This window comes from Uloborus diversus, chromosome 3, assembly GCF_026930045.1.
Source record: "Uloborus diversus isolate 005 chromosome 3, Udiv.v.3.1, whole genome shotgun sequence".
Lineage (NCBI taxonomy): Eukaryota > Metazoa > Arthropoda > Arachnida > Araneae > Uloboridae > Uloborus > Uloborus diversus.
In genome coordinates this window covers 379,894-668,251 of record NC_072733.1, presented here as the reverse complement: position 1 = coordinate 668,251, position 288,358 = coordinate 379,894, and the positions used below count along the sequence as shown (strand labels likewise).

Below are 288,358 nucleotides of genomic sequence, written 5' to 3'. Positions count from 1 at the left end.
CATACAAAAACACTAATTATGAATTGAATTTAGAGACGTTTATGTCTGATTAATGAAGAATTTAAATAAGCTGTTTATTAATATAAAATTACATTTAAATTAAATTAGAAATTCTTAATTATTTTTTTAACGAACTAACAGTTAAATTTTACCGAACTAACTACATTTTAATGAAGTTCAAGTGGTTTTCTTTGGGTGAGGGGAGGGGGAGGCGTACGTACGATAAAGAAAAAAGAGTATGATGGTTGAGAAACGCTTTGAATTAAAGCATTCATTTTTTGTAAATTTTTCATTACTTCAGGACACGGCTCCCTAGCCTTAATAGAGGGCCCGCTGCGAACTTCAAAGGGGAAAAAAAATTTAAAATATATTTAAATAATGCTTTTGAATTTTAAAACCAGAGTTTTCACATTCAAAGTATGGAATTTTCACTTCAGCACTACTTCCCGACATCTCTCTCGAGGTCTGCTGTAAGATTATGCATATTGGATCAAGCCGTTTTCGGCTTTGACGAAAGCATTCAGCCTGTCTCCACGTGAATATGGCTGTTCGATAGACATAGCTTCAAACTGCTACTTTACTCGGGATATTTAACACAATTTTTAGCATTGTGAGAAAACAAAAAATACCAATCGTTCATTGCAAAGCGCGTTCTTTTATCTGCCACAACTTACCAATCCAAATTCGAGTTTTAAACCTATGCAGCAGCTAAAATTAAGCATCGAAGATGAATCGAAAAGTTGAACCTGATATTCGAATTTAGCTATCCTAAGTTAAACCCAATATATAAACATTGTACCATTTGAATAACCTCACTTTTCCAATTGATTTGAAGTTCAATTTTGCATTTTAATCGAAGTTGCCTCTTGATTTATGTCTGTTCAGTTTTATTTTTGGTCTCCATAATTAATAAATAACTTTCAACATTTTAAATTACAGAGAAACTTTAACTTTCTGAATAGTTAATAATCCGAATCGCTTTCAAAATTTCAGGGCAGAAAGATAAAGGTGAAAACGTACTGCGATTCGCAAACTAACGATTGCGTCTACGCACGTTAGGGTTCTTATTCCCCTAAGTTAGTCAAAAATGTTTACCAAGCAATGGCACTCATTTACAGTATCATGTTATATAATGTTTTAAATTACAACACTTGTAAGTAAGCTTAGCATGAAAAGTGGTATCTTTTATTTGATTAATTAAAAGCCCTTCTTCTTTAAAAAAAATTTTTGTTTCCTCTCACACAGACAAGAATTTATTAAAATAGACCCATTTCACCAAAAAATCCAATTATTCGAAGTTTTGTTTTGCCGAATGGACTCCGGTCCCAATTGACTCGGATAATTGGAGTTCTGTTGTATTTTAAAAAATGTTTTTAATAGTGATGTTCCCCTCTTTTTAGTACTTTTTTATTTGATAAAATTTAACTAGAAACTTCATATATCTATACACTATAATGACGGGGGGGGGGGCGCACTGACTCTTGACCCATAAAAGGGATCCGAAGGCTATTAAATTTGGGAAGTTTTGCTCTAGTGCTTTGAGTTGTATTTAAGACTTATGTACATTAAGGTGGACTGAATTTTTTTTTATTCTCATAAGCTTCTATGGAAAACGTGTCTTTTGTGCATAGTAACAATTCTGCAAAATCTCCAATATTTTCCGACATTTTTTTGATTTTCCTTCGCCTCGCTGAAATATTGACATTTTGAGATTTTATGCCGAAATGCTGCATTTAAGGACTTTGTAGGGCACTTTGAATGTTTTACAGTTTTTTCTCTTCATTTTTTGTGCCGATGGTTATTGAAATTACCATTTTTGTTTTCTTTTTTTTTTTTTTTGGGATGGCATTTGTTGTTATTCGTAAAATAAAAGGTTATTTTCCAGCCTATCATCATTAGTTTTGCAGCAATCATCCGGTGAGTGTAGTGGATATTGGTTATTTTCTTTATTTAGCTTTAACGGGTTATCATGTGTGATTTTGTAGGCAGACTCAATCGGAATTTAGCACGGCTTATCATATTATTATACTAGCATTATTATATTACATTATTATATTACATCGTACATGTTATTTTCCGAGACAGGCTTTCTACCGTATGAATAATAAAATTAAATAAATGCTATATTATCTCTACATAGCATAAAATGAAGTCTCCAAAAGGCGTCTGTGTATTTAAACCAGCAAAACTCGAGAACTACTCGGTCAAATTCGCTGAAATTTTCAGTTTGTTTCTTTAAGTCCGAAAAAGGTTTGCAGACCGGTTCGGAAAAAAATCGATAAAAATTTCTTTATTTAATCAAGTTTAAGCTTAATTTTCACAAAACTTCCTAAATACGGGGGTGAAAAATTACTTGCACATATTAATATTGCATATCGTTTGAAAGAGTATAGTTTTCCGCGTTCTACGCAATGTGTTTCAATGCTCTAACTTAGTTACGGCGGAAGTTATTTGCGTTTTTAGTTCGAATTTTTTAAGGCTTAGCTGAAACTTAGGCACTACTTTCTTCGTTAAATATATCAATAAAAAGTGAAGGCATTGTACCACAGTTTCCTTTTTGACACCATTGGAAAAAGTGACATTGTTTAATCCAGACCTATCTCGACCTATGGTAGAAAAACTAATTTTCTATCTCCAAAGGGAAAATAAGTAACAAGCTTTTTTAAATCAAGTTCGAAAAATCTCATCTCCATTCAAGTTGTTAAACATTTTATTTTCGCGTTTCCACGGTTACGCTTTTTGAATCCACTGTTTATTTCCATCATTCTCATTCTAGTTTATTAAACTTATTTTATTTTGTGTTTCCATGGTTACGCTTTTTAAATCCATCTTTCTTATTTTAATTTCTGAAAAGAATTTTAATATCTGTCGTCATTGTTTGGAAGTGAAATTTGGCATGAAGCTTTTTTTTTCTTTTATTTAAGCCTGATTGTTGAATATACGTCACTTGACACAATTTTTATTTTCAAGGTAGACTGGGCAAAGCCGGGAAACGCAGCTAGTCCTCATATAAGTAACCGATGATCGAGAAAACCGAGTGTTTCAACGATGAAACTCGCGCCACGGCGTGGTCATTCGATAATATGTTTTGGTAATGTTTAATATGCAGGAAAAGGCTTTATTGTGACTAGGCTGAACTCGATCCGGTCACTTAATAGTTTTACTGGTAAGACTGCCATTTCAGGGGAATGAAGAAACGGAAAAATGGTCAACAATGAACGCTACCTACTGGAGTTTAAGGTTGATCCACTGGAGTTAAGGTTACAATTTCAACTATCAAAATATCACCAAACAGGCAATGGCTTCGTTCAAATGTAGAAGCAATTTTCACCCATCATACCTTGACGGGCGATTTTCTGGTTTATTAAATAATAAACATTACATTTATCATATAAATCAAATTGATAGCAGTTACATGAGACAAAGTATCATGCGTGATATTTGGCGCTCCACGAAACTTTCCGGCCTACTCACCCAACTTACACCGATGTTATGAAGAAATGTATGCAACTACGGCAAGATCTCAAGACGGTAAATGGAAAATACCAATGATTTTTGAACATCTTGCTCAAACTGTGTCATGAGTTGGAAGAAATCTGGACAAGGCCTCCCTTCCAATGGGGGACGTGCATGTCATTGAAATACTCGGATCATTCCACCACAAATACAGTACAATCTTGAAGGTTTACAAAATGTTAGAAAATAATCTCAACTACCAACGGAGATTAACTGGCTTTCGTAGCAAAGCCAACAGCCAGCAAATTTAAATGCTTCCATATGATAGCAAATTGCAAATGCTCAAAAGAATTCAAAGTTCCAGCAAAGGAACGAATTTTCTGCAACATCAAAGAGGATCAAGAAAAATGATAATTGGTAGTATAGATAAGGAGCAAACAGCGAAATTGTGGAGAAAAGATAAAAGAGAGGAAGTCACTCTCAGACGAGTAAATAAGCTAAGTATCAAACAGAGAAAAAATCAACCCAATTTTGCAGATACCGACAGGGTCCAAGATTTCTATCAATCATTAGACAGTGTGACAGATTATGCGTACATACCTGATGAAAACCCAACTCAGACTAAGGCAAATAAAAACACGAAATGTAGGAAAATGACAATCTCTCTACCTTAACTTGCTAAAACTTGCGATCGGATCGGAGTCTCGGATAGATCGGGTGCTATATTAGCAACATCAGTTCTTCACGATGTTGGACTCTTGTCACCAATCGATAGATCTAAAGTAATCGATCGAAGCAAGACCCGCAGATTACGTAGCAAAACACGTAAGGTACTCCAGCAAAATGATGATCAGATTGATCCAGCTCATTGTGACACAGAGGGAACATATTTTGACAGTCGAAAGAATCAAACTTTGACACAAGTAGTCGGCAACGACAGCAAGTACCACAGAAAATCCCTTACCGAAGAACATATAAGCATCATTGCAGAGTTAGGTTCTTCTTACTTCTGCCACAGTACTCCGATATCAAACTCCAGCAAAGACATTGCTAGGGAAATAGTCTTTAGTTTCATAGAGCAGAATGCGCGAATGGAGAACATTAAACTTATGGGGTGTGATGGCACAAATGTGAACACAAGACACAGAGCAGGCGTTATACGACAACTGGAGGGAACATTAAAGTAACCTCTGCAGTGGCTATTATTTCTGCTCCATGCTTATGAGCTGTCCTTGCGCCATCTTTGTCATGCACTATATAGCAAAACTACAAGACCACAGGGACTTTCTGGAGATTTCGGAAAGCGGCTTGCTACGTGTACCAATCAGCCTGTCATTTCCTTTGAACATATACAGTTAACTGAGGAACTGTCCAATATGGACCCGAAGAAGTTAAATACAATTAACACCATTTTTTGGAAGTGTGCAGTATCATCAGCAAAGGTGAATGTAGCCTTACTATAGGCAAATTGAAACTCTGGTTGATTAAATAACTCGCGATGGCTCAAAAACGCTTGTTAACTTCATCATTCGTGCGTATGCTCCAACATGTTTTGCCGTAAAAGCCTATTGGTCATACAAATATAGACCTAGGCACCTTCACCAGATGCTTGGCATGTTCCTTAGCCCCAAACACAAAAAAATCGTTGACCCTGTCATTCATCGTAATGCATTCTTTGCTCACCCAGAGAATATTTTCATAGCGATGATGACGTATCGTCGGTCACACATACGTGAATTTAAGGCCCTTATATACAAGCCGACGCAACAGCTTAAGATCAGCCATTTTGGATCGGCGCGCGTGTTTGAGTGGTTGTCTTTTTTGGAAAGTTATTGCGTTTGGTGATTTTTCACTGGAGCAATTATTAGCGGCACGTGAATTGTTTATTAACTAAAGTATTATTTTTGGCTAAGTTGGCAAAACCTGAAACGTTGCTCTGGTAACCCTAGCTCCGCAACAGTGAAGAACCCGATCCAAAAAGGCTAAACTTAAGCTGGTGCGTCGACCTTATATATAGCGGCTCTACGTGAACTGGACCTGTGACGGGTTATGAAAGCCAAAGCTTCTACAAACTCAAGTGGATGTGTAAAGAGGATGTGTAACAAATACCGAGTTTTAAGATTCTCAAAAAGCTTAACTTCGACGCTGTTGAATGTTTCGACGTGATTGATTGGGATGCATGCCATATCTCATAAACTCCCATAATCAAAGATAGTATGGCAGATGCTGAACTCGGTTATCTCGTCACAACGGAGGGGAGTCCAAACATCATCCTCAGAAAATTCAAAACCACACAAAAGCTTTGCAAAGACATGTAAAGCTGGTGACAGAGGCTGCTAAAGCTGTTTGTGGGCGGAAAGCACGAGGTAGCTTCGTCCGCGCATGCTTCGTTTCGCGAAAGCTAAAGGGCAAGTTTGAGACAAAACGTGAATTTACGCATTTCACTCTAAATATTTGGGATATTTTATTGTATTTTGTATTATATTTGTGATATTTTGTTGTGCTTAAAAGTGACTTAACTGAATAAAATTTTGCCTGATGTACAGTCAATTTTTTACGTAATGTCAAGAAATATTGTAAAATAAAAGGTTGCGAAGAGAATTAAAAATATTTTTCAAAACTCTTGAAAATTTCACTTTATGTTTAAGCGATCAAAGGGCACATTTTGACACATCAAGCTATTTGAAATTTAAAAAAAAAAAAAAAAAAAAAAAATCTGCCATTTTCACTCCACCCTAACTTACATAGGTACTTTAAATAAGTAAGATGAACTGAAATATTGTTTCTTAAATATAAGCTTAAAACAGTCATCATTTCTTTGACTTTTAAACAATACCAAAAACTCGTTTAACATTTTCGTTGTGTTGATATTTTTATTCTGGTTAAGCCAAATAAATTAGTTTTAAAACTTCAAACACAATACTTTTAAAATAATATTTTTGCTGTGTGCCAGTTTGTTCAATTAGTTGTTACTAAATAGTCAACTTATTTTTCTCCATAAGTTTCGCAATACCATTATATGTATGTGTAAAAAAATATGTATCCCAGAAAAAGGAAATAACCCTAAAAACAAAGTATAAACTAGTTTTGGATACTGCACTGGTTGTCATAAATTAAGAAAAAATAAAAAAGATAGTGATAGCTCTCTCGAAAATCAGGCAAACCGTGCAAAATTGAAATCTGTTGGCGAGTAAGAATTGATCAATTAAAGTGCAAATTAGTGACACTGAAACCGGAATGCGTCATCTGTGAGGAGCATAAAAAGTCCATGTTTGAGAGCAAGCCTATAAACTGCACTGTGATACTACCATAAGAAATCCGAGATAACCATTTTGTAATAGTGACTCTCAGGCATCATTTGTTTGCAGAACTACGATGGGGAGCCATTGGGAGATTAGATGCAGAACAAAGTCAAACAGAAGTAGCCAAATGGCTGAATGTGAGTTCTTTTGTGGTTTATATACTTTGGAGCCAATTTCAAACGACAGATTCTCCATCCAGAGGGTACGGCAAGGACGGGTAGCGGCTACGACGAACGCCGATGACAGTTTTTTGAGGTTATGTGCACGCAGATATAGAGCCACTACTCCGACTTATCTCAGATCCTCCCTTGCTGCAGTTACCGGAAGGTTGGTGTCAACGCCAACTGTACGCAGAAGGGTTCACGAAGGTGCTCTGTATACGAGGGTACCACCAGCCATTTCTGTGCCACTCACACCTCGCCATAGAAGGGACCGTTTACAGTGGGCACGCAACTATAACCACTGGACGCCTGATCAATGGAGGGCTGTTCTCTTTACGGATAAGTCTAGATTTAGTGCAGGAAGCGATCGTAGGTGTGATTTGATATGGAGATAACCTGGAATTTGTTATCATCCGTCAAACATCCGCGAAAGAGATGGATACGAAAGAGGCAGTGTCTGTGTTTGGGGTGGCATTTCTTTAGGTGGATGCACAGACCTCCATGTCATTCAAGGGGAACTGTAAATGCTCAGGTTTATAGAGATGACATTCTTCATGCTTATGTGCGCCCATATGCCGGTGCAATTGGTGATGCTTTCCTTTTACTGGACGATATCGCAAGACCACACAGAGCTCGCATCGTAGATGATTATCTTCAGCAGGCTACAATTATCCACATGGAGTGGCCAGCTCGATCCCCGGACTTGAACCCTATGGAGCACGTTTGGGATGCTTTAGGGAGACGTCTAGCTGCTCTCAACCCCCCCCCCCCCTCAGACCCTTGCCGCGCTTGATACTGCTTTGCAAGAGCAGTGGCTCCCGCTTCCCGTGGAACTGATAGACCGCATAATTCACAGCACCACATATCGCTGTATGTGCTGTAATGCTTCAAGAGGGGAACACATTCCATTTGTAAGGGACTTTTCCAATAAAAAACTGACACTCTCGATTTGTTCATTTTCAGGATGTGTTAATCTCTACTCTGCTATAATTGTCTGATAATTTCTTTTTATTTTATTTTATATCTTACTATGTGTTGCATATTGTGGGTAAGTTTCATAAAATCGTACATGTACCTTTTTGAGTAATCGTCATTTTTGTGATTTTTCATTAATTTATGATAACCATTGTACTTTAATGTGTTTTGAAAAATTCAATGGAAGTGAACTCAATTGTTCAGAAATCAAAATAAATACGTATATGAACATTTTTTTTTAAATATTCTTAGTGGATTGCCTGGATTCCACTTGTTCCGGTCATGGCGTATGTGTACAAGGCCAGTGTTGGTGTAAAATTGGTTGGAGAGGAACTAACTGTAGTGAAGCTGATGGCAGACTCAGTAGATGCTTCCCCGATTGTTCTTCACATGGCGTGTTTGATTTAGATACAGAACAGTGCATCTGTTTCGACCATTGGACGGGAGCCGATTGCTCAAAAGGTGAACTCTATATTTTTACGTAGTGTTGTAATCAAGTTTCAACAATGCAAAAGATGTGTGTTTCTGACATAAAAGGAAACTTTATTTATTTTAAAACATTCCTTCAGTTACAAAACTATAATTTTATGATCGATTTGCTAGACATCTCTGTTAATTCCAAATACGGGTCGTTCTCCATGCAATCAACTTGTTGTCACTGTCTGAACCATAAAATCTCAAAATCTCAACTTATTTTTAGTTGGAAGGTAACACCCGCTGTGGTTTTTACAAAACTAAAATTTTCAGTCTCTTGTGTTTCTTGAATTGAGTGTTTAAGTTTTAAAAATGTCAATATTGGACAAATATGACAAATTATAAACATTTTTAAACATATATAGTTGAAAGATGTATTCTCTTGGAGATCTAGCTCAAACGGGTGCTTGTAAATTCTGCGTTTAGTGATCGCTAAATAGATAGATAAAATGATAAAAAAACTAAAATTGAATTTTTTTGGGGGGGAAAACCTCAACTTTTTTAAAGCTTCAAAAATATCTTTTTCGGCTAGTTTAAAAGAAACAAATTACCCTATAGAAATTAAATAACTTCTGATGCTTCAAATTTCATTATAGGGTGACATGAGCTCTCGTATTTTTTTTTTTTTTTAATCTACACTAAACTACTACCATATCGCTCCGACTGAGGTGGCGGCAGCTTCGCGCGTACAACCATTCTGCTTCTCTGTGTCCTACTGTACGTACCTTTAAAAAGTCCCACAATTGTTCGTATACATCTAATAGGTCGTCTTAGTCACAATAGCGTACTTACAACTGACAGTTTCGTTTGAAGTGCCCTTTGACACTAGCTTTCACACTTTCAATCGTACCTATCTGAGCATCTTTTATGCACATAGTGCGCTTTCCCTTTCGTCACTGGCGACGCAATTTAAATCATCTCTTGCCAAACTACATTCCAGCCGAGTTTGTTGGTTGCAGCTCAATTTATTCTTGATGTATACCTTTTTTGAGACAAAGTGTATTTCAACCTTTGAAGACAGTTTAGTTCTTGCTACTTAATCACGCTTAATGATTCTGGTTTTGAGCTAAAAGTTTTAGTCCTTTCTTTGAAAAAATTCTAATAGATTCAAAAATAGTGGTAAAAAGCAGTTGTTTGGTACTTGAAAGTCTAAAGCGCCCTTTATCGCCATTTTTTAAACTACATCTTCAAAATTTATTTTCAAGAAAATACTGATAAAAGGAATAAGTTTAGAGAAAACCACAAACGAATCGACCAAATTTTCGTTTTTTTTTTTTTTTTTTTTTTTTTTTTTTTTTATCATTTGAAATTTTGGACCCTAAACTTCAATGTTTCCTTCGGAAAACTTTTAGGACCCTTTTTTTTTTTGCCATAATATTGTTTTTCCTGACATGGACTATCACCACTTAAAGGTTTGTCCAAGAGTTCAGAAACACCCTGTATCTAATTATCTTCCATACATCAAAACTAATCTAGTTGTATAATTGACGGTTTATTCTCCTATAAAAAAAATGAAAGAAATGCTAGGTTTTTGGCACGATTTTCACTTTTCGCTCTCTATACCCTTTAAACAAATGAAGCCCAAGTCACCTTAAAACAAACGAATTTGTGAAGTACAACCATAATTCTCCGAAGATTCAACTAAATTTCCATACAAGTCACGATACATTATCAAAGTCCTGTCAAAAGAAGCATCATTTGTTAATAAAATATGTTGCTCGCAACGCATATGGGGACATAGATGGTAGTCCAAAACGAGGTCGTCTCTGTATTCAACGTCATGGAATATTACATATTTTTTTATTATCATTATGCTTAAATTTTTTGACAAATATGGAACATAAATTTCTTTTAGTTCTATTTTCTTTAAGTGCCTATTTTGATGTACGTCATAAATATTTAAGAAAAAATATCTTCCACATTTATTTTTAACATGGAAATATAGAAGTGTGAGAGAAAAAGAAGAAAAAAATTGTAAATTTAATATTTATAAATTAATATTCAAATTTAATAAATTTAATATCTGTATTTGTATTTAAAATTAAACCTTTGTATTTAATGTTGTTATTTCAAATTAGTAAATTTAAAAGAAAAGTGTTATTAAGTTCAAACATATTTTTCGTTCCGATATTTTACATCACACATCATTTTAAATACATATTTTTGACAATGGGATGCTATAGAGGAAACCCGGATCGACAAAAGTGTGTGTAAGTGTGTATTTAGTAAGCGTGAGAAAGGAATATTGTGTGTGGTAGTGGGAAAGCATCTAAAAAAGTCTCCTTAAAAAAATCTTGAGAACAAACTAAAAGAGGCCAGACAGTATAGACTCTTCTTAAGCAACTTCCGGAAAAAAGGTCCAGAAGATATGATTTTTTTTTTTAATATCCAAGAAGGATGAATTGGCCTAAAATTTGAAACATTTTAATTCTACACTTATTAAGGATCAAGAAAACATAACAAGTAAAATGATTTTGTCTGATGAGGAGCTGGAAAGTTATGACACTTTTAGCTTTAGTAATGACATGAATTTTAATTCTTTACACAATAACTATTGGAATTAGGTTACCCCATGTCGACGTTGGACACATGACACTTGTTCATGTGCTGAAAGGTTGCGGTGTAAATCTCTATGTCACTCATGTTTTAAATAGTTTACTGTACAAAAAATATGCTTGCTTAAAGGAATAAACACTTTTCTTGTATTTTTATATGTTCGTTTTAACTTCTTTTTCACCAAAAATGTGCTCGTGATGAGTTTTCAAATTAAATCTCGAATATTCATTGTTTTAAATGAGTACCCCCATTTTACCCAACAGGAATTCCAAAGCGGGGACTTCGCTCATTATCCTACTACATCCAAATTAATTTTCTAAAAAAAATGCCACGCGGTCTGACAGTTTAAGACCGAAACTAAAAGGAAAATTGTTTGAGTTTTTTATTTGTAAAATAGTTTTTTTCACAAGTCAAAATATGCTTACATCCCCGTTTTGGTCAACTCTTCCCTACAGGTCTAGTACATGAAGAAATGGAACCCCATATCAGGGTGTTTTGGGGATAAAAGACATTATCCGCTTCGGTACTTAAGTTTTGAGTAACTTCTGATGAAGTACTACAGTTTCGTTTAAGACTTTACAAAATATTTTTAAGTAGGGTAGACCGGGGCACGTTTACAAGGATTTTTTTCAATGAATTTTCTAATTTTTATGTTAGAACCTCGGAAATTTTAGACATTGTGGTTTTATAAAGCAGTTAATAAAGTCAAAATTTGTGCATTCAGTTGTTGCTCAGCTTGGGTTTTTAACCGTAATAAAAATGTTTAAGTTCAAGTCGTTTGCGTAAACTTGCCCCGAACACGGGGCAAGTTTGCACATCGAGTGAGGCACATTCACGCATATTAAAAATGATACCAAATAGTAAGTGAAATGCATATTTAACCAAATTTAAATATTTTATTTCTCTTAAAACACTTAAAAAAAACAAAAATCACAAATAATTAAAGATTATTTTATAGGCTAAACTAAAATAATAGGACTTATTGCTAATGAAAAACAGAAACTATTAAGTCATCTTCTTCATCACTGTTAAATTTTACTAACAAAAATGAAGTATTTCTTTTCGCATACTTGTCATGGGACTGCGTTTTGACTTCTAAAACGTTGAACCCTGTCTTGTCCTTTTTTCGATTGGTTGTGTGTTTTCAAACAATAGATGCCAGCGCAGTTTTCTACTTCGTAAACGAAAGCGTTCACTAATTTCCTTTTTACAGAGTGTTCTAACTTTTCCCTGTCGCAGGTTTCGGTTTCATACTTTTTTCTTGATATCTCCTATTTCTGCTTCAATAGAAACTTGTAAATTTTAAAGTTATTTCTCCTTTTTGTTTTGTTTTGCCCATTTTGTTCCTTTTCTTTGTAGCTTCTAACTGCTCTTGTCTGAGAACTTCTTTAATTGGAGTATCAGTTAGGATTGTGAGCATCCTCTTTTTCTTCCTTTCCTGGTTCTTAAGCTTTGGAACTACTTTTTCAATTAGTCCCAGTTGGGGTAGTCCATATGTGATGATGTGGAAGACTTTCTGGGAAAAATGCTTGGATTATTGATAAGCCTTTTCATTATTTTGACATCTAACGTGATCTGTTCAAACATAATGTCTTAACATCTTTAAAATAAAGAAAATGTATCAGAGGCTGAATAGTGTATAAAGTTAAAGCTGAACAAGCATGAAGACATCACTCTATGATTGTAAGCTATAAGATAAGAATATTTTACTTAATTTAAAGTGAATGGTTATTTTTAAAATTAAATAACCTGAAAAGACTAAAGGTTTGAAACAGTACAGAGCAAAAAAGGCGTCTGAGGCCCGTTTAGAAGTACGACGGAGTATTAAGACACATTAAGAACGTGCGTAAATTTGTGACGATGAAAATGCGTAAACGTGCCCCGTCGGCAAGTATTGATTTATTTTTAATGTGCCACAAAATTTAATGACTTTTCTGTTCACACAAATACATATCTCAGAAAATGATAAAATTCTGCTCATTTTTATATATTTATTTGTTCTTAACTAAGTATTATTTATTCACAATAAGCTTCAAAACGTTCAACGCAAAATGTACTCTACTTGGTAGAAAACAGATTTTCCTATCCGCATGCTAAACAAAAGCTCGACTGATGCTCAAAAACTTGTGAGAATATTTTCTAGGAAGCAGCATCACTTTAGTAGGACTGTTGGCTCACCAGTTATAACTCGTTTTCGAAGAAGGGCACTGCGCAAACGTACCCAATGCGTAAACGTGCCTCGGTCTGCCCTATAGGAAACTATTCAATATTTTAAACTACAATTTTAAACATCCAAATAAAAGTGTGTGCCAGGGTAATTTTTCATTGACATTTAATATTTTTGAATGTTTTCGAAAGTTTACTAAATAATCCAAATCAAAAGATAATTTCGAAAGTTTTCTAAATAATCCATAACAAAAGATAAAATACTGTTTTCAGCCAAGTAAAGCATCTTTTTGTAGTTGGGTTGACACAAAGTAAATGTTTTAAACTACAATTTTAAACATCCAAATGAAGGGTGGTACCAGGTTCATTTTTCATCAAGATTTAATATTTTTGAACGTTTTTGAAAGTTTACTAAATACTTCATAGCAACAGATAAAATAATATTTTTAGCCAAGTAAAGCAACTTTTTATTGTTGGGTTGAAACAAAGTTCAAAAAATTATTATATCTCATGCTGATTTATAAGAAAGTGTGGAGGAAAGAATAAATAAATAAAAAAATGATCCACGTGAGAGCTTAAATGTCTTATATTTTATTTCGACATATACAGGCATTAATATATAGGGTCTGGTGGGGTAAAGTGGTCATAAAATCAAGGTTTTTTAACTTAAGTGGATAACAAATAAAAGAAATTCCTTAAACATTTAAACTTTTTTGCTGTTATTTTACATTACGTTAATGAAGAACACAATACATTGAATTTTAAAAAGAAAAATATTTATTTAAGTACTTTTGTACCACTTTCTTTTCCCTATGTATTTATGACCACTTTACCCCATGGGGTGGGGGAAAGTGGCCATAGCATGGGGTAAAGTGGTCATACTTAAAAAAAGATGCAAAACCAGTATGAATAACCATATTATTTATATATTTTGGTTATTTATAATGATTACACTTATAAACACGAGTATATGCATGTATACACGAGTACATACGTGCATACATGAGTATACAAGTATATACATGAGTATATGCATCTATGCATTAGATGCGAGTTATGTACGTGTCTAGTCGAGTATATACGTGTATATCCGAGCATATACGTTCGTACACGAGTCTTCACGAATATATATGTGTCATGTGGAAATGTGTTTGGTCGAGTATAAGCGAGTATTTACGCGTATTGACGTATATATACCTGTATAGACGAACATCATGTGCATGAATATATATCTCTCGAGAATATACGTATGTACATGAATATAAACGAGTACACGTACATATACGAGTATACACGTATATATAAGTGTCATGAATATATGTTTATATGTCTAATGCGCATATGTACTTGCATACATCAGTATGGACGTATATAAGTACATATAGTTGTATATACGTAAATTTGGTGTATACACTAGTATATGCGCGTCATAAAATGCTTGTATGTAGGTGTCAACTAGTGTATGTATTCACGATTATATATTCATGGATATATCAGATGCTTTTATGCGCGTGTATACTCGAGTATATAGGTATGTGTCCAAGTATTTACGTGTTACGTGTTACGCATTTCAGGAGGCTCCACACCCTGCTCGCTCTGCTCGACAATCCCGTTCCCCACCAGCGGCGGGTGACAATTGATGCCTTTAATGTTTTTGAAGATTTAATAACAGGCCCCTTATCTCCGGTTACTTAAGTATAAATGGGGTGAGACAGGGCGAAATGGCTTCCCCTGAATCTCCTACATCCAGCAGAAAGAGTATTGACCTGGTAGACGTTGCCAGTCCGGTGGAGATTGGGTTACAGCCACAGACAGAAGCGCTCAGAAATTAATGCTATAGAGTAGGCAGCTCTGCCCCTGCTCGCTTCGCTCCTCAGCCCCGTTCGTCCCCTGCGGTGACTCGAAACCGACTGCGTTTGACAATTATTAATTTCAAGTTTCTTCACCCGGATATCCGTCCCCTTAAGGTTTAGAGGGGTGAAACCGAGCGGAATGGCTTAATCTGGACGTCCTGCATCCAACGGTACTAGCATTGACATGGAAGACGTTGCCAGTGCGGAGAAAATAGGTTTAGAGACGCACAAACAAACAGACGCGCAATGAAAATAATTGTAAAGATAAGCGAGTATATACGTGTATAGACGAATATATACCTATATAGAAATATTTTTGTAGACACCCATGTAGGTATTTATTGGTACAATTATGTAAATGCCTTTTTTTAGTATACTTGTAACTCTAAATACCGGTGTATAATCGTTTATATACAGGTAAAAGCACGTGTTTACACTCGTGTTTACAAGTTCATACTCATGTACACACGCATATACGAGTATATACTCGGGCCGACAGGTATACCCACATACAGACTCATGTATGCATGTAGTTACATTTATGCTTCTCCATGCCTGTACATACTTTAGTACAAAAATATATAGTATACGTATATACAAGTATATACACGTGTCGGCGCACTCATATACCTATTTACGTAAAGCAACGTATTTATTCGGACATGTGCATCTATATACTATTATACGTGTTTACGTACAGATGTAGTAGTATCACACGCATGTGTTCGTAAATTAAACTTTATTTCACACCATTTACTGTAAAAACAATACATGTTTAGTGAAATGAATATATAATTAATATCTGCTTTGTACGTTAAGATTGAGTGACAGTAGAGCAACAATTTACGTTAAGCCTAATTATATGACCACTTTACCCCATCTTATATGAATTGCTCTAAAATATTATGTAAAATAAATACAGATAGCTGCTAAAGAGTAAGTGTTCTTGAGACATGTAGGAAGCTTCCCGTGCCGTCAGTTTGATCAAAATTCACTTAAACAAAATTTCCCTGAGAAGTTAAAAGAGCTGTTTAGATTTTTAAGTTTTTCATATGCGCACAAAATTTTTTTTTTTACTAAATAAAATATTGGCAATTGTAAAATTTTGTATTCAAAATGTAGTTTCTAACTTCCCTACTCTAAAATAAAAAAATTATACTCATTCGAGCATTTATTTCCAAGTTACAGTCATTTATTTGATGTATGACCACTTTACCCCATTGACCACTTTCCCCCACCAGACCCTACTACTGTTTGTGAAAATTACAACACCACGAAGGACCTACGCGAGTGAGCTGAAAATTGCAGGAAATGTAAAGTAGGGCATGATATGCAAATTATTAGAATTGCAGACCGGTTGCGCATGAGTATGCTGAGCAGCGCCCTCTGAACGGCAGATCGAACCGAATATAAATAGACGGCTGTAGCGAGGCGTGTATGATTTTCGGTGATTATATGCTAGAGTAAATGTTTACTGAATCTTTACTACGCCTCTTCGACGAAAGAAAGCGAAATTTGAACAAATTTCGGAGTTTGAACGGGGCAGAATCGTCGGCCTTAGTGAAGCTGGCTTGTCTTATCGTGCAGTAGCCGCCCGTGTGCAGCGTAACAGCAGCTCAATCATGCGTGTTTGGAAGCAGTGGACGGACGAGGGTCGGACAGCTCGGAAATCCAGGAGTGGATCCCGAAATGTGACGTCAGCTCGCGATGACAGACACCTGGTGCGTATGGCACTGACGGACCGTGCAGCTTCTTCTAGACAATTGGCAGCACAGCGGTCAACAGCTACGGTGTTTCATTGTGTGCTTCATCTATTCGGAAACGTCTGCTGCAGCGTGGGCTGCGCGCAAGGAGTTCTTTATACAAGATTCCTCTCACACAAAACCATCGCCGCCTGCGGCTATAATGGGCCAATGTGCATAGGAGCTGGCGTGCTGATTGGCAGCAGGTCGTCTTTTCTGACGAATCCCGCTTCAATTTGTGGCACCATGATGGCCGAATTCGTGTTAGGCGCTATGCCGGTGAACGGCACATTCCGAAGTGTATTATCGAATGCCACAGTGGGCGAACTCCCGGAGTTATGGTCTGGGGTGCCATAGCATATCATGCACGATCACAATTGCTACGAATTCCGGGCAATTTGAACAGTACCCTATACATAAACGAAGTTTTACAGCTCCAAGCTATTCCTTTCCTGCAAGGATTGCCAGGGGCTGTATTCCAGCAGGATAATGCCCGTCCACATGTCGCCAGGACTGTCAAATTCTACCTTGATTTGCAGCAGGTACTGCTCTTTCCTTGGCCTGCATATTCCAAGGAGATGTCACCGATTGATCATGTGTGGGATTTCGTTGGGCGGCGTCTCGGTCGTGATCCTCGTCCTGTTGCTACGACAGACGAACTTTGGTTGCGCATACAAACAATATGGTATAATCTTCCGCAGGCAGATATTTAAACTTTGTTTCACTCCATGTCAAGTCGTATAGCAGCTCATATTGCGGCACGTGGTTCAAACACAAAATACTAATGTCTATCTCTTTTTATGGTTTGTTTAGTTTGAAAATGTAATCATTTATTTGTACCATTTTCACTCAACTGTGTATTAAATTTCATTCAACTATGATGCTTCCTTCATGGTGTAGCAATTTTCACAAACAGGAGTGTATTAATCACAGAGAGGCTGACAGTCAGTTTCAGGGATACAATAAAGTATTAAACATGCCTTCTTTTTAACTATTGTATTAAAATAATGCACATAAGATTAGTAAAAGACCTCGGTAGAAACTAGAAAATACAGGGTTTGTCCGGAAAGTAATGGGACTGATTTTCTTCCGCCGCGACTGTACTTCGCAGCGTGCTCGCGCCGACTGGATTCGGTAGAGGGCATTCCTAGCTAACGAATGAGCGGCTAGTCGGTTGTCACCGAGCACCTGGAGAGTCAGGACAGGCATTTTCGCGCGACGTGTTTCTATGAGTGGTGCAAGCCGAAAATGCAGCGTTCGTTACAGCAGAGCTACGCGATTAAATTCAGAGTGAAACTCGGTAAATCTGCGACAGAGACGTTTGATATGATCAAGCAGGCTTACCCAGATGTTGCTTTAGCAAGAAGTGGTGTGTTACGGTGGCACCAGGTCTTTTTGGCGGGCCGGGAAGAGGTCGCCGATGAAGACCGTGCTGGAAGACCTTCGACTTCGACAAACACCGACAATGTGACTCGTGTGCGCAAAGTTGGTCCCAAAAGTGCCCACTGACGACCAGAAATTGCGGCGAGTGGAAATGTGCCGAGAAAATTTGAACATGTGTGAAAGTGACCCCCAAGCCCCCCGGACTTTTCTTTTTTGTTTCCTCGCCTGGAAAGGTCGATGAAAGGCAAGCATTTTGAGACGACAGAGGGAATCCAAGCATCATGCACCGCGGCTCTCAAGGCTATTCCGGAGAATGCCTACCGTGACGCCTTCAATGCTTCGAAATCGCGCTGCATCGACGCAGAAGCAGCCTATTTTGAAAGTTTTAAAATTATTGCAACAATTGGCTCAAAAATTTTTTTTTAAAATCGACTCAGTCCTATTACTTTCCGGACAAACCCTGTATTTGCAGATTACAAATAGCATTAAAACCCTGATTAGAGTTGAAATGGTTGTTTTACATGAAATGTAGGGGAATGTGGGGCAAAGTAAAATGTTTAAGATCACTGAGTTTTTTCAAAATGAACCAGTCGGAAATTTGTTTTAAAAAATATAGTACATAAAGAAAAAATATTGTATTTTATAATTAAACTTGCGTTCAAAGATTAGTTTTTATTTTTGGCAGTAAATTTTGGTCTTCAAAAAAATAAATAAATAAAATAAACACTTTTCACCTTTTTTTTTTGTCCACCGGGCTAAGTGAAAAACAAAATATTTATCTAATGAAGTATTTTCTGTTTGATTATAAAACGTATTTTTGATCAAAAGAATCAGTAAATAAAAGGTTTAATGAATAACTGAAAAGATAATGAAACAATAAACGAATAAATAAATGAATTGAGGCAGTGAGATGCAAAGGGATGTAAGTGTACATTTTTTAATTTTGAGTAAAACGCGTTTAAAGATAACATCCTAAGTAAGCTTTCATTGATTTTTTTTTTCTTCTCTAAATCATGCTGTATAGCAGCAACTCCCAGGGTCACTCGTATCATCTCTTGCTCCAAGACAGAAGAGAGGTTCACCTACCATGTATACTGGTTATCTCCAAATTTCTAATTTTGCCACTTACATCGCTTTGTTTCTCACTGCCTCAACTGATATATGAAGAAAAATAAATGAACGAGTAAAAGAATGAATGAATAAGAAAATAAGTGAATGAATGAATAAATTATTCAATAACTAAATGAAGGAATTCAAATGAATTTATTAATAAATGAAAATGTAATTGATTTAGATTCAATGACTGAGTGAGTAAATGAAACAAACTATTTCACTTTGCCTCATCCACTTTGCTCCGTATGCACTTGACTAATTGCACAACTCATTTAAAGTACAAATAAGCTCAATATTAACTACATTTTTTCAGTATTGAATATTAGAAGGTCTCAATTAATTTTTAAAATGTTTATAACCAGAACTTTATCATTTTATAGTAACAAAAATAATTTTTGACTTACAACAAATACCAATTTCATAAAGTTGCCAGTATCACCAAATGCTTTAATCATCGGCGGTATTTTTTTCCTGACTGAAGTAAACTACATATGCTACTACATAGTTAGAATAATACCCGATAGGTGGAGCTAAATGCAGAGTAAATATTTCACCATTTCACTTTGTTCCGCTATTTCACTTTGCCTCATGTTCCCCTACTACTATTCATTTGAAGTAAATCATAAAAAATTCAAAAATATAATTATGTATGATTGAAAATTATCTTAAAAAATAAGTAGACGGTTAAATGATTTTGTGAACACAACAAATATATGTAATTTTTTTAAAAACTTTCTAGCTAAATGTAGTCTTGACTGCGGAGTTCATGGACGTTGTGAAGAAGGACGTTGTCACTGTGACCAAGGATGGACAGGTCACAGATGTGACCTTCGTACGTGTGATTCGCGTTGCCTCGAGCATGGTCAGTGTAACAACGGAACCTGCGTCTGCATTCAAGGTTGGATGGGAAGGCACTGCACATTAGGTAATATGAGTAGTACCATGGATCCTACATGCATTTGAAAATATTATATGCAAAGCGGCAAATATTTCTAATAGTGTTGCTTAGCAACGTTTAGCTAAATGTATGGTGTTTTTACCCCATTTGACAACTTTAGACGGCTAATCTTTACTTGACAGCAATTAATTCTCATGAGAAAACCTTTCACATAACAGAGAAAGCAACAAGCTGAGCGATTTTACACAGAAGTATCCAATTTTTTTGACAATTATTTTCCTTTACTGGGACTCCAATTAAAATAATTACCCTTGATATCAGCAGAAAAAAACCTTAACAACTAGCTAAATGTAAAGTTTGACTTATTAAAAACTTAAATATATTGGATTAAACTAAAAGTTCCAGAAATAAGGAAAAAATTGAAGAAGATGTTGAGAGGAAATAGACATAGAACTACGTAGATGCTAAGAAAGTGTTGTTCATGAACGAACAGATCAAAAAGAACGAATTCTTAAAATGAACGGACCCGTTCATTGACCTGAAAAATGAAAGACCGTTCTTTTGAACGGTGAGCAGTTTGGAACATTGTATTGATGCACTTGCGATAAAATCGCTTTTTTTTCTTGAATTGAATCTCTTCAAAGTTTTAACTCTCAATCAATATTAAATTTCTCTTTTCTCATCAGGGCAGTAAAATACATTCATTTCGAAACTTTTTACTTTCTGCTTTATTCATCATTTTTCTTTAATCGTTGCAGTTTACTTGCAATTTTCCAATGTATCCATTAGTAATGTTTTATGTTACTTGTTTGGGCTACTAACACAATGTTTGTACTTGCCATCTCCTGCCCCACAGGCCTGTTAAAATAATTCTCACGCTTTCTGTCGCCAAAATTATTTCTCAAAATTACTTTTTATCATTTTTCTGACGACCCTTTTGTCTTCTATAACACCCTTTCTATCGACTATTATTAATTTGGCTTAATTTTTACTTTCTTGGTGACTTCCAAGTCGCCTATTTTATATTTAGTATCCAGAGATGTTTGATAAGGATAATTTCTGTCTATTTTTTCCCCATTTAAAAAAGTGATGTGTTTTTTTCCTCTGTTTTCATTCACTGTAAAAAAATCTCGAAACGTTACTGAGTATTTTCATGTAACGTCTCGGGATTTCTATGGTTTTTATACACTTCATGGAAATATAAAGTATCACTGTCAAAAAGTTTCCTGAATTGCTACAAGTTGCATGAATGGATACTTCTTATTGTTATAAAAAATATTTTTAGCTTTCAGTTTAAAGATTAACTGACAGTATTTATAGCGTGTATAAGCTTTAATTCAATCGCGGTTCGTTCAGACTGATTTAAGCTTCCAAAGAAAGCGAATAAGTCATTGGACTACATAGCTTGCTTGAATTGCAATGAAGTGAGATGCTTGATACTTACTTGCAGTTCTAGCTTAGCTTTGGCCATGTTTGCAATTCAGCTTTTAGAGCTGTTATATTATCCCTACCTAAGGTTACTCTGAAATTCCAGAGACACGACAAGCTTTATATGGGAAGATTTCTGGATTTTTCAGGATAGTCTGAGGAAGGTTACTCAATTTTAACGGAAAACGTTCCTGGTTTTTGCGAGTTGTGTTACTGGCAGAAATTGGGCACATCAGCTGCCTATTATTTTCCAGGAACGTTTCTGAATCTTTTTTACAGTGTTGTTACAATAGAATTATTTTGAAGCTCCCTTGTATTTTAAGTGAGTGAATTTTTTTATGTTATATTTATATGGTGCTCCGGCTGAGCCACCAATATATTTGTTGTTACAATTTTCGTTATACATGGCCTATTAGTAATACCATATGTATGTATACGTGTACTGTAACTGTAAAAAAATATTTGAAGGCGCTCACCTCTTTCTTTTGGGGAGATGTTATGCTTGAAAGATGTTTGTTTTTGGATCAAAAGAGATCAGTTTCGACAGCTTACGCGGTGTTTTATTTAAAAAGCAGACGTTTTATGATTATAATATTTTAGTAAATTTTATGTATATTTAACGTACAGTGTTGTGTCACATCTATATACTGTCTATAACTGTCACATCTATATACATAAATGGCTATTTCTGTATGTGTGTGTGTCCGGGGTAAGCTTTAAAACTACTGGACGGAATTTAACCATTTTTTCACCATATACAGCTATATTATCAGGAAGCAACTTAGGCGATAATTTATTCCTAAAAAACTTAGTTTAAAAAATTACGATGGCAAACAGTAAATTGCATGTAATTTCCCCATTAAATGATTAAATGTAAAACCCATTGTTACAAAAATTCGTTGCCTAACAACAGCAATATTAAAAGTAATCATAATGAAAATTTCGAATCAAGGCTTCTCTGGAGCAAGCATGAACATTTTTGCTTTCTTAGGATTTTGTCCTCATCTATGCCAATAATCGATAACGGTGCTAAGTAAAAAGACAATTGATTTAGGCAACAGTATGAGAATAGAAAGTGTTTATTGTCTAAAATTACACAGGCCTGCAAAATTCGAGTCATGAAAGTGATTGTACGGTAATGAGTGACTTTTATTCTATATAATGAGGTCTACGGTAATGAGTAACTATTTGATAAAGAGTTTCTAAGTACGACATCTATTTTTCTCTATCACATAAGAGATTTTGACCAACTAGGCTTTAACATAAAGGCAGAAAAGCTTATTTTTTCCTATTCTGAGAGAAAAACTTTTCAAAATATGAGTAATTTTATTACTTACGAACTAGTTTATGCATCAAACATACAATTGGAAATCAGTTACTTAATATATAGATATTAATTTCATAGAAATAAGAAAATAGTAATAATTAATCATAACGATTCAATTCTAACGTAAGGCAATTGTTTCAACTGGCACTGTTTTTGCAGTCAAAGACTACGTAATAATGTTTCTGGGCTTTCATTTCACCATATAACCAAAATATTGTAATTGAAAGAATCTTTAAACGGCTAACTAAATTAAGCAAATCTATAAACAGCACAAAAACTTCCATCAGTTTGTCTTTGTGCGCAATTTCAAACAGTGTCCAACTCTACTTATTTTGGAAACATTTCGGAAGAAAATATTTAGCATCATTTTAAGGTCCCCAAAAATGTCTCAGTATTTGGTGACAATATCTCTTTGACGAAAATTAGAAACCAACAATTTTACAAAGTACGGAGGGGGAGCATTATCCAAGGTATCCCAAAACGATTACCGCAAATTTGGTAACATTTTAAATCGCACCAAGAACCCACAATAATTGAAAATTCCCAAAATAACTAAAGCAAGCATAGTGGGATTATGGGCGGCTACATTTTTTAAAACCGTTTGTATTTCAATAGACTTATAGAAAAAGGTTCAGACTATATTCAGTAAGTTACCGCCCTATAACCTGTGTATCTCCTGTATTACAGACTATGTTCAAAAAAAAAAAAAGAAAGAAATATTAACTGATAAGGTAAGTCGGGAAAAGATGCAAGTTGGGGGAAGACGCAAGTTTGTTCATAATACGTTTATGCGTCGTTAGATCGTAATACTGAGCCACTTATGTGAAGTGTAGAGGTGGGCAATGTCGTTCTTTTTAATGAACCGTTCATCAGAGGCCCGTTCATTCTTTTGATCCGTCCAATTAACTCGTTCATTTGAACGACTTCGTTCATTTAACAAAATTGCAGGTGACCTCTCTGCACTACATACTCTCGTACATTCGATATGTTTCATTAGATCAGTAATGTTATTTGAAAGAAACATAACTAAAACTATCTGAAAGTAAGAAAATATGCTTGAGAAAAACGAATCAAAACACTTTATTCGGGTTTAGATGCGTAAAGCAATTATAGTTCATTTTGTAAGACATTTCTCAGTTGCCAAATGGGAAGAAATGTTTTCCATTCCAAAAATCACAGATTCCATTTTAGCATGTCAAAAAATTCAGTTATTAAATTTTTCCAGCTACAGAGATGTGTATATACATATAGTATTACCAATAGACCATGTATAACAGAGCTTCTCAAACTGAATACCGCAAGGTGTCCATATTATCAATACCTATATTGGTTTGCCAAACAAGGTGATGTAGACCAATTTAGCCATTCTCGCATTTTTTGATGTAGCATAGTAAAAAATTGCCTAAATAAATTCATATTGATCAGAAATCCTAACTGATGATAAAGCGTCAAAAGCAAGCAGTTTTTAATAACCAGGCAGAAGTGCAGCAATTGTTTTTATAGAAGAGTACTGTAAAAACTACCAGTTCTTATTCTGCAGTAAGTTTTGCTTCTACAAAGCTCACTGTAGATTGCTAGTATAAAAAAAAAGTTGCTTATTGTTCTTGTAGCTTAATTAATGGCAGTTGACGAAATTCACAAAGATAAATGTCACGCTGCACCTTCATTTTTCGTGAGATTTGATATGATAAGAAACTAGATTGTTAGCCACTAAAGTCGTGGTTACCCTTATTAGCACTCCGGTGTGTTTATAATATGACACCAGAGTAACGGGATGATCATTTGAGGCTGTGAGAAGCAAAGGGATATAAGTGGCAAAAATAAAATTTGAAGATGACCAGTACATATAGTAGTTGAACCTCTCATCTGTCTTGGGGCAAGAGATGGTACTAGTAGCCCTGGTAGTTGCTGCTATACAGCATGATTTAGAAGAAAAAAAATAATGAAAACCTACCTAGGATGTTATCTTTAAACGCGTTGTACTCAAAACTTGAAAATGTCCACTTACATCCCTTTGCTTCTCACTGCCTCATATGATGTATATGTTGCACATATATGCACAAATTTTACGCAGGAGTAACAAAAAAGAAAACAGAAAATAACGAATCATCAGTTGCTCCGAATATGACCATCTACGTTTCTCCTTTCCATTGAAGCAAACATGGAGTTTTTGATAATATTTTTGAGCTTATCAAATGTGGCTTAATATATACTTATACAAAAAAACTCTTTCGGTTTGTTTCAGTTTGATAGTACTTTTGGCAATTTTGTCTTCAATTCTGCGTGAAGTAATCTTTGCCCATAGTTTTCCTTATTGCGGCCCATATTCCATATAAGGGCAAATCGCTTTTCTTTGCTGAAACTGCTCCAAAACATAATTGAAACTTAAATTTTCACTTGGTTTTATTTTTTTCCTTTGTTTTTAGGAGTCAACTGATAAATATGCAAAAGTCGGATCAATACAATTATAAAGGAACGAGATATGAGGTTTTAACCTTAAGGAAACCTTATTCATCACACTTACGCACTTATCTAAAAAAAAAAAAGCGGATTATAGGGTGCCATGAGAAAATTCAAATTCTTCAAAGGGTGCCACATGTCAGAAAAGTTTGAGAACCAGAGATGTATAACAAAAAAAGTAACAACTCAGCCGGAGTAGCGGATAACTTAATTTAAAAAAAGATTCATCTATTAGGGATCTTCTAAATTTTTCCACAGTATCGATGAGAACAGAAAAAAACAAAAAACAATTAAAAAACATTTTTTTTAATATGAAAAAGAATTAGACAGCAATAATTCTTTTCAGAATCTCTGGATATTGAATGTAAAATAAGCGACTTGGAAGTCGTCAAGTAAGTTAAAAATAAAGTCAAATCAATATAGATGATAGTTGTTAGGGATGTTAAAGAAAACAAAGGGATGGCCAGAAAAGTGATAAAAGGCATTTTTAGAAATAATTTTGGCGACAGAAAGCGTGAGAAGGATTTAGGCAGTTGCGTGGGACAGGAAGGGGGCATTTTGTTAGTAGTCGAAACATTTTGTTAGTAGCCCAAACACGTTACACAAAACATTGCTGATGGATACATTGCAAAATTACAAATGAACATCAACGATTAAAGAAAAATGATAAAAAAGCAGAAAGTAAAAATGTTCGAAATGAATATATTGTACTAAACTGATAAAAAGGAAATTTGAGATTGATTTACAGTTAAAAATTTGAATATGAATGTCATTATTTTTTTGAAATATGCGATTTTATCACAGGTGCATCAATACAATGTTCCAAACTGCACACCGTTCAAAAGAACGGTCGTTCATTTTTTAAGTGAACGAACGGATCCCTTCACTTTAAGGATTCGTTCTTTTTGACCCGTTCGTTCATGAACGACACATCTCTAGTGAAGTGTGTTTTCCGAGATCGGATGTGGTTTGGCCATTTTTTAAGAATTCATTGTCTTTAATCTGCGTTATTTTTGATCTCGTGAGCATTTATGCTGGTGAGTACAACTTTTATAACATTCCGTTCCTAATACTTAAAGCTCATAAACGTATTTGTAATTTTGAATAAGATATTAGCAATACAAGTGAGTTACGCTTTATGTTACACACATGATGCATGTAGAAGCGGGCCATAACACTGTGGCAATAAGGAAATAAGCGTGTGTGGCATCTTTCCCCTTTACTTGGGGGAAGACACCACATGGTTCAGAAATAAATGAAATACTTTCATTTTATTTTATTTTTTATTTTATATCTGAATAGTACCGTATAAAATAGTTTACATGTAGAGATGAACGAAACATCCGCCTACATCAACCCAGATGTGCTTATGCAGTTTCTGAAGAATCATTTTATCCCTACAAAATATATAACCTCGGAAAGTTCTCCTCATTTTAGACGGCCACCTATATCATTGCTCATATGTGGCAATATTAGATTTAGCTGCAGAAAAATGAAGTAATTCTTTTCTGTCTTCCAAGTCACACCGTCCACTATTTACAGCCACTTGATCGCTTGTTTTTTAAACCACGGAAAACTTATTGGCAACCAGACATGACACCTAAAATTCTGGATACACAACTATCCAGATCGTAAAGTTTCAAGACTGCAGTTTGGATCTCTTGTGAATGCATCTTGGAGCAAGGCAGCCACAGTAGGGAATAGTACTTCTGGGTTTTCAGCTACTGGGATACCCCTGTAACCCGCAAGCAATCCCACAGCATGCGTTTGCTGTTTCTGATGGTTTCAGCGATAATACAGTTGCAACTGCCACAAGTGGAGCATGTGACATGCCTATACCGCAGTTGCTTCCACCAGTGGAGCTAGTGGCAGTGGAATATCATCATCGGTTGCCTCCACCAGCACAGAACACTGGGTTTTCTGTCTGAAAGCACTTAGCCCTATTCCTCTGGTCAAAAAACCTAAACCATCCGGACGTAAAAAACAAAAATCAGAAGTTTTAACTAATTCCGAGAGGAGAGCAACTATGCGGGAAAAGGCCAGAGGAAAGCTAGAAAAGGCGGGTAAGGGCAAAACACGAAACAAAAAACCTTCGAAAATACAGAAGAAATAGAGACATGTCAGCTCGTCATCCTCAATAGAAAAATTCCTCTAGATACCAGTGGTGACAGTTTTGATGAGGATAATAGTGACGATTTTTGTGCTGGTGTGTAAAGCTACTTTTTTGCGAAAAAAGGTCCCAACTAGATTCAGTGCATTGAATGCAACAACTGGTTGCATAAAGATTGCAATGATGATCATTTGCATTGAATGAAATGTTGTGTAGGCTATCATTCAAACCTGTGCTGTTATTATTTATTGCAAACTAATTATGACTGAATTTAATTTGTTTTTATATAGTTATTGTTAATTAACAATTAATTTTGTAATGTTTCTCTTATTTTCTTATTTATTGTGGTGTGGCATCTTACCCCATAACTGGTGGCATCTTCCCCATATAGGGGGAACATGCCACAAATAAATGATTTTCTTTGACATTAAATTTCTTATTTAATTTTATACTTTGAAGAGTATTAACTTGCATACATAATCAAATATCGAAAAATGAAGTGCATTTTTTTCATGAGCTTGTTGCTTCAATGTTCACTGTAATTATCGAAAAATTCTTGACTTTGGAATCTTCCCCCGATTTACCTTAAATCGGGGGAATCAATAATATCAAATTTTTACATTCTTAAATGTCGTGCTTTCGTTTTCTAACTGAATACTATTTTGTTCTTTATACTTATTGCTATTTTACTTTAATGGGTAAGGAAGAAGCTCGATTTGTAATCACGTCAACACGGTGTGTTTTGAGTTCTTTCAGTTAAAACAGAAAACGAATAAAAGTAGCAATTGTTTCTGACCATTATTACTGACCCAGGCAACGCCAGGTATTTTTGCTAGCAGTTTAAATGAACATTTCTTTATTTTTATGCCTTATATGATAGCCTGTTTATATATATATAAACACACACACACACACACATATATATATATATATATATATATATATATATATATATATATATATATATATATATATATATATATATATATATATATATGCATATATATATATATATATATATATATGCATATATATATATATGCATATAGTCTGCAAATTTTCTGCCGTCACAGACATTTTATTTATTTTTTTACATAATAAAATTTAATAACTAAATTTTGTGACATGCTGAAATAGAACCTGTGATTTTAGGAATGGGAAACATAGGGAAAGGTGGCCCAAAGCCGGTAGGTTTTCGAATTAACGCTTGAAAATTGTAGTTTTTGGAATTTTATCGCAACAATTTCAGTTTTATATTCTAGCAGAATTCTTGAACTTCGGAATAAAAAATGATTGTTGTTTCATTTCTCAAACCCAATATTTATTTAATATCGAACAACCCGCTTTGCCCTACCAGGGTGCCCAAAGCGGGGAAGCTTAACTAATTGTGATTTGGTACATTTGCCGATCAAATATGAAGTTATAAATGATTAAAATAAATGGCAGCAACCTGCCATTATAAAAAAATATCAATAAAAAATTGTACTTATCCAATTTAAAGTCAGCACATTTGTTTATAAAGGATAAAGATTTAACTAGTTAAATTAATAGATTAATTAATTGAAGAAATCATAAATAAATGTATGATTAAATCCTATACCCGCTTTGCCCGACCTACTTTGCCCGAAGGCACGTTTTTTATTTAAATAATTATTACCTTAAACTTAAAAAAGAAACAAACGAAATGACCATCGTAGTTAGTAGGTAGATGGTGTCAGAGTAACGTAATATTATTGATAATTAAAAAAAAAAACTGGTCTTCTACTATATTATTACAAGTTACTTTTTTTTTTTTTTTTTCTGTATTTTAAGCATGGCTGCGCCATGCCGCTTCACTGCTTCTCAGGGACTGATTAAAACTTGAGAGTGTTCGGGTAAACACGACATACGTATGCATCACCGCTAACACACCATGGGGAGAGGGGGGGGGCATTATAAGGCCTACCCGCTTTGGGCTACCCTCCGCTATATCTTACCATTCGGCAACTGAGAAATATATTAAAAAAGGTACTAAAATTGTTTTATACATCTAAACCTGAATGAAGCTTTTTTATTCATTTTTCTAGGCATATTTTCTTACTTTTAGATAACTTTAGTTATTTTCCCTTCAAATATAAAAAAAACTAAGCTGATGAAAGATTTTGAATATACCTGAGTATGTCGTGCAGAGACCGCAACTTTTTAAAATGAACGAAGTCGTTCAAATGAACGAGTTGAATGAACGGATCAAAAGAATGAACGATCCTCTGATGAACAGATCATTAAAAAGAGTGATATTGCCCACCTCTAGTAGACACAATACAAAGAGAATGCCTATCAAAAAATTTAGTAAACAGATAATTACTCGCTGTATTTTTTTAGCATGTGTATGTAGAAAAAGTAAAACATTCTTTATAAAGTACGTCATTAATTTTTTTTTCTAAATTTGATTTCAAAGAAAGGTTACGATACTTTTTACAAATTATTTTGAATATAATTTTCAATTTACTTAAAGTGTTAAAAAGTAATGAAATTAAAATTTAATGTACTAAAGATGGAAGCAAAGTAATTAAAGAAAATCATTAACGCATCAAACAACCATCAAATATCTTGAATAGTCATGTTTATGTGAAACTGGTAGTAGATAATGTTTTACGATGCTTTTGAGCCAGGTTCTGTTGTTTAAATGTTACTAGATACCGCTTGATGTGCAAATCCTTTACAAGTACCAATTATTTTTTTATTCCCCCCCCCCTTTTTTAAATACCAATCAAAACTCCGGAGATCTCTTATAATTACTTGAATATTTTTTTTTAATTGATTATTCTTCATTTTAACTTTTTGTTTAAGCAGCCCTGAAAATTATAAAGCAGACGGCAAAAGGAAGTAAAACTATTTAGTAAAATAACCTTTATTACTGCATGAGGTAAACTTTAAAGTCCATAAATGAATATATCCCTGTACTTAAACTATTTATTATAAGTTACGTAGTTTCATCAAAAAACGAAATACTCATTTTCCTATATTATTATTTTTTTCTTTTTTATAATCAACTGAAAACAAAAACATTTAAGTTGAGCCGAAGTTGTGAAAAAGTAAAGAAGACTACTTTACGCGCAATTTACACTAAGCCAATTAAGAGAGAGAAAAAAGTGTTTATTACTTGTCGTTTCGTGTCGTTTCTGTAAATGAGAACTACTGTTAGTAATATAATAGCCGCAAACTACATTAAAATATCTTCTTTATGGATCTGTGTCCTGCATATCGTAGCTTGCAACAGTTAAATACATTGGTGCAAGAAATTAAGAGAATTTTCAGATTTGGTCAATTATCTCCAAAACTACTGGACGGCTTTTAATGAAGGTTGGTATGTACGTACAATGAAACAATACAAAACAAATAACCATCCAACATTTAAAATACACACGCATGATCATAAATAGTCGGAAGGTATGAAACAGCGTTCGCAAAATTTAATAAAAAATGGGTTAGTAGAGGGTTTGGCCCCCATAAACAGACATATAGGCCTTGCTGTGTGACTCCATACTTGAAATGAAGCAGTTTATGAGATCACGGGGCAATTGTTTCCACTCGTTCAACATCGCTGTTTTCAGACTATGGATATCCCCGGAGGGGTGTTGTGAGTTGCTTTTGCCCTCCCGAGAGCGTCCCAGACATGCTCCATAGGATTGGAGTCAAGATATCTGCTTGGAAAATCCATACATTGAACATCCTTCCTTTCCAGAAATTCGTCGACCTTGTGTTAACATCCATTACAATTAACTCAGGGGTAGCAGCGCCCCTCAAGAGGTAAACATAGGGCTCCAAGACCATATCCCTATACCTCGCAACTGTCCCAGATCCTCTCTCAAGAGATGGATGGGTTGGCGGCCATTCAACATGATGCCTGCCCAGACCGTCAAACCACCACCGCCATAATGGTCGATTTCGTAGATATTGGAGGGCAGGTAGCGGGTTCCTGCTTCTATCCACATTAACGTAGGACAAGGATAGTAGGTTAAGCTGAACCAGGACCCGCTACCTGCCCTCCAATATCCCCGAAATCAACCACTATGGAGGAGGAGGTTTGACAGTCTGGGCAGGCATCATGTTGCATGGCTGCACAGTCCTCCATGTCTTTGAGAGAGACTCTGACAGTTGCGAGAGATAGGGATGTGGTCTTGGAGCCCTATGCTCACCTCTTGAAGGGCGCTTTTATCCCTGAGTTAATTGTAATGGATGTTAACACATGGCCTCATAGAGCTCTTCTGGTCGTCGAATTTCCTAAAGGGGAGGATATTCACTGGCTGGATTGGCCAAGTAGATCTCTAGAATCCAACCCTATAAAGCATGCTTGGGACTATCTTGGGAGCGCAATAGCAACTCGCAACACCCCTTTGGGGACCCTCCATAGCCTGAGTACAGCGTTGTGGAAACAATTGCGCTATAAATTCCTTCATTTCAAGTATGGAATCACACTGTCAGGCCTATATGTCGGTTAGAAGGGACCAAACCTCATAATAACCCTTTTTTTTTGTTCAATTTTTCCACCGCTGTTTCATACCCTCCGACTCCAACAAGTGTTATTTATGATCATGCTTGCAGATTTTAAATTTTGGATGGTTATTTGTTTTGTATTATTTCAATGTATGTACATACCAAATTTTATTTAAATCCGTCTAGTACTTTTGGAGATAATTGACCAAATCTGAAAATTCTCTTAATTTCTTGCACCAGTGTACACTGTCCAATGTGATTTGGGTGATAAGCTAATTAAGAGATAATGGTAGAAATCTGATGCAATCTTATCCTTTCTATCTTAGTTCCAGAGTTGGAGCAACTCTACTTTTATCCGACCCTCTGCTATTTTCAACATAATCTATAGAACACTCCTCAATTTTTCGAAAAAACCTTTCAGAAACATATTTTCCTTTTAACTCAAAATCCTTCATTATGTAGATGGATGTCCAAAGGGCTGCAGTAGCCATGGTCAGTGCTCAAAAGATGGTAATGTTTGGACTTGTAGATGTCATGAAGGTTGGGGTGGCCATGACTGTAGTGTTTCTCAGGAAACCAACTGTAATGATGAAGCTGACAATGATGCAGGTAATTATTTCACAATTCACTGCATCTTCAAAACAAACTATTCTACTCAATTAAGATTTACTTTTCCACTGATGGACAATTCAAAACTCAGCAACCCGTTATTAAGTGTTTATGCATTCACAAGATTTATCTAAGCTTAAAAATGCGTTTTGAATATTTCTCTATTTATTATTGTTATTATGATTATTTGTAAGGACATTTTTAAAAAAAAAATATTTATAAAGCGACAAAATATTTTTTATTTGTGGCAAAAAAGGCAAATAGAGCAATTAATCATTGCCTCTTTAAAATGTATTTAAATCTTAACTTATAACACTTTTCTACTAATAAGATTGAGCGTTATAAATATCTCCCTTTTTTCAATTCAAATATTTTAAATGCAGCATTATTGTTTCCATTCAGTTATTTGCCATGGGATATTTTTTAAGTCAAGACGAGAAATATCTCTATTTACCGAACTATTCTCGCAGTTTGAACCAAACTTCGAATTTATAAAAAATCGAATTAAAAAAGTAAAAAAAAATGCATTTTTTTTTTCAAGATATATAAGAAGATTTGCACGAAGAATGCTCTATCGCAGTTATTATTTCTTTTGGAAAAATAGATGGACTCATTGACTGTGCAGACAGTGAATGCTGCAACAAAGGCCAGTGTCAAGATAGTCTTATGTGCATGTCATCTCCTGATCCACTAGATATCCTGCTACGTAAACAGCCGCCAGCAGTGACAGCTTCATTTTATCAAAAAATGAAATTTCTCATCGAAGAGCAAAGTGTTCAAAGTTATGCTCACAAGGATGAATATTCGGAAAGGTAAGGTCTTGTTTTCCGAACTAAAGCATATCATTGTTGTGTTTTTCAAATTTAGTGTTTATGCGTTAAAAACACTTTATTTATGACGCACTTTATCGAATTATTTATAATCCTAGACATGAGTGATTTTATTTTAATACAAATGAACAAAGGTATCATTTTCAAAATGTCCAACTATTTTAAAATGGGCAGTGTAACCTGGGTAGATTAAAATAAACAGATTGTTAATTTACAAGTTTTAGCAAAATAAATAACTTTATTTTTAGAAATTACTATTTTCTTAAAACTTCATTTAAAAAAATCTTTTACGGAAAAGTTCAACTGTTTGCTAGAAAGGCTTCCTCTTACATTTCTCTTACATTTCACGCAGCACTCCGTCTAGAAAATTGAGTTATAACTCTGCGATGAAACATTTACATGTACCATTCTTCGAAATTATGTACTTTGGTTGAAAATGTTTTTCCCAAAATGTTCTTCGTCACTGTGGCAACAACACTCAGTGTCTCCTCTCTAAGTTTCTTTGTTTCCATAGCAACAGCGTGGATGTCCCCAAAATATGCTATCAGTAACACGCTAGGAACAATGCTTCTGATATGATGCTGAACACAAATTCTTTTCAATTTCTCCACGTATTATTTTAGGTCATTTCATTTTTAAGTCCAATACAGATTAAAACCTGTATCAAGGTTACGTGCAGGAAAAATATTTCTCGTCAATACTATTTCCCAACTATTTTTCATCAATATTTTTAACGTTTAACTTTGAGTAAAACGTATAACAGTTAAACGTATAATTTGATACGACAAAGTTTTCTCGCAAGTTCATTATAACATCGGTTGTTCACAAATCATGAATTTTTATACATACGTATTTCATTTGAACGTTGTTTGAAAAAATTGAAAATGTTTCAAGATCTGAAATGCACTTAAAAAACTTTAGAAACTGCAATTTTCTAAGAAAAAAAGAACGGAAGGCGGTCCAAACTGCTTAGAATTTGTATTCATGTTTTATGTTATATGTGGGTAATGAATCGGAGATTCATTGCTCTGTGTCTGTGTTGTCTTGTGTCCAATTGTCCGTCAGATCACACGGAGTATGTCTCGATCCCGTCCTGTCACCAGGCAGCCTGTATTTATGTGTTTGTGTTTTGTGTCTTTTATGTTACTGTCTCTTCTTGTGCCGCAAAGGACTGCTGATAGGTGACAGTTTATGTCCATTTATATCCATGTTTCACCTTTATTTGAAGTTAGGATCGAAACTTTTTATTTATTTTCATATAGACGTTTCTGAATTATTACATAAAAAAAATATCCATAATCTTGCTTATTACCAAAGGATTAAATATATTCTTAAAACTCAACTTACGTATAATTAATTTGGAAAATGTTTTTATTCTCAAATAAGTTATAAAAATAAATTGTAAATTTAAATTTTAAATCCAAGTTTTAGAATAGTGATACAAAATATTGAGTTACTTTTCTGGATTTTATATCTTAGTAACATGTGCTCCCCTACTTAAATGTTTTCCCAAATCATAGTCCTCTGTGGTTGTTCTATCTACGTGTTAAATGTTTGTGTTTGTCTCTATATGTTTCTGTATGATTTTGGAATAAATGAGATGAAATATTTTCATAATTGCAATTACCCAGGGTAATCGAATAAAAATACACGAAGTGTGACAATCAATAAATTTGCATTTTAAAACCGTATATGTCTGGTTGAACCAGGATTTTCCAGCTTAACACACTGCGAAGCAGTATTTAGAAACATAAAGCAGGTCTTTAACTAATTATAAGTTTAGTTTAAATAATATAAGTTTGCAGTTGATAATAGAACCAATCCGCTCTTCAAAATATATTTTTCACTTGCATTAATGTCTCGCTGATGTAATTTAGCTTTTACATAAATCGTTCAGTTAAATAACTGATAAAATTGGAACAGCCAACTATTTTGCTCGGACGCCAAAAGAAGAAAAAAATGAAACAAAAAAGAAATGTCGATTTTCTTAAAATAAATTTTTTCTCTGTACTTATGAATGAAGATCAAAGAAAGCAATCATTTGTGTTTATACACAGTCAAAACTACAGTTTCATTATAGTACAGTATTCAAAATAGTAATAAATTGTTGCCCATTCATCTTTTCTTTTATTTATCACTACATAATTTCCTTCCTCGGGTATTAAGAAAAAAGAGAACGCTTGTGCAATGTCTACGATGAAATAGTAATAAATTGAGATGGTATAACTTAAAAATCTGTTTGAAAGTTTTTCCAGATGAGCGTACTTCTAAATTAAAATACTTCTGACCTTAATTAGCTCTTCACTAAAGGAAGGAAGGATAAATGAGTGAAGTTGAGTTGTGTTAGGATCTGGCTGCCGCCTTTCCCCCTACAAATACGTGGGGCTGGAATGGGGGTGCTGGTGACAGCGTCTTGTGTGTTTCATGTGTCTTCCCTATTGTCTGTGCTCGTTTCAATTGATAACTGTGTTTGTGTTGTTGTTACAAAAAATAAGTGGCCAAGACATCAATGCTGCTGTCTTTGACTAATTTGTTTTACAAAACTTTAAATGATTTAATGATTTATACTAATCTCTGTTTTTGGTTTGATTTATAATATTTATTTATTTGTGTATATATGCGTGAAAGACATTTGTTTGTCTGTTTTGACTCATTAAAACCACCTTTCTTAGTACTTTAACACACTAATATAATACATAGATTTAATAAAACTTTGACTTACAATATGAGCTAGTTCAGAAATATTCTCAATATCAATATCAAATTTTAAGTGATTGTAGTTTTAAATAACACAAAAATGATTCCATTTAATAACCGCTTTCCTTTTTTGCGATACAAATACATTTTTGTTTTAATATGCATTTTAAATATCACTTAATTGTTTTAAAATGTATTTAGTTTTATTTTAGTTACATGCACACATTTAACATGTACATTAAAAAAATTCTCATTTTTTACCAATTTGAATAACTTCAATGTGGTACTAAGACAGGCTGGGAGTGACCATGACGCTTCAATAACGTCATTTGTCTAAAAATGTTATTTGTGTTCTGTGCTTAGTGTGTGTGTGTGTGTGTGTGTGTGTGTTTCTCTGCTCCTATCATAGTGCTGACTTGTACGTTTTCATGTCCCTGCTTTTTGCTTTGTTCCGATTGACCAATTGGTAGCCAGTTCTGGAGTGCCTTCGTCAAGAGGTGAGTAAATTCCTCTCCAAAACCTCCTTAAATTTAAAAAAAAGAAGAAGAAAAGTCAAAATTTAACTTTCAAATCATTCTTTGCTACCTTAAAAAAAAAAAAAAAAAAAAAAATTCGTATTAATATCTCCTTTTCGAATTAAATCGGAACTTGTGGCCTTTTGATCGCATACTTTTTGATGTAGAAAATTTTACCTGTAACATTTTTATAAAATTGTGCAAGTACACAATTTTAGGAACTATTTATTGAAACCGAAAACAACATTTTTACTTTTTGTTACGCCAAGAAACAACTATCGAACGAATAAAATTCCTGCTCTTAGTTAATATTTAACACTCTAGTTTAGATGCACTACACCGATAGCCCAGTTATACGTTCTAAAAAGACAGCAGTTTCTTCCTTTTTATATACTCATCAGTCTGGAAAAGGAAATAACCGAGTTGGAGATCATCTCATTGGAGAGTGTCAAGAAACGTGGCACTCAGCAATGAGATGATATCTGCCTCCAGTTCGGTTATTTCCTATTTCACACTAATACATCCATAACGAGGACGAAACTGCAGTCTCTGGATGAAGTAACCGGTCTGTCGGTACATAGCATGTAGTTCTGCTTCAGCTGTGGCTTAGGGACAGTAGCTTACTGCTTCACATTTAGTCTAGTTACTATATAAATTTTTTATGCGAGTAATAACAACTAGTGTATTTGCTTTGTTAATAAACTTATAGTATATATTCCAAAAAATCAGATGAGTAAGAAAAGCATTCAATATGAATTAATATTTTCCATAAGAAAACCAAAACAAGAAACAGAATACGGCTGAGCAAAATTTATTTTATTTGGTGAAAATAATTACATCGCACATTTTTAAAATATGTATATATTTTAAACATATATATATATATATATATATATATATATATATATATATATATATATATATATATATATATATATATATATATATATATATATATATATATATATATATATATAATAAGTAGCAGTATAAACGTATAGATATTGGTGATAAATATATAAATTTGTAAGCATTTCGCTAATATCATATAATTTTTATTTAATTTAGCTTTTCTTTTTTGATACTTCCCAATTAAAAATATTTTGTTATTTTCATTATTTTGGATTTTAGTCTAAATTTTAAAAGTACATCTTCGTTATGAAACATAAAACACAGTTACCTTTTCTATGAAAACACCACTTTCAATATGTAAAGAAAAGTATAAAAGTGATGTATTTCTGGGTGCGAAAAATATGCGATTGATAATACTTTATTTGTTCAAAACTAGTTTAACCTGTGGATTTTACTAACATTTGGAATGTAGCAATTCAGATTTTTTTTTTTTTTTAATTTTTTGGTACCTTCATTAAATTATTGTGTGTAAAAATCTACTAAAGGTACATAAAGCTCAACGTGTTCATGTTAAGGACAACCACATCAACGTAGAAAATGAATATGCAAATTGAAATATTGAATAAACACAATTTGTCAGCTTGAAACATATATACTCAATTCATTTCCACATAACATGAAAGAAAACGCGGAAACATAGTTCGGCTCAAATGCCTTTAACTCCGAATATATAACACCATTTTTTACTTTAGGAGTGAGGAAACTCCTCTTCTCCAACGTACTGCAATAGTTATTAACCTAGCACGAATGAAAGAATCCTTCCATATTTACCTCAACAAGATCTCAAGGTCAAGTGTATTCTTTTCAAAGTCATACTGCAATTTTAAAAAAACAAAACGGTTGATTCATGTATTAAAGACCGAGTTACAATGTATGTGATCAAATGGCCACTTACAGTTCTGAGAGTAGGTCTGGCCAACGCTACATGTTTTGTATCTTTATTATCCCTCCGAAGCAAACTTATCAAAAAATATTGACAGATCCAGCCTTTTCATTTATTCTACGTTTGAAAATAATCATTTATTTATGTATTTATTATTTATTTATTATTCTTTGATAAAAATAGTCCTTTGAATGGGCAATAGTAAAACAGTATGTGTTTGTCATGATATGTCCTAGCTCCGTGTGATGTCACATTTTGTGTTTTTATGACTGATATTATGTATATATTAATCCCTTCGTTAATTTTATTATATTCACCTTTGCTTTCTTGTACTTGAATTGTTTTGTACATCCTTTATTGTCACAGTAGTTGTGACTGAGTGTGTAGCTATTATGTATTTTTTACACGCTTTAAGTTTTCATTTTTTTAATGTTTTTGACCTAAAGCTAGATTTTTTGTATTTGTGTAATAGTAATAATATTTATGTTGTACATTTTTATTTAGGTATGCTTTTGAAAAGTATCTGAGTAATTGCTTATTTATTGCTACCTATTTATAGATACTGCTTTTAGTTACGTAGAGCTGCCAAACTAAAGCAAGCTTATTTTGCTTAAAATTAACAGTTAAAGTGTTATTTTAATTTTATTAAAGTTCAGGTCTGTGTGCTTCATTTTATTGTGATAGGAATTGAAATACATTAAGAAAGGGATAATTCTATCATCTGGGATCTAAAAGGATCATAAATATTACTACGTCTATGAGCTAATGTAAAACATAACTGATGAAGCAAATTATTAAAAACGTAGATTCATAATAGGTAGTCATACATAAGTGATATAGTAAACTAAATTGAGTAATACTAAATATTGCCCTTCTGTTTCAAAATAAAAAGAAACCTTTATTACAAAAAAATATTTCAAATTACTTGACTGCGCTGATTATAAAAAGAACTATTACATGTTCCTCAATAATTAAAAGTGGTGTCCCTGTATATTTCTACCATTTGTGATGTTAAGTGAAACGTTTGTGTAAAATAACATATCATATGCATCCGTCATTTAAACGAAGAACTTAAGACATTTATTTTTTCAATAGAGGGACGGTGCTGTTTGAAAATGCACAATAATACATTCTTAGTTATCTTTATAATATTACCCTTCAATTGCTGTTCATTTCTTCGCCGTAAAAAATATATATATATATATATATATATATATATATATATATATATATATATATATATATATATATATATATATATATATATATATATTCATAGCAAAAGAGATTCTACATTAAATTAAAATAAAAAATGTTGACAGAGGGATGCTTTCAATATTGAAACTTATGAGATGAACAGGAATTTTCATATTTCTAAGCTACCGATCTCATTTTTTGCACCGGGTTAATCAACAGTAATCAATGTCATAGTGTTGATCATCTTTATAATAAAGCATGAAGGTGACAGCTGAAACTTTTCTTCAGGATACATCACTATATATTTGCACATAAAACTTGTACGTTCAAGGCTTTTAGTATTTATTTCTTACATGCTTTTCAACCTTTTATAATTTGTTCTACTTGAAGGGATTTTACTGACTGTCAAACAGAAAACAGCTTATTGATGTCTATTTTCAACCTCCGACGCAACAAGGAACGGTATTATAAGTTTGACGTGTGTATGTCTGTGACACCGTAACTACTAAACGGAGGAACCGAGTTTAGAAAAAAAATATTTTTTTATGCGAAAATATACTTATCGAGAGTGTTCTTAATTAGATCTTCTCCTTTTTTATGACTTTAATTACCAAATGTATTTAATAATAATCTCGCAAAGAGCCGTTTTTTCTCGATTTTGGTACTGAAAAACTACACCCACATTTTACATGTTAGAGCACATCGAACAATGTTTTTTGCGCTTTTTTTAGTAGATTTTAAATCCAATCAAAGCCTTGTTTCACGCGATTGGTAATGTTGTCATTGGTGCCCAAATTTTACTAGTTGCGATTAAATTCTTTTCCCGTTTTTCCCATGTCATCTAGAAAAAAAATAAATGTGTTTAAATATTATATGTGTTCTGAACCCAAGAAGTTCAGTTTAATATAAAATCAGGAATCAGGGTCAGGATTTTTCAAAATTTTTAATGTATGATATTAGATCTTGCTTGTCATTATATCTGAATTTACGACGACGGAATAACAAGACCTGCTGAATTATTTTAAGCAGTCAGATTAGGTCTTATTTTAACAAAGATTCTTCATCTTTAATGTGTTCTAAAATTATTTGAGTTAAATAGCAGGATAAAGAAACATTTGTTTTAATGAAACTAATATTAAGAACTTTAAATTTTTTTGTTACTTTATAATAGTCTATCACAAGAGAAATATTGTACACGCTTTATAGATTCAGCACCATATAGTCCTCAAACAGACAACATACACTACATAACCAAAAATATTGGGACACTTTCAAAAATTCACGTTTTTAAGGATTTCTCGAGAGAATACTCCAGCTTTCATTTTCCAATACAAATTAAGTCTGCTATTCATTTAGGTGACCAGCAACAAATTGAGGAATACAAAAGAAGGTTTTTGATCATCCTTCATTGTAAAAAGCTTCGAATAAGCTATAAATTTCAGAAATAAGTTAACGAACTACGTAGATTTATATTTATATTTTTGTGAAAGTATCTCTTATAACCACGGAAATATAAGCATTTCTTTCAAAAATACAATTTTTTAAAAAGGTTTTTGACTCATGGCACGCATAGTTTTCCGTCAAACGTTTCTAAACTTTCAGAATATTTGACAGCATAAAAAAGATATTTAATAAAATTTGAAATTAAAATATTGAAAATTTGATGAAATATGAAAGTTTAAAGCATTTAATTTTTCACTGCGCATGCGTGAAAGATAGCAATTTATAACCTTCATAATTCAAAGCCAAAATAGATCATGTAACTCATAAAAAAATTCCACCTTGATACATCCAAACTTTAAAAAGTTATCAGCGATCTAATAGCAGAATTTCAATAATTCTTGGATAGGCGACGAATGGTAAAGGGTCATTCGCAAACTGGCAACACTTTCCTGTTATCGTGCAGAGTGATTCATGATAAAAGCGGATTATTTGTGAACGATCCCTTACAAACGATCCTTGGCTTAGGATTATGAAACTTATAAATTGTTATCTTTCGTGCATGCGCAGTGAAATATTAATTGCCTTAAATGTTCATATTTCTATAAATTTTCAATCTTTTAATTTCAAGATTTATTCTTATGTTTCTGTTGTATGCTATAAAATATTCTGAAAGTGTCGTAACGTTTGACGGAAAATCGCGTGTTATGAGCCGAAAACCTTCAAATAAAATTTGTATTTTGAAAGAAATGCTTATATATCCGTTGGTATTACAGATACTCTTACGAAAATACAAAAATACATTCTAGATAGCTCGTTAACTATTTCTGAAATATATAGCTTATTCCCAGCTATTTACAATGAAGGATGATCAAAGCCTATTTTTGTTTTAACAATTTGCTGTTTCCCTAAATGAATAGTAGATTCAATTGCTATTGGAAAATGACAGCTGGGATAAACCTTTTGTGTAGAAAAAAAAAACAGAGAAATCGGTCTCTTATTACCCGAGAAATCCGTAAAAATGTGAATTTTTCAAAGGGTCCCAATACTTTTGGTCATAAAATGTATCTCAGGGAAAAAAAAGACACATGCAGGAGGTACCGTCTGACAATTAAGAGAGTGACAGTTTGTGTCTAAGAACACCCCAACAATTGAGAAGAGATAAAATAGAAGGGGTGAAGACTTTCTTTCGTGAAGTATAGACCACAAGTTACATGATAGATTTCAAAGCAAAGCATTGGAGGAAAGCAGGTTTCCTTCGCTAATATCACGCAAAACGAGTCAACCATTTGTCGTTATTGAGTCGCGTAACTTGGAGTGTTTGCCTCAGCTTTTGCTAAGCAAATAATTGGACTTGCTCCCTCAATTTACTAATTTCTGCTCTAAGACCCCAATGTCTTAGTGTCTACGTAGATCTTTTTTAAGCTGATCGTCTCTCCAATGTTTTCGACACAAGGATAGTTCACAAGTCGATTCGCATAAAATTATCAGGGAAAATTTTTTTTAAAAAAATTACATTTTTAAAGAAAAAAAAATTACAAAACATTTGAAATATTCTGAATCACATAAACGGCAGAGTATGCTATAACTACGTATAGGTAACTGCACATTTGGAAAAAAATAGAATATTTTACTTTCGTTTAACATTTTGGTTTGGAAGATGACATAAATGCTTCGAGTTAAATGCATTTTAGAAATGGTCGTTGAATGCATTTAAATCAACTCTTAAAATATCCCAAAACTCGTGAATATACATTATTTTGATGAGTTTTAATGCAAGCAGCAAGAAAAATATCTACATTATAGGGTAGACCGACCAGTGAATGAACAGTTAAACACTATTTCATTTTTTAAAAATCCTAGTAATTTTAAATTCTATACTATGCAGATTGTGATAGCTAAAACATTTTAATTGATCTATGTAAATATCTCTAAAAAATCGCGGGAACATAAATGGTTCCGCTTCCGACTTTTTTAGGTGTTTAAAGAAAGAATGGCACAAAGGCCCTGTGAATGAACACCTCGAACCAGTAAATGAACACAAATTGGTCCAGTGAATGAACATGATAAATTTTGATACTAGATACAAAATTTATCATGTTCATTCGCTGGACCAATTTGTAACCACTGGTTCATTTCACTAGATCAACCAGTAAATGAACACAAATTGCTCCAGTGAATGTACATGATAAATTTTGATCTCTAGAAACTAAGTTTCTTTGAGATCTATCTATCTATCTATTTATCTATCTATATAACTACTATATCTATTTATCTATCTATCTATCTATTTATCTATCTATATAACTACTATATATATTTATCTATCTATCTATCTATTTAGATAACTATCTATCTATCTCTATCTACTTATCTATCTATCTATATATCTATCTATTTATATATCGTATCTATCTATCTCTATGTCTATTTACCTATTTAACAATGTACTTATCTATTTTTCTATCAATCTATCTACTTATCTATCGATATATTTATCTACTTATCTATCTATCGATCTATCTCTCTACTTATCTATATATCTATTTATCTATCTATCTACTGGTTTATCTACTTATCTATATATCTACCTATCTACTTATCTATCTATATGTCCACTAATCTATATACTTATATACTTATCTATCTACTTATCGATCGATTTATCCACTTATCTTTCTACTTATCTACTTATCTATATACTTATCTATACATCTATCTACTTATCTATCTGTCTATCTACCTAACTATCTACCTATTTATCTGTGTGTGCATCTAAATATCTACCAATCTATTACCGTTCCTCCTATTTAATCTATTTATCCCTCTATGTACCTGCTTTTTTACCTGTCTATCTACCTATCTATCTATCTATCTTATCAGCTTATCTACCTATCTATATCTATCCACCATTCTATATCGAAAGGTCTATCCACCTGTCTATATATCTACCTACTATCTATCTCTATATCAGTCTATCTACCTAGCTATCTATCTCTACATTAGTCTCTCTATCTACCTATCTATCTGTTAACCACTACCTATTTATTTATCTATTAATAAATCTATCGATCTATCTATCTACCTACCTATTCTATCTCTATATTTATCTACCAATATATCTATTTACCTATTATTTTTTATATATCTATCTCTTTATCTTCCTCTATCTATTTATCTATCTATATACAAACATACATACATATCTACCTATCTATTCTCTCTCTTTGTATATACATTTCTATTTCTCTATCTCTCTATCTATCTGTCTGTCTATCTATCAAGAGAGATAAAGATATAGAAATATAGATGTAGGTAGGTAGGTTAATATACAGATAGAGATATAGATAGACAAAAGATAAAACTCAGTAAAAAGTGCATTGTTTACAAAGACAAAAATAAAGAAATTATAAAATATATAATGAAATCTTTACTAATAATAAAGCTGAAAGTATCTCTGTCAGGATCTCAGTGACGCGCATAGCGCCTAGACCGTTTTGCCGATTTTCATGAAATTTGGCACAAAGTTAGTTTGTAGCATGGGGGTTTGCACCTCGAAGCGATTTTTCAAAAATTCGATGCGGTTCTTTTTCTATTCCAATTTTAAGAACCAAAATATAAGATGGACGAGTAAATTACGAAATTATCATAACGTGGAACCGTAACATGGGCACAAGCCAATTGGCGAGATACGAAATTATCATAACCTGGAACCGTAACATGAGTACAAGCGAATTGGCGATAAAATTTACCATACATTATTTGTAAATATACAGGCGAACCAAAAGACCTTTTAATTTTTCTATTACGGGCAAAGCCGTGCGGGTACCACTAGTACATAAATAAATAAGCATATAAAACTATCTGCATTACAAATAAGTAAGAAAATTAAAATATCTCAAAGAAACTTCAAATTTATTTTTAAATCAAAAGAAATTTTGTCATTGTTCATTCTCTGGGTTTTCGCAATTTTTCGAACCCAGTGACTGAACACCCCTCTACCTGAAAATCTACGCATTCTGCATTGACTGAAACAATTTAAATCCATAGCCTAAATATGTATACTTAATTTTTCTTTCGTAAAGTTAAAAAATAAAATTCATCAATAAAAATAATATTCATCAAAATAATTGCTTGCGTGAAACCAGCCTTATTATTTTAAAAGAGAAAAACAACGATTCACGGCAGTAAAACTTTCAAATTTTTTTCAGGAAAATAATACGTATCCAAAGTAACCAATCAGGTATCAGATAACTTAGAATATCAATAAAGAACACTTTTGTAGTGAATTTATTTAGAAAAAAAATTTTGGAAGCTTATTTTTTTTTAAAAAATGACGCGCTGTTCATTCACTGGGTGGTGTTCACTCACTGGTCGGTCTACCCTAGTTAGGGATGTGTCGTTCATGAACGAACGGGTCAAAAAGAACGAATCCTTAAAATGAACGGATCCGTTCGTTCATCTAAAAAATGGACGACCGTTCTTTTGAACGATGAGCAGTACTGATGCGCTCATGATAACATCGCTTTTTTTTTTTTTAATTGCATTCATCTTCAAATCTTTAACTCTTAATCAATCTTAATTTCCCTTTTTCTCAGTGCAGTACAATATATTCGTTTTGAACCTTTTTACTTTCTCCTTTATTCATCATTTTTCTTTAACCGTTTAAGTTCATTTGCGATTTTCCAAATCAGTAATGTTTTGTGTAACTGTGTTGCGTTTTGGGCAACTAACAAAATATTTCGACTTTCCACATCCTGTCCCACGCACCTGCTAAAATCTTTCTCACGTTGTCACTCGCCAAAATTATTTCTAAAAATACCTTTTATCACTTTTCTGGCTCTTCTTTTGTCTTCTATAACATCATTCTCATGAACTACTATTTATATTAATTTGGCTTTATTTTTAACTTTCTTGACGACTTCCGAATCGCTTACTTTACATTCAATGAATAGAGATTTTTAATAAGGATTTTTACTGTTTAATGAACCATTTAAAAAAGCATTGCGGTTTTAGTTTTCTGTTCTTATTGGTATTGCGGAAATACTTTTGAGCTCCCTAATAAATTTAGGTGAGTTTTTGTTTTCCCCTAATTAACTTCTCCGGTACTCCGGTTGAGCTACCAATGCATTTGTTGTTACTTTTTTCGTTATACATGGTCTATTGGTACTACTATATGTATGTGTAGCTGGACGTAAATATTTGAAGGAAGGCAGCTCTTTCTTTTGGGTAGATGTCATGGTTGACAGATGTTTGTTTTGGGGTCCAAAAAGGTCAGTTTCGACAATTTACGCCAGTTTTTATACATAAAAAAGCAGACGTTTTATGATTATAATACTTTTGTTACGTTAACGTTATGTATATTTAATGTACATAGTTTTAATAAACATTTCTTTCTTTTATTTATTTCGTGATTCACATTTTTTTTTTAATGCAACTTAAAGTACATTTTCAAATTATTTTTTGTTTCATATTCACACATGAAGATATGACATTTCTATTTAGAATTTGTGCACTATTTCCACTTAAGTTCGATTTTGCAAGTTTTCTGACGTCACAAAGTTTATTTACTTTTTTCATAAAGTAAAATTTAATAACTTCATTTTGTGACATGCTGAAAAGGAATCAGCGATTTTTGGAATGGGAAACATATCTTACCATTCGGCAACAGAGAAATATCTTACAAAATAAACTGTAGCCGCTTTATACATCTAAACCTGAATAAAGTTTTTTAATTCATTTATCATAGAGATATTTTCTTTCTTTTAGATGATTTTAGTTATTTTTCCTTCAAAGAACATTACGGATCAAATGAAACATTTCAAATGTACTTGAGTATTTCGTACAGAGAAATCACCTGCAACTTTTTAAAATGAACGAAGTCGTTCAAATGAACGAGTTAAATGAACGGCTTAAAAGAATGATCGATACTCTGATAAACGGATCATCAAAAAGAACGATATTACCTATATACCTCTTATTATAATCACCTACCTAAAAAACTCACCCACGAGGTAAGGCATCACATTTTCATTGAGTTTACAGCAGCAATAAATAGTTATCGTTAACGAATTCTCCTTTAAATAATACTATTATATTTTCTTATTTTGAAACAATTTGTATGAACGGAAAACAAGTTATGATTACACCTGCGGTTTTTTAAAAATAATTTTACTTCAGTTCTTCGTTTCTTAAAGATTAACAACAAAATCTATTACAAGATAATTTTAGAAAAACAATTTCTGACAAGTAGCACGGCATAGGATTAAAAGGTTTTCTAAAATTAAGAATCGGAGACGCTCAAATATATACAGGTAGTTATCAAAATAATGGAAATACCTACGAATAAAAGTGACATTTTTGAATGTGCTTCGTAAGTAATGAAGAACAAAATTAGGTATCTCTTTTTCCTTTTTTTTTTTTTTTTTATGAATAGCAATGTACATATTCTGGTTGTACAGGGTGACTTAATTGAAGTTCTGGAAGACTTGGAGTTTTTTCAAGCACGTGAAATTTCGGACCTCTCAAACTGTAAAAGAAGCCAAATTGTTGGAGCGCGTCTTACTGGAGCAAGTGCAACTGAAATATCTCAACTTTTTGGGGTTTCTACAGGTACAGTATCTGAAGTCATGACAGCCTACACACAGCGCGATATGACAAGCAACGGCAAAGTAAAAATAGTGGACGGATAGAGATGCTCAGTAGAAGAAACCGACGGATAATGAAGCGGATTGTAATGTCTAAAAAGCGAACAAGAGCAGGAAAGGTGACCACAGAACTCAATCACCATCTGGATTCACCCGTGTGAGCGATTGCAGTCAGAAGGCACCTTTATTTACCGAACATTTACAGCAGAGTAGTCATTCCCAACATACTTGTCACAGAGTGTTTCCATTATTTTGATAACTACCTGTAACTTTATTAAAGACGTAACAGTACCTATTATGAGTGAACACCTGGGCTGTAATTTAAGGTGTCACCCCTCCAATTTATGTTATAGCGAAATTTTAAGTTCACTAATGTAAAGAAGACAAGCGAAAACTATGAGTGATTTTCATATAACCTTCCCTAGACACACATGGGCTGGCCATTTTTAGGTCAAAAAAGTAAAGAGAAACCCATTTTTGAATTATTCATTCCAAACGTATCTCAAACTAAGTAAAATTTGACGGGGTTTAGTTTTTTTGTATTAAAAGGCGGTCAATGTAATGAAAATATGAACCTCATTCACAGCATAATATTCACTCCATACTGTGGGGAGGGAGTTCCGGGGGTCCCCCCCCCCGTTTTTTTTTTTTCCTTTTTCAAATTTGTAGTCTTAACCATGCATTTTAGATGAACTTTCATAATGTTTGGGAGAAAAAGGAAGATGGTTCGAGAGACCTCCCTCGTTTATTGTTCCAAATTGAAATGTTAAAAACACAAATGATAGCTCGAAATATGTTAAGGACATGGAGTTTTTCCCGACAAGTTCCCCCGGAAATATTTGAAATTGCAGCTCTTAAAACGCAGTTTTAGGCAAACTTTGGTGATGTTACTGGGAGGCGAGGTTCGAATGCCCACATCAGGAAAATTTTATAATTTATGGTCTTAAAAAGGCATTCTAGACTTGGTCTAGAAAATATCAGGAGTTGAAGAGGTTCGGGGGCCCACCAAGGTGAGTTTTCAGTAATGAAAGCATTTTTTGACCTCATATCCTTTATGTAAACATTTAGGTATTAAATTTATTTTTTATTTAAAAATTTTAGTAATGATTTTACATAACTTTGAAACTAATGTGTGCCAAAAGGATACTAATTTACGAACGAAATATCAAAGATATTTTATTCCTAATGGATGCTTTTACTTCAAACTTACTGAAGGAAATATATATACAACTATATTCGTGTTTGTCTTCTTAAAATTTTCAATATTTACGTTGATATATTAATTGAGCTTAATATAACGTTAAACTAATTGAAAAGAAGGAAATTAGACTTCAGTTCTCTTTTTATATATTAACAATGAACCCATTTTCATCTTCAATTTGTATTTTTACTTGTATTATACTAAAATACCAGCTTATGTAAAACAAACAAAAAAAAAACAAAAATCACGCCCACTTGTATGTAAATACGTTAATTTTTCAAATGGGGGGCTGGGGCTATTGCCCCCTCCTGACCTAAAAGAATGATGGGCCCACTACGAAGGCACTTGAAATGAATGATGTTTTTTTCGTCATTGTATGCCAGTGGATTAAAGCTATAGTAAAGATGTCTTAACTGTGATGCTAAAGGGGTTAATACATTTTGCTTATTTCCGAAATGAAAGCTTTAGCTCATCGCTTCTTCTCAAAACACACTACATCTCTCTTTTCAGCTCCGTCGCCAGACGATACTTCCTTTATTTTAATTCATTTGTGGCTGAAAAAAGGAAATAACCATTATGACTTTTAGTTTTATCTTAACTGTTGATAAGATGGTTGATAGGACCTAGTAGGGGAAAGTTGTCAATGGGGTAAAGTGGTCATCTAAAAAATTAGTGACTGTAGCTTGAAAATAAATGTTCATACGAGTGTTTCTTTTTTTATTTCTATTTTTTAGAAAATACATGCTGAATACAAAATTTAAAACTGCCAGTATTTAGTTAGTGGACAAATTCGTTTTGTGCGCGTAATGGAACATTTAAAGATATGAACATCTCTTTTAACTTTTCTGCGTAATTTTGATTTTTAGAAATTTGAACAGGCTGACGGCGCTGGAAGCTTCCTACTTGTCTCAAGAAAGCTTACTCAGTAGCAGCTAGCTGTACTTTTTAACACTAGAACAACCGAAGTTTCGGTATACCTGGAACCGCCGAGCGGGTCATTTTGACCCCAGATTAAAAATCAATAAAAAATGCACGAGCGCTTAACTTAGCTTACTAAAACATTTTATTTAAAAACTATTTCCAAGCATTAACATGAAGAAATTTACATAACTCGAGAGAAATTCACTTATTTTTTTTTAAATCATAGTTTTTGATATTTATTATTCTTGAGTATCATTATATCTCTCTTCAACAAAATAGGACAAAACTTTCCCAATTTCAAAGAAAAAACATAATATTTCTTTTAAACAAATTTAGATTTTTATGAAGAATTTTTTTTTTCATTTCCTTACTAGTTCTTGAGAGTAAAAAATCTGATTTACTGAATGCATCGTGCACAAAATTTAGTTTTGTACATTTTCCGCAAAAGGGTTTTCTACATTTCGAGCAGTTATCAGTAGTTTTGTTCTCACATTTCACACTGTGACACTTGACTCGGTTATGCTTAGCTTGTGCTTCATTCAGTGCATTTTCATTGGTTGCTTCACACTTTCTTTTTGCAGCCTTTTTTTTTTTTTTTGCCGGGAGAGAAACTTTTCTCTCAATTCCTCAATTAACTCTTGAATGAATTTTCGTCGACTTACAGATTGTCCAGTAATAGCTTCATACAAACCCCAAGCATTGATTGCAGCAAGATCCAAAATATTACATAAAAACTGCACTGGCCACGTACGTGTAGCAGACTTGACTGTATATTTCGTTGCCATCTGGTCAATCACGTCCACACCGTATTTAGTTGCATTGTAGTAAGCGATTGAATCAGGCAGTTTCTTTCTCTTTTCTTTTGGGGTGATCTAAAATATCTACGGTGGATGGGGGACTACTGAGTATTCCCGGACTGGCCAGGTCGGCTGCTCGGCGATCGCCGAGGGCCCCCGAGCTAGGGAGGGCCCCAAACGAAGCGGTTTTTTTTCCAAAGGAAAATTGAAGAAACAGTTTTTTGATTTCCTTGTAGCTCTTTCGATCTGCTTTGTTATACTTTTTCCCAGGATCAGGGTCTGATTACTGAATAAGCCAACTATGCTGTGTCCTAGGGCCTAGCTTTTTCGGGGCCCCCAAATAGCTAAAATTGTTTTAGCCAAAGACGTAAGGTTTGACTGCATGGGAGCATCAAAAAATGTCTTGACCAAGGGTCAACTTCTGGGCCTGATTACAAACTTAGGCGTCTGTTTACGGGCCCCAAGGTTTTGAAGGGACACAGGTCCGGATTAAAAAAATTTGGGTCCCCCGACAACAAAATATGTAGGCCCCTCACCAGAGGCCACATGCCAGCGGTGTATATTTGAAACGTTAATAAGTCTTTGTTCCATTTTTTTTCTTCGATTTCTTGGGCCCTTGAAACCTTAAGGACGTGCCTCCTCACTGCGGGGTCTAGGGCACGCAGATTCAGACCTGAAGGCACTGCCTGATTAAGATATTGGAAGACCCTAGACCAAACAGTATTTCGGGGCCCCCTGTAGTCAAACTTTACAATTTTAGCTTTATTAGTTTATTGGATAAAGCAATTTTAGCAATTTGGGGGCCCCTAAAAAGTGGGGGCCCTAGGCCACGGCCTAGTTGGCCTATTCAATATCAGGCTCTGCCTGAAGAGTCCCTGCTCAAGTAATCCTAAAGTTGAAAAAAGTTCTTTTTTCCAAATTCCAACTAATTTTTATTTAATCCGATTCTCAAATAAATTATAGATTCAATTTCATTCACGAAAATTAGCTTTAATTTAAATGTTTTAGGAGCAGTTAATGATAAGTTAAGATCGCTTTTATGTATCGAAATTTCTATATATCAATTTTTTTTTCGAAAATTTGCTACTTTGATACATGGAGTAAACTAGTATAATTTTACACCCAACGCTTTTTTTTTTTTTCTTTCCTTCCCTGTTCTTTTCGGAACAAGACTTCTCCACCGCAAGTTTTGTCGCCGCAAATTATTGCTTTCAGGCCCTGCCGAAAGGTTTTACACCCCAGTGTCCTCTGGGTGCACTGGCCGCCGGAGTGCGTTTCTCCAAGTTCTTGTAGAATCAATGAGATGAGATAAGATAAAACTGGACTTTGGGTACGGATGGTCATGGTCGTGTGAAAAAAACTCGAACAAAAGAAAAATGCAGGTGTAAAAATAGGAGTAATCAAACTTAATGACATGTACAAGACTCAATGGATTCACATAGACTGCTTTAGTGCCTCACGCCCTTTCCACGTGGGGTTTTTTACTTTGCAATCTAAACTGCATAGATAGTTGAAGTTTTATACTTGCCTTGCAATCTTGCATTCAAGAAAACTACAATTCTTATTACGGCGAGTAAAAAATATATATATACTTGGAGACAAAATACTAAAAAGATGAAACAGAGAAGGTACGATAAGTTTTAAGTGTCTTTGTTAAAATGGTAGTTTGATATTTCTGGCTTCGATGCTCCCCGTGCCTGGGATATTATTGTACTTCCGACCCGGATCTATAAATTTTGGGCCTCGCTGCAACAAAATAAGTAGCGCCCCTCCCAGAGGTCAACAATGTATATTTGCAACGTCAATAAGTCTTAGTGCTAGTTATTTTCAATTTCTTGGGCTGTTGGGCCCCTTGCACTGCGAGGCCTGCGGATACGCATATCCCGGCCTGATAATATTACAGCGTGGAATACTCAGACATGAATTGTTTTCTCTTCAACAGGTAAGAGATTTATGAAGTTTTTTCTTTTTGCTTTCCACAGAAATATAGAAAGGCATACTGCGCTTATTTACCGCTCTTGATTCTTACAATGATTCCCTAATAATTGAGACTAGTACTTAAAAATTTTTAGGAACTCCTCAGTTTTTTTTTTATGTATATATATATAATTCTGAAAATTTAACGTATCATAGATTTTCTTGGCGCAGGCTGCTCCACTGAAGTTTTTAGGGGAGCAATTAAAGAAGTTTTTGGTCTTTTTTTTTGTGTGTGCGTGGGGGAGGGGGGTATACATAAGGTGCGGTAGCTCCGCATCATTTAAGGAGTTGCCATTGCTTTTAGAACGATGGAAACACCTTGTTGTTTTTGAACAATTTTTCTTAAAGCTCCCTCGTCCGTTTTTTTATTTTTTTTATTTTTCCGGTTTTCGGTAAAACTCCGGGAGATCCTAAGGTCCTCACTCTTCCTAACACCATCATAAATCGTCTAAAATGGAGGGGTTTTTTTAACTCCCAATTCCTTTTCTTGAATTTGTCAAATATGGCCTAATTGCGTATTTAGGACTTTAATGTCAAAAAAAAAAAAAAAATCTAGGGAGAGTAAGGAACCACTTCCCCTTACGTATTTACGTAACCAAACGTGACATGCACATTTGCGTATTTACAACTTCACTTTCGGAAATTCCTCTGGAGAGTGTTTGAACCCTCTGTCCTTATAATCGAAGATCATCTTAACTTTGGGACTGACTTCAGTCACATCGCAATTTCGCAAACAATGCTTTTTTATTGTCCGAAAGCTCCTTGGCCAGGGGAGCTCCCGACAAACAATGTAACGAATGGCAAGTCAAGTTCAGTCAGAAGATATTTTTGGGTAGTTTTTTCATCCCCCCCCCCCGCACCAAAATCTAAAAGTATTGTACGTCGCAATAATCTGAAACACTATAATTTCCATCTTCAGGGTAAGTCATCTACAGACAATATATTAAATGTAATGTAAATTTTGCTGTTAGGAAACAAAATTAGGCGACAACAAACATTATTTTCATATCAAATAAGATGAAAACTTTATAGTAGGGGAATGTGGTGCAAAGTGAAAGAGCGGGACAAAGTGAAAGCTCGAGGCAAAGTGAAATAGTTACTCTGCTTTAAAAGCCAGCTACCTAGTAGTACTTTAACTATGTTATAACGCGTGTAGTCTATTTCATTCAAGTAAAAATTACCTCTGAAAATCAAGGAATATGATAATAAAAGCAATTTTAAAAAATTGATATTCATATTGTGATTTTTTTTTTTTTTTTTTTTGAGTCAAAACTTATTTTTGTCATTATTAAGTCATAAAGTTCTTGGTATTAACATTTGAAATATTAATTGAAACCTACTAATATTCAGTGCAGTATTAATTAGTTTATATTAAGCTTATTTGTATTTTAAGTGCTTTGTACACATATCCAAGTGCATGCGAGGCAAAGCGGATGGGGTCAAGTGAAATAGTTCATTTCATTTACGTATTCAATCCTCTACCATATCACTTACGTTTTCATTTATAAATTATTTCATTAACATTCGTTCATTTAATAATTCCCTTATATAGTCATCCATTTACTTTTTTTACATATTAACCTATTATTTATTAATTTATTCGTTTATTGTTTCTTTTCATTTTCATTTATTAATTCATTTTTTTATTAACTCATTTATCTGATTAAAAATATCCTTATCAATCGAATAGAAAATTTTTCATTAGAAAAATTTTATTTTTCTCTTTGCCCCCTGAAAAGAAGAAATGAAAATTTTCCACCGTTTTGGGAAGGTATAAATTTTGTCAAAAATAAAAAAATAATGTTTCAATGCAAGTTTTATTTTGAAATATATCTTTCTTTATGTACCGTAATTTTCAGAACAAATGTCCAACTTGTTCATTTTGAAAAGAGTAAGTAACCTTAATTATTTCACTTTACCCCATATTCCCCTACTGTATTTCGAGGAGAGAAAAAGAGGAGTTGGTGATACAGGGATGAAATGGATTCCTCAAGAGGGATCCAACTTTGATTCCAAAAGGGCGCAGAAAAAAAAACGGAAGGCGCAGGAAAAAAAACCGAAGGTACAAAGAAGCCGAAGGCACAAAAAGATAAACAAATAATAAAAATAAGAAACCCCACAGGTGGTAAAAATAAATTTATAAAAACAGATAAAATAGTAAAACAAAATTAAAATATTAAAAACTGAAGGTGCCAAAAAAAAAAAAGAAAAAGAGAAGAAAACCGACAACGACACAAAAGGCGCACAAGTTCGAAAGCAAAAAGAAAAAAAAATAAATAAAACCGAAAGCGCACAGGTTTGCACAAAGGCGCACAAAATAGAATTTTTATCAAAAAAAGGGCTCAACAGCGGGGGGGGGGGAGCCGTACACGGTTGAGGGTGCATGTGCAAAAAAAAAAAAAAAAAAGAGCTCAGGTATTCGGTGCAAAATAAAAAAAGTTTGTGCAGGTGTGCTAGGTGCAAAAAAAGGGGTAGTGGAACGAAATCACAGTTTTAAAGGAGAAAAAAAAAACGAAGGCGCACAACTTTAACAAAATAAAATGAAAATTTTGGAGAGCTCAAATAAAAGAAAATCAAAATGAGAATTTTCGAGGCGCATAAAAAAAAGGTGCACAGATTCCAGAACACGAAAAAACCGATGTTGCTCAGGTTTGAGAGAGCAGGAAAAAACAAACTCGAACAGGCTTGAAGTGGTAAAAAAAGAAAACGAAGGCGCTCAGAATCTAGGGCAAAAAAAAAAAAAAAAAGAAACCAAGAAAAACATTTGAGCGCATAGATTTCAGGGCGCAAAAAATGACGTCGCATTTTAAAGCATTTCATTCAAGATTGAAAATTTTATTGAGGTACGTATCAGAAGTGGGTATAAGAAAGGGGAGCAAAAAAAGAGTCTGGGGGAGGGAGGTCGGATGAAATATGGGAGGTTGGGATATTTTTTAAAAATATCAGGGCTATATTATCGTATTTTAAAAGTACTGATTAATTGACTTCAAAAATTGGGACGCATAGTGATCGTAGACACTCTCGGGGTGCCCATCGGGGGAGGAGGCATGGTGCAGACTGAAATCTTTAAGAGTTTTTTAGGAGTATTTTTTTACCTTTTTAGGTTCTCTCATTCTTATGGGAAGGTTATCTTATTGTTTGGGTAGATTGGGGAAGGGGGGGGGGGTGCGCCAGCTCTCTCGGGAGATATGTACATTTCTAAACCCCTTTCAATTCAAAGTTCCATTTTTATGAAATCACCTAAAAAAGTTTTTATTTCGAACTTTTAATTAAAAAAAAAAAATCCACCCTGTAAGATTTTTTTTTTCTTTTTTGTCAATGAATCATGAATTATTAATTTTTAAAAGTGAGGTGCTCCCCACTCCATACAAGTTCTCTATTGGGGGGGGGGAGGGAATCTCAATGACGCAGACTGCGTCATCAAATTTTTTAGGTGGGTTTTAAGCGAATTCTTTTTCTTTCTTTGGGGGGGGGGGAAATGGGCACCCATCTTCTTTCTATTTACCTAAATATATATCTTTTTGTTATATAAATATATATTGATGACCAAAAAAGTGAAAAAAGAGGAGAGGAAAAAATCCAACAAAAAAAAAGAGACCTTAAGACCAATCACGCCAATGGACTTCTTACATAATTAACGCATTGTTGCCCATTTAATAAAACGGAAGACAAGCACCCAGTGACTCAATGCAAGCACCATAGACTAATAATAAGAGTAGACCGAGCTATGGCAACCCTTTTGCTGCTCATAAACCAAACCATGTGACTGGTGGATATCCTAGCAACAGCGGGCTTAATCGTAGCAGACGATCAACGCCAGCGAGAAATAAAATAAATAGAATTGATGGAACACGAAAGAATGAGCTTTTATGGAGTCCGATTTGTAAATTTGTTATTCTAAGTTGTAAATATTTTGTTAATATAGTGAGTTTTTCGTTTAGATAGTATTGTGCATTTTCTTTAGTCAATTTCAATAACTCTCTAAGCAATAAAAGATGCAAGCGACCAAGAAGAATGGGCAAACGGTAAGCTTTTTACCTACAGTTTCAATTTAAGATACCGATTAGTACATTTTTGCGTTAACGCAAAACGTTTACGCCATTTCGTTCACGCCAACGCTGACAGCTCCAAATGAAATAAAAGTTACTGAAAACTGATCAAAAACTATTAATAATGTCAAAATAATGCATAACTAAAAGAAAAACAGTTCAATCTCTGCACCTGGAAGGTTTTTTTAATGAAAACATATTGTCTTAAAATACATGTCGAGTGCCAAACTATAGATAATGCTGCCATCTAGCAACCATGCTTTTAAAGTCTTCGCCAAGCCCTTCCACTAGTCACATGATACATCTATGAACCAATTTTCTTCATCAGCAAGAATGAAAAAGCTCGGTCTACTCTTATTATTAGTCTATGGCAAGCACCAAACCCTCCCATCACTTCACGAAGATTTTCCTTTGCCTACCAAGAGACAGCCAGAAACCAGTTTTCCCTATCATTAGAGATTTGTCCTGCCCCTAGTCGCTTGTTTGACTGAAAACCTTGAAGATTCCTCCTCTGGAGCAGACTATTCTTGCAACGAGGGTGGGGAATAAGTACTACTGCTACATTTCGAAAAATAGTCGTTTCGCGTCATTTGCGACTAACGTATCTTATTGGTCAAATTGACCTGGTCGGCGGTTCTAGGTATAAGTGTTAGTTATCAGAAAAATATTTCTGTTACGAATTTTTCATTTCGGTAAGCTGTTGTTCACCATAACTTATGAAAAGTCACAAAATGATTCTTTTCTCCTGTGATACTTTTCGTGTGGTGATGAGCGAAACATCGTTTTGCGACAAAACGACCCGGTTGGCGGTTCTAGTGTTAAATATAATATTTTAGAATATTTTAAGTTAGATGGTTAAAAGTGGTCACGTGATTAAACTTAATGTCAATCGTTCTTCTACGGTCACCTAATCTTAACGTATAAGGCAGATTATTAGTCAAATATTAATTTTCCTGTTCAACTAATGCTTTTACAGTAAACGGGATGAAATAGATTTCAATTTAGGAAACTACACTACTATTATAAACATATATATACTGGTGAATACGAATACGTACATAAACAAGTGCAATAGTATATATATATATATATATATATATATATATATATATATATATATATATATATATATATATATATATATATATATATATATATATATATATGCATGCATGCCTAAATAAATACGTGTCTTTACGCAAATATGAGGCAGTGAGAAGGAAAGGGATGTAAGTGGACATTTTCAAGTTTTGAATAAAACGCGCATAAAGATTACGTCCTAGGTAGGCTTTCATTGATTTTTTTTCTAAATCATGCTGTACAGCAGCACCTACCAGGGCTACTAGTACTATATCTTGCCCCAAAACAGAGGAGGGATTCACCTACCACTTGTATTGATTATTTCCAAATTTTTAATTTTGCCACTTGCACCCCTTTGCTTCTCACTACCTCATATGTGAGCGTGTATACACGAGTATACTTGTATCGTTGTATATACGAGTATACACAAATGGTTATTATATGCATGCAAGTGCTTATACCTGTATATACATGTCGGCACGAGTAAAAAATATTTTTTGATCATCGTTATCGTAAATAGCTGAGAATAAGATGTAAATTTCAGAAATTAGTTTTCTTATTATCTACAGTTATTTTACATACTTTTCAAACAGTATCACTCATATTCACGAAGATATAAGCATTTCTTTCAAATGCGTAAATTTTATCTGAAGGTTTTCGGCTAATAACACACTAAGATTTCCATCAAAGCTTACCAAACTTTCAGAAAACTTTACAGCATACAAGGGAAGTATAATACAAGAATTTCAAGTTAAAATGTTGAAAATGTAATGAAATAAGAGCGCTTAAAGATATTAATTTTTCTCTGCGCGTGCGCGCAAGATGGCAATTTATAACTTTCATAATCTAAAATGCTACTAGAATCCACCGAATTTGAATAGCTCAGGATAGGCGACGGATTGTGAGGGATGGTTCGCAAATAATCTGTTTTTATCATGAATCTGACTGAGCGATTGCAAGAAAGTGTTGGAAACTTGCGAACGACCCCTAATCAGTCGTCGCCTATCCAAGAGCTATTCAAATAATTCGACTCATTAGATCGCTGATGACTTCCTGAATTTTTAAGATATTAAATTGGAATTTTGTTATGAGTTGGGGAAACAAGATGCGATTTAGATTATGAAAGTTATGAATTGCCATCTTTCGCGCATGCGCAGCAAAAATTAATTGCTTCAAACGTTAATGTTTCATCAATTTTTCAACATTTTAACTTCAAATTTTAGTACTATACTTGTGTTGCATGATTTCAAGTTTTCTGAAGTTTGGTTCTGAAAGTTTGGTAAGCCTTGATGGAAAACTTTGCGTATTATGGGTCAAAAATACATAAAATTTTTTTACAGTTTTGAGAGAAATGCTTATATCTTAATGAATATCAGTGATTATTTCTCGAAATTACGTTAAAAAAAATTACATAATAAGCTTACTTTTCTGAATTTTACAGCTCATTCTCGGCTATTTATACTGAACGATGATAAAAAAAAACTTTTCTGTCTTTCTCAATTTGTGGTTGATCTCCTAAATGCATGGGGGATATAAATTTCAATGGAAAATGACAACTGGAACGTACCTACTAAGTGACAAAAGTTACAAAGCAAATAGTCTCTTATTTCTTGAGTAATCCCTAAAAATGTCAATTTTGGAAATTGTCCCAAGACTTTTGGTTATACAGGGTGTTCCATTTTAACCTGCAGGACCTTTATTTTTGCAACCGTTAGTCCTAAATGTATACTTCCAATTCCAAAATTGTTCAAAACCAAATGCGGAGTTAAGATATTCAAAGTTTGAAGCAAAAATAAAAATGAGTCAAAAATACAAAATTAATCTTTTTACACGGGCCCTAGGTTCTCTAACTTATATTCAGAGAAATATTCTCCATTGAAAACTATTACTAATACAAAAAACTTGATATTTGTGCGACCAAAACTCAAAAGGATATTCTAGTTAAAAATTTTAAGGGACCATACAAAAGATGAGATGGGCTTTTCGCCCTTTCAGAAGAATGACAGGTCGTCAAAGTAAGAAAAACAACGTATTTATATTTTTCATTGCTATTAAAAAATAGAGGCAAATGTTACGCTGTGATACGCAAAAACACACTACAAAACGTCGAACAATTTGAAAAAGTACACTCGATACACACATATAATTTTAAACACTTGTTAACCAATATATTTTCTCCCAAAAGGTGTTATTGACGGCAAGTGAAAAGCGGTGTAAGTCAAAAAAACGCGTTTCATATCTCGGTGAATCTTGGTCGCACTAATTTCAAACTTTTTGTGTTGGAATCATTTTTCGATGGAAGTTATTTTCCTAACTATAAGTTAGGGGACCTGGGTACCGTGTAAAAAGTTAAATTCTAAACTTTTTGATACATTTTTAATTTTGCTTCAAACTTTCAATATCTTAACTCTGCATCTGTTTTTAAACATTTTTTATCGGGAAGTATACATCTAGGACTAACGGTTGCGAAAATAAAAATCTTGCAGGTTAAAACGGAACACCCCAAAATAAAAATGAGTCAAAAAATACAAAATTTATCTTTTTATACAGGTCCCAGGTCCCCTAACTTATATTTAGGGAAATAATCTCCACTGAAAGATATTACTAACACCAAAAACCTGGTATTTTTGCGTCCAAAATTCTGGGAGATATTCCAGCTTAAACGTTTAAGGGACCATACAAAAAATGAGATTGAAACTTACCGCCCTTTCAGAAGAATGACAGGTCGTCAATGTAAGAAAAACAAGGTACTTATATTTTTCATTGCTATTCAAAAATAAATGCAAATACTATGCCGTGATACTCAAAAACACACAACAAAACCTCGAACAATATGAAAAATCACACTCTATGCACAAGTATAATTTTATAAACACATGTTAACTGCTATATTTTCCCTCAAAAGGCGTTATTGACGGTGAGTGAAAAGTGGTGTATGTCACAAAACGCTGCGTTTCATATCTCGGTGAATATTGGTCGTACTAATTTCAAACTTTATGTGTTGGAAATGTTTTTGAATGAAGATTATTTCCCTAAATATAAGTTAGGGGACATGGGACCCGATAAAAAGTTAAATTTTGCCTTTTTGACTTATTTTAGTGTTTATTTCAAATTTTTAATATTTTTTCTTTGGATCTGATTTGAACGTTCTTACATCTATCACTAACGGTTGCGAAAATAAAGGTCTTGCAGGTTAACACGGAACACCCAGTATATCCATATATGCCTGTATACACGCATATACTCGAGATTCATGTACATTTAAGACCAAGATCCAACAAGGCATGACCTACCCTCATCGAGTTTCCAAAAAATTGCTACCATAGATGAAGAATAAAAGTTGTAAGTAAAACGCGAAAGTAAGAATTTCTACCTCTATCACGTTAACAAATCAGGGTTGCCAGGCGTTGAATAGTGCCTTAAAAGGAGTAATTTACCCTCGTCAAGTTTCAGAAATTTGTTAACATAAATGGAGAGTAAAAAATAGAAATAACACGCTTAAGGTTGCCTAACATTTTTGGGTCGCTAATCAGGGTTGCCAGGGGCTAAAAAGTGCCCAAAGAGGGAGATAATTTATATATCACCGAGTTTCCGGAAATTGGTGTCTTAAATGAAGAGTAAAACCCGGGAATAAAGCGCTAAAGTAAGATTGCCTAACTTTGTCCGGTCCATAAGTAGGGTTGCCAGAGGCTAAAAAGGGCCCAAAAATGAGAAATTTACTCCCATTGAGTTTTCAAAAAGTGTTATCATAAACAAAGATTAAAAGTTGTAAACAAAACGCATAAGTAAGGTTGCCGACTTAAAACCTGTGAACTAACCAGGGTTACCATGGGCTAAAAGGTGCCCAAAAATGAGTAATTTACCCTCATCGAGTTACCAAAAATTGTTATCATAAATAAAGAGTAAAAGTTGTAAACAAAACGCTTAAGTAAGGATGCCTACCTGTTGTGTGTGAACTAATCAAGGTTGCCAGGCGCTAAAAGGTGCCCAAAAATGAGTAACTTACTTTCATCGAGTTTCTGACGGGAAGCTTTTCTAATTGAGGTGGTTGCTTGGTGAGCAAAAAGCTTCCCGCCAAACTAGATAAACAATTTAAAGGATCTATCTATATTTCTGAGGAGTTGAAGGTGTGAGGAGGTTCGAACGGAAGTACCTGCGATAAAAGAGGATAACAGGGAGGATGATAGTTTGGCAGATACTTGGCGGGCAAACTAGATATCATGACTTTTTAAGGCTGAGGGTTTTTTGGTTCAGGATGATGGCTTTCTTTTTTGTGGGAAAGAGTTAAAGGTTTTCTTGGTGGGGAATTTTTACAACGGGGTTGTTTTTGCTGAGATATCACATCTTTTTGCATTGATGGTATTACTTTGTCTGTTTTTTTAGAATTGATAATTTCAAGTCATAAATATTCAATTGAAACAACGTTGTTTTGTGTTTTTAAGGAACAATAATGGTAATATTTTACTCTCTTGTTACTCATTTCCGAAATCTATACACAATTTCTTTTAAAGCAGTTTTTACTATTAATCGGTTTTTCATTGTTGTATTTGTTGCTGGATTTGAGGAACCCAAAACAAGTTTTATTACCTTAATTTTCAAAAGAAACATTGAAAAAAATTTTTTTGTCTCTTTTATTTCCTGATATTTTTTCGTTCTAATTACCACTTATAAGGCTTCAAAATGCAGAATTTTACACCTTATTTTAAAATGTCCTCTAAAGCACCGTAAAATTGGGGATATTCTATGCCCCACTTACATGGAAAGCATTACATCACTTTCTTGATCAGGCAATACATTCAAAATGAACAAAAAAGAAAAGCATGGCTTTAAACAAAACTAAATATGGCCTCTTTTACCAGCCAGAGAAAACTTGTCCGGACTAAAAACGGGAGGGGGGTTGGGATTTTTTTTTTTTTTTTTATTTAAAGACATGTAGGTTTCGAAAAAACTTCTTCTCCTCTTTTTTACCCGACTGCGCGTGCGCGACGCAAAGGAGGGTAATGTGTTTACCAGTCTATGTATGCATGTCCGTTTCTATGTGGCGTTCTACAGGCTAAACGCCTTGGCCAATTTTGGTAATTCTTACGTCGATCGATTTGTCTTAACCTTGGGAGTGTCACTAAACACATGACAGTAATAAAAAGTACCATTTCAAAAACCGGTTGCCATTTTGTCAGTTCGGGATCATCGCACGTTGGGTGTTGCACACTGTGTCGCACGCTACCTGCGTGTGACAAATGCAGGTAGTTTTCGCTGCCTGAATTTTTTTGTTTACTAAGTCTACTTATTGGGGTCTCAATGGCTGAGTGGTCTAAGCGATTGCTTCTCCCGCTTGAGGCGGTGGGTCAAGACACCCTCGCTCTGGATGTAATTTCCCCTCTTTCTGATGTAAATTATTTCGTGTGTTCTTTATATGTATTCTGTACTGTAATAAAAAATATATCATGCGTAACGAAGGCAAGACACTCAGATTGTAGTCCTCATCAAAATAAACCCGTGCAATAAGCACCAAAAGAAAGAAAGTCTACTAATTCGATTTTCACCTCTAACATGTTGCAATTGTTTTTGCTTTGATTCACGGGACTGAGTTTCGCGACGTGTACTTTCTTGACAGGCTTTTTTAGTTTTGCGAGAAAGATTTGACTGAGGGGGGGGGGGGACGTTTCCCATTGCGCGTCATCATTAGTTACACAGGCTGTTTATATAGCTGTGCTGTGTTTGACTTAAATTCGCGCATTTTTGCCGATGGTCAAGCATATGTAGCTTTAAGCCGAGTTAGATCCCTAGAGGGACTAATTATCAGTAGTTTAGACCACTGCAAGTTACGTAATAAACCTCACGATACAAGCAAACTCTCTCAATGAAATGACAAGGTTGCGAAAAGTACCGTCTTATAATCATAATAACTAAGTCAATGAAAGTTAACTAAAAAGTGTAAAATAAGAAAATATTAAATAAAAACAAAAAACCCGACTGCGTAAGAACCAAAAAAACTAAAAAGGAAAATGTATAAGCCCAGTTGTTTAGAATATATTAAGTACTACTGAATAATTACACCGTTGAAATAGTTTTATACCCGTACACAGATAAGACAATTCATAAATTCAAAAGCAGAATAGAAGGATCAACAGTCGGGGCCCATTCAAATTTTACGGGGTTCCTTGAATCAGAAAGGAATGGGCCCTGACTGTTGATCCTTCTATTCTGCTTTTGAATTTATGAATTGTCTTATCTGTGTACGGTTATAAAACTATTTCAACGGTGTAGTTATTCAGTAGTACTTAATACATTCTAAACAACTGGACTTATACATTTTCCTTTTTAGTTTTTTTTATTTTTACGCAGTCGGTTTTTTTGTTTTTATTTAATTTTTTTTTATTTTTTGTTCGAATGAAAAACCTCGCTAGGAACTTTCTGGGTTCGGAAAAATACAGCCAGAATTTTTTGGGTAGGGCCGGCAAAAATGTTTTTCCACATAAAAATTTTAGGACCAGTTCGCCTCTGAACTTTAAAGAATAAATCACACGTGTGAAAGAGGTAATGGTTTTTAATCAACACGTTAAATGATCTAATGGATTACTATTCACATTTATTAGAAAACTTTACTATTTTAAAGTTATATTTGCTTCTATGTGTCTTGGTTTTAAGGGTTAGTGAAAACAAAGTAGTTAATGTATATATATATATATATATATATATATATATATATATATATATACAGTGCGACGCAAAAGTTTAGACAATGAGCAAATTCACACAGATTTCGAAATACATTTATTCAGTTTTCCTAAGACGACTTTAGTCTAAGGTGCTATGCATACTGTATAATATTTATATCAATGAAAAGTTGACTTGTGTATTTTACAAGTTTTTACATTGTGACACAAAATCAACATTGTCTTAAAAGTTTAGACACAAACGAAGTAAAAATTAAATAAAACAGTTTTAAAACCTGCTTGTTCATCAATTCTTCATTATTAGTTCATAAATACGAGTTTCCATCGAAGAAACTAATTCTTGCATGGTTTAGGGCTCAATTTCGTACCATATTTCCTCAATAGATCTCTTAAGTTCCAATACAGAAGTGTATTGTCTACCATTGCTGTAAACTTTGCGACACATGATGCCCCAAAGATTCTCTATAGGGTTGAGGTCTGGGCTACACGCTGGCCAATTGAGAACTTTTATATTATTTGAATTTAACCAAGATTTTGTGTTTCCTGCAGTGTGAATCGAAGCATTGTCTTGCTGAAATTCCCACTAAGGGCCCCCTATAAGCTCAACAAATGGTAGGAGATTATCCTCTAATGTCAGTGTAATGCTGTGATGTTTGGCGACCACTGGTAAAGGTCAAAGACACTTGTCCATTGTAGCAAAACGCTGCCCAAACTATCACAGAGTCACCACTTTGTCGGCGACTAAAAGAAACATCTAGGTTCCTTCCGTAAGTCATGCCAGTACGATGTCCAGCCATCTGGACCATCCAGATTCCACTTTTTTCGTCGCTAAATATTACTGATATCCATTTCGATCCATATGATATATTTCGAGCCCACAGCATTCGTTGTGATTTAAGATGTGGCTTTAGAGCTGGTTTCTGTTTCATTTTGCAGTAAACCATTGTCCCTGTTTCCAAAATTCGTCTACGAATCATATCTTTTGATACCGAAAGCCCCAGGTGCTTTGAACTTCACGAACAGTCATTTGTTGGGTACTTGCTAGACTTTGGATCTGACGATCATCCCGTTTATTCGTCACACGCGGCCTCCCAGATCTGCGTTTTGCCTTATAATTGCAGTGACTTGATAAAACTCGATAAATAGATTTCTTTGATCTATTAATAATAATCGAAATTTCAGGAGAAAGCTTACCTTTAGCTTTCAACTGCCAAATCTTAGTTACCTCATCCGCTTTAATCTGCTCAGCTCGCGGCATCTCGACTACCAAGTGTTATCGCTGGCAGACCTCAAGTACAAGAGGTCTGTGATGTCATCTCTTTTAAATTTGCATATACGAAAAAAAATTAACAGAAACTCGTAATAGTGTATAAACTTTTGCAACAAGCAAATTTCTATTTTTTCCAAAACAGTATTGTTAAAGCATATCAAACATTTGTATTTTGGTTATAGTATTTCAAAAGAGTTTTTGAATATGTTTGCAGACTTTTGTATTTCTGCTATCGCAATTCTAAATTCTACAGCTGAAGAACGTCATTGTCTAAACTTTTGCATCGCAGTGTATATATATATATATATATATATATATATATATTAGGCTGGTTCGATTTTGATTTTTTTTTTGAAATCGAAAACGCCTGTGGTGGGAAAAGTTGTAAATTGGCATCAAATGCTCGCATAAAAATTTTTTTGGAAACCAAAATATATTTAAATCCCGCGCCAGCCCCTTTAAGTGTGGCCAAATATGTAAAAATTGACATTTTTAAATTTTTTTAAAAAAATCTTATGTATAATATTTTTAATCGCCTGTGGTGGGCAAAGTTGTGTATTGACATCTAATGTTCATTAAAAAACATTTTTTCGTAATTAAAATATATTTATACCTTCTGCCAGGTCCCTGAAGTTTCGTTAAATATGTAAAAATTGAAAAATTGACTTTTTTCAAACTTTTTTTTATTTCTTATGTATTTTTTTAATCACCTGTGGTGTAAACAGTAAATAGTAAGACCCTTTGTTTGTGAACAAAATAATTATCGTATCACATTATTTATACCACCCCTGCCAGGAATCTGAAATTGCGCGTTTTGCCTTTTTTCTTTGCTCCTTCTGCTTAGTTTTAACTGTCAAAGAGACAGATGGTGTGATTCCTCCGAATGTTTATTTTTTTTCTTCTTTGTGATATAATAAAACTATTTAAATCCCCACCCCCAGTCTGACAAATCGGCCTGTTCTTGGCACTTAGCTAAGCATATATGAGCCAAATAGAAATGGTAACGAAAAACTCAGAGCAGAAGAACTTGTTGGAAGAGTGTGTTATTATTATGCTACTTCTCATTTTCTGTGTTAATTCTTATTAAATTCTTGCAATTGAATACTTCAATTTTTGAAAACATCTTGTCGTTTACTTTTTCAACACGATATCTACCACTAAGAAACGAAATTTAAGGACTAGAAAATCAGCCTGTGATCCTGTGTTAGGTGACCCTGAAGATTTATGCAGTAAATTATTACCAACTTATGAAGAGGTAATAGATATCTATTTGTTTGTTCAACACAATCCTTTGAATATGCTGTGCCCAAACGCTACCCGTTTGTAGAAATTTCTAGAGTTGTTATAGAAAAGGTAGAAGAACTCTGGAGAAAGACTTCTCTTCCAATAATTTCACATCAACAAAGTATTGCGTGACTGAGAAAGTATCATAAAAAAGTCATGGATATAAAGAAGTATATGTAAGAAAAACAAGTGAATCGGCAAGAATGAAATTAAGAAGATTTCAAGACGACGCTAAATCCACACTGTTTGATATCTTAACGTGTAAGTGCAATGACATGTCACTGTGCACATGTGAGAAATATAAAAAGATACTGGTGTTGGAACAAGAATTCTTAAAAGATCAGAGATCTTCGAGGAAAATGTACATGGGAAATTTAGATGCAAAAACTACAAGGGTGCAAAAACTCAGAGTGGAAAGAAAATTGATGGAAGATGAACGACCGAAGAAGAGGAAGAGAAAATCTGCAAGTGATGTTCGTACCCAACCTCTTCAGTATGAAAGTAGTTCTACTGGAAGCTCAACTGCAGAAAGTGCAGATAATTCTGCTGAGGATTTTATGGAAGTTGCTACGTATTCAAAAAAATGAAGAGCTCGAAAATGACATGTCCGTTATCAGCGTTGGCAACAACACTAGATAGATCTGGAGTTTCAAGTCGGAAAGGGGCAATGATAGCAAGTGCTACACTTGAAGATGTTGGCTTGATAACGAAGAAAGATTCCACTATTGTGATAGATAAATGTAAAATAGATCGTCAAAGGAAAAAGGTTCGCATGGATTTACAAGGTGGTTTAGCAGAGGATAAGACAGCGTTGCAGGCATTATATTTCGATGGGAGGAAAGACGGAACCTTAGTAATTGTAAAAGAAGGGGATGTTTCACACAGAAGATTTAAAATGGAAGAGCATATAGTATTATTACAAGAGCCAGGAAACAATTTTCTCGGTCATATATCGCCAAAAACTAGTACAGCGAATGAAATGTTATCAAGCATATTAGACTATTTAAAAACAACCCAAGTATCTAGGGTGGATTTACTTGCAGTAGGATCAGATGGAACAGAAGTCAATACTGGTGTGAAAGGTGGTGTAATAAGAGTGAGCTGCATTTAAAACGGCTGTTTCAGTGGCTCATATGTCAATTGCACGCCAATGAGCTACCTTTACGCTATCTGTTACGGCATCTTGATGGGAGCACTACAGGTCCTTTTATATATAATGGTCTTATAGGGAAGCTTCTTGGCACATGTGAGCAGCTTCCAATAGTCAACTTTAAAAAAATCGCTTTTGATTTGCCAACAGTTGATACAGACGGACTTCGCACTGACCAAAAATTCTTGCATCAAATATGTCAAGCAATATGTTCAGGAAATTGTTCAACATCACTGTCCACCAAATCATCAGGAAAGCAATCTCATGCTCAGTGGCTTACAACAGCAAACATAGTACTTCGTGTGTATGTTGGTACAAAAGAGCCATCGCTGGAAATAGGGACTACTGTAGAATACATTATAAAAGTGTACGCAAAGTTTGGTTTTTGATTAAAACTGAGCCTTCATGCACAGCCGGTGCACAGCATCTTTGGAAAGTTATCCACTACTCAAGATATCTTAGCGATGATCTGAAATCAGTAGTTGACCCTGTAATATAAAGAAATGAATTTTTCGGTCATCCAGAAAACCTGCTGATAGCCATGATCAACGACACACGATTCTCAGTAAGGAAATTAGGCTACCGAACAATCCTGAAGTCCTACTGAAGTCCTAACTCTTACTAATTAAACTGTTCGTGATTTTGTCATTCCACCTCTTAATTTTCAAGCAAAAGACTATACAGATATGATAAATTGGCAAAATTGTGTCCTTACAGATCCTCCACTTACCAAACATATACCCAATGCGGAACTTGAGAAAGTAGCTGAAACGGGTGACGTTATTGAAAGTGAGTTGTGGAATTTACCATGTCCTATTCCTATTCAGAGTCACAACTGACTACAACTGTATTTATGTCGAGGACTGCATACTAAGTGCCTTGCCTCCATTATTTTATATACCGATAGATGGCAGCACCATCACCGGATCGAACAGTTAATGAGAATTTAGAACTAGTCCAGGAGCTAATAGCTACCTGGTGCTAGCACCCCCAGAGGTATCGTTTCACTTGGAGGACATTGAGACCACGAGCATATTTGACGTCGCCCAGTCCCCTTTAATGACGACGGTGGGTCTTCGACCATTGAGGTTCGAACCCAGGACCCTCCGGCCCCGAATCCGACACTCTACCGATCGGGCTACTACGGCCCCATTTACCATGTCATACACAAGCGGTAGAAAGAGCAGTTAGGTTGGTGACAGAAGCATCTTTATCTGTTAGTGGAACAACACGCCGTGATGGCTTTATACGTACAACATTGGCTTTCCGAAAATTAATGCCAAAATTTGAGGACAAAGCAATGTATAAGGTGTAAAACTTCCATATTACAAAAATCTCTGAGGTAAATTCTTAGTAATTTTCCCCTAAAATACTTCGCGAAAATGAGCGAAGAGCTGCTGTAAAACTGCGACGACGGACTTCTGGTACTTTAATATCTTATACCTATGTTTTAATCCTAAAGAATTCTATAGTGTTATTATAGAAAAAGAAAGTATAAAAAATGCTTAAATTTAAAAAAAAAAGTGTTGGATAAAATTTTTGCTTTAAAACGTCAAGATTTTAAAAATTATGAAAATATTCCAAATATCACCGGTTGAGCGGAGTTTGAATATTATTAATATTATTATTTATGAGTGAAGAATCTTACAAGGCAATCATTTTCCCTCCGGGTGATTAAAAAAATCAAACATGATAAATTTTTAAAAAATAACAAATAAATGTCAATTTTTCCATATTTGGTGACATTTCAAGGGACTGGTGAGGGATCTAAATATATTTTGATTACCAAAAAAAAAATTATATGAGCATTAGATGTCAATACACAATTTTTCCCACCACAGGCGATTAAAAATATTATAAGATTTTTTAAAAAAATGTAAAAAATGTCAATTTTTACATATTTGGCCAAAGGCCAAATTTAAGGGGCTGGCGGGGGATCTAAATATATTTTGATTTTCAAAAGATTTTTTATGCGAGCATTTGATGCCAATACACAACTTTTCCCACCACAGGCGTTTCCGATTTCAAAAAAATGAAAAATGTCAAAATCAACCCACTCTTTTATATATATATATATATATATATATATATATAGTGAAACCCCTCCTAACGGACACCCCTCTTATGTGGACAAAAAAATTTGTCCCGTTAGTGTCCGCATTAGAGGGATTTTACGGTATATATATATATATATATATATATATATATATATATATATATATATATATATATATATATATATATATATATATATATATATATATATAGGGGAAACTGCTGTACCCACGGACGATTGTACCTTGGTCGGGAAATTCCGGGTATTGTCGAGAAAGATTAGAATGGCGGGGGGGGGGGGGGGGGGGTTTGACACGTTTGTCTCAGCCTTCTCCAGTATCTCAGGAGGTTTCAACTCTATCAAAAAAATAAGCATGATTCTAGCACAATTTTTCGATTTTAGTAGCATCTAAGTAAAAAAGAAACATATACAATTTATTCTCCTTTTTTTTCTATTTTTTGTACGTCGTGGATTGTATTATTCATTATCTTTGTAGGTATCATGTTGCCCAGTGTTTTCAAGGTGTTGTTTCTGATTTTTAATGTCGTGAAACTGTGGTCTTATTGCTGTAACTGGCTTACAAAACCGAAATGACATACCTTTGTACTCAAGGACACATATTCCATGTGTGCCCACGGACGGCAATTTTTAGTGCCCTTGGGTCACACCTGAGTATTCGTTCAATGTGAAGCAGCTCACATGGTGCCTTGTTAACAGCGTCCGAAATTTACTTTCAACAATAACGATGAATTTGATGTAGAGCTTGAAGATATGGTGTTCAAGTCAACCCCACCTGTTGTGGATCTACAAAGCGTCAATCCAGCTGTTTTTATTTGAAGTCGACTTTTTTTTGGTTTTTGTTGGGTTAATCTAAGCTGAGATTTTTTTTTGTAATGGGTTAATTTCGTTAGAGGTTCAATTTTCATATAAACTGAAGTCATTATATAGGTGCATAGAGCTATACTAGTCATGTATTTAGTTACTTTATTTCTTGAAAACATATTAAGCTCTCTTAAGAGTAACTGATGATAAAAATTAAGGATAATTTTTAAAAAAAGAAAAAATACCTTAGGTATACGGTTAATTTTCAAAATGTTTGATTTGTGTTGGGTTTTTGTTTAGCGTTATTTTCAATGGATGTTTGAAGTATTTTAATAAAAATGGCTTGTGTGTGAAAATGTATTGAGTTCCTCAGAACTATTGATTTATTTTTTTACATGCCCGTGGGTACACAGACCGCTGTCTGTGGAGTGAACAAGGTGTTGTACCCACGACAAAAGGTGATTTTAAAGAAATTTTTTGCAGTTGAAAGCTTTGAAATTTTCACCTGAAAAAAATTGCCGAACTTGATGATGAGTTGTAGATTTTGGCAGAAAATTTTACCGATCTATTATCCATTCACAGAGACCAACAAAAATTGAAAAGTAAATTTTGTCCGTGGGTACAGCAGTTTCCTCTCTATATATTTGTTAGAAAGCGAAATCTGAAATAGTAGGTTCTGTAAAAGACAGTTTTGTAAATAGTCTTTAGCAGTTTGATTGAAACGTCATTAAAGAAGTTGGCATTAAAAATGATGAATTAGTTTTCGATATTTTAAAAATTTATATTTTTTATGTGTGAATGTAAAAAATAAAGCATCAAAAATATTGTGAAAATTGAATATTAATAGCTGTTTAAGCTGATTTTTTTATATACACATATAATGCTAATCTTCTTGCAATGCATAAATTCAGGATGAAGTTGTTCATTTCTAAAATGCCGCCAAATGGTGTAAGTACTATTGACTAAAATTTATGCAGTAAAACTCCTACTTACAAACATCCCTCAAATGTGGACAACCCTCTTATGCGGAAAGTTCCTCATTTTTCCGGCAGTTAGGCAGCAAGCTTAATGTAAAAGAGTAGTTTTCTCTCGTTCTGACATCCTCAAATACGGACAAGGATGTTCTTTTGAAAGTCAAACCAATCTTTTACTGCGAACAAATTTTTTCATGAATAAAAATTGAATTTCGAGAGTAAAATAATTATACATTGGTAAGTTTATCTTTGATGCAAATGTGGTGAAGCAGTTACGTAAATAAATATAAATGCTAATTAATACATTTATTTTTCACTTCATGCGCAGCTTTTTGTTTCAGACTGAGGACCGAAATGGATTTCTCTTCGCAAGTAAATTAAATCGTCAAAAAAAATTCCATCCGAGGGAAGAACTGAGCTGGCGGTGTATTTTATATATTTCTGCCTTAGCCTTGGCTTAGTGTGCTAACTTACTGTAAAATACCTAGCTTTGCCTTCAATCTTTTTGCCGCACCATTGCTGCGGTCACTCGTCTGATGTGCTAATTCCACATTAGCTACCAGTTTGTTTGGCTTTCTTTTCTCCTTTAAGAGGTTCTCCGCCTCCAGCTCCTATCCTAATTCCTAAAAAGCACGAGATTGCAGTTCTTGGATTGAATGACTGGGCTGACGGTGTATTTTATGTATTTATACCTTAGCCCTGGCTTAGGGCGGTAATTTACTGTATAATATCAAGTTGTTTTCATTGCGTTGGTTAGAAAAAAAAAAAAAAAGAGCTGATGTGTTCATCACATGACTTCCTTTTACGCTAATTTAATGATAATAGTGCCTTAGACTTGGAGTAAGCAAAGAAACACTTTAAATAATTTCACTTCAAGTGTTGGCGAATCGAAGCAAAAAAAGTGTTTTATTCAGATTAATTTTCCCAATATTGGCGATTTTAAAGTGATTCCATGGTTAACTCTCTAAATATCGCAAATAGTGGCTAAAGTGAATCCAGATTTAAAAAAATAAAAAACGCAAAGTTTGCGACAAAACTTGGTAACCGAAAGCTTGGCGATATATCGCCAAGTGTTTGCCGAGTTATAACACCGCTTGAGTTTGCATTGAAATTAACAACGATCCCCCCCAAAGGTGTAAAATACCCTCTTTGAAACATCCGAATGCAACCAAAAAGGAAGGGGCTCAACTGGACCCCACTAGAAGTCTACGTACCAAATTTCAACTTTCCTAGGACATACCGTTTCTTAGTCATGCGACAGACATACGCACATACATACATACATACGTAGCGAGAAAACTTTTTGTAATTAACTCGGGGATCGTCAAAATGGATATTTCGGGTGTCTATACGTTCTTAGGAATGTATCCGCGTGTGGTCGGGTGGAAAAAAAACTCGATATTCATTCGGGGGCGAGCAAAATAGAAATTATGGCCGCATTTTGAGTGAAACTTTTTTCGCGAATAGATGAAACCAAAAGTGTGCAATTGTGAGCAGTAATAAAAAAAAACTACATTTTTTCTTCAGCGAACAACAACTTCAACTACTTAATTGCCAACAAATGTGTCAATTATTTCAGAAAGGCTATAAGTCCCATTTTTTGCAAAATTGTGTTAGCTGTGGTTTTACCATATTTGTATGTAGAGAAATCGGCTAGTGTAGAAGGGAAATCAATCCTTGCACAACAAAGCACCTGATTTACACTGTAAAAAAATCCGAGAACGTTTCTCAGTATATCGGGCAGTTGCGATTCATGAAATTTTCAAAAACGTTTCTGGGTCAGTATCTCGGAATTTTTTTTCTGTAATTTCCAGAAATGTTTTCGATTATTTAGGAATCCTCTTTCTATAATTTTCAAAAACGTTTCTGAAATTATTGTGCAGCAGCGGTTCATGAAATTTTCAAACACGTTACCAAGTATTGCAGAATCCTTTTTGTAATTTTCGAAAACATTTTTGAATATTTCGGAATGCTCTTTCTGGGATTTTATTTTGCATGTGTATTATAATGTTGTATACTGTAATAATTTTAGTTGTTTGTTTCACATGTAACAGCAACAAGCTATTACAATTACAAAATAATTTGTTTTTCGTTTATTTTTTGTTTCTTCGTTTCTTTGATTTTTTTTTTCTTTTTGAATTTTGCATTTTGTACCATCCACCATCCCGTAAGATTTTAAGTTGCAAATGTCAAATCGGATATCATGGTTAATACTGAAAGAACCAATTGAACATTACCAGTTAAGCTTTATTCCATTAGCATTCATATAATTGACGCAACAAGAAGATATTTAACTTTTAATTAACAGTATAATACCTGCCAATTTTCAATTAATTGAAATTAAACTTGAAAACAAGAGTTACAAGGAAAATACGAAGAAAACTCACATATCAGCACTACTATGTAGCTACAAACATATCTTGAAAACCATTTTACCCTAGATTGTTAAATCCTTCGAATTTGGAGAGTTAGTTACGTGAAATTAAGTTAGTAACGTGATTGATAAGTTAAAAAAATTATCAATCTTAAGTTTAATTCATTTAGCTTAAAATCAGGTTTCTTGTAAGAGGAAATGTATAGTTGATGCATGGGATATGCCTAATATTTCTGTTCAATTTATACAAACAAGTGGTAAAAAAGGTACACTGCAACTAAATTTAGTCATCCTAATGAAGCTCTGTTGAGAAAAATAATATTTCATGTCGAAAAGTAAGCAAAAAATAAATTGTAAATCAGACATTTTAACAACGTGTAAAAATACAATATTATTTCTTTCATAAAGTCTTCCAGTTTCTTTTGCTTCTGGTAAAATTTGGCACTCGTAAAACGAAAAAATTAAGACACTTTTAAATGTATATATAAATCTATTTGTTACCGAAGTTTATACAAATTAAACTAATTTAAAGCATTTCGCTAATGCGAATATTTGAAGAGATATCAGCAATTAGAAAGTACTGAAGCATGATACATGAAGATGTTTTTTTTTCTTTAGCTTTCTTTGCAACCTAGCTACACTTTTCACAGGAAAATGTAAACCCTCAACCTCAAAGATTAACTACCAAACTTACGAATTTGCATATTATAACATTCAACTCATAATTTTTAATACATAGATATTCAACCAAAATTTTAAAAGATTACTAAGGGTAAGCCGAGATGGACACATAAAAACAAAATACACAATAACACTTATTTTGGATTTTTTATGTTCTTCAATTCAGAAACTTAAGAGAATAAAACTGGACACATTTCTACTTAAAATATGTGTTCTATGTAATAAAAAATATTTTCCAATCGTAACAGTTCAAACGAAAAAATGATACAAAGAAAAATATTTTCAACCAGATTCATATGATCTTAATGACTTTAAAATAATAGAGTTCCAAAACGACTTACAGTGGCTCCCAAAAGTGTTCGTACATCTACGACATTCAATGAAATAAGATCCTATTCTTTGGTTGAAATTATTTTTTCGGTATAGGCATTTAATTATAAGTTCTATGAACACTTTCCAACAAAATTGACAATTATACAACAATTTAACCAAAAATGTTGAATTTAATTTCATCTGTAAATAAGATGTTATTCCAAAACGCTTTGGAGCTTATTTATCTTTTTTTTTTCTTTTCGACAAAAAGCGTAAGCTTTCCGTTTTTCGCATCACGAACAAGAAATTTCTGCGGAAAGAGTTCCCATTTAATCCAGTAAATCAGAGAACTTGGCGAACAATTTTAGGGGAAAATTAAATATAAGTTTTTTCATTAAATTCCGCAGAAACTGTTACAGCACTCAAATGTGTATTTTTCACAATTTTTTTAACTAAATCTCCGATCATGATTTGTCAACTTTGTCGGTTGACCTTTTCTTGCCTTGTTTTCGGTCCAATTCTTCACTGTAAAAACGATTCAGAAACGTTCCTGGAAAATAATGGGCAGCTGATGTGCCCAATTTCTGCCAGTAACATATCTTGCAAAATCCCAAAACGTTTTCTGCTAAAATTCAGTAACCTTCCTGATATTATCCTGGAAGTATCCTGAAAAATTCAGAAATCTTGCCGTAAAAAGCCATTCGTGTCTCCGGAAAAAAAGTGTAAACTTAGAAAGGTTTAATATAATAGCATGACATTTTCCTGATTTATCAAGGAAGTTTCAAGAGCATTATTACAAACATAGCCAAAGCTAAGCCAGAATTGCTGGTAAGTAACGAGACTTTTACTCGCCTGCAATTCTTGCAAAGCAACATAGTCCATACTTTTCGCTCCCTTTGGGAGCTTAATTAGCATGGACGGGCCGTACGCTCAGTGAAGCCGATATACTTAATAAATACGCTCAGTTAATTTTAAAACTGGGAGCTAAAAATATTTTTCACAACAGTGAAAAGTCTGCATTCGTGCAACTTGTAACAATTCAGGAAACTTTTTGCCAATGATACTGGATTTTTCCAGGAAGTGGATAAAAACCATTAAAATCCCGAAACGTAACACGGGAATACCCAGTAACGTTTCGGTTTTTTTTACAGTGTTTTCTTTAAAGCATTTTATCAAGCACTTTACTATAGAATGGAATAAATTAACTAATTTAGAGACATTTCAAACCAATTTACCTCCACTGTGAGGAAAAATTCAAATGTCGAATGGTGTTTGTGGTTTTTTACGAATACCAGCCATTTTTAAGTAATAAGCACAATATTAACGAATAAATAAACAAAACATTAAAGCCAAATGACTCTCAAGGGTCAACACAAAGCAAGAATAATAAAAAAAACAACGATATATGATAATTTTAATAATGAATTTATTCGAATATATTTGAGTGTACGATGACTTTTATGGCGTATTATTTCGCTATCTCTTCGTTTTTTGACCCATTTCAAAAAGATCTGTCAATATTTTGAAAAAACTACAGGGTTTTACTTAGAATGCCATAGGAATTGATGTGAAAAAATATTAGACTTCTTACTCGAATTCAGTTTCGCGTTATTTTGGTTTCACTAAAAAATTTTAAAGTGTACGAACACTTTTGAGAGCCACTGTACGTTTTCGTCAGTGGTGGTCTTTTTCAGACTTTGAGCACCAAAAAGGTCATTCTTATCACAGAATCAAATTCTGCGTATAAAAATTACCCATTCGGTAGAAAGAAGAAAAAAACCTACGTAAATTACCTACACAAGTTATGCGACGCAATTAATTTACATGACGTCCGTTAGACGGTTATTTAGTTTTAATTTCAGTTTGCATTTCTTCCGCAAGCATGCGTCGAGAAGTCGCACTTCGTACTTAAAAAAAGGAAAAACCTTTATATAGCTTCAGCTTCAATCTCATAACGATAAATTAGCAAAAAAAAAAATTGATTTTAAGGTTCAGTGTTAAAATTCTCTCAGTAAATTCTTTCAAGGAACAAAAATTCTACTAATGGCCTTGGTGAGTGTTACTTCGTGCATACGTCAGCAATTTCTCTTACTTTTCTGAAGAGGAGAAAAAAATGCATTACTTTATATCAGAGAAATGCATTTGACGGGAGGATTTTGTTTATTCCAGAGAAATTTTCTCTCTGACAAAAAAAATTACCGAATGTTTTTCTTGGGTAACAAGATTCTTCGTTTTAATCACGCATTCAAACTCAGGTTTTACTTTGCATTTGGTGCGGAACTGCGATTGCCGCGTGAACTGCGCATGCGTCAACACTTTTCATTATTACTTTCTGGTTGAAAGGAAAATATTTTTGATAAGAACGGAAACCTACTGTAGACGCGATCTTTCTGACTATACAGGAAAGCTTTTCGTTCTAAAAGGAAACGTTTCTGAATGTTTTTACAGTGTAAGGGTCACATTTTTTAGTGCAGAAAGGGCATAAGTCCCGGACTTATGCCCTTCCTGCACTAAACTTGAATACAGGAATAGTAAGACAAAATGTGAATTATACGGCAATATCATAGAAGAACTAGATTTTTTGGTGTAATAAAGTAAAAACAAATAATTCCTTTAATCTAGCATTATTACGGTAATGGTAGATCCGTCAGTTAGGGGGTTCAGGAGGAGGGGAATTCGAAATCATGACCTAGTTTAGAAAATACCCCTTCAATCTCCAGATTTGAACTTAATATATTATATAGAGATAAGGTAGAAAAGTATCGGAATGAAATTCGCTAATTTCTCAGGGATTTTATTAACATCACTCTACTTAGTTTTATACACGTATGAAACTTAAGCTTTTTCCCCAGTTTGTTAGTTTTTATTTATTTATTTTTTAGAATATACTTTATTATTTCACAAAAACAGGACGATAGAAGGATTAAAATTCAAGATGTATTTTCTTGAAGTAATGAATTTATGCATACGGAATACTCGAATAATTTTTATCGCTATGTCATATTATTTTTAATGATCATAAATCAGTTTTACTTAATTTTCATTTTCATCACTCTAAACTAGCCTTTCTGGTTATTAATTGCAGAAAGGGCATAAGTCTAATTTTTTTCTTTAATTTAATTATTTTCAGTGTCGAAATGAAACGTAATTTAAGGTGAAGTAATAATTTTACTTGTGTTAATATTAGTCATAAAAATTCATGCAGAATTTAGTTCATTTATGAATGAAATAAACACTTTTATTGAATCCTGAAAAGTTTTCATTGGTGGGATTATGCCCTTTCTGAAATAATCGATTTAACTGCAACTTCTGTTTTTTTTTAATTAATTAATTTTTTTTTCATTAGCGGCTACAAACTATACTAAAAATGTTGTCGCTATTTCAAAAAAAAAAAAAAAAAAACAGTAAATAAAAAGCATACATGCACTCACACACGTTTTAAGGTTTAAACGAAAAACTTCGAAAAGTGGTTTACACTAATAAATTAGCTAATTTATGTACGGAACATTACTAAAAATTATCTATTCATTCTTTTTCTTCTTTTTGAGCCACTTTGTTATTATAAACCTTTTTTTTTACGATTTTTACGAATATTCACTACAAGAAGGAAATAAATTATTGATAGAATTCAACCTTCAAATTTTTAATCCATTCTTGTCAGAGAATATTTAATGTAAGAAGAGCAACTCGGCTACTTGAAAATGTAAAAAAGAAGCAGTTATAATTTGATTTACATTTTTCATGCACATACAAATACATAAAATTGATAAGGTGATTTAAACATCCTTTAAACAGAAGAGAAAATTTGGAATTTTCATTATACGAATTAACTTTATAGCAGCATTATATTTTGTAGGAATAAATTAATTACTTAATTTTGAACTTCAAGCTAGGGATCCAAACCTGAACATCGTCCCTTTTCTTACGCCTTTTGATAAAATGAAGTAAAACTAGATTTCAATCTTACCAATTGTTAAATCTTTTCTTATGGTTTTATCTATACACACAATCATAAAAGAAACGAAAATAAAAAAATATGAGGAATACCTCAAATGGTAAAAGTATTCAGTAATAAATAATACAAAATAAGCTATCTAAAATATAAAACATAACCCTGAAACTATTTTAAGACTTTTTTTTTTACTTATGTTTTTCTTAAATCGAAAGTTTCAATTTTACTTTTAAACTACAATTGTACTAGAAGAAAGTAAATAAAACAAAAAGAAGAATTAAAAATGAATGCCTCGTGTGCAAGAAACACCGATGAAGTGCTTTAATTTTTGTAATTATTTTTATATTTACAATGCAAGCAAAGTAAAAGTGAACCTGCGTATATTACAAAATGTTACACACAAAAAAACATATGTAACACTTTTGACAAGCTGCAGTTTATTTTACGGAAAAAAAGGAAAAAAAATAAATAAATAAAATTTTAAAATGTTTAAATTACTCCAAAAAGCTATATAACAAATTTAAAAAATATATTTTACTAAAAAGTGAAGAGATGCAACTCGTTCAAAAGTAGAGTCAAACTCTCAACAGTAAAATTAAAATTAATAGATTACTTAATGCTCAGTGCTGCTGTTGGAAAAAAAAAAAAACTGAAGGAACTCACTTTGGTGTCTGGGGTTTCTCACCAAAAGAAAAGGTAGTTTAAAAACAATTTATATTACATTTCCGTTATTTTTACATTAAAAACCAACCATTTTGGGGTAAGTCGTTTCTCTACGTTCCCCAAAACCCCTACTATAGCACTGTTGATACTTTTATGATATGAAAACTGCACAATTAAAACTATTGCAGTATAATAAAAATATGCCCGCGAATTTCAGGTAGTTAATGTATCTTTTAATTTAACAATTTGCTCATTTGATTTTTTTTTTTTTTTTTTTTTTTTGTGACAGTTAGGCTAGCATGTTGGAGTGCGCCAGCTACTTGGATTTTCCATCTACGTCGTAATTTGGTACAAAGTCCTACTTCCACAATATACATATGCTATACAGTACTCAGTACAACACATTAACAACCCGATAACACATTCACACAAAGAAATTATAAGGACAGGTGAAAGAAAGTACATCCAAGCCCAGATTCGAACCCAGGACCTCCGCATATCCAATGGGACTTATCTTACCCCTAGACAAGGCGATCGGCAATCAGCTCATTGTGGTTTGGATAAATGTTTTTTGTTTTCAAGTGAATGTCGCTACAATCGTTTTCTTAGATCCGTACGATAACATTTCATTTAACATGTTTGCTCTATTTTAACCGTATTGATAATTTCCATTTCAGCACATATTTGAATCCATTAGTGTTTTTATTTTTCTAGAATTAGCTTCAAGGTGTGCCATTTGTGAGATTTTAAATTCTGGGCTCTATTTTTTTTTTACATCGCCCCAGTAATATCAAATTATTTCAATATAAATTTTTTGCTACATGTATTAAACGGAAAACATAATGCGCAGAGAGCACACTGTAAATTCCTACTACACGGTGGATAGTGGCAAGGCGCCAAGTTATCGATCGATCGATGTGGCGATGAGTAGAAAGTTTTTTTTTTTTTTTTCTAGTAGAATTTAATTTCTAGCGTTTTATCTTTTTATGCCCGAAAATAGACGAAAAAACAACCTTTTCAATCCTAGTGCTGCCATCTTTTAAGGGGAGTCAGTACCCTAAATACTTTCAAAAATTCGATTTTTTGATTTTTATATATTTTGAAACTCCATTTCAATATGTTTTTTATGATACAAACTTCTTGATCTTGCTCATATTAGAAGTAAATTAAAATCAACTTAAAAAAGTGTAAAACCTATTTTGATGAGGTATGATTTTCCCCTTTAAATCGCAATATCTCGAAATGGCATATTTGAAACTAAATGTTCCTTTTTCTCAGAAACGCAATTGTGTTAGGCTCTGAAATTTTTACCACCTATTCCATACATCTAACTGCATATACTGATATACTGAAGCAATTTTTTCTCATATTCGAAAAATATTTTTTTTATATAGCTGATTTTGTGTTGCAGAATGGCATTTTTTGGAACAAATACAGTGACTTACACAGAAGAATTCTTTAAAAAAAAAAATAAGCTTTCTTTCTGTAAAATTTTACTTTAGTATAAAGGAAAGAGTTTACTTAAGGTACAGAAAAAATTTCATAACTGTATCTTTAATAGATTTTCAGAAAAGGGTACATGAACCTGTGCAAATTAACATTGACGGTATAGGGGGTTCTGACTCCCCTTGTAAAAAAAGAGGCGTGGTACCGCAAATGCGAAAGTTTTTGGCAAATCCATTCTATTTCTTCCCGCCGTTGATCTCACGGGTCTGCGACAAATTGCCCGAGCTTTCAGCCAATCAGATTCGTTAAATGTTCGTGTAGTAAACCTTTGTAGTCATTTGCCAAAAGATCGCAAATCTGCTTAGGGTCACCAGGTTTGGCTAAAATTAGCCTCTATGGCTTTTTTCTTTATCACATTAGGCAAGAAAAAATTTAAAATCATTAGCCGCAAGCTAGTGTTTGGCTATTATTATGCCTAAATGTTGTGATTGAAATTTCTTACGATTTCATTTTTCTTTTCGAATAGCTTTACATAATTTATAATTTACGCGTCGACATTTTACTTAATATTTTTATTATATATGAAAAAATATAAACAAATGAATAATAATAATAACCTGCAACTGCAAGTAAAATTATAGTTAAATTAAAGTCTCAAATTTTCAATTGCCTATCTTTAGGGTTGTCTAACGAAACAATTCACCATTTTGGTTTAGGACACCAGATTTAAATGTTTATTGTTAAACTTTAAGGGTTTAAGGTGAGATTCGGAATACATGCGGTTTGTCCCAAAAGTAATAAGACTGATTTTTTGCCACGAGACTACATTGCCCACACCTGCGCGACCGGTTGGAAGTGGTAGGGAGGACTCTTAAGATTTCCAGAGACACCAGGTTCACTTGTCTTCCAGCTCTCGGAGCGGTGGGAGGTCAATTTTTGTTAACCTCCGCGCAAAGCAGAGCCGTGGTCATGGAGAGAACTTTGAAGCAATGGTATGTGATTAAAATTTTTCGTCAAACTCCAGAAGACGGCAATGTAAACGTTTGATTAGTTCACTCAGGCCTACAAGGATGATTGCTTGTCGTACTAGCAGGTCAAAAAGTGGCACAAGTCGTTTAAAGACGGCCGGGAGGAAGTCGCCGATGAGGCTCCTCCTAAGCGTCCATCATCATCGCGAACGGATGATCATGTCCCTCTTGTGCGAGATTTGCTGAACAAAGATCGCCGAATGAGTGTTCGTTTGATATCAGTTGAATTGTTACGGAAGACTTCGCAATGCGTAAGATTTTCGCGAAAGTTGCGCCAAGAGTCTTGTCCGACCACTTTCGTTGTCAACTCCTATCTGACCCGGATCGGTGATTCAACGGTGCCACAGCCCTCCTATAGCCCCTGAGACTTCTTCTTGCTCCCAAAGGTGAAAATAGAGCTGAAAAGAAAGCATCTGGAGACCTTTAACTACATTCAAAAGACCACGACGAAGTGCCTTAACAGCATCCTTCCTTCCTTGCCTTAACAGGACTTTCGATGCATGGAAAACACATGGGGAATGGTGTATAGACGCAGGAGGAGACTGTCTTGAATAGTATTAGATTTTATAACATGTTTGATCAACAAAACTTTTTTTTTAAGTCTTATGACTTTTTTGGCAAACCGTATAGCGAAAAAGATTCTCAATTGATTTCGAAAGTCTCCAACAAGTAGCAATTTAAAATGGATGTCAGACATCATACAATTTGTTCTTCGTTGTTCATTTTCATAATTTTTTCCCTCGATGCTTTCGAACGATTTTTCTTTCTTTCTTTTTTTTTTTTTTTTTTTTGTCTAGTAATATAAATCTCCTCAAAATGTTCAAATTATCTAGAAGCGAGGGTGGTTTTTGCACACGTTGGCAATTTTTGGGGAATTTCCCGATGCTATATAGCGCTTTTTTTTTTTTTTTTTTAAATTTTACCTGGCACCCCTGACTGTTCTGTATTTGACGTCGCCCAATTTCGTGCGGACGATAGAACGCTATTTAAACTTTTTTTATTCGTACTCATAATATACTTCCCTTTCTAACTATGCAACAAGTTCTAAAATGTTTGCATTATTACAAGGTCACATAATTTCAAAATAAAAAGCTAATGATAGTTCGATTCTGTTTTTAACAGGCAATTTTCTTCAAACTGCTAAAGTTCAGAAAATTGCGAAAATTTTCACAAATGAATTATTTTTCTGCATCTTTTTCACAAGATTTAAGAAGAATTAATCCAAATATTTTCAATTTGTGTGGTCTAAAAAATGAATTAAAAGTATTTTTTAGAAAAACAGCGTTTTGTGGAAAATCGGCCTACGAAGTAGTCAACTTTGTTAGTAAAGAAAACTCATATAAGTCTTTTAAGGAAGTTTTCAACTAGCAACATTGATATCAACTGTAACTGCAGCGACAGAGCATCAGTGAACATAGCTTTTCAGCTCTCAAAAGAATCCAGAAGTATAAAAGATCAACCCAAGTGAAAATCGACTAAATAACTTTTCAGTACTATTTATTGAAAATGTATTATTCGCATACTCAAAAGAAAATGAATATTTCTATTCTAAATGCATAGATAAATTCCGAAGACTTGATTAGATATACGCATATTAAATGTAAAATTTGAATGCATTTATTATTGTTAGTTTTTTTGCTTTAACTTTAGATTAGAATTTCAAAAAAATTAAATTCAAAATGTGAAAGCAAATTTTTAATTTTAAAAATAAGATTGAATGTGTACTGAGTTCTCTCCGATTGATTGTGTACATTTTTATGTGTTAGTAAACTTTATTGTCTGGTTATACTAGTTTACAGACCTGTAAGTTAACGATGACTGACGCAACATGTCACGCTTCACCATTGACATTGGAAACACTTTCAAAACACGTTAATTCAGAAAGCGTGAAACAGTTGCCCGACTGTGCACTAAAATGTATTCCGAATGCAATCGTTAGAAAGAAAGTATACCGAAAGAATCTCCGACTTTGACCGCTCAGGGTATTTGTTAAATTTGAGCATGGCAACAGATATGGGATCACATTTGGGCACACTTATGTAATCATTTGGACAAATTTAATTTTAACAGCTTTCTTTCACTACCAATCAATAGAATCTCTCAATATGATACTACTAGAAATTTTGTTACAATGAATCATGGTCGGTTGGTGCCTCGATGGCCGTCAAAAAGAATGGACTTCCATAGTCGAAGGGTGTCCCTTACCTAGCTACATGACAGCTGGTCCTAAAGATTGCCTTGAAATAATTTCAAAAGCTACTGGTAAAATCAAAGGAGTGGTAGGAAGGAACATTTGTTTTGTTCAAAAGATGTTTTCAAATATGTTCCCAAAAGTGTTTAAAAAGGTGTTTAAGTAAATACATGTTCTGAAAAGTGTTCTGAGAGTGTTTTGACAACTGTTCCAGAGAGGATGCGGCTAAGTGTCACATTCAAACGTTTGCACGAAGACGCATCGTTTTTTTTTCCTTTGTTAAAATGAAGAAAAAATATCATCGATTACATTCCCCCCCCCCTCAAAAAAACATAGAAGCATTTTATCCTATTGTAGAGAAACATAATTTAAGCATTAATAAAAAAAAAACCACTTCAAATATCTCGGTTTGACGCTAGATGTGGAATTAAAATTTACTAAGCATATCGATAATATCTCGTAAAAAGCTATAAAAATATCTCATTATTCTTTGAAAACTTTGCTGATCGACTTGGTGTTCACAACCACGGAGATACTTAAACACCTGCAGTGTACCCATTAGGATATAAGAAGAGAAATATGCGCAGAGAGAGAAAGGCATTTCCTTTTACATCATCCTCGTCCATAGTGTTAGTAAAATGTATTTTAAAAATGATTCTCAACAAATGGGACTGTTACGGCGCATTTCAGTTTCCAAATCCTTTGAGAGTATTTTGGAAACCTTATTCTGATATTTTAAAAAATATTTCGGAATTTTCTAGAAACCTCCCTCTGTGCAATGTTAAAACGTTTGGGAACAGTCCAATTTCTGTTTTAAATCGTTTCGTATATGTTCTGAAACCTTTTTGGGTATTTTTCGAAAGTTCTTTTAAAATAAATACTTGAAAATTTTGAAATGATTCCCAGTATTTTTATAAACTTGTTTGGGGAGTTATATACCGAAGAACTCGTTACAACATCAAGATATAGCAGGTTCATCGTTTTTAGTTAAGTCAGTCTGTTATAACCGTAAGAGAGCTACAGACAGTAAACCTCTACAGAAGCTGATATTAATTTTATCCTGGTAGCTAAGTTCAAATTTAGCACCCTACTTAGCTTTTACCAACACAGTACAGCTTCGCGTCTTTAATTTGAAGGAGTTTCTCTCGATTTGGAAAATACTTTCGAGTAGGGGTTGTGGGGCAATGTGAAATAGTTAAACTTTGTTAAAATTTTCACAAGAACTATTTTTTTTAAGTTACATTATATTAAGAGAGAACATTATATTTTTTGGTAGAAGTTGAATAGAAATGCTGTTTTTCATTTCTGGGAGTAAATTTTCATCTTAAAATAAAAGTAGAATTTTCACTTTGCTTCATGATATGGGGAAAAGGAACACGTTATTTACAAATTATATATTTTCTATTTGATTACTGAAAATGTTTTGGTTTAAATAAGTTAACAGAATTAGTTACTAGAATATGAATAAGCAAATAACTAATAATATGAATAAATAAATAAAATAATAAATAAAGGAAAGTTTGAAAATCAATTAATAAATGAATGAATTAATGGATATGAAAATGAATCAATTAAGGGATGAATAATTAAATTGAGCAATTTATTTCCCTTTACCGCAGTCACTTTGTCCGCATGAACTTGACAAACTCAATTTAACTTTTAAATTCAAAACAAGTTTAACAAACAACCACTGTCCTGAACATCAGTGGGTGTCACTTAATATTTGAAATGTTAATAGTAAGACTTTTGAACGTTAACTTTAACTTTGTGTAGTAAGAGTTCAACCGACTTTAAAATGATAAGTTTATCAGCTCAAATCGTTTGTTTTTTTTACCCGACTGCGCGTGCGCGACGCAAAGGAGGGTAATGTGTTTATCAGTTTATGTATGTATGTCTGTTCCTATGTGGCGTTCTACAGGCTAAACGCGTTGGCCAATTTTGGTAATTCTTACGTCAATCGATTTGTCTTAACCTTGGGAGTGTCACTAAACACATGACAGTAATCAAAAGTACCATTTCAAAAACCAGTTGCCATTTTGTCAGTTTGGGATCGGCGCACGCTGGGGGTCGCACAGTGTCGCACGCTACCTGCGTGCGACAAATGCAGGTAGTTTTCACTGCCTGAATTTTTTGTTTACGAAGTCTACTAATTTGGGTCTCAGTGGCCGAGTGGTCTAAGCGATTGCTTCTACCACTAGAGGCGGTGGGTCAAGACTCCCTCGCTCCGGCTGTACTTTCCCCTCTTTCTGATGAAAATTCTTTCATGTGTTCTTTGTATGTATTCTGTGCTGTAATAAAAAATATATCATGCGTAACGAAGGCAAGACACTCAGATTGTAGTCATTCAATAAACTCATCAAAATAAACCCGTGCAATAAGCACCAAAAGAAAGAAAGTCTACTAGTTATTCGATTTTCATCTCTAACATGTTGCATTTGTTTATTTTTTTGCCTTGATTCAAGGGACTGAGTTTCGCGACGTGTACTTTCTTGAGAGGCTTTTTTAGGTTTGCGAGAAAGATTTGACTGACGTCGTTTCCGATTTCGCGTTACCATGACTTATACAGGCTGTTTATATAGCTATGCTGTGGTTGACTTAAGTTCGCGCATTTTTGTCGAAGGTCAAGCACATGTAGCTTTAAGCCGAGTTAGGTCCCTAGAGGGACTAATTATCAGTAGTTTAGACCACCACAAGTTACTTAATAAACCTCACGCTACAAACGAACTCTCTCAATGAAATGACACGGTTGCGAAATGTATCGTCTTATAATCATAATAACTAAGTCAATGAAAATTAACTAAAAAGTGTAAAATAAAAAAATATTAAATAAAAACAAAAAACCCGACTGCGTAAAAACCAAAAAAACTAAAAAGAAAAATGTGTAAGTCCAGTAGTTTAGAATGTATTAAGTACTACTAAATAACTACACCGTTGAAATAGTTTTATAACCGTACACACATAAGACAAAGCATAAATTCAAAAGCAAAATAGAAGGATCAACAGTCGGATCCATTCAAATTTTACGGGGTTTTTGAATCAGAAAGGAATGGGAAACATCCCTATTATTTAGGAAAAGTCAATGAAGGATGAAGCATTTTATGAAAATACAGAGGAACAGTTAGCAAAAAAGTTTGCTTGTGAGATCAAAATGACCCCTCCCGTAAATTGAGTGTTGAGGACATTGAGAAGAGATAAAATGGAGGGAGTGAAGACTTTCATTTGTGAAGTCAAGACTCCAAGTCACGTGATAGACGTTAGAGTAAAACATTGGAAGAAATCACGTTTATTTCGCTTGTATCACGCAAAACGTGCCAACCATTCGTCGTGTTGAGTAACGTGACTTGGGATCTTTGGGTCAGCTTTTGCTAAGCCAATGATTGGACTTGCTCCCTCCATTTTAATTCCTGCTCGGAGGTAAAGGATAATGTTAAGTGAGCGGCTTTTCTTTTTCTTGCGTTTATGTCCTCAAATATATCAGAGCAATAATTGACAAAGTAGCTCAATAGGTACTTTTTCAGGTACTAATTAAAATAATTGACTTGAGATATTTGAGGTGTCGAAACTTTTTGACCTGGAAGCAGAGATGGATTGTGGGCAGGGCCGCCGAGAGCTGAGGCAGGTCCCTTGTCACTTTAGTTGCCGGGACCCCTTCCCTTTTAACTTTAGGACTAGGCTGACATGGCCGGCCTTTCGTCGAACCTGATTGTGAGACTAGCATTTATGCATTCCAGATATATAGATAACTTGCTGTTGTCAAGGATTGTCGTTTACGTGCAATACTTCATGTTCTATTGCAGGTTCTATTTCCATTTTCAAAGAAATTTCTAGAACATTACAGGAGCTAAACAAAGTGTAAATAACCCAGAATTAAAATTCCAACTTAATGTTGAAACATCTCGGCCGGGACTCGATCCGGGATCTCTTGGATTAGAAATGTAGCCCTTTGCTGATTTAGCCACTGCGAGTTTCTGTGCGGCAATAGTAACACTGACAAAACGAAATATAATGTATGTACTACAATTCTAATCGTTCTCGTCGCATGTAGTACATTCGACGTAGTACGCTATTTTCATGAGTGCACGCATTAGATAATGTAATAAAAGGTATAGCTCCAACAAAACAAATAGAATTAAAAAAAAAAGCATTTAACGCATTCGTTAAATATTGAAATTCAAGGTTTTAAATAATATTTATTATGATTCTGTCGACAAAACAAAAGCCGAAATACATTAGTACTTAATATTTGGGCGCCAAGAAAACCGGCGGAAAAAAATTTTAATTGCGAAGAATTTTGTTTTGCCAAGTTCGCCAACTACGGTGGCTGTTTAAATAAATTTGGCAGCGGTATTAATTAATCGAAATCTATATTTTTAGATTTCGATTTATTTAAAAAAGAAAGAAATGAAATTCCTAAACAAAAAATGAAGTAAAGAAAAAAAATTAAATAAAAACAAAAAACCCGACTGCGTAAAAACCAAAAAAACTGAAAAGAAAAATGTATTAAGTCCAGTAGTTTAGAATGTAATAAGTACTACTGAATAACTACACCGTTGAAATAGTTTTATAACCGTACACAGATAAGACAAATCATAAATTCAAAAGCAGAATAGAAGGATCAACAGTCGGGGCCCATTCCTTTCTGATTCAATGAACCCCGTAAAATTTGAATGGGACCCGACTGTTGATCCTTTTATTCTGCTTTTGAATTTATGATTTGTCTTATCTGTGTACGGTTATAAAAAGGGGAAAGTACATCCGGAGCGAGGGAGTCTTGACCCACCGCCTCTAGTGGTAGAAGCAATCGCTTAGACCACTCGGCCACTGAGACCCCAATTAGTAGACTTCGTAAACAAAAAATTCAGGCAGTGAAAACTACCTGCATTTGTCGCACGCAAATAGCGTGCGACACAGTGTGCGACACCCAGCGTGCACCGATCCCAAACTGACAAAATTGCAACTGGTTTTTCAAATGGTACTTTTGATTACTGTCATGTGTTTAGTGACACTCCCAAGGTTAAGACAAATCGATTGACGTAAGAATTACTAAAACTGGCCAAGGCGTTTAGCGTGTAGAACGCCACATACAAACTGACATACATACATAAACTGATAAACAAATTACCCTAATTTGCGTCGCGCACGCGCAGTCGGGTAAAAAGCAAGCGCTACCGTTAGTAATAGCCAAAAAACAAAAATCATTGTAGCGAATAAGATTCAATCCAGGTTATGCTAGGTTGTGACGTCAGGAACATGACGTCACTGCTAGGTTGTGACGTCAGGAGCATGACGTCACAGCATTTCGGAAGAAAGCCTTTTTCAACCGATGAGCCGATGCTAGAAGATACGATGCGTTGCTCTGAATATTAAAAAAAATTGTAAAAAAAAAAGCTGTTGCATATTTAAAAAAAAAAAAATCTTGTGATGGTGAAACGTTTTTACCACTAAATACTTTATTTTCAGAAAGAAATCTCTCATACTTTTTGCAGGATAAGTTTAGGAAAAAATTAAATCTAGAAAAAAACGAAAAATAAATGTTTTTTTTTTCAAAAAATTGTAGAAAAAAGGTATTGCGTATTTTTGATTTTTTTTTCTGAAGAGGATGAAATGATTTGACTATCACACACTTAATTTTCAGAAAGTAATCTATCATACGTTTTGCAGGATGAGTTCAGAAAAAAAAGATAAACCCAGGAAAAAAAATACAAAATACTTTAAAAATTCAAAAATTGGTCAATTATCAAAATTTTCTCCCATTATATTTAAAATTAAATTCCTTGCACTATAGTACAAAAAAGGTTTGTCTGGAGCGTTTGGTTGGGGGGGGGGGTCTGTAACGAAAGAAACACAAACAAGGGCTAAAAATCACGTAAAACTTTTAATTAGGAAAAAACTAATTAGAAATTTAGAGTTTGGGCTTCAAAGTGCAAACCCCCGGGGTACGTTAGAATTGTGTGGCAAGTTTCAGAGCTGTAGGTGCTATGAGCTCTTTTAACCGTCATGTACAAAAAAAAAAAAAAAAGAAACGCCGTCAGCTTTATACATATACAACAGTGACAAACTGAACTGAGCAATGAAGGATTTCTTTTTTATGGCGAGAGAGCTCCATCTATCGGTAATTAATTACCAATAATTGAACGCAGCTCTAAAACTACGCCACGTGACTGAAAATTCGGAATCTTTAGTTTTTTCTTTTCATTACATGCTGGATACTAACTGAGTTGAGAATTTCTAGCTTATTTGACTGCTAGAAGTACCTTAGAATTTTATTGGGCTTTTTTCTTTCATCTCTAAGTTACAAAATTCACGAACTTCGACTGTCAATAATTCGTAAACCATTGTTATAAATTTAACGAGATATGCAAACATAATTCGCTATCGCATGTCTTTTTAGTCAATAAAAATCAGGTTATAGTTTGACCCACAACGAAATTGCAGGGAGCGGGGGGGAGGGGTGTCAAAAGTGCCGTGAGTTGCTTCGAGAAAAGGATGGTGCTGCCGTGCCCCCAGATTTTACACAAAAAAAAATATAAGAAAAATCCTTAAAATCAAAACGAGGCTGGTCGTCCAGATAGTTATGTTTATGACTGAAAAATTAGCATAAAGTTTTTTAAATGGGCAAACGTGTATTCAGCATTATAGCAAAATGTATTTTCACAAACCTAATAAAACAGGCGATTCAATTTTTCTTCAATGACATATGCAAAACTTATTAACTCTTTGTTTACACTAACTTTAATACGTTTTGAAATTTATTTTTTTTAATTAAAAAAATTTTGGTGACAAACGCCTATTTTTACTTTACCACAGAATTGAAGTCACTTACAAAATTAAAATATGTTTTATATTGTAAAATGTAACGATTATGTGATGCAGCTGTGCTTCCTTATTAAAAATAGATAGATTTTTTTTTTTTTTTGGAAAAGTACAAGTACATTTTTAAAACATAGCGGAAAGAGGAAAATATTTAAAAGATTCAGAGTAGTGATATATCTTAACTTAATATATTATTCACAAACATAGTTTTGCCTCGCGATGAAAACTTATATGCTAAAGAAATGCCCAACAGATAATGTTTCAACATTTTCTTCACATATTTCTTTTTTGATATTTTTCAAAAGAACTGCAAAATTTACAAGATTATATTTTTGACAGCAAATTGCATTTTCTGCATTGACAATAAAAATGATATCCCGCTTTTTAAGGAAGGAAGGACAATAAAAAACTTAATAGTTGACGTTTGAAGATGAAACCCTTTCCTGCGAATGATGCTTAGTTTTCATTAAAAATTTCTATGAGCAGTGTAAACTCAATTTGTATACAACACTGAAGCAGTTACCTAAATGGTTACACCAAAAGAACCTATCGTTAAAACTTCTACTAATGCTAAAAACTGTTTTGATGCACTTAAAGCATCTAATGCTATATTCTTTCACTTAACTAGATTAAAAGCACAAAGTAATCAGGGACGATGGCTCATTTTTATTACTTGGATCTCTTTCTTCTGATAGATTTCCAAAACGCTTTTTCTTTTTGGAATACAGCTTCGGAATAAAACTTATATCTTTTGGGTAGACCGGAGCACGTTTACGCAAGGGGCACATTTATACAGTGCCCTTTTTTCAAAACGAATTATAACTGGAGAGTCAACAGTCATAACAAATTGATGCAACTCCCTAGCAAATATTCTCACAAGTTTTTGAGCATTAGTCGAGCTTCGATTCAGCATGCAGAAAAAATAATCTGTTTTCTACCAAGTTGAGTAAATTTTGTATTGAACGTGTTGAAGCTTATTGTGAATAAATAATACTTAGTTATATTAAAAAAAAAATCTGTAAAAACTAGCAGAATTTTATCCTTTTTTTGAGAATTGTATTTGTATGAACTGAAATATTATTACATTGTTTTGCAAGTTAACAATTAATCCAAATTTGCCGACGGGGCAAGTTTACGCGTTGAACGTCGGACCACCTTTATGATCGTTCTTACTGTGTCTTATTTAAACGTGCCCTGACACTTTTTTCGCTCCAAACTAGAGGTGGGCCATGTCGTTCCTTTTAATGATCCGTTCATCAGAGGATCGTTCATTCTTTTGATCCGTTTATTTAACTCGTTCATTTGAACGACTTCATTCATTTAAAAAAATTGCAGGTGATCTCTCTGCACGACACACTCACGAATATTTGAAATGTTTCAATATAAGAATTATTCTTTGAAGGAAAAATAACTAAAATTATCTAAAAGTAAGAAAATATGTCTATGAAAAATTAATAAAAAAATATTTTATTTGGAGTCAGATGTAGAATGTTCGGATAAGCACAATTAAGCTGCTTCTTTGACAGTGGGTAGGAGCAACATACCTTTAAAAGAGCTTCACTGGTTTCGGAACGCGTCACGAGTCAGCAAGTAAGCAAGGCGGAAGCATTTCTTGATATATTATAAAGCAAATGTTTAAGAAAATACAGAACTAGACAATGTTTTTGAAAGCAGAATACGATTTGAAAAAAGACCAGATGGCAGTAATTTAAAAAGAATTAACGTAGCTACAGCCAATTTATTGTAAACTTGTTTCAAAACAAAGTTTTTTTTTAAACATCTGCTTTTTAAATAAAAACTGGCGTACGTTTTTTGGCCCTAAAAGAACCATCTGACAACTATGACATCTACCCAAATGAATAACAGATTTTTTCAAAAAATACTAAACACTTTTCATAAGGCACTCAAAAGGACAAAATAACTTTTCTGGGTCTGAAAGGACAGTTTAAGTATTCCTTTAGTTTTCAATTATCCCAAGAAAATTACACCACAAATGAAATGTGCGGCTCAAGTCATGAAGAGAATTTCTTATCATTATCTAGCTTTCAATCATAAATTTGAGTGCTGAAACATGCATATTTTTCTTAATGGGAAAGTTTAGTTTGAAATGATTATAGCCACACTTTTCTTTGTTTGTGGTGTCATTTTCTTGGAATAATTGAAAACCCCAGAAAAGTTATTTTTTTCCTTTTGAGTGCATTATGAAAAGTGCTTAGTACTTTTTAAAAACATCTGTTCATTTATTCTTTTTAGTATAAATATGTTTCAGAAATAGAAAAGCACTAAATTAAACCTTGTTCCTCTCCTAGGATGTATTTGTATGTTAATTTAATTAGAACTATTTAATTGTAAAAGTTTCTCAAACTAATTTATGGTTCACAACATACAAGTTACTCGTGATAAATATCCTAATATGTCTCTTTACTTAGCCCCGATCGATTATTGGCATAGATGAGGGTAAAATCCTAAGAAAACAATGATAGTGAAAAATTTCATGCTTGCTACAGAGAAAACTTACTTTAAAATTTTTATTATGATTACAATCAATATTGCGGTTGTAAGACAACGAATTTTTGTAACAATTTGTTTCACATCTAATCATTTAATGGGGAAATTACATGAAATTTACTGTTTTCCATCCTAACCGATTTATTATTATTATTATTATTATTATTTAGCGTAGAGTTGTACCTTAAGATTAAGCAAATCATTTAGTGAAATCCCGAAGTCTATAAGTGGTGTAGTTGCTAAGATAAAAGCAAAAGCAGGCCTCAGGTGTTTCCTTGACACACGTGCTAAGTATAATAAAAGTGCTTAAAAAGGTGCGTTTCTTGAAATATTTTTTTCTAGCTACAGCACTGTATATCACATATAGTATTACCAATAGACCTTGTTTAGCGAAAAAAGTACCAACAAATATATTGGTAGCTTATCCGGAGTCCCGGATAAGTTAATAAAAAAAAGACTCACCTAAATATTAGGGAGCTTCAAAATACTCCACAGTACCGATGAGAACAGAAAAAAAAAAAACTAAACGCAACACCTTTTTAAATGGGGGGAAAAATGGACAGTAAAAATCTTTATTAAAAATCTTTGGATATGGAATGTTAAATAAACGACTTAGAAGTCGCCAACCAAGTTAAAAATGAAGCCAAATCATGGTTGTTGATAGGGATGCTATAGAATACGACAGGATCGGCAGAAAAATGATAAAAGCTGTTTTTAGAAATAATTTTGACGATAGAAAGCGCGAGAAAGATTTTAGCGGGTGCAGGAAGTGGAAAGTCCAAACATTTTGTTAGTAGATCAAACAAGTTACACAAAACATTACTAATGGATACATTTTAAAATATTAAAGAAAAATGATTAAAATTGAAGAAAAATGATGAATAAAGCAGAAAGTAAAATGGTTCGAGATGAAAATATTGTACTGCACAGAGAAACACGAAATTTGAGATTGATTGAGAGTTGAAAAGTTGAAGATGAATGTAATTAAAAAAAGGCGATTTTATCACAAATGCATCAAAACAAGGTTTCAAACTGCTCATCGTTCAAAAGAACGGTCGTTCATTTTTTTACGTGAACGAACGGTTCCGGTCCTTTTAAAGATTCGTTCTTTTTGACCCGTTCGTTCATGAACGACACATCCCTACTCCAAACTGTCTCAAACATTTTTAGTATTTTCCGGCAATTTAGTTTTGAAAATTACCATTTAATTTTTAATTAAGTTACGCATTCGTATCTTATAGCTTGCAATCATAAAGTGATGTCTTCATGCCCCTTCAGCTTCAACTTTATACACTATTCAGTCTGTAATAAATTTGCTTTATTTTAGCGATGGTAAGACATTATGTTCAAAACACTAACAGAACCACGTTACGTGTCAAAATAAATGGCCGTCAAGGCATGTTTATGCAACCGACTTGAACTTAAGAATAATTTTTTTTAACGGTTAAAAACACAAGCTGAGCAAAAACTGAATATACCAATTTTGGCTCCATTACCTGCTTCATAAAACCGCAATGTCTAAAATTTCCTAAGTTTAAACATAAAAATTAGAAAATTCATTGAAAAAAATCCCCGTGAACGTGTCCCGGTCTATCCTAATGTTGATTTTAATATTGACTTATTATACAGATTTTTAATTGAAAAAAGTAAATTTATGAAAAGTAGCTGGTACAAGACGTATTCTTAAACGCGTTTTGCTTTTATAACATATCATATTTAAAAACACCCTTGGTGCTGCAAGAATATTCGAGGGGTGCCGCAAAGAGGCCGGATTTTGCGGCAATTCCCTCTAGAGACGTGACATAATTCAAAAATTGGCATTTTTGAGTTAGGATAATGAAAAGGTACCCTAAATCACGTATATTTTAAAAGAATCTATTACATTTGAATGTATGACACGGAAAAAAAGTATTTTATTCATATTCATTGCCCTGATTGATATGCTGTTCCAATACAAAACTTTAAAATTGCTCTTACCAAAAACATGCAATTTTTAAATATGTCAGTTTTCTATCAACGGAGCGATATTACCAATACAGCAGCAATGTTGACTTTACTGGAGAAAGAAACTGTTCAAGTTTTGTTTCCCAATACAATTGTACAAGTTTTGTTCGATATGTAAACTTTTCGTAATGCAGTAGATATCAAGACTAAAGACTAATTTTTCTGTCAGTCACTGTAACATGTCGCGATCTCAGTTTGCAACATGATGCACTCCCTCTTCCCCCCTTATCTGACAGACGTTCCCCCATTTCCTCAATAACGAGCTTCTTAGTCGTTGTATTTGACGTAGTTCTGATGACGACAATCCTTCTTCCATAGCCACTGTGCTCTCCAGACCTAACTTCAAGCATTTTTTTTAGGGTGTTACATCAAATGTCGTGAGTTCGTGCCTCATGGGTCACGTGATTTGCAATATTTCCGCCAAAAGGTCACAACCGCATTTTTAGAGATTAATCGTGACATTATACAGCGAGTGAAACAAGAAATAGACTTTAGACTTGGTATTTGCTGCAATACGAAAGGTCCTAACATCGAACATTTCGAAAACAAAACTTGTACAGTTTCTTTCTCAAGTAAAGTCAGCGTTGTTGCTGGAAAGAAAATATTATTTGTAAAATAAGGCTTCCGATCTCCGGAAGGAATTTTGATATGTATATAATAGAGATCGGCAAAGGTGCAGTGAAGAAATTAAAATTATTTAAAGGGTGCCGCGAGGGAAAAATATTTAATAACTGAGATTTTGGAAAACAATCATTTAGCTGTAACTGCAATTCAACTTGAGTTGAAATCTCCAGAATGCAAGTACTTGCTTAGAAAAGAATCATTTATGTGATAGGTTTTCTATATTTAATATAGGGCATCATATCCTGCTCGCTTCGCTCGCAGCCACCGTTCGCTCAGTGCCGGCTGCGGTGAGTGACAATTGATGATTTTCGTGCTTTTCCCCAGGAAGCCCCGTAGTCAGTTTTTAACAATTCTTACCTCTGACCCCTTAAGGTTTTGAAGAGTGATACTGTCCCTAAATATCCTGTATCCAGCGGTACCAGTATTGACCTGATAGAAATTGACACTGCGTAGGAGATAGGGTTACAGACATGCAAAATCTCGCACACACTGACAAATCCGCACAGGTTCTAATAGTATAGGGCACGAATACGAGGATTTTTTTAAATGAATTTTCTAATTTCTATGTTTGAACCTAGGAACTTCAAGACATTGTTATTTTATAAAACAGTTAATGAAGTCAAAATTTGTATATTCAGTTGTTGCTCAGTTTGTGTTTTTTTTTCGTAAAAAAAATGTTTTTAAATCCAAGTCAGTTGCGTAAACTTGCCCCGATCACGGGGCAAGTTTACGTATCGATTGGCGCACATTTACTCATAATGAAAATGATACCAAGGAGTAAGTGGTATAGATATTTACCAAATTTAAATGTTTTATTTCTCTTAAAACACTTTGAAAATAAGAAAATCACAAATAATAAATTAATGAACATTTTATAGGCTAAATTAAAAACATAGGGCTTATTGCTAATTAAAAACAGAAACTATTTAGTCATATTCTTCATCACTGTTAGGTTTTACTAACAAAAATAAAGTATTTCTTTTCGCATGCTTGTTATGGGAGTGCATTTTGACATGTGAGGCATTGAACCCTGTCTTGTCCCTTTTTCGATTTGTTGTGTTCTTTCATGCAATAGATGCAAGAACAATTTTCAACTTCGTAAACAGAACCGTTCATTAATTTCCTTTTTACTGAGTGTACTAACTTTTTTCCTGTCGCAGGTTTTAATTTCATACTTTTTTCTTTGATGTCTTCTGTTTATGCTTCAATAGAAACTTGCAAATTTCAAAGTAATTTCTCTTTTTTTTTTGTTCTACCCATTTTGTTTTTTTTTTCTTTGTAGTTTCTAACTGCTCTTGTCTAAGGTCTTCTTTAATCGGAGTATCACTTAAGAAAAAAAAAGACGATGCTCACAATCCTTTTTTGGTTCCTCTTTCAAATGGTCTCAGTTGGGGTCCATGTGTGACGATGTGGACACCATTTCTAATTTTTTTATCCTTAAATATTATTTCTGTTGTTTGTTTTTTTGTTCCTACGCGAGATCTTTCTCAATTCTTGGTCAATTTCTTTGATTTACGTCTCATTTTAAAGCTTATCGTGAAGGCTAATGACGAAAAATAGATCCAAGGTCTAAAAATTGTTTTTTTTTTCTGTCAACAAAAACCTGTTTTAAAGCACCGGACTGAGGTTTTCGATTAAATTTATAAGTTTAACTTGTGCTGTGTCCGACAGAGCTAAATAGATCGATCGGCAGAGCGTTCGAATTGTAGCCAAAAGAGCGAGTGTTCGGGCCCGACACGGACCATCTGCATCAAAAAGTTGGACAAATATCACGCGTTACATCAACACATGTAAACAATAAATAATTCAAGTGACGTAATAAAATAAATGAGATTGATACGCTCCTTGCTGTTACGAAATCTTGATGCAACATGTAGCTAAAACCAAAATTTTATTACAATTTTCAAATATTTTGCGTCACTTTCGGCGAAAAAAATTAATTACAATAAACCAGTTTTCTTTTCTTTTCTTTCCGTTTTTTTAATAAAGCTTAAAAGCACTGGGCTTAGTTGTTTGGTTAAATTAATAAGTTTTTTTCGGTAGACCGTTCGGCTATAAACTAGCTGAACATCGGGCTCGTCCGGGCTGTCCGACATTTTAGCTAATTTAGATTAATATTACGCATAACATGTACTCACAACATACAACAGATAACACACGTAAGGAAATAAAATAAATACGACGGGAGTGCTACTTAGGTTTGAACTCCGGTATGCAGGATACAGTTATTATTCAGATAAGTTGACTATTAATCGAAGGGTGTTCTTTCTTTTTTTTAAAGCTTTGACTCCGTTCAGACCATTTAGTATAATCTCATCTAAAACAACCCTGTTGTAAAAATTTCCCCGTCAAGAAAACCTTTAACCTTTTCGCCCAAAAAAAGAAGGCCTTCATCCTAAAGTAAAAAAACCTCGGCCTTGAAAAGTTTTAATATCTAGTATGCTCGCCAATTATCGGTCACAAACTATCATCCTCCATCTTCTCCTCTTTCATCACACCTACTTCCATTAGAACCTCCTCCCATCTTCAACTCCTTAGAAATATGGAGAGATCTTTTAAATTGCTTGGTTAGTTTGATTAGCAGAAAGCTTCTCGCCAAACAAGATAAACAATTTAAAGGATATATCCATATTTCTGAGGAGTTGAAGGTGAGAGGAGGTTCTAATGGAAGTAGGTGTGTTGAAAGAGGAGAAGAGTAAGGATGATAGTTTGACAAATACTTTGCGGGCAAATTAGATATCATATCTTTTTAAGGCTGAGGTTTTTTGACTTTAGAATGAAGGACTTCTTTTTTGTGCGGAAAATTTAATTGTTTTCTTGGCGGGGAAATTTTTACAACAGGGTTGTTTCTGATGAGATATGACTTTTTTTTTTGTTAATTTAATTTTTAACAGACAGAGAAATTTTTAATTACTCTGTCTGTATTTTTAGAATTGAGAACTTCAAGTCAGAAAATTTTCAATTGAAACAACGCTATTTTGTGTTTTTAATGAACAATAATAGCAAGCCTAATTTTACGTCAAGTTATTTTCTAACCATAAAGATTCTATGTTCGTTTTGCAAGAATTGGGCCGTTTAAACTTTATTGCAATTCTTGTATTCTTTCATTGCAAAAAAAAAAACCTTCTTGGAAAATATAATACTATATTTTAAATTCTATTGTTTTCAGTATTTTACAACTTCGCAATAAATTCTATTAGTTTCTTTACTTGACAGATTACTCAACATTTTCATGAAGGTTTTTTAAAATGTTTTACAGCTTGCGGACTGTTTTAATCTATCTTTTCACTTTTTACTTAACGACCATTTTTCTTAAATCGTGGAATATTTTATGTTTTATGGGATAATTTTAATTGATTGTTGATTTAGCTTTCTTTTGACGGAAATCTTTGTCTTGTTTAATACCAAAGTTTGTTCAAAAATTCATTAAAAAGACGAAATAACGCATGTTATCACCAAGCAAAAAAACCCTACACAATTAAATATTTTAAATTTGAATGTGACAGAAGATCTATACCACTGTACTTGACGTCAAATTGCGGATATCCCAAATTTGCCACAGCGACTGCGCATGATGCGCGCGGAATTAGCTCATTAAAAGTCTTGCTTAAATTAATTGCAAAATTTTTGTCCGTTAACAACTCACTGCAAAACACGGATATCCACACACGTATTTCATATATTTTCAATTCATATTGTGTTATGTTTGTGAAAAATGCATTAATTTAGAAAATAAGCAAACCAACAAAAAAGTGCTATTTTTCGCTTTCAATTATAAAGTTAGATGTATCATATTCATATACGTATAGTTTCATATAATATGTCTCGAAGAATATTCTACCAGTTTGACCCCAGTTTCGCACCGACATTTAAAATCCCCCCCCCCCCTTAAATAAATCAAAACTGAAAAACAGGGGGAAGGAAATTTCGTATCGGTAAAACTTGGGGGGGGGGGGGGCGGGAGGGGGCAGCATTCTAATCTCATTCATTATTTTGTTTCTCTGCTTAAATATAAACAAACAACATGAAATCTTAAAACAGTAAGCCCAATGAGCTTAGTCCGCGCGCATGCGCAGTCGCTGTGGCAAATTTGTGATATCCGTGGTTTAACGTCTAATTGCAACTGTTAGATCTGTTTTAGTCATGATGGAATTTTGTTTTCTAAGACAACTTTTGAATAACTGTTAGATCTGTTCTAACCTTGCAATTGCAGTCAGAGATTAACAAATCCTATGCGCTGACAGTAAGTACATAAGAATTTAGGGGAAAGTAGTGATTTTCAAACTTTAATTAATCCGGCCCATAATGTCCCTGGGGGTTAAATTTTGTATATGTACTCGATGACCCCCCCAAGAATATGTATGCAAAAAATCACTACCTTAACCCTCCGGGGGACTGTGACAGAACCCAGAGAAGGTACAATTTGGGGGGGGGGGGTAAAAACGAGGGGGGAGGAGGAGGGGGTTAAAGGGCACAGAAGGCACATCAGTAGGGCAGAAGGAATGTCTGTGCTAAATTTCAGCTTGATTCCCCTTTTCGTTTGGGCTGTAGCCCAGTCAAAGAAAGCGAAAACTTTTACGTCGTCAGGGGCGGCTAGAGATTGAGTATACCAAAAATCAACTCCGGGGGTCTTCATACGGTTGAGATACAGAAGGGTGAAAAACCCAGAAAACCCCAACTTGTTCTGTCGTGTAAACTGTACTTAGTTTCGTTCATTTTCTTTCGTCTTTCTTAGCGGTGGATATGCTTTTTGTTGGCTGCTGACGTTTGGTTTCTTTGACGGTAGGCATTTGGTTTTCTTGGCGGCCGGGACGCTCCCGCGTCCAGTGATGTAACCATAAAAAAGTATTAGATCTAAAAATTCAGTTCGCAAGGGAATCCTTTTTGTTCAGAAAAAAATTCCATTGTATGCTGAACTGTATATTTTTCTCATAGCAGTGTTCGACCTATTGTATAAATGAAAAAATACTACGCCAAATTGCAATTACGAGTTTCACCCTTTAACTATTTATTTGAATACGATGTAAAACATTAAAGTTATTATCAACTTCATTAGTAAGAATTCATTTTCTATTCCTCTGCTTTCGGGGGGGGGGGATGCATTTTGTCTACGTTCGAAAAATTACACTTAAAAATTGACTCAGTTCAACTGGTTTTAGTTTTGAATTTTAAATATTCCATTAAAAGAAAGACATGTGCTGGCATTCAATCCGAAACGGGTAAAGCAGCCTGCTATGCTTATTTTCACTTATTTTCAATCTTATTTATTAATTCTCTGGAAAGTTTGGTTCAATTGCTATGCGAGATCTTCCTCATTCCTTAATTAAATTCCATGTTTTGCGAATAATTTTACAGCGTATCATGCTGGCTAATGACAAAACATAGACGCATGTTTTTTTTTTTTTTTTCTTTTGGGCAAAAACCTTTTTTTGCTGTTTTTTTTAATTACATATTGCTTCAATGAACAGCATTCGAAAACGAAGGCACAACTGCTCGTTGGTTGGAGTGTCGTGCTGTTAATCAGAATGGCGCCAGTTCAAATTCGTGCCAATAAATATCTCTTTAATGTTTCTTTTTTTTCCGTCAGACGCTCACATAGGCAGGACAGTATTTGCCACAACACGTTTTTTCACATGCACAATTACTGCTTTTCACGAGTCACTCAGTCATACTTTTAATGATATTTTTTGTTTGCATTGAAAATACGTACAACCGTGAGCGATGATCACATTATCACAATGTTGGATTTAACGTGGTTTTGTTGCTGATGTCTTCAAATTAAATGCATTCTTTTTTGCATTAGCTTTTTTCTTTCACTTTACTTCCATAACTTTTTTTTATTCTTCTTCATAATGTTCTTTCTTTGAAATTTTTAAAGAGCGAAATGCCAGATGAAACGATTCTAAGCATAGTGCGGAGTTCCGCACGGGTCGACTAGTTAGATTATAATAATGTGAACACAAAATAACATAGTTTCAAATTGCACTAGACATTTGTAAAAAAAAAAAAAAAAGACAACTTTCATGAACTTATGATGCTGTTGATCAGTAACTTATTATCCAATACACTTGTGAACAATACTATGTTTTACGAATAACACCATCAATTTTTTTAAAGTAGCGTAATTAAGCTAAAATTACAACAAATAAAAAAAAATAAGATGACAAGCACAAAAATCATCTTATTTGCTTCTTGTCTTGCAATAATAAAAAATTAAGAGTTTCATCAATTGAATTAATTTTTAAAAACAGGGAAGAAAAAAATAAGTATCAGTGTACTTATAAAAAAGAAAGTCTATCTTATATTTTTTCAAAACCTGAAAAGTCAAATGCAAACAATTCGTTTATTGTAGTTATTAAAGTTCCGCTAAACCCAACTGAATGTGTGCAGCTTAACACATTTTGTCATTTTTTCAGAAAAAATAGATTGATTAAGCATATATTACTTTTTCGCTTCAGAAAAATTATTTCAAACTCTAGAAGTCCAACTTTGCATTCTATTCGCTAATATGTCTACATAATGGGCAACTCACTTTTGTGTTGTAAATCTAACTATAGCAAAATCATTCTTTTTTCTTTCAAACAAAATTTAACATCTATTTCAACTTGTTAAGCTCAAAATTTTATTATGTTAACATGGTTTTGAATATTTAAAGTTCATTTTAAATAAGTAAACAATATTTATACTGTTTTTATTGTGTTTATGTTGTCATATGTATACTTGATCTCTGGGATTGTATATCCCTCTAAACGACGGGATCAAGTATCCCTAATATGCGATTTTTGCAAACATTCTTGTTCTATTATAAACAATCAGTGGCAATTTACTAAAAATATGTCTCAATTATTAAAGTGTCTATACATTAACATTACACTTCGGAATTTTTTTAAGTTGTATTTAATTGATCATGTAAACTTCAGAATGCTTTCCTAAAATAAGTTCCCCTTGACACATTCAGATGATCATTTCTTGAGCTAAAACAAAATGGCTGAAAAAACAAAATGTTGCCAGTTTTTATGTACAAGTATAACTTTAATATAATTGTCAGGTTTCAAATCTCTACTTAATTATTCTGGTAAAGTTTTGGTTATGGAATCATGTATCCCTAGTGATCAAGTATCCCCAGTCTCCCCTATTTGCTCAAATTAAATATATGCTTACCGAAAATAAAAAAAAGAATTATTTTTGGAGCATGTTACGCTTTAGGTGATTTTATCAATCTATTCAGACAAAATTTATGTTAAAGATTCAACTAAAAATAAATTTAAATATTCATAGACTAAGAAAAATATTTACTAATATAATCGATATTATACTATTTTAAAAAATAAAAATTGTTGTTTGTGGTTTTTTTTTGAAAAGTAGGAAAAAAATTATTAATATCTACGTCTCTTTAACCCATGTATATGTACAGGGCCCAATTTCCCTATAGGCAGAGTAGGCAGCTGCATAGAGCGGCAGAATTTACAAGGATGGCAAATTTTGCTTTAACCACACAGTTTTAAAATTAATTTGTTATTCTTGAACGTAAAATATTAGCATTCGTTCCTTTTCCACATAGAATATTTTTTCTTGTAATTTAATAATGATTACTTTTACATATATGAAAATCAAAAATTTTTCAATCATGGAAACAAATCACCGTAAAACAGTAAGTGATGACGAAATTTTTGGGTGAATTTCAGGAAGTTTCGTTGCGTTTCGCCAAAAGTCTCAACAAAATTGTAGTTTGACTAAGATTTTTAGTGCTATACTAAAGTTTATTCAGTGCTGGTTTCTTGAGTGATTGACGTTATTTTTTACATTATTAATATTTAAAAATTGTTTTTAATATTAAGTCCCGATGGCAAATGAAAATGAGTGACGAGCGAAAAAAGCTGCATGATCTTCACTAATAATAAAGCTGAAAGTCTGGATCTCTCTCCGTATATCTGTCTGGATGTCTGTGACCCGCAAAGCGCCAAGACCGTTCGGCCGATTTTTATGAAATTTGGCACAAAATTAGTTTGTAGCATGGGGGTGTGCACCATGAAGCAATTTTTTGAAAATTCGATTTTGTTCTTTTTCTATTCCAATATTAAAAACATTTTATCGAGCAAATTATCATAACATGGACGAGCAAATTACCATAACGTAGACAAGCAAACTACCGTAACATGGGCGAACAAATTAACATAACAAAAAGGTGGGAAATTCATCATCCTTTATTCGCAAATATACAGGCGAACCAAATGACCTTTTAATTTTCTACTACGGGGAAAGCCGTGCGGGTAACGCCTGTTTTAAATAAAGGAAACATGCTGAATTAAAAACCAAAGAACGAAAAAGAGTCTTCAAAATTTTTTTTAACGTGATACATTTTTTTTTTTTTTCAAATTGGCAGTTTTCAAAAGCGGAAACTTTGGACTCATTTCAGTGTAATCCAGTTACAATTTACTAATGAAATACCATCGAACAGTGAGGAGTGGCAAAAACACAAGTGAGTGAACGTAATAACACAGAGGAAATTATTCACATCGTTGATTTGTTGATGAGAAAAATAACAGGATAAAGATGCTGCTTTAAATAACGATGATAACTGATGAAATAGTTAAAGAAAATGACATTAAATTTCAATGCTCACCAAAGATTCAGCTATATAGATATTAATTAACTAAGCTAGAGTTTCAATTTCAAAACACGGTTTTGACTAAAAGAGCACTAATGCATAACTTTTTTTAAAAAAACTAACAAAATTGGATTGAAAAGTAACAGAGTGTAATCTTTTTTTTTCTAAAATCAAAATGCTCTTTTTGAGCAAACGATGACAAACCATGAAACAATAAAAATGTTAATAAATTTCTTCTGAAAATAAGGATGCTGTCTTATATGAAACACACTAACATGCTTAGCATTTGAGACAAATCTCGGTATACTGTTTCTCTCCCCATTTTCTATCATTATATTTTCCCTTATAGGTCTAACTCATGTCTATAGCATTTTTCAGTAATTCATCTGCGTTGCCATTATAAGGAAATGTTATAAACTTCAAAGAATGAAAGATAACATGTTTTATTAAACTTGAGGGCCATAAGAAAAAATAACCATGCTCTATTACATGATAATGGTAAATAAATATACATATTGTAAACATTATTTAAATTGGTCTTAAGTGAATCGTTTAATAACCTGCCCAAGAGCAGTACTTGAGCCATGAGCGATGTACAAAATTAAATAATATAAAGAGAGCCGCATCGAACTAAAATTTTTGAGAGGAGGAAAACTCAAAGTCTACCGAATGATATAACACGAGCTTACAGAGGAACGTTAGGCATCATTGAAAAACAATTTCAAAAGTTAAAAAATATATATATATGTTGCATTATTATCTCTAAATTTGCCGAATCGTCAGCAAAATGTGCGGAATAAGGAATTTTTTGGGAGATCACTGTGACTTCCTATCGGGGCGCCCCTGAAAGTGAAACGTCATCATTTCTTCATAAGCTTGACAGTTTAAATTACGGGAACTTTTCTTTTCTTTTTTTTTTTTTTTTTTTGCGTGTTTTTGAGTGATTTTGCATCTTTTAGTGGAGAAGGGGCGGCGGATTTCAAATCTACCTGGGAAGGGGGGGCATGGAGCTAAATTTGGCCCTCTATATGTAGACTTTTTTTTAAAAATAATTCCTGTAGTTTGTTGAATATTTTCCAAATTACGAGCGTAGCAACGTGGAGTAGAACGTCTATTTGAATTGATCGAGGCAACAAATAAGAACGCACGGACAGTTGGAAAACTCCTTTCATTTGGCAAAGAAGTAGGCAGTAATAGTGACGTTTTATATGTTAACTCATTTTTTACAATTTTTTTCCCTCGCGTTGTGAAGTCATTGTCAACAACATTTGCAAACCGGGTCATATTACACCCCAAGGCTTATTTTCTCGCATTTTAATTTTCATGCTTACCTTTGTGTTTGTCTATATGTTAACTCATCGTTAACCATGCGTCTAAAATAAATATTTCTTTTTGCTACGATACCCCATGCGTGCTTTCCCCGTTAGAAAATTACCCATCTTACATTAGGGAAAAAAATATGTCAATCATATCTAAATGAAGTATAAACTTTTATTTTGTTTGCCAAAAAATCCAAGTCAAATGTGTTAAAAGACTTGGGAGGGATGCCGACCTTTATAAGTAGACATTTTTACCTCTGAAATTGCTTTATGTACAATAGTTACTTGCGTAACAAATACTGATATACACTTACTTTCATTTAATTGTTAAAATGAGCCTTAGGTAATTAACTTTCTTTGTGTCAGTGTGTGTTAAAATACAATAAAATGTATATTTTCCAAAATTTGTAACAGGATTGACTTTGAATATTTTTTCGAATTTTCGCTTTGTTTGGTTGTTTATTTTGAATTAACTAGTTAATCATTTTTAGGGATATAGTATGTAGGCCAGTGATTAGGGGATGAAAAAAAGGTGGATAAGGAATTAGATGGTGGAAAGCTGGAAATTATTTTAATCTATGCCGTATGGGTCTGGAATGAACATAATAAGTTTCCCCCCCTCCTGCTAAGTTAGCTAGCCCTCTAGTTAGTTACTAGCCCCTAAGTTAGTAAGCCCTCCTGCTTGGTCTCTAGGTCCAAATTAGTGACAACAAACCCCTGTTTATTCATTAATTTAACAATGTCTCAAAAATAAATACTAAGCGCACAACGTAATTTCAAAATATGGCTAAATTACTAATCAAGCGCTTCAAGCCAGAACGCTATTGTCCCACTCACTGGCCCTCCCCGAGACCCATGGAATAGAAGGCCGTAACACTAAAAAAAAGGTGGTGCTTTCCTACATACGGAAGCAGCTACACTGCTACGGGATCATTAAGTCGATATTCTAGATGTTGCTGAAAACAATATATTTCTTTACAATGTAACGAAAGAAATGAAAAGGGATCCAATATTTATACAGAACCCATCTTATTTCTTAGAAGGAAACGCAAAAATACCGATAAATTAGTTTCAAGCAGAATTATGCAGAGAAAATGACAGATTTTGATTGGCATAGTTTAATTAGAAAATTAGTATTGTGTTCAAGGTCTTTTCTTGAAGTAAATCAATTTTTTGATTTAAACAATATATATAATTCTTAATGTACAATATTAAATATTTTGGTAAGAGACATGATATTGCATGAGATGTGGTTTATGAAATATGAGCATGAAATGTTACTAATTCAATGTTTGAAAGATGTGCACATTAAAAACAATGCATTAGTATTAATTTTTTTAAAAAAATGTATCATTACAACAAGAATTCAGAGTAGGAATGCCAAGCATCTAGACTTTAAAAAGATATTATTATTTGGTTAACAGAGTAAAATGTCAAATATTGAAACAAAAAGCAAAAAATTAATACAGGTAGCAACTTGTAGTAATTTTCTAAGTAGAGCTGAAAAGCTTTAACAATTCAGGCACATATACTATATATTAAAGAATTTGTAAAAATTACCATAAAAAAAGTTCAGAAATTCAAAAATCGTTTCGAAGAGAATTATTAGTGAAATTACACTCAAATCTTTTTTATGCTCTTCTTTCGCAAGATCAGAAGTCAGCAGTAATTCATTAAAAAGTATTTATCTTTTTAACAAAAGATTGATGATAAGTAAAAATTCAGACCTATTTCACTAAACCAATGGCTATTTTTTTAATACCTGCGATAGGCCTGCCCTAGCCATGACTGAACACTCAAGTTTGGCATTTCATTCGTGAGTGCGAAATAAAGTATTGAACTAATTTACACACATTTAAGAGTGATTAGAAAAGTACTAGACATATGATTTTAAAAAAATGCATGAAATTTCGATAATTTGAAGTACAAAGGACAATATTCCAGATTTGAAAAAAATGCTCTTATTTCTTTCGTTCAATAAAGACATCAGGTAAAAAAAGGTTACACACAATACTTAGTAAACACGAGGATCGCTAAAAATGATACATTAAGTATGACTAAAACAGTCAAAAACATCCGAAAATTTAACGGTACCGGATGGTGATAGAAAACAACAGTAATTTTCTCGCTTAGTTTGACATGATAGTGTTTTATGGGCTTTCAAAAAACGTTTGAATTCCACGTTCTTTGACTTCAATCACCTCATCTTCCGTATATAATTAATCATGAATCACGAGCAAATCAGTCATGTTTTTCCCAAATAGTTCATTCACGTTATCACTGATTGAGCTCCATAGTGCCATGTCTCATAGCAAAACTTTTAATATTATACAGTAAGTTTAATGTAAATTTTTCAAATTTTAAAAAAAATGATTTACTTAAATAAAAGCAAACTGGAAAACTTTTTTTTACCATGAACATAATATTAATTTTCTAATTCAAATTATGCCACACAAAAGCAGTCATTTTCTCTGAATTATCATCTTGACATTAACCTCAGTAATTTTGCGTTTCCTTTTAAGAAATTAAAATGAGTTCTGCATAAAGATTGGATCCTTTTTCATTGTTTTGTTACATTGTAATTAAATTAATTGTTTTCAGCAACATCTAGTGCGTCAACTTGATGATCTCGTAGCTGTGTAGTTGCTTCCATAGGTAAGAAAGCACCGCCATGTGTTTTAGTGTTATGGCCTGTTCCACGTGGTCTCGGGAAGGGCCACTGGGAGTGGAACAGGTGCGTTCTGGCTTGAAGCGCTTGATTTGCAATTTAGCCAAACTTTGAAATTACGTTGTGTGCTTAGTATTTAACAAAGATATATGTTGAAGATATTCATTTTGTTCAGAAGTTTAAGCTCTACAAGTTATCTGCATATATGTATGGCCATTGTGAGCATTATTTTTGAAATATTGTTATATTAATACATAAACAGGTGTTTTTTGTCACTATTTTGGACCTAGCGGCAAAAACTTACTAAGCAGGAGGTGTAAAATTTATTATGTTCATTCCATACGGCATAGATTAAAATAATTTCCAGCTTTCCACCAATTACTTCCTTATTCAACTCCCCAACCACTGGGCTAATAAGCAGTATGGCGAGATAGCAATTTATTTTTGTGGAATTAACACAGCATTGTGATGATTTTCACTCTGGGAACATTGTGGTACTTTTTGAGAGATTTATTTTCACTGAGGAATAAAAAGTACGTTAACGAACATTTTATTTAAAAAAAAATGACGTTGTGAAAGTGGTCGAAACAAATAACAGGAGTAAAACAACCGTTTCTTTCGGAAATCGTTGCTTACGCCGTATGATCATTAACTAGAGAGTATACAATTGAAATTTTAAATATTTGCAAACACAAAGTTCACATCAGACAGTCTGAAACCCTATGATGGTACTTGACGTTCTACAAGCATTAGTTTATCTGCATATACAACAGGTTCCATTTTGTGTGACACCCCCATTAAATGTCAAACAAAACGGATGGAGGTTGATTAAGAGTTCAAAAATTGAAGATGAATGTAATTGAAAAAAAAAAAAAAAAAGATTTTATCAGAAGTGCATCCATACAATGTTCCAAACTGCTCACCGTTCAAAAGAACGGTCGTTCATTTTTCAGGTTGAACGGACGGATCCGTTCACTATAAGGATTCGTTCTTTTTGACCCGTTCGTTCATGTACGACTCATCCCTAGTGCGCATAATTGGTCAAAAACTAGTGCATTGTAGGATGATCGCATGATGTTTTCAACTTTCAGTATAAGACGATGCTGAATGCTATATAGTTTAAGGAATTTGTTATAATTTTAAGTGACCAAGTTTTGATAAAGTTGTTCAAGATTTATTGACTTGCCTCATTAAAAAAAGAAAAAAAAAAGAAAAATATTTCCTTCAAGTCATAAAAATCTGATAAATTATTTGCTGAGTGATATGGGAATTCGGTGCTGAAGATGGTCACGTCCATTTATTAGATATGTAAGACTTTATTAGTTTCAATCTATTCCCTAAAGTAGAAACATCTCTTAAGCTTTTAAAAAGGAGCACTTGGCTGGACAGTTTATTCCCAAAAGGCGAAAAATCAAATAAGCTTTTGATAAAACCGTTTCCAAATAATCAGCAAAACACCAGGAAAATAAGACTCGAAAAAGAAATTGAGAGTGTGAGGGTAAAAATTTTAGGATCACACGTTTCTCTTATTTATGTCTCTGACACGTATTGAAAATTTTGCTGAGAAAGTTTCACGAAGCCTGAATTGTACTCAAAACTACAAAGTTTTAGAAAAAAACTAACAATTTATGTCAAAGCTTATGTCTCCCACCAATTATACAGTTATACTTTTAAGAAAAGTTGGGAAACATTGAGATATATATTTTCATTAAGAGTACTCTGTATTAATATATTAGAGTTTTTACAATTTAAAAAAAACTTGATTACGTTTAGTATTTTCATATATATATATATATATATATCTATATATATAAAAATCTCGTGTCACGATGTTTGTTCGGGGTAAACTCCAAAACTACTCAACCGATTTTTCTCAAATTTCATATCTATGTGTCATTTGGTCCAACTTAAAAGATAGGATAGTTTTTATAATTTTTTACTGCAAATTTCATATTAATTATGCAATAATAGTGTGAATTAATTGTTTAGTTCTAAAAATTCTTAATAGATGGCGGTGTAAGTTAATTAATCGATTTAACTCTAACATCATATGACTTACTGCTAAAAACACCATGATAAAAAAAACTCAGAAATGTTGCTTAGAATTTCCATATAACGTTTCGGGATATTGCAGGTTATTATTTACTTCCTGAGAAAATCAACTATATTTTTCAAAACGTTTCCTTGAATTGCTACAAATTGCAGATTTCACACCGTTGTGAAAAGTATTTTTCTCCACCAGTATCAAGATTAACTAAACGTATTTAATAGGTGTATCGGTTTCGGAGTGGTTGCGGTTTGTCCAGATTGACTCAACACCCAATAAGTGCGAAAAGTTATCTGGATCACGAAGGTTTGCAAGAGTTGCAGGGAACCACATTCGAGCTAATTGCTTGAGAGTCTGTCTTCGCGTTGGCAATGCGTGTATTAATGCTTTGAGAGCTTTCTTAGAAAAGCAGGAAGGTTCCAGGCTATTATAGTAATCCTGCGTTAGGCTTCTCTGCAGGTGCCAGAATCATAACTGCCTTTTTAACCAAGAAGACTACGGAATTCTTCAAAAATATTCCAGGTTTATTTTAGGAAAGTTAATGAATTTAAGCGGAAAACAATTATTTTCTTTATTTTGTTCCCCAAAAGATTTTTAATAACATTAATTCTTGCAAAGATACATTCGCAACAGAAAATTGCAGTGACAATTGCATCGTCAGGCATTGCTGCTACTTTTTTTAGATGGTACACGAACAGCACATTCAGCTTTAAAGTTGCCTATTAGATATTCATAACAAACAAAACGCAATGTGTACAATAAAGAAAAAAAAAGACGTGGTAAGGCTGTAGTGTTGCAAGAGAGTGAAATTATAATTTGGGATAAGTGTACTATGGCTCATGAGTAAAAGCATTCATTCGAAGCACATCATAGGATTATGCAAGATTTGAACGGCAACGATAAACTTTTAGGCGAAATTGTCTGAATACTGTCTGGGGACTTCCGGCAGACATTGCCAGTTATTCCGATGAAATCAACGCATGTTTAAAAAAAAAACGTTTTTTATAGCGTAATGACGAGATAATGCGATTGGCCATGAACATGCGAGTATAAACGCAAAATAATCTAATCGCATAAGTATTTTCTAAGCAATTGCTGAGTATTGGAAACGGTGAAATTGAATTGTATCAAAATATACAGTACAACAAATAGCCAGACAATTTCTGCACTGCCGTTGAGACGAAAAGTGAACTAATTGAGAGTCTCTTTCCAGATAAATTTAATTTTTTAAAAATCATAATTGCCTCTGTAATCGCGCTGGTTTTGTAGCAGTTTTGTTTTCGGTAAACATTCCCGAACAGACAGGAATATTTGTGGATCGTCAATTGTCGACTGTCAAATACATATCCTGATGCATGTCGCAAATTGTATTTATTGGTAGCACAAAGTCATTGGGAGTTGACACTTTCTAATGCAGGTTTGACATAAAGAGAAACAGTATTCATCAACTGTTTAAAACAATTTTGACGACATACTATCCAACACAATCATTATTTTTTAAGGAGAAACTATATTACTTTCACGTTTGAAGACGTATTTCATAAAGTTTAACAAACACACAAATGTCCAAATCCAGATTTTACACCAGAGATGAATATGAAGCTTTAGTTTTTAACTGAAGGTTTTTGCGTTTCAATTTCAAATTTGCCACTTAGTTATTATGATATGCCGTCACTTGATAGTTGGGCCACCGACTTAGTTAACACTGATTTGCAACGTATAACAACAGAGCAATGACTCTGTCTTAGCTACAATTATTGCGAATAATGAGCCATTACTGACGGCTTTAAAAAAAAGCTTCCCATTGATGCTGAAAAAGCCTATACAGTTGTCGATGAAAACAAAGCAGTAAACACTCCAAATGAATTTTTAAATTCCCTGGATACACCAGGAATGCGTCTACACGATTTCCGGTTAAAAATTGGCTCAAGAATTTATTCTTTTTCGCGATTTAAACCCACCTAAATTACGCAACGGTACACGTTTCTACATTAAAAGTCAACAATATTTGTCGGAAAAGTTTAAAAGAGAAATGATTGTGTTGCCACGTAATCCATTATTAGCGTCATAATTTTCAAACACATTTGAAAGGCTTCAATTTTTGATTCGTTTAGCTTTTGCAAAGACCATAAATAGATTTAAAGAACAAAAAATGTCTTCTTTCGGTTTGTACTTGAAACATAAATATTTCTCTTATGGGCAACGAAATATTGCCTACTCACACGTGGAAAGTTATCATACTTTTCGTATTAGCAAAAGACTGGTTGATCAAGAACATTGTGCACAACTTAGTGCTTAGACAGTTTTCAGTTTTCAAATAATAGAAACAATAGTTCGAAGTCAATGTTATCTACTTCATTGAAAAAATTTAATTTTTATACGTTTTTAATTTAGTTAGTGTATTTTGTAAAGAAGTTATTGATTACAAACTATAGAGAAAGCTAATGTGAATAAAATGTAGTGTAGAATCTAAAAGTGTATGGTGGTTTACGCTTAGTTTCTACATTCGGTTATTTTACAATCAGTTTCGATATTTACTATCACTTTCAAGTTATTTTTTTTTATTATTTTTTTTTTTTTTTTTTTGCGGAAGTTATACTTACAAAATTTACTAAGCGTAAGTATAGTGCTTTTTCCGTACTTTCTTCAGCCTGCACGGTAAAAAAAAAAAAAAAAACCCAAATCCGAAACGTTACTGAGTAAAAATTTTCGATAATTGCTTGCAGTTCTGGCTAAGGTTTGGCTATGTTTGCATTACTGCTTATAGAAGTTCCTTAATAAATCAGAAAGGTGCTAAGCTTTTTTTTGTATCCCTTCCTAAGTTTACATTAAAGTTCCAGAAACACGACTAACTTCAAACGGGAAGATCTTCGAATTTTTCAAGAGGCTTCCAAGATGATTTCAGGAAGGTTATTAACTTTTATCGGAAAACTTTCCGGGTTTTGGATTGACATGATACTGGCAGAAATTGGCCACATCAGCTGCCCATAATTTTCCAGGAACATTTAGGAATCGTTTTTACATTGAATAACGCCCATTATCAATCTCATATGTTATAAAATCGGCTATACTATTTTAAGCTCTATTAAAAATATTTATTTGATTCTATCAAAATAATGAGTTCAAGTCTATTTTAATCCAACTTCTTTGCCACAGCAACGCGTGGCTGGGTCAGCTAGTATATATATATATATATATATATATATATATATATATATATATATATATATATATATATATATATATATATATATATATATATATATATATATATATATATATATATATATATATGGAAAATTTGAACAAGAAGGATAAGTTTCTACACGAAGAAGACTGATAAAAGTGCATCAGCATCTCTAAAACAAAGAAGCTGTTACCACAGGAACATAAACTGGCTCCTTGCTCTGAAAGTTTGGTTAAAAAGTTGGACTAGTACTGCCATTACTTTAGACATTTTTAAGATTTTTTGCTTGACGTGATCCTTAGAAAACATACCATGTTCACATATGCCCCGTGCTCACATGTGCCCCCTTTTACTATTTTCATTCCTTCTTGTTTAATTTCTAAAATTTGAACAAGAAGGAATGAAAATTTGAACCAAAATCCCAAAGCACCCTGATGTTTCATCAGGGGGACATCAACTGTTTTGGTGACTACAAAATGACAATTTTCGTGTAGGGGAAAAGGGGGCACATGTGAGCACGGGGCATATGTGAACATTGTATGTTTTCTAAGAATCACGCCAAGCAAAAAATCTTAAAAATATCTAAAGTAATGGCAGTACTAGTCTAACTTTTTAACAAAACTTTCAGAGCAAGGAGCCAGTTTATGTTCCTGTGGTAACAGCTTCTTTGTTTTAGCAGATGCTGATGTACTTTTATCAGTCTTCTTCGTGTAAAAACTTATTTTAAACTAACTAATAAGTTAAATTTAATTATTGCAGACCATTATATGAACATTCACGTAATTTTATACCTATGTTTAAATTTTGAAGTTAAATTAAAAATTCTTTATTTTTGAAAATTAGTTCTAAGGTAGATGATGGAGCACTTGTGAACACAACATGTAGGTGCATATGTGATCCCCGCAATACAAATGTTATTGCAGGCTTATTATAAGTGTTAAATGAGATATAAAGATTTATAATTATTAGTTTACTGCATTCAGTTTGTAAATTTATTGTAATTATTATTACATAATTATCAATTATTTATTTTACTATTTTTTTAATTATTTTACTACTAAATAGTTGGTCCCAAACATTTTGTGGTACATAATATTTGCAAAGAAATTAAAGACAAATTTTTTTCCTTTAACAAAAAATGCAAGTTTAGAATAATTTTAAAATTTATGATCATTTTCTGAATGAAGCTTAACCGCACTGCATAACAAGAAGAAACTTTACATAATAAAATATTCTTTGTATTATTTAGTTTGTATTATTTAGGTTTTTCTTGTCGATCCAGTGATTAGAACATGCTATGAAACTTCAAATTTTGACTGAGAGCAGAGTAACATAATTCGGAAAAAATATTTTCTTAATGACAGTTTCTGTACAAATCAAACTGACACAGTATAGGTTATAAACCCTTGAGTGTAATTGGTACACACGTATATGCTTCATTATAACGAGTTTTTTGTTGAAATATGATGCTCTTCCTGCATTTTTCAACCGTGTTAACATGTGCCCCTCTATAGGGGAACATGTGAACAATTGAAGACTTTTTTTTTAATTCCATAAAGTAGAAATATTTTTTAAAAATCTGAAAAAATTCTATGCCACAAAGAAAAGACTATTCAATCACAGGGACCCTTTTTCTGTGAAAAATTTATAATATTTTCTGAGAAATTAAGACATGAAAAAAAAATGTTCACATGTGCCCCATTTTCCCCTGCATGTTTAATAATTTCTGTGTGCATACTTTTGGGTACAACGAGCAATTCGCGATCGTTCATCAATTTGTGCAAAACACAATTTTTAACTACATACACATTTACTTTATTTTCCTTAACTATGGCAGTTAGTGTTTCTAAATTTTCATCATTTCGTTGAGCTGCAGCGATTTGATCTGTCAAATAATTTAGAGTTATCATCATTACAGGGTATCTACTCAAGGCATCTACATTAGGGTAGCTCAAAAATCGTTTTTTCAGCTAGAGTCCAGGACACACCCTATTTTCTTAGACTTACTAATAGTATCATGCTGTAAAAGTTACAGCTTCTTACTCAAACTTGAAAAGGGTGCTCATTGAATCTTCTGTTTAACATTAGCCGCAGCATAGAAAATGTCAAATTTAGAAAAATTTAATTTCACCAGCTGTCCAGCTTTTTTTTTTCTTTTTTTGTAAAAAAAATATTTTATGCAATGTATGTGCATATTACTCGCGTATATTATATTATATAGCATTGTTTTTTTCAGTTGCAAGTATTTCTTTAACCCCCTTCCCCATACTTATGAAGTTTGGGGTAGGGGGCTGAACACTAGGGTGGTGCAAAAAAGGCCCTTTTTTAAAAATTTCTGATTTTTACTGGTCTTAACCTCCTATTTGGTTCCTTTTATGTAAAAAATAATTATTGTGAAGTTTGAGCTCATAACTTTAACTTTTAGAGATAGCTCAATAGCCTTAAAGTTCGGTAACACGCAATAAATGCAAATGAAAGAAAAAGGCTTGGGAACCAATACAACTTTATTTCATTTAAATCTTTTGCATTTTGAGTTGAAAATTATAATGCCAAAATTACATTTAACTCACTATAGATGTGATTGCGCTAGTACCTAGCATTTTTTTTTTTTTTTTTTTTTGCTATGGGTATAAGCGCAGAAATGTTCTCGACAACCTGCAACAAGAATTGAAGTTGATCTTCAATGGTTATTATATTTTTTTATTAAACTCTTTTATAAGACATATTAATTCCTTTCAGCAAGATAAATAATTACTGGCTTCCTTCAATAAATTTTAGTGGTTTGTGATAATAATGCTAAAAACCGCAGAATTGTTTGATTTCCCAAATTTTGCATGGTGACATGTATCAGGCAAATTCATTTTTTCAGTTAATGAAACTGATCATGAATTAGAAAGTCATGATATTTTTGGGCATAACCATTTTTTACCAGATTTTCTATCAGTTCTGATTTCCTTAGCAAAGACCCAAAGACTTGGAAGGATGAATTTGGATATCATAAGAGAAATGGAAAAACCTGAAAAAACGATTTATGTGAATGATGATGCAGAAAGAGGTGTAAAATTAATTCAGGAACACAACAATATTCTCACAGAAGATGATCAATCGCGAATTTAAATATGCACTATATTTAATATAAAGGTATAAACAATGAATATTGGTGTATTAACGGTGCAATGGGGAAGGGGGCTCTAGCCCCTTCTCCAATTTGGTTAAACAGGTTGCAATGTTATTTGTAGGAAATAGTTTTGTTCTGTTATCGTGGTACTTTTAAACTGAATTTATACTTTCAAGTTGACACACTCATATATGTTTTACTTTCTTCCCAGTCCCCTTCCCTCACAGGTCAGAACTGAAACTACATATTACCGAAATTTCAGTGATTTGAACTACTGCAATATTTTTAGTACACTATTATACAACGGCGTATTTACCAATGGTGGTTTGAAAAAGGGAGGGAAGAGGAAAGGGGGCAAAGAACATAAAGTCGCTATCTATAGATAAAAATCATTGCTATTTAATTACATAGAAATAAGAATTAGATTTCAGTAAAAATTTAAAAGAGTAAAATGAAGAAAAAAAATAAAAATGAACACACACTATAATTCAATAGGATATTCTTGCTTATATAAAAGAAAAAGAAAATATGTTATGACATGAGGGAACAACCAAATTAAATAGAACCAATAATTTTACATTGAAGCTATATAATTCTGAGAGACATAAGGTTTGGTTCCATGCACCAACTAAGCAGGATGGAATAAAATGCTTCATTAAAAAGTAAAGGGCCAGTCAGGGCTCATGTCTCATGTGAAAACTTCTACGGTTGCGGCTAAATTCAAATGGCGTAAAAGCAGATCCAAAAGGGGACCATGACCATCTGGACGGGTACAAAAAGAGCCCAAAATTGTGTTTTCAAAGCTTTAATTTCGGATTTTTTTTTAAGGGAAGTGTCCCCCTCCTCCGAGCACCTCCCTTTATCAGCACAGATATCTTTAAACTTCGTTTCTAGAAAATGCCGCGAGAGAATCCCCGACCCGCTTAACACGCCAAGCAACCACGCTACCGTAACCCTGCCGTTTAGCGTGTGAAGTGGGGAGTTTTTTCTGCAATTTGAAATGTTTCTCCAAATAAACAATACTACAATAAAAAGTTATACAGAACAATCGCAATTGAATACGACAAATGAAACTATTTACTTAGGTAAGTAACTATCTTCAACTATAAAAACAAAAACAAAAAGTAAGTTGTAGAAATAAAGAAAGCAAAACCTAATAGAAAAATCCTACAAAATCAAATTATGTACCTGAATATCGAAAAAAAAACACGTTCAAAAATCAGTTCGCTGACCACAACAGTCCCACAATAGCGTAGCTATCGACAATTTCGGCCAGCCACCTCTCGAGTTAACTTACCCCACCATCTATTAGGAATTCATAGAACTAAACTCATCCCGCAATCTATTTGGAATTTATAAAACTAAACAATTAAATAAATATTTAAATTGCAATTTCAAATATTTCTCGAACTCGGTCGAACATGATGAAAAGTATCCAGTGTCCGTGTCCTGGCTCTAAGCTACCCCCCCCCCCACCAATTTTTAGGCAAATCGGTTCAGCCGTTCTTGAGTTATAAATAGTGTAACTAACACGACTTTCTTTTATATATATAGATATATATTACTGCCCTGTTGTGCCACCACATAGCAGTCACATGTGATGTCCTTTGTCATGTCCTATCACGAATACTCTAAACGCGCCTTTAATTCGATCATTTTTATTGACTACGCAACTTCTGCTCGATTTGTGACAAATCGGCGGACTCGGGGGACTGCAATCCAGAGAAGGTGACAACGTGGAAGATGCAGTCCCCTGACACCTTTGCTGTGTGTGACTGCCATTTTCCTGTTAAAAAAAGGCTCCTGGGAGCCCCGCTATGAGATTCAACACATGTAACTAAAGCATGCCACAAGCGGCTGCCATGGTGTTCTGGAGCATTATTAAGGGTGACAATGTTTTCATACGATAGCGCCCTATAACATCATCCTAGCTATGGATGCGGTGTACCGCTGAAAAGCAAAGACACTATTAGAGAGTTCACAGTGAATTCTCCATAAGAGTACTTTACTGCCCTATCACTTGTCAGTATCAGCACTGCCCAAATTTGATCTGGATTCATCTCTTTAGACTATCTGCATCTATCCTCTTGCAGATCAATCCCGTTGAACTTGACACTACTCCAAAAAATGCGACAGTGTAAAAGTCCTGAAAGCAGCTATCAGTCATCAGTTCCATTATTATTTGTTTCATGCTACTAAGAAGGATAACGATTCATAAAGCACGTACATCCAAAAGAGAAAAAGCGTCTGAGCGTTGATAAACAGTAAATTAAACTACATTTATTCAACTTTTTAAAAGGAGTCTCATGCCAAGACCTCCCAGCCATGTGAAAAAAGGAGCAGAAAACAAACGCTGTTTTTATATCTAGTGAAAATAAGCACAAGAAGTTCTTCTGCTAGGGTTGCTTGTGATAATAATGTTAAAGAAATTCCTTTTTCTTGCCACATCTAACCCTTGGCTTTTGAGTCATTAGGTGACAAGCTGATCAGTAAAAATGGGCCTCCATGAAAAGGTTGTTCAGGATTTTTTTACTGTGGTTGGGAGCAGAGCAAGCATTCAGGTGTTCAGCGTTCAAGGTTAGTTGCCGCAAATGGCACTCTTGTGATGGTAGGACATTGATACGGTGGAGGTGTGTGACAAGATAATCATGCCCAGTATTGAAAAACTGCCTGTGTACCTTCTTAAAAACGGTATGCATCGCATTAATTTGATTAAAGTACCTACAAAAAGTGTGGTCAAAAGTTAGGCAAAAGAGTTGCATTCTACTTAAACATAAAATACGCATAAAAATTAATCTTGCCATAGCGTTGCTCGTAGCTAAGAAAAAAAAAACGCTTTTCAACCTTTGAACAGAATTAGAAACAGCTCAGCAAAAAGCTCGGGTTTTTTTCCATTTAGTTGAATAATTTCAAAAAAAAAAAAAAACCTACGTAACTAAAAACTGCAGCTCCTGAAAATTCCCAATAGAACAGACCATAGTCTTTAAGATTTCTCCTTAGAATAAGAGCAACAGTTCTTAACATTTGTTATTTGCATAAGACCAACGATGTTTAAATAGCGTTCATAGCGGTACAATGTCTGTTTATTCAAATCTGGATGGAATAAAACCGTGCGAATTATCTATTCGAATATTTCATGAATCTCAGGGTACCTTTCTGAACCCACAACTCCTGCCCGTTCTAGGTGAAGCGATTAAAATACGGGCTGAATGAAATTAGCCCGTATTTTTTGTTGATCAATTGCGAGAAAGAAAACGTTAACTAATAAGAGCATAAAAAAGTATCTTGTGCAATAAATAAAGATTCAAAACCTGAAAAAGAATAAATCTCGTTCTAATTAACCTTAAAGCACGAATTAAATTTGATCTTAACCAGAAAAACCAAAACTTTCAGTTTTTAAAGATAATGTAAATGTGCGAGTTTTTCTCTTACCTAGAAACTTGCAAAAGAGCATAAGCTGCCTACTTAGCTCATACATCCGTTAATTAAAATCACATAAAGCTATCATGTCACAAATGTTTTTTGGATCCGGCAGTACCTGGCCCGACCAAATACTTTCGACCTCTAATATGAAAGGCAAACAGACACCGCACGACCCGTACACACACAAACACACACGTGCGCAAACTGAACGTTAAGTGCGCTCCCTCAAAAAATATAGCTCCGTTGCTAGCTGAATTGAGTTTATACTAGACTTTTCGCAAAGACTAAGACAATTTAAATTCGTGTTCTCAATAAGTTTGAAATTTTGAGCATTCTTGTTTAAACAGAAAAACATTGAAGAGATTTTATTCAAATGGCGTTAAGTCAATGTTTTCTATTCTTAAAAAAACGCAGTTTTTAAAATTTAATATGGAATTTAAGAAAAAGAACTTTTTTCGCAGTACGCCATAGATGATAATAACACTAAAGTATATGGTCAATGAAGTCCTAAACTTATAGTTATTTTGAAGTAAAAAAGTTCTGAGTTGCGCCTGTAGTACTGATAGACAATTTTTTACTTGCATTTTATCAGTGAAAACCGTCTTATTACAAACTCTCAAAATGCATTGACGAGAAATTCGCATTCTACAAATCTTTGTCAGCCACTTTACTTTGTTTAAGCATTTACTTCCGAACGAATTCCAACGGCTTCCATTTTTTTCTGTCTTTTGCTTGGGATTTCCATCTGATGCCTGCCAATTTTCGAATTTCATCATTCCATCTAGTTTGCGGACGTTTTCTAGATCGTTTCACATCACGTGGGTACCAGTCTAACACATTAATGATCCATCGGTTATCTTGTCTTCGAGCAGTGTTGGGCATCAACTAAAAAAATCAACTAAATTTGTAATTAAATGATTAGTTGACTAAAGTAATCTGACTCCCATTTAGTTCAGACTAAATGGGAGTCCATTTTAAAAATTTAATTCAATTGCAGACGAAGATTAACGTTAGTTTAAACTAACTCGTTAGTTGATCAAAAAAACTAATTTAGTTCAGATTGATTTAGTTCAGAATAAATTAATCAGATTGAATTTAGTCAGACTAAAAGTAATCAGATTAAAAGTAATCAAATTGATTTGATTACTTTTTTAATTCAGATTACATTCGTAAAATATAAATATCACATGAACAGAGGCACATTTGTATTTCTACGTGTATATATATATATATTTATGCAAGCATACACGAGTTAATGCGTGTACATACGACTACGTGCGGGTATATACGTATATAAACGTGTTATCCCGCGTATGTTCGTGTACGGAGGTATATTTGAAATTTTAAGTAAATATACATATTTATGTGTGCATACACCAGTAAATACGTGTATATACGAGTATGTACGTGTATATAAGAGTATGTACCTGTACACATAAGAATATGCGTCTAGATACGTGTTACCCCGAGTATACTCGTGTAAAAGGGTACATTTGTATTTCTACGTCATATTCCAGCGTGCGTATACGAGAAAGTACGTGTATATACAAGTATGTTCGTGCACACACGAGAATATGCTTATAGATATGTGTTACCCCGAATATACTCGTGTAAAGAGGTACATTTCTATTTAAACGTGTATATACATATTTATGCAGGCATATACGAGAAAATACGTGTATATACGAGTAAGTACGTGCACACACGACAATAGGCTTATAGATACGTGTTTAACCCGAGTATACTCGTGTAAGATGGCACATTTGTATTTCTACGTGTATATGCGTTTATAAGCGAGTAAATACGTGTATATACGAGTATGTACGTGTACACACGATTATGCGTATAGATACGTGTTACCCCGAGTATACTCGTGTACAGAGGTAAATTTGCTTTTAATTGTGTATATACATATTTATGCGTACACACAAGCTAAGATACGTGTATATACGTGTACACATGAGAATATGCGTATAGATACGTGTTACTCCGAGTATACTCGTGTAAAGAGGTACATTTGTATTTCTACGTTTATATACATATTTAAGCGTGCATATACGAGAAGGTACGTGTATATACAAGTATGTTCATGTACACACGAGAATATACTTATACATACGTGTTACCCCGAGTATACTCGTGTACAGAGGTAAATTTCTATTTAAACGTGTATATACATATTTATGCAGGCATATACGAGAAAATACGTGTATATACGAGTAAGTACGTACACACATGATAATAGGCTTATAGATACGTGTTTAACCCGAGTATACTCGTGTAACATGGCACATTTGTATTTCTACGTGTATGTGCATATTTATGCGTTTATAAACGAGTAAATACGTGTATATACGAGTATGTACGTGTACACACGATTATGCGTATAGATACGTGTTACCCCGAGTATACTCGAGTACAGAGGTAAATTTGCTTTTAAATGTGTATATACATATTTATGCGTGCACACAAGCGAAGATACGTGTAATACGTGTACACATGAGAATATGCGTATAGATATGTGTTACCCCGAGTATACTCGTGTAAAGAGGTACATTTGTATTTCTACGTTTATATACATATTTAAGCGTGCATATACGAGAAAGTACGTGTATATACAAGCATGTTCGAGTACACACGAGAATATGCATATAGATACGTGTTAACCCGAGTATACTCGTGCACAGAGGTGAATTCGTATTTAATCTAGTACATGCATTTTTATGCGTGCATATACGAGAAAAGACAAGTATATACGAGTAAGTTCATGTACGCACGAGAATATGCGTATAGATACGTGTTTAACCCGAGTATACTCGTGTACAGAGGTAAATTTGTACTTGTACGTTAAAATACATATTTATGCATGCATACACGAGTTATACGTGTATATACGAGTAAGTACGTGTATATACGAGTATTTTTGTGCATATACGTGTATATACGTGTTGACTCGACGATATTCGGGTATACAGGAATTTTGTATACACGATGTGTATATACCTACAAGTACGTGTGAACACAAGTAAATATGTGTATATACGATACATATTTGTAAACACGAGTTTATACGTATAAATACGTGTTATCCCGAGTATATTCGTGCACGGAGATATGTTTAATTTCTAAGTGTATGTACAAATTTATTTGTGCATACACGAGTAAATACATGTATACACGAGTATATACGTGTACACAAAGGGATATACGTATGGATACGTGTTAATCCGAGTATACTCGTGACTAGAGGTAAATTTGTATTTAAACGTATATATACATATTTATGCATGCATATACGAGAAAATACGTGTATGTTCGAGTAAGTTCGTGTACAAGCAAGAATAGATGTCTAGGTTTTTTTTATAGCCCGAGTATACTCGTGTACAATGGTACATTTGTATTTCTATGTGTATATGCATATTTGTGCGTTTATACATAAATAAATGCATGTATAAACGAGTATGTACGTGAACCCACGAGAGAATATATGTATAGATACTTGTTACCCCGAATATACTCGTGTACAGAGAAATTTGCTTTGTATATACATATTTATGCGTGCATATAAGAGAATACGAGTATGTACGTATTCACACGAGTATATGCGTATAGATAAATGTTACACCGAGTATACACGTGTGTAGAGGTACATTTGTATTTAAGATTGCATATAGATTTTTATGCGTGCATACATGAGAAAATACAAGTATATACGAGTATGTACGTGCACACACAAGAATATGCGTATAGATACGTGTTTAACCCGAGTATACTCGAGTAGAGAGGTACATTTGTATTTTTGGTAAAAATACATATTTATGCGTGCATACACGAGTTAGTACGTGTATATACGAGTAAGTACGTGTATATACGAGTAAGTACGTGTATATATACGAGTGTGTACGTGTATATACGGAGCTGTACGTGTTAACCTGAGTATTTTCGTGTCTACAGGAATTTTGTATCTCTACGTGCAAACAGAAGTAAATACGTGTATATACGAGTTCGTAAGTGTAAACACGAAATTTTACGTATAAATACGTATTTCCCGAGTCTATTAGTGCACGGATTTATATTCAAACTTCTAAGTGTACACAATGTTTATCAGTACAGCGTTTACAGATTTTCAGGGCAGATAGAGTACACCTAGACGAGGGAAACACATAGCAATGCATGGTCGGAAACACTTTCCAGGCGCGGTAGTGACAACACCAATCACCAAAAAGACAAAACACGAATAAGAGAAGAGAACATGTTCAGAATCTTTAGTACAGTAAAAAACTAAGGAAAAAGAAAATTAAGGGGCCAACGATCATCATCAAAGAAGGTGTTCGAAATTACGACCCCGCCCGTAACATCGAAATTTAGCAAAAATACCGGGCGGGTCCCGGACTTCCTGGTGGAACAAAAACCACGTGTGCGCATGCACCGTCATCTCATTCTTCGGTTTACGTAGCAACATCTGTTGTATGCACCAGACATATCTTACCAGTATTTTTGCTGTATTAAAAATAATAAACATGTTTTCTCCTTTTAATCGTGCCCTGTCTTCGCTTTGTGTCGTCACTATCGCGTCTAGGTGCACTGTATCTGCCCTGAAAGTATGTAAATGCTGTACTGATACATCCTGTATACTTATTTATGTGTGCAAACACGAGTAAATACTTGTATATGCGAGTATGTTCGTGTACATACTAGAATTTGTGTATGGATACGTGTTAACCCGACTAAACTCGCGTACAAGGATAAATTTGTATTTAAACGTTTATATACATATTTATGCATGCATAAATACGTGTACAAACGAGTAAGTGCGATTCCACACGAGAAAAGACGTATAGATACTTGTTTAATCTGAGTATACTCGTGTACAATGGTACATTTGTATTTCTACGCGTATATGCATATTTATGCATTTTTGCACGAGTAAATACGTGTATATACGAGTGTGTACTTGTACACACGAGAATATGCGTATAGATACGTGTTACCCCAAGTGTACTCGTGTACAGAGGTAAATTAGCTTTTAAACGTGTATATATATATTCATGCGTGCATATAAGAAAAAATACTTGTATTTTCGAGTATGTACGTGTACAGACGACAATATGCGTGTAGATACTTGTTTAACCCGAGTATACTCGTGTACAGACGTACATTTGTATTTGTAAGTTTAAATACATATTTATGATGCATACACGAGTTAATGCGTGTATATACGAGTAAGTACGAGTATGTGCGTAAACGTGTTAATCGGAGTATATACGTTTACACACTAATTTTGTATTTGCCACGTGTATGTACATCAAAGTACGTGCAAACACAAGTAAATACGTTTATATACGAGTATATAAGTGTAACTTGTTATCCCGAGTATATTGGTGTACAGATGTATATTTTTATGTCCAAGTGTATGTAAATTGCAGATACAAAGAGGGGTCATGAAGGTCAGGACCCGCTCCCCCCCCCCCCACACCGCGGGGAAAATTTTGAACGTTTGCTTGAAAAATACAAAAAAAGTATCGAAACCATGAGAAAATGTAATAATCTTTTTGAATTTTTTTTTTGGGGGGGGGGGGCATTACAGTAGAACCTCGATAATTCGAATTAATTGGAATCCGACCCATTCCGGAATATCGAAAATCCGGAGAATGAAAAAAACCAAACAAAATAAAACATACTCACTGAAAATCACCTTAAAAGGAAACACATAGAATTACAAATAAACAGTAAACATGTCTACAAAGTCTGTAATCTTCTCCTGTGACAGTTCAATTTTTTCCCTATCGAGTAAAACAAATTGATTCAAAAGTTGCATTGCGAAGAAAAGGGAACTCAATCAATGACATAACACGGTCTTGCCCGTGAGAGGGTTAAATAAATAATTATTATGAAATTTTGACGATCGCTCTTTAAATGTAAAGGGAAATCGGTCAAATCGATCGAGCCGGATTATCCAGTGATCCAGACTAACGGGGTCCGTGGCGCCGACTTCAAATTTGAAAGGTTTGTTTTTGAAAAATTTTCGTGTTTTTAATAGGTTTTTGAAGGTGGGGGAGCCCCCCAGAATATGAGGGACTTTCTTATGTAAGGAGGGGTATCCCCTTACGTAAGTTACTCAGAAACAGACCATGCATCAGCCATCTGGATTTAAAAAATTCAAGCATTTTATTCCAATAAAACCAGGAGCAGTGTGGTCTATGAGGGGGGGGGGCGTGGTCAGTGGAGAGGTTGGTTCAAACTTTAAATTTTTAGCGCTTGTTTTTGAAAAAAAAATTGTACTTATGTTTTTTGGAGGAGCCCCCTTCCCCCGTAATTTGAGGGGGGTTCAATCTAAGGGGGGTATCCCCTTAAATAAGTTACTTTGAAACAGAACAAGCATCGGCCATCGGGATAAAAAAATTCAAGCATTTTATTCGAATAAGATCAGAAGCGGTGTGGCCTACAGGGGGGGGGGTAGTGGGGCGGGTGACGGAGACTTCAAAATTTTAAGATTTGTTTTTGGAAAATTTTCGCGTTTTTAACCTTCCCCCATAATTTGAGTGGAGTGAATTTCTTTTTGAGAGGGGGGCATCCCCTCATATAAGTCACTGCAATAGGGAATAGGCATCGGCTATCTGGATATGAAAAAAATCAAGCCTTTATTCCAGTACTAGTGGTACCCGCACAGCTTTGCCCGTAATAGAAAATTAAAAGGTCTTTTGGTCCGCCTGTATATTTACAAATAATTTATGGTGAATTTTATCGCCAATTGGCTTATGCCCATGTTATGGTTCCACGTTATGGTAATCTCGTCCATCTTATGATAATTTTGTTCCTAAAATCGGAATAGAAAAAGAACCACATCGAATTTTCGAAAAATCACTTCGAGGTGCACACCCCCCCCCCCCCCGATACAAATTAACTTTGCCAAATTTCATGAAAATCGGCCGAACAGTCTAAGCGCTATGCGCGTCACAGAGATTCAGAAATCCAGACATCCTCCAGACAAAGAGACTTTCAGCTTTATTATTAGTAAAGATTATGTGAAAAAGGGCTTAAAATTTTAATAGAAAATTAATAAAATCGAATTTTCGAAAAATCGCTTCGAGGTGCACACCCCCATGCTTCAAACTAATTGTGTGTCAAATTTCATGAAAATCGGCTGAACGGTCTAGGCGCTATGCGCGTCACAGAGATCCGGACATCCATACAGAGAGACTTTCAGGTTTGATGTTTAAAAAGAAAGGAAAAGGAGAAAGATAAAGAAGTAAAGAAAAGAAAGATAAAGAAAGATAATTTTCAGAACAAATTCTTTCCCATTTTATTAAATTTCTGTGAAAAATGGGCTTAAAATTGGAATAGAAAAAGAACAAAATCGAATTTTCGAAAAATCGCTTCGAGGTGCACACCACTATGCAACAAACTAACTTTGCGCCAAATTTCATGAAAATCGGCCGAACGGTCTAGGCGCTATGCGCGTCACAGAGATCCAGACATCCTACAGACATCCTCCCGACAGAGAGACTTTCAGCTTTATTATTAGTAAAGATAAAGAAGATAAAGATAAGGAAGACCAAAAGCAGTATTGTGTACCAAATGGGGGGGGGGGGGGGGTAGTGTGGGTCATGTCGCAAACTGCGTCAGTCCAAAGGGGATGTTTTTAAAAATTATTAATTTTTTAAGGTTTTAAATCGGTAAGGGGGGCAGCCCCCAACCCCCAATGTCCCCCCGTAACACATTAGGAGCTTCTTAATATTCATTGGGGGGGGAGAAGAGAAAGGAGCCCCTTAAAGAATCCAAACGCAATCTGTAGTTTTAACAGTGTAGATTTATTTCAATCTGATTAGATTTAATATAAATTTTAATCTGACGAAATTTAATCTGATTACTTTAGTTGACTAAATCAATCTGATTAAATTAGTTTGACTAAATTCAATCTGATTACTTTAATCTGAACTAAATCAATCTGAACTAAATTAGTTTTTTAAGTCAACTAACGAGTTAGTTTAAACTAACGTTAATCTTCGTCTGCAATTGAATTAAATTTTTAAAATATTAGTCTGAACTAAATGGGAGTCAGATTACTTTAGTCGATAGAGGATTTAGTTGATTAATGCCCAACACTGTCTTCGAGCAATAGGCCCAGACCATCGCCATTTCAAGCGCTTACTTCTTTCTATTATATCAAAAACGTTCGTCTGACTTCTGACCCAAGAACTTTTTTCCTTTCTATTTTTGAAATGACGAGCTCCATACTTCTTTAAGTTGTCCTCAATCTCTGTACTGCCTTACATTTAAGTGTCCACGTTTCGGCTTCATACACAATTGCAGGTAAAAGACATAGGTTGAAGACTTTTCTTTTTTAAACACAGAGGCATGTTGCTTTTTAGGATGATACTGTTTCTACCGAAAGTACTCCATCCTATTCTTACACTGTAAAAAAAATCTGTAAAATTTACGGAAAAAAACTGTCAGCCAGGACGCCAGTTTTCTTCCGTTTATTTTACAGAAATCTTCCGTATTTTTATTATTTACTCAAGCTGATTTATTATTTTATGAAGATTAAAAAATGAAACTATACTTTCACAAATACATTTCAATATTTACTATACTACTACGAAATACATGTATACAAAGGTAAATTTCCGAATATGCCTCTGTAACAGATGACAAAAAAACATAATAATAAAATATTGATTAGGATGCAATGAAATGGAAGTTGCAAACGATTTAAGACTTACTCGCTTTAAATAAATATAAGATCAAAAAACTCGAGCACGAGAACCAAAATCCAAACAGGCGGGCGAAATTTCGAAGATTCGAAGAAAAACAAAGTATAACCGGTTACAGATTCAAAAAAACAGAGAAATCCTGTATTTTATTACGAACAGTTTTTTTCTGTCAAAAATACGGATAACTTCTTCAAAATTTACAGTTTTTTTTTTACAGTGTATCCTTCTATTTATCTCATTCATTATGCAGTTATCCATAGATATTTCCTGTCCTAAATACACATACTTTTGTACATTTTCAATTTCTTTCTCTTTAATAACTATTTTCTTCTTTGAAGCATATTCATTGAACATCACTTTTGTTTTTTGAAAGTTCATCTTTAGTCCTACTTGGAGGCTGGTTTCTGCAAGTTCATTCAACATCTGCTCTAACTCATTTAAATTTTTACTGATGATTACAATGTCATCAACAAAACGAAAATCGCTAAGATGTTTACCTTTTTTCTCCCAACTCAAGCATTTGAAAATTTCTTCTAGAAATGCTGTAAATAATTTAGGTGAGATTGTGTCTCCTTGTCTGACACCTTTTTCCAATTTAATTTCGGCTTTTATTTTATTTTTTCTAATGGTTGCTGTTGCATTCTTGTACATATTCCTAATAATGTAAGTAATACTCTCTCCACTCCATTAGCTTCTAGTGCTTTTATTACGGCAGATGTGTATATTGAATCGAATGCCTTTTCAAAGTCGATGACGGCAAAACAGAGTGGTAATTCATATACTTTGTGTCGTTCAATTAACTCTTTGGTTACTTGTATGGGGTCCATAGTGATAAAATTACTTCTGAATCCAGCTTGTTTTCTTGGTTGAGATTCATCTAAAACAGTTTCGAGTCTGTTGGTTATAACTTTTTGAAAATCTTATAAATCACTGGCTTATAGGTCTGTAATCTTTTACATCTTCTTTGTCACCTTTTTTTAAAAGAAGAGCAATCGTTGCATTATTCCAATCTTCTGGCACATCAGATTTTTCAAGGCACTTGTTAAATAATTTAGCTAACATTTTTGCGAATTCTTCTCCTGCTTCTTTTACGAGATTAATTGATATTTCAACTTCATCTGGACACTTTCCGTTTTTCATATTTAGCAATACACACCTCGTCTTTCAGTATAGGGATCGTGGGTGTTTCTAATGTTTTATCATCATCTTCACCAAACATAGCATTATTTTCTTGATCTTCCGATTTGTATGAGTTGTTGTAGAACACTTCAACAATGTGCAAAATTTCCCTTAAATTTCAGGTAGTTCTTCCATCTTTCTTTTTCAATGAGAAAATTCCTTTCCGTCCAATATATATATCTTGCGTTTTGCCATTTTCAGACTCTTGCAAAATCACAATTAAATTTCCTCACGTTTTCTATAATGCATTTCCTTACTAACTTGCAAAGCTCAGTATATTCAATTTTAGTTATGTGATCATTTTGTTTTAATTTAAAATGTCTGCGTTGTTCCATAAATGTTCGAGTTTTTTAAGGTTAGTTTACTATTTGATTCCACTTCTGCTTCTCCTGCTATTTTGGAAGCTGCTTCATTTAGAGTGTCGAGTAGTGTTCTATTTATTTCAGTGATATTCTGTTGCTCTTCGATTTCATCTATTAAGCTTTCAAAACGGTTCTTCAGCTCTATTTGAAAATCTTCTTGTTGTTTGTGCAGATTCTCAATATTGATAGACACTCTTTTGTTTTTCAAGAAGTTTCATCCTTTCAATCTTGATATTCATTTGTAATCTACATCTAACTAACCTATGATCGCTGCCTTTATTAAATTTACTAATAACTCCACAGTCTTGGATGGCATGCTTATGAATTACCAGATTATAATCAATCTCACTTGTTTTCCTTTTGGGGATCTCCAGGTCCATTTTCTGTGTGGCTTCTTCTTGAAAAATGAGTTTATTGCCATGTTCTAGAGTTCTTTGATTAGTTTATTTCACTTGGCATCGGATTACACTTACTATATTACGCGCTACATAGCCCATTGGAATCCGTCCTTAGCAATTGTACACCAGTGTATATTAGGGTGGCCCTTAGTTATAGGACATTTTTCGAAAGTTGAAATTTCATTCCTCTCACCCTCTTATCTTGTTCCAATGGACAAAAGAACAGCCTGTGCAAAATTTAAATCCCCTTAAGGACCCCCTAAAGGACATTTTTCGAAAGTTAAAATTTCATTCCTCTCACCCTCTTATCTTGTTCCAATGGACAAAAGAACAGCCTGTGCAAAATTTCCCTTCAATCGAACGATTTCTAGTGGTGCCTCAAATGCTTGAAATTCAATCAGTCCTAGAAATCCGGAATTTTTTTTAAAAAAATTGAATTTTTCTTTAACATCGCAACAATTTCTAGAGAATAAATACATTTTATTAGGACTAATAATTTCTATAGAATCAAAGCATGGTAGAATAAACCAAGGTTGAACATTATTTTTTCATAAGTGAGGATTTAGTATCAGTAGGGTAGTTTTTATGGTCTTCAGCAACGATGTGTGAAACAATTTTTTCCTCACTTTCATCTTCTGTGAGAATATTATTGTGTTTCTGAATTAATATTACACCTCTTTTTGCAGCATCTTTCACAAAAATTGTTTTGTCAAGTTTTTCATTCCTCTTATAATATCAAAATTCATCTTTTCAAGTTGAAGCCTTTGTTAAGGAAATCGGAACTGATAGAAAATCGGGTAAAGAAATAGTTTGTAACAGGTATTATTAAATATTTATCAACTTCTAGCATACTTTGAGTCATAATTCTCATAAAAGTGGTTGGAATAATACCTAATAAGGAAAGAGCCAGAGTTTCGTGGGCCAAATTTAAACTATGATTTGAAAATTTTTTGACAGTAACTTAACTCCTTCAGACCTGGTGTCCGGTATACCAGACATACACTTTAAACAGCTGCTAATCACTTAATAATTGATTTAATTAGTTTATTTTTTTGTAGTTGATTCTTTACATTCTACTTATAATAATCTGTGAAATAATTTTTCGTTTTGGGATTGACAACACTGACATATACAGTGGCTTCCAAAAGTCTTCGTACACCTACGACTTTCAACGAAATAGGCCCCAATCCATTGGTTAGAATTAAAATTTCGGAATGGATATTTAATTATAAGATCTATGATCAATTTTTAACAAAACTACATGAAAAGTTTTTAAAAAATATTAAAACTTAATTTTTTAAAAATCAAAAACCAAAAAGTGCCAGAAATTTTATCTCACAAAAGTCAACGTACACTTCATAAAATGTCTATATATTATTGAATAATCTATTTTTTGATTAAGTTATTAATTAGTAGAATATCATACAGTATTCATAACACCTTTTAAACGTTTGGGAATAGATTTCATTCTTTTTCTTTCTTTTGTTTTGCGTAATTTCTGAGTAAGTGTTAAATCACACTTCGAGTCTTACTGTTTCTAGCTCTATTTTCGTTTTAAAGCCCTATTTTCGTAATTTAGCCTCCAGATATTTCTAAATACGTTACATTAAGTTAAAATCTGGAGATTGAGGGGGTATTTTCTAAACTTTAGGACAATTTTCGAGGCACTAGACGCAAACGTTGAAAACCTTGTGCTTCTTATCGTTATCTTAATGAAAAACAAAGTTGTTTCCAATAACCAAATTTTTAGCTAAGAGTTTCAAAATTGGTTTTTAAAATATTTAAATGAACAGCATGATTCATTATTTCATCAAAAAATTACAAACTACCAATCTCCGATTATGTTTTGTCAACTTTGCCGGTTGGCCTTTTTTTACCATTTTTTTCGGGGGGGGGGGGGGGTCCGATTCCTTTCTTTAAAGCATTTTATCAAGCACTTTATTATACAAACAAATAAGTTAACTAATTTAGAGACATTTCAAACCAATTTACCACTACTGTGGGAAAAAAAAATTCAAACTTTGAATGGTGTTTGTGGGTTTTTACGAATACCAGCCATTTTACAGTAATAAGCACAATATTAAGGAATAAATAAACAAAAAATTAAAGCCAAATGACTCTTAAGGGTCAACACAATGCAAAAATATCAATAAAATGGCATATGATAATTTTAATCATGAATTTCTTCGAAAATATTTGAGTGTACGATGACTTTTGTGGCGTGTTATTTCTCTGTCTCTTCGTTTTCTGACCCATTTCAAAAAGAAGATCCGTCAATATTTTGAAAAAAAACCAATGGGTTGTATTTAGAATGACATATGAATGATGTGAAAAAATATTGAACTTCATATTCGAATTCAGTTTCGAGTTATATTGTTTTTTTTTTTTTTTTTTTTTTTTTTTTTAATTTCAAAGTGTACGAACACTTTTGGGAGTCACTGTATAAGGATTGAGAGATAGAGAGTGGCTAATTTTTCCAGCCATGGATTTTCATCTGAAAAGCGAGGTTTTTTTCCTGATTTTTTAAAAAATATATAATCTTTAATTAATCGTTTCAAACGCTTATATTATGTTTTATAATTGTTTGTAGAACATTTTATAATGAAGTTTGCTCGGTTTTTTATCGTTTTTGTATATAAAATATTGATTTCAAAAATATAAGTCTAGAATATTGGACGTGCCATAACTCTTTTAATTTTTCTTCTACAAACTCAAAATTTTGTTTATAAGATACCCTTTACCATAGTGCACTGCGTACCAAATATCAACATTTTTGGTCTAATCGTTGCCAGATATATATCTTTGTTGTCAAATTTTGTCCTGGTTCTCTGTCACTGACGTCAGAACCATCGTTGCTTGGGTTATTTGAAGCTAGAAGCTAAATCATAAGCTGTTGATGAGACATATTGTTGTTCCATTTCTTCATAAGTTCTTTTCTTTCGAACAACTTCTTTTCTTTTTTTTTCCTTCTCTTTTTGTGCTAGTTTTTTGTCAGCATCAACCATGGAGCCCGGGCGTCATTTTTCGCACTGAAGAATTCAGACTGCACACGCAATGTCAGAGAAATTATCCATAATTTCAAGTGTCCCCCCTCAAAAAGATCTTTTCTCCTACTTTTTTTAACCTTTTTCTTTTGCCAGAAAACAGAAATTCTTGAAGCAATGATGCTGCATTTCTTGCATTTTTGTCATTGTAAAAAGTAAATAAAAAACTCTTAAAACCTGCCTATTTGATGGTATTTTCTCTTCAACAATTTAATTGGAAACGCAATCGAGAAATCGATATAAAAATCTCTTCTTAACTTGCGTGAACAGCTATCGGTAGACGTTGGTGCTATGTTACAAGCCTAGAAAGATGCACATTTTGTAAAAATAGAGTTACCGCTCAAAGTGAAAGTTAATGTTAAAAGAAAATGTTATACTTAGTTAGAAACTAAATAAACGATACACATTTCAACGTTACAAATTAAGTTTATCTATTCACATGAAAAAAATATATGTTTTTTTGTAATATCAATAATACATTACCTTTCATAATCCTTTCATAAGTATTTTCTCACATTCACTCAGCAAAAGTAAATGCCATGTTACAGAAAACACTGCATGCTAATAAATAAAACTCAAAGTAAAGTATATTTTCAATTAATTTTAAATACACTCATAAATGTATGTCTTCTTACAAAAATAACTCGGCTAAAAACTGGCAGAGAAGCTTTTGGGAAATTGTGGTAGAAATGATTGCAAAAACATCATGAGTCGCGAGCGTCGTCTTGGTGAAAAAGCGTCCCCTCGTGAAAAGGAACCAGACGAAAAGCGGAAAAAATCGGTTTGAATAAAATAACTCTTGTGACAAGAAAAAGGCCATCAAAAATCCAGATCTGCTAGAAATTTGTTATTAAACTTGGAAAAAGATGAAAAAATGTCTTTTCGGTGAAAATTCTATAATTTCATGCTGTTTGAGGCACCATTTAAACTTTGTCAATTGAACTAATATTTCGCAAACATCATTTTTTTTTTTTTTTGTCCATTGGAATAAAATAAGGGGACGGGAGCTAATTTTTAACAAAGTTGAAAAATTAGGGCCTTATTTTTGAAGATGTAGATATTTTACGCGACGACCCCCCAATTTGTTCCATTACACAAATAAATGGTCCTTGCAAAATTTTTAGTGAATCCATGAATATTAACCCGTGCCCCTAGGGCCCCCCTTTTTGGGTTTCGAAGAAAAAATTGCAGCTTTTTACATTTTTATGTAAAAATATTCTTACGTTTTATATTTAAAGCAATATTGAACCTCAATAGATGCTGCTACTTCCAGACCGACCATTCTGTCACTTTCATTTTGTAAAAATTTTACATTTTACAGAGGGTTTATGTACACTAATGGCCTTGGGTCAGGCATACCGCTCTTCTGCGCAATAAATCAAGCGCTAGGGGAACATTTATTTCCACCAAGATGGAGACAAGGGATTTTAAAGGCCATTAATGAGCAGCCTAGGTCATTAATGAATGATCTTTGATAACAACAAATTGACTCCTCCAGGCTTTCAGGTTGTTGATTTACAAAATGTCCTGTGTATGTGTAATAGGTGTGACAAATAAGTTCGCTAGGTTTCAATGGTATAAATAAATGGAATAACAATTATATTTGAATTCCCTGCTCTTTAGTTACAAATGTACATAAATAATTAAGCAATTTTTTAATTTTTAAAATATAAATTTCAAAAAATCCTCGATTACTCTAACATAAAATATACTGCATTTTCCATATCTAAAACATAAATTTAAAACTAAAAAAGATCCAGATCGAAATAATGTAAAAATCTACTTCAAATTAATTTTCTTCTATTTCAGTACATAGTCCAGTATTATCATTTAATTCTTCTTGCGATTCACAAGATTTAGAAACCGAAATGGGTATCTATCCTAATATGTTGAACAACTGTTGATATCTGCTCGCCTTTCATCACTGTCAGACAAATGCCATATTAGAGATAAAGATGCTGTTCATTTATGAACAGCATATGTAGATGCAGTAAATTTAAATCCAAATGGTCTTATGATCAACATCTTATGATCGTACATCCCTTAATAGAGCAAGAGAAAATCTTCGAGAAGTAAAATCAAATTTCATGAATTTAAATTTAGATTTTGTAATTATTCACTGGGATACAAAGGTACTGTAACTGGAAAAACAACACCGATAGGCTTACCGTGATAGCTTTAGGTACAAATGTCAACAGCTACTCTGAATTACTGAGATAACTTCAGGTACTGGACAAGAAAGTCTACAGATGTATATGATTGCTCATTATTGCTAACTGTTCAAGCTGCAGTGTTTAAGCAAATGGCTTGCATTGCCAAGCGTATAAATTGTGCATGCAATTTTCAACTGAAGGCTGAAACCATACATTTGGATTGCCGTCATCATGCACTTGAAATCGTACTCCACAGTGTCTTTAAAAAAGTTCGTGTCTTTCTTAGTTCTGGACCAGATCTTCCATTATTTAAGCGCTTCAAAATTTGGGGGGGGGGGGGGATTGAAATCTCCATCATTTAGAACCTGTAACATTTCAATCAAGTACACATACCACTTAAATTCTAAAAGATGAAGTTGATGACATATTATTGTTCGTAAAAATTGGAATTGAGAAAGATCTTTCCATTTAATATTACAGAGCATTCTCAAAACTTGTAATACTATTTCCTGGTGAACTTCCTCCTAGAGGGATTTGTTTATGGCAAACTGGAGCTTATTCCTGAGCTAGATGGGGCGCAAAAGGAATTTATTGTTCAAAAAATTCATGTATTTAAAACAATTTAAATTGACCTTACATGAAGATAAAGCCCTTAAATGATGTTTTACAACGCTGTTTTGCAGTTAAATGCTGTATGAAAACACGGTTTTTCGCAACACACCCAATCGAGTCGCCTTTAAATAATATGATGTGTCTAAAAAAAACTAGAAACGCGCAAAAATGATGACAAACATGCAGCAGAAGCAGCGATTGAAAAATTCATGAATCACTTGTGATATTTAATGGATGAACTAGTAGTTTGTATTGGATGAAGGAATGAACTTTGAAGATGGGGAAAGACTACTCTAAAACAATGCTTGCTGATAAGAACGACGTGTCTTTTGACCGTATAAAAGAATTCCGATTTGGAATACTTTCTTAGTAAAGATCTTCCTCTTTATAGAATCAGTTAAAAGTCAATGAAACTGTTTGATAGATAACAAATGCCAAAATATTTTTTTCTACTTGATCTTTATTCATGACAAAATGAAGGAAGCTATTGTGAGGGGGGGGGGGGATTGCTCAAGGGCGGCTAAAAGGGGGGCTCGCTAAAGGGAGATCGCTCAACTGCTGAAAGTTGTAAATGATACAGCTGAAAGAGGAGCACAATTAATCGAAGAATTTTACAACCAATTTACCAAATATGAGTCACGAACGCAATTTATTTTAAAGCAGTCCAAGACTATCGGGGGGGGGGAGGGAATACATACGATCGAGATGCATTTAGAAAAGCATTAAAGTTTCTAAAGCATTATTTTATTCTTGCTAAACATAATATCATTAGATGATATAAAGTAACTAAATAGATCAATTTTATCGCCACTGCACTGTAAAACTATTTTGCAAACTTAGGAGAAACGATGCATTGGGTCTGAAGAAAAAACTCGACGATTCGTGAGAAAATTCTCAAAAGTGTTGAAGTTCAACGTCCTAGGGGCACGTGTTATTACTGACCGTTTGAGTTCCAATTTACGTAAATTTTTACACGCGTAATTTTTTTATCATAGTGTCCACTTACATCCCTTTGCTTCTCACTGCCTCATATGATGATTTACTCTAACTCTTGAATTGGGTGGCATTCGAAGAGCTTTTTGTATTCTCCAGCGGTTTCATTCCTGGAAAAATACTTCTTTCTAATGAAAGACTGTTTGTACTCTTCCCTGATCAATTCATCTTTTCTTTACTGTCTTTTCCTCTCCATTTACAATACAGCCGCATGCGAGTTAAGAAATAGTGCAATCTATTATATAGTTTGGAGCTATTCCAAAATTAAAAAAAAAAAAAAGCTTATAAAGTCTTATAAACAAAGATTCTTATTAACCGCAGGTGGATTCAAACTTTTTAAAAGGCATCATTTTAACAGATTTATTAATTACGTCATTATATCTTAGCCCCCACAAAGTTGTTTGCTTGTCCACTTCTGGTCGATTTTATGCTTTGAAATTTCTGTATAAATTTTAGCTTTTCCTTTACAGCGTTATTTTATTTTTCCATCAGCAATAATCTTCTCATCTCCGTCAGCTCGTTCATACTTTTAGTAGTTTTAATACTATTAGTTGTTTTTTCCTCATCTACATAGAAAGTTTGGCCTTCTACGCCTGTAGACCCAGGTTCTGACCAGGGGTGGCCAGTCGATGAATTTTCGAGATGCAGAAAATCATCAGCACCCATCACGTAAGATGATGCGGCATGTAAAAGATCCTTTGGGCATTCGTTTGGCTTTGAATTTCCTCCAAAAAATGAAGTTCCTAGTGCAATTTCACATAAAAGAGAGCCTAGGTGCCTCCATCTAGTAGAAATTGGGAGTCCAAATTATTCGTGCCATTGACATCCGCGCCTTAATGGCGGCACGTGAAAGACTGGATGCCGTATCGGGGGATCGCACTAGGACTGCTAAAAGGCTAAATAGCATGAATATATATATATAATATATATATATATATATATATATATATATATATATATATATATATATATATATATGTTATTTGTTTAAACTATTTTAGTAATGATGTTATTATAATAAAAAGTGAACATTAATTTGTTCTTTTATGTTTATCATCTATAAGGTAATTCTATTACAATTAATTGTACTATGAAGTAAATAAAGTAATAGTCTTTTAACACAACTCTAAGCATACTTGACTACACCTTTCCTTAAGTTGTTAGTATGCACCTTAAATGCAATAATTTATCAATTTTAGAATCTTTTGCGCTACCTCAAATTGAAAGCTTTTGACATGTTTACATTTTTTTCGTGTTTTTTAACTATTTTGTTACAGGATTTTCACTATAGCAGTTTCAAATATTATTGGCTGAGTACTGCGGGAAAAAATTGTAAAATGGCTTGATTTGTGAAAAAAAAAAAAAAAAAAGAAATTTCAAGTACTATGCGCTAGCTGGGAACTCATTTTTTTTTCTTTTGTTAATGTGCATTTTACTTACCTACCCTATAGGCAAGTTTTCCGCGGTATAGCGTTTTGAAAAAGGAAAAAAAAAAAGTTTTTTTCGACCCACCTTAATGGTCACTACCTAGAGGATTTTTGACGTTATGTTGATAGGGAAGAAAATCGGTGGCTTAAAAAACTGATCGCAAATGGAGGGCATCGCTACATATCACACATGATGTTTTTATTTCTGAAAAATTTCCATGATTTTTCAAGATGGCAACAAAAAAAAAAATTTTTTTCTCGCTTAATTACGTGTGTAAATTTTTATTCTGCTTACTTAAGGACTGACTGCGCTAAAATCGACCTTTTCGATGAAATATTCGTAATTGTTTTTATGATTTCATTTTGTAGTCTGATTCATTAGCTTTCAAAAAATGTCTTAGTTTTTACTCTACGTGAATTACAACCGGAGTTATAGCTGTATTATTACAGAGTCGTACACTGAACTCCAGACCGGAAGTTGCATTTAAACGCGTTTTCTGAAGAACGATATTTTTGAAGAAAGCTGTCTACTGTAACAATGATATCTCAAAACGTTATTCGAGTATTGATGTGAAATTTTCTGAGATAGTTCTCTGTAATATGCTTGATGTTTTCCTCTAAAATCTAAGCTGAATTTCATTATTAAGTAATATTTTCATGCGGATAAGTTCAAACAAAGGCGTTTATTTACGAAAAAATACCAGTATAGGAAATTTGTTCGGCTATATTTCAGTACTTTTTTTAAAAATAATAAAACTTTTAGAGCAAAACACACATTAATGTCATACAAATGCATTACTACAAGGGTTTTTGTGTGATTAGAACCAAATTTTGTCCATAGCTGTTAGCGTAAGACAAGTTTTTTCGCTATTTTTCTTTAAATTTGTCCTTTTTTTTTTTAAATAATATTTTAAAAGCTTGTTTTACATTTTTTTCATACTTTTGAAACATATGTAGTTAAAAAATAACATTTAAAAAACTGTCCAGGTTATTTTTTAAAAAAATGTCTTCGAACGCAGTCGGATACCTTAACTTTAAATATCCCATTTCATAATCCTATTCAACATGAAATTTCCTTTCATTTGATACCACACACAATTTAAAAAAATTTTTCGCTACAATATCTGTGTTTTCTTTTCGCATCTTCACTTCACTTTAAGTATCCCATATTATATTCCTTTACAGCATGAAATTTCCTTTCATTTGATACCACACATGATTTTTTTTTTAAATTTTTTTCATGGATTTTCAAGATGGTGGCCAAAAAACGCCTTTGTCCCAACAGTACGGATGTATATTTTTAGTATGTTCATTAGGAGTGGGTTACCTACCATTTATCACAAGAATCATTTCTGTTGCAATTTGTTTGACCCCCAAGGTGTTTTTTGACCTATTTCTACAGCACTTATTCGGCAGATAAGAAACGACTATAAACAGCCGCTGTAGTTACTTATATTTTTAGACGAACACGAAGGAAATAAAATTCAATCTCCTTTAGCTTGTGCTTTTCACCATCTCCTGTGAATAGCTAAAGCTAGTGATGGATTGAATACATTTATTTTGAGAAATTAAATAAATTCCGGGAGAATTGCAAGGAATGAAGGAAATTTGTGTATTTACTTCTAAACTATAAATTATTTTCAAATAAAAAAAGAACCGACTTCAAAAAGCAAAGAAAACTAAAAAGTAAAAACACATTTGGTTTAACTTACAAACGATTTCCTACCCAAACGTATAAATCAAATTTATTTCACAATTCCATGCACAAAAATCAACTAAACTAAGCAGCCAATCCTAAAATGAACACAGATTTTAATTACTACACGATGAATTATTTTAATACTTAATTAATTATATACGATCTCTTAATTTTTGATAACTATTTGAAGTCGGGGCCTCTTATAAACTACTACCTAACGTAACTGACAATCCACCAAATCCTGAGTTAAACACTAATTTAACAAAACGCGAAAGTCATTAAAACTAAACATACTCAATTACGTTAGGTAGTAGTTAATAGGAGGCGCCGACTTCAAATGGTTATTAAAATTTAAGAGATCGTATATAGTTAGTTAGGTATTAAAATACTTCATCGTATAGTAATTAAAATCAGGGTTTATTTTATAATTGGGTGTTTAGTTTAGTTGATTTTTGTACTGGAATTGTAAAATTAATTTGATTTATACGTTTGAGTAGGAAATCGTATATAAGTATGACCAATTATTTTTACTTTTTAGTTCGTCTTTGTTTTTTGAAGTCGGTTGTTTTTTTATTTGAAAATAGTTTATTTTTTTATTTTTAGTGATGTAAATATAAAATAAGTACGTAGGGTAGAGTATGTTGTACACTCCTTACGTACATCTCGAGTGAGAAAGCGGAAGTGAGAAAGAGGTCGAGTGAGAAAGCACAGGAGTCTGAAAACAGCTAAGATGAGCAAAATAGAGAGAGAAATAGAGAATAGCGTCTCGGGGGGAGCCTGAAAAAAGGCTTTTTCAAATGCGAAATTATTTACAGAGAAAATAATCTTCATCATCAGTTTGACTTTATCAAAGTATGCTTTCCGAAAAAAAATTCACGAGTCAGTAAAAACAACAGAAATCGCTTTAACTTTGAACCTAGAATTTGAAGAGTTGTCTTGATTTTTCAAGGATCCCATCTTCAGATATGACCTGATGACCACAGGATCACCTGGGAAGTATATTCCTTTTCGAAAGAGAGGAAAAAAAAGAATTTTCCAAATTGTTCTATGCGTGTTTGAGTTTACAGAGGGTATACATTCCGACGAGTTGAGAACGTCATTTTCGAAGTCGGTTAAAAAAAGAAAAAATCGTAATGCGCATAACATTTTATAAGATTGGCACTAAAAACTGATCTTTGTTCCTCTCCACAACTTTTTTGTGCGCTGATTTATTTAGAACCATTTAAATGCCAATGGTTTTCTTAATTATTTTATATTTACACAATAATTCGTATCACGTAACTCGAGAAAAAAGTCACATTTCAATTTACTTGGCCCCGTTATAGATCAACACCACACTAGAAACAGAGTATCTATTGTGATGTTGTATATATAAAGATCACAATACTACTAGAGCAATGATACTAAATGAATGTTCTGTTTGCTTCAGAGGAGTCTTTATTAAAAATTTCCGATATGACTGCTAATGATTCATGCAGGGGAAATATTTGGGGTGGGGGTACTCCCCCAAAGCAAGAGCCCTCTAAAAAGGAAAAATATCCCTCAAAAACCCCCATACACCCCCTTCCGTCTAGGGGAAACCCCTGTTTAATATTAATGTTCTATGGTAATTTCACTGAGGGTGTGTACACTGAGGGTGTATGATACTTCACTGTTTTACTAACACTGAGAAAAGAAAGTACCTTTGTTTTTATGGCGCTTTCTTTAACGATGGATTTTATATTTAATCGTTTAATATTGAAATTAAATGAAGTTTATTAATTTTTGCCCATAACTTTGTTTCTAAAAAACAAATATGTAGAAGCAAAGGTTTGGGACCTAAGTTAGATTACTCCTATCCATTAAACAAAAAAAAACCGTAAAAATCGTTTTACTAAGTGAGATCCTATGAATTTACAAACAACAAAGCGCGAGTAAGAAATTTGAAAAGTTCCCTCAATTTCTCCAGGATCTCTCATACACGGACTTGAAGACCATTAGACGACCGGGAGAAGTATAGGGGATACTGGGGATACTTGATCCCTAAGGATACAATATCCCATAACCAAAAATGTACCAAAATCAATAAGTAGAGATTTGAAACCTGACAATTATATTAAAGTTATACTTGTGCATAAAAACTGGCAACATTTTTATTCCAGATATTTTGTTTTAGCTCAGGAAATGAGCGTATGAATGTATTTTTTTTTAGGAAAGCATTCCGAAGTTTACATTATCCGTTAAGTATACCTTTAAAAAAAATCCGAAGTGTAATGTTAAAGAATAGACAGTCTTTAATAATTGAGACATATTTTTAGTAAATTGCCACATATTGTTAATAATAGAACAAGTATATCTGTAAAAATCGCATATTAGGGATACTTGATCCCTCCGTTTAGAGGGATACATGATCCCAGGGATCAAGTATCCATACGACAATCTAAACACAATGAAAACAACATCAATTTGGTTTATTTAGTTGACATTCACTTTAAACATTCTAACCCATGTTAACATAATAAAATTTATCATAGTTTGAGTGATAGATTTAAACAATCACTATACAGTAAATATGATAAACAATTGAAGTATCAGTTCGCACTTGTAACCAGCATAACACCTCAAACATCTAAACATGAACTTTACTGATAAATTATGTTCTGATCAGCCAAATAAGCTTGAAAACGTTGAAATAGATGTCAAAACATTGTTTGAAAGAAAAAAATGGATTTTGCTATGGTTAGATATACAAAAAAAAAATGAGTTGCCCATTATGTAGACCCATTAGCGGATATAATGCAAAGTTTGATTTCTAGAGTTTGAAGTAAGTTTTCTGAAGCGAAAACGTAATGTGCTTAATCAATCAATTTTTCCTTAAAAATTGACAAAATGGGTAAAACTGCACACATCCAGTTGGGTTGAGAGGAACTTTAAGAACTACAATAAACGAATTTCTTGAATTTGACTTTTCAGGTTTTAAAAACATATAAGCTAGACTTTCTTTTTTATAAGTACATTGATACTTACAGTTTTCTTCCCTCTTTTTAAAAAAGCATCACAAGTTCATTAAAGTTGTGTACATTTTTTTTAATGTCTAGTGAAATTTGAAACTATTTTATTTTTTATTCACATTATTATAATACAGTAAAACCTGTAAAGTTGACCACCTTTGTAAGTTGACCACCTGTCTATGTTGACCGCTTTTGTCAGGAACGAAATTAGTCCTATCTTGTATAATGAAGGAAAACCTCTGTAACTTGACCACCTGTCTATCTAGACCACCTGTCTATCTTGACCACTAATGTACCCCAAATTTGGTTTGGAGTATAGTAAAAAACCCTTGGTAAGTTGACCACATGGTTTATTTTTTAAAACTTAATTTAGCAAATTATTTTATTTTATCATTATTTTTTTATATCTTTTCAAGAATATTTTTGCTGCCAGACCAGCATTTTACCAACTAAATAAAACAGCAGTATAACTAAACCTCCTTGTAAGTTTAACCACATTGGAAAACTACTAAGAACACTTTTATACTCCAAACTTGTTTTTCTTTTGTTGTTTTATTTGAGATTACCTTTTTACTCTCTGTTCAATGAAAACATGTGTCAGTAGAAAAGTACAAAGTATTTTTTTCCAGTTGCAATATTTTGTGGCAACACTGGAATTGTGTAAGAGTAAAAGTTACTTGCATTGCAGTATTTCTGGTGCAAGGGATTAAGAAATAGGACATTTTCATTTTCAACTGCCTTTTAGAACTATGAGAGTCCAGCTTCTTGCTCTTTGTGTTATAGTTTTAAATACATGGAGTTCCACATAGTTAAAATGGATTCAAAAAGAAAGTTAGTTGAACTTGAGATTGGTAAAAAGTATGAAATATTAAACTTAATTGAAAAGGGAGAAATCCAGAGAAAATTACTGACACATATGGAATTTCCAAAACTAGTGTCTAATAAGTGCGCCAAACTTCAATACGGAGTTTTTTTTTTTTTTTTGAAAAGTAGATCATCATGGTTATAAATGTGTTAAATGTATATAAGAAAAAAAAATAAGCGAAAAATGTGTTATTTTTGATTAGCTATGAATTTTTAGGAACTATTTATATCAAATAACTTCTTATAAACAATGATTTTTTTTTTTTTTTTTTGATCAATTTACTGAAATTTTAAATTTACATGACACATTATACGTTATTCTTAGAAAATAACCTCTTTAAATATTTGAATAAAATTTTAAATTATTGTTTCAAAGTAATGTCAAACAATGAAAGTGAGTTGAACGGAAATAATAAGTGTCAATTAGTCAAAAAATGAATATATGGTGCAAGAAATGGCAAAAACAAAAAAAAAAAAATCATTACCCCCTTTATAAGTTGACCACCTGTCTAAGTTGACCACCAAAGTACTGCACCGCAAGTGGTCAACTTACACAGGTTTCACTATAATAAAGAAAGTTAGAAATAGTGTTATTTTTTAGAAATATTATGTAGAAAACTAAAATCCATAAATAATTTATCGATCTAATGAAAAGTCTATGTATTTTCTCAGTGAGTTCAAATATCCCCCATGAAGGGAGCATGTATCCCTTAATGTAGGGATACATGATTTTTTTATATATGATTTTTTTTAAAATTATTTTACCAAAGCTATCTGTTTAATTTCAACTAAAAAAATACTGTCAGATGGAGAAAAAAATTACATTTGTTCACGTACTTAAAAAAAAAAAAAAAAAAAAAAAAAAAACTGATAATTTGCAGCAGAGAAAAAAATTGAAAACTGAAGTGGGGATCAAGTATCCCCAGTCTCCCTTACCGTTTCAAACAGAAAAAGAATTTTCCTAATCGTTCCAGGCGTCTTCTAATAATCGGGGAGCATAGTACATAAAAAAGTTCCAACGAAGTCTGTTAATTACTTTTGCCATAGCTGTAAATTAAACTGACGGCGTCATGAAATATTAAATCTAGAAAACTTATCAAGCTTCACAAATCGGACACCAGTTACGATATATTTATAAAGAATATGAATTTAATCGTCGGCGGGGGGGGGGGGATTATTGTCTTCAATTTCCCTTGAATTGAACACTAAATATATTTCAAAACTGAAATATTTATTTTAAAAAAAAACTTTTATGACTAAATGAAGTTATTATTAGCAAAAAAAATTTATATTAAATTAATTAATTCAACTAATTTCGTCGCAAAATACATTTAATTTACTGATTTGCTACATAAGTAATAAATACATTAGTAAGACTATAATTAAAATTAACAGGCGGAAAATCAAACATTCCGATGCGTGAGAATTAAATATTGTTCAAGACAAGATTCTCCCTCCCCTTCGTCCCTCTAAAAAATACTCTGCTCACGCCAAAACCACGTGACCCGTGACGTGTCGCGCAACTGACGAAAGCTGATCTACATAGCCACAATGTACGAAATTTAAAGTTTCTTAGATTTCTCCGAGACCCCTCATCAGATCCAGACAAAATCAACATGGGACCATCTGAAAAGTGTACCCTTCCAAACATTAAAAAAAAAAAAAATGAAAAAAAAAAATTCATACCGACCCAGTATTCTTGGAGAAATACGAAAATATACCTAAAAAGCCGCAAGACGAAATCATAACCTTCTTTTTTGAAGTTGGTTAATAAAAAAAGACTTTTAGAGGGCTCCATTAGGCTTCTAAAACGCCATCATAGGATTTTATGTTCTTAAAGGTCTTAAAGATCTTCACTTTCATGAGGTAGTAAATGAAATTATTTCTCAAGTAAAAATATAAAAAGTTGTTAGAATTGTGAGTGCCTTACTGAAAAATGTGTGAATTAAACATTTTTTGATGAAACATTTGAAGAAACATATAGCGTGTCAAAGATTAATAATTATACTTAGTAAAGGGGTTGAATTCACACACTAAGAACCGCCAACTTTGAACGAAAACACGCAGCTGCCAAGAGTAATACAGTTATCCTTTTAATCTGCCAAGTTTGGCATGTTTAACAAAATCAGTTGTCCAGAATATATTGTTATGACAATTGACAAACATACTATTGAACCCGCACCCGCGAGACTAAAAGTATGTAGTTAGAGCGTTGCGAACGAGAGCGCCAAGTTCAAATCGAGGCCAGTCGCTCCTGGAGGTTGGCGAACGGTAGAGAGCAAGATGACACTAGCCCTCTAGTAATACAACAAATTTTTATTTTGTGGCTAAGCAGTTCGAGTACTTAATTGATTACTCTAAAGCTGTTTTATTTCTTCTCCCTTCCCCTTTGCGACTCGGGTTATAATTGAAATTAAAAAATTATCTTTTACCAATTACAAATCCAATAGGAATAGAAACAGGGAGTGAGGCTAGTGAAGTAGTGATAGAATAAAATTAATCTTTCACTTCTATGCTAAGGACAACCCTAGTATTTATTTATTTATATAAGGGGTGACTTGGTGCCGGATCTGCGTTATGGTATTGTACTATTTCAGAAATAATTTCTCATTCCAGATAAAAAATATTCACGTCTCATGACTCAGTTACCTCTCGTTAATGTTCCGAGACTACAAAATTTAAGAATTCATCACTTATATATATATTAGGGTAGTCCTTATTTTTGAAGTTGCAGATATTTTAAGCGACGCCCCCTCAATTTGTTCCATTGTACAAATAAATGATCCTTGCAAAATTTAAAGTCAATCCATGAATATTAACACGTGCCCCTAGAGCCCCCTTTTTTGAGTCTCGAAGAAAAAATTGCGGATTTTCTTATTTTTATGTAAAAATATTTTAACATTTATTATTTAAAGTAATTTTGAACCTCAATAGGTGCTGCTACTTCCAGATCGTCCATTCTCTCACTTTCATTCTGTGAAATTTAGCATGTTGCAGAGAATAAAATGTACACCAATGGCCTTGGGGTCAAGCGTACCGCTCTTCTGCGCTTGTGCCAACCAAGCGGCAGGCGAACGTTTCTTCCCATAAAGATGGATACAAGGGATTCTATAGTCCATTAATGAATGACCTAGGCCATTAATGAACGATCTTTGACAACAACAAATTGCCTCCTCCAGGCATTGGGGATGTTGATTTACAAAATTCCCTGTATATGTAATTGGTGTGTCAAATAGAGTCGCAAGGTTTCAATGCTTTAAATATAAGTAATTGCAATTATATTTTAATTCGCTGTTCTTTAGTTATAAACATACTTAAATGCTTATGCAATTTTTAATTTTTAAAATATCAATTTTGAAAAATCTTCGATTACTGCTAACATAAAATTATACTGTATTTTCCATAGCTAAAATATAAAAAAAAAATATCCAGATCGGAACAATGTAGAAATCTATACTTTAAATTAATTTTCTTCTATTTCAGTACATAGTCCTTTATTATCATCAAATTTTTGCGATTCACAAGATTTAAAAACCGAAATGTGTATCTATCCTAACCTGTTGAACTTTTGTTTTCTACAGCTGGTCTACCACAATGCAAAAAAGCTTGAAAACTATTGATATCTGTTCGCCTTCCATCACTGTTAGACAAATGCCATATTAGAGATAAAGATGCTGTTCATTTATTAACAGCCTATGTAGATGCAGTAAATTTAAATCCAAACGACCTTCATATCAATCGTATATTCCTTAAGAAAGCAAGAAAAAATCTTAGAGAGGTAAAATTAAATTTCATTAATTGAAATTTAGATTTTGTAGTTATTCACTGGGATACAAAGCTATATCCAGATGTAACTGGAAAAAGAACGCCGACAGGATTACCGTGATAGCTTCAGGTTCTAACATAGAACAGCTACTCGGAATTCCTTAGATATTTCTTCAGTTGTATATGATATCTTAGATGATAGCTCTTTAATGTTAACTGTTATAGCTGTAGGGTTTGATACAACGACTTGCAATACAAACCATATAAATTGTGCATGCAATTGTTTAAAACAAAAACTGAACGGTGATATATTACATTTGGATTGCCATCATCATGCACTTAAAATCGTACTGCAGAGTGTGTCCTTAAAGAAGTTCTTGCCTTTCTTAGTTCTAGAACAGATATTCAATTATTTAAGCGCTTCAAAATTTTGTGGAAAGATCTCCATCATTCAGAACTTATAACATTTCATTCAAGTACACATACCACTTAAATTCTAAAAGACGAAGTGGTTGACATATTATTTTTCGTTAAAGGGGAATTGAGAAAGATTACAGATAATTCTCATAACTTGTAATAATATTTCCTGGTGAATTTCCTCCTACAGAGATATGTTTTCGGCAACCTGGAGCTTATCCCTGAGCCACATGGGTGGCAAAAGGAATGTTTGTTTGAAATTTTTTATATTTAGGAAACAATTTAAATTGACCTTACATGAAAAGAAAGCCCTTCAATGCTGTTTTACAAAGCTATTTTACAATTAAATGCTGTATGAAGATATGGTTTTTCGAAGCAACCCAATCGAGGCTCCTTTAAATAATATAATATGTCTAAAAAACTAGCAGCGTACAAAATGAGGACAAACATGCAGCAGAAGCAGTGATTGGAAAATTCATAACTCACTTATGGTATTTAGGGAATAAACTAGTAGCTTTAACGGTAGTGGATGAAGGAATTAACTTTGAAGATAGGAAAAGACTGGTCCAAAAAATGCTTGTGATAAGGAAGACGTGTCTGATGACTGTTTAACAAATTTCAGATAACAGTAGATGATTTAGAATACTTCCTTAGTAAAGATCTTCCTCTTTATAGAATCAATTACGAGTCAAAAAAATTGTTTGATAAGTTGCAAATACTAAAAGATTTTTTCCTATTTGATCCTGACTCACGGCAAAATGTTTAAGCTATTTAAAGGGAAGAGAGATTGTTAAAATACTGAAAACTGTGAATGATACAACTGAAAGAGGAGCACAATATTAATCGAAGAATTTCACAACTAATTTACCAAATATGAGTCACAAAGCAATTTATTTTACAGACCGTCCAAGACTATCGGAAAAAAATAAACACTATCGAGATACATTGAGAAAAGAGCACGATTAAGAAAAGTTTCTGAAGCATTATTTCTTTCTTATTCAAGCAAAATCTTTAGATGATATAAAGTAATTAAAAAGGTTAGTTTTGGTGCTACCTCACTGTAAAAATATTTTGCAAACCTAGGAGAAACGAAGTACTGGGTCTCAAGTAAAAACTCGGAAGATTTGTGAGAAAATTATCAAAAGTGTTAAAGTTCAACGGCCTAGGGGCACGTGTTATTATTGACTGATCGAGTTCAAATTTTGCACAGGTTGCTTTTTATTATAGTGTCACAAAACTAGGGGGCGTCACTTGTTGAATTCCGAAAAAAAAATTTTCCCATATAAATAAGGACCACCCTAAGATATATATATATATATATATATATATATATATATATATATATATATATATATATATATATATATATATATATATATATATATATAACCAAAATAATAAAGGAATCTTACTTAATATCGTCGCTAAAAAGAGGAATGGGCGCATCTCGCTTTTAATCATTTTTCAGGAAACCGATTTGAAGATTTCTAGTTTTATGTATCGCTTGGGAACCGCCACCAGTGTAAGGGACTTTTTTCTTATTTATTGTAGAGATACGCCCATTGGTCATCTTTTAAAATTGACTTTGGACATTTCTGTGGTGGTCATAACTCACTTTTCGATTTTTTGAGATACGCCTGTTCGTCTTTTTAGCGACGATATAATACTCGTAAATAAAGTAGATTTGAGTTTAATGTTAAAAAAAAACCCTACATTTTCGTTTGTTAATAATATATTGCTTCAGTAAATGCTTAAATCTATTGGTTTTAAGCTGAAGTTAAAATTTAAATGCTAACGTATATTTAATGCATTCCTTATAGCGGATGTCATTTCACTTAAAACAACTTAAGAATTTTACTGACAGATATTTTTCTAAACAAATATTTGTGTTTCTGTATTTTATGTTCCGTGTTCAATGTATACTGTTTGTGTTGCTGCCATGCTGTGTTTGTTTTTGTATACGTCCATTAAATACTGTGTTGAAGTTTGCATGGTGCAGTGCAGCCTCTTTAAATAAGATAGCTTTTCACAAAGGTGCATAAACGTGTTTCTAGTGTTTAAATCTTTAGTCATTAATTTCTTTGCACTGCATGGATGATTATTTTCTGTTTCCTTTTGAAGAAAGCATTAGCAGAGGCCAGACCTTCATTCGTTTCTTAAAGCACAAGAGTTTATTAATTTAGTAAAACTTCCATGTGTATCTCTTCATATTCATGTTTATTTTGTGGTGTAGTTAAACAGTAGGGGATTTAAAAAGAGATTTTGTACTGTGTACATATTTGTAATACACGTTTATAGTATTAAATGTATTAAATTGGTAGTTTAATGGAAACTCTTCACATAATCTATACTAGTTGCATTTTGAATTCGAAATCATAGTGTCAAGAAAGACTGGCAAAAATCGAAAATTGTATATAAGGAAACAAGATTTCCTATTGCCCACGATACATCTTGTATAAAACTATCTCGTGGGCAAAATTGATTTCCAAAAAAGACTATTCAAAAGTATTTCTTCAACTGGACATTTCGTTTTAACTTATTGATCATGGCGCTCAATGCGTAAAAATGTTTTTTTCCCCAATGATTCTTCCTTAACAACAACATTTCGTTAACCTAAAATACTTAATTATGCAGAACGTTGAAAGTATTTCTTGTACGAGGAAAAATTTAAGAACTTTAGCACTAAACCATCGGGCACGTTTTCAGGTACTTCTACACAAATGATTAATGTCTGTCAAAAACCGATTAGTGCTTTGAAACAGAGTCCAATATTTTTTCTTAATAATCTCAAAAAGAAAAGCTGCTATCAACTGCATAACAGCGAAGGTAACATGCTATAGAATTACAAGATGTATTCAACAATTTAGCAAATTTTTTTTTTTCTTTTACTGCTTTGTTAGCATAAAAACAGTTTTACTGTTGACTGGGATTTAAAACAAAAGTCTTGAAAGTAACTAAAATCTTAGGTTTTAAGTTTTTCGTTGCTTTTTTTTTTATCCTTCCTGTTACAATGAAATGCAAGAAAAATAAAAAATAAAACAAAATAAAATGAAAACATTTTTCTTACTTTTTTTAGGGTAGAAAACTCAATAAAGAGTTTGCTTTAACACGTTTTCTTCTCTGCCTGTTTATCATTTGATGAATTCAAATTAAAAATCAAAGGGTTGAGTTCGAAATTTATAGAAAATGAACCAAATAACATGTCTTTCTTTTTACGAATTTTTGTGTTCTTGCCAGTGCAAATCATTTGAATAGGAAACATATTATACTATTTTAATGTTTTAAATTCTTATAAAGCTTTTCTTTAAGCAATTTTGTATTATATTAATTAATAAGGAAACTCTTCTTTACTGGATTTATTTTCACCTCTAATGTGTTTTCCTGACATTTCTAGCCGAGTTTCGGTAATCCGGGGACGAGTGGTCAGTCGTGAAGGCAACGGATTGATTGGCATTCGAGTCAGCGTTGCCACTGACCCTCAATTTGGATTTACGCTTACAAGAAGTGACGGATGGTAAGTACTCTTATTCCCATACTTAGTTCCTTTGAAAAAATTCAAATTTTTACTTTTCAACGAATTAAATATGCAGATGAAATTTATAAGGTAGGCGGTAATTGGCTCATGCACTCATTTACCAGTGTAATGCCTCTGGGTTGCTTCCGTTCTTTCAACCCCTAATGACTTCTTCTCTAAGACACGGTTATCACTTGGCTCATAGTCATTTATTTTGAAGCAAGTTATGATTTAAAAATTAACTGCTACTGGTTATTCAGAAAGCAAAAGAACCGACAAATAAGCTTATTCATTGAGATATAAATTAATCCAATTTATTTTCATTTCTAATTTTTAAATAGGAATCGTTTGAAAAACAGTTTATCTACTATCAATGAATTCGCACGTTCTTTCTCTCTGTATCTCAAATCAAGTTTAATTTTTGCGTTATTTATTGATAGATATCTTAGGGTGCCCAGTCTTTTTATGCGGATTTGACTTACGAGTGTAAAATGTTCAAAATGAGCAGTGAACTGAAATAAACGCATGTAATCCATAAAATTACATGCAGCTTAAAAAATAGCAATAAAGTGATGTTTTTTCGAGATTAGCTTTATTAGAATTATAAACAATGGTCTATAAAGGATCACAGCGTGGTTCGATGATCTGCACCCATATGAAATCTATAATGCCCTCTAGGAAAGTGGTGAGTCTGATTAATTTCTGGAAAAGAACAAAACTGGAATTTGTGAAAAATATACTTTATGGTACGTGTTCTTGGGTGAAGGAAGAAAAGTTGTCCCTTATCTGTTTCAAGTAATTTTTTTGGAAATTCGTTCTCCCATAAACCAAAATTAAACACCCAACATAATAATAACTGTGTTATTGGAAGCTGGAAGGCAGTTTTGAAGGCAATGAGACTTCCTTTCCAATTCTAAGTAAACAGTCCGTTAATAATGATGGATGAAACTTAAAAAAAATATTTTTAAAGACTGTCGGAAAAATAACCAGTTTACTTCATTAACTGGAAACTTATTAATGAAAAGAAGCGATGACAAATTCGCAAAAGAAAAAAAAAAGTTTTAAGAAATTGTGATTATAAAGAAAATGTTGAAGTAATCACTACGTCCTTGCCGTTTTTTTTTTAATTATTTCACGCAAAAATTAAAAAATATATAGATTTTGGCGTACAAAAAAAAGTAGTATTCGTATTCTTAAAAGTATAACTAGATATTATAAATTGAACTAAAACTTAATGAAATTTATTCTGAAACGCTAACACATGTTTAATTTGTCGTAGAAAATTTTTAAAGTGGATATAACCTGTTGTCAAATAAAATTTTCTCTATTAAACTTATGCATGTAATGAAATCATATGAAACTTGTTGCTTAAAATGGAAAATATATCTCTTTAATATGAGAGCACATTATAGTCGGAAACCGTAGTGAAAAAAATATTGCAACTCATGAAAGAAATTGGGCCATTTAAAATAATACGACCAGTGTTTGAAATTGTAGTTTTATAAAGGATGATTACGCCATGAATGGCTGCGTTACGCCATTATTAGAAATAAGGGTAGTGAATGATGATCATGGCTCTTTTCGGGGTAAAATCTGCATCTTCACTGTAACGAAACTTATTTTAAGCATAGGTAATCTTGAATTAGATTATTTTCTGTTGAATATGCATATTGGAGTTAAAATATTATCTTTAATTTTGTTTTTTGGTGGCAAATAAAACACGCTGAGTTTAAATGAGTGTCCAACTGAGTGTCCAACTGCTTCGCAAAGTTTGATTCTGAACATGTGAGTTCCCAAACTCACATTTCTGTGATTAAAATACCTACATATATTTTTATATTTCAGTCAAATGTATCATCAGAGCTGCCAACTGCTACGAAAAAATCGTAGTTTCTACGAATTTTAGATTTAAACTTAGACGCTACGATAGTGGGTCCAAAAACTACGATTTTCTGTTTTTTTTTTTTATATATATATAATTTATAATCCCAAAAACGCAAAAAAAAAAAAAAAAAAAAAAAGAAAAACACATACACACACACACACACAAACTGCATGAAAACTAAACCGGTAAGTTCAAAAAATCAAACTTCTACACGTGTGCTGACGGTCTCTGCGCATAAAACGTAATGCCACTTCCTCCATTCACCGCGCGTATAAACGGTATAATGCATGAACAAGAAGCACATGCGTAGAAACGAATTTGCGAATACGTACAGATGAATCTCTATCCACTATCCAACAACACATCTCCATCTGCTGTTGAACTGAAGTGAAGACAAACGAAGAGAAATACAATGTGTACATCTCGTTTCCCGTAACTGTAACAAGCATTGCTCTTCGAAAGTTTCATGGAGTGAAAATGGAACGGTTTTTAGATCGCAACGCTGATCTAAAAACCGATTGAATCTTTGGCAAAAAAAGAGGAAAAACTTCAAAGAATTCCGTGAAGAATATAAAAGCCATTCCTTGTTTCATCTTTAAAGACGGATTATGCAAGATGTACTACTTGCAATAGCGATTTTTCAGTTGAACACGACGTTAATTATTCACAGTCTATCACATTTGTTAAATCTGCGGCACCGGCCACTGCCTCCCTCCTTCCTGCCGCAAAATGATGCTACGATTTCTCATCGGTCTTCTCATACTATTATTTTTGTGATTTGTTAATTTATTTATTTTTAATAAAGTTACAAGGAAAATTGCTTGCCGGGTTTTTCTCGCCGCATCCTGTACATTTGTTTCGCACAGTCAGCAAAAACATAGTTGTGTGATTAAAGTTATGATGTTTTATGAAGAAGGAAAATAAATTCTTCACTAAGGATATTGGTTTAAGTTTTTTTGTAAAAATATTAAATGTTTTTTGCTTTATATACAAATTACATTATCATACAACAACTTGCATTATCAAAGTTAGACAGTGTTTTAACATACAAGGAGGGGGGGGGGGTCGCATCAGAATTTAAGTATGAGAAATTTCTAATCATGTTTTGCTGAAAATTTCAATTAAAACTTCCTGAAAAGTTGAAAATAATAATTTTTGAATTTTTCCGGAGCAGAAATAAACCATTTCGGAACGAAACGGTTTCTCCGTGTCTTCGAAATTTTCCTTTTTTTTTCCCCGACCGTTTTCATCTCTATTGGAGACTCAACAAGAAATTTTAGCTGTGAGATTTTGATAAAACAGAATATATTTTAGTAATTAATACACTTAATTTTAAAGTTATTATGGGGAAGCAGCAGAAAAAGGTAGCTTTACAAAAACATTTTAGCATAAGAAAAGTTGCTTAAAAATTCTACACTAACTTTTCAAATGAAATTAAGAGCATGTTCTGATATCATTTAAGATAACAAATAAATAATTCTTAGATTTTTTTTTTAAACTGAAGTGAATGAAATGCAAATAATAAGCAGTAACAATGACATTCATCTTTTTGTCAAATTATCAGAGTTACATAACAAAAGGATACCATTATTTGCATTTATGGTGGCAGCTTGGAATGCAGCAGGGTTAAAAAAGCTGTTTCCAAGATATGAAGAGATTTTGCTTAAAAAGATATGTAAATTACGTAGAAAAACGATGTAAGTAGCAGAATAAAAAATAATTAGTTTTTAGGACGCTCTGATTTTTTGAATATTTTATATAGGATTGGGAAACTTACTTTCTGTCCTTTGTTTAATTAAGAAACATATTAACAAAATATATAATTTAACAAATAATGCGAGTAAAGTACTTTCACTAGGACAGAAAGGAAAACTTTAGTCCGAATGTCCCACAAGTGACGGTGGAATCAACCTAAAATATACATTTACCTTTGCTAGTGTATTTATCCGCTACGTAGTTTTTCTTGAAACTGTATTGCTGAATGTATTTTTTTTTTTTTTTTGAAAAATAATTAAGAAAACTAGAAAATATTCAAATGTGAATCAGCGCCTAGAGATTGGTACGACTAAAAATAAAAATGACTATTTTCAAATTCCTAATAATGGTCATTTTTGGCTCTTTTAATGGTTTTATTACTTACTTACAATAACTACTACTTAATTTGAGTCGCATCCCTTATAACATTCAATTCGTATATTTAGTTTATAAATTAATCTTAAATTTCCAATATCACATGATCTTATATTTCATTAGATAAGGCAGTTTCAAGATGCCTATAGCTTTTGTTTTAAAATCGGGAAAAGTTTTCTTGAAAATAAAAATGCTTTTTCGTCGCTTTATAGCTTTCCCTAAAGCAATTTCAAGCTTTAAATGATTAAAAAAAAAAAAAAAATAGCGTTAAATCTCAGTTCAGAAAGAAAATGGCACTTTTAGGAAGCATTTTAATTAAGTATTATAATGTGATTAAGGTAAACTTAGAGTTTCTTTATGGCTCGGGTATACAAGTATAGTCTCTTGCGCTGCTGTTTAAAAATCTTTATTCGGAGGGTTTTAAGTTTAAGTGTGGTAACATTAAATTTTTCTCCTTCTGATTGAAAAGGTAAAGATCACGACAGTGTTCAATTGTACTATTGTTTCGTAACGTAAAATGTGTTTCTTAATTTACAAGTTTTTGAATCCATTCATATTTATAGATAAAAATTAAAAGGGAAGAAAAGCACAAAATCTGTTCAACTGAACAAAAAAAAGAAAAAGAAATTCTAGATATATGCTTTTACGGAACTTAGTTTTGCATTTAATATTATATTGGTTTTCAAGTGAAATTAAGTTTTTGTACAAAACAATAATAATTCATGGAAATGTTTCTACATAACGCATGAGAAGATTTAAAACTGAAAAAAAAAAGTTTCCTTTGCATGCTTTTTTAAAGTTTATTAACAATTCCGATGTGTAACAACGTCAAAGAGCTTGAAGCATTTTAATCATAAAAAAGTGAAGTCAAAATGTTCTAAACAAGTGAATTGAACCAGTATAGTGACGTTCATCTAACAATGTAAATCACATCCAAAACTTTATAATTATTTCAATTTAGATTCTTTTTTTTTTCTTTTCAAATGTACCATTTCAGTTCGCATTTAAGCTAAACTCGAATCAAGTTCTACAATCAATAAAACTAGAAGTAGAATTTAACACGATATATTTATTTTTAATTATTTCTTAAGCGTATAAAAATACTGCAAATATTTACTTGTACGTATTATTATCATGCTACAAAACACTGCTGTACGAAAAATAAATCTGCTGTTAAGCATCATTACAACATTACAAAAGCGTGTGAAACAGAAAGTAGAATATTAAGCTTACTACTTTTAATTTGTGTTAAAAATAGTAACACAGCTCTTTCAAATATGTATGTATATATATATATGTATGTATATATATATATATATATATATATATATATATATATATATATATATATATATATATATATATATATATATATATATATATATATATTACCTTTAGGTTCGACATTCTAGTGAATGGAGGAGGCGCCGTGACGCTACAATTCCAACGAAACCCATTTCATCCAATCAAACGTACTGTCATGGTGCCATGGAATACTGTCATGGTCATGGGACCTGTTACAATGTCAGCAACAGTAGAAACAGAAGCTCAAGAAGATTTACTGCAGCAGCAGAATCCGTGCTTGGAACATGACTATGACGTGATGAAGCCAATCGTCTACCAGACGTGGAGATCAGGCTCGCAAGGGGCGTGCACCGAGAACAGTGCTATTATGGCTGAAACGCAAGTAAGTCTGACAAAAAATTTTTACAAAAGATTACTTATTCTTAAAAAAGAATGCATTCGCCGAAAAGTGAAAAACAGCTCGTTTCTCTCCGTTATTGAATTCTGTTGTATGTTTTGGTCCTGACGCTTGGAAGGACCTGCATCAAAACCTCATATTTTGATATCAATCAAAGCGAAAACGATTTTCCTACGTCAACTGCACCTGATTTAGGGAAGAGGTTTATTAAGTTATACTTTATTTTGCTTGTTTACATTAAGCTAACTCTGCATTAAAATATATGTTTTATTCTTTTTTTGTTTTAGTATTTTTTTTTTTTTGAAGATAAGAAAAGATTTATTAACAAAAACACACATACATAACAAACAGTAAGCAAACTAAAATAAAATAAAGTTAAAACATAGAACGTGAATTACAAACGATAATCACAAAACATTAAGAAATTCTCGGTTATAGTTCAACATCAGTTAGTAGTAAGAATTTAACACTAAAGAGTGCCAAAGGCACTTTCCGCAGTGTTATTAAATCAGTTTAATTTGGAGTACAAACACATAAATATGTATTAAAAAATATAATATTTACAAATTATTATATATATATATATATATATATATATATATATATATATATATATATATATATATATATATATATATATTGACTGTTTTTCCGTTTAGAGGCTACGATGCACATGATGAAATTAGCTGGCCCCATATGACCCAAAGGCTGTAGGTTAGGAAAACCAGATAAAAGAATTCTGGATAAAGTACCTTTCAAACAAAGAAAAAATAGCAAAACCGGTTCATCTGCTAGGTATCATTGGTTAAAATAAAATAAAATAAAAAAGAGGATGCTATGGAAAACACACACACATACACACGCGTCGCTTTTATAATCAATTCTTTTTTACTTCGGGGTTAGAAACTAAAGCTATATTAATTAAATACGAAATTGAAATGAGTGCGCCATATAATTTATATAAAATCTTGTAAATACATCTATATTATTTCGATAGAATGGCCATAAGTCCATTCAACATTCTTATTGTGTTGGTGCAGGGTTTTCAAGCTAATCTTGTCATTTTTTCGTCAAAAGTTTAGTTGTAATTAAATTCCATTTAACACATAATTTTCCGCTTCTTACATTAAAGTATCACGGGAACAGTGATACATGAAATTATGCCGTCTCACTGTTCCTGTCTCGCTGTTCCTCATTGCTATATTTGAACTAAGTAAGCGCAACTTTCATACAAAGAAAAATAACAAAATCATTTTACTGATAAAATGAACCTTGAATATAAATAGTGCTTAAATTGCATTCAACACATAATTTTTCCACTTATATAAAAGTATTCGTATGCAAAAGTGAGACACGAATTCAGGCTGTCTCACTGTTCTTGCCTCACTGTTCCATCATTGCTATATCTCATCCATTTTCATACAAAGCAAAATAAAAAAAAATCATTTTACTGCTTAAATGAACGTTGAATAATAGGCTAATAAAAGATGAATAACACCAGTTTTTAAAGTATATCAAACAAGACAAGAAACGATACAACAAGCAATGCAAAAAAATTGCTTTGATAGGGTTGAATAAAAGTGGTTAACTGTTTTTCTCACTTTAGATCTCAATACAACTTTATTTCTGAAATAATGTTCACAGCATGTTAATTTGAATTTCCAAAAGCGTTATCAGTCTAGAAATAGCTAAACAGAAAGTAATCTGCTGCTGTCTCGCTGTTTATCTGTCTCACTGTACCACTTCTCCCCTACCACACTCTTTAAAAAGCATGAAAAGTTTCATTATAATTTAAAGTGATAATCCAAAACATATAACTATGTTAACAGTTGCTTTAAAACGTAAAATAAGTCAACAACTCTATTGTAAAAAAAGGGATATCCCGCGTTCCCGTGGCCATATGAAAATGATTTAAACTGTCAAAAAGCTATCGTTCGAAGAAAGGAATAATAAAGAGTCTCTTGAATAAACAAAAATATGTAATGAAAATAATTTTATTTAACTAAAATGTGCAATCACCCTTTAAAAAACCTAAAAATAATTCTTTGAATTTAAAATAGATCGTCAAATTAAAAAAAAAATCATTAAATTACATTAACAGTAATTGGATCGTTTATTTTTTAAAGCCGTTATTTTCACTTAAAAAAAAAAGCAGCGAGAACTTATTCAACCTCCAAAAAAAAACATAAAAAAATTCGCATCGCAAATACAAAAGCATATTCCTGCTCCCCCGTCCTCGTAGAAAAAAAGAATTTAACTCAAATACGCAACACAATTTATATTAAATGATTATTCCCTACCTTCTGGAAGCAAAACGTTTTATATTAAAATCTGCATTGCAAATACAGCGAAACGAAAAGGAAAATCAGAAGCTATCTTTTGAGAAAAGAGGAAAAAATCCCGTAGGACGATTAAAAACAGATTTAAAATTCGTAGTCAGTAAAAAAAAGAAAAAGACAAATTCGTATATTTCATTGAATTAAAATGCGTTATAAACGAAATGAAAAGAGATCATGAGTATAACTTTCCGAACCTGACCTCACTGAAAAAAATATCTGCAGATTTTGAAAAAATGCCACACTGTTAAAAATGATATGTTCAAAAATGAGCATTCACAAGTTCTCATTTTTTTTGGAGACATTATTACTTAGAATTGGATTCCCCCAATCTTGTATCTGAATTAAGGGAGAATCACAAAAACTTTCATATACAATGAAACCTGTGTATAACGATACTGTCTATAACGATAACCTGTCTATAACAATTTTTTTTTTTGGCCCCTAGCAAAATGTCAGCATGGTCTACAACGATAACCTGTCTATTACGATATTTTTTTTAGGTTCCCAACAGTATCGTTGTAGACAGGTTTTACTGTATTACGAAAAAAGTAAATAATGCCTTGTTTTAAATGCAAATAATCAACAGCTAACCCGTAACAGAGGAGGTGAAAAAGTAGGACATAACAGGAGACGTGAGATCTCAGAGACCGCTCTACTTTTAGATTTTTTAAAAATCGTGTAATTAAGATACATTCCTGCTACTTCTTTTAAGTGCTTTTTGAACTTTTATTAGCACAGGAAAAAATAGTTTTGAATTCTAAATTAAAATATACCTTTTCCGAGGAAATTTTACTAGAGCCTTAAGATTTTTCAAGAAAATTCATATTCTTCAGTAAATAATTTACTACTCGTAATATAATTAAACTATTATTTATTAATGATTTTGTTTTAAGTGTTTAATATATACAGAACATTTTAATACCAGAAAATTGATTATATCATGTTACAAGAATATATTGACAGTCCTTTAACTATAAGTATTTCGCGTCGTATTTCCAGGAATAATTCTGCCCTTATTTTCCCTAAAACATTATTGCGTATTTTTTGTGACCGTTTTGATCAGCACCGAAAACTTGGGACTTCAAAGTTATTTTTTTCAAAACACTCTACAAAAAAATGTCCTCTTATGTCCTCTTAGAAATTAATATTAATCATTCATAAATGGTCGGTAGAAAGACCCTGAAAAGGAATTAGCTGCGTAAACCTGCGAACTTTGGACCCTGAGCCCAAACAAATCGAAAAAACTCCATAATAACATACCTGTGTACACAAACAAGCGAGAGAGGTTTAAAACATTTTTAAGCGCTTTTTGGCGTTTTCGCCCCACTGTTCACCGGTTCGATATAGGAAAGTTTTTCGGTCCAATAAAGGAAAACACGCCATTTCTAATTCTTTTATTTATACCTTGTCAACAAGTTCCCCAATCGAGCATGTAAATACATTGCTGTAATCCCGATTGTTGTTGTCTTGTCCATGATGCGCAAAGTAAAGCACTAGATTACTCCGAAGCTGTCGAAGACAGTCTCGGCTACCTCCACAGCCTTTTCCGAAAAAAATCATATCATATGAGTCATCCAGGCCGATCTTGAGAACACGGGACGGAATTGCTAGACAGCCGAAGATATGCTGGGGAGACAGTTGCAAGTCAGGGCAGTGTGGGCAGTGAACTGAGTAACTTCTTACTCCGTCACTTTTTATTTTCATGCCCCTTACATGTTTTGTTCGAAGCCTGGTTATTATCAATGCTGTTGTGCGATTACAGTTTAGGGCTGGAATAGAAGATTTAAAACTATTGCTGATAAGTCTACGGCTGGCCACAGCATTGGCATCAATAAAAGTGAGGTTCGATGATTAGGGGTAGGATCTAGACTCCTTAGCAAGCTCATCGGCTTTCTCATTACCAAGGATACTTACATGGGCTGTAACATTGTACTATCCATGGAAGATGGGTTGCCAGAGCCTCGAGAGGTTGGACTTCTACCTGTTGGTTCACGGGAGGTATTTTATTTCCCTCCTACTACCCATTGGAAACTAATGGAGACATTCCCCTATCCACCACCTTGGGGCGCGCTCTGTTGGGGTTACAGGCTCCTCACGGAGGTAATCTCCATTAAATACTGTTTATAATACTATAACTTACCTCTCAATTCACAAATTTTAGTATTATTCTACTAGATACAAGTACTCAAAATAAGATCGAACACGTTTTCAACACAAATCACATCGTAACTCAAGCTATGCAGATCTAAATGTGACGAAACTTTATCATTAAAGGTTTCAGACACAAATCTTTGTATTTCCACCGGTAGAGTGTAGCACAGAACTGTACGCTAGATTTCAAGCCCCCGGTCCAATTTAAGTAGTGATCCAATACAGGTGGTGTTCCCCTAAGTGTGCAAATTCGCATACTTTCCCAAGCTACATTTTTAGTCTCAAGACGATAAACAATTAAAGCATAAATTACGTAAAATACTAGTTTAATGAAATTATTGCATTGGTTTTACTATGCTTGAGCTTTTAATATCCTACATATACGTCTGTGCAATCTTATTTACTCACCTGCTGCCTATGTATGCTTTGTTGTTTCAAGAAATAAGAAACTCAAAAGAATTGTCGACTGTGACTCTGACTCCGATTCCTGGATTTTGAAACGTCCATCTCCGACTCCAACTCTGACCCCGGCTTTTTTATTATTTATTTATTTATTTTTCCAAATCCCCCTTCCTCGTGGGAAGAAGGGAAAACCCTAAACAGAGATTGAAATATTAATTCCTTTTTATGAAATTTTATTGTAAACTTAAGATCTATACAACGTTAGAAATTCAATTTGAAAATCAAATTATCCAATAGTTGCGATTTCTAAAGTGAGATTACTTAAAAATCCCATTTAAAAAAATTGAATAGGATTAATTTGCTCCCCTTTAATGTTTAACTAACAGATGTTGGTCAAATCCTGGGCTTTCAATTTTTGAAAGCTGTAACTTGAGGATTTTTTTTTTTTTTTTTTTTTGCTCAGTCAAAAAAATTTTCTTGACAGGGGGTGGTCCTCCCTCCCTTTCCCGGGTGACACCCATCTGGTGGGTATCACCTCAACTTAATCTCAGAGATTATAAAAATTGAAATACTTTAATTCTGAAAAATTTCCCCAATAATATCCTCTTAAATCTTAAATTTCATCTTAAAAATTTCAACGAAAATATTGCACTGTATTGCGGGGAGAGGTAAGTTACATGTACGTCTGAAGCAAATTTTACCCGAAATGCGGCGGTATGCAACTTTGTACGAATAGCTTTTACTATAGATACATTTCTTGGCTCAATTTTTAATTTTAGTTTTATTGGCAGCCTCAGAATTAACCTTAATAAGAAGATTTTTGGATTAACTACAATTATTGAGTTTTGTAACCAAGAAATCATGTTCTGATTTTATTTTGAACTTTTAAGAGCCATTATTTTGAAATTCAGACAAAAAACGGAAATTTTGGCAGTGACCATTTTTGATTTTCCTAATTTTTTTATATCTCAAAGTAGGCCATAAGAAGTAAACATTCTGAAATTTTTAGCTTTCCAAAAATTTTTTTTCGCTCGTTAAAAATTCCCAAAGTTTGACGTTTTGCAGCGCTTTTTAGAAAAATTCTAAAAGTCGCATTTCAGTGCGCTTTAGCTCTTTACAGAAACACCACCCCACGGTTATGTTTATATTTATTGGTTGTACTGTATCTAGTGATGACGACTTCATAGTTAGTTTGGTTGGGGGTTGTTGCTTTCTTCAGATAAGGGGTCGCAAAGTATGGATTTTATCCGTTTTCGCGCAAGTTGAACCTGCGTTATTTCCCCCAAAAAGCCACCCCCCCCCGAAAAAAATGTAACATATACTGAAAGTTTATACCATGAAGAGAGTAAATGACACAAAATTTGCTTGAGATTTATTTTTTTTTAGGAGAAAAATGCCCTGATATTTTTCAAATTATCAAAAATTGTGCATTTTTGATCACAATTAACTCAAAACAGCATCACTAGGAAAAAAAAAACCTTTTATATATTATGGTACCTGGCTATGTGTAAAATATCATGAAAAAGAAAGCAGCATGGGATCCCTTCTTGTTTTCCAGAAAATAATTTTTTTTGTAGCTCATTTTATGCGTTTTCTCGTACGTAAAACGTGTGTCCAGTATGCAGATTAGATCTTCTAAAACTTTAAGGATGTAGTAAGAATGTATATATGTGTGTATAGAGAAAGAAAAAGACTAGTAATACTTTATTTTTCTGATTTTTACAAATTGATGTTATTTTAATTGCAGGTAATTCAGAAAACGATAAATAGATATCATATATATATATATATATATATATATATATATATATATATATATATATATATATATATATATATATATATATATATATATATATATATATATATATATATATAGATTTATCGTAACAATCCCAAAATAATTCTTTCTTATTTATGTCCGTAGCAATGGAAGAAATATCATGAACAATATCTGTTTCACTTTCCTCTAAATGCCTTTTTTCTATATCATCTTCAAATACCTCTAAAAGGCTGTCGGTTCTTGATAAATCAGTATTATCTGCTTTATTTTTCCTTTGTACATCGGTTAAAAGCAGCTTCAATTTGACTTTTTGTCAGATATTCGTTCGGTTGGAATATTTTTATGTCTTCAATCATATCTATTCTCATTGCATGTTCTGCAACAAAAGAGAAAACAAAGAAGAAAACATTTTGGAAATCTCACGTGAGGGGTGGGCTCTCCCAACTCGTAAAAGTACACAATTTTCATTGCAACAAATAGAATTTCTTTATGAAAAGTTCCTTTATGGTAAAAAACCGGCAGAAAACAGACGTCCGACCAAGTAGAACATGCAATGAGAACAGAGATGATCGAAGACATAAAAATATCCCAACCGAACAAATATCTGACAAAAAGTCAAATTCAAACTGTTTTTAGCTGATATCCCAAGCAAGAAAAAGCGAATAATACTGATTTATCAAGAACTGACAGCCTTTTAGAGGTATTTGAAGATGACATAGAAAATAGACATTTAGAGGAAAGTGAAGCAGATATTATTCATGATATTTATATATATATATATATATATATATATGTATCAATTTGTAAAAATCAGAAAAATAAAGTAACACATATATACATTCTTACTACATCCTTAAAGTTTTAGAAGATCTAATCTGCATACTGGACACATGTTTTACGTACGAGAAAACGCATAAAATGAGCTACAAAAAAAAATATTTTCTTTAAAACAAGAAGAGATCCCATGCTGCTTTCTTTTTCATGATGTTTTACACATAGCCAGGTACCATAATATATAAAAGGTTTTTTTTCCTAGTGATGCTGTTTTGAGTTAATTGCGATCAAAAATGCACAATTTTTGATAATTTGAAAAATATCAGGGCATTTTTCTCCTAAAAAAAATTAAACCTCAAGCAAATTTTGTGTCATTTACTCTCTTCATAGTATAAACTTTCAGTATATGTTACATTTTTTTCGGGGGGTGACTTTTTGGGGGAAATAACGCAGGTTCAACTTGCGCGAAAACGGATAAAATCCGTATTTTGCGACCCCTTATCTGAAGAAAGCAACAACCCCCAACCAAAATAACTATGAAGTCATCATCACTAGATACAGTACAACCAATAAATATAAACATAACCGTGGGGTGGTGTTTCTGTAAAGAGCTAAAGCGCACTGATACGCGACTTTTAGAATTTTTCTAAAAAGCGCTGCAAAACGTCAAACTTTGGGAATTTTTAACGAGCGAAAAAAATTTTTTGGAAGGCTAAAAATTTCAGAATGTTCACTTCTCATGACCTACTTTGACCTATAAAAAAATTATAAAAATCAAAAATGGTCACTGCCACACCTTGTCTGAACTTCAAAATAATGGCTCTTAAGTGATAACTAAGCTTTCTTAGATAATGTCTTTAGATTTAATATATATATATATATTAGGGTAGTCCTTATTTTTAAAGTTGCATATATTTTACACGACGCCCCCTCAATTTGTTCCATTGTACAAATAAATGTCCCTTGCAAAATTTTAAGTCAATCCATGAATATTAACACGTGCCCCTAGGCCCCCCTTTTTTGAGTTTTGAAGAAAAAATTACGGATTTTCTCATTTTTATGTAAAAATATTCTAACTTTTTATATTTAAAGTAATTTTGAACCTCAATAGGTGCTGCTACTTTCAGACCGACCATTCTCTCACTTTCATTCCGTAAAATTTAACATGTTACAGAGAATAAAATGTACACCAATGGCCTTGGGTCAAGCGTACCGCTCTTCTGCGCTTGTTACAACCAAGCGGCATGGAACGTTTCTTCCCATCAAGATGGACAGAAGGGATTCTATAGGCCATTAATGAATGGCCTAGGCCATTAATGAACGATCTTTGACAACAACAAATTGCCTCTTTCAGGCTTTGTAGGTGTTGGTTTACGAAATTCCCTATGTATGTAAGAGGTGTGGCAAAAAGAGTCGCAAGGTTTCAATGCTATAAGTATAAGTAATTGCAATTATATTTTAATTCACTGTTCTTCAAATATAAACATACCTAAATGCTTGTGCATTTTTTAATTTTTAAAATATAAATTTCGAAAAATCCTCAGTTACTCCTAACATTAAAATATACTGTATTTTCCATAGCTAAAATATAAATTAAAAAAATATCCAGATCGAAACAATGTAGAAATCTATACTTTAAATTAATTTTCTTCTCTTTCAGTACATTTTCCTTTATTATCATCAAATTCTTGCGATTCACAAGATGTAGAAACCGAAATGGGTATCTCTCCTAACCTGTTGAACTTTTGTTTTCTACGGCTGGTCTACCACAATGCAAAAAAGCTTGACAACTATTGTTATCTGCTCGCCTTTCATCACTGTTAGACAAATGCCATATTAGGGATAAAGATGTTGTTCATTTATTTGCAGCCTATGTAGATGAAGTAAATTTAAATCCAAATGACCTAGTGATCAATCGTACATTCCTTTAGAGAGCAAAAGAAAATCTTCGAGAGGTAAAATTAAATTTCCTAAACTTAAATTTAGATTTTGTAGTTATTCACTGGGATACAAAGCTACATCCAGATGTAACTGGAAAAAGAACGCCGACAGGATTACCGTGATAGCTTCAGGTTCTAACATAGAACAGCTACTCGGAATTCCTTAGATATTTCTTCAGTTGTATATGATATCTTAGATGATAGCTCTTTATTACTAACTGTTCTAGCTGTAATGTTTGATACAACGACTTGCAACACCAACCGTATTAATTGTGCATGCAATTTTTTAGAGCAAAAACAGAACGGTGATATATTACATTTAGATTGCCATCATCATGCACTTATAATCGTACTGCAGAGTTTATCCTTAAAGAAGTTCTTGCCTTTCTTAGTTCTAGATCAGATATTCAATTATTTAAGCGCTTCCAAATTTTGTGGAAAGATCTCCATCATTCAGAATGATTGAATCATTCTGAACTTGAGATTGAAGTGTACTTGAGAACTAATTGAATTGTCCTGATTGAAGTGAAGTGTACAACTGATTGAAGTGTACTTGATTGAAATGTTATAAGTAACATTTTAATCAAGTACACATACCACTTAAATTCTAAAAGACGAAATTGATGACATATTATTGTTCGTAAAAAGCGGAATTGAGAAAGATTACAAAGAATTCTCATAACTTGTTATAATATTTCTTGCTGAATTTCCTCCTACAGGGATATGTTTTCGGCAACCTGGAGTTTATCTCGGAGCCACAAGGGTGGCAAAATAAATTTTTGTTTGAAAATTTTTACACATAGGGAACACTATAATTGACCTTACATGAAAAGAAAGCCCTTCAATGCTGTTTTACAAAGCTGTTTTACAATTAAATGCTGTATGAAGATATGGTATTTCGCAGCAACCCAATCGAGGCTCCTTTGAATAATATAATATGTCTGAAAAACTAGCAGCGTACAAAATGACGACAAACATGCAGCAGAAGCAGTGATTCAAAAATCACTTATGGTATTTAGGGGATAAACTAGTAGCATTGTCTGTATTGGATGAAGGAATCAACTTTGAAGATAGGAAAAGACTAGTCCAAAAAATGCTTGTGATAAGAAGACGTGTCTGATGACTATTTAATAAAGTTCAGTTAACAGTAGGTGATTTGGAATACTTTCTGAGTAAAGATCTTCCTCTTTATAGAATCAATTACGATTCAATAAAACTGTTTGATAAGTTACAAATGATAAAGGATTTTTTCCTATTTGATCCTGATTCACGGCAAAATGAAGGAAGCTATTAAAAGGGAAGAGAGATTGTTAAAATACTGAAAATTGTGAATGATACAACTGAAAGAGGAGCAAAATTAATCGAAGAGTTTCACAACTAATTTACCAAATATGAGTCACAAAGCAATTTATTTTACAGACCGTCCAAAACTATCGGAAAAAATACACACTATCGAGATACACTAAGAAAAGCGTACGATTAAGTTTCTAAAGCATTATTTCATTCTTATTCAACGTAAAATCTTTAGATGATATAAAGTTAGTGATGGGCATAATCGAGATCTTTTGATAATCGAGATCTCGGGAATCGAGTACTTCTGATAATCGGAGTGATTGATAATCGAGATCTTTTCAAGTCGATCACTCGAGTGATTGATAATCGAGATCTTTGGAAATCGAGAACTCGAGCGATTGACTTCTCGAGATCTTCCGAATCGAGTACTCGAGCGATTGACTTCTCGAGATCGTAATAATCGAGTACTCGAGCGATTGACTTCTCGAGATCTTTATAATCGAGTACTCGAGCAATTGACTTCTCGAGATCTCTATAATCGAGTACTCGAGCGATTGACTTCTCGAGATCTTAATAATCGAGTACTAGTGATGGGCATAATCGAGTTCTCATAATCGAATCACTCGATTATTCAAGATCATTCGAGAACTCGATTACCACGAGTTCTCGATTATCGTATCTCGAGTTCTCGATTATCACTTCTCGAGTTCTCGAGCGATGAACTTCTCGAGTATTCGATTATCACTTTTCGAGTTCTCGATTATCACTTTCTGAGAACTCGAGCGATCAACTGCTCGAGTTCTCGATTGTCACTTTCCTAGTTCTCGAGCGATCAACTGCTCGAGTTCTCGCTTTGAACTTCTCGAGATGTTGAGTTCTCGAGATGTTGAGTTCTCGAGATATTGAGTTCTCGAGATCTTGAGTTCTCGAGATGTCAATCACTCGAGCAGTGTTATTCTTCGATCGATTTGATAATCGAATGAACCTCTCAATATAGTTGACTTCTGACAAGGGTGCCCACCTATGGAGGGGGGGGGGGGTCATGGCGCAGACTGTGCTATTGATATTTTTAGGGGGGGTGTTTTAAGGGGAATTTTTCTCATTTGTTGGGGGGAGGTCTGTACGATATTGAGGGGGGGGGTCTTGACCTCAGGGCGAGTGAGCACCCTTGCTTCTGAAGTGTTTTAGTTGCAGGGGCGGATCCGTCATTTAGGCGGTCAAAGGGCTGGCTTTGAAAAGTTAATGATTTTACTTATGAATGAGCATGGTTTTTTTCTGTCTTCCTCAAAAATTTGCATTGAAACCTTTTAACGCTTCCCCCAGAAAGACGGGCTGCGCTGAGGAACCCACAGGGGAGGTGAGTCATAGCGCAGACTGAGCCATTGAAATTCCTAATGGACGTTAGACTTTTTTAGGGAGTGTCCTTCTTGAGGGGGAGAGAGGATCCCTAATTTTAAAAAGTGTGCCAGCACACTTGAGGAATAGATTCCCTTGCGATCTGAATGGTATTACAATCAATTAATTGCCCTTCGAATATTTCATTCGAATAGTGTTATAATCGAATGTATACTGTTGAATGCTTGATTATCAAATGATTCTTTGGGGATGCTTGGTAGTCTAATGATATGTTTTGAGCGAAAGGTGTTAATGAATAAACACATGGACGGGTCTGTGGGAGACATGTGTTGTGTCTCTCGGTGGTGGAAGTAAAGGTTGCAGGCGCTTATATAAGGTTCTAACTTGAGAGGCATTAAAATTATAGTTCAGGTAAAAAGGGGGAATACTTAAGTTGAAAACCTGAAGGGACGTCTTCCCCCTTACGTTCACCTTCGACTATACGATTGGGTAATGATACAAGTGTAATAGGCAATAACAAACGTTTTAGAGCCCAAATATACAGATCACTGCAGACACGTGTTTCGGGGTTTCAAGGAACCCTTTTTTCAACGCAAAATAGTGAGATTGTGGATGTAAGGACATTACTGGATGTCTTTACGGACCATTCATTAATTACGTAAGGGTCCCGTGGGGGTGGGGGTGGAAAAATGTCTGCTTACTTTGGGGGGGGGAGAGGGGTTCAAACGCATTCTTAAGCAGTATTTTCCAAGCCGATGTTTCATTTGCGTCTGGAAAATAAAAACGTATTAGGATGACTTTTTTATTTGTTTTACGAAGAACTAATTATGTAAAACATAATAAAAGAATTGCACTATGTATGGCATGTTTATTTTAAACTACTATCGCATCATATACAAAAAAATGTCGAAAACACATTCAGTCTAGATTCCAACTTTTTAGTAAATATTTCTTCACGCAAAAAGGTTTAATTTAAAAATAGTGAATTAAATTTCGATTCCAGTGATATTAGATTAGTTATTTCATTATTTCTAAAAACGAAATGGAATCTTACGCAAGAATAGGGGGAGGGGTTTGAAAAACCTTACGTACCCTTACATGAGGGGAAGGGGTCAAAAATGGCTAAAATCATCCATATGTAACAAAGGAATGGCCCCTTATATGTAAAAGCTTACTATTTTGTTGAAAAAAGGGTACCTTAAAACTCCAAAACACGTTTCTGCAGTACTCTGTATATTTGGGATACAAAACGTTTGTTATTTCATGTTACTTCTCGGCACAAAGGTACTTAGTTATTTCTTAATAAAACAAGTGGTTAACTTCTCGTGTAATTCATTCCTATGGGTGCAAATAAGAGGGGAGGGGGGGGGGGTGGAGTTTTGACGTAAACTGCGGGATTGTAATTTTTAGGGGATTTTGTCTCTTTTGGGGGTATTGCTCTTGGGGGAAGAGCTTCATAGGTGGTGCTATTTGCTCTTGAAGTGGATAGATTTGGAATAATTTTTAAAATCGAATGATTGCTTTTCTGTTGCTTTATTCGAATGGGGTAATAGTTGAATGTTTGGCTTCGAATTTTCGATAATTGAGAGATTCCTTAATAATCGAACGATATTTTTAGAACGAAAATTGTTAATTATCATATGAGCAGATTTATGGAGAGGCATGTGTTGTGTGAGTGGCGGATACAATGGAGGGTCGTGGGGGTCCTAAGCGCCCCCCCTGAACTCTCGAGAATAGTATCCGTACACATTGTGTTCAAATAATTTATGCATAAAATGCAAGCGATGACATTATCTTATCTTTTCAATACATTGATTATTTTTCAAAGAAAATATTTGAACTACTACTTTGTTTTATTGTTTATGAAATTAATTTGCAACGTTTATCCCCAATTATGTGCCTTATTCCTGACCGATTTGGGGCTTTTTATTGACCCCCAAAAAAGTTTCAGAATTTTTTCGTACTTAAAACGGGAATTTCGTTCATGGGGGAGGCTTTCTTCAGCATGACCCCCACCCCCCTTCAAATGGTTTTCTGTATCCACCCCTGGTGTGATCCGGTGGTGAAATCTTGAAGCAAAGGATAGAGAAACGCTTTCCATACTGTTTTGAACTTGACAGTTATTAAGATTAAATACGTACGTATGTACAATTTTTATTAAAAAGTGAGGGATAATGATAATATGGGCAAGTCGTTGGGCGACACTAGCAGGTTTAAACTTGAGAGTTGTTAAACTTAAAAATATATTAAACCGGTATCAAGGGCTTCCATATAGGGGGGGGGCAAGTGGGTTCTCAAGTCCCCTCCCCCTTCTTTGAAATTAGGACATCCTTGCTTTTAGTACTTTTTTTTTTTTTTTTTGCAAAAATGTAAAATCATTTCTTCTCCAGCAATTAATCAATAAGTTATTAAAAATGTCAAGTTTTAATAACTCTAATCTGTACTGAAATCGGTTTCTATGGGGAAAATATCCTATTAAACCATGGGGAGAATATCTGAGCCCCCCCCCCCTTAAAATTTTGCATATGAGCGCCCTTGACCGGTATGGTACAAACCGTGTAATTGAAAATTTTATGTAGTCTTAGCCCTTTTTCGGATTATCGTTTCTTGGGGGAGGGGGGGGATTGTCATAAAAAGCTCGCACAGGGGACGGACGGGCACCCCTGTCATTCTATAAGGTTTTAGAATCAAATAATTGCTTCTCAAATGTGTCACCTCTGTCATTCTATAAAGTTATTGAATCAAATATTTGCTTCTGCTTTTTTTCTAATGGGGTTACTCAGAGAGCACACTTCGTTGAGTAAACGTTTTAAAGCGATTGTTAACGCTGTGACAGCCATGTTAAAACGTTTATGAAATGTTTAAACGCAAGGTGTTTATAATTCAGTGGTGCCCCCCCCCCCATGACGATGACACTCATCCCTCAAATGCGACGTTGAACCCCCTAAAATAAATTAAAGCCCGCTTAAGTTACCCTCTCCTCTTCAAAACTTCAATGGTGCGTTCTGCGCCATTTACCCCCCTCCCCCGCGCTCTCTCTTGTATAATATATTGTTTGTTGTGGAATGCTCGGTTATTGAGCATCTCGGATGATTTGAAAACCGAATACGTAATTTGCTTTTCAGAGAAACTTGACAATCAATTTTAACCTATTTGAGGACCAGCGCACGGAAAATGAAACGTAGCTACGGAACCTTAAGTTCCGAAATGGACCGCTGCGAGCCTAAGCATTTTCAGCAGTTTTGCCTCAACTTTACAAAAAAAAAAAAAAAAAAAACCCATAAAATCAGCACATTAATTGACTGAAAATTTTTAAGTTGAGTAAATAATATACTAATCAACATTTACGAAACTATAAGGAATATGACATAAACAGAAGCGAGTAAAACAAGCAAAATACTTAAATTTAACTACCCACGCGAAAATAAATGCTACGCACACAAGAAGTCACAAATATCTTGCGTATGGAATTTCAAAAAAAAAAAAAAACAATCTGTATAAAATGTAATTTTTATTTAAAAATTGGGCCGAAGAGTGGAAGCTAAAATTAATCCCACACGACAAACTTCAATATTTCTTTTTAATGCACTCAAAAACATTTCAACTTCACTCCCAACACTTTTACTGTCATTGCATATTCCTAAAGTCGACAAATGAAAAAGAAAAATAAAAAAGAGCGGATCAAGAAAGAAAAAAAATAATCATGAACTTCAATGCACTTCAAGCCACACTTGTACACTTTTCAATGCGCCGGGAATCCCAATCCTCTGGAAAACGCAATCAGAAATATTTTACCCTCCCTCCTCATGTATTAATCAGATAAATATACTCAACTACTCTCAACAAGAACATCAAAAAAAAAAAAAAAAAAGCAAAGCTATAAACTAGGAAAGAATGAGTACTTTTGCGCAGAACAACTATTCCCCTACTTGTTTACATTATTAACTTCGTGTTTGAGAGTCCGAAACCATTCGAAATAATCACGTGATAAATGAAAATCATTAGTTTAAATGCATAACCGTTCGAATAAATCACACAGTCGCCCAAATGCCGAGCTCCTAGTTTCTGACAAGCTAACAGGGAATCTAGTCGAACCTGCATCCCCCAAGAATTGCGACCCCAAAATGAAGACTAAAATCTATCGAATCGACCCCCTAAAACAAGCTTGCATTTCGAACTTTACCGGAGGGTAAGGGGACAAAAGGTGTATCTGCTAATTTTATCGGAAAACAACAAAAAACTAGACCCACTTAAATGTAAAAACTAGAATTTTTCATGGAATTTGGGGGGAGTGGTATTTATTCCCCTTCTAAAAGGGGGGTGTCAATACCCCCCCCCCCCAACTTAACCTAAAACTTCTAAAAGCCAGGAGGGTTCACCCCTTATTATACCCCTAAATGGTAGGCTAAATGTCACATTCCTATCTCGAGCGCACCCCTGCCAAAACAACTCGGGAATTCAACTGAAGTCAAGGGAGTCCACCTCCCCCCTTTCGCAGCGCGATGGCGCACCCTCTCAAATGTTACGGAGCATCCGTCTAGAAAGAGCTCTCCCCCCCCCCTCCCGAAATGAAATTAAAAAAAAAAAAAAATTCTACAAAAACCGCTTCTAAAAATTTCGGTTTCGCAGGCTGCGACATGGACCCCCTCCCCCCTTTCGAAAATGAGATTAAAAAAACCATCTCAAAAAACCGGCTCTAAAAATTTTAGTTGCACAGGCTGCGCCATGCCCCACCCCCTTTTAGTGGGCACCCCCGTAGCAGTCAACTCAATTTTGGAAAAGCTCAGAAAATGAACTACTCGAGTACTCGATTCAAACGTCTCGAGATCTCGATTTGAAACATCTCGAGATCTCGATTTAAAACATCTCGAGATCTCGAGAAGTCAATCGCTCGAGTACTCGATTCAAAAGATCTCGAGAAGTCAATCGCTCGAGTACTCGATTTCAAAGATCTCGAGAAGTCAATCGCTCGAGTACTCGATTCGGAAGATCTCGAGAAGTCAATCGCTCGAGTACTCGATTCGGAAGATCTCGAGAAGTCAATCGCTCGAGTTCTCGATTTCAAAAGATCTCGATTAGCAATCACTCGAGTGATCGACTTAAAAAGATCTCGATTATCAATCACTCGATTATCAGAAGTACTCGATTCCCGAGATCTCGATTATCAAAATATCTCGATTATGCCCATCACTATCGAGTACTCGAGCGATTGACTTCTCGAGATCTTTTTAATCGAGATCTCGAGATGTTTCAAATCGAGATCTCGAGACGTTTGAATCGAGTACTCAAGTAGTTCATTTTATGAACTTTTCCAGAATTGAGTTGACTGCTACAGGGGTGCCCACTAAAAGGGGGTAGGGCGCATGGTGCAGCCTGCGCCATTTTCCGGTTTTTTTAGAGTGTTTTTTATTTCATTTTCAGGAGGGGTGGGGGCATGGCGCAGAAAGTGCCACTAAAATTTTTAGGTCTAGTTTTTTGAGAGGGTTCTTTAAATCTCCTTTTCGGGAGGGGGGGGGGGTCCATGGCGCAGCCTGCGAAACTGAAATTTTTAGAAGTGATTCTTTGAAAGTTTTTTTTTTTAAATCTCATTTCGGGAGGGGGGGGAGCTTTTTCTAGACGGATGCTCCGTAACATTTGAGAGGGTGCGCCATATCGCCCTGCGAAAGGGGGTGGGGGGGATACCCTTGACTTTTGGAACACTTGAATTCCCAAGTTGTTTTGGCAAGGGTGCGCTCGAAATAGGAATGTGCCATTAAGCCTATCATTTACTGGTATAATAAGGGACGAACCCTCCTGGCTTTTAGAAGTTATTGTATTCATTGCTTGTCAAGACTACTGTTAGCTTGTCAGGAACTAGGAGCTCGGCATTTGGACGACCCGGCTTGGAGTAGAAAAACTTATATAAGTTTATGGGTAGCGGCTAAAAAAACTGGCAGCGGGCCCTTGACTCTTGGTGGACCTCAGGGGATTCCCCGTAGCGATTGAAGTGATGCGCTTTCACCCTCTCTCCCTTCCATCTCAATTTGTGTAACGAGTTGATTTCTCGATTTTTAATTTTTTTTTAACATTCCTTTTGAGTGATTTATTCGAACGGCTATGCATTGAAACTAATGATTCTGAGATATCACGTGATTATTTCGAATGGTTTCGATCTCTCAAACATGAAGTTAATAATGTAAACAAGTAGGGGAATCGTTGCGCTGCACGAACGGACTCATTTATTCTTGTTTATTGCTTTTTTTTTGTGTTCTTGTTAGTAGAATTATATTTTAATCTGACTGATACATGAGGTGGGAGGGTAAAATATTTCTGGCTGCGTTTTCCATAAGATTGGGACTCCCGACCCATTGTACGTTACAAGTGTGGCTTGAAGTGCATTGAAGTTCATGATTTTTTTTTTCTTTCTTGATTCGCTCTTTTTTATTTTTCATTCGCTGACTTAAATATGTAATAACAGTAAAAGTGTAGGGAGTGAAGTTGAAATGTTTCTGAATGCATTATAAAGAAATATTGAAGATTGTCGTGTGGGATTATTTTTAGCGTTCACTCATTGACCCATTTTTTTTTTAACAAAAATGACATTTTACACAGATTATTATTATTTATTTTAAATTCTATACGCAAGATATTTGTGACTTCTTGTGTGCTCATTTACGTTTTTCGTGCGTAGTTGAATTTAAATCTTTTTCTTGTTTTACTCGCTTCTGTTAATGTCATATTCCTTATATTTTTAATGTCATATTCCTTATATTTTCATAAATGTTGATTAGTATATTATTTACTCAACTTAAAAATTTGGAGTCAATTGATGTGCTGAAAGTGTGTTGAGGCAAAAGTACTGAAAATGCTTTGGCTCGCGACGGTCCATTTCGGAACTTAAGGTTTCGTAGTTGCGCTTCATTTTCCGTGCGCTGCCGCTGGTCCTCAAAAAGATTTAAATTGATTACCAAGTTTCTCTGAAAAGCAGATTACGTATTGGATTTTCAAATCCTCCGAGACGCTCAATAACCGAACATTCGACAGTAGGCAATATATTATACAAGGGTCCCCACGAGAGAGAGGGCGGGGGGGGGGGGGGAATCCATGGCGCAGACCGCGCCATTGAAGTTTTGAAGAGGAGAGGATAACTTATAAGAGGGCTTTTAGTCTTATTTTAGGGGGCTTTCGTTCTGGGGGTTTTCCGTCGCATTTGAGGGATGATTGTCATCGCCAGGGGGGTGGGGGAATGGGCCCCACTGCATTATAAGCACATTGCGTTGAAACGTTTCACAAACGTTTTAACATGGTTGTCACAGCGTTAACAATCGTTTTAAATCTTTATCTCAACGAACTGTGCTTTCTATTAACCACATCCGAAAAAAAAAGCACTTTAGAAGCAATTATTTGATTCTGAAATCTTATAGAATGACAGGGGTGTTCGTCCGTTCCTGTGAGCAATGGCGCGCCTCTTATGACAATTCCACCTCCCCCTCCCCCTAAGAAACAATAATCCGAAAAAGAGCTAAGACCACCTTAAATTTTCAATTACACGGTTTGTACAATGCTGGTTCAATATATTTTTAAGTTTAACAACTCTCGAGTTTAAACCTGCTAGTGTCGTCCAAAGACCCGCTCATATTATCATTATCCCTCACTTTTTAATAAAAATTGTGCATATTTAATCTTAATAACTGTCAAGTTCAAAACAGTATGGAAAGCGTTTCTCTACCCTTTGTTTCAAGATTTCACCGCCGAATCACACCAGGGGCAGATACAGAAAACCATTTTAGCGGGGGGGGGGGGGGTCATGTTGAAGAAAGCCCCCCCCCCCATGAACGAAGTTCCCGTTTTAGATACGAAAAATGTCTGAACGTGTTTGGGAGTCAATAAAAAGCACCAAATCGGTCAGGAATAAGGCACCTAGTTAGGGATAAACGTTGTAAATTAATTTCATGATCAATGAAATGAAGTAGTAGTTCAAATATTTACTTTGAAAAATAATTAATGAAATGAAAAGATACTGTCATTGTTTACATTTTATGCATGAAGTGTTTGAACACAATGTGTACGGATACTGTTGGTTTAGGGTGGGAGGGAGGGGGTCATGACCCCCATGACCCTCTCGTTGTATCCGCCACTCTCACAACGCATGCCCCTCCATATATCCGCTCATATGATAATTAACAATTTTCGTTCGAAAAATATCGTTCGATTATTATGAAATCTCTCAATTATCGAAAATTCGACGCCAAACATTCATTTATAACCCCATTCAAATAAAACAAGCGAAAAGCAATCATTCGATTTTAAAATCATTCCAAATATATCCATCCCAAGAGCGAAGGCGCGAAGCTCTTCCCCGAGAGCAATACCCCCAAAAGAGACAAAATCCCTTAAAAATTACAATTCCACAGTTTGGTGTTAAAACTTATTTGCACCCATATTAGGAAGGAATTACACGAGAAGTAAACCACTGGTTTTATTAAGAAATAAATAAATAACCTTTGTGCCGAGAAGTAACATGAAATAACAAACGTTTTGTATCCCAAATAGGCAGAATACTGCAGAAACGTGTTTTGGAGTTTTAAGGTGCTCTTTTTTCAACAAAATAGTAAGCTTTTGCATGTAAGGGGCCATTCATTAGTTACGTAAGGATGATTTTGGCAATTTTTGACCCTCCTCCCCCCATGTAAGGGTACGGAAGATTTTTCAAACCCCTCCCCCTATTCTTACGTAAGATTCCATTTCGTTTTTCAAAATAATAAAATAACGAATATAACATCACTGGAATCGAAATTAAATTCACTATTATTAAATTAAACTTTTTTGTGTAATTAAATATTTACTAGAAAGTAGGAATTTAGACTGAATGTTTTTTCGACATTGTTTTGTATACGATGCGATACTAATTAAAAATAAAACGTGCCATGCATAGTGTGATTTTTTTATTATGTTTAACATTATTCATTCTTTGTAAAACAAATTAAAAACAGCTTATCCTAATACGTTATTTATTTTCCATATGTAAATGAAATATATAATCCCTGTCAAATCACTTGACCGCGCAATTTCAAATGTAAAACATAGACGTGGAAAATATTGCAAAAGAATGGGTTTGAACCCTCCCCCCCCCCCCAAGTACATAGACATTTTTCAAACCCCCTCCCACTCAGAACCCTTACGTAATTAATGAATGGTTCCTAAAGACATCCAGTAATGTCCCTACATCCACAATCTCACTTTTTTGCGTTGAAAAAAAGGGTTCCTTGAAACCCCGAAACACGTGTCTGCAGTAGGCTCTAAAACGTCTGTTAATGCCTGTTACACTTGTATCATTACCCAATGGAATAGTTGAAGGTGGACGTAAGGGGGAAGACGTCCCATCAGGTTTTCAACTTAAGTATTCCCCCTTTTTACCTGAAATATAATTTTTATGCATCTCAAGTTAGAACCTTATTAGCGCCCCCAACCTTCACTTCCACCAAACATATAATTAGACTACCAAAGCATTTCAAAGGATCATTTGGTAATCAAGCATTCGACAGCATACATTCAATTATAACACTATTCGAATGAAACATTCAAGAGGCAATTATTTGATAATAACACCATTTAGATTGCAAGGATATCTATTCCTCAAGTGTGATGGCACACCTTTTAAAATCAAGCCCCCCCCCCCCACCCTCAAGAAGGATATTCCCTAAATATGACTAACGTCCATTGAGAATTTCAATGGCGCAGTCTGCGCCATGATCCACCTCCCCTGTGGGCACCGCAGCGCAGCCCGTCAGTCACTCCAAATTTTTCTGGAGGAAGGGTTCAATGCAAATCTTCTCGGAAGACAACAAAAACCATGCCCATTCATAAGTAAAATCATTAATTTTCCAAAGCCAGTCCTCTGACCCCCTAAATGGCGGATCCGCCCCTGCAATTGAATCACTTCAGAAGCAGAGGTGCCCCCCGTAGGTCAAAGGCGCCCCTCTCAATATCGCGGAGCCCCCCAAAAAAGAGAAATACCCCTTAAAACACCCCCCCCCCCCTAAAAATGTCAATGGCACAGGCTGAGCCATGACCCCCCCCCCCTCCCTTCCTAGGTGGGCACCCCTGTCAGAAGTCAACTATATTGAGAGGTTCATTCGATTATCATATCGGTCGAAAAATACATTGCTCGAGTGATTGACATCTCGAGAACTCAACATCTCGAAAACTCAACATTTCGAGAACTTAACATCTCGAGAACTCAAGATCTCGAGAAGTTCAAAGCGAGAACTCGAGCAGTTGATCACTCGAGCACTCGGAAAGTGGCAATCGAGAACTCGAGCAGTTGATCGCTCGAGTACTCGGAAAGCGATATTCGAGAACTCGAGCAGTCCATCGCTCGAGAACTCGGAAAGTGATAATCGAGAACTCGAGAAGTTCATCGCTCGAGAACTCGAAAAGTGATAACCGAGAACTCGAGATACGATAATCGAGAACTCGTGGTAATCGAGTTCTCGAATGATTTTGAATAATCGAGTGATTCGATTATGAGAACTCGATTATGCCCATCACTAATATAAAGTAATTAAAAAGATTATTTTTAGTGCTACCTCACTGTAAAAATATTTTGCAAACCTAGGAGAAACGATGTACTGGGTCTGAAGTAAAAACTCGGAAGATTTGTGGGAAAATTTTCAAAAGTGTTAAAGTTCAACGGCCTAGGGGCACGTGTTATTATTTACCGATCGAGTTCAAATTTTGCACACGTTACTTTTTATTATAGTGTCACAAAACTAGGGGGCGTCACTTGTTGAATTCCGAAAAAAAATTTTTCCCATATAAATAAGGACCACTCTAATATATATATATATATATATATATATATATATATATATATATATATATATATATTAGAGTTATTTTTTTTAATCGGATCTTTTGGATTTGCACTTTCTGCCAAGCCAACACTTATTTGAATTTACCAAGCACCCTCAAAAGTTTCCCGACTTGTTCAAGTGATGCATACATTCCTTTCACTATTTTATAACTGAGATCGAGGTAAAATATATATTATTATTTTTATTTGAAAGTGATTGCTTAGGAAATATTAGGGAACAAAACTGTTTGCTGACAGCTGCTATCACTTAAATAAAGTTAAAAAATAAGCAAACTAGGAGACGGCGTAGGTAGCTGTTACAGAAAGCTCGCTAAACACTTAAGCCGGCTGGTTGTCACAAAGACAAGCATTTTCTTGTTAGTGGCATGTAATCAGACTAATAGGTAGTCAGTTTTTTAAAAAAATGCAAATAGAGTCAGTGAAAATTAAAGAAATAGAAAAACCCGGTGTCAGCATGTTTTCGAACGACTCCGACTCCTTTACCCCAAAATCAGTCCGATTCCGACTCCACAGCCCTGTATTACCTCTGTCTCTTTTGCTGATCTATAACAACTCTCATTTGTAAATTGAAAAGCTCGATTAATACAAGGCAAGATAACACTCCTCACTTGAAGTTGTAGCCTAAGGAGAGAAGTGTATGACCCATTAAAAAAGTATGTCAATACGGTCGATGATTCTAAGAAGATGAGGGGAAAACGATGACTATTGATGATGTTACAATGACGCGGACCACAATCACCTGAATCTCTAAGTAGTAGGCTCAGATTGAAGTTGGAAGAAATTGAAGCTGGATACACCGGCACTACAGCAGACTTAGTTGCTGTCTCAGTAGTTTAAAGATTTTCAAGACCATCTCCATCCAGGAATTTTGACCCAAATTATGGTGATATGTCCGGGTGATAATATTTAACTGTATGTTTCTGCAATGTTTTATCCATTCCCATTCATACTGTAATAGAGTTTCAGATTCTACTGAAGATAGTGCTAAATATAATTCAGAGCAGCATGTGTCTTAGACAATTCTGACTTTATAGCAGGAGACAAGAGCAGGAGAGGAAAACTGAGAGAGGTGAAAAAAATCTCTAATAATATTCACTAATATTCTTGTCAAAAAGGCTATTAAAGAAAAAGGAAATGCTACAGCAAAACGAAAATCAGTAAAAAAAAATATCCCCAAAAGCAGCAAGAAATCTGAAAATTAAAGTAAAAACCGAAGATCTCACGAAAACTGAACGCAGTTAAAAAAATGTCATACGTGGGCCCATGAGGAGTGTGTTGGAGAAGCGCCCATTTTCTTTCAATGTAAAAATGCAATAGGCAAATAACCTTATGCAATGTATGCTAGGACCTATTTGAATTTTTATATTATAACGTACTAACTGAATGAATTTGTTGACAAATTATAGTAGCGTAAAAGTCTATAAATATGACGCTGTTCAATTTACATAGTGTTTGCCTTTTTCAACATCGTTTTCTAAAATCGAAGTTAAACTTTTTCTATAATGTAATACCCAAATTTAAGGCAGTCAAAATACTAACTTCAATTTTATTTTTTCTTTGGTAAGTTTTACTTGCTTATTAAAACATTCCTAGCACTAGATATCAAATTTTCTGTTACTCTGCAAAAGTTCACAATAAATTAGGTAAGAAATGCACAGAGCATAGTTGTATCAAGACCAAAAATACAAATTTCTTCGTAATCCTAAACAGATCATACAAGCAATAGAAATTTTCTACTTCATTTAAAACTTTGAAAAAAATAATAAAAATTTCTTTAAAAAGTTCGCCAACATGCCCGCCAACACTCCTTTATGTAAACTTAACGCGCACCATCTTTGTTGCACAATCTCTGTACGTCTGTACTACCAGTCATATTTTTTACTGATTGATTAATCTGTAGTTCATATTTTGTTTCCGTGTGTTATAATCTGCACTCTGCAAGGGCTTATCAGGATTGAATGACAATTATTTCACACAATATCTGTATTGATAAAAATCATAAGTCAACTCTTACGCACTGAAAAAGGAATATTACATATTTCAAAATATAATTTGGTCTAGCTTTCAAGCACCGTAGCGAGTGCTTGTATCTGGCAATCTAGCGAATAAAAACGAAGTTTCGCCATGAAGTGATAAAGAAAAGTCCAATTTGTTTCTTTCCGTACTCGTCCCCTCTCCCCCAATCCTTCCGTATGCGTGAAAAGCAAGACAGTGCACCTGCCGGTTATTGGAGAATTGAAAAAATCAGATATTAGTTTTTATAGAAATCTAGAGGGTGCTAAATATTCTCTACAAGTAAGGAGCAAAGGTCAAATCAAGCAAAACGTTTTCTTCCAATCGTCTAAATCAGTGGTGCTCGTCCTCATAGTATTCGTGCAGTTTTCAGTCATAATTTTCATCGCCTTCCTACGAAAATAACTACATAAATAATAATGTAGATATTAAGGTATTTTAAGTTTTAAAGCTTCGCTGATATCTAATGTAACAATCTGCATTTAAACTATACAAATTTGTTTTGTTTTTAATTCTAAATAATAGATCCCCACTAATTTCACTAAATTACGTTTCAGTTCAATATTTTTTTACTTGTTTCCTTAGCTAAACATACTCCTATACTGAGTCATAAAATCTGAACAAATAAAAATTTTGTCATAAAGCAGCTGTATATGTTTCGTGATTATATGTTGAACAATTTGGACAAATTTGTTTTCGCTCAACTTTATTAATTTCATGTAAAAAATTGAACTCTTGTGAAAAAACGCGTGGAAATTTCACGCACACACCTTAAAAACAATAACAATAAGATGAAGATGTAGCATTGTTTTGTATTCATAAACTAATTAATAAAAACCCTCTTTCCATAAGTATTTTGTATCAGTGTTAAAATGTGCTCTAAAATTTTATGTCAGAATTTAGATTTGCTTTTCTTCCAGAAAACTAATCCATTTTTCAGCATCGGTTTTTTTTATTAGATCTTCGCTCCCACATGTTGGGAAACGCTGATATAAAGACAAAAATATACACCAGTGATACACTGCACTCTGTAGTTTCTGTTAAATATTTTGTTCCAGATTGATTTTCAAAAACTGAGTTAAGAATCATATCTAATAACTTTAAAAATGATATTATTAATTTAGTATAGATTTTTCACAGATGGTCAAAGTTTTTTGCAATTAGTGATTCGCAAAATATAAGATCTGGTCAAGTTCACCCTTTATCTTGCTTCCGACGTCATTTTCAACTGGTACGGGAAAATTGCTTTACCGTTAATGTTAAGGAACTCCGGATTTTACGTTAACATTTTTCCTAAAATCCGTTTAATACGTTTCTTTTGTTACAGATCAAGCTAATATTTTTTTTTCTACGAGATTTACAAGAATGTTTTCTTTTTGAGCAATCACGATTGCTTATTGTTCTCATTTGACCGTTTTTGATGTTCCGTGCCTTTTTCAGCTTGGACCAGAAGCCTCTGCAGCACCACCGCCCACCGTCCTCTGCAGGCGGCGCGGCGCGGCTGCTCCGGTCCTGAGCTATCCGCTTCTCCTGGTCGGAGGCGTCCATGTCCCACGCACACTCACACACACGCCAACGTGCATACACACAGGTCTACGCACACACACAAGCCTACACACTTACACACACAACTATGCACACGTAACCGCCCAGGCAGGCTTGGGGAGGGGGGGCAGGAGCTGTTTCTAGAAACAATAACTCCAATGAGTAGGGTCCTGTCTCAGTTCGTGATTGCGAAAAACATAATTTGAATTCAAAATTTCAGAGTTCAAATTAATTTTTTTTTATTATTGCTTTCATTTGACCGTCCTTGATGTCCGGTTCCTTTTCCAAAATGGAACAGGAGCCTCTGCAGCACCGCCGTCCACCGGAGGACGGAGCTGCTCCTCTGATCCCAGCCTTAGGTCCACTAACAGCTCTGTCCACCGGAATCCCCTCCTCCTAGGCGGTGGCGTCCATGTCCTACCTCCCGAGTAGTATCAACTCATCGGCCGATTATCGGCCATTCATCGAAATCCGATCAAACTTTGATCGGCCGATGATCGGATTCTGATGTGTTTTCATCGGAAATTGCTTCAGTATGTCTCATCGGCAATAGTAGAATCCGATCATCGAAATTCGATGAATTTTGTTCCCTATACCGATGAGATTTGGAGCAATATACGAGCAGTGCTGATCCAAGGCGATGAATTTTGGATGAAAATACGATGAGAAGTAGTAACAGCCGCGATATAGGGACAAGGAAGAGAAAAATAACTCAACAGTGGGAAGGAGGTCCGCCATCTTGAATGATCACGTGACCCTTCCGCCATCTTGAAAACTTTCAGAAGGAGTATATTCGGATGACGTCATTTTGGGATCCGTTATTTAATATCTATTAATAACTTGTTTACTTAATTTCTTATCTATTTAGTTTCTAATTTATTACTTTTGATGAACGTGATTCATGAGTTTAACCTAAATTTCTTTGACCGGGAATCGAACCCTCGGACTCTGGAGTGACTCTATGGACTCTCTGGAATGACTCGGCTTCTGGAGTGACTAAACTCATGAATCACGTTCATCAAAAGTAATAAATTAGAAATAAAATAGATAAGAAATTAAGTAAACAAGTTATTAATAGATATTAAATAATTGTCCCAAATGACGGTTTCCAAAATGACGTCATCCGAATATACCCCCCCCCCCCCCCGAAAAACATAATTCGAATTCAAAGTGTCAGAATTCAAATTATATATATATATATATATATATATATACTAGAGGACCCGGACAGACGTTGTTCTGTCCAAACTTTGTAAATTGAAAAAATAAAAAAAATCAATACAATATCAAGTGTTTGAACCATTTTGTTGAAAAAAAATAAGTTAAACGAAAATGTTACCCATCTAGAACAAACGGGAAATCCCGCTGCAATATCCCCCATATGAAAAAGAATAAAACAATCGAAAGGATATCGTTTAAAAAAATGATAAAGGGTAAAAATAGTTCTCTGAATAAGCGAAAATCACACATATCTTCCCTCCTCCCGATGTAAAATAAACACATTCATCAACTTAAATGACTAAACACTCTTTAAAAATGATAAACAATTTTTTGTAATTTGAAATACTTCGCCAAATAAACAAAAAATACTATAAATTACATCAACAGTAGCTTTAAAATGTAAACATATGATCATTAAACTCTACTGTTTATAGCCAAAGTCGCAAAGTCACCACGTTACTGTAATCCAGCCGATCAGTGAGTGAATCCAACTCCGACCGTTTAGCAATCTGATCTTTTGAACGAAAACTTTTAAAACTTATTGCCTAATTTGTTCTTTCCACCAAAGATAAAGATCTTTAACTACACTGATCTTTTGTGTTCAGAACTACCCTGTCGTAATTTATCTGGACGAAAATAAAACTTGTTTCGTCTTTAAATTCCATCTTCTTTTCCTTTAATAATGTACTGATTAGTTAGATAATCCTTAAAGTATTCTTGACATTGGTGCCAAAACTCAGATGGATGTTGCTAGGTACGGAACTTTCTGATCATTTGGTTAGGAAAACCTAAAGCACCTATCCGCCCACATGGTTCAACTACGACGACAGAACACACGTTTTGCGTGAACCTTCCAGTACTTTACTTCAAAATATATCTCGGGACCTAAAATCGTTGCTTTCAAGAAATGAAGGCTTCTCTCTCTCTCTCTCTCTCTCTCTCTCTCTCTACGTTTTATCTATTTTCAATTGACATATGACAGTATCAAATTTCATTACAAAAAGCAGAGCTAGCTTTCTTATTGTCCTTTGGCAACGGGTAAAATAATTATTTCAGTTCTCGCTCAACAATAGGTTAAAATAAATATTAATCATTTGGGAGATATAAGCATCCAATGTTCAAATTAATTAATTAATTAACAAAAACGTTTCCTATTCGATCCATCGCGCTTCGAAACCATGCTTGCCACAATTTAATTACACACATAAAATTTGATCAAAATCGGTCCAGCCGCTCAAAAGCCTTATGGTGACAAACGTCGGTATAGAAGATTTATTTATATATATATATATATATATATATTTATTTTAATATCTCTTTTTTTTTTCCGTGATAAATTTGGTTCTTAGCTGTTTGAAGCCACTCGACATTCTTTATGTTCCGTTTAATTGTCGTTATTTTTAAAGCATAAATACTCTAAAGCAATTATCATTTTTAATTGCATACGAAGAAACAAATCCCCCCCCCCCCAAAAAAAAAAAAAAACAGTACAGAGCACGTTGCATGTAAAAAAAAAAAAAAAAAAGTTTTAAGAACATGTGTCAAGTGACAGCTTTCAAACAAACATCTTTAGATTTTTACCTCCACCCCCGATTTTGGATTTTCCCGCTTGTACCGTTTTTCATCACTCGTCCGGCGGAAAACTCAAAATTGAGGTTGTTCTGTTTTTTACCTTTTTTTTTCTTTCTTCAATCTATTTACCTTACATCATTTACATGCCTAACTAAAAGAAATGTTCAACTGACGGTACATTACCCATTTACTTTAGGTATTACAAGAAAGTTTTTCCATTCCCGGGTCTGATCTGCACTTAGTTTATCACAGCAGTCATGCGCAAGGTTATCTATCAACCATCCATCTCCAGCTGACACCATCCCACGTTCCTGAGACACTCCGTTTGGTGCACCTGCGGATTGTAGTGGAAGGGTTCCTGGTGGAAAAGACTTTCGAAGCAGACCCCGACATCAAATACACGTTTGCCTGGAACAAGAGAAATGTTTACAAACAAAAGGTTTATGGCCTTACTACAGCCAGAGGTTAGTTGTTCTTATCGCATTATAGAAATGAAAAAAGGAAAAGAAAAAAAAACACTTGTAACTGTTCATATTTTTCTTTGAGGCTTAATACTTCCATTAGTAGGTCTTTTTTTTTTCTTTACAGTTTCTACATTTGAAACTTTAGAATGCCTTTTGCTGTTTGAAAATTTGAAAAAATCCCCCCTTTTTAAAATAAATATATCAGTTTTATATTAAACAGAAATACATATACAATCTTTTTAGCTGGTACGTACAATTTACAACAAAAAAAACCCGAAAAAAAAACGAAAAAAAAAACAGTTTTGCCAAAAAAAAATTTTTTTGAATTTTTATTATTATTTTTAAAAATAGTATTGCTCTATAAATCCAAAAGTGAGTGGAACTACATTACAAGTTTGCTTCGTTTAGATGTTCGTATACCTCAGTTTGTGTATCTTCAGAATTGGGCCTAGTCTTAAATTCAAGAAAAGAAAATTTTTTATCGCACTCACAAAAGCCTTTTGAAAGTAAAAATATGCTATCAATTACAGTTCTTATTATATTTTCCTTGTACTGATACTTTTTCCAACGAATTGTTGATTTAATAGTCTGTAAGAAAACTACTCCCAAAAGATGCAAATTCAATGTGGTTATGAATGAAGGAACTATGCTTAGTTCTACTTTAAGCTCGTTCTAATAAACATATGACACTGAACCTTCGAACATATTTTCTATTCAGCAATGAAAAAGAAATATGCAATATAAAAGTGCTAGTACTATTTACCGTCAGCTGAGGGCTTCTTGGCCTTATTAGTGATTCCAATTATGATTGCGACGTTACTGCAATTAATAGAGGAATTTTTTACACTTCATTTCAACGTGCTATAATGCACTGATTGAAAGAACTCATATGCTCATTTTAGAAAAAAAATATATGTAAAAAATTAGTATTTTCTTTCCAGATTATATTGGGTGAGTGCAAAAGTTCGTGCGGAGTTGCAATAGATGGCGTTAGAACGGGCGTAACGTCTTGTCATTCTTACCACTATCTACGTAAGTCAGATCGTTGGAAAGGTGACATGTGCAGCTTTCATTCCAATCAAAATAATTTGTGCAGATACAAACTGCTTCGAGAAAGATTACTTTTAAAATGAGTGTTGATAAAGTGCATTTACGGCATGTTATGCTTTACGAGTTTCGGAAGGGAATAAACGTTGCAGCAGCCGTAAAAAACATTCAAGACGTTTATCAAGATCAAGCACCAGCTAAACGAACTGTGGAAAAAAAGGTTCGCAAAATTTCGTTGCGGAGATTTTAAGATGGAAGACGAGCCACGCTCAGGTCGACCTTCCGACATTGATGACGACGTTTTGCGTTCTTTAGTTCAGAATACTCCGCGAATTTCAACAGAGGAATTTGCTACAGCACTAAACGTTGACCGATCAACCGCTTTTCGGCGTTTAAAAAAAATTGGATTTGATTTAAAGCTCGATATATGGGTGCCCCATTTGTTGACCGAGAGCAACAAAATCCAGCGAATTTCTGCTGCCGTATCTTTACTCGAGCGGCTCAAAAACGAGCCGTTTTTGGATCGATTAGTGACGGGCGATGAAAAATGGGTCCTGTACAACAATGTTCAGCGCAAACGCACATGGAAACAGGCAGGTGAACATGGTGACGCAATGGCAAAGGCCAGTTTGCACCCGATGAAGGTGATGCTGTGTGTTTGGTGGGATTGCAAGGGTATAATTTATTTTGAGTTTCTCCCCGCCGGCCAAACGATTGATATATATACATATACATTAGGGTGGCCCTTAACTATAGGGTATTTTTCGAAAGTTAAAATTTTATTGCTCCCAACCTCTTATCTTGTTCCAATGAATAATAAAGCAGGCTGTGTAAAATTTCTCTTCATTTGGACAATTTCTAGGGGTGCCGCAAACGACTTGAAGTTCAGCAAATCCTAGAAATCTCGTGCTTTTTTAACTATATTTAATTTTTCTTTACTAACACAACAGCTTTTAGAGGATAAATACATTTTATTATGACAAACAATTTCTACAGAACCAAAACACAGCGGGAACAAGCGAATGTTCAACATTATTTTTTCCTAAGTGAGGATTTAGTAGCAGTAGGGTATCTTTTGCGATCTTCAGCAACAATTTGTAAAACAAATTGTTTTTCATTTGCATCTTTTGTAAGAATATTGTTGTATTCCTGAATTAGTTTGACCCCTCTTTCTGCAGCATCATTCACAACAATTATTTTATCAAGTTTTTCCTTTCCACTTGTGTAACCAGGGTCATCTTTCCAAGTTGAAGGGTCTTTGTTGAGAAAATCAGAACTTACAGAAAATCGGGTGAGGAAATGTTTTGTAACAGGTGTCACAAAAGATGAAAATTCGTTGTTAATAAACTTAGAAAAATTGTTTTGATGTGGAATGTATCTCTTTTGTTGGTTTTCTGCTTCTTGCGATTCTTCATCTTTATCTGCTTCCAACATAATTTGTGCCATGTTTCTCTTAACCGAGGTTGGAACATTATCATCAAATAAGGATAGAGGCATAGTTTCAGGAGCTAAGTACCAGAGATGTTTTGAAAATTTTTTGAGAGAAACAATACTGATTTCTGTATCAATATCCTGGTAATCGATCAGTTGACGCATAAATAGGAAATCGTGATATGGAGCTTTAACTGCTTCCGGGGAGAGAAACCAAGATCGAACGTAGACTCGAGCAAGAAAAATACATATTCTTCTTAAAGAGTTCTTCTCCCTTTCAGATAAGGGAAACTGATCCTGAAATAAGTAAATCTTGAGTGCATAAATGGACTTTGACATCCACCTAGCATGACTTACAGCTCCTGGCTTACGAAATGATATTCCACACTTTGGAATCCCCACCAAGAAATATCATACTTAATTCCAACAGTTCTCGGTAATCATCGCGCTGTTGTTTCCGAGCTGAAAGGTGTTGATCAAGAAATTCGAGCATGGTTGCACGAATATCATGAGGTACTTCATTGCTACCAGTGGTATAATTTTTTTTTGTCGAGTTTTGTCCAAGTTTCTTTAAATCTTTTGAAAAGTGGCATGTCTGAACCAGAAGTTGCACTCATTAGAGAGTCAAAACATCCCTTTAAAACTAACTCAAAAATGTGATGACGACAAGGAAGGTACAGCAGATCACGATCAAACAATTTTTCTAGATTAATACAGGCACCATTTATTCGGCCTGTGTTGCTGGCTGTTGTATCACAGCAAAGTGCTTGAATTTTATCGTTTAATCCCCACTTTTCAACTGATTCATAAATAGCCATGGCTTGTTCTTCTCCTGATGAGGATGGGATTTCAGGAACTCCCAACATTTGCTCCTTGCCTTGGAAAGTTACTATTATTGCCAGTCTGTCAGTTTTTTCGACTCCTGCAAGTGTTGGGAGCAATTTTCCATCCCAGTGTAAGACAAGCTCTTGGCAATCATTTAAATTAAATTTTTTCTGAATTTCCGCATGTCTTTCTTCTCTAAATTTCTTTCGGAGGCGTTGAAGAGAAGTTCGATTAATGATCAGGTCTTTAGTATCAAGTCCAAATGCTTCTGCAGCAGCTACCAGTATGTAAATTCCATTTCTATCTGTGATTTTACATCTATCAAAAACTTCAGATAGACGAGGAGTAAAAAAATGCAATGTACCTCTAGTTTCTGCGTAAGTCGTACTGTCCGTACTCTCAAGTGTGTCTATATCAGTTTCTGGTAATTGTTTATCAATGACAGAAGAAGGGCTGCTACTGTCGTCAAAACCGTCACTGCTCGGGTTGCTTGAAACTATATCATAAGATGTGTCGACTAATTGTCGTTCCATTTCTTCATAAGTTCGTTTCTTTCGGGCAACTTCTGTTCTGTTTTTCTTTGATTTCCTTTCTTCTTTTTGTGTTAATTTTAGGTCAACACCAACCATGGAGCCCGGTCTTCCTTTTTGGCGCTGAAGAATTAGAAATTTCCTATCTTCTTCAATTTTGATGTCTTCTAAAGCATTTGCATGAGCAATATCGAAGAGATCGTCCATAATTTCTTCAAAAGAATCTCTTCTCATTTTTCCTTTCCCTGAAGTTCTCGAAAAACTTTTCTGCAAATGTTTCCATTCATCATGGAGTTTGACTAACTTGTCAACGCAGTGATCCGTTCTTTTAGTGGGAATTCTTGCCTTTTGCCAAAAAACAGATACTTCTTGAATCACTAATGTTGCACTTTCTTTTTTTGTCATATTTACAACTTTTATATTGTAAAAAAAGACGCTCAAGACTTGCAGGGCCGATCCTAGCAGGTGTGCAGAGTGTGCACCGCACAAGGGCGGCCGAAGCAAGGGGCGGCCGCAGGCTGCATCATGTAGTTCTTATAATTCGAAAATTCCTCAAGAATTTCTCACAAGATCTCTTATAATAAGTCGAATAAATCTGCTAAATTTTAAATGTTCAATTATCAAATTAAGTGTCGATTTCCCGACAGCATATAGCATAGTTTAAGAAAAATAGAATGCTTAGGACCAATGTGTTAGTTCATTGTCCATTAATATACTCTTTGCACACATGCTTCATTTGGTTGCAAAATTTGTGACAGAACCGGTAATCAGGCATGGATACAGGGGAGAGAAAATGAGGAAAATGGCCTCCTCCTGAAGCATGAAAGGGTGCCTTCTAAAAGGAGCACCGAGGGCGGCCACTAATGTTTACCTCCCAAGCGTTTATAGACCTAAACAATGAAGACATATTTTATTTATATAAAAAAAGCTATACTGATTAGATACTCTCATCATAAGCATTTCAAACAATAAAATCTGTGTTCAATAATCGTGGATGCGTGGGAAGAAAGTAAAAAATTGCGACTCATTTGAGAGTCAAACATATATGAATGACAAACTAAAATTTTGTAATTTTCCCCCTTTACGGCAATTTTTTCTGATTAAAATCCCAAATGAACTGCCCGGTTTCAGATCAGGTAGGAGGACAGGGCTCTTGCCCCGGGTAGTAAGTTTAAACGAAGATCCAAAATGATGCCATGACCTCCTTGACAAGACTAAAGAAGGTTTAAAATTGCGTTTCTAAGACTTTAATTTCTGAACATTTCACTGGTTGAACCACCGACCTTAAGCACCCAATTAAGTCTCTGATTCACCTCTTCCACCTTAACTTAATCAAACATAACCTAAAAATGTTGGCTCCGAAATCTAAAATGTGATGACGTTTTTAGAGGATAGCTTTTCCTAATGTCATCAAAAATTGCTTAATGACATTTTTCGGATTTCTTTTTCGAAATTTTTGCGATGGACTTTTTGCAATTACTACCAAAGACGGTCTCAGTTAGCGTAAGACAAGACTTTAATTTCTGAACATTTCACTGGTTGAACCACCGACCTTAAGCACCCAATTAAGTCTCTGATTCACCTCTTCCACCTTAACTTAATCAAAAAACATAACGCTCCTCCTAAAAATGTTGGCTCCGAAATCTAAAATGTGTTTTTAGAGGATAGCTTTTCCTAATGTCATCAAAAATTGCTTAATGACATTTTTCGGATTTCTTTTTCGAAATTTTTGCGATGTACTTTATATACGGACTTTTTGCAATTACTACCTTAATGACAAGACGGTACCAAAGACGGTCTCAGTTAGCGTCTTTAAAGAAGCCTCTAATCCCACCCCCTCTCCCTCAATTTATTAAAAAACAAACTAAAATTGCGTTTTTCAGACATTAGTTTCAAGAACTTTCGGGGAAGGATCCCGGATCCCGCTTTTCTCCAAACTATTCTTTCAGAACTAATTTCCAAACTAATTTTCTCCAATTATATCTCCAAATTTCGTTTTTAGACGATTCCATGGAGCCACAGAACCCTTCCTGCCTAAAGTAGCCTGAAATTGTCTTCAGTTTCTGAAAACAGTTCGTGAGGGCACACTGAACCCCCGCCCGCTCTTAGTCCCATCGTTATCAAACAATGCATAAAATACGTTTTTGGGACTTCAATTTCTAAAAAATTCCGGAGGAGAACTGCTTGGCTTATTTAACTTTTCGCCGCTCTAGTGCATACCCATCAATCGTCGAGGTAAGGTGGACAAAAGGTGTATACAGTAAAACCTGTAAAGTTGACCACCCTTGTAAGTTGACCACCTGTCTAAGTTGACCGCTATTTTCAGGCACAGAATTAGATCTTATCATATAATTCAACCTCTGTAAGTTGACCACCTGCTAAAGTTGACCACTAAAGTAGTGCACCGCAAGTGGTCAACTTACACACAGGTTTCACTGTAGTTGTATTTTTCAGATATTAATATCGAAAAATATCCGTAAGATCCGCCGATGCTTCCCAGTATCGTTAACGTCACCAAAAATAGTATAAAATTGCTCTTTTAGAAACATCCGTTTATAGTCTCAAAACCCTTCCTTCTAAAAAATAGCCTATAATGTATTTTAGTTCTGAAAAATATTTCGGTTCGGAATATTTCCACGTTTCCCCTATCGTTTTCAAACATAGCCAAAAATGGGTTTTTGAAAAAAAATAGTGCCGAGAAATTACCGGAGGAAAGCCGCCAGATCCCCTACCATCACCAAAACAGCATAAATTTGCGTTTTGAACTTCAATTTCGAAAACCTTCAATGGGAGACGATTGAATCTCCCTCCCTCTAGCAACGTCAACAAAGGTAACCCAAAATTGCGTGCTTAAAACTTCAGTTTTGGAAAATTTTCGTAAAGAGCGTCGATCCTTCCTACGCTACGGTCACAAAAAAAGGCTTCAGACTGATTTCAATTTGGAAAGAAGTTTAGGAAAGAACATCAACATTACTATCTCCTGAAGTCTCGAAAAAGTTCCTAAAAATTGCGATATTTGACGTCAATTTCGAAAATTTCTCCATGCACCTTGAGTATACCGGACTCTTTTGTCCTTGCAACCAAACACAACCAAAGATTAACTAAAACTATTTTTCATACGCCAATTTCGATAATTTTCTCGAAGTAATCCCCCCTTCCCTGATCCCCCCCCCCCCCCCGTCTTTCCTCTTATGTCACCGAAGACAGACTATAAAATGCGTTTTTAAGATTAGTAAATTTTGGTATCTATTACTTTCTTCAAACATATAAATTGTACCTAAGGAGTTTCTTATTATAAAACATTTCTTCCTTTTTATAAGTTCATCATTCTTCCGTTCTTTTTTTTTTTAATTAGAACTTGGTGTAGAAATTTGAAGAAAGATTTATATGGACGTTAAAGATGAGTCAAAATATGCAAATTACTCTTGAGGGGCGGCACATTAAGTCTTTGCACAAGGGCGGTCGACACCCTAGGATCGGCCCTGAAGACTTGTCTATTCGATGGTAGCTTTGCTCCAACAATTTGATTAGAAATGTTGCCAACAAGATCAATGTAGAAATCTTTTCTCAACTTGTTTAATGAGCTACCGGAAGACGTTGATGCCATTTTGCAAGTCGGAGTTGATAATGACACGAAAGTCAGGCGCAAGTTACCAGCAGCACTCTTGGGGGCTAAGGCCCCTAGGGGCTCTATTGTGGGCAGCTGCTCCCACGCTCACCCAAGGTCGTCTCTCACCCCCGCTTGACTTTTGACCTCTGACCAAATGTGGGGTCTTCTTCGGAAGGGGATGGTGGGAAACGGTTAAGGGGGATGGGAGATATACTGGACAGAGAGAGGACTGATGTTCGCCTAAAAGATGTTTCAATTGGAACTCTTATTTTGTACAATTCATCAAATTTTCTTCTAAATAGATGTAGATCATATGTATTGTGACTCTATTTAAAACTTGGGATTAAAAAGCAGCAGTCTTTATCATATCAAAGCAGCAAACTACCGTAAAAATGAAACATGTTCTCGGCTCGACAATTGATTTGTTTCATGTATTGGAATAATAAACGATGGAATGGTAATGATGGTAATGAACAAAGACAAGGTTATACTTAGTTAGAAAATAATCAAACGAAGCACATAATAAAAATAGAGTTAATTTAAGTTTATCCTATCATTTGGGAAAAAAAATAGGATTTGATTAATAATACAAACATTATATTTACTATCATGGTCCTAATCCTGATATATATGATAATACTCAAATTATATTTTTAATTAGTTTAAAAATTACTCATAAAATTAAGTGTGACTGCAAAAATAACTCAATTAAAAAGTTGACAGGGAAATTTTCATAAGATTGATGTAGAAACAATTGCAGTAGCAAGAACGCGTCATGAGTAGTGAATGGTGTCTTGGTCAAAAAGCTTTGATACCACAAAAGACGTCAGAGGAAAATGGGGGAAAGACATAGAAAGTCTCTGAAAAACCAGTTAGAGCAAAATAACACCTGTAAGAAGATATAGGTACGTCAAAAATGTAAATATGCGAGATGCTTTTTTTTTTTTTTAACTTGAAAAGATTTGAAAAATTCCTTTTTTGGAGAAAATTTGATAATTTCATGCTTGTTGCGGCACCCCTTAAACTTTTCCGATTGAGCTAATATTTTGAACACATCATTTTTTTGTCCATTGGAACAAAATAGGGGGTTGGGAGCTAACTTTTTCGAAAGTTGAAAAATAAGGGCCACCCTAATATACATACATACATACATATATATATATATATATATATATATATATATATATATATATATATATATATATATATATATATATATATATACAGTGCTCGACATTGAAAAATGCAACACCAAGAAAGAGTGTTCAGACATTTATGCTAATTTTAGAGTAGACGTACATCACTGAATTATGTAAATGATGTGAAATGCGTAGCTCTCTGACGCACGTGAAGTAAGATATAAGGGTAGGAGCTTGTAGAATGGGCAATATTCGTGTCGTTATTTCTGACTGGAGAAATATCGAAGACATTTTGTTTTTGTCTTGGAGGATTTTATTTTATTTTTATTTTAAACCAATAATACCTTCGTACCTGCCATTTCTAGCTTAACCGGTGAAGGGTACCATGGTGGTTGAGGGGGAGGGAAAGAAACTGAAGGGAAAACTTGAAATACATATACATATCGCATATACGCACATACCTATACGTGTAACACGAGAGAATGCCAGGCCGCCGTCAACGAAGGCACTTCCAGCAGATAGAATATTTTACGAGGGGTATGGTGATCGGACTGAGAAGGGAAGGTTGGTCCGTACGTCAAATCGCAGCTGTTACCCACATGGATGCGAGCACGGTGCATCGGCTGTGCCGAAGATGATTGGAACAACGAAATGTGGCAAGATTGAGGGGTGCCGGGGCAGCCAGAATGACGTCAGAACGCGTGGATCGACGCATCCACCGACAGGCTGTAGCAGACCCACAATTCAATTGATCCTCGATTCTGCAGCAGGTGCAAGATACCCTGAATGTTCCCGTGTCAACCAGAACCATTTCCCGTCGTTTGGTCGCACAGGGTCTGCAAACACGGCGTCTGCCAAGAAGACTGTCCATGACCGTACAACATAGACAGCAGCGTTTAGTATGGTGCCGGACTAGAGCGACGTGGATGACAGAATGGCAAAATGTCGTGTTCTCAGATGAATCCCGCTTCTGTTTAACCTGTGATAGTCGCCGCATACGTGTGTGGCGTCGACGTGGAGACAGATCTAATCCGGCAGTAACTGTGGAACGTCCCACCGCACGACAACGTGGCATAATGGTTTGGGGCGCAATAGCGTACAATTCCATATCACCTCTAGTTCGTATTCAGGGCACTATGACGGCCCGACGAAACTTGGATAATGTGCTGCGGTCGGTGGCAATCCCTTAGCTTCAAAGGCTACCTAATGCAATTTTTCAGCAGGATAACGCCCGACCACACAGTGCTCGCATCTGCCAACATGCTTTTCAAGGCACCCAGTTGCTTCCCTGGCCACCATACTCTCCTGAACTGTCACCAATCGAACATGTGTGCGATGTGATTTGACGCCGTTGGCAGACTCTGTCCCTACCTCTTTCAGAAGACAAACTGTGGCAAATGGTTGAAAAGGAATTTAAAGCCATCCCTCTGGACACCATCCGCACCCTAATTGACTCTATGCCTAAACCTGTTTCTTCGTGTATCGCTGTCCGCGGTGGCCCTACATCCTACTGAGCCAACGCCGCTCTCGCTCTGTATTCTGCCCATCATTTTGAAATTAAGATCATTTATTATTCCTTGCTGTCTCTGTCTTTCTTCCAAATTTCATCACTTTCTGACCACTCCTCCCTGGTGTTACATTTTCAATGTCGAGCAGTGTATTCAATGTATGGTCCCTTGAAACTTTGAACTGGAATATCTCCTTGAGTTTTGATCGCATAAATGACAAGTTTTTTGTGTCAGTAAGAGTTTTCAATGAAGACTATTTCTCTAAATATTAGTTAGGGAGACTAGGGCCAGTATAAAAAGTTTAATTTTATATTTTATGGCTCATTTTTATTTTTGCTTCAAACTTTTAATATCTTAACTCTGCATCTGATTTTTGCAACTGGAAGTATACATCTCGGACTAACGGTTGTGAAAATAAAGGTTTAGGGAAATAATCTTCATTGAAAAATAGGTCCAATACAAAACATTTTAATCATTTGCGACCAAAATTCTATTGGATATTGGAGTTAAAAATTTCAGTGCACTATGTAAATTATAAGATTAGAACTTATCGTCCTTTCAGAAGAATTACATGTATTCGAAGTAGAAAATAAAATACTTCTTATTTATTGCCATTGTTGTGCTATGAAACCTAAAAACACACTACAAAAGCTCGTGTAGTTTAAAAAAACACACCTATGCACACATATAATTTTAAACCCTTATTATTCGCTGTATTAACCTTCAAATGTGTAATTGACAGTGAGTGTAAGGTGGTGTAAGTCACAAAACGCTGTGTTTCATACCTCGATGAATATTGGTCATATTAATGTCATTTATTTCGTGTTTGAATTGTTTTTCCATGATTGTGATTTCCCTAAGTGCAAATGTAGGGTGATTTGGGTACCATAAAAAAGTTAGATTTCGTGCCTTTGCACACTCTCAGAAATGGACTTTCAAATTTGACGAAATTTTCTTCGTTTTTGACGAAACCACTTCCAGGGATATGCTCCGAGCGAACATTTCGTCAAATTGAAGAAACTGCTTTTGTTAGTGGTTTGAAGATGCGAATTTCGTCAAATGTAACGAAATATTTTTTCATTCTAGTTTCGTCAAATTAACAATCATTTTCGTAGTTTTGAGAGCATTAGTTTCGTCAAACTAATTTCGTCATATATGAGGACGTTAATTTCGTAAATTTTTAAGAAAATTTATTTCCTTTTTTTCTTTTTGAGCACATTAGTTTTTTTTTTTTTTTTTTTTTTTGAGAATACAGTCGAACCTCGTTAATTCGAACACGCTTAAAACAAATAACTGCTGAAATGAACTTTTTTGCAATCCTTGTCTTATTGTTTATTGTTTTTTGGATAAAGCGAACCACGTTTTATAATAATCGGTTTTAATGGTCCCTTTAAGTTCGTTATAACGAGGTTCGACTGTATTTTATAAGATTTGCGTGCGTGTGATCAAATCCTAACTTCAGAATCTTACCACCGTAGTTTCCCACTTTATTGCGTATAGTCACTTTCACAGGCCGGTCATTTACGGGGTCAGGGGGTCAATTGACCCCCCCCCCCCCCTCCTGTCTTGATTTTTGAACATTCATGTTTTTACACATGACTGGCCGTTGTTTTAGTTCGTTTTCTGTAAAATTTTAATTGAGTACAGACTTTTTGTCATATTTGGGAAAAAATCGAAACAACGGGCATGCAGCTACCCCCCCCCATCAAAAAAAAGACAAGCAATTGTTAAAAAAAGAGGCACATAAAATATGTCAAGCAAATTTTTATTTATGTAAAAATGCAAACAAACAACTTTTTTAAAAAAGGTAAAACAAATCATTGCAGATTAAACTCAACATGGTACCTAATTAAACCCCCCAAAATGGGGGTTTTCCTTCAAACAATCTAATTTTTGTCGGATATTTTCCAAATTTGGCACAGAAGTTCGTTATTGGAGACTCGGGAATTCACACAAGGTCGTTTATGTCCCTCTATGGGGGGCGGGGGGGGGGGACAGACAACCCCGCATTGGGGGTTTTCCGTATTAAAAAGTTTTTGTCCCATCTTTTTTAAATTTACCACAGAGGTTCTTAGATGCTCAAGAATCACGCAGGGTAGTTTTCATCACTTTATAAGGGGGGGAGAGGGAGGTTTCTGGAAAAAATCCAATTTTTGTCGGATCTTTCCAAAATTTGACACATAGGCTCTTTGATGCACGGGGATTCACGCAGGGTAGTTTTCGGCCTTCTATGGGGGGGGGGCAACCCCTATAGTAGTTTTCCTGCAAAAAATCCAGTTTTTGTTGGATATTTCCGAATTTGGCAGAGTTTCGTTATTTGATGCTCAGGAATTCTCATAGGGTGGTTTTCTTTCCCCTATGGGGGGGGGCAACCCCCATACGGGAAGGGTTCTTGTAAAAAAAAAACAGTTTTTATCATATCTTTTCCAAATTTAGAACAGAGGTCCTCTGATGCTCGGGAATTCACACATGGTAGTTTTCATCCCTCCATGATGGGGGGGGGGGAGCAACCCCGCATTGGGGTTCTCCTTATATAAAAAAAGTTTTTGTCCGATCTTTTCTAAATTTGCCATAGAGGTTTGATGCTCAGGAATTCAAGGAGGTTAGCTTTCGTCACTGTATGGGTGGGGGGGGCAACCCCGATGGGGGTTTTCCTTGAAAAAAAATTCATTTTTTTTTCGGATCTTTCCAAAATTTGGCATAGAGGTTCGTTCATTGATGCTCAGGAATTCTCATAGGGTAGTTTTCGCCCCGCTATGGGGGACAACCACCAAATGAGGGGTTTTCTTACAAAAAACCAGTTTTATCATGTCTTTTCCAAAGCTGTCACAGATGTCCTTTGACACTCGGGAATTCCAGTTTTCGTCCCGCTATGGAGTGGGAAACCAAGTGTGTGTGGGGGGGGGGAGGTCTTATAAGAACCCAGTTTTTGTCTGATCTGTTCCAAATTTGGTACATTTGTCTTTTGATGTTTCGGAATTCTCATAGTGTAGTTTTCGTCCCGCTATGTGTGGCAAACCCTATAGGAGTTTTCCTCATAAAAATCCAGTTTTCGTCGGCTCTTTTCCAGATTCGGCTCAGATATCCTTTGATGCTGGAAATCCACATAGGATAGTTTCCCATGGATGGGGTAGTATTCATATGGGGTACTACCCCATGTGATTAAAGAACCTATGTGCCGAATTAGAAAAAGATCTGACAAAAGCCTGGATTTTTGTAAGGAAAACTCCCCTAATTGGGGAGGGTGGTGCAAGCGGAAAGAATATTTCAAACTGTTTGAACTACATCACTACATCGCGATGTAAGGATGGCGATGCATCACGATGGAGAAATTCCTACATCGCCCTGCTCCTACTTCGAATATAAAAGTGCTACTTCCTCAGCAGACATTGGGTTCTGGAAAAAAAAAATCATGTTCCACTTCTATGCACAGTTAGATCGTTATATGCTCGGGAGAAAATTGCTGAGAAGTTTCTTCTTCATTGCATCGCATGAAAAAAATTCCAGAAAAAAAAAAGAATTGTATCCAACGTATACCACAAATTTCAAAGAAAAAGTACAATAAAATGGACAACTTTAAGTTAGTACATATTTGTTCTAAAATTAGATACAAAAAATAAAATTAGATAATTTTAAGAAAAAGCTTACCTTTTTCTTTTTTCAATTAATTATTTGTTTTATTAATTTTGCTTGTATGGAGAATGTTTATTTGGCCAAATTTATGTTTAATACAGGAACTTTATTATTGCATGCAATTCATACTTCATACTTTGAAAACAATTCTCTGCCAAAATTGAAAAAGGTATTTGAAAATATAAATCTTAAAAAAATGCAGATGTGAAACAAATATTTTGGCAAAATTAATTTAGTGTAATGTTTGTTAAATAATTATAAAAATATACCTTTGCTTTTTACCCCTAAGTTTTTATTTTTATTTCCAAACATGTGTAACATGAAATCAATGTATAATATACGAACATTTAGCATATTGTTATAATTATGAAAAAGTCTTCGTCTGTCCTTGTTCCGATTATCTTCGTGATGTTGGATCCATCCTAAAAAAGTTTTAAAAAGGGAATATATACATAATAAGTAAAGGTTTAAGTCCATGGGTGTATGCCCTCATGCACATGGATCTTTCTTCTATTTCGAGGAAAATTTTACGATTAAATTCAGCAGTTTATTTCTGAAATAAAACATGTTTTCACGATTTCTTTCAAAATCTGAGTTTTTTTTTTCCTTAAGTTAAAAAGCTACGATTCGCTTGTGACTTTGAAAAGCATCCGATTTAATTTTCATATTTTTCAAAATATATGATTATTTCGATGCTGACAGCTTTTTTTCAAGCAGATTGCAAGAATGAGTAATTTTTACAGCGGATGAACAAAATTTTTATTTAGGCAGCTAGACTCTCAGTTAGTTTCTGAAATTAATTTCTGAATAATATTCTAGAATTAGAGTTTCTTCAATTTATCGAGAATCAGCATTATTTAGCCATTAAACGAGTTAATTCTTTTGCACATCAAGTCGTGAATTTTCATTTTTTTGAGCTATAAAAAAAATCAAAAGTGCGAAAATTGTTGATCTGTGATTATTTTTTTTAATTTTTTTTTTATTTTAACCGATAGCCAAAATACACTGGTTTTTTTTCCGATTTTCGTGTTCCGTTTTCTTCACGAATGTTTTCTGAAGTACCCTCCCCCCCTACCCAAATTAGTTCCAATAAAGTACTTATGAATTAAGCAGTACTGAAACTGGTGATTATGATTTTATTTGCACTTTTTTCAGAGATTTTATTGTGCTATGTTATATCAATAAACAACATTTACTTACCTAGCTTTACCTCCTTAAACTACTATCAAGTTCGAGTCAAAAACCCAGGGCTCCAACACTCGAAGCCACGCTCCATTTCTTAAGTTAACTAGTAATTACATAAAGCTACTTTCTAACTGATGGATAGGGATTTAGTAGAAAAAAAAAATGATTTTTCTGCTATACTGCGGGTAGAGTAGTACTTACAAAATGGGGCGTAGCTTAAGGGCGTTTGTACTTCGGATTTTTTTAACTCAGCTGGTAATGATTTTAAGAGAGAATGCTTGCCAAGTAAAGTTGTTAATTGATAGTATAGTACCTTGAAATCTTTAAAAAATATTCGAACAAAATCATAAAATCATCAAAATCAATCACTAGTACAAAAATATTCAAACGTAGCTCTACTTACTAGTTTGGGACGGAGACGAAGGCAGTATCACCTTTTAACTAAGCATGTTTGATTTTCAAAATATGCAATTTTCACGCAGTAAATAAAAAAAAAACGCCAAGGGAGAAGAGCTGCCAAAGATAGGGGAAACCCAATAACAAAGTGCATTTTCTTGTTTGTTTGTGTCTTGAGAACTAATTGACTGATATCAATGGATTTTTTTTCAAAGGTATATAATGAAAATAGGGACTAGTGTGTTGAGCAAAGCTTGTTACATATATAAAGCCTAACATATATTTTCATTATCCTTTTAATTTTTCATATATTTTCATTATCCTTTCAATTTTTCAATTGAAGTTCGGGTAAATTTTGCAGCAAAATCACAACTCCAACTGAAAGATGTGGATTTATTGGAAGTTCATCTATAAAATGCTTCTTAGTCTGATTTAATGTAGACCGGGATTTCTCACTTTTTGTTGACAATATCTTGAGGCGGCAAATATGGCAATAAAATTAATGCTGCATTTATTTTAGCTGTAGAAACTATGTATAATGGAAAAATTCATAATTATGACAAATCATGTAACACAAATTGACATAGAAAAATTTATAAATTTAGTGCATGAAGTGGGAAGATAAACAACAAAAAATGCTTATTATTGTTATTACAATTTTGGAACAAATCTGATATACCCCCCTCTTGGCGACTTTTTCCTGTTGGCGCCAAAAAAGCGTCGCCAAGAAAACTGTATGACGTCATATGTCATACATCGTTCTTAGCGATGCTTTTTTAGCGCCAACAGGAAAAATTCAAATTATGTCATTAATTATTTAATGAAATTAATGCATTAATTTTTTTCCGTTGTTTCTCCGGGATACGAGCCCTCGGTCTCATAGTACTTTCGTAATGAGACCTCGGCTCGCCGGCCCTGCCTCGGTCTCATTACGAAAGTACTATGACACCTCGGGCTCGCCAGGACCTCGCTGCCGCTCGGTCCGTTATCCCTCCGACTTTTAATATACATCACAGTCGGATATAAGTCACAGATCTCCTCCGTTCAGTATACAATAAAGTCACAGATTTTATGTGAAATTAACACCATTTTTGTACTACAAAAATGCCAACCAGACCAAAATACAAACTACCAGGAACACACTAAAAACACAATAATTCAAAATATGTTCACTTACCTAACCTCTTTATTTTCAATTAGTTTAAATATAAAAAATCTATTTAGGACTCCGGTACGTCCAAACGTTGGACGACCTGACGAAAAAGAAGATTCATTCAAAAATTTCAATTGATACATTTGGACAACATCACAAACCGAACTCATAATTAAAATAGAAAATTCAACTAAATTAACATTAAAAAACAACAAGAAAAAGAATACTCTAAAATAAAGTTTGAATTGAAACTTTATTTTAGAGTATTCAACTTAAAATCTCCCTAAGAGCGAAACATATGAGCACCTACCTCCTAAAACACATACACGTGCAAAAACAGACTTAGAGAAACTACTTTCCAGCGTTCAAGTTGCAAAACCAGAGTTGCCAAGTTATCGCCTTATTGGCGATATTCGTATCGAGCGAAAAATTAAAATCTCGCCAAGAGGGGGGCATATCAGAGGAGAGCCACAATTTTTAACATGCTATACTATCTTTTCTTTTTTTCTTTTTAAATCGAGGTTAAACATTAAAACTTCACTTCAATAATTTATTTTAATTTGCGAAAAAATTGAAAAAATATTGAAAATATTCTGCTGAAATATAAAGCACAAAGACTTTTTTATGGAAAATAATATTTTCTCTATCTTAAAATGATTTTATTAAATTAATATTTACTTTACTTCATGTTTTATGCAAGTAAAAAAAAGGCTTCACAAATAATGAACATAAGCACTTATTGCTAGAAACATCTGCCGCAGGGAAAGAGATTATATAAACAACGTGGGGTAAGCTGGTAAGCATATTGGGGGATTGGTATATAGTATTTGTTTAAGAAAATAAAAATGCAGAATGAAACAAATTTGAACTATTAAACTAAAAAATACACTTCGTTTAACAGAATTATTTTTGTAAAATTCATGGAGAAGAATGAAAACACATAACCATGTAATATATTCCATGTTGAAATTAAAAGCTTCAAAGTTCTATACCTTTTATAAAAGCGCTGTGTTTATCATCTGTGTTAGTTAAGCTACGGTGGAGGGTTTTTTTTTTTTTTTTTTGTAAGTTTAAATTCGTACAAACTCTTTAGTCATGTTTGTAATTTTTTTAACGAAATAAAGGAAGTACGCTTTTGGAAACAAATGTCAACGAACCAACATTTTCTTTTAAATAAAAAAAACAACGCTAGCTGAGCCTAACGTGGAGGTGACTCAAAGTTAACACACAGAATTCTAAACCTAATCGAACCGTTCGTTTTCAATTTTAATGTGCTTTAAATACAGCTATAAACACAACACTATACAAAAATGTAACAATACATAAAAGAAGGCACATTGCACATACAAATTTCAATAAATACTAACCTTTTTTATGAATCCTTTAGAATAATTGAGATAAGATAATTTAACGAGCAAGTACAAGATTGAAACGAAAACTCCCAGAATGCACTGCAATGTGACGAAATCGGGACGAAATAATTTCGTGAAAAATTTGAGATTTCTGGTTTCGTCAAATATCACATGATTTGGTGACGAAAGGATCGTCGAAAATAACGAAATAGTGCTCGAGGATTGCCGAATCGTCAAAATTGAGCGTTTCATTTTTGACAGTGCACTGCTTTTTTTTTTTTCAAACTTTTCATATCTTGCTCTACACCTATTTACACCATTTTTGCAATTGGATGTACGTATGTAGAACTACCGGTTGTAAAAATAGATGGCAAACATGTTAAATGGGGACACGCTGTATATAAATAATATGCTATAGCTGAAATATTATTTTGCTTTCAACTGCTCTACTTTCATATCCTTACGCATTTATAAGTAGTAATGAACTTCTTTTATTGCTGTGTACCGTAGACTATACTCATGTATCGCATAAAGTAATCTTAGCACTCAAGCACCAGTACGTTTCGTATACTTTGTTATAAAAATGATATTTGAGCTCCTAACGATTTGTTTTTATAACAATTTAACTATGTAGTTTGCTTTGTTGTAATCGTATGGTATTTTCAATTGTTTGCTTTCCAAGTTGCAAGATTTGTTTTCGTTTTGATACATTGAAATTACTTATGGAAGTACATGCCATCTTATGTATTAAAAAACTAAACTAAAATAAAATAAAATAAACATTAAATTAGCTTACATTTTCAAAAAATGGATTTTTTTTTTAAATTCTGATATTTTATTTTTGTTTTAAATAATTTAAACTTAAAATTTTATTGTGTGAAATGAGTACTCTGAAAATTTTAATTGCTTTTTATCATAGTTTATGTGGGGTACAAATACAGCACTTGTGAACGTGTGGTATGGACTGTACAAGCTACTACACTTCGAGGGTATGATATGGATATTTCTGAGTTAGGATCGTGGAATTTAGATGTTCATCACAGATATAATTTCCATGAGGGTAAGTTTTGATTTTTGATATTTCTTTGATTGTGCATCGGCGAAAGTAAAACTTTTGGTTGTTTACTCATGGTGTTTTGATTGAGGGGCTCATACACATCGATTTTAAGTGAATATAATGAACAGATAAATTAAACACAACTAAGATTTATGGAGATGTACACGGGCATAGCAGGAACGTTTGATCGATTTTAATGGAATTTGGACAAAATTAGTTTGGAACATGGGAATGTGCACTTCAAGCTTTTTTTTTTATTTCATTTCACTGTCAAAAAATTCCGAAACGTTACTGAGTATTTCCGTGTAACGTTTCAGGATTTCAATGGTTCTTATCAACTTCCTGTAAAAATCAAGTATCATTGTTAAAAAGTTTCCTGAATTGCTATAAGTTACGCGAATGCAGATTTCTCATTGTTGTGAAAAATATTTTTAGCTACCGGTTTAAAGACTGACTGAGTGTTTATAAAGTGTATCGGCATCAATTCGATTACGGCCCGTTCACGCTGACTAATAAGGTGGAGTGAAAAAAAAATAAATTTTCGTATTTCGCACCGCCTGGGGTCTTAAAAGTTGCCTTTTAGAATCAATAGGATACCCTTAAAATATTAACCTCCTAACATAAAATCTTTAGGTTCCAAAATGCCCCAAAAGTATCCAAAATTGCAAAAAATCGATCTTTTTTGAACTTTTTTTTTAATGAAATTTAAAATATGTAATTTTGAAAATGCTTAGAAATTCAAATTTTAACTATATGTAAGGTTATTATCTCCTAAACGTTTTAGGTCGATAGAGTAATTTCTTTAAATTTTCTAAAAGCCACAAAATAAAACAAAAATCGACATTTTCTTCCATTTTCACATGACCTAGCAGCACAAAAGTAAATCAAGTGCACACAACTAACAAGCACTCAACAAGAAAAATTAAGTTTTTTTTTACCAATCAAAATGTTTAGATTATCAAATCTTTGTTACCGAATTATCCATTACATGAGTTCGTATTAAATCTACTCTACTTGCGATCAGAGTCGCTTTTTTTTAGGGTAGATTGAAAAAAAATGAATTTCCGAATTTCGAAACGTACAAGTGATTCTCTAGGCAAATGAAAAAGAGCAAAAAACATTGTATTACAACTCCTATCAAATATCATTAATACAAGAACCTTTTTCAAATAACACAGGATATACATAAATTCTGCTTCGAGAAGATGAAATTATACATTATTAATTTCCTAACAGCTGATGAAAAGCCTCTTGACAACTTGGTTGTTATTGGTTAAACGGTTGCGACGGAACCAACACCAATACTAGTGCGACAGGAGGAGGCATTCGTCGTCTATAGTTAAAACTAAACAAACAAATACAGTGGTAGATTTCGTCTGCAGTATGCAAATGGATGTTCATTAATTGAGACATTTAATGCAAAATTTGAACAGAACAACGAACGGGCCCGCAAATATTTTTAGTGACTAACAGGAAAGATATCAAAACCTGCAAACATCAGCCATTGGTGGAGTTAAAAAATATATTCTTTTGAAAATGCCCCATCTACTTTGACAGGAATAGATCTTCGCTCCCATCAACTATACATTTGTATGACATTTTCCAAGATGTTCCATCCGGAAGTTGCTCAAGTATTCTGGCTACCAAAAAGCTTCGTCCTGTAGTACATTCCAGGTAGATAACGATTGGCGGCCGTCTATTAAAATTGTACATTTCAGAGAATCAGAGTGAGAATGCGTGGTCGCGATGTGTATACACTGTATATTGCTCTTTAAGCAAAGTACCCTTTAAGCAAAATACTCCAGATGAAACATCTTGGCAAATTTCATACGAATATATTGCTCATGTGAGCTAAGATCTGTTCTATTCAAAGTTGAACGTCCGTTCTCTAAGAATATATTTTTAACTTCACTAGTGGTAAATTTTCGCTGGTATTGATATCGTTTCTGATAATTTCTAAAAAGACTTCTGGGCTATTTCGGTTTTCCATTCAAATGTTACATCAAATGCTTCAATCAAAGTAAGTTTATTTGCATACAGCAGACAAAATCAGCCTATTGAATGGGTTAGTTTAGTTTTAACTTTAAACGTAGAATCACACCTCCTGTCACACCAGGGTGGTCATTCCAAACTATTCTCATTTCGAGTTCGAGATTTCTCGTCACGTGATCGATGTTGTCAAAAAAATCTCGCAACGTTAAATTCTAAACAGCTCACAGCTGTCTTTCGAAGAGGCGATGAGATTTCCATTCGTTTTGGGCGGCCAGGAGGTACACGTGACTTCTTCTAACCAATATTCTTTCAGCGCAGCTAGTTTTGTTTTGTTTAATTCTTGCACGGAAATGCGAGAACTTTTCCGACTCGCACGCTAATGGCTACTCTTCAAAGAATACGTTTTACGTTACAAAGAGTCACACCGAAATAACTTTAGATTTTCTTGAAGCAAATCCAGATGTTCTTAAAAATTAATCCTCCGAGAATTTTACAAACTAATACACCAAGAAAAAATGGGCCGAGGGCTCCGGTGCAAAAAGCATAGTCAAATGGCAAAATGTAAGTCACATTTTATGCATATTTCAATATTAGAGTGTCTAAAACAAAAATCGGAGAGGGGAACACAGCCAATACATAAATAAGATAAAAATTAACCGTAAATTTTGGTGATTTACTATATAACAGGGGGGTTGAGGGATAATTTTTATTTAGGGGGTTCCTGCTTTTGTAGGGGGAGTCTACGCGATATTTTGGGAGAGGGGCACCCCTACAAAATGTAAAAGGTTTGTTGTGCTAATTGAGCTTTTGGGGATGGGAGCAGTCATAACAGAGTATATAATCTTCCATATTAGGATTAGTAATGTAAAAACCAAACCTCCCCCCGCTCAGTTGCAATTATAACAACAATCTCAGTTTCAAAGACTTAGTTTTTTCTCTTCTCCTTTAAAATTGTAATTTAATGAACATATGCTAAATAAAAAGTATTATTTCTTCAATATTCCGGTTTTCAAATTCCATTTTTTCTAGGTATCGTTTTCCAAAACCCATTCTTAAGATATCTTCAAATCAGTACTATTCTAGATCTCCTTTTTCAAAACAAGCAACTTGTACCTATGATTACATAATTCCATCTTTATTTTCAAGATTAAAAATTTAAAACAGCAATCTTGGTTACAAGAGAAGTTTAAAATAAATAAATACTCTGCTTCTGTAAATGTATATCGAAAAATATTCGTAAAGGGAACAAATTTTTCAATCATAGTTTCACTTCAGCTGATAAAGAACTTTAAAATTCAACCCAAAGGAAAGATTCTAAATTGAAGAAGAAAAGAAAAAAGGAACATTTTGAAGCATTCTCTTTTCCTTAAAATGCATCATATTATATTGCAGCCAATTTACAAATGCTTACAGTATAACCGAATACAGTAGTATAATATTGCTAATTTTGATGTCGGCGAAATGGAGAATCAAATTTTGGAAACAATTCCCCAGAAATTACCAGCCTTTGTACTGTTTTGTAAGTAGTTAATCAATACCAAATTTCAATAAAGAAAAATAAATTTTCTTACAAATTGAATTCAATTGAAATTGAATAATGACAGTAGGAAACAAATAAAGGGAAAAAAGGGGTGAGGGGGTTTTTATAGCAAAAGAAGACAGAAAAAAAAAACTACCTTCGTCAGTGACGAACCCAGCATGGGTGACACCCGGGGCGCTAATTTGTGATGTCCCCCCCCCCTAAAATGCAAAAAAGGGGGATTGTATATTCTGTGTAAACTTGAAATTCATACGATTTTCAGAAACAACTAGTACTTTTGTGAAAAAACTAAATTTTAAATGGGATAATGTACAAAAGACAAATAAAAATTGTGAACGCTTTTTATATAATTTGCCCTAGACGCATTTGTGCAGGCCGTCGAGCGGCCAAAAAAATAAGGGAGAGTAAGAAATTCCTAGCCTCTTAATTATTTCAAATGCATTATCTCTTGAAAATTTGGAGTGCCCCGATTCCCCCCCCCCTTCACCTTATTTCCTAAATGATGGGTTTGGTTACAAGAAAATTGAATCAATGGAAATAATCAACCTTAGCCGAATGCATTTTCATTCACAAACTAACATTTTTTACATTGAAAAGGGAGCTCTTAATAGCTCCGAAACACGTGTCTGCAATTTAATTCGGATGTTTGTGCATTATAATATTGTTATTAGTTGAATTAAGAATTTTAAGCTTTGAAAATTTGTTGTAAAGCGAAAAATGTTGCATATATACCTATTTTAGGTTTGCAATTATAACCCCCCCCCCCACCACCCCTGCACCATTTTTGGGGTTGGCCACATCCTAATTCGTTTTCCTCGTGCCAATGCCTATCAGAAAAACCAACTGCCGTAATTTTATCACAAAAATTCCACGGACAACCACTTTTCCCTCCTCCCCCCCCCCTTTACTATGTTCAAGGTTCCTACTATTCTAATTTGTTTTCTGCTTGCCAATACCTTTCAGAAAAACTAACTCCCGTTTTTGTGTCACAAAAATTTAACGGAAAACCACTTGCCCCCCAGTGCAGGTTTAACCCCCCCCCCCTTGCTCCCTGCGAAATCTCCGGGATTGACAACATCCAAATTCGTTTTCCTCCAGCCAATACCTTTCAGAAAAACATACTCCAAAATTGTTTTACAAAAATCGCACAATCTCACCGACTTTGGGGCAGTCGAGATTTCGCTCCGCAAATAAGCGCCCGAAAAGTCACTTTCCCCCTTCTTTTGGCGATTGGAATAGCTACTTGCGAGAATTTCTTTGCGAGACCGCTTTTTTCCCTATAGCGCTATCTAGTGAGACGATCAGAACTAATCTCGCAAGGTGAATTTCGAGCTTGGAATAAGCGCCCAGTAATGCTGTTGGTACTCTCACAATCAAATTGGCAAATGGCTGCTCATTGCTCATTACTTGTTTAGAAATTAATAATGTTATACTCTTTAGTTTCAATTTCTCTGCGCGGAATCGTTGTATGTCCTGTGTTTTTTTGAGTCGGGTTCTTGTATCAGAGTATAATAATATTCAACAACAGTTGCAATATGCTTTTTGCACTTTTTCATTTGCAAAGAAAGTTCACTTGTACGTTTCGAAATTCGAAAATCCATTTTTTTTCTCTCCACCGTGAAAAGAAGGCTGCTCTGTTAGGAAGTTTAGTCGAGTTAATTCGGACTCGCTTAATGGAAAATTCGATAACAAATGTTTTTATAATAAAAAAACTTTAACTGGTAAACAAAATCATTTCTTGTTGGGGGCTTGTTAATTGGATTGTACCATTATTGCATAAAAACACAAAAAAGATGTATAGAAAAAGCTTTTGAATATAAAGGCATAAATTATCTGAATAAGAAATTAAGTATTTAACTGATAAATAAGTTTAGAATGTGTTAAAAATATTTATATTGCGTGCACATGACTTATTTTTGTTCTGCAAGGCCGAGTGAAAATGAAAGAAAAAATTCGATTTTTGGTTTATTTTATGATTTTTAGAAAAGTTTAAGAAATTACTCTATCGACATAAAACTTCTAGGAGATATTAACATTACATGGAGTTAAAATTTACACCTCTAAGCATTTTTAAAATTATATATTTTAAATTTTGTTAAAAAAGTTCAAAAAAGATCGATTTTTTGCAATTTTGGACTTTTTTGAGGCAGTTTTGTAACCTAAAGATATATTATCCTAGGAGGCCAATATTTTAAGGGTACCCCATTGATGCTAAAAGGCAACTTTTGAGACCCCAGGCGTTTCGAAATTCAAAAATTATTTTTTTTCACTCCAAGCTACTGAATAAGCTCCCAAAGCGAGCAAATAGGTAAGGAAGACGTTGCTTTGCAAGAATTGCAGGCAAGTACACAGCTCGATACTTGCTTGCAATTCTGGCTTGGCTTTGGCCATGTTTGCAGTACTGCTTATGGCACTTTCTTTATAAATCAAGAATGTCCCAAGCTATTATAATATAACTACTTAAGTTTTCTCTTAAGTTCCAGAGACACGACTGGCTGTAATCGGGAAGATTTCTGAATTTTTCAGGAAGCTTAAAGGATAATTTCAGGAATGTTACTGAATTTTATAGGAAAATGTTACTGATTTTTGTAAGGTATGTTACTGGCAGAAATTGGGCACATCAGCTGCCATAATTTTCCAGGAACGTTTCTGAATCGTTTTACAGTGTTCGTTTCTTTTAATTTTTTGCTCGCCTTCAAACTTACAGAGGTGCTAAATTTATTAGATTCAAGGAGCAGAAAAAAGAAAAATCGTGTTTTTTCATCATAAAACTTTTTATTCTTAATCTAACTTGTGGTAATTTTTAATGTGTGTACGTTAGAGTAAAGTGCCAAAATCATTATTCAAAATGTTAAAGGTATTAAGATAATTCATGCTTATCTGATGGATATCAATTGGAGAAACCCCGGTATCGTGATTCTGCAGGCGGGGAAGGAATTCTGATAGCTCGACACCTTTCGGCACTTCCAATACATTCTCCGGGAGCTGAAATATTTTGTTTAAGACATTATGTTGTACGCACATGAAATATCAGACTTGAATTATTTTATATAGTTGCACCGAAGGGTGATTCTTCCGTCTTAGGTGTACAGGGATACCCAGGTTCAAGAATATAGGTATGAACGGTGAAGAATACATCACAAAAGTAATAACCATGATCAGTTCCAGGTATACTATTTATTTTTATTAACTTTCTTTTTTTAATTCCATCATCGAAGCACAAGAAAAAAATATCACTCATAAAGATCTATGACTGTATATATATCAATCAAGTACATCATTCACTACCTATAAGGATGTGCAGCAATCGCAGCGCAGATTATAATTATATATAATACAAAATAAAAACAAGATACTTAGGAACATCATGTTACGAAGGAGTTTTGGGTCCCGATTCTTGTGTCGATGCCAACGGCTCGCAACCATTCGCCATCAAAAGTAGAGGGCCAAACTCATTAAAAAAGGGAACCATAAAGAACACATCCATTTCCCCACGCCATGCTGATCCGACCCGCTTCCACGACGCGACCCCGTAGCATCAAAAAAAAAACTGTTGCCAAACAGGAGAAAAACTCCCCTTTGCCCGTAAGAGACAACACAACTCGATGGACTTGGCGCGCCGCCACTTCGAGTGAAGCCGGAGCTACAACATTGAAGTAGAGGCAAAGCCGATGCATTGTACGGATCGAAGTGGGGTGGAGTCGCGACGAAGAATGAGGTAACTGATCTAGAGTGCAGGCAGGAGTGCTCCAAATGAGAGGAATTAACAATCGTGGTACTGGAAGTTAAGTATTTAGTATAATATCATTTTTTTTCTAAGCAACATTTTGATACGTGCAGGGAAGCTGGATACCAAAATAGCAGAAGTCTTCTTTATGTCTACATCTCGGTGCCAAATCCGGATGAGCTCAGAAATGAGCGCAGTTTTGGTAGTACCGTAAACACGGGCTACTTTGGCCCACATTTTGAAACTTTTTTTCATCTTTTCTAAAGAATTTTGTAACTATTTTTAAGCTATGGAAACTTTTTTTACACACACTGTAAAAACGATTCAGAAACGTTCCTGGAAAATAATAGGCAGCTGATGTGCCCAATTTCTTCCAGTAACATATCTTGGAAAAAACAGGAACGTTTTCTGCTAAAAGTCAGTAACCTTTCTGAAATTAAACTTGAAATTGTCTGAAGAAGTGCGAAATCTCCCCTGTTATAGAGCCAGTAATGTCACTAAAACCTTCAAGAAAAATTAAGTAGGTTTAGTGTTATTGATTAAAACCTTCCTGATTTACCAAGAAGGCTCCATAAAAGTCAGAGCGACCACGGCTATGCAAGAAGGAACCAAGCATATATCTCTTGCCTACAATGCCTGCCTTGCAAAGCTGTAGCTATCCACTGACTTTTTCGCTCTCATTGGGAGCTTAGTCAATCTGGACAGACCGTAAGCAACCTTAGGCCAATACACTTAATAAATACGTTCATTCAATCTTTAAACTGGTTGCTAAAAATATTTTCCACAACAGTGAAAAGTCTGCCCGCGTGCACCTTGCAGCGATTCAGGAAACTTTTTTGTGAAGATACTTGTTTTTACAGGGAAATAGGTTAAAACGTGTGAAATCCCGAGACGTACCACGGAAATAACCAGTAACGCTTCGGAATTTTTTTACAGTGCATGTAGAATTCTCTTAGTATAATTTTTGACAAGTGATAAATTTTTTTCCAAGTATTAACTATTTCCCTTTTTAATTGTTTTTTATTTTGGTCAATGTTATCCTTGCGCATGGGTTACTTTGTGCCAAAATGGTTTTCCTATTTAAAATCATTGTAAAACTAAATAGAGTCGAAGAAAGACGTGTGTTCACACGAAAAACGTTATTTGAAAAAAAAATGACAATTTAAAAGAAGTTTCAGTCATACATATTATTGACCAATGATTAAGAGATGTTGAAACTAAAACTATTATATGTGCCAGTCTAGTACATTCCATGCCAAACCGTGTTTGTAATGTTTTAAATGTCTTGTGTAAATCAATTATTAGCTTTAAATGTATTCATAGAAAATTGGCATAAAATTGAGTTTTATGCTAAAAATAAATTTTTCTATTAATTGCCACAACACTGTTCTTCGTACTAAATTTACTACGAAAACATAAATTCTGCCTCTTCAGAAAAATTTAGCAACGCAAATTATTTTTTCTTTTACTTTTGAAATGCTACTCCTAACTGAGTTTGTAATTTTTATATTATTATTTTCTATATCTAAGGCTTATGAAGGATTAATTGAATACATTTCTCGAAAGCCTATTAAGGAAAAAGTGTGGTTTCTCTTAGGTGTTCTTCAAAAAGGTGATGGTGCGACCATTTACTTCCGGCAGCAACCTAGAGTCATTTCAATCCTTATGGGGAATGGACAGCCGCGGCCTCTCTTATGCCCAGATTGCAATGGACTGGCTAGAGACAATAAACTCCTCTCTCCTGTTGCTTTAGCCAGTGGTCCGGACGGAAGCGTATACGTAGGAGACTTCAACCTAGTTAGAAGAATAACACCTAATGGACAAGTATACACAGTATTCAGAATGAAGTAAGTACAGAACAGTATTTCTTCATCAATATCACTTCGACAGACAAAACACTTTTATCAACTATCGCACCTTTCAATTCTTGCGTTTTCCTATGGTGGAATAAACATCAATTCAACCTTGATAGTCTTCGAATTTTTTGAATGTAACGTATGTTAAAACTGATGAAAAAGTAAGATCAGTAGTAAGTTAGTTTTTGTTTGAAAAATTTCCTGGGCCGAGATACAAGCCGCCAAACATGGCGGCTCGGGCATCATTTCTCACTTACGATTTTCGACAAAAACTTTAAGTTCCTTGTCTCAAAAAGAGTACATTATATTCTTTTGCAGTTTTTTTTTATTGAAACGTTTATTTTTATTTCTGTTTCAACAGACATCCAACATTTTGAAATAGTTGTTTCAGTTTTCTTCCCACAGTCTTTGGAAATATATATATATATATAGTTAGTATATACTGTTGAGTAGTACGACTGAGTACTACTTTTTCAGAAACTTAATATATCAGGCAGAATTGAAAAATCAAAATTTTATTTAGCAGCAATTAGGCAGAACGTACTTTTACTTTAGGTACATAATTCCCTTTTCAGTTTCAGTTGCCGCTTCATCAGATTTTTTTTTTTTTTTTTTTTAACAAGATTGCAACAAGATTGCAGCATCCAGCCGATTTGCAGGGGCGTAACCTTTATCGGCGCATAACTTTTCAGCGAAGTGCCAAGAGATTCGTTTAACACAGTGCCAATTTTTTTTCTCTCTAAAATCAATGTCTTGCATCAAGTGTGTACTCAAAATGAAAATTTCGCTACAGAACTAAATTAAAAGTACAGGAAACACACCGCCAGCTTAGTCATTTCAGGCCGAGGACTGCAGTTTCGTGCTTATTAGCACTCATCAGCCCGGCATAGGAAAGTGACTAAATTGGAGATGGAAAACCTCTTAAGGAAGTCAAGAGTGCCGTACAAACTGGTAGCTAATGTAGAATTAGCGCAGACCAGACGAGTGAACGAAGCAATGGTTCGGTTCAACTCGAGGATTGAAGGCAAGGCATGGTATATTCAGTAAATTACCGGGGGGGGGAGGGCGCAATAGCCAGGGCTAAAGCAGAAATACATGAAATACACCGCCAGCTCAGTCATTTACATCCGAGGACTGCAGTTTCGTGCTTATTAGCACTCATTAACCCGGCATAGCATCTCCAACTCAGTCATTTTCCTACGCCGGGCTGATGAGTGCTAATAAGCACGAAACTGCAGTCCTCGACTGGAAATGACTGAGCTGGCGATGTATTTCTGCTTTAGCTCTGGCTATTGGGCGGTAATTTACTGAATAAATTAAGTGTTTTCTGTCCTCTCATTGCTAAACGAAATTTGGAATTTTCAATTCTAACTTTACATATGATATCTAACTTTACATATGAGTTACTGAAAAACCCTAATTTTTTTAAACGTTTTTAAAACATGTTAGACCAAAAAGTGGAAGTTCTCATTTTCAGAAAATGTAGTGCTTAGTGGTAGTGAGAAACAGTTTAAAAAAATAGAAAGGGAAAAAAATTATTATTTTTTTCCAAAAAACTGTCGAAGAAAACTAAAACAAATATTTCAAAATGTTTCATACATTTTTAAACAGAAAAAAACTTTTTAAATGAAAAAAAATATGTTGTACGGTTTTTGAGAGAAAGAGCTTTTAAAGACTTTGCCGAAAAAGTGAGAAATAATGTCCGAACGCCATCTTTGGTGGCATGTATCTCGGCCCAGGACTTTTTTGAACAAAACCAATATATACCCTGATCACACCCTTTCATCAGTTTTAACATATATTACATTAAAAACATTGAACGATCATAAAGGTTTTGCACTGGTTGAATTGACATGGATTCTATCCTCTTTATTCTTTACGGCACTTCGTGTCAAAGACTCAAACACCGAGAAGAAGGTTCCTACCTAGAACCGTAGATTTTAAGTCAGGATCATCAGTTTCAGCGCGTTCATATATACGTACATGCAAATATTATAATTGATTCACCTTCCCCTCTCAGTAAAAAAAATCTGTTTACTCCATCATATTTAACAGAAACTACTAAAAGAAAACGCAAGCACGTGCTCTCGTTGATGCTACTAATAAAAAAATAAATTAATAAAATTTTCTCTGGTCTTGGCGTTTTGCGTCTGTTTATCTTTACTAATGCCGATAACGATTTTTATGAAGTTTATACAGCTTAGCAAATAATTCGCACATTGAACCATTATTGTACTGTTTTATAGGCATTTTGGATCATGGAATCACGTGGCAGTAAGACATTAAGAGCAAGGATCTGAGAAAGTGTCACGCTTGAGATTCATGCCATCGCAGATTTTCTCCAAAAAATTACCAATTATTACTTATCTTGACAAAAAGCCAAATCCATATTTTTTTGTTCTGGAGTTGAGTGTTCAGTTTTATGGGCCCCTAAAGGTCAACGCGCGGCAGCAAAAATTGAGTGGATTTTTAAAACATGGAAATTGCTATGAGCCACAATTGTCGCTTAGAAAAATTTGCCTCCAAATTCTTTTTATGTATGAAGGAAAGAAGGTTCAAACTTTACAAAATGGATGCTAAATTTGTGGCAAGTTGTTGCCGCAAGGTCAATGAAGGTCACAAAAAAGTGGCATTTTTGACGTTTTTTGGCATTTTTGAGGTCCAAAAACATGTTGCACCTTTCAGTTGCCACGGCAAAAGTACTGTTGCTTGAAAGGTAATTATATGCACTACAAAAAAATGCATAATTAACTAAGGCAAGTTTAATGTGCTTTTAGTTACATTAGGCCGAAATAGCGAAAATGTCACATTTTACTGATATTCAAACTGTCGTAACTCCTTGAGCGAACGACATATTGAAACAATATTTTTACTATTGTTGTGCCCTATTATTGGTCTTACCAAAAGAGTAAATTCCCATGTGGCGAAATGCTTTAAATTGTTTTTAAAAAATAATAACTTAGCCTATTTTTGTCGTCATGGCTTTTTGCTTCTTCATGCTATTTGCCTGAATTACTGGTATGTTAATAATATAGTTTGTAATATAAATTGCTATTTTATTGTTCTGTGACATATATATGATATTTTTGACATTAATTTAACTTAACATAAGACATTAATAACATTTAAATTTTGTATATTTAATTGCAAAGTGATTTTGTCAACATTTTCATTGTTATTATATTGAAAACTTTTTTTTTTTTAAATCAAACGTGTTTTTTTTTTTTTTTTTTTTTGCTTGGGTTGCGTGGTTATTTGCCTAAATTGCTGTATTTTTATAATATAGTTTGCAATATAAATAGATATTTTACAATCTATGACACATTTGACATTCATTTAAAATTGCACATGACATTTAACATTTACAACTTTTATGTTTAGGTGCAAAGTCATAAAATGAATGGAGAAAATTATTTTTCTGCTTCTGCAAAAGGTGGATTTCGATCAGATTTTCCTTTTCAGAAATTTTATTTTCTTCAATTGTGAAATATAAAAGTTCATCACACATTGTCATCCATTTCAGCATCAAAATATTGACCCTTCCCTTTCATTCTGCTGAAATAGGACAGAACATATTCTAGTGTTAAATATTCTTCTGGGCTAAACTTTTTCTTTCCCTGAACAGTTAACTCTACGCATCTTATCGTTTTTACAACATTATGAGCTGTTCATTTATTTCCTTTTTTTTTCCTTTGTTAAAGCACTCAAGAAGAAATTGCTTTTGATTTTGGTTTTAGTAGCATTACTTTTTTTTTTTGGCTTTATTGCCCACCCACATTGTGAAACCTTACTTGAAAGCACTCCATAGCAACTCGATGCAGTAGCACTTTCAGAAGAGTTGATGATTGAATAGCTTTTTTTATTTGTAATAGTTTTCATTCTCTTTTTGCAAATATATTTTTAGCTTTATCCATTCCTGAGAGAAATTTTCGAATTTTGTTCAAGCCTCTTGCTATATGAATTGATAATTCATCGGTAGTTTCAAATGTGCAAGTAAAGTTGTCTGCAGAACAAAAATGTAAACTCACGAATTTTTGTCCAGTACATACATAATTCTTTCTCTGATTTCTGTCGCATATTTTTTTTCTGAGCTGAATGGGCGAATTATTTGAAAAATGCATTTAAAATTCAAGTTGCTCTACATAACTTCTTTCCCTGATCCAATTTCAAAATACTTCTAGAATACCATACCATTATTATTATTTTTCTTTTTTGATAAAATGGTATGATTGAATATCTGGCGCTTCAATTCTTTCAAGGGAACATTCTTCTTTATTAATTTGAGTAACTGAAATTTTGGCATTTTTCATGCGTCCTTTCTGATTAAGTGCGTCATAGACACTTTTTGCTGATGCAACATCATAACTTTCAATATAATAACACTGAAAATGTAGATTAAATCACTTTGCACTTAAATATAAAAATTTTAACCTTCTCCTAACTTTAGTCCTTCTAAGACATTTCTTGTTCACTTGTGCCAAATTTACCTAAATAACTAACAGGAGTGCTGTTTCTAAAATGTAGAGATATGTTTTAAGATGTACTTAGGTGGGGGTTATAAAGGGCTTTCTGCTTTTTGTGTACATGACACAATGAAATTTGTAAATTTTATTTCCATTTGAATAAGAGAATTTCTTTCAGAGCGTCCGACGTTTCGAGCCAATACCATCTTACTCTTAGTCCAACGGATGGTCATCTGTATATATCCGCCCCAGAACACCATAAAATTCTTCGCGTACATTCTTTGGACAAAGTTGAAGATCCTGATTCAAATTTTGACGTCGTTGTTGGTAGTGGTGTTAGATGTCTTCCTCGAGATAGAGATAACTGTGGTGATGGAAAACCAGCGTTAGAAGCTTTGTTATCTTATCCGAAAGGTAGAACTTTTATTTTTAATAAACATATTCTTTTTTCCAGTATCTAAGATACATTTCACACGCATTGAAATTCTTCTGCTTTTGCTACTGATTACTCGTGGTGCGGACTAAAATAGAGAGTCTTAATAATTCTCCTGGAAGATGGATCGTACACAGTAACGAATTTTTTGTGACTTTTTGCTGTCTGTACATTAAGAGTGGGTACAGTGAGACACGAAAGTTCAATTACATTTTTTATCATTAAAAAACACAGAAATCAAATTCTTTCAACTGTTATAATATTTGTCACTGTATTGGGTACTATAATAAAGGATATAGAAAAAACTACAAATTCACACAAACGAGAAAAAAAAATTAAATACAATTTTGTCTTACTGTTTCCCTGGTTAGTGCGAACAGTGAGACACATGTTTTTTTGAATAAGAGGAAATTTTAAAAAATCTAAATTTTCCTCAAAAAATATTAATGGTTATTGTCTTTTGGTTTTAGTATTAGCTGTTGTCCTTGGCAACGTAAGTTTCATGTCGTCTTGGCACACAGTACTGACATCTACCACGTAGGAGAAGGTGGCTCAAAGCGGATAGGTTAAAGAAGAACGTTCGAAAGTTGTAGCTTTTGGAATTTTATCGTAGAATTTCGGTTTTATTTCCTAGCAGGGTTCTTGAACTTCAAAAAAAAGTGATATTTGTATTATTTCAAACCCAATATTTATTTATTGTTAAACTTTACAAACGTTTGAAAAACCCGCTTTGCCCTACCAGGGAGCCCAAAGCGGGTAAGCTTAATTAATGCTGATTTAGTACATTTTCCATATCAAATATGAAGTTATAAATGATTAAATTAATTGACTAACTAACTGCCACTATAAAATATATATATATATATAAAGTTATACTTATCCAATTTAAATTGAAAATCTAAGTCAGCACATTTGCTTAATAAACATAAGGAAATAATTGATTAAATTAATTGACCAACTAATTGCCATCATAAAAAATGACTTTTCCAAGTTATACACTGCTCAAAACAATTAGAGGAGCAAATGGTTTTAACAAAATTACGCAAAGATGTATACTAATAAGTAGCATAAAATGAATCATCCATTATTTAAAGACTACAAGGAAACGGAAGAAGAAAACTTTATATGCAAATCAGTGTTCATGACGTCAAAAATCAGAAAAAGGAGATAAGGGCAGACATCGGGATGTTGCAGAAACGTCTCTGTTATTGCCGTAACTGTGAAATTTGATTGCGCAGTATTTTTTTTTTTTTTTTTTTTTTTGAGACAAGGTTACTTGAGAATGTCTCAACAACGTGATTCACCGGAATCCATGACATGGCGTGTTATAGGCAGACTGGAATCCGGGCAAACATAACGTAGTAGCGCGGAAGCTGTTGGACTAACCAGAAGTGTTGTTGCATGGCTGTGGAATCGATTCCAAGAGACAGGAAATGCTAGCTGTCGACCAGGGCAAGGTCAATCACACCCACTACAGCAACTGATGACCGGTATATTCTGTTAACAGCCCGTCGAAACAGAACAGAGAATGCTACGCAGCTGCAAAGACAGTTTTTCTTGGCAACAGGACGAACGGTGTCCAGCCAAACACTACGTAATCGGCTTCATAAGGGAAGGCTCTGTGCACGTAGGTCAATGGTCTGCATTCCGTTGACCCTCCGTCACCGTGCGGCTCGAAGAAGATGGGCTGCTGAACATCGAGATTGCGAGCAACATGATCGGAGCCAAGTGCTGTTTACAGACGAGTCCCAAACCAGTCTGGAGTGTGACACCCGACGTATTCTGCTATGGAGGGACAGGGGCACTCAAAATAACCATTCATTCGTGAAAGGTCACAATACAGATGAGTTGGTTGGATGGTATGGACTGGAATTAGCATAGTCGGACGTACGGACCTGCATATCATTCGGAATGGCACTTTGACGGGCGAAGGTATGCAGACGAGATACTGCGACCTCATGTCATCCCTTACGCTGGAGCCATTGGAGATTCCTTTGTTTTCCAGGATGATATTGCCCAACCGCATAGAGCTCGTCTGGTGGATAACATGCTTGAAGCTGAAACAATACAGCGTATGGAAGGGCCAGCGTGCTCTCCTGACCAGAATCCAATAGAGCATGTTTGGGACATGCTCGGACGACACATTGCTGTGCGACCCAGGCCACCTGTTACTGTTCGAGATTTGGAGATTTCACTTCTTGAAGAGTGGAACAGTATTCCCAGAATTCAGATTGATAACCTTGTCACATCCATATCAAACAGGTGTGCAGCAGTCTTAGCTGTTCAATGAAACCACACGCCCTATTAAAACTCTCACATCATGTCTATACAGTACCTTTTTGTATGCTTTACATGTGACCAAATTGTTGCCCTGAATTATCTTTTTATGTTTTTTCCATATTTTCAAAGAATTAAAGCGTAATTCCAAATTTTTTTACGTCTTTTTTCTGTATTGCGCATTGATACGCGTGTATTATCTATTGTATGGCAATACGTGGCTATCTCGTACGGTTCTCTTCACTTTTTTGCTTCCTCCCCTAATTGTTTTGAGCAGTATACTTATCTTACTGAAGTAGAAAATCTGTCAGCACATTTCTCAAGAAATTATAAATAAATATGTTGTTGAATCTTATACCCGCTTTGCCCGAAAACACGTTTTTTATTTAAATAATTATAACCTTAAATTTAAAAAAGAAACAAACCAAATGGCCTTTGTAGTTTATAGGTGGATGGTGTCAGAATAACGTAATATTATTGACATTAAAAAAAAATAATAATAAACTGGTCTCTTCTACAAATCACAAGTTACATACCTTCAGAGTGTTATATATATATATATATATATATATATATATATATATATATATATATATCATTTTTCTTATTTTAAGCCTGGTCACACCATGGCGCTTCACCGCTGCTTCGCTATTACTAATTGAAATTCGGGGCTGTTCGGGTAAACAACATACGCATGCATCGCCTCTTGCACACCATGTGGCAGCATACAAATGCCTACCCGCTTTGGATCACCCTCCCCTATTTGTTTTGAGACTGAGATAGAATGATTTAAATGACACTGGACCAGTGGTTGGAAGTAGCGCGCTACAAGTAGCGACGCTACTGTAGTAGCTACATTTTTTAGTAGTTTGTAGTGTAGCGCACTACTTTTTTAAAAAAGTAGAGTAGCGAGTAGTTAGCTACAAAAAAAAGTAGTTTGTAGCGATTTCTGGAAACTACTTTTGAATCAAGTTTTAAAAAAACGCATTTTCAAACGAATCTGACTGGTGCAACTCTTACGCGAGTAAAAGTTGCACCAATCAGATTCGTAAGACTGAAAAATTCGAGCTGACCTCTAACATATAATTTTGACGTCATGTGTTGTATCTGTTTGACGCCATTACTTTGTTTGGCATAGAAACTTTCACATTTTCCCAATATTCGCCTTGAATAGAGCATGGCTTAAAAAGAAAGAAACGATTTTTTTCCCGTTTCCTGCAAACTTTGCCCGTTAAGCAAAAAGCTTTCGGTATTAATGCCATTTGCACATGCAGTCGAACTAATATTTAGTACCCAAGAAAGAAGGTGATATAAGCCCTGCGCTTCCGTTAAGAAAATTTTCGTGTAGCGGGTGAGGAATTCGTGTCAGCTGCAAAATTCGTTCCTCGAGTAAAACTCGCTCTATATAGACATTTCGCGTTAGTCGAATTGCGTTGTAGCCCTAGTCCACTGTTGTTAAAAATTGCACATTGAAGTAAAGTAATCATTTTTAGTTATGTTTCATGTTTTGGATAATTAGTAGTACCGATTGGGATATTTTTCATTTTTCTTTATTTTGTCTTTTTTACTGATTGAGTGTTGATATATTAACATATTAAAAGTCAATTATTAAATGTTGTGAGTTTTTGAGGTTATTGGCAAAATAGAAAAATGCTGTTATTTCATTTTATCAGGGGCGTAAGAAAAGAGATGGTGTCCAGGTCTGGAACCCTAGCTTCAAGCTCAAAAGCAATCAATTCCTATGAAATAACTAATGTTATCCTATGAATCCCTAACTATGAAATATAAGTTCCTTTAAAATTAACTCATATAATGAAAATTTAAGTTTTTCTCTTTTGTTGATGCACTTCATCATCTAAATCAATTTTATGTATATGTATGTCTAGTCTATGTAAAATTTATAATTAAATTACGATTGGATTTATCTCAATTTCAAGTAGCCGAGTTGCTCTTCTTGAATGAAATACTATTTACTGTCAGGAAAGGATTAAAAATTTGAAGGTTGAACTCCTTCCACTTTTAAATCCTTTCTTGCAGGGAATATTCGTGCAATTGGTAAAAAATGTTTCGATTGACGAATCGTTTCAGTAAAGGAAGAAAGAATAAATAATTTATAGCAATATTCCATGTTCAAATGAGCTAATATATCAATCTGAAAATTTTGTTAATTTTTTCCTTCAATCTCAAACGGTGTGTATGTGTATGTTATTTATTTATTTAATTTTTAAAAAGTAGTGAAGTAGCGACTACATTTCAAAAGTAGTTTGTAGTTGCTACATTTTGAAAAAAGTAGTTGTAGTTGTAGTTAACTACATTTGTGCTAAAGTAGTTGTAGTTGTAGTTCGCTACAAAAAAAATGTAGTTTTTCCAACCACTGCACTGGACTAGTAAGTGAGATGACACTAGACTTAAAGTGTCATCTTGTGATGTAGCATTAGTAAAAATGGAATGCTTTCAAATTAGCCTTTGTCTATTACTAGTACAACAGCTTTTTTCCTTTCTGTTTTAGAAAATCGCCAAAATAGCTTATCTCTCTTCCTTTTTTCTAGGCATGTTGAAATTTTCAAATGTGTAGAAATATTATTATATATAACATATTGCAATGAAAAAAAAAACAATTTAAAAAAAGTAATTTAAATAGAATAGCTACGAAAGGAAGTATCTCTCTATGTGATATTGTATAGCAATGAAAATCATAGTTTCATTCCAACCTCCTTACTTACATGTAGGGATTGCAATAGCTTAGCAAAAATTCAATACCGGTATTCGGTATTTTTAAATCGTGATACCGGAATACCGGTATTAATACCGGTGTTTGAAATTTCTCAAAAAATGCTTGAAAGCATATTGTTTTGTTTCCACATTTCATAATTTTGTACAAAAATTGTACTATTTTTGAAAACGTGTTGTGAACAAATATAAAATTAAATAACAAATGTCATTTTTAGATTTAGAAGTAGCTGTATTTATTATTATTTTTTTCCGAGAGACGATGCTTTCCCAATATTATAATAATTTTCTCTTGAGCAGGAGAGGTTTGCGTTTAATTTTTATTATTAGATCTTTGGTTTGAAATTTACGATAAACTTGACGAAATTTGATCTTAGAAATTAGTTTCTCTTATTCGTTTTCGCGTTCTTTTCAAAATTCTTTAAAATTTATCAAACTGTAAATATCTGAAAATACAGTTGCCTCTCTGTTTAACGACACTCTATTTAAGGACTTTCTCTATTTGCGTACTACTTTTCACGGTCCCGGATGCTCCACTGTAGTTTTAAAATTATTCTGTTTAAGGACGATTTTTTGTGGTCCCTTGAAAGTTGCTAAATAAAGAGCCAACTACGTGTCAATTGATTATTCGTATCATCTATGAAAGTTTTCAAGGGACTACATATAATCTCGAAATATTATCTTGCCAAGTGTAAAGCGAGGCATGATAACAAATCAATATCAGTGACAAAAAATTACCATTTATTTTACTAACAAGAAAAAGTTTTTTTTGCCAAAATTCAGTACAGTTGAGACAAATATTTAAGGAAAGTATCATAAGGTATTACTGCAATTGATGGTTGGAATAAATTACTCATAGAACAAATACACTCGAAATTTACTTTCGCAAAAGGGAAAGTGAGTGATCAGGGAAATGGGGGGAAAAAAAAAAAAAAAACCTGGTGCACAAAAACGCACAAAAATGCGATTCATCCAACCATCTAGTAATAAAAGTATTATTTTGTAATCTTTCCGCTACGTTTTGTTTCGTGATATTCTACTAGTTCGTGCTTTGAGGAAAAAGTTTTACATCGGTAGATTGATTTTGGTTCTGTAGCACGGAAAAAAAATGTACATTTAAAATATAAGTAGATGTTTAATAAGTTAAACTAAAAATTCTTTCATTGAAACTTATTTATTATTTACAGCTAATACCGTAAATACCGGTATTTTACCTCAGTAAATACCGGTATTTCGAAATTGCAAAATTGCTCAAATACCGGTATTCGGTATGCCGGTATACCGGTATTGCGATCACTACTTACATGTAACAGGGCTTTCAAGCTTTTTTTTATTATTATTTGCATCTTTAGGCTAGTTCTAATTAAATTTAATTCAATGTATAATATATCTTGAGACAAAAAAGTGCCATGAGAGCAGTGAGCAACGAATTAATGGTGTCTCACTGTTCCCTCATTGGCAAGTATAAACTCAATAGCTGCCATTCTCTGACAAAGAAAATTAACAACAATTATTTATTGCAAAAATGAACGTTAGTTCACTTAATGGTAGTAAATTAACGGTCATGTATCAGTCATAGTAACGGTGGCTAATGCAAGATTAAGAACACCAGTCTGTAAAGTTTTTCTAATATTTTAGTAACAGTGCAACAAACAATGGAGATATTTTACTTCGATGGGTTCAAACTGCGATGACATAGTTATTTTTTTTTTACATAATACTTGAAAGCAAAAGTTTTTTACAATGTTGTTTCACAGAATGTCGACATGTCTTTTCAAAAACTTTACCTGGCTGGAAATATCCAAACAGAAAATATATTTTGGTGTCTCATTGTACCCACTTCCCCCCATACTCAGCTAAAAACGTTTAGTAGCAGTGAGAAATCAATAACTAGCTGCCTACGGCTGCTCGTGCAACCCGCCTGTGTCAGGTTGGTGTACACCGCCTTTGGCCTTGTACTTCGGAGGCTTCGCCCCCATCTTACTACTTTACTTACTATCAATTTTTAACCCGACGCATCTCTGGAACCATTCCATTCCAATTCTCGCTTTACTATTAATTCGAATAAGTAAATGATCATGTTTGAACTAATTAATGAACATAAATTAATCTTTGACAGGAACAACTCTAGAACCATTCCATTGCCAGTCCACCGCACCTCTTAACTGTAGACATGAGAAATCCGGTTCCCATGTCTCTTTTCTCAACCAGAAGCTCGAACCATTCAAAGATCGAAACACTTCCGCTTAAAGCATAGAAAGCGAGAGAAATTATGAAAATGTAAAAGTGGCCATAATTTTGCTGAGGGGAAAAATGACCTAGGAAAAAAAAGGAGATACGGGCAGGCTACCAAAATGCTCTTCCGCTTTGATGGGGGAAAATTGATGGGGAAAAGCGAAATCGTCTAAAGGATAAGCTAACAGTGATTCCGAACGAATGACCAGGAGGAGAATAGTTAGGTCTTTAATTAATATCTTCGCTAATTAAAGTCGCAACACAATATTTGGAAATATGGAATTTTCTGCAATGAGTTCGTAAGTTGCGTAGTTTCAGGTGAAAGACTAAGTAAAAAAAAAAATAAAATCAGCAATTTTTGCTACATTTTTGCAACCACCGCGGATAAAATCTTATATAGAAGCACTCCATACGGTGAAATCGAAACTAATAGGAAACGCTCAATGAAACTTCTGTGGATCCAAACGGCGGACGGCCACTCGAACGTAAATAAATACTGTTGACGCTAAACTGAAGTCGGACTGACAGAGTGGTCTCAGCAATTACTTCGCACACTTAATTCGTTGGGTCCGATTCCCTCGTAGCTCCGGTTGAACTTCCCTACTTAAGGCTATATTGCCGTGGACAGGTAAACGGCTGCATCTGCAGAAATGAGTTTTTAGATATATTGGAAGAAGAGCGTGTTGAATTCAATACTAACAATAGAGAAATGTTGGAATTAGACATTGTTTTCGCGCCGTTTTTTCAGCAGAAACCAAATAAGCAAACTTGTGCGAAAAAGCTAACGAACAACAGATGACAAACATTCAAAAAAATGAAAAAGGAAAAAAATGCAGTTACTGCTCTTTACCTGCCCACGGCAGTACTTCCTTTCATCTAAATCTGTATCAATGAAGTTAATATTGCCATGAGGTGAAACGCTAGTTTTTTTTTTTTTTTTTTTTTGGTTCATGTACAACAGTGTGCTGTTCAGGGCTGCGGAGTCGGAAGAAAAATTGTTGACTCCGACTCCTGGGTTTTGAAACGTCCGACTCCAACTCCGGCATTTTTATTATTCATTTTTTTTTTTCAAATCCCCCTTCCCCATGGGAAGGGGGGGGGGGAACCCCTAAACAGAGATTGAAATATTAATTCCTTTTTATAAAATTTTTGCATTGTATTTTATTGTAAACCTAAGATCTATTATACAACGTTAGAAATTCAATTTAAAAATCAAATTATCCAATAGTTACGATTTCTAAGGTGAGATTACTTAAAAATCGCATTTAAAAAATTGAATAGGATTTATTTGCTCCCCTTTAATGTTTAACTAACAGATGTTGATCAAATCCTGTGCTTTCAATTTTTGAAAGCTGTACACTGTTAAAACCAGGACTGCCACAGGGGTAAAGAATTTCACCCTAGGGTGAAAAAACGGTGCCTCAGGGTGCAACGGAGGCTAGGAAGCGTCATCATGGTGCTTTTGGTTCCTCAGTGGGTGAAAGACGTTAACAAAAAGTGCTAAAAGACCATTTAATAGGAGAGCGACTCATTGCGCATGCGCTCTGACTTATCGTCCAACGACAACTTCAGTTTGAATGGCGAACGAAGGAAGTTGCAACGAAATTTACTTTCACACTGAATGAAGTACAAAACTGAAAATTTCGTAGATTGATCTTCGAAATCTCGCGTAAGTAAAGGCATTTGATCATATTGTAGCTCTTAAAGCTTTCGAACGCATTTAAAGTGTTTAAAGTATGTTGACAACTTCTTATCGTTCCGTTTACCTTATTAAATATTTAATATCTTGCTATTTATATCCTGAAAAACTGTTACCTAATACTATCTATCAGTACTATCTTGAATAAAAACATTAAAAATAAAAACGTTTAAATCAGCTGATAATTGAATAGCTGATTCCGGAATAAAAATGCATCGACGTGAGCAGCCTATATACCAATGTATATTTCTTCTCAATGAAATAACTACGTAGTGGAAACGAACAGAGCAGCAAAGGCGGGGGAAAAAAACGCCTGAAAAGAAATCTCTCTCAATCAGTTTTTGACTCATGAGTTTCACATCGTGTTTTGGTTCACGTATCTTTCTTAGGCGTTATTGCATGAAGAGAATGTAGTTATCTACTCGTTTTTATTTTTCATCTGACGGAAAACTTGACATTGGAAAGAAGGGCTTTTAAATTAGTATTTATCTTGTACGCATAAGGATACTCAAATATCAAATCTTATAATAAGTATTATTAAGTTACGCTCGATTAAAATTTTAAACGTTTATGAAACGCTTTTATTTTCCCATGATTCTAATCTAATGTTACCTAATATTTCTGGCTGTTCCGGCAAATGATGGATAAATACCATCCCTGTTCATTTTCAGTACGGATCCTGCAGTAAAAGTTGTCAACAACATATTAATCACTGAGTAATCCAAGTGTGAATATAAGAAGGTTAGTGCACGAACAGACAAATTAAAGTCATGAACACTTCTAAACTATGTTCGAAAGTTAAAAAGTGATCATATGCCTTCGTATATATAAATCAAAATAAATAAAACACAATTGTATTCAAAAACGCACACAACACGGGGGGGGGGGGGATATCTATAGGAAGCAATAAAGGTGCCATTTTTCTCACCTGGAGTAACATCTTCCACCTACGGTGCACGATGGGTGAAGGGAGCCAGTTTTTCACCCTTGCTAAGGATGCAATTTCGGCTCTCGATCGGGTGCCGCTGGTGAACAAGCGTTTCACCCCTGAAAGGTGGCAAACGCAACCTGTAGTTTTAACATTGTAACTTGAGGGTTTTTTTTTTTTTTTTTTTTTTTGCTTAGTCAAAAAACTTTTCTTGACAGAGGTAGTCCTCCCCCCTCCCGTGTGGCACTCATCTGGTGGGTATCACCTCAACTTATTCTCAGAGTTTATAAAAATTGAAATACTTTAATTCTGAAAAATTTCCCTAATAATATCCCCCTAAATCTTAAATTTCATCTTAAAAATTTCAACGAAAATATTGCACTATATTGCGCGAAGAGGTCGGGTACATATACGTCTGGAGCAAATTTTACCCAAAATGCGGCGGTATACAGATTTGTACGAATAGCTTTTACTATAGCTACATTTCCTGGCTCAATTTTTAATTTTAGTTTTATTGGCAGCTTTAGAATTCAGCTTAAGGGGGTCCGGGACACAAAAATCGTCAAATTTTGCAATTTTTTTTTATAATTTGAAAAATTGCTCCGTTTCTTTTTGCTTAAGAAGACGTTTGAATCTTGTTTCTACCTTAAATAGAACGAAAGATATAGTTATTTTTGTTGCATGCATCTAACGAATGTGTACCGGGTGTGTTCAACCGGGACACCAGAATTCCCCCCTCCCCCCCAGTCATGGGTCTTCAAGGTTACACACTCTTGACTGATTTTTAGATTGTTTTAGAGGGTAGTTTATCTTTAATGCTATGAATAAATGGTTATTATCCATTAACCTAAACTAAGGATAATGATAAATGACTTCAGTGAATTATTTCTAACTATGTAAATATTTATAAGTTTCTTATGTACGAAGAAACACTTTGAATGGGGAATAACATTTGAACAATATTTACATGTTACATTACATTGGATATCATTAATTTTAGAAATACTTTGGTTTTACTCTGGTTGTTAAAATTATCGCTAGCTAATCTGTTATCAATATTACCTGTCATCAAGCCTTTAACTGTAGATTCAATACTGAATTATCGCATCATTTCTCGTCACTATTACTGAGACAAGACGATAGGATACGATGACAATATTATCTATTAGCCGATCATCAGCATCACTCTTCTATAGTTTTCACTTTTTATATAGTACAGTGAAATAAATGTCAAAGTAATTATCCAAATTAATCCTTTAAACAATCCTTTGACAATCCTGAAACAATCCCGGACAAACCGGGACGTCTGGCAAGCGTACACTGTTAAAATCAAAAGTGCCACAGGGGTTAAGAATTTCACCCTAGGGTGAAAATACGGTGCCTCAGGGTGCAACAGAGGTTAGAAAGTGTCGTCAAGGTGCTTTTGGTTCCTGAGTGGAGGAACGACGTTAAAAAAAAACGTGCTAAAAGACCATTCAATAAGAGAGCGATTCCTTGCGCATGCGCTCTGACTTATCTTCCAACGACAACTTCAGTTTGAATGGCGAGCGAAGGAAGTTGCAACGAAACTTACTTTCACATTGAATGAAGTACAAAACTGAAAATTTCGTGGATTAATCTTCGAAATCTCGCGTAAGTAAAGGCATTTGATCATATTGTAGCTCTTAGAGCTTTCGAACATATTTAAAGTCTTTAAAGTATGTTGACAACTGCTTATTGTTCCGTTTACCTTATTAAACATTTAATGTCTTGTTATTTATATCCTACAAAATTGTAACCTAAAACTATCTATCAGTACTATCTTGAACAACAACAACATTAAAAATAAAAACGTTTAAATCAGCTGATAATTGAATAGCTAATTCCGGAATAAAAATGCATCGAAGTGAGCAGCCTATATACCAATGCTTACTTTCGCGTTTCATTTACAGCTTTTACATTTCATTTATGATAACAATTTTCGGAAAATCGATGAGGCTAGTTCAAGCCTAGTGGGATCTTGATCAATTAATATTAATTGTATAAATCTCGTTTCATTCACACATCTTGACTGCACATCTGTTTCAAAATCTCTTAATTATTATCAACTACGACATGCACTTTTCAGTTTTGCTTACTTTTGCGAGTCACGAAATTAAGAACATGAAATTGATAATGTGTTCCATTAAATGTCTGAAAATATATAATAGTATGCATACGTTTTAAACAAAAACAGTACACTTTTTCAACGTTCCATTTTTTTTAGGAATGGCTGTAGCTGTTGACAATACATTATATTTTGCCGACGGGGCAAACATCAGGATTGTCGATAATCAAGGGATTATTCACACACTTATTGGGGATCATCATCATAAGAAACAATGGAAACCAATCCCTTGCTCTGGAACTCTAAAAATGGAAGAGGTAGTAATTATTAATTTATGAGCATGTTTTGGTAATTTATATAGTTTTTGATGTTTACACTACCTTGATCTATATTTTCTGAAAGGAATTTTTAAAAAAATTTATGATATGTATATTTTAGGTGAAATTAAGATGGCCAACAGATCTCTCTATCAATCCATTAGATGGAGCATTATATTTTATAGATGATCACATGGTTCTGAAACTTACTCATGATAAACGTGTGATGGCAGTTGCCGGACAACCGGCTTATTGCAAAACTTCCAGCACCAACATGCATAAATCTAGGATGACAGGTGAAGTGGTTTTAGGATCGTTAATTAGTTTCACTTTCGGACCCACTGGGGAGATGTACATAGCAGAAGTAGATGAGAACAACGTTAACAGGTATTGTAGTTTTAAATTTACGATTTCAGCTCTGTAATGCAAAATCTTTAAATCTTTAATGCTCTTAAAAGCTTTAATGATTTTAATACTCTATCAGCAAAAACATGTCTCACACCCCTCCCCCCCCAAATCGTTTTAAAGAGGCAGTTAATTTACTATTAATTGTATATGACGTTAATGAGAATTAAGCAAAATAATCGAAGCAAAACACATTTCTGATTCCTATTATAGCACGACTCTCAACCACGGATGATTTTTTTCTTTTGTAAAAATATTCGTTACTGTCTTTGTGATGTTTATCTTTAAACATGGATAAAGTAATAAAACGAAGCAATGCTATTTTTTTATGGAAAACAAATAACACGAAAGAACAAATACACTAGTTATCATAAATGAAAGGAAAATCACAAAAATAACGATTACTCGAAAAGTTACAAGTAGAATTTTATGAAACTAACCCACAATATACAACACGGTAAGATGTAAATAGCATGAAAAGAAATCACCAGACAAGTATGGTAGTATAGAAATTAGCGCATAAATAAAATGAAAAAATCGAAGGTGTCGGTTTGCTGTAAGAAAAAACCTTTCAATATGGAATATGGCTCACGCTAGAAGTAATGCAGAACATACAGCGATGTGTGATGCTGTCAATTATGCGGTCACTCAGTTCTATAGGAAGTGAGATCCATTGCTCTTGCAAAGCAGTTGCAAGCGTGACAAGGCTCTGAGGGGGTGGATTGAGAGCATTATGACGTTTTTCTAAAGCATATGAAACGTACGTCATTAGAATTTAAGTTCGGGCATTGAGCTGTTCACTCTAAGCGCAGAATTGCTGCTTGTTGAGGATAATTATCAGCGATGCAGCCATGTGCGGTCTAGCGTTGTAGTCATTTATCAAGAAAGCATCGCCTACTGCCTCAGCATATGAACTCACATAGGCATCAAGGATGTCATCTCTATAAACTTGAGCACTCGCGGTTCTTCTTTGAAAGACATGGAGATCTGTTTAAAGAGATGCCACTCCGAATACAGACACTGCTTCTTCTGTATGCGTCTCTTTCACGAATGTTTGATGGGTGATACGGGTTCCAGGTTCTCGCCATATCAAATAACGCCCACTATCGGTTTCTAGACTAAATATGGACTCATTCGTAAAGAGAACAGCCTTCCATGGATGAGGTGCCCAGTGAACATGCCGTCGTGCTCACTGGAAAACCTTCCTTCTTGTGGTGTAATGTAAGCGGCACAAAAATGGCTCGTCACCTCGCATACAGACCCCCTTCGTAAATGCTTCTGTGTACGGTTGACGCTGAGACTCATCTTTCGGTAGCTGCAGCAAGGGAGAATCTAAGACGAGTCGAGATGGTGGTTCTATTCTTGCGTGCACGTAACGTTAAATATCGGTCATCGGAGCTAGTAGTAGCCTTTGGTCGTCCTTTGCTGAACCTCCTGGATGCCAAACCCGTGATTTGAAATTGACTCCAAAGTCTATGAACCAAAGAAAGAGCCCCATTTAGCCATCCGTTTACTTTTTTTTCTTTTCACTTTGTCTTGCCTCTACTCTCCATTGGCTCTCTATCATAGTTCTGCAGGCACATGAGGCCAGGACGTCATTGTTACGAATTGACTATCTCAGATTTCTCATGGTCAGTATTACAGCGAAATCTCTTTTCTTGCTCTCAAATGTATACTTTTTATGCTTCCCACTGATGACGTATTATGATTACCGCGCCAATAATTTGCATATTTGCAGTTTTACGTTTTACTCGGCAACTTTTACTTGGCATCATATTCAAATTTTGCATTGTTTGACTCCTTTTTTTTTTTTTTTTTTTTTTTGAGGGAGTTATGCCTATTTTTTGTAATTTTTCCTTAAGTTATGACAACCAGTGCGTTATGGATTCCTGTATTTCCACTTCCCTTGATTATATTATCATTAAAATGTAAGACATTTTTTGGACTTTTTTTTTTTTTACAATTTATAATAAAATCGAAAGTTTTCACCCACATAAAACATGTGTTTTTTTTGGGGGGGGGGGGAGGGGGGTCAGCTCAAATTTTAAGGTCAAACCAAAAACAATTCTTACTGTACTCGAAGTAGATTAGATATTATATGAAAATCTTTGAAAAACATTTTTAAACTATGAGCTAATTTTTTTCTAATTTATTTATGAAGCAACGGCCGAACGAAACGAAAATTTTAATACAAGGGTAAATGCTATAACTAATTACCAATACGTGTGTGGGAAACAAACAGCTGCCTGTCATTTCAAAGTTTCAAGTTAATGATCATTTCAACATGAATATGACTTCAAAGTTTCTTAAAAGCAGTTTGTCAAGTGCATAATTCCCTATTAAGTGACACATCTGACTAATACTTTGTGCAAATAATATTCAAATAAAATTGAATTTTTGTGAGGAGTATATTGCCATGCACAAGTTAGTAGAGTCCCCCAAAAAATGTGGACCGTTTAGTGTTCGAGTTTTTTAAAGGGACAGGTTATCGTGAATGTGCGTGCAATAGGCTTTTTGTTTGTTATTTTTAGGTTCTTCCAGAAAGTGGCCAAGCTTTTCGGATTCTACTACCCGTTTTACATACTAATTACAATTGAATTAAATATTAAAACATTAGAGTTAAACCTCAATCAACTTTAATGAACTTAATATTTCGAGCAGTATTTTAATTAAACACTATGAAAATCACTCATGACATCCTTTAACATCTCCGATGTTTTAGTTTCACCTTACATATTGTAATATAAGAGTTAAAACAAAAGATAACTCCGGGAGTTAAGCCGCGTGTTTTAATTTTATTATTTTTTATTTTTACCTCTGTGTAAACCCTGTAGTGCTTATAAAATAAAATAAATCATACGATGCTATTGAATGATTACTATACAACTTGTGGAAAAAAATATTTTTAAAAAATAGGTAATTTTTTTTAAACATTTTTTCCGAGAACATTACGTTGTGGCGTGTTTCCCGTATTCAGGGAAAGACGCCACTCTTTTGCGGTAACTATGCCGTGCCTAACAAAATGGAACAATAAACACTGGAAGTGTTGTTTACCAAGAACAAGAAGAAATTAAATAATTTTCATGTAGTGATTTTTAAACTGTTTGAACATTCATTATTATCTGACGATGCATCGTGGGATGAATAGAAATTAAACTCATCATTCTAAATTTGATTTATTCGCAATCCTATTATCAATTCCGAATAAACACACTGCTATTTTCGTAATTATTTGGTTGCAATCGCTCGGTTAAAGCCTGAAAGAGATATTTCATGTAGATGCTCAGCAGGTGATGACGATTTTACACTGCTAGTGCCAGGTTCTGCAGGTTGAAATTTGATTTAAAGTGCGTTAGTACATTACTTGATGAAATTTCTTTCTTTTAATTTGTGTTTTTTGATACCAGCACTTAATTATCCACCAGTTTCTAAAAATGCTCTGGAAGATCATTTTTCAGAAGAGTGAGCTCTCAGGTTCTTAAGAAAAAGATAAAGAAAGCAGTGGCGTAGCGTCCCTAGCATGAGTGACACGCGGAACGGTAGTTTGTAGTGTCACTCCCCCCCCCCCCCCCTCTACAAACGCAAAAAAAAAAGTTTTATGTTAACTTAAAAACATGAATTTCATGCAATTTTCGGAAATAACAACGTTTGAATTTTTAAAGAAATTCTAAGTGGGCTAATGTACAAAAAAAAATAAATAAATAAATAAATAAATAAATAAAATAAATAAATAAATAGAAATAAATGTGGGGGGTCTGTAGGGTTTAACTTCCGGAAAATTTTCCAATTTGTAGTCTTAAAAATGCTTTTTAGCTTCATATTTGAAAAAAACTTGCATTTCCATTTTGGGTGTCACTTCACCTCACTGAAGAAAGTTCATAACGTTAATCAAACCCATAAAATGTACTCCAGTAATACACACGTCGATAGCATAGTAAAAAAAAGATATGGTTAGATATAGTTCAGTTTTAATAATAGCGGTACTCCTTAAAAAGAAATTGTCATGTATACCAAAACGCGGTACGACGTGTATCCCATATTGCACGGTTCATAAATCGCACGGCATAGTTAAATGCCATTTTTAAAGTTAAATGGCGTATTGGTACACACAGTACTCTAAGAAAACCTTACACTTAGCATTAACTTTACAATTATGCATGTTCGCAATATTTAAAAAACAAAAACTCTTGTATCAAAAGGTGTTGAAGCGTTTCGGCAATGACATTATGCACTTAATTCAAAATAACGATTGCACAGCCAAAAGAAATCACGGAATTAGTATTTACGCTTTACGTTGGTTAAAGAAATCTCATTGTGCACCTATTAAGTTAAACTGGATGTTTGACTGCTTTCTATTAAAAATTACAAGACATACAAAAGGTGCGGAACCTATCCCGGGTGCGATAACTCTCCCAGACTTGCCCTAAATTAGCCTGCATAATTTGAATAATAATGATTCCCTATGAGTGACACTTAAACGTCTGCAACGATTTTCAATCATAGGAGTATTGATAATTGCACTATTTGAAAATTAATTTTTCTGAAATAGCACGGACAATGCATTGTTTTACTTATCTTTATTCCAGCATTGTGTCAATGTTTATAATTCATAGAATGCTTTAAAAACATTGTAGTATGAGCATTATTTTGAACAAGGTAAATTCAGCTGCACTTCGTAATGACTCACAGAAAAGGAACACACACCAGGCTGAAAAAACACAGCTTGGAAGGAGACAAAATGAAAAATGTAAACAAGGGACTAATACGTTGTAAGGGGGGGGGAGACCAGCCCCTTTCTTCACAAGGCAATTTCTATTTAGCACGTGGGAAGGTCTCAGAAACATGCTACCTTTCCCGAGAGCCTTAAAGAATGAACAAATTAAATACCATGGAACAAAATAACTAACCTGTATAAGTGCGACGGTAACCAAAAGAGCATTGGAATTTACCTCCAAAAGTGCAAAAGTGACCCAGAAAGGTACGTAAGCAATAAGGCTGACATTTAAAAATTAAAACAGACGATACGGTTACGTGACGTGCAAGTGCCAGGCAAGACAATAGTTAGAAAACAACAACAACAGCAAATAAAACTGGAGAGGTAATAAAAACTGGAGAGCAAAAATTACATTAAAATTTTTCAGGATGGATCTAACAGACCTTCATAGTTTAGGTAGCCTTTCTGCACTAATACACTTGCGCTATACTTTACATTGCATGCTATACTTTACATTGTGCTATACTTTACTTTGAACGGCGATTTTTTTCCAATATAACATAAACAAAAAGATAGAGGAACTTTATTTCAATTTATAGCAATTTTCAGCAATTTAAGATTTTCAGAAACAAACTCATTTCTGTCGCAAATAGTTTTAATTCTGTTAATTTCATTAATTAAGGTATTAGGAAAAATGGAAATACTTTATCGAAATATTTGAACTCCATGAAATCAAACGATTAACATGGAATTTAAAGGAAAGTCTTTTATCATAAAGATCAATAAGAACTACATTGTCTAGTATAGAAGAGAAACGTTCAGAACGAGGATATCAGTTTGTTTGATATTATCGTTGGTGTGAATAAGTTCTAAATCAGGAGGATAGATATTTTTGGAATCATTATAAAAGGTATGATAGTTGAAAATAATGAGGTCATCAACGTATCTGAAAGCTTACGATTTGTAAATGTAAATTTATTCGAGGTTTGCTATTCAATTCCAGTTTTTTTTTCCAGGTTACCACTGCACTTATACAGGTTAATTATTTTGTCCCATTGTGTTTAATTTGTTCATTCTTTGTCTCTTGGGGAAGGTAGCATGTTTTTGGGACCTTCCCTCGTGCTACATAGAAAGGACCTTGTGAATTAAGGGGCTGGACTTTCCCCTGACGACATATCAATCCTTGCATTTTGTCTCCTGTCTTTTGGTCCTGCCCAACATCATAGAATGATTAAGCTGAGATCAAAACCGTATGACCATGAACAGTTATCAAATTGTTTTTTAGAACGTATTTGTTCTGTTTATGACCTAAAGCTGTTTATAGTCCTTCGGATGAAAAAGTCTTAAGATTTCCTTTTTTTAATTTAGAATACGCAAGCTCAGTCCAGATGGTGAACTTCTCCATTTTGCTGGTAAAGAAGACGGATGTCTGTGCGAGTGGCAAAACTGTACGTGTGCAGTGGAAGATGAAGGATTTCTAGCCATGGATACAAAGCTGTTCGCCGTATCATCATTAACCGTTACTAGCGATGGTGTTGTTCATATCGCTGATCAAGGAAGCCTGAGAATTTTGTCTACAATACCGTATTTGCCCCAGCCAGACGAGCAGTTTGAATTTCAGATTGCATATCCTGATAATCACGAAGTCTATGTTTTCAATAAATATGGACAACACTCTGTTACACGCAGCATACTAACAGGAAAAACTGTTTATACTTTCTTATACAATGTTAATACGAGCTTTGGAAAATTGAATGCAGTTACAGATGCATCGGGAAATAAAGTATCCTTCCTTCGAGACTCTGGTAACAGCTTACATACCATCGAAACAGCAAGGGGAACAAAATGCAGAGTGCAAGTGACGAAGCAAGGATTGCTTGAAACCATAGTCGACCCTGATAGTTTAGAGATCAAATTTCAGTACGACACAATGGGACTCTTAACCAGTCGATCAGATGCTGCTGGTCGATCCTTTTTTTATGTGTACGATGAAAATGGAAGGATGACTGATGTTGTCAAACCAAGTGGACAAGTCACAAAGCTTTCTTTCGATCTCAGTCCGGAGGGTGCATCTGTCTTCTCTCACACTGAAGAAAGAGAGAGCCAGTTAGTTGTCAAAGTCAAGGGTACAACAGTTATATCTACACAAAGTAAGCACATTTACTCACTTATTTCAAAATACATCTACAAGAACACAATACACGAATATGAAACAAGTTCCCCCTCATGAGGGATCTTGTTGTTTCATATTCGTGCATCATACGATGTTATTTTTAAATTTAAAACAAAATCTTCGTTATTACATTAAAAACGCATCTCCTCCTATTGACGTCAAATATAATTTTTAATCAACAATCGTTGCAGAAAACAAAACATTAAGCGAAATAAGTATTTTTCGCTTTCACTTCAAACATTGGAAGTTTCATGATAAATTGGTACATAGTTTTTACGTACACAACTTTAGCTAGCAGATCAAATGCCTGAATTACGGGTTGAATTATAATTTGCAAGAACTCTTGCTGACATAAAAGAAGAGTAGAGTAAATAAACACCTGTTTGTGAAAGGTGCAAAACCATGAAGCAAAAGCATCATAGTTGAATGAAATTTAATACACAGTTGAGTGGTAATGGTACAAATAAATGATTGCATTTTCAAACCAAACAAACAATAAAAAGAGATAGAAAATAGTATTTTGTGTGGCCACCACGCGCCGCAATAAGAGTTGCTACACGACTTGGCATGGAGTGAAACAAAGTTTAAATATCTGCCTGCGGAAGATTATTCCATATTGTTTGTATGCGCAATCAAAGTTTGTCTGTCGAAGCAACAGGACGAGGATCACGAGCGAGACGCCGCCCCACGAAATCCCACACATGTTCAATCGGTGACATATCCGGGGAATATTCAGGCCAAAGAAGAAACTGTACCTGCTGCGAATCAAGGTAGGATTTGACAGTCCAGGCGACATTAGGGCATTATCCTCCTGGAATACAGCCCCTGACAATCCTTGCAGGAAAGGAATAGCTTGGGGCTGTAAAAATTCGTTTATGTATCGGGTACTGTTCAAATTTCCCACAATTCGTAGCACCTGTGATCGTCCATGATATGCTATGGCACCCCAGACCATAACTCCGGGCGTTCATCCACTATGGCGTTCGATAATGCACTCCGGAATGTGCCGTTCACCGGCATAGTGCCTGACACGAATTCGGCCATCATGGTGCCACAAATTGAAGCGAGATTTGTCAGAAAAGACGACCTGCGGCCAATCAGCACGCCAGCTCCAATGCAGATTGGCCCATTGTAGCCGCAGACGGCGATGGTTTTGCGCAAAAGGAATACTGTACAAAGGAATCCTTGCGCGCAGCCCACGCTGCAACAGACGTCTCCGAATTGATGAAGCACACAATGAAACAACTGTAGCTGTTGACCACTGTGCTGCCAATTGTCTAGAAGAAGCTGTGCGGGCCGTCAGCGCCATAAGCACCAGGTGTCTGTCATCGCGAGTTGACGTCACATTTCGGGGTCCACTTCTGGATGTCCGAGCTGTCCGATCCTTGTCCGTCCACTGCTTCCAAACACGCATGATTGTGCTGCTGTTACGCTGCACACGAGCGGCTACTGCACGATAAGACAATCCAGCTTCACGAAGGCCGACGATTCTGCCCCGTTCAAACTCCGAAATTTGCTCAAATTTCGCTTTCTTTTGTCGAAGAGGCATAGTAAAGATTACGTTAACGTTTACTCTAGCATATAACTACCGATAATCATACACGCCTCGCTACAGCTGTCTATTTATATTCGGTTCGATCCGCCGTTCAGAGGGCGCTGCTCAGCATACGCATGCGCTACCGGTCTGCAATTCTAATCATTTGCATATCATGTCCTACTTTACATTTCCTGCAATTTTCAGCTCACTCGCGTAAGTCCTTCTTGGTGTTGCAATTTTCACAAACAGGAGTGTAAAAAGTTCACCTCCCTGCGATAAGCTAAAACATTTAAAATTGCGTTAAAACTTCAAAAATAGCTTACAAATTGCAGGCGCGTGTTTCGGGGTTATAAGACACTCCTTTTACCTTGTAAAAGGTTGTCATGCGATGCAAAAAAAGAAATTATGGATAAAAATAAATAACACAATTAGCTTTTTAGTCCACAAATTAGAAAAGTTAAAACTGGTCAAAAAATACTATTATTTGTTTCAGAAATGAAATTCAGAATGAATTTTAAAAATGCAGTATGAATACATGATGAAAAAAAAGTTTTTGTAATCATAATTTGCTCTACATCGAGTACCCTCTGATTTATTGAAATCTTAGTATTGTTACCATGGTAGTAATTATACATAAGTATATACAGTAAACTCCCGATTATCCGCGGAATAGAGTGGCAAGATAACCGCGGATAAGCGAAAACGATAATGGGTAAAAAACGATACTACTGTATACAATAGCTAAAAATGTGAATAAAACTATATATTTAAGTTAAAGCTAAAAACATTGCTACATTGCGTCTACTAACATTGAATGTAAAAAAAAAGTATAAGCATGTAAAAGCTAAAAACGAACAGTAACACAATCATAAGTTTAAAAAACATTTAATGACCGTTAAAAGACCCGCGGATAATCCGACCGCTGATAATCGGGAGTTTACTGTAGATATGTTACGGTCGCGGGTTGAGCTGTTTTTCGACCTGCTGCGTTCCAAACTGCTTTGTAACTTCTGAAAAGTCGTGGCGTTGGCACTAAATGCTTGATTACTTTATAGGAAACACTTGATTTACACATTGAGTTTTGCTCATTAAATCAACGGTAGAATCGCCTATTTACCCATTTGTTCTTTAATTTAAAATTAAGTATTTTGAATTGAGTTGACAATGTTAAATTTTAAAAAGAAATCTATTTTTCCAATTAATAAACTGATTGAACTTCGTATTTCGTAAAAATCAAAAACTCTTATCGCCGCATTAGACTTTTTTTTTACCGTTGTCCGTTTAAAAGAAAACTATCTTTCTGACTGGGAGCTGTCAGCCTAATTGGGGAGTTCGATAAGAATTGTCCTGTTTCAAACATGAGATAAAGTTAATTACACGAACCAAATCCTCCCTGCAGCAAAGAGAATAAAATGTTTATAGAAGCAGTTATTATAGTCCTGATGAATGCAACAAACATTATAATGAGCAATCTAGATTTTCAAGCAAAGAAAAAAATCGGTCTTATCAGTAAACGCTTTCAAGCAATTTGTAACTCTTAAAGGAAAGATTTTTAGTTTATTTCTAAGAGATATCATAGGTTTTTAAGTAAAAATGTGTATACTAGCGAGTTTGATTTCCCCACGGTATCATTAAAAGTGGCAATTTTTAAGAGCAATGTTTACAGCTATTTGAGTTAAAAATAATAAAAAAGTTAAATGCATTAAAGAGAGAGAGAGAGAGAAACCCATTAGAGAGAGAGTTTTTCTTGCATTAATGAAATGTTCATTTAATTTTTCCTTTAATTTTCTCTTCCTTGCAATGAGCTTAAAATTTATGTTTTCATCCTAATACATGTAATCATTAATTATTTTTAGGATCTGGTGGTAATTTTGACGTCGTCAAAGAGCTTCTTAAAATAACTCGGATTGCTTTATAAAAAACATTTTGCACTTGATTTCACAAAACGCCTTAAAGGAAAAGATAAAAAAAATCCCTTCAACAAAAAATGTATTTAAATGCTTAAAAAGAAAAACTAGTATAACTAATCAACTAACACCGCTCAGGAGGTTATTTCCGGTCTATTTGCTTTAAAATAATTGCAGTTGGACTTCACTGAATTATAATGAAAATTGTGTTAATTCCAGTCTCGTTTGATTAGGTTTTAATAATATTACTTGCTTTAATGTCACATTATTAAAAAAAAAATTATTTTTTGTTTAAAAAATTGAACGAAATTACGTTTCATTTTAAAAGAAATAATATTAACGTTGCAAAATCACTAACTTATTTATGGATATATTATGATACTTAAACAGAAGTTTCATTTGTTCACACAACAGGTGGAGTCGCTATTCAGTCCACACTTCATCAGGATGGAGCTATTGAAGTTGAAACACCATGGCATGTCGGTTTAGTTTGGGAGCCAGCTTCACATTACGTGCTTCAGGAAATGTTACCCGTGCAGGCTGGAATGTTTCCTTTGCCAGTCAAACAAACCACTTACGTAGGCATGGAGCCTGCTAATACCGTCGAATGGAGATACGATGTTAAATACAACCGAAAAGAGAGATCTCGGGTAGAAAGAAGTATTTCTGCTGTAGAAAGAGTGTTGATGGTGAGTAGATACGTGTATTAAAATTTATAAAATCATTTTTCAACAATCACATTCACGTGGTTTCAAATATGCAAGAGGTTATCGTTCACATTTAAAAACAATAGGAAATAATGTTTCTATGTGCGTACCGTTTAATTTATGTACAGACGAGCTCATGGAAAAGTAATGCGTTTCATTTGGGACACACTGTAAAGCAAGGCAATTCGCAGAAGTTCCATTGAGTCAATGATCTCAAATTAAAAACGAGTTCCACATACTCCAGGTAGAACGTGTAGAAAATAGGTAGAAATCACGAACATTGACCGGAAATAATATATAACGTTTCGAAATTTCCTTACAGTGTACTTAATATTATAAGTCCGTGCAAAAACTTATGAAATATTAAATATTTCAACGCACTTTATATATTATAACTTGAACCGCAATATTTTCTTTAAGACAAATTTCAACACAACAGTACGGTGCAAGACAGAAACATTTTGGTACCAGACTTTTGTTTTGAATTAATCAGTATGAAATAAATATTAGCGGTATTATTTAAATTTTGATTTCCATCTAAAGGGCACGTCCATGAAACTAGGGACATCATAGTAAAAAAAAAAACTTCTTTGTATCAGTATTTTTTTTCTTTCACATGAGGTAAAAAAGACTTTTTTTTATAAAACTATGCGAAAAAAGTTATTAACACATTTTTTGTAAGTTTTATAGGTGAATTTTGACAACACTACTCAGTGCCCATGTGTCGTTTCAAAGCGGTTCTAAAAGTTAATCTTTTTTTTTTTCACTTAGGAAATTAATTTTTATGTCTAGAATCTTATTTTTTTACTGAAATTTAGTTTAAATAGGAAGAGATTAGACCAACAAAAACCATTAAGCTATTATAACTGTCTTATAACAGTTGTTTTTAAACTAGGCCTCATACTAATGTAACATCAGTCACAAAATTGTATGAAAGTGTGCATTGCTTAAACAAAAACAAACTCAAGTTTATAAAAAGTCGTATTATCTTCATTTAAGATGATATCTTTAACATTAATCCCTTAAATATTTAGAACTAGTTGAATTTAATTATTTAAAACTTACTTAAAATATCTAACATCAGTCACAATAACATCAGTTACATTTCTCTTTTCTTTAATGAGCGCCAAACAAATTGCATAAATGGCATTGACTGTTGCAGAAAGGCAAAAAAGGAGGCGAGATAAATTAAGAAATCAAGGTAAACATGAAAATTAGAAAAGGTAAAACAAAGTAGAAGCTAAAAAGAGCGGTTGATAAAAAATAAATAAAATAATTTTTAATATCTTAGCATAATTACCAAAGTTAGTTCAGAATAATATTAAAAGAGAAATTAGGTGAAGAACTAGTACAAGATTAGAAAACATTTTAAGTGTTGAAGTCCCAAGCTTAAATTTAGCAACTGCATTATCCTCTTTTAAGTAATGAAACCTTGGTAAAATCTGACTGCAACTGGAGAACGGGTTCTTGAAGAATATGACAAACAACTGTATCACGAGAAATTAGATGCATTGAAATTGAAAACTAGGAGTATTTAGTAACTGTCAAGATTCAAGCTGTAAAACATTGGAAATAACCTGTCAATGTAGATGAAATTTATTATTCACATGAGAAAGGAATAAAATATTTAGCGAAATAGATGTAGTAAATGCAAGAGGGCTTTTCATTTCATGAAATGCATCAAAAATATAACTTTGAAAACTTTATTAATGTACTTTTCTTGTATTTTAAATACAATTTAACGATTTGAAACAGAACATATACTAATTTTATTTTCAAGGAGAAATAATTTATAATTGCAGCAATGTATTTTAAATGTACAGTCACAAAATGTTATCAGTCACAAAATCTTTGCATCATCGGTCACGGGGTTTAAATAATTTTACTACTTTCAGTTTTTAAGTTTTTTCAATAAAACAAAGTGTTTTTATCAAGTCTAAAATCTCTATTTTAAGGGGAAGAAATCTGTTTAGATTTTACGTTATTAGTTTGAAGAGAATTTCAAATTATATACAAGTCACTTTTTTCAATGCCTCTTCTGCGTAACATCAGTCACGTTTTTTATTCCCCTTAATTCCATACAAAAAAAAATCCTCAAGCCTGAAAACAAGTGTGGTGGCAGTGATGTACCATGCACTGATATTTTACATCAATTACAGAAGAAACAAAATTTAATTTCAAGACAGTGCTGAATTTATAAGTCAAAAATTGAGTCAAATTATAACGACAGTCGCCGTGGACAGATCCTGATGCATTTAATCACATTGTAAACATGAGATAAATTTTCAGCAGGAAGTGTTTTCTTTCTGTTTTAAATACTTAAGATATAAAATATTTGGTTTATTCTGATAGTAAAATTACGTCTTTACTTTTGTATTTTACCAAATTCTTAGTTTTCTCATGCATAGATTGTGTAAAATATGTTTTGATTATGCTTGCAATAAATACTCAAGTTGTTTTATTTTAAATTCAGATATTTAAAAGTTATGAAAAACTGATACTAAATTGCAGCAGCACTTAACGAATTCCTCTTTAAAGTCAATGTTCTACGTAAAATGAAGTTATAGAGATGATCAAAGCATTAATATGATTTTCAGAAAATTTCCGAAAATATTTTCTACAGAAAAATTTCTTGCAAATGAGGTCAGCAGAAACATATGAATAATTTTGTACTCTAAAAATTAAAATAGTCCGTCGTTGGCTACCTTATCCTAAAAAATAAGCTTTTTAAATCTACGACGGACAAGGGAACAGCCAAATAAATAATAGCCAAGACATATATAATTAAATGTATCAAACGTAATATTATATCCATTTCTTTTTAATTTAGCGTTTTTTTAAATTTAGGAAGCAATCTTATGACCTTGCCGATAACATTTAGCTGAAGGAAAATCGCTTCACAGGCATATCTTTATAACTACTAAAAACGTTGTAACAGAGTACGGAAAACTAGAAAAGTAAGATCTTAATAATTATATATACAGTTAAACTGAGTCTAAGGTTGCATTTTAATTTCGATCAACGTGATTAAAAAACATAAATATTAATACATTGGAGGGGAATCATTTTTATCTAGACTTCTCTGTTATTCACAACTTCCCATATTTGGAAGCGATAACAAGTTCCTGGATATCTACGGCTTGACTTTACTGTAAAATTGAAGCTGTTTACTTTGTCAGCCTGTAAAATGCATTTTTCGGACCCTACGAAAGGATTTTTGGTATAATTATAAATTTCAATATAAAAATTTGAACAGCAGGCAGAACAAAAACGCATTTCTGTTGTTACTCTGCCAAATCGATCATTTTCTACAGGTCAGACGGTATTGATATCTAAGATTAATGAAATATATTTCGACGAATATGTATTTTATCGCACTTGATTTATAGAACAGTGTTTATTTCTTTATTTTACATTGCTACTGTTTAACATTCTTTTTTCGTATGCTCTATAGAATCATTTTTTTAATGGACTTAATATAAAAGTTGTTGTTTACTTTTTGTGGTTGATGCTTCCATATTAATATGACTAAATGACTTAACTTCTGTAGTGGTTAGTTCGTTCAGCCCCTTTTTTTTGCAGTGCTCACATTGTGTAATAACAGCATTCAAATAAAAAGTTTCAATTGGGCCATAACTTTAAGTATTTTTACTATAGTACTTTTTTTATTCAGGTTTGAATTTCATTTTTTTCCGAGTCCGAGCTTTTTTAATTTGCGGTGTTTTCAATCGATGGTTTTTGTTTTTCAGTGTAAATCAGGAAAGCTATTGTCAAGAAGTTTCACTATTAGATATATGAGGTTGAGTTGAGTAAAAACGCTGTAAGTCAAAATTAAAACTAATTAATAAATACCATATATGAAACTTTTTCGACTGTCGACTTGAATTTATGCAGAACACAAAATTATTCATCAAATTTTTGAGCACAGTATAACCAAAAAAAAAACGAAACAGCTTTGTGGTCAATACCTACTATTTTATGAACTATTTTTATGTTTTGGAAAATTATCTGGTAAAATAAGGCTCAAAAAAAAAAAAAGATAACTTATCACAATTGCTTAAGTGATGATGAAAGATGAGAATATTTAGTAAGGTTATTGAGAGTGTGGACTATTTTGTTTCATTAAATTAAGCATTTCATTTGCATTCATGACGTCTATTACTATTTATTTTCAGGCGAACGATGTTCAGTACTTGTCTATGGAATATGACTGGGTGGCAGCCCGCGAAATACTTTATAACAGTTCTAGAAGACCATTTCTAGTCATTCAGTATGATGGCTTCACTCGCCCAATCCAATGGTTGCCGACAGAAACGCGTCTTCCGTTAAATGTCATGTACGACAGACTAGGTCGCTTATCCGGATGGCAGCAAGGATCTCTTTCTGAAAGCTTTGGATATGATCGAATGAGCCATCTTGCAGAAATCAAATACCCAGATGGATCAGCTATGCGATTCAGCTATGATGGCAAGACAATGGTGAGACCTACATACTTCCAGTCTGATTTATGAGGGAAAATGTTGCTTGTTTAGTTCGGAAGAGTGTTTTAGAGTATTCATTGGTCCATTATTATGCGCATTAATTCATTTTAAAAAACCCAGCAGATTATATTAAGAATTACCGTTTTAAATTGCTTACAAATCTTACTTTTTCTTCTGATTCTTTGTAACCCAGCAGCAACCTATAGGAGAGAGACTTTTACCTTTGGAACTCTTGTCATATTTTAATTTTTAATGTCAATTATTTGAATTAAATTTAAAATCATTAAAATACCCCACATACTTCTGTACAATATATATATTTTTAAGTCAGGCAGTTTGAAAATAAAATATTGCCAGCCATTTAAAGTACCAAGCTGTCCCAATAAACAACTTCCCATTGTACCTTGGGACACATCCTGTAATACTATGGAAAAATCTAAAGAATTCAAACAGCCATATAGTTGAACCACTTTTGCACCAGAAAACAAAAAAAATCTATATATATATATTTTCAAGGTAGTGAATTAAATCATGAATAATTAATTGTGAATTATGAATTATTATCTAACATTAAATGTGTTTAAAAGACTACATATACTTAGAACATTGTTCCATATTCCTAAACATATGTTAGTAATTAAGAACCATGTATATGTTATACCTTGAAACGTGTCTTAACGTACAAAATGTTTGGCTGTCCCAAGGTACAATCACCACGTGGTTTAGGAAAAACCAAAATAATGGTCAATCTAGATGCACCATCATTATCTTCTCATAAGCAAAATATTTAAAGAACGTCTCTTTTATAACAAAGTAAAACTCTTTTGATTAAATATACAAACACAAAGACAGAAAACCAAATAAAAATGAAGAAAATATTTACTTTGGAGTCTTGAAATTTTCTTTCTCTCACAAATTTTTTTACTCATTTGATGCTGATTTTTACTATGACGCCTTTTAGTGGTAGAGGTTACTATTAGTGATTACAAAAACATGGCAGCTAAAAATAGATTCTGAAAAATTAGCAGTGTCCCAAGGTACAACACTGTCCCCTATGCAAAGAAACTTCGGTGTGTAAAAATATTTGTGAATTGTTAATTAGTTGCAAGCAATCTGGTTTTTATAAAGAAAAAAATATGTTTGTAATGTCGTTTTGTGTGTGTGTGTGTGTGTGTTTTTTTTTTTTTTTTTTGCTTCAAAACTAACATAATATTTAAGAGCAGTTTAAACACAAGTAAAGACGATAAGAAATATTCTTCGTTTTAGTATTATTTAAAAACGTACTGCAATTTATAAAATAAGCGATATGTTACTTCCAATTGCTTTTCTTACTATAGCAAGGTATTTTTTCCTAGGAAAAATTCAAAATACGTATATTATGCTATAAATATATGTCACTATATGTTTAAAAATATCAAAAACTGGGTAACATGATAGATTTTGTTTCAAAACTAACATAATATTTAAGAGCAGTTTAAACACAAGTAAAGACGATAAGAAATATTCTTCGTTTTAGTATTATTTAAAAACGTACTGCAATTTATAAAATAAGCGATATGTTACTTCCAATTGCTTTTCTTACTATAGCAAGGTATTTTTTCCTAGGAAAAATTCAAAATACGTATATTATGCTATAAATATATGTCACTATATGTTTAAAAATATCAAAAACTGGGTAACATGAAGATTTTGTTTCAGTATTGTAATTTATGTTCTTTTGACAAAACAAGGTAAAGAAATATTTTTTTTCCGTCTTGAATTATCTCTGTAGCCATATTTTTATAAACTGGAGTCTTCCGTTTTCTAACTCGTCCTTTTTTAGGCAAAGTTCAATTTATATAACCCTCACCGAAAGTAATTTCAACCGTTAAGTTTTGACTATCAAAAGTATCCACCAGATTTAAGCGCCATTCTTTTAAATTTTTAGAAAATTATTAAATAAGTAAAACTTACCTTTTCTTATAAACAGTCTCATGAATGACTAAAACGACAACAACGAGTAATTTGGAATTAGAACAAATCGTTAAAGCCCGGAAAACAAAAGTTCTGAATGCCGCTAATTTTTGTTGAGGGGGATGAACAGATAATTTATGTGGGGGAAGAGTGACAGCAAAGGGTTTACGGAAAACAGTATTGATAAAAACGATTTGTTCTAATTCCAATTTACTCGCTGCAGAATTGAATTATTAAAAGTGTTGCATTGGATCGGGGGTTTACAATTGGCATCATTGACACCTTACACAGGAAACTTATCAATTTAACTAATAAAAACCAAGCACTGGCTAAGATGAATTATTCTAATTTGGTTGTTTAACCCTTTTTCCAAGAATCAGTCTTCAAATCACAAGAATTTTAAAAAAGTTTAATTTTTCGGTTGCATTTTCCCCTATCAACAAACTTAAATTTTCGCAACTAAAACACCCGGTTCCGGACTTTGACCGATGAGGCATTTATAGTATTTCTTGTCAGTGTCAAATGACATACATTGGACAGACCCGACGTTCTCTTAAATTTCGTATTAAGAAACATGAAAATTATGTCAAGAAGCAAGATTTAAAACGTTCCTCGATTGCACAACACTGTTGGTCTTTCAATCATATTTTCGGTTTTTCTTATGCCAAGGTTATTCATGGGTGTTCTTCGATTTATGTTTTAGATTTCTGGGAATCCTATTACAATTGGAAAAATTCTGCTTCAATAGTAAAAGATTTGTCGAGTACTCCCCCTTTCCCTGGTGTTTGGAAATCTTATCTTTAAAACTTTTTCTCTTTGTGACGTTTTTCCGCACTATAGGTGTCGTTGCTGTTCCGTGACGCATGTGTTTCCGGTTTCCATGTCTATTAACTTTGCTTCCTTCCATTTTTGTTCATTTGTCGTTCGGTCTACATTGTGTGGACTTTTCGTTCTTCTTTTATGCACTGATGAAGGGGCTTGCATTTAACAGCCCCGAAACACACGTTGTTGTCGTTTTACTCATTCCATAGTACAAAGTTTTCGACTGCTTTTTTAGTCTCATGCATGTTCGAAAAACTTTTTCATTTTAAATTTATTTTATTTTTCTTTTAGTTATTTACCTAGACCCATTTATGAGTATTAGTTGACGAATAATGAAGAAGATAAGTTCAGGTAATGTGGTTGTCAGCTTTAATGTGAAGTTTAAGGTATCAGTTGATAATAGGGCTGGGCGATATATCGTAATATATCGATATATATTTATTACCGCAATAACAATATTCAGATTTCAATCTGACTGATATATCGAAGAACCGGACTTAATTAAGAATTAATTGAAATAACGACTTAAAAATACAGATTCATTCATAATTCTTTGTGCGTAATGAGTGGATCATGCATGCCAATTCCTCCAGATTTCTTAGAAGTTTTACGGATTTTCATCCCTTTTTTCGTTGACCTGATCACGAGCAAAATTTTCGAGTATTTTCGTGCTTTGCAGAACAAAAAAAATTGTAGCTCGCCAATTTTGGTGTTACGAGCGTTTTGTAGATCTGGAAAGCAGCACCACGCCGTGTTAAAGCCAACAGAATTGCCGCAAGAGAATTCACTCGTTGCATGCAGATACAGTCGAGGGATGCGTTCCAAGACCCCTCGCGTAAGTCGGAATTTCGCGTTGTGGAACTAGGTATGTTTAGAATTTTTTTATAAGCATAACCAATTAATTCAGACCATGTGTTAACGCCCGTCAAATTGTTTCAAACCATTTCTCAGTTATATATTATCGTATGTTTTATAAAGAACTGACTTTTTACTGTATTTTAGAAAAAAACGTTACAATTTGTTATGAAGCAGAAAATCAATGATCAATAAGATACAGGTACATTAACAGTAGGGTACTTACAGAAAGAACATTACTGCTTTATAATAGCACTGAACAGTTGACATCGTAATTATAATTTTAAAATTAATGAAGTTTATGCAGTGTGGGAACACCAATATTTCTAGCTTGGCTTCCATTTTCATGATGTTTGTATTTTGCTCAGACACTACTATGCGAGCTTCATTATTAAAACTAATTTCTGAACTTTTGCGGATTTCCTTTTCTTGAACTTTAATTTTATGTATCGAAGATTAACTCATACCTGATTGTCGTGCTACCTTCGAGGCACTTTATAATTGTTTAAGCATCGAGAATCTTTACCTTTTCTTGCATTGTCAGAAACTTTCTGTTTTTCTTTCCACTTTTGCTCACTTGAGATGAAAATCCTTGTTTGGGAATTTTCCTGTTTTATCAACATTCATAAGAAGGAAAAAAAAACGTTCAGAATCGGAGCGGTAATTTGTATAAACTAAAGCAAAGCGTTGTTTAGAATAATACAATGTGTGAACTTCCGCTGTTAAATAGTGATGCTAAAGGGTAAAGGGATGAAAGTCTATTCACGAAACGACTATTTTGTGTCAACGAAGCCCATTCTAATGCTCCGCTGCTCCTTTCCAAAAAATTTCATGTTGCAAACGAGTAATTTGCGTCAGCAATAAAAAATTCATTACTCATGAAAAACAAGTCGGATCGCGTTGTAGCGGGATCCGACTGTACTCTGATAGAATCCAAAATAGACGCTCGTTGGGTTAGATGAATAATTATGTACATCTGCGAACTTGTGACATTGTAGGTTAGTTACGGGAAGGATCGCTAGTTACGGGGTTCGAGAAGTAAAGCCGTGTTTGCATGTCTTTCGATTTCGACGATTGTCAGTTTGCTTTCAAGGAAATATCGATTACGTTTTCTTTCGAAATGGTATCGGAACTAGCGGAGTTATATCTTGTTCGTTCAAAATCCGATACTTTATTTGATAAGACATATTGAACATAGGTAGCGGAATTAGGGTAGCATTTATTGGGATTTCCGGTTTTCTGGGAAACATCGATTTTTGTAGAAAACCGAAAATGAGCTTGCATTTCTGAACTTGTATGGTTTTTGCAAATGATGTAAAAGATGAAAATTTTAATGTGCAGATGATTAAATATGAGTGGAGGGTGGTACCATAAATCCAAAGTTTACACGGCACCTCCCCCCCTCCCCCTCTTATAATGCGATTCCCCGATAATGCGGTCTGTTTCAGTCGATTTGAGTAGGTTTAAGTCTCCCCCCTCAAAAAAAGATAACCGATTCAATTTTAACTACCCCCCCCCCCGAAAAAAACGCGAACTCTTGATAAAGAGACCAAAATCCGTTTCAAATAACTTCATTAAAAATTTCAGTGGTGAAGCCTGTCTCATGACCTCCCCCCTTCCCACGCGTGGGCGCCCTTACTTCAACTGTTAGTGTTAGAACAAATTGCTGAAATATTTACTGATCAAGATTTACTTTGACTTTTATCTATTGCAGACCTTAATATGTAGATGATATAGCTGGGGGGCCAATTATCCCCAAGTGCGTTGCTCCCTTCAATTTTGCCCCCCCCCTCCCCAAAAAAATTAGGATCCTCTATTAAACAGACTAAAATCCTTTTAAAATAACATCTCTGATAATTTCAGCTATATAGTCTGACTCATCCCCCCCCCCCGTCCCGCTCCACGGGCATCCCTGCTTTAGCATTTGTTATTGAGATAAACTACATTAAAGTCCTTTCAAAATATCCGATGGCTTTTCTGCATTGAAGATCTCCATATACAAATAATATAAATAGGTAAGCCCATCCCCCCAACTGCGACGAAACCATTCAATTTTACCGAGAATCTCCCCCCCCCCAAAAAAAAAAAAACGGGCTCCTCTATTGAATCGAAGAGTCTAAAATCCTTTAAAAATAACTTCTCTGATGATTTCAGTGATATAGTCAGCCTCATGCACCCTCCCCCCTTCAAATGGGTACCCTAGCTTTAGCTACTATTAGAATAAATTGCTTTAATATTAAATTTTGAAGATTTCCGTAGGCTTTTTTCTATTGCTGATCTAAATATATAGATAATTATGCTAGGGCTGCCAACCCTCAATAAGTACGATGCCCCCCCCCCCGTCAGTTTCAATTTTACCGAACATCCTTCCCAAAAAAAAACAGGAATATTTAAGAGGCTAAAACCCTTTTAATATAAGTTTTCTCATAATTTCAATGGTATAGTCAACTTCAAGACACCCCCCCCCCCCAAATGGGTACCCTGTTCTAGCTATTATTATTCGACTAAATTGCTGGAATATTTGTTTATCAAAATGTTCGATAACTTTTCTGTATTTCAGATCTTATAATGTATATGATGTAAATAGGGGTGCCTATTTCCCTCCCAAGTGCGGTGGTCCCCTCAATTTTATCATCCCCTCCCCAAACAAAAAGAACGCCACCATCTATTACAGAGATTAAAATCCTTATAAAAAACTTCTCTAAAAATTTCAATGGCATTGTCTGCTTCAAGATCCCCCTCCCCCCCCCCCCCTCTGTACAAGGGCCCCTGCTTTTGCTAATATTATTCGCATAAATTGCTGAAATAATTACCTTTCAAGAAGTTCGATGGCTTTTCTCTATGGTAGATGTTAATAAGCAGATATTACAGCTATAATTGCTCCCCCCCCCCCTCCCAACTGCGGTGGCACCTTCAATTTTATCGCGCTTCCCGTAAAACGCAATGTTCTATTGAAAAGACTAAACTCCTTTCAAAATAACTTCTCTGATAATTTTAAAGATATACTCAGCATCATGACCCCCCCCCCTCCCCAAATGGGCACGCCTGCTTTAGCTATTATTGTTCGAATAAATCAATGTAATATTTACTATTCAAGATGTCCGATGGCGTTTCCCTGTTGCAGATCTTGGTATGCAAATGATGTAACTAGGAGAACCCATTCCCCCCAACTGCGATAGCACCCCTCAATCTTACCAAACCCGCATTTTCCCCCAAGAATTGCGAGCCATTAATAAAAAGACTAACATTCTTCTAAAGTAATTCCTCTAAAAATTTTAATAGTATAATCTGTCTCAGGATCCCCCCCCCCCTCCCCCGCACGCACACATAAGCATTCTTTCTGTAGCTATTACAGCCCAAATTCAAAATAATAGAATACTTCCCACGTTTCGGAAACAAGTTTATTCTTACAAAATATAAGTGCAAATTAGGTTTTTAAATGAACGTGCCACATTTCTTAGACCTTAAAGTGTGCATTTCATTTCAAATATACTCAATCAAAAATAATCTTAGACAGAAGAATCCAAAAGTTTATAGTGATGAAGATTTACGTTGAGTCAAAAAATTAGAATATTCAAATTAAAGGGGGAACAAACACTTTAAAAAGAAACAATATCAGTGCTAGAATGCGTCATTTTTTGCTGGATTCAATGCTTTAATCCTTTCTCGCACGGATTCTACCACCTGTTTACATTAATCGTTTCTGACACTGTTTCCATACCCTCTTCAATGCGGCAACGAGCTCAATTGTGTTGGCGGGCACCAGGTCTTGAACCGCTTTCTTCAGATTTGACTTTACCACAAATTCTTGATCGTATCGAGAGTGGTAGAGTTTCTTGATCAGTTTAATACAAAAATTCCTCTTTCTGTTTGAAGTCTATGAGTCTATTTAGAGCCGTAACACGGAGTAAAATCTTACTCAAAGATAAAATATGCCACTAAATGTGTAACTGCTGTGCCTCAGAGAAAGTATCATGCAGTATTATTGATAAACAGTGGAAGTCACGCATTGTTTTATTTTAAGATATATATAACTTCCCATTTCCAGCAGCCCTCATGCTCCCACAAATCAAGAAGGGTGTGTCTAAGTGGAGTGAACGTCTTACACAAGATTTCATATACGCTTTTCTTTTTAAACATCAAACCCAAACACTTTTTTTTTTGTTCACAGATATTTCAAAAAAAGATTCATCACTAAATATAATGCTTTTCCAACCTTGTTGTCCCTTTTTCAGCTTCTCTTTGCTTCAGGAGATTCGAGCACGTTTCTGCTTCATGTTTATCTTTGGTCTTACTTCGTAGATCCGCAGTTAAAACTGCAGTTTATGCATACGTCCAAGTGTAGTTGGCGTGGATAAGATAACTATACATTATTTCCAACACTTTTGGACGTAAGAAGCATGTTTCAACGATTATCTTGGAAAATTTACTTTAATATGTATTTATATCTGCCAGGTGTTACAATTTTTCTACCTTGTTTACTTTGGTTACTTTTTAGTTGGTCAGTCCTTCTATATTCCTTTAAAACCTTACATACCATAGATTATAAAACGTTCATTTGAATTGAGTTGGTTAGTTTTTTTTCTATGATACAATATGTAACTCCGTTTTTTTTTCCTATTTATCACCTTGGCGACCCAATTTGAGCAATAAGGCGTTTAAAAGAGCGTAAAATTATCCGGGCGCAAAGCTCCATACTTGTGACAAACTATAGGGGTAACAGGTATGCAAATATTTTCGGTACTTTTTAAAATTCACATTGAATGAATAGACTATTCTAATTTTTTGACCCATATAAAAAATCTATTTTTCCAATCTGTTGATGATCCATAAATTGTTAAAATAATAGCTGAAATTTTTTTTAAATTGATTTACCCATTCATGAATAACGAGTTAATGCTAATAATAGTTATGAAATATACAAGTTATGGGTATTTTCAATTAGCACAAAAGATGAAAATATTTGCATTATCAACTATAATCTGTGCTAACGTTAAACTGAATTACATCTGATATACAATATCTGAATTATTTATGTACAATAACAATCAGCTTTTTACATAAAATGACAGGTATTGCTTGGTTGATTACGTGAAACTAGTGCATCAAGACTTAAAAATACCAATATGCATTAATTTAATACCAAGTCATCAGATTCCAACTAAGCTTTAGTTAAAATCATTAAAAGAAAATTTTTTTGTTCAACTTTGTTTCATTTAAAGAAATCCAAACAATCTTAATTTAACATGTTCTTTTCACTGCATAAAATGCATTTAAAAAGTAAAAACTGGGAGGAAAACGATTATACTATAATTCGAAAACTCACCCATGTGAAGGGAAAAAGTCCAAGAAAATAAACATAATTCGTCGCACATCCTAAATTTACCAAAATATGAGACTGGTAATGATAAACTTACACTACAATAAATAAACATAACTGAAGAAATAACTTTCATGTGCTGAAAAGAGTTAAAAACGTAGGCTGTAGAAAATAAAAAAGGGCAGAAGATAAATAAGGTTATGTGCGAATACAGCAACCAATTAAACTGTTGGTTGTTTTGATTACGTCAGTCCCACTGAAACAATTGCTAAAATGTTATTTATTAACGCAAATGTAAAATGGCAACAGAAAGAAATAGAAATCATTGCTTAGAATAAAAGAGAAACGAAGGTAATTTTTACAATATTTTTTTTGCTTTCAGGAGTAGTTTTAGGATTTATATATCAGAATGGAAAAAGAAATTAAACTAATTTAAAATAAAATTCTAGATCCAAACGTTGGTTTAAGATTTGGACAGCAGCCAAAAAAATCTCTTTTAAAACAATTTTTAGAATTTTATTTGCTCACCCATATGCAAAATGGCAACAGGAAAGAAATAAAAATTCTTGAATAACGTAATGTTAATTAAAGTTTAAATTAATGTCTCTGCTAATTAAAGTCGTACAACTACGAGATTGGTCCTATTGTTTTCTTTGGAAAATTTCGAATTGATCGGCATCTCGTTCGACGCTCGATTCCCAGCGATTCTCGAGACGATCGATCTTCAGGATCTGAGGATATGGAAGAACAGATTTTAATAGTATGGACTAGCTGCGTGCCGGGCGTTGCACGGGCTTCCTAAAAAATTAAAGAGATGCCCAGTTGATGTTTTAGTAGTACTCTGACATCAGTTTCAAACGCGTTAAGGTTGATTACGTGAAACTAAAGCATCAAGACTTTACACATACTATTAAGCATTAATTTAATACAAAGTCATCAGATTCCAATTAAGCTTTAGTTAAAATCATTAAAAGCATTTTTTTTTTCAACTCTGTTTCCAACTCTCTGTAGGTTCAAAGAAATCCAAACAATCTTATTTTAATGTGTTTTTTTAATTAAACAGGAAGGAAAACGAGAGTTATTATAATTCGAAAACTCACCCATGTGTGAAGGGAAAAGTAAAACAAAATAAACATAATTAAATGCACATCTTAAATTTACCGAAACATGAGGCTGGTAATGATAAGCTTACATTATTATTACAATAAACAAACATAACTAAAGAAATAACTTTCATGTGCTAAAAAGAGTTAAGAACGTTGGCAGTAAAAAATAAAAAAAAAATAAGAAGGCAAACGAAAAATAAAGGTTATGTCCGAATAAAGCAACCGATTAACCCGGTTGGTTGTTTTGATGACGTCAGTCTCACTGAAACAATTGTTTAAATGTTATTTATTAACAGAAATGTAAAATGTCAACAGAAAGAAATAAAAATCATTGCTTAGAATAAAAGTGAAACGAAGCGAATTTTTTTACAATAAATTTCTAAACGAAAAATATGTTTTAAAGAGTAGTTTTAGGATTTATATATCAGAATAAAAGAGAAAGAAAACTAATTTAAAATAAAATTCTGGATGGAAATGTTGTTTTAAGATTTGGACAGCAGCCAAAAAAATCCATTTTAAAACAAGTATTTGAATTTTATTATTTGTTCACCCATATGCAAAAAGGCAACCGGAAATAAATAAAAATTCCTGAATAGCGTAATGTTAATTTACGTTTTAATTAATATCTTCGCTAATTGAAGTCGTACAATTACGGGATTAGTCCTATTGTTTTCCTTGAAAAATTTCGAATTGATCGGCATCTCGTTCGACTCTCGACTCGCAGCGATTCTCAAGAAGATCTATCTTCAGATGGGCAGACAGACGGACACGAACAGATTTTAATAGCATGGAATTTCTGAAATATTTATTCAGCAAGATTGCCGATGGCTTTTCTCTGTTGCAGACACTAGGCATTGCACATATAAGCTTTTCACCCCCCCCCCCCATAAAATGGTGAATTTAACGACCTAAACATATCGATATATCGAAAATACCGATATAAGGAGAGCGATATATCGCAGTATTAAAATTCTGATATCTCCCAGCCCTAGTTGATAACGTTGTACAGTGAAACTTCGATAAGTTAACTTCGATGAGCCGAAAACTTCCACAAGAAGAAGTAAATCTTTATTCCCGTATAACTAAATTGGGAATTAATGTTATTTCAGAATTTGGTTGAGTCGAAATATTCGATAAGCCGAATTTTATTTTATGACTAGCGTTAGGTTTTCCTTGCTAACGTAACTCCATATGTCGAAGTCGTTTTCTGCCCCGAAATGGTAAAGAAGAGCATCAGATGTATTGAGCGTTTTCAGAGAATCACGTCGGAATGAGCTCGACTTCTCGTTTGATACATTAAAAGTATCCGAGGACTATTTCATGAAAGAGAAATTTCTGCTCAGTAGCAATGTTTGATTATAGATATTTTAGATAAAATATCTTCTCCTTTTTTTTTCTTTCTGGAAAGCAAAAACTGTTATATTTCAGCATGAACATTTCATTTGTTTTAAAAATACTATCTCTTGAATTAATATAGTAATTATACTTTACGTTAATTGAGTCAAGTGTATTTATTATTGTCGTGATGAATTATTCAATCAGTTTCATCAGTTAATTATATATTTAATGAGTTTTAGTTATATGTACTACTACATTTTATTTTATTCTGTAGTTTTGTTTTTGTTTTCAATAAGTCGAATTTTCGATAGCTCGAATTTTTTCGCTTTCTTGCAACTTCGACTTATTGAAGTTTTACTGTATATGACTTAAAATGTTTTTTATGGATTCATTTCTAAAAATGAACCTTTCTTTCTAGCCAAGCAAAGTTGTGTTACCCAGCAGCCGGCGGTTTACGTCTCATTACGACACCAACGGAGGACTTAAATTTGTAACCACTCCCAAGGGCACTCGACATTCATTCCTCACACTCATCTCTATAGGATTTTATAAGTTTTTCTACATCCCTCCTGGAAACAGTGGCCCATTTGTCATCCACTTCAATGATCTGAAGCAGCCTGTTATGAAAATTTTCCCTGGCGATCAAGGGAGAGTTCTGTATAAATACAACAACCAGAGTCTCTTAAGCAGCATTGTGTTTGGAGGCGGAAAGGTGGAAAAGAATTATAGCATATCAGGGTTCCTGTCTTCAGAGTCATCAAGTACATTAGAAACTGACATTCGCAGTGAATATACATATGAAGGCGCTTTATTATCTACTCGCAAGCTTCATTTTTTAAGCCAGTTTCACTTGACAAATGCAATCATCCATTATCAATATGATAGACTCTTTAGAATTAAAAGCATACTGTTTCGAATCGGAAGCTTACAATTGCCTACGGTTGAATATTATCACAATGCCAAAACAGGTAGAAGAGAGCAAATTGGAGACTTTAAATTGTTTGAAAAAAGCTTAAACGAAACAGTTCTGTCTGATGGCACGGCTTCATTTAGCCGCCAGTTTGATGCCCTGCATCGAATAAGACAAGTGTCTTTAGTGATTGTTGATAAAGAAATATTTCGGATGGATATACAATATGACAATCGTAATTTCGTAACTCAATCCCGACTTTACAATACTCACTTAGGCAAATCGAAAATCCGTTTGCAAAATTTTTCCTATGATGCGGACGGCCAACTAGTAGAAATGGTAGGCCGAGACCACTGGAAGTTTATTTATGATCCAAATGGCAATTTAGTTACAATGCAATACATGGGCAATCGCATCGATATACTTCATGACGTTGGTGATAGAATAGTGAGCTTCGGTGACACTCCATACGTAGTCGACGGCAGAGGATTTGTTATCCAACGTGGAGAAGAAAGTTTCGCTTATAACACGAAAGGCCAATTAACTAAAGCTTCTCGGAATGGCAGATATGATGTGGAATACTATTACAATACTAGAGGCATGATATCAGTTCGTAAAGATAATTTTGGAAATATCACTCAGTTCTTTTACGCAGATATTTCGAATCCAGATAAAGTGAGTCACATATATAATAACAACGATGGCAAAACCACTTCATTACTTTATGATGATAGAGGATTTCTCATGTCCCTTGTAGTGAATAAAGAAACATACTATGTTGCTACCGATCACAATGGAAGCCCTTTATTAGTTTTTGACAGGAAAGGGGAAGTAGTTAAAGAAGTTCACAGAGGACCCTATGGACACGTACTTTTCGACTCCAATCCACATTTTTATTTACCTATTGACTTTCAAGGAGGCATACTGGATCCTCTGACTGGAATGCTACATTTTGGGGAAATGATTTATGACTCCTTGGCTGGTCAATGGTTGACTCCGAGGTGGGATGAAATTTTGCACCACGTCACAAGCCCTCAGCATCTTCATCTATACCGCTTTAACAAGAACGATCCTATTAATATTGACAAGAAGTTGAAGAATAAATTAGGTAACTTTTTATTTTATAATGTACATTTTTTTAATCATTATTTCGTTTTATGAACATATGTACTCATCTACTACCAAGAAATCAGATCAACGTTAAATGAATAACGTTGGTATTCGCTTAGAATTCTAGTACAAAGGCAATATGTGTGTTCTCATGACAGATCCTCCTCCATGCTTCACAGTTGGAAAGAGAGATACGATCTTCCAACTTCACGATCATACGCTTTTGCTGATATCCTCCAAACGTGTACTCGTCCTGTAGTAGGGAAAAGTGTCAAAGACGATTCGTCAGACCATATTACTCTCTTCCACTCATTAATCAACCAGGATTTTTGAGTGTGGCACCACTATAGACAACGATTAGCATTAACATCTGTGGCAAAGGTTTTGGGAATCGCTATTCTTCCGTAAATGTTCTGTTTATAAAGGTGTCTTCTACCTGTAATCACTCACACTGGTGAATCCAGATGGTGATTAAGTTCTATGGTCACTTTTGCTGCCCCAGTTGTGCGCTTTCTGGACCTTACAATCCGCTTCAATACCCGCCGACCTAATTTACTGAGCTTCTCTTTCCGCCCACTATTTTGCTTAACCGAGTGTGTCTAACCGCGCTATGTGAATGCTGTCATGACTTTAGATACTGTGCATCTAGAAACGCCAAAAAAGTTGATATGTTTCAGTTACACTTGCTCCAGCTAGACGCGCTCTAACAATTTGGTCTCTTTTAAAATTTGAGAGGTCCGACATTTTAAGCGCTTGAAAAAAATCCAAGACTTCAATTAAGCCACCACATACTACCAGAATATATACATTGCTCTTTATAAAAAAAAACAGACACCTAGTTTTACTCTTTATTGCTTACGAAGTGCATTGGAAAATGTCACTTTTATTCACAGGTGTTTCCATTATTTTGATAACTACCTGTATTTACGGGTTCGTCCTCAGGCTAAAAAGTGCATCAAATTCCTATTTTGTTTTATCAAATTTTAAATCCATATTAAAAAATTTTATCTTCCTCACCAGTTTTTGGGTAGTTTAGCTAAGGCTCCACTTTACAGTTAAGTTGGGGAAAAACTCAAAACCGCGTTGTAATGTTGTTTTGTTTTGTTTTTTCATAACTTTATACTATTGTGGTTACGACGCAGTGGGTGTGTGGAGTTTTTCTTTTTAGCAAACAAAGCGACGAACCAAAACCAGACAGAACGTCTTTTGCATGTTTAGAAATATTAATTTATTTTTTGTCATGAATTGTATTTTTTATGATACCTTGGATTTTATTTCAAAACCTTTACTGATAATACTGCACATTTTCAGTTTAATAATAAAAAAATGAATAGTATTTTATTTCAAATTATGAGATTCTTGACTAACTGAAGAAGGAAGATATACATATATTTAATTTTGGTAATGTCTTCTAGAAATTATGAGACATGAAGTTTCATTATTTTCCAACGAACAGTTTTGATTCCACATATCGGTTTAACTTTGAACATAACTTCAAAAGCAGTATGCAAATTTTTTTTTGTAATCAATAACTTAAAGTCATTAAACATAAAAGTAATTTAGAATGCACTCATTTACTTATAGAGTAATTAATGTATGAAGTAATTGGTAGAAATGTAATCGTTTTTCTCAATGAATGTTTAGATGAAAAATTAAATTTCCGGTTTACATGTGGAAACGGAACGTTCATTAGTTATTAGGGGTGTCATCATATTTTTACAAATATTTAAGCACGTTCTAAATTACACACCTGTAATAATTTTGAAACGGCTTATTCTTGAAAGTTACAGGCGTTTTTCTTACAAATGGTATGATCACAAATCCAACTCGCAAAATTTATAAAGTTTTTATCATATCAAACAAGTAAAATTCCCCCCCCCCTGCTGGTCCAATTTATTAAGCTTCTTCTTTACTGGAAGCTTGCTAGTTTTACACTAAAAAAGGAGAGAAGATTCAAACGAGTAGCCACGAAAAAAAATTAGTAATTGGATTCGCAAAAGGCAGTATTTTGTTAGTTACATTTTTCTGTAAAAGTTTCTTTTTACGTGTTAAAACTCTAGTCGCAAAGTCGAGACTAGACTTTTGCTTCCGCGAACGACTAAGCAAAACGTAAAAGCCAAGTCCTGAAACAACCAATGTAAAACAACAAGAGCAACATTTGCATTAAACATACAGTAAGCTCCGATTATCCGCGGAATAGAGTAGAACGGTAACCACGGATAAGCGAAAACTGCGGATAATCTGAATAATAGTTAAAAAACGACACTTGTGTATATAATAGCTAAAAAATATGAACAACTCTCACACCTACATTTAAGTTAAGCTAGAAACGATAACATTGAATGTAAAAAATACATATAAAAGCTTAAAACGAACAATAACACAAACATTAGTTTAAAAAAAAATATTTAATGACTATGATATAGACCGGGGCACGTTTGCGCATTGGGTATGTTTACGCAGTGCCCTTTTTTAAAAACGAGTTATAACTGGAGAGCCAACAGTCATATCAGATTGATGCTGCTCCCTAGCAAATATTCTCACAAGTTTTTGAGCATCAGTCAAGCTTCGGTTTAGCAAGCGATAGAAAAATCTGTTTTTTACCGAGCTTAGTAAATTTTGTGTTGAACGCTTTCAATCTTATCGTGAATAAATAATACTTTGATAGAAACAAATTAATATGTAAAAAATAGCAGAATTTTATCCTTTTTTTTTTTTGAGAATTGTAATGATACGGATAGAAAAGTTATTAAATTTTGTTGCACGCCAAAAATAAATCTAAACTTGTCGACGGGGCACGTTTACGCATTTACACATTTTCGCACGTTCTTACTGTGTCTTACTACTCTGTTTTACTTCTAAACCGAAGCTTTTTTCGCTCTGTACTGTCTCAAAACCTTTAGTATTTTTAGATTATTTAGTTTTGAAAATCACAATTCGTTTTGTAATTAAGTAACAGATTCGTATCGTATAACTTACAATCATATAGTGTTGTCTTCATGCATGTTCAGCTTTAACTTCATACACAAGTCAGCCTGTAATACATTTTTTTTTTTTTAATTTTAAATATCGCAAGACATTACGTTCAGAACACTCACAGAACCACGTCAGATGTCAAAATAATGAAACGGCTTTTCGATAATCCAAATATTTTTCCCAGTATTTTCCCCAACTGAGATCATTTGAAAAGTAGGACCAAAGCTTAGGAACCAGGAAAGAATTGGGAGCATCCTTTTTTTTTTCCATAACTGATACTCCGATTAAAGAAGCCCTCAGACAAGAGCAGTTAGAAGCTACAAAGAAAAACAAAACAAAATGGGCAGAACAAAAAAAAAAGAGAAATTACTTTAAAATTTAATTTTAAAGTAATTTTTCTTATAAGTTTGTATTGAAGCAGAAATAGAAGATATCAAAGAAAAAAGTATGAAACAAAAACCTGTGAGAAAGAAAAAGCTAGTACACTCTTTAAAAAGGAACATTTCTTTTTAGGAAGTAGAAAATTGTGCTTGCATCCATTGTTTGAAAGCACACAACCAATCGAAAAAAGGACAAGACAGGATTCAATGTTTTAAATGTTGAAACGCAGTCTCATGACAAGTATGCGAAATGAAATGCTTTATTTTTTTTAGTAAAATCTAACAATGATGAAGAAAATGACTAAATAGTTTCTGTTTTCAATTAGTGATAAGCCGTATGATTTTAGTTTAACCTACAAAATGTTCTTTAATTATTTGTGAGTTTCTTATTTTCAAAGTGTTTTAACAGAAATTAAACATTTAAATTTGGTTAAATATCCATATCACTTACTCAATGGTATCATTTTTATTATGCATAAACGTGCCCCACTAGATGCATAAAATTGTCCCGTGATCGGGGCAAGTTTAAGCAACCGACTTGGACTCAACAAACCTTTTTTTACGGTTAAAAACAGAAGCTGAGCAACAACTGATTATACAACACTTTGACTTCATTAACAGTTTTATAAAACCACAATGTTTAAATTTTCCGTAAAAATTTCTAATGTTTAAAATTTCCTACAAACATAAAATTTAGAGAATTCATTGAAAAAAATCCTCGTAAACGTGCGCTGGTCTATTCTACCTTTTAAAAAAATGTGAGAAAACCCGCGAATAATCCAAACCGCGGTTAACTCGCCTGCAGATAATTCAAGAGTTTAGTGTACTGAAACATCTGACGTTACACGCACGTTCAAGCATGAAAACTGCCACATCTCCGGCAGTTTTATACGTTAAGAACAATGCTGCTGCTACTAAAAGTTCACTTTGGAAATAGTAGAAATACATGAGCATGAATAAATTAACACAAAAATAGATTTTTTCTGGCTACGACCACTGCCATCCAACCAAGCAACCAACAGTGAAATATTTCTAAACACTAAATATCTTTTTTAACTAATGTTCCAATATTTTGTTTAAAATTGTAGCGATGTGTTTGAATAACTGTTGCTGTCTTTTTTTTTTAAAAACTTGTGCATGGATTACCTTACGGTGTGAACAGAAAATGTTATCAAAATTTTATTTTTCTTCTTAACTAAAAAACCGTATGTGCTCTCATTATCTTCCAATACTCTATTCTGTCTGAGTAGCGGTTTATAAAAATACAGACTAACACATGTAAGATTTTAGCAGTTGTCTTCTGGCAGTTTCAAGATAAAGAAATTTGAGTAAATAGACTAAGATGCTCCTTTCGTTCAGTGAAAAACGTGCTCTGAATAAGCACGTACAAATCAGTTTTACAAAGTTTGACACAAATCATGATTTTTTTTTCCAACTGTCACGTTCTTATTCAAGTAAATATGTTGATTATTTTAGTGAGTGAAAAATTGTTTTCTGGAAAATTCTTTTGTAATAAACTTATATCTGTGTGGTGTCAGAAATTGGTTCACCTAGCGTAACTCAGTTTTTTGAAAGTTGATTTCGTGGTTGGACTTAATTCACCTTTAATGGTAAATGATGAAGGGTTGTTAAAAATTACGTGCACAAATTAAGTAAGGACGATATGTACACTAAATTCAAGTGTTCTTAAAAATTCTTATTTTTTTCTTTTACTTAAATTCATTAACAAACAGGAGAGGTTACAAAATAATTAAAATTTAGAATAAATATTAGCAAAATACGGTGCAATAACATATACTATTCATTCTGAGCGACGATTTATACGACTTTATTGGCAGTGTCTTAAAATAGTTTTTGAAATTTAGAATGCACGTTTTGAGGGCGACTTGCTGTCAGAGCGAATTAAATCATTTTTATAATGATTTCAGATTATAATTATTGTTTTCAAGAGTATGCGCGTGGTTGCAATGAGAGTGGTATCCTTACATAGCTTCGGGAAATTAAGGTTCTTCAAAAGCCTTCGGCATCAGTTTCGGTTCGTGAAAAATTTCGTGTGAAACGGATTCCGAGACGTATGGCACTATCAGTCTAATCCATCAATATGAACCTTTCACTGGAAATTGATTTATCATTTTTCCAAACTCCTTTTAAATATTGCGACAGTTGAAAGTTCTTTTGTATGCTCGATAAAGTAAATATGAGTAAAAAGTGTATATTTTATTAATTTTCCTTTCAAGCGAATATAATGGGCATATACTAGTGGTTAGAAACGTATAACGGATAGATTTTATCATTAAGGGAATCAATAATGATGATAAAAACAGATTTTTAAAGATCAGTTTCTGCAGTTATGGTGGTTTCTGCCCCTGATTTGTATCTACCAGTGTAAAATAAATCTCATTTTACCTGTTCTTGTTAAATTGTTATGGATTTGCCATTGTTTGAAATGATTCGGAAACATTTTATCTTCTTACTTAAAACGAAAAAGGTTTGTTATTGGAGCTTGTTTTTAATTAACGCTTCTATTTCTTTCAGATCTTTCCGCTTGGATTAAGAGTCAAGGCATCGACATAGATAGTTTAGATCTCGCTGCAGATTCCTTATTTCAAATAGCGCATGACAAAGAAGCAATGCCATTGTTCCTGGACATGCCGTCAGTGCCGCTTGTGTCCGGATTTACATGCGCAATTAGACAAAAATTAGAAAGTTTCGCATCATTAACTAGCGTAGCACGACCGAAAGTAAAGCGAGAACAATTGTTCGAAACTGTCCTTCCAAAAATTAGTACCATGAGCGTTCCATTCGGTTCGGGCATCACCGTCTCCCGCTTAGGAGAAAGAGCTTTAGTCCGGACATCAAATGAAGCAGATGGCATTCAAAGAGATGTTTTCACATCTGTATTTAACAATTCCTTCCTCTTGGACTTGCACTTGGTTATGCATGGTCAAGACGTATTTTATTTTGTTAAAGACAGTGCTTGGAGAGTAGCTGATGATCTAAATCAATTACAAAGACTTGGAACCGCAATCAATACAACAGTTCATGAATCCAAACCTGAAGATCAAAAGGCTGGACATCACGTGGATGTACGCGTTCATTCAGAACATGCGATTCTCAATATTAGATACGGAACTAATCCGTATAAAGAAAGACAAAGGCTTCTAAGACATGCAAAGAAGCATGCCGTTGGCCAAAGATGGGCGCAAGAGCGGCAAATCATTCTGACGAGCCAAAGGGGATCTCAGAAATGGTCGGAAAAAGAAAAGGAACATATCCTCACCACCAGCTCAGTACCGGGGTATAAAGGAGACTACTATCACGATGTCGAACTGTACCCAGAGCTCGCTGATGATCCAGCTAACATTGTATTTCATAGATCCACTCAGAAGCAGAGGTGACCGCTTTAACTGATAATTCAGTTCAGAAGTAATACAAAGACTTCGATTGAATAAAAATCGAGATGTCCTCCTAAAAGCATTAAGATTAGCTTTTACAGAGCATCGTCCTGTCAGTTTCGTGCATACATTATCTAAAACATGTGCAATATTTTTCGGTTTTTTTTTAAAGTGCAAAAATAAAAGAAAGGAATTCAGAACGAAAAAAAAAACATTCCATCTGAAATGAATCTTTTTTACCCAAGTTTACTGTGAAAGGTGTTTCAATCATGTTCGAAAGCAAATTGGCTACCATTTGGTTCTTTTATTGAGATTGACGAAAGCTAGTGTTACTTTGTTCTTGATTCAACGTTGATGGTATACGAGTTATGGGAATCGTTTTATTAATACTAGTGACAAAAATCAAAAACTTCGAAATTATTTAATGTCTTACGCTATTCCCAATCACATGTACGAACAAACAATTATTTAAAAATCAAAACTGTGAACTCAAATATTGCGCAAGGAAACAGAAACAATCATATTTTTTCTATCATCCATGTTTTTAATCATCATTTGTTCGAAAGACAATCCATTATGAATTTAATTTATGATTGCCAAATTTTGCATAATATCAAACGTTGATAATGTTTGAAAAGTATTTGTAAAATGCTGAAGGCATTGGGAATCTTTCACTAAAGCACAATGTGGAAGTTAAACAGGGGTTTGAACGAGTTTTCTATTGACACACGAATACTGATGGTATTATTTACAAGCACTGTAGTGTTGACATTTGATAGAAAACAATTCCTACGGTAAATCATAATAAAAGGTGTATGAAAACTCATTCATGGGTGATGAAATGAAGGTATATTAAAATGTACTACACGAGGTGTTCTGTGCTAATAAGAGTATTATAAATAAAAAGCCACATTAAGGTTTTTTATTTGACAGAGTCAGCAAAAGAGCTTGAATTATGACTTTTCTAGGCTGAACTTTTTGTAGAAAATGATCTGAAATGCATTACGGCTTTTAGAATGCGATCACTTTAGCAGTTAAACTGAGCTTGCAGAAAATAATTACAAAGATAAATCTTGCTTTGTATAAAAATGAAACAGATAGAATATTGAGTGTATATATCATGTGCTGAAAATTTTGCATATGAAAATACAAGCTCTAAAAACAACTTCCCCATCCTTTTTTACCAAGATTACCACTTCCATTAACCAGTTGAAACGTTTTTGGTTCTTTAACTCAATATTTGCTAAAGCCAAATCAAACCCTTAATTGATTTATTTTTTACTTATTCATATCAAATGTATTTTTTCAGCTATGACAGCATGAATATGCTTTTCAAAATTTAAGTCAAGTAAAATAAATAAATGTGTTCCTAATAAAATCAACACCGGTAAAAGAAAAGTTCTAGTTTGTTCTTTACGAGCATTTATATGTGATTCGTTGTTGGTCTTTTAAAATTGATTCTATTTTTGACCATTCAAGTAAAAATACATTCAAGTTACACATTATTTATTTTTTCTAGGTAATTTCTTATCAGAATTTTACATATTATTAAGCACTTTTCACAAAGCGAAAAACTCCTTAACGGATTTCGAGAGAAAGCTAAAAAGCCGAGTCAAATGAAAACGAATCAATATGAATAAGAGGTGGGCAATGTCGTTCTTTTTAATGATCCGTTCATCAGAGTATCGTTCATTCTTTTGATCCATTCATTCAAATTGTTCATTTGAACGACTTCGTTCCTTTTTAAAAGTTTCAGGTGATCTCTCTGCACGACATATTTACGTACATTCGAAATGTTTCACTAGATGAGTAATATTTTTTGAAGGAAAAATAACTAAAACTATCTATAAGTCAAAAAATATGAATATGAAAAATGAATCGAATTTTTTTAAATTAAGGTTTAGGTGTAGAATTTTCAGATAAGCACAAGTGAGCTGCTTCTTCGTCAGTGGGTGGGAGCCGCATACCCAAATTGCAGTTTCACAAGTTTCGGAACGTGTCGCGAAGAACTAACGTTGTTATAGCCGCCAATTTACTGTAAACTAGTTTCAAAACAAAGTTTTTTTTTTTTTTTAAGCAAACTGCTTTTTAAATAAAAACTGGCTTCAGTTGTCGAAACTGACCTTTTTAGAACCCAAAATAAACCTTTTTCAACCACGACATCTACCCAAAAGAAAAAGGTGCGTTCCTTAAAGTACTATTTTCCAGCTACAGAACTGTATACCTATTCATATAGCATTACCAATAGACCATGTAGAGCGAAAAAAGTAATTACAAATATACCGGTAGCTCAGCTGGAGTATCTGATAGCTTAATTTAAAAAAAAAAAAATCTCACATAAATATTAGAGAGCTTCAAATTATTCCACAGTATCGATGAGAACAGTAAAAAAAGCAAAAAACGCAACACTTTTTTGAATGGGAAAAAATTAGGCAGTAATAATCCTGATTCAAAATCTCTGGATATGGGATGTTGAGTAAGCTCAAAAAAATAATATATATATATATATATATATATATATATATATATATATATATATATATATATATATATATATATAGGGTGTTCCGTTTTAACCTGCAAGACCTTTTTTTCGCAACCGTTAGTCCTAGATGTATACTTCCAATTGCAAAAAGGTTCAGAATCAGATGCAGAGTTAAGACATTGAAAGTTTGAAGTAAAAATAAAAATGAGTCAAAAAATACAAAATGTAACTTTTTATACGGGCCCTAGGTCCCCTAACTATTTAGAAAAGTAATCTCCATCGAAAACTATTACTGACACAAAAAACTTGTCATTTATGCGATCAAAACTCAAGGAGATATTCCAGTTCAAAGTTTCAAGGGACCATACATATGATAAGATTGGAACTAATCGCCCTTTCAGAAGAATGACGTGTCGTCAATGTTAGAAAAACAAGGTATTTACATGTCTCATTGCCATTTAAAAATAAATGAAAATGTTACACCGTGATACGCAGAAACACACTACAAAACCTCGAGCAATTTGAAAAACCACTCTATATTCGCATGTAATTTTAAACATCTATTACCCGATATATTTTCCTCAAAGGTGCTATTGACGGAGAGTGTAAAGTGGTATAAGTCACAAAAAGCTGCGTTTCATTTCTCAGTGAATATTGGTTGCACTCAGGGCCGCGCCAAGCCTGAACAGCGCCGTCGTGCAAATGTTTTTTGAGCGCCTTTATGCTATGGCGTTCGGGGAAAATATAGTTAACACCTGGAAAGAGGTTTTGTAAACAAATATATAATGGAAAAAAAATACGTTTGGCATTTAATTTATTAAAAAAATAATGTGTGAATATTTAATTTTGAAATATGGTGCACGTTTTTACTTCATGTCTCGAAATTATTTAGAGTTCAGCAGCTCCTCTGCTATGCTAATAATGCATTTTGGAAAAAGGAAAATGTTTGAAATACCAAAGTTCATGCCACTGTGAGTATCTATCTAATCTCTAAGTGATAAATAATTAATAAAATAGTTATGAATATCAAATCTTGATAACAGGAGCAGTGGTGCAACTACAAAATAGTTTTAGAGGAAAATTAGCTAAAAATGGAACAACGTTTAAAAACACAAAAAGGATAAAAAAGGAGATTTTTAGGGGATCTTTAGAGGAGCACGTTGAAAAAAAAAATATTCTACTTTAAAATTTTTGAAATTTGTAGCATTAAAAACGCAATTTTAGACGGTCTTTGGTGGTGTTGTGGGGAAAAACGGTACAAAGTGCTCCGCGAAAATTTGTAGAAGTTGCAGCCTTAAAACGCGGTTATAGGCCAAATTTATTGACGTTAGAATAAGAGATGGAACTCTGGGATTCTACCCGATTTTTTTTTTTTTTTTTGTAAAAGAGACGGAAATCAATTCCTTCTCTCCCCACCAATTTTTTTTTTTTGAAATTGAACATCCAAAAACGCAACTGTAGACAACGTTGAAGATTTTTACGGGAAGGAGATTTTGGAGCTCCCCCTGGAAAATATTTCAAAATTAAAGTCCAAAAAACTCAAGCAATATTCTGTGACATCAGGAGTTCAGAGGCTATTTCATTTAAATTTTACGTAAGTCATGTTTTAAAAACCTAAATTTTAATGATATTAAAGGAAGGCGGTTCGGAGGCCCTTGCCCGAATGTTTTCTGAAATTGATAAGTCTTAAAAACGCGGTTGTAAGACCATATTTGGGAACATTAGAGCCGGAAATCTTTCGAAATTGGAGCTCCAAAAACGCAATTTTAGGTGATTTTCGAACGCAGTTTCAAACGATGTTGTTTGGTATTCGAGGACTTTCCCTGGAACTTATGCGAAATTGCAGAATTGGAAACGAAATTTGAGATGCTCCGTAATGCTTTTGGCGGCGGGAGAGGGAGAGAAATGGAGGAGTAGCATTTTGAAGACAATCTTACTTTCAGACGAACTAGAAAGAATATTGAAGAAAAAAGAAAAGAAATAGGACAGAGGTCGGAGTAGCTGAACAATTAGCTATAACTACTGAAAATTTTTAATTCAAAGATTTCTTTTTGAAAGAAACTTAAGTTTTTCCCGAACATCATTATTTTTTTCTTCTTAAAATCACTTTGTTTTCCTAAGAAGCGTTTTCTTTCTCTTCAATAATAAAGAATATTTTTGAAAAACATTCAACTCAGCATTCCGGAGGTTCATAAATTACAATACAACATATTCACTGCAAGAACCAAAATGGGGAATAGCAAATTTTTTGCGCTTCGTATGCTCAACCTTGTGAAATTATAGATATACCGAAATAGCATTCACGACTCCACAAATGAAGAAAAATGCTCAAGTATGCATAAATTAGCATCATTTGTTTTCAGTGTAAAAGATTGCTCTTTTGAGTAGCATGTTTGGACACAACAAGGCAATATTTTCCCTCTTAGAGAGGCAGCGAGGAGGATTGCTTGTTTTAATGAGCAGTATAATTTCACCATCACTATTAGATGTAATGAAAAGTTCAATTTTTTTCATTTTTTTGGTTGGAGATTTTTTCCACTCATTTGGAGCATATTCGATTAGTAGAGTTCGGCGCCTTTTTGACTCTGGCGGCGTCGTGCTCCGCACGACCTTGCACATAGGGAAGGCGCGGCCCTGGTTGCAGTAATTTCAAACTTTTTGTGTTGGAATTATTTTTCAATGGAGATTATTTCCCTAAATATAGGTTAGGGGACCTGGGGCCCGTATAAAAAGTTAAATTTTGTGTTTTTGACTTATTTTTCTTCAACTTCAAAACTTCAATATCTTAACTCAGCATCTGATTTTGAACATTTTTGCAATTAAAAGTATACATCTAGGACTAGCGGTTGCGAAAATAAAGGTCTTGCAGGTTAAAACGGAACACCCCGTATATATATATATATATATATATATATATATATAGGTAGATCGTAGTTGATAAGGATCTTATAGAAGACAAAAGGATCTCCAGAAAAGTGATAAAAGGTATTTTTAGAAATAATTTTGGCTGCAGAAAGCGTGATAAGGATTATAGAAGGTGCGTGGGATAGAAAGTGTAAAGTCCAAACATTTTGTTATTAGCCCAATCAAGTTACACAAAACATTACTAATTGATACATTGGAAATTGTAAATAAACTGCAATGGTTAAAGAAAAATGATGAATAAAGCAGAAATCAAATAGTTTCGAAATGAATATATTGTACTGAACTGAGAAAAAGGAAATTTAAGATTGATTGAAGGTTAAATATTTGAAAATGGATGTAATTGGAAAAAAATGAAATTTTATCACAAGTGCATCAAATACAATTTTCCAAACTGTTCACCGTTCAAAAGAACGATCCTTCTTTTTTTACGTGAACGAACGGATCCGTTCACTTTGAAGATTCGTTCTTTTTGATCCGTTCGTTTTTGGACTCATCTCTAATATGAATAATAAAAGGATTACTTTTTTAAAGTTGTTTTTGGAAATCTGTAGACTACTCTCTAACTGACTAACGAGTGTCCTGATTCTATTCTCGTCAATTTTCTCCGGTTGCTGCTTTAAAATTTCTCCTAATCGTCATCGTCCAAAACGAATCTTGATACTTTGAGTTTTTTTTTTAACCCAAATATCTAAAAAATTGATAACCACTGGGGGAACAGGTCAGTGTTCTGTGGTGTTCAATAAGTTTTTCAACTAGTGCAGGAGGGTTCGTGCACGGTAACTTTCACCCGATCTTAGATCGTCTTAGCAGCTTTCAGGTCCTTTTTGGAACCATTTTCTCCATCCCATCAGAATTTAAATACAACGTAAAAAACCTTTAGAAGAAACCTACTAGAAAATCTCTAGGACACGGGAATCAAACAAAAAATTTCTAGTAACCAGTATAGCTTCTTTTTTAAGTAACGTCACGATATTTCTTAAGAAGAAGCTTTATCGGTTGCAAGAATATTTTATAGAACCCCAGTTTCCCAGAATATGTCTAGTAGTTAATGGAGTTTTCATGGGGTAATTAGACGCTATACGGCTCTGACGTCTCGTGTTGTGACTTCTATATTTTCGGGTAGTTGACCAAAAAGAAAAAAAAATCAAAGGATCCAGATTCGTGTCGAACGGAGACGTGACGGAGTCAGCTACAGAAATCTTGGAGCATTAACCCCAATTTTTTTTTTTTTTTTTTTTCAAAAAGGAGAAGGAGTTGGTCAGTAGAACAAATGGCTAAATGCTCGTGGAGAAATATTTTTAAAAAAGTTATCTGCTTTTTATATGTTTGCATTGGTTAACTTTCATTTGATTCTCCCTCATATATAAATTATGAAATATATTTCATAAATATACTGAAATACCTATAACAGTTGGTGAAAACTAGTTTTAATTTCTGTCAGGTACACTTTTCAAAGAAACATACAGCTGTTTACAGGGAAAAAATGATAATAATTGAATTTTAACCACAGGTTGTTTTTTTCTTGTCTTTTTAAACAATTTATATTACCTCATCCTTAATTGTATTTTAAACGACAAATTGTGAAAAAATGACACTCACGCATTCATAATAACTATGTACTATTGTTAACTCGTACTTTCTCGCTGACAGTTATTGAATTTATTTCTTGTGTGGTTTATGTTTAGTTTTCTATGCGTGAAGTAAGAAATTGTTCTGTTGAAATTGTTTTAAAAGATGCGAGATTAACGTTATGTACTTGTTTTATAGAAACCAGTTTTCTACAGCTTATTTTCAAAGAAGTTTTTACTAAAAATTAATCTCGTAAAATGCTAAACTTAATGTTTTGCCACGCATGAAGTTTGAACTTTAAAATGTTGCAAATTGTGAGAACTACAGATCGAATATTATTGAAGCATTAAAGTTGCCAACGTCGGCTTCGTCGTACAGAAAAAGCATTCGAATATAAAAGGAAGCATCGGAAGACATGATTGCATTTTAAAACGCAATTTTAGTTAGAAAAGAAAACTTTATTTTCAGTATTTTGTTCTTTTACCAATATATATTCACACAACAAAAAAAATTACCTTAAATTTGTAAAATCAGATACTGTGGAAATTATTTTTTTAAATTGCTAGTTGTTCTTAATTGTTATCAAAAAACACGTCCGTACTAAAATAAGTACTTGTTACAAACACAACCTCATTTTCCATTTAAATAAAGATATGTGAACATCAATAAATTTAATTTTTATTAAAACATTCGAAATCATTTCTCATAATTATTTAGTTCATCAGACTCTTCAACTACTTTGGAAGCGTGTCTTCACAACTTTTATGTTTTTTATTTTCCATGTATTTGAAACTTTGTTAACTTTCTCGGTTTTTTGTTTATCGTTTCTTTAGCTTGCCTTAATTCTGCTCTTATCTAAGTGATAGCAAATTTATTCTATGGTATTTGTTCCAGAACTTCATTTAGGGCTTCGTTTTTGTGCAAAATAAGTAGCATTTGAATCATTGTAAATCCAATATATTTATTCTTGCTTTGTAAAATAAGAATGATTATAATAATACTAAGAATAATATCAGTGCATTGTAATAATGTGTTCCTTTTTAGAAATAGAATAAGTTTTATTGTTTGATTTTCTCCTCAAAAAGTAGCGCAATTCTAACGGCTTTTGATTAAATTTAAAAATGATTCCTACAAAAGTTTTTTTGTTACATTGATGCTATTATCTTTTGCATTGCCCTCAGGATATTCAAGATGCACGGAATTGTTGAGAAAACCCTTTATTCTACAACAATGACACTGATAAAATGATTTTCTTATACTTGAACAATGACAAAATAAATAAATAAATAAAACCTGGAGATTGAAATATAAAGGTTTCTGTGAAGCTGTCGGTTTAAAACCAAAATTCTCATTGGGCACACAAAACTGTTGAATGGTTGACAACGTAATAACCATTGTAAAAATAAAAAAAAATGGTTTTGCAGTAAAACTGTAAAGAACGCTTACAATTTATTGAATACTGCAATGTACTGCAATTTACTTTTGCGTAAGAAATTTGACTGTTTAAAGCTCTGACAGTAATTTATTCAGTGAGCAAATTTTTAATTTGCTAATAGTACATTTTAAGCCAACGGATTACTTCAGTAAAGTGAAATTCATCAACAAGTAGCTTGAGATTTAAAAAAAAGCTATGTGAAAATATTGACCGTTGAAATAACATCGTCTGACAGATCTACTACACTTTTTGTTTTATATAAATGCGAAAGTAACAGTTTTATCTTAAACCTGAATTGAAAGCTTAAAGTATTAAATATGAATGACATTAATGTGTTAATATTCTAAAAATATATCGAAATATTTTTATGAATTAGAGTACTAGTAATGTCAAAGAGAAGATGTTAGTTTCTATATTTTATGTGAGAAAGAATTCCGTACCACGCTTTAACAACTAACCTGTTCCTTTAAAATAGAAATGTACATTGGCCATTGTATGGTGGTCCCTCATAAAAAAAAATGATTTCAAAAAGTTCAATCGTTCACATTAGGTGTTAAAGTGAACATGGATACACAAGGCTTCTCGTGTTACAAAACTTAATGCAACTATTTACAATTAAAACAGTGAAGTTGAATTTTAACTCATAAAAAAGCTTCTTTTATGGTGTCCAGCCTTCATCTCAGTTTCGATGATTTGCCTGCTCATTCTAAATCTGACCATCATGTGTTGTCTATATGGTGATCATTCTAAAAGCAATTATTTCAATGTTATTTTTCTTCTGTTACAAAAGTTCAAGACTACAAATTATCCTATTTATCCAAACGCATGACGTACTTTAAAATAATTAATTATTAACAAAGTAAATGAATGTTAGAATGCAATGGAGATACAAGAAACGTTTTCTTTCAGTTTTTGTTTTCATTGTCCAGGCCAGGAAGCCTGATATTCCGCTTAGCAATTTGTGACTTAAACGTAGCATAAAACAGCTTGTTTTTTTTTTTTTTTACAAATTATAACTATGTTTTACTCTGCGCTTCTCAAAAAGATGTCATACAAAATATTTTTTAGAAAACTGATAATCGAAAAATTTCCAAAAATTATTTTCCTACTGATAAGCTGAAACGACTTCGTTTTATTATGGTTTATTTAATTTATTTTTATTTATTAAGTTATAATGGCAGTGTTGTAATAATGATGATAAGTAATAATGCTGTAAAGACACTTTATCCTTCAAAAACACGTCTTCAAATGCTGCTTTATCTTAATCATGTTGCTTACTCATACAAACCGAGATATGTTATGCAGCTTTAAAAAAATTATATAACTCTTAACACCTGAATCATAAAAAGATCACATTCGCTTTGTTTTCCTCATACTGAGAACGTTTTTTGACGCTGGATTTTTATGAGAAAACCCTAACTTGAGCAATAGTAATCTATGCATGCAAATAATTATCTTCAGACAAAACATATATATATGTGTGTTCAGATGCAAACAAAAACTGAATCAGTGAAAAGTCAGAATTTTTATCTATCAGCCCGTTTTCTGTGACTATGAATGAACTGCTAAACCTTATGTCAAAGGTATTTATACAATTCATGAACAATGAATGTTATACATAAAAATTGTAATACTTTTTGTGAGTGAAATGAATTGTGATGAAACTTGTGTGAAAGTTTACACGCGATGTGTATTGCGATGTTACTGCATGTAATAATAAAAGAAAACCTGTAAATGTTAATAAAATGGAGTTGCTGTTATATGTATGAGATTATTTGTTCTTACAAATTCAAAAAATTATCAAGAATTGGTATAAAAAATAAAATCATGTCTTTGCAAAATACAATAGTAATTTTATACATCCTGTAACCGTTTAACCATCAAGACCTCTATTTTCGCAACCGTAAGTTCTAGATGCATACTTCTAATTGAAAAAAATGGTCAAAATAGGATGCAGTCATTGAAAGTTTGAAGCAAAAAAAAAAAGAACAAATTGGGAAGAACTGCGAAATCTCATATTTTGCGCGTCCCAAATGTCCTCATAATTATATTTAAGGAAACAATTTTCATTAAAATATAATACCAATTTAAAAAAAAAAATAGATACCAGTATGATTATTATTCACTGAGATATAAAACGCAGCATTTTGTAACCACATTATCCTCGTAGCCAATTACATCTCTTGGGAAGATATTTCGTGGCTATCAGGGGTTTAAAACTATGTTTGCATTGTATGTGTTTTTGTAGATTGCATGACTTTTGTAGCCGATTTTTATGTTTCATAGCATAACAATGGCAATGAAAAATATAAATATTTTGTTTTTTTCTTCGACAACCTGTAATTCTTCTGATAGGACGATAAGTTCTAATCTTATTTTTACATGGTTCCTTAAAGTTTTAAACTACTTCAATTTTGGTGTCAAACCCTCCTTTTTTTTTTTTTTTGCGCCAGCATTGTATTTTGACGGAGAAATATCTCTGAGCGTAACTGTGAGAGCCTAGGGGGGGATAAAAGACATTGAATAAAACGGACTCCCTCATACCTGCTCTATATCCACAGAAGTTTCCAAGAATAGTTGCTATTAGAACTCAAAGCGATTGCAATAATAAGGGCTGTATTACGGAATATTTTAAGAATATCCTGAAGATAGCTATCAAAAATTTTTCACATCAGGTATACAATATGATTGGTGTGGAACGAAAACTACCAAAAATTGCTGGCAATTTTCTAATTTTTTGAATCTCTAAGAGTAGGATATTTGAATCTCTTTGCATAACTCATGGGGTAAGACAGTAGTAGAGGCTCCAATCACGTAACATTGCGTACAAAGAAAAAGATGGGGGGGGGGGGTATTTTTAAATGCAATGTGAGAAGAGTTTCTAGTCCAGTGCTCGAAATCGCCAGCGAGAATGTCACACGGAGGGGTGTGTACAGAAATATTGGTACCCCCCGTCACATATGACTTTTATGGGCCCTCCTTCATATTGTTTACACTTACGTCCCTACATACATTTCACCCCTCATTAAAAAAAACTCGGGTCCGGGCCAACAGGTGTTTGTTCTCTCCCTCCCCCTCCTTCCTGTGCACGCCCCTGGTCATACATCAATCGTTCCAAACAACTTCATGGTTTTTCAACTCGCTAAACAATTTGCAAAAGAAAAAAAAATGTAAAAATTCAACAATTTCAGAATTCTTTTAATGTAAGCGTATCTGTGGGCATTCCGTTAAATAAATTCATCACAATCTCGAACGTATATCTTCAAATAATCATATCTAAAACTTGGGTTTTATTGTTTAGTCTATAATTTTAAAAAGCAGATTTTTATGCACCAACCAAAAAAAAAAAATCATGAGTTTTATTACTTGAAATTATATTCATTTACTTTAGATCAACTCTATAGCAATGATAATAAGTCAAAACTAAAATATTTAGAAGTTTAAAAAACTGTTGGTTTGCCAATTTTTCGGCTGCATTTTCGATCTTGAAAGAGAATTATTGTTAATTTACAAGCTCAAAACAATGATTTTATACATTTGATATGGAGCAGACAAAATATAATACTCTGTTAATATAAAGCATATTTAAATTTGAAAATACTAATAACTAAATTCGAGACAAATATTTTTAGACAATAAAAAAGTAACAATATTAGTAAAAAAAATTCGTTGCAAGATTGGCTGCTTTTGCGCAACTGAAATGTTTTTAAACTACGGGTTTCAAACATTTATTATGTTAATTAAGTGTGAAACTGCTCAATTTGCGTACATACATCACTTTTATTTATATCACCACATTCAAGTGGAACAGTTTAGCTTGGAAATAACTTTGGACTATCAAGTGTTTTGAAATGTGCCTAAGTTATCAAAAACTTTAAGGAAGCATCTTTTTTTTTTAAATATGATGGATTTCTAGTAAGTAAATTAAACAGTACATTGCTTCGATCTAGCTACCCCATCAGTAACGCTTACTTGAAAAAAGAAAAAGAAAAAAGCACTCCTTAAGTGCCGACAGACGTGAAAAACTTGAATAATTATGTGTATTTTTTTAATCGTCAGGAACTGTTTTATTGTGCAGAAAATACTTTTAAATAAAGTGTTATTTAATCATTTTTTTAACTACTATCACAAAAATTATATTACAATTTCCATTGAATAGGCAATTGTACATTAAAGAAATAATGTAGATTAATTTACATACAAAAATGGCAATCTCTTGCTTAAAATGTAAATTTTCAAACACATGAAATAAAACATTTTATTCATTGGTATTCTTTGAAATGGATACCAATGAAACTTGTGAATTTTCATCCACAATTTCAACAACTCTTCCATCATTATCATTATTATATCAGCATTATTATTATTATATTCAAAAACGGATAATATAGGCTTAGTAATTAAAATAAGAAACTAACAATTTGCATTCAAATAAATTTAAAGGTCTAGACTGCATCAATTGCAGTTTTTTATCTCGTGGTGCAATCATTGGACATAGTTGAATCAAATTCTCTGTTTAAAATTTCCATTAATAGTAGATTTTTATCATCTGTAAAGTTGATAATGAAATCTCCACTTAAAATCATCGGCAATTCCCAAATTTATCTTGAAGTAATGCGAAGCGTCTTTAGAATAAATAAATACATTTTCATACAAAACTTCTTGTATTCATTACCCTTATAGACTTAGCCGGTGAAATATAAACGAAAATTGCACATTTAGAAATTTTTATCAAACTTTCCGAAGGACTTGGGAAAATAAAAGAGGGATGAATGAATACTCGAACCCCTCAGGCCCGATCTTACAAAATTTTCTGAAAACTTATTCTGTCAACTCTTTTCATAAAGATGCTACGACATTTTAACGATGTGACAATGCATGTATGTTAGTTTCAAGGGTATGGGTAGATATCTGCGAAATTTCATTTAAACCGAAGATGGACGGGTGTCATGTGAGCAATAGGTGACATGAAATAACTCATATTCATCTCGAATACTTCATGGATATAGGAATATAACTTGCTTATTAAATGTTATGAATGAAATATCTACCAGCGGTTACGAATGAATAGTTTTAAGACATTTCTGAAATCTAAAAATGCTACAGACCTAATAAATATGCATACATTGTAGTAACCTATAGCAGTGTATAAGTGAGCAAACTTCGGTTACAAAGCCATACTTTTCCCAAAATGAATACATTTGAAAATAGTAATTTGAAATATAATTTTAAATTCAAATAAACTTAAAGCATATGATTATCTTAGGCATTGCAAACATCAAAATATTATACATCTTTAACGTTAAACTTAGTTATACCTTGTAAAACATGAAGTTTTAGATTACTCCAAGATATCTACTAGATAATTATACAATCAAATCAACAAAATCAATATAACAAAATACATGATAGAACTCCGATATATCCAACTCATTATCTTTCCTGAGAAGAAATATATCCTATATTAATAGAATCAATATTTATATTTATTTGAAAACAAATTTTGTCTATCAAAGGTAGGGACTGCAATCCTGGACCAAAAATTCAATACCGGTTTTCGGTATTTTTATAACGTGATACAGGAATACCGGTACCGGTATTAATAGTGGTAATTGAAATTTCTCAAAAAATGCTTGAAAACATATTGTTTCGATGCCACCTTTCACAACTTTGTACACAAATTGTATTATTTATGAAAAAGTATTGGGAACAAATATAAAATCAAGGAACAAATGCTATAATAAAAAATCAACAATAGTAAAAAACATAATGCATCAACTGAATTGTCTCTAAGCCATACATTTATTGCTCAATTTTCTAACGGTTGAAAATACTCGTTCTGAATTCACGCAGGTCGGTGGTACGTAAAGAATGCGCGATACACCTCCTCTAATTGTCTAGAAGTCCTTCATCTTCAGATTTCGGTCTCTTGCGTGTTATTTTTGGAAAAATCCTTTTGTGCTGTGTATATTACTACTATGATTTTTCTTTAGATTTAAAGCTATTTAAAAACTTTTTTCCCAGAGATGATATGTTTCCAATATTAACATCATTTTCTCTTGAGTAGGAGAGGTTTGTGTTTGAATTTTTTTATTTGCCCTTTTGTTTGAAATTCACTATAACCTTGACAACATTTGATCTTGTTAGTTTCTCTTATTCGTTTTCGAGTTCTTTTCAAAACTCTTTACAATTATAATTAAGCAAATATCTGCAAATATGCTTCAAATGATTATGCTTGACTTCTATGCTAATTTTCAAGGCACTGTGTAATTTCTAAATGTTATCTTGCCAGATATAAAGCGAGACATGACAACATTTTTTCCAAAATTCAATACAGTTGAGACAAATATTTAAAGAAAATATCATAAAGTGTTACTGCTATTGATGGTTGAAATAATTTATTCACAGAACAAATAAATTCGAAATTACACTCGAAATTTCTTTCACAAAAGGGAAAGTGAGCGATCAGGGAAATGAAAAAACAAAAACATGGTGCACGAAAACGCACAAAAATGCGATTTATCTCACCATCTTGTAATGAAAATATCATTTTACAATCTTTCCGCTACTTTTGTTTAATGATATTCTATTAGTTCATGCTTTTAAAGCCAATTATTTTACATCAACAGATTGATTTTGGTTCTGTATCATGGAAAACGAAATGTGCATTTAAAATATAAGTAGATATTTAATAAGTTGATTTGAAAATTCTTTAATTGAAACTGTTTATTGTTTTCAGTTAATACCGAAAATACCAGTATTTTGCCTCGGCAAATACCCGTATTTCGAAATTGCAAAATTGCTCGAAATACCGGTATTCGGTATACCGGTATTGCAATCACTTATCAAAAGCAAGCTCATTAAAACTAAATCCGTTGACACATCTCATTCTCTCTATCTTTCTCTTAAAATAGAAATGAACATCTCACTTCGCTTCCACATTCATTCATATATGTTTTTTTTAGTTCCAAAATGCTCAACAGCTCAACATATATGGACAAGATCTGAAACTTTTTCATTTTTCCTTACTAAATATTTTATCTTTATCTCTTTGAGAGGAATTTTTTAGTGCCAACATATATATATATATATATATATATATATATATATATATATATATATATATATATATATATCATTTCATTCTTCTTCTCTTCATATTCCCCATTTCTTTGCAGCTCAACAGCTTTAAGTATTATCTTGGCCTTGATAAGTATCGTATGTGAAAGTGATGATGGCTTTTTTTACACATTGATTGGAAATTTTGTTCTTAATATCTTTTATTTTCACTTATTGATTTTTCCTTCCACTATCTCCCTGAGGCACATAGGTTGAGAAAGTATATAATAGTAGCTATTGCTGCTCATCCGTTATAGATGTTGCCTCTAAAACAAAAACTAAAACCAAAAAAACAAAAAAACTCTTTCCTACCGCATATCAGTTGGAAGATTTTTTTTTTAATTTGTTTTATTAAAACAGTGCTTCATTAAAAGATATTAAATGAAATACAATCACCTTTTCCTAATTTCTCACTTAGAAGTAAATAGTAGAGTTAACTGAATAAATGTTACAATAATTTGCAACATTGTTAAAGAAACTTCAATAACGAAATATAACATTAAAATAGGAGTAACTTTCTAAAAAGGGTGTAAGATTTTTTTAGATAAAAAAAACTTTCCTCTGATAGAAAAGTCTAGACAAATGTAGAAAAAAAAATGAATGCAATTTCCCATGCATACAAGAGCTGTTAGATAAGTGTCCTACTTTTTTTTTTAATGCGAAAACCTGTTGCTTATGAATCAATTGCACCTGCAGGAGCCCACTTTGAACCTTTCTGCCCATGCGTGATTTTTTTTCCCGTCTGTCAATAGTGTCAGTCACTGGCAAAGAGTTTGATTCGTGTCAAGTGTAGTTCGCTCGTCGGATTTTTTTCAATTTCAAATGAAATGATGAAACGATTGCAGCAGCACTAACCTTTCAATTGCCTCTTAGGTTTCGGTAACAACCAAAAGTTGCAAAAGGCCATATCTGGAAGTATGGAGTCTATTGAAGTACAGGAGTCTGCTTCTGCGCCCAAAAAAAAAAAAAGAAAAGAAAGGAAAACAAGAGCGAGAAATCGTCATCGATAGCCATCTGCATATTTCGAATGGTTTTCACTTCGCCGTTTCTCAGGTTCTAGCAAAATTTCATACAGTAGCGCTGCATTAGTTGTTCCGCTTTTTTTCGTGACATTAAAAAAACCGACGATAGTCCTTCACATTAACTTAGTCAAACTCTGTTTTTTAGCTACTGAGACTGTTGGCAGACGGGGGTAATTGCACGCAAACGGACAAAGGTTCAAGATCATCTCATGCAATCTCACTTCATTCATATCCATTAGGTTTTCACGCGAAAAATAAGGTTGGATACATTTCTAACAACCCTCGTATGATTCTCGGTCGCGCAAAACACAAAATCAAATCACAAAACATTACACAGGCGTTTATTCAATAATTGTTTTAGATATTTCGGAAAGTGTAAAAGGCTTCATTTTCACCAAATGTAATATACAGCTTGTTTTGAAAGGATTTTGAGAAATTAAGAAGGGCCCCCATCAAGAGGAACGATGGTAATTATGAAACCGTGGACGTATTTCCGGTTCAGTACACAAACGAATGTAAGTCCGAATCGACATGTCAAATCCCTTTACAACGCACCCTGTTAATACATTGCACTGGGGAATTATTTGTAATAGAATGTCGGTTAAGTTCTATTTTGAGCTGTTTTAGAGTTAAATAGGTACGCTGATTTCAAAAACGCAGTTAGTTTCCTTTCTCCACATCTGTGTTTTTCTCCACAACTTTTGTAAATGTGACCAGTTTCCGCGTGAGAGCGAGCAATACGATTGGCTACTAGCCATTGGCTGACATAAGCATTCGAAATTGAAATAAAGCTTTTCTTTTCCAAAATGTTGTTATTATTCTTTCTAAAAATTTTAGTACACTTTATCGACACGGAACTAAAAATCATCCGTCACTTAAAAAATAATTGGTTTTGTAATGTAAGAAATTTTTGCTTTCTTATAGAATATTTTCTTTTTTTCTGTCGTAACAGCAAAAACGTGACTTGTTTGCTTCATTCTATTTAATAGTGGTGGAAAAGTCTTATTTTTGAATTTTGATGATGAATTCAGGAAGTTATGGCGTATCCACAAAAGGAAGGAAAGAAAAAAAAATATATTTGAGAAATAATATATATGATACTACGATTTTCTATGTTAAAATTAAAGATAATTTTCGATTTCAATGCGTAACACCACAAATGAGCTTTACAGTCCTAGCCCCAATAAGTAAAGGTCATAACGTATTCATGAAAATTTAGATCAGAAGTAGGCTGAGGAAAATTAGTCGTTACAAAACTACATTTGCTGGCTCATGGGAGGATTGAGATGACCTTCGCGATATTTTTAGGATGCTCTTACCACTCAGTATGCTGTACACTAAAACAATGTGTGATGAAGCAACAAAAGAAATTAAAACATATGCCTGTATTTCGTTTAAAAAATGCTTAAAATTGTACTGCGATTTACCATGTTAAAATTAATGTCGTGTTTCCTGATTTTAACAAGAACAGAGCTGTAGCGTAGAATCATACAGGGTCATTCCATAGAAATGTCAACCTCAAGCTCAGAATTTTTTCAGCTTACTTTCAAGTACATAAATCCAGTAACAGTTTGCAAAAAATTCATTCGGTGTTTTTCTTCTGGCTTTAAACGTGAGAGGTTGTAGAAAAGGCTTAGCATACGCAAAAAACATACGTCTTTGTTTTCTTGTGTAATATAAAATTTTTTGAACATCTTTAAAAAAAATCAAAGTGATTACGAAAAGCGCCAAGGGCGGTAAAACTTTTTGATTTAGTTAATCACTTTGATGAGACGAAAGACGTAAGACATGGTATAAAGACGAGCAGCAAGACGGCTGCACTCCTGCATTGTAATCATTTTTTTAAATATTAGTTATGTGTAGTTTAGTTATCATTAAATGTTTAGTATCTAAAATTATGACATCAATGAGTGGTTTTATAAGTGAATACAAGCATTTTCATAGTTATTACCAGTAGCTCGGAGTTCCATATATATATATATATATATATATATATATATTACATTTCAATTCAAAAGGATGCATAACACTATTCGTTCGATGAATCAGTAAACCTTAAAATTTAATCTGCTATTGAAAAGTACTACGGAGTTTCTTATGACGATAACTAGTATATCGGCAGAATACTAGAATTCGGTGAAACTATCAACTTGGATAAAGTAATTTTTTTTTAAA

At 33.8% G+C, this 288,358-nt stretch overlaps 1 protein-coding gene across 1 annotated transcript; it reads left to right on the top strand.

The window, feature by feature from the left end:
- Positions 1-152,822: 152,822 nt before the first annotated feature.
- LOC129218177 (teneurin-m-like) lies at positions 152,823-269,711 on the top strand. Its single transcript, XM_054852395.1, has 13 exons — positions 152,823-152,965; positions 158,379-158,667; positions 188,123-188,390; positions 207,119-207,259; positions 216,113-216,362; positions 221,013-221,248; positions 233,382-233,539; positions 233,661-233,926; positions 240,027-240,808; positions 244,690-244,964; positions 249,158-249,460; positions 261,276-262,875; positions 268,769-269,711. Exons 1-13 carry the CDS (start codon positions 152,823-152,825, stop codon positions 269,629-269,631), a joined length of 5,574 nt encoding a protein of 1,857 aa, XP_054708370.1. The 3' UTR covers positions 269,632-269,711.
- The last annotated feature ends 18,647 nt before the right edge of the window (positions 269,712-288,358 follow it).

What these genes read in the sequence shown, in the direction of transcription:
- LOC129218177 (XM_054852395.1), top strand. Translation starts at nt 152,823, where the DNA reads ATGTGTTTTCCTGACATTTCTAGCCGAGTTTCGGTAATCCGGGGACGA. An exon ending in CAGATATAATTTCCATGAGG is followed by an intron (nt 207,260 to 216,112) that starts GTAAGTTTTGAT and finishes GGTTTCTCTTAG; the next exon opens with GTGTTCTTCAAAAAGGTGAT. An exon ending in GAACTCTAAAAATGGAAGAG is followed by an intron (nt 233,540 to 233,660) that starts GTAGTAATTATT and finishes TGTATATTTTAG; the next exon opens with GTGAAATTAAGATGGCCAAC.